The sequence below is a fragment of the Dromaius novaehollandiae genome, chromosome Z (assembly GCF_036370855.1).
Source record: "Dromaius novaehollandiae isolate bDroNov1 chromosome Z, bDroNov1.hap1, whole genome shotgun sequence".
NCBI lineage: Eukaryota > Metazoa > Chordata > Aves > Casuariiformes > Dromaiidae > Dromaius > Dromaius novaehollandiae.
In genome coordinates, this window is record NC_088132.1 from 43039816 (window position 1) to 43326036 (window position 286221).

Consider the following 286221-nt stretch of genomic DNA (forward strand, 5'->3'; position numbering starts at 1 on the left):
GTCTTTCCATCATTTTCAGTAGGCTTTTAATCACATGCTTAATCATCAAAATAGCAAACCTCCTGCGGTTCCTCTGTGGTACTCTGCACTTCTAAGTAGTTTTTACTTAGATTTGCATGAAATCATGTTTCCAGTTTAATTTTTGCCTTTCTTGACAGAAAAAACCTGAAATTACTGAAACTACAGCCAGGTCCACTAGCTCACTTTAGCCCAGGCAGCAGTGTAGCCCAAACAGCACAGACTTGCTGCATACCTGGGCAGGTTGCCAGGCCCAGCTACCTCAAGTGTGCCTGTGCTGGTGCAGCACACTAGGGTGTTCTGTGGTAATACCAAGACTGATATTTGCAACGAGTGAAATAAACATTTTAAAACATGAGCAGCTGAAGGCTGAAAACTCAAGCTGGAGAGTTGCTCAGGGCCACTGAAAGCTGAAGGGTCAGACTTTTAAGAATAATGAGCCACCTAATGATGCTGATAGGGACATAGTGGAGGGATTCAAAAGCTTACTGTCTACACTGCTGGGAAGCTGAATTCTCTTTAAAACCCTGTCTGGAGCATTTAAATGTTTGTATGCATCATTTGCTCAAGAGAAGGCTGTAATGATCTCTATGTTTTACCAGTGCTAATAGAGACAAGCTTAGCTGCATAGTAGGTTAGGGAAAATACCTTGGAGTCCTAATGTTTCAGGGGCATGTTGCATACATTCATTCCTAAGGGACAAGAGCAGGCTGTTTACTTCAGTTGTTTGTTCACGTGTCCAGAAAGCATAAGGAACTCTTTGGATCTTAGTGCTTCCAATATTTATTTGTGAATGCCAGCTTTCACAATCCAAGGACTGGTAGAAAACAGTCTGAAAAACACATTCAGATGAGATTATTTATTTTTGAAGTGTGACTTTGCCCTCTTCTTACTGTGCTTTCGGAGATCCTTGTATACTCCCTTCCCCTCCCCAATCCACCCAGCATTTTTGAGCAGACATTGATTAGGCAAGGTCAAATAAAGTTATTTCCCTGCAATATTGGCTCTTTGAACACTGGCCACAGTAGCTGAACTCTGAACAGTAGGGACTTTTCTGTCTCATTGGTTGAGCAGAGAGGTAGGGAGGGCAGGGGTAGGATATTATATATCAGTGAGAGCTTTCCCAGTTTGCTTCACCTACTAAAGCATTTAGTACTGCACTAGAGCATTTAGTTTAAGACACTTAAAGACAGTGGCATCAAACTCACTTCTGTGTCTTCCCAGGCAGAAAATGCTACCTCCCTGTCGGGTTTGCATATTCTGCAGTTGCTTTTAAATTCTGTGGTTACTCTCCCAGTTTTTCCTATTTTCCTCCCAATGTTGGGAATTCACAGGGTAATCTTTTACTACCATTTACACTGAGGAACGAACATCAGCAGACAGGCTTTTCCTGAATGCTAGGATCCACTCCTTTCTAGCAGTGAGAGGTGCTGGTACAGAGGCAAGTATGAAAGCCCTGGCAGTACTGCTCCATACGATGAGCACTGATGTGATTACAGAGGAAACTGTGTGAAGTGTACCCTATTGATTCCTCCCAATTATAGGAATAAAAGTATAGTGAATATGAATATTCATGGTTCCTTTTTTGTATATGTACATCTATATCACAACTCCTTCAATTAGTCAGCAGCTTTAAAAAGAGTTCTATTGCTCTATAAAGAGCACAGTTTAAATCTCACAGAGACATTTCAGTGCTAGACAAACAAGTCAAAAGAAGCACAAGACACTTTTATAGAAGGATGTTTGTACAGTAGTAGGCACTGCAGAAAAGTTTTAAGAAGTCTCTGTTCCAAATGGCCAACATAAGGGCCTGATCTAACTCCTCAAAGTATCTAGTCTTATTTGGTGTTCATAGAAATGGCAAAGGAGATAGGCTGATGAAGCACAGAGCAGCTAAGGAAAAATGTGTTTAAATGGAAGAAAATTTGTAGCATATTTTATGTGTGATGTTTACAAGCATTTCTCCATGCAAGTTTCCTTTTTAATCAACAGAATTGTTTTCAGTAACAGGCCTAGGGATGGAAAGATTTTGTGAATAAGGGCGAAGTTTCCAAAAGCAGAGTAGGCCTCCTATGTTGCAATGCAGTAATTTGTTCCTTAAACGCTGATTAAACTGGCTTTGTATGTTTTAAGACATACACTATTGCCTCTGCCAATGAGTCTGAGCATTCAAATGAACAACAGAGTGAAGACTACAGGAGGCAGAGAACAGAGGTCGTTTTTTTTTTTTTTTTTCTTTTCCTTTTTTTTTTTTTTTTGAATCTGAGAAGACATTTTGCAATTCTTCAGTTTTCAGGTTAGCAGAAATCAGAGAGAAGGTGCAAACAAGTTTTAGGGATTTATTTGGGGACATCTCACAGTTCTAAATATATTTCTAACTTATGAGTGTAATGACTACTGACAAAGTATGCTGATTATGCTGCTGAAGCAATGCATAGCTGGTACCCACACAGTTGTTATTCCATGCAGCTCAGCTAAAGAGTAATACAGAATTATAATGAACATGTCCAGTTTCATAGGATGTGTTAGAGTTGTTTGAAACTGAAACTTATTTTCCTTTTATATAACTAGGGATTGAGAGGACTGTTAGATCTCTGAATAGAGCTATTCCTTTCGTTCCAATTTCTGCCAAAACCTCTCTTGCTAACCAGAATACCCTGAGAGTCACGGAAGCCACAAAACCAAATGCTGATCCAACCAAGACCTCTTTCCCTGCCTGGCATCGTTTTCCTCCCGAGTTAGTGGTCAGTCTGGGAGTCGAAACAGCACAAACGGGAAGGGGGTTGAAGGGAGAAAGTGCAGGAGCTCTTGTTTTGCTTGTTAAGAGGTACTAGGGAACAAAGTAAATTCCTTAGCCTAGATTCCCATCATACTCACAGTACCAAATTTGCAAATTTGTGAGGTTTACCAGTGCTTCTCATTGTCAGGGTGAGGCACAAGCTGACTGCAATACTTGAGTTTAAGAGTGTTTCAGATAAACTAGAATATAGGACAGTGTCATCTGAAAGCAGCTTCTGAATGAGGAGACGCCAAACTTGGCACCCCCAAAATAGCAGAGACCAGTTTTTGCTAGAGAGTAGGCATGTATATAGACATATCAGAATTATTTTTATATGACCAATATTTAAAAAATTTATCTTTTATTGTAGTCTAATCTTTGGCACTTTAACTAGGTCCTCTTTGTACGTAGGAGGGGTGCCTAAAGATGAGACCATTTCCATGGTTGGCTTCTTTTTTTCCATCCAAAACCTCCAGCACAGAGTCTTGCCTGTAGTTGTGCTGCTTATTTTGTAAGCGCAGCAGCTAGAGGTTGGTGCAGTTGGGAGCAGTTCAACATACTCTACTACAGCCTGCTGGGAGGTAAAGCAGTGCTCTAGCTATATACTCTGGGAAGAGCACAAGCTTTGATTCAAAACTTGATAAATTTGTAATGCTTTTAACTGACAGAAATGTTAAGAAAGTGCATAATTCTTCCATTAAATCAGAGATAACCAAGAATGGAGATACTGAACCATTTTCAAGGTGTGAGCTACAATCTACAAGGTTCATTGCTGACCAAGTAGCCATAGTTCTACTGAAACCAGTCAAGTTGTGCCTATGTTTAAAAAGTCAATGTTAATCTATCTTAACAGTGGTTTTAGCTGATTGTGTTCAGTGCTGAAGAAAATTGTATTTATATTTTGAATGCGATTACAGAATAAATTAAAACATGAACTCCAGACTCATGACAGTATTTTCAGTGCTTGCACAGGCATATGCAGTGTTCAGTTACACAATCAGGCATAACTCCCTAAAATATAATTCATCTTCAGCTGCATGGTGATCTCTAATGCTGTAAATTAGTCTCCATATAATTAAAGGAAGAAAACATTTAGGATCTTGATTTAGGCCTAGGGAGATGCACAACTCAGATTTTTGCTAAATTAAAGTCTCTTGAAGAGTATGCAAATAGCGTTTTCCTCAAATCTTAAATTCCAAACATATTTTTTTATAACCACCCCATGATCACTGTGGAAGAACTATATTAGTTTTGTCTTATGACTTTATCTCCTGCCATGTTTAAGAAATGGTTTGTTAACCATTAACACTAAATTCAGCCTAAACACATGGACATGTAGAACTTTGCTAAAGGCATACTGATGTGCATTAGGGTTCTAAAGCATCCACAGCATCCATTCTGGCAATTTAATTAGAATCCACAAGGGAAGAAAGTGCTTTTCTTATGCGTGGATCCCTTCCTTGTTTCTGCAACTAAGCCAGCATAAAAGCAGAAGAGTTTTGTAGAGTTTGACTTCAGAACAAAAAGTTCCAGGCCTCTTCTGTTGCTGAGAAAAGCAACTGTGCCTTCCCAGTAACTGCACCTTTTCTTAGGCAACATGTCATGTCTCCCCCTGCAAAGTGGGGTAGGAAGAGGTACAGAGGTTGCGTCAGACCTTTGGAAAATGATTAAGGACATTAATTAGGGTTATTAAGAAAAATTACGGCATTTAATCCTAATTTAAACCTATTTCCTGATGACAGAGAAGATGAATGACTTCTTCCAAGAGAGGGCTGACTAGGCCAGAGATTAATAATAAAACCTATGCTAAATATGAAACATCCTGTAGGAAAAAATAAATTCTGAAGTCCTGGACAGTAAGTGAAGCTTTGTGATACATTCTGCCTTTTCCTGTCCTCTGTGAGCTGTGCTGGTAGTTCAGTTTAACAGTACAGGGAGGGATCGATATTGCAGACTGAACCTTCCTTGGGATTGTGCCACCAGCAGGCAGAAGACAGCCACAGCTGACAACAGCACATGACCCCAGGGGTCTCTGCATGTTTCACTGGTGACCCACACAGTAAGAGACATCACTTACCCTTGCTTGGCCATCTGGGTTAAGGTGCCCCAAATCGTAGTGTATTATCCAGAGCATCTCTTTTTCAAAGTTATTTTTTTCAAAATTTCCTCTTCTGGTGAGTCAAGCCAATATGACTGCATGATGAAACTTGAAAAGGCTTCTTTGACACCAGAAGCGTACACAGAACTATTAGCAGGTCGGTTACTGCCCAAAGCACATCCAGGAACTTAACATGCTCAGGCCCTCTGTGGCTGGCCAAGGACCGGTTTGGCTGTGCCCTCAGATGCCGTGGTAGCAAACATCTCCTGAGCCCTGTGCCTAAGCCTGCTCACCTGCCTTCCTGTACAGACATGGCTGCTAGGCAGATTACAACCCCGGAGTGCAAGACAAGAAGTTACTACCCTAAGCAAGGCTCCCTGCCTTGGCCAAGGTGGCAGAACTCAGACACTGCCTTTAATTCGGGTTCCAATCACACAACATTAAGGCTGGCATGTTGCTGTTACTAATTGAAGCTGTCAGGCTCATTGGGGATACAGGGCAGTGCTCAAGGGAGTGCATCCGAGCAGATGCAAGCATAGGCACTTTGCTGTTTGGATACAATCCTACCACCCGCTGTTACATGCTCCGTGGGATTTTGAGTTCCTCACAATTTGGAGAGAAAGAGAAAGAGAGAAGGAAAGAAATGAGAGCACGCCTGTCCACCCCAGCATGAAGAATCATGAGATATGTCCCTGCAAGCCAGCCTCTCTTACACACACAGGATTGTGCATGGGGCCTCCATGTGCAGGACCATCTGTATTTAATTTCATGATCTCCCTGTCTCAACTGATCAGGCTAATTTAAGAAACAATTAAAACACTAACACCTGTACAGGAACACAGCCCATACACTCGAAACACTGAAAGTTACCCAAGCCCAGCAGGCAAGATGAAGAATCAAGTTTTGTATATGCTCCACATGGGCAAAACACCTTTCTGGTCCGCCTCTGCGCCTACCAGCCCATATTGCAAAAACCGAACATTTGTGAAAAAGAAGTTGAGAAACTGTGGACGCTTCACTCCCACCATATGCTCTACCCACTTACATGCCTCCTACCTGGAGTTGTTAAGTGTGACAATGAGACAACTAATGAAGATGAGCAAAGAAGTTTTGTGCCTTTTTTTTAAATGTCAAATAAAAACAATCTTAAGTGTAGAGAATTCACAATGCAGGTAAAAGTATTGCATCTTTCACCAAGCTGTCTGCATCCTTGAACATTTTAGACAAAGTGGTATTTGCCTATGTGGAGCATATTGAAGGGAAAATGTATTTTAACTCCTCAGAGGACATGAGAATTATAGGAAACTTAGAATTTATAAAGGAGCAGACTGCACCTAGTATGAACAGAAGTGCACTCTTTTTTTTTTTTTTTTAAGTTGAGGCAGAATGGGTTTGTTCAGCCTCCCAGCTAGCCTGGCTTGTGAACAGTCCTTCTGGATAGGTCTCCAGGTTACAAACTTGCTGGTTTTATCTTATGTACTGCTTTCTTTGTCTCAAGTTCACTATAAAACCAGTGTAGCTTCACCCTATAACACAAGGTTCCACACTGTGCTTTGATGCACCATTTGCAACTACATGTTCAGTCCAAAGTATAGAAATCTTGAGCTACAGCTAGAATCCTTATTTCATAAGACCCAGCTCTTCTTCATAAATACTCTCTTCTTATGATTTTTACACATTTCACTGCTCTTTTTCACTTTGTTATGGGGATGGGAGGAAGAGGCTGTCATAAAACTTAGTAATAAGAACTGCCCCCTGCATCAGCTTGGAAAGCAGCTAAGCAGCATCCACAGAACTGCCAAATTAGACAGGCTTTCTGCAGCACTGCTACCATTCAGGAAGTCTTGCAGAGGGAAATATAGTAGTAGTTTCTAATCACTTTTCTTCCAGCACTCAGATGTTGAAAATCACCTCCTGCAGGGGGGATGGAAGGACTCTGCAGTCAAGCAGTTCACAAACCTAAGGAGCTGCAGGTGGGCAGAAGTAATGGATTGCACCAGTGCAAGGCAGTGGCCAAGCAGCCTGCCTGCAGAGAAGGAGCTGGCAGTTACAGCACACAGCTGAGCTGGAACAAACAGCACTGAAGGCACTAAACATCAGGCTAGGGCACAGGAACATTGCTAAGAGACAGAGCAAAATAATCCTTCCAGCAGCTCAGCCCTGCCAAGGCCTCCACTTGCGTACCACATGCAGCTTTGAGCTATATTGCTTGAGAAAAATGGTAGTCAATTAAAGAAAGAAAAATCCACAGGAGAGCAATGACCTAGGGCACATAACCTGTGGGGAAGGACCTGCCTTGTGCTGCTGAGAGAGGAGGATGCTGAAAGAAGGAGCATTTTAATAGCCCCTGCATTCATTAGAAGTGGTTGCAAAAAAGTAAACAGATCTCCATGAGAGATAAGTTGTGAACTACAGCAAAAACACTTAGAATATTATGAAATACTTTCCTGTTGTAAGAACAGCAAGATGTGGCAGTAGATTGCTGCTGGAGGTCTTTAAGACCAGATTAGACAAGCACCTGTCTCACATTACCATCCCCAGGGCACAGAGATGGGCTGGGCAACCTTACAAAGCTCTTTCCAGCCCCATGCCTCTATATTCTACCACCAATTTAGCTTGTTATCCAACTGCTAACTTTCTGAGGGAAGAGGAAAACTGAAAATGTTACATCACATTGAAATTCATTCAAGACTATGCTGGAAACAGATAGCAGTGCATCATGACACCTCCCTATAAGGCTGACTACCACCCTTTATTCTACACTGAGCACTAGCTGTCAGCAAATAATAGATATAAGCATTTCTAGATTAACTAGTTTATTTAGCATCAGATTGGTCATGCAATCCACTTTTTAAAAATAAACTTGCCACCATCAAAGCATGTCCTCATCATTTATCAGCATTTCCACAAAAGCAATTACATTGGCTCCAAATATAATACACTAAAACAACAAAACTGGCAATTCTTTCTCATTCCATTTTCTCTCTGGTTCACTTACACAGCATCAGAGAAGTTACTACACAAGCAGGCTTAGTCTTAAGTAAGTGTGTACATTTAAACAAGCAGTCCATAAACCTCAGTTTAGTCACCGACATCTTTGCTAGTACAAACAGTGCTGACAATACAGGATTTTTTGCACATTAAGTGGTAAAAGGAGTCAGATATACAGGACACAGCACTAATTTGAGAAAGCTTATTAGATACATGACATTCTTCCTTATTGTTATCAATAAGAGTCCAGTCCCCATTGCTCAGAGATCAACAAGCTTCTATAACAGGCTTATAAAATACTTTGTGTTACAAGTCAATAGCACCATTTGTCTGGAAGCATCACCACACACCCCAACAGTGCAGCATATACAGCTCTTGAATTAAAGGAAGTATAAAGCTTCCTACTTACAGTCTAGCCCTCGTCCAGCCTCAAAGCTAAAAGCCAGCAGGTATCTCCAAACCCAAGGCTGAGCCAGACACAAGCCCTTTAGAGGTCTCATTTCTTCAGGCTACAAGCAGTCAAAGCTGATGAATGATTTGCCTGCAAGCTCCTTAGCGCAGGTCTGGAGCAGGCAGGCTGACCCTGCTCAGTACCCCCAGGCTAGCTGGCACACAGCCAGCACAGCTCCCCCAGGGGAGACAGACTCACCAACCCACTCCCACCCTCACTACTCTCAAAGACCGTCGTATTTATCCTAATCTTAAGGACTAGGATTCACATCCCTCCCCATCCTTCCTTCTCCCTGAGCTCCTAATCACTCCAGAGTTAATTTTCTCACAAGCCACAGGCCTCCTAACACTGCTTCTCCTCCAAAAAACACTACGTAATGTCCCCTGTGGGACATTAAATGGAATTTTGGCTATTTAATCAGAAGTGTTAGCATGTCTTAGCATGAGCACGTGGTGCAAATAAGGAACTGGTTCCTGTGGAGCACAATAGCACCAAGCCGTGGCTGGGGTTTGGTCTTGGCAGCTAGTAGTTTAGCTGTACTTTATTAGTGTGTAATTACTGCTCTGTTGCAGCCAAGATGGTGAAGAGCTGAGTGGAGCAAATGAGGCATCCACCACTCCAGCAAGAGCAGGAGGTTGGTGCTGGCACCTCTCTGGGACTCTGTGCAGGGTCCTATTGGCCACTGTGGTTGCCTGGGCAGATACGTCCCGGGGAGGAGACCACTATGGCAGGATTTAGTTAATCCGCCAAAGAGAGTTTTTTTTTTTTGTTTATTTTACATCTGTATTGTCCTGTTTTGCTTGGTTTCGCTAACGTTTGCCAGCAAACTCCTCGGCACCATTAAGAGCGCTCCAAGCCTCCCGAGCAACGGGGCACTGCTGGAGAAGACCTGCTCCATAGCAAGCTAAGGATAAGACTGGGAGCCATATTAATAGTATAAACAAAGCACTTTGATTTCTTATAAGTGAAAAGTGGCTTTGGTGGCAAGTTTTTTCCATCTGGAGGAGGCTGGTGGTAGAGATACAGATTTTGTAAACATGCCTGATTGTGGGGACTGGCAAAAACCACAGAAATCAAGGACCCTGAGACCCCAGAGGAAGGCATACAGGGATATTTCCCCTTTCTCTTTGGACACAGCTAAGAGCGAGTGCTTTGGTGTGCTACCTAGCACAATCCTCCAGTGTTTTTGTTAAGGGATTTTTATTGTTCAGCAGGTACTTGGGGATTTGTGGTGGCTGTTGTGCTAGTTTATGTAAAGTTAGCATTTGTGAGCACCACAATTATGCCTTGGGGATTTTTTTTCTCTCTGGATACCCTGGTTCCTGCAGGTATGGGAGCTGTAGTGCCTCAGTGCAATGCAGCTATTTGGAGCTAACATTTGGAGAGCTTTGTGGTTAATTTCTGTAAACATGTATGCCGTGATCTGCAGAGCCATTCTTGCACAAGTGCCTTTATTGCTGTGACTAGGTCAATTGATTTAAATAGGCCTAGTCCTATTGGTTAACATGAAGCAGAAGCGTAAGGTGATGCCTCAGATATGTGACTCCTAAATAACCACGGATTTTTTGCACTTTGCTCTTCAGACACCCACTTGAGCTAGTTAAGTATGGCTTAAAATGGTAATTGAATCACCAGATATTTGCAAATCTGGAGCTCCTCTGGCTTGTCCAGGGAGGGAGACATGATTCCTTGGCATCACTAAAATAGCATTATCTCAGCACAGCTAATGAGGGTACCAACACTGCAGCTCTGAAAGGGGCTACAAGCGAGACTCTGCATGCCTCAGGGCTGCAATGTCACACAGACACAGATGAACAGCTGTTGACTTTGTGCACAATGAATTTAATTTTCCTGGATTAAAGAAGAAAGCTTTGCTTTGGAAGAAGTAGCTCTAAAGGACATGGCAGATGATCCTGAGGGCTGACATGACAAAGCCGATCCCTATGCACAGATCTGTGGGTGAATGAACATGACTCAGTGGCTACCAGAGCACATCATCTCTAGGCGAGACCGCAGGCCCTTCCCAGCTGTAAATCATACCAAAAGGCTTGCCTCTGCTTTTGAGGTACCAGAACACTGTCTAAAGTCTTTATGACATGATAATTTCATTTAGAAGAGCCCATCCAGAGCCACACAACATGGAGATAATGGTTACAGTCCTTTCTGTTCGATAGACTTTCCCCATGTAGCTGCAATGATTGATTCCAACTAGTTTTGCATTACAAGGCAGATCGTTATTTACAGTTTTGGACGCAGGGACCAAGTGCTGCAGACTGACTGTGCTGTTTCTTCTGCCAACGCTTTAAATGGCAATGCTGCACTAAAAATGGTATTAAGTAGATGAACTGGTATTAAGATACTAGGAAGATCACCGGTCATAGCAGGCATGATGTTTCTCAGAGTTCCTAGGCTTGATGCTCTTTTTAAGAATGACTAAAACCACATCTTCTCCATGAAAAGAAAAAGCTGTGATTGCCAAAGTAGCTTGCTGGCACTCAGGAGCAAAACTGGGCACGATGCTCCTTTGGAATCACTTTGGTCCATACCTCTTGCTCCCTGAGCATTACCAGTGAGCGGGGCTGAAGGATCTAAAGCAGCCCCACGGCCTTCATTTTCTGTTCAGAAACTAACTCAAAGTGCCAAATTTTTTGCTACTTCTGGCATTTGCTATACAGCACCTGGTTATTTCTGTCAATCAGGTACATGCTTCTGACAAAGGAAACAGAAGGAGCCAGAAACAGCATGAGTCTCGGAAACGGGGAAGGAAAGGAGAAACACCGCTCTGCGTACAACCTGGCAATGACAAATCTCACCAAGGGTGGCTTCTACAGCAGTGTATAACATAATTGACCAATAAAACCCAGAGTCTTTCTGGAGCACAAAGCAACTCCAAGAGCAGGAGTGAAACCATCTGACAGACCCAAGGGCAACAGCAGATTTGTCAGCACAGCGCAGCCAAAACCTGCCAAGCGTCAGATGGCTCTTCTCCCATTGACTGGCAGCTGACGGTACCCCCTCTGCGCCCGCAGGGTCTAGTGCCAGGAAAAAAGGTGAAGTGGAAAGGGGAAGGAAAACAAGCCATTTGACCCTGAAAGTATGTCAATCTTTGTTGGAACCAGAGTTTCAAATGGAAAAGCGTGTTTCTCTTAAGCTTTGCTATTTATGCTGTCAGCGTACAAGGCTCTGGAATTGTGAGCTACAATATTGCAGGCAGATAAAACAAAGTATCCAGTATTTTCCATTACAGCAGGATCTCTAAGCTATTTAGCAGGAACACATGCTGCTTAATACACCGCAGTCAATAAACACCTCGATATACCAGTAAGGGCTAGATTCTCGGTTCTGGTTACACATGCTGTGGATGGCGCATAGGTGGGCAGGGGCCTCGGGCACAGTTTAGGGCTCCTCGACACACCATGAAGTGCTGTGCTTTATCCGTGTCACCCCATGTTGGCCCATGCCCCGAGCATGCGAGCGGACGAGGCACTGAAGCTCTGTTTTCCTGGCCATGCCTTGGTACAAAGGGGCCAAAGCTGGGGAAAACTCTGATCAACTATATTTATTAATCTTACTTTGTACTTTCATAGCTTGCTATTCATTATGCTGAATTTCATCCAGAGATGAGCCATGTATGCAAGAACTTGAAACACTGTGATATCAGCTCCAGCTGAGTAATGCTGGCAGATGGCAGAAGATGGCTTAAAAAGTTACTGCAATTCTTAATGCAGACATGGCTCTGACAGACTAGTCTCTGCTACTCTTTCTCTTTTGATAAATTTACGTATTTGTGTGTGTATATATATTTTTTATATATATATCTATGAAGTTAATTTTATACATGTGTTCAGAATTGGGTTGCTTTGACTATTCTACTCCTCTGTGGTGTTTCTAGGTCCATGCTCACACTACCTGATTGCCTGCCAACAACGACCAAGTTCTGGCATGTGTTTTTGCTCTCTTCCACTCTGGAAGGGCAGAAGAACAAGCAGTGCACTTTTTTGCTGTATTTTTAATTACATGCACATATATATTATAATATACTCAGGCTCCAAGGAATGTATTCCATGTCCTCCTCACCCTCCACCAATCTTTGTTTAATCTTTGTTGAATCATCTGGCCAGAAGTTTTACTTCCCAGACATGAAGCAAAATTTTGCTTATGTGGAGAGTTTAGTCTTGTCAGTACAAGTTCATACATTTTCTGGAATTAACATCTTTAAATTCCAGATATAACTAGACTAAGTAATTGTTTTATTCCTATTTTTCTCCTTTTAGTTCCTTATCATTCTCTTGTCCTTGGTTTCCAATGCAGAAGGAGATTTTTGTTCAAGACTTCATCACATTGTACAGGGGCTTCTCAGAGAAACCAAATTGCTTTGTACAAAAGCAGAATTAACTTTCACCATCGTGGTTCTAACACCTGTTTTCTACTCAAAATGATTCTGAAAGGGAGAAAGGACATTTTTTGTGCGATCGTTGTTTTACATTGTAACTTTAAGAACAGTCTGAGCTGTCTCATCAGTTACCTTCGGTATGTTCAGGACCTGCTTGTTCACAGTGTCCCACCGTCATTGTGCTCCAGGTCCATCCGTGCATCCTGCTAGGACAGTCTTATTGCTGCTTTCCCCTTTACAAGAAGATATTTTTGTCACTTGAATGCAACACCTACACAAGCTGCGTACACTGGCAATCTCACTAGCAACAAGGCAGACGCAACTGCACAAAATCAAATTCTTCACCAAGAAAACATACAACCTGTGCACAAGCCACGAGTCAGGACACTGCATGAAGACTCAGGAGCGTCCATCTCTTTGGAAGCAGGTGCCTGCACAAGGATCTGCTGGGAATCCCCCACCCTTTACTTTCAGGGGCTTCTCTTAAAAAAGGGAGCGGCATTGCGTTAACTTGAGCTTGCATGCTGCTCTGCAGGACTCTGCCTAAGAGCATGCCCTCAGACACGTGCAGAAGCTGAGGGACAGCTTGCCACTCATTACTCGGAAAGGGGCGTTTATTCTTCAGAGTCCTCCTGTACTTGCTCCCTAGCACTGCTAAGTGTCCATCTACCAAGCTGGACACTGGTGATTCCTAGCACCTTCTTTCCTTTCCTTGCTGCTGTGCTGTAGAAAACATGGTTGTGTCCTCACTTTCCCCACGGCTGCCAGGTGGGTCTGTGCTTCACTTGCTGCAGAAGCGGTGGGACAGAGAGTGTTATTCAGGACCTGTTGAAGCCTGGCCTTCAATGAGCCGCAGCCTTCTCCAGTCTGGGACTCCCTGGTCCCTGCTGCTCTGAGTCCCCGCTCAAAACTCTGGTTGCCATCTGCATCCTGCTCTAGTACCACTGGCTTTTCACAGCACATTGCTCAATTCGCACAGGCAAGGGTCCTGGGAAGGTAGATGCTGGATGGGTTTTGTCAGTCATCTCCATGTGCCAGGCAGCCTGCTCACTCTCAGGGACTGAGCTGTTAATACCCTTCCTCTGAAGCACATTTTCTATCACAGCCTTTTGCTCTGATGGTCTTCTGCATTCACAGATACAATTATGGCCTCAGTGTGTCTGCATCCTCACAGGCACTCACACAAAGCAAAATACAAACTCCAGGTAACAAACTTGCACCAGGCTAGTCAGCGCATCCCTGACCTCGGGAGCAATCCACTGCGTCAACAGCAAAATCACAAGCAAAATCTTCTAATTGACAGGAAATCTGTTACTGGTTTGGAGTGACTCTTTCTTATCTCTCTCTCTCTCTCTTTTTTTTTAATTTAAAAAAGAGCTATCGTTGTGCAAAGGCAAGAAATCATTGGCCATTTGCTAGCCATGAGATCCTCAGTCTGACTCTCACACATTAGCCTTTAACTGACTAACACTGCGATCTGCCTCTAGAGGAAAAGTCTGACTATGTTCAAATACTTCAAAAAGATGGCAAGGTCCCCTCCCTTTTGTTCTTGAAGAACTTTGCTGATACGGTTAACATTTAAAAAATTTAAAGTTTAGGATTTCAACAGGAAAGAACATTGGTAATTTTCTAACTACTTTATAACTACCAAACTGGAACTGGCTTGCCTCCAACAGCTTTTGGAGGGCAGTACTGCATTGATATTTTTTAGCCACAAAAAGACACCAGGGCTGCACTCCCAAGTCTGAATTATGGCAGATGCCACTGGGATGTGATTTTTTCAGACAAAAAGAGTGCAGGTAACGTTCCTTTCTTCAGTAACATGCATCTTCCTAATGCTGCTGTTCCTTCTGTGTAATACTGCTGTGCATAAGCCAGGCACACTGTTTTGCCAAGTCACATATTGCTAATTCCTTCATCACAGCCATTCTGATTGTTTTATATTGAACACAAAAAAGAAAACTAAGCAAAGACATTTTAAGCCCCGGAGCCTTTATGCACACGACTGAGCTGCCTCCAAAATCATGCTGTCCCAGAGAGGTCTCTGGTTGCATGGCACCGGTTCATATTTATGATATGCTATGGTATAATCTAGCACAGAATAATTTTAAGAATCTGCTGGGAATATATTACTTTTGCACTTAAAAAAAAAGATACTTCAGATAAAGATATTTCTGCTCAAGGACTTGCAGATATGCAAGTGCATAGATTGTGCAGCCCAATCCACTTCTGCCGATGAGAAGCCAGTACCCTGAAATGAGGGAGGAAACATTACAGAAATCTGACCTCTCCCGTCAAACCTCCCCACTGACTGAACACCAACAGCTTCACCGCTCGAACCGAGGGAGGAGACCTGGGTGGATATACCTATCACCTTCTCCCTAGTGATTACTCCGATAGCATTTTTTTTCAAGGAAAAATCTGCAAAAGATTCTTATCAGCCTGTTCCCAGTCAGAACTGTAAAATCAGATAGAAATCTTGCTATTGTTGTAGCCATCATACAGCTGCCAGACATTTAGTTTATAGTCTTACTTTACCTGAAAGCGCATCACCTGGGAAAAGGATGGATACACATACTCTGAATTTCAGCTGCACCTAACCAGCAAATTTTTTTTACAAGTTCAAAGAGTTGTAAGAAATGGGTAAAACTATCAAGTACAATACATTCATAAGCATGCATTCTCACCTAGTGAAGACTGTATCTTAAATCTCCTTTTTTCCACTATTTAGCAAACCTGCCATATGAATACTATGCTATTACCTTTTACTTTAATTTCAACAGGAAGTATAGCTACTGAATGTTTTATTAATGACTGGCTTTTTTCAGTAGCTGATATATTTTGTCAAGGCAAGTTGTGCAAGGCCAAACAACTGCAAATGAAAACAATTAAAGCAAAAGAGGAATGTTGAGTGTATTACGGTTTTAGGTAACTATCAGTATTAAAAAGTTTAACAAACACAAATGACATTGTTGTACATCAGGTTCTTTCTTCATTTCTGTAACATACTAATACATTATGAAATTCACGTGCTATCAAAGTAATAACAAACAAATGTAAACGGTCATATATACTGATGCTGATCATTTTCCAATTCCTATCCATTATGTTCAACAAATAATCAAGATGGCTCAAGAGCCTGACCCTCGCTTGTAACTGAAGTCAGAGCAGCTCTAGGTGGATGCAGGATCTGTGCTGGTGGATCATTTTACAGGATGGGTTCTTTGTTACGAAAATCTGGACTAATTATGTTGACAAGTGGAAACTGGTTACTCATGAGGTTAAATTATCTGGGAAGCAATCAGATTATATTACTGGCTCCCAGACCTTGTGTAAGAATGTTTCCCCAGAGCAAAATCATTAAGCTGTGGAGTAGCTTCCTTCAAGCATTTAAAACTTGTGTAATTGCAGATTATTCCCATAGGACCCATAAAAACATGTTCTAGCTGCACAGTTTAGAAAGTCATGAATAAATACAATGGAATTTCAAAAATTTGCATCTACTCTAATCCTCTTCTACTCTGTAATTTTGAGTTGCTAACATTTTACTAGAGAATGAAATGGCAAAAATCTGAGTAATTTTGGTTGTCATTAAAATACTGTATATAAACTGGTAAAGTCAGAGTAAGGCATTCTCAACATAAGCTTGAGGAATGTACATTTTCATGCCCAGTGGAACTAACATTTCAATTTCTTTCCAGAAGTAGTGGAATGTTTTTTGCATATAAATCTCCAAACAGTTTTTAAATATTACAGATAAAAAGCATTATTTCATACATCAGTTTTAAAACCATTGGCTTGGTGTTTCCTTCCATTTCATCTACTGCAGGACTATGATTCTGGAAGGAAGCAGTTCAAAGAAATGTCATGACATACAGAAGACACCTACTTCTGTAAAACCAAATTAAACAGGATTTGTTTCAAATGCCATCTAGAAACACTGTATAGATGTATATGAAGTATATGCATTATGGTAGGTAGTTATTCATTCTCATGTTTTCACCTGTTGGTATTACTGCAAATAACACTGTTTCCATGACATGCCTTATGGAACAGTTTACTATTTTCATAAGCAGTCACATGCATTGAAGGTAGAGTCACCAGCCAGTGCATTTGGCACCCCAAAGCAAAACCAGAGAGGCCAAGCTTACGAATCTCTCTTGCTGAATGACAAATTAGCTGGTGTATGAAATGCTAGATCTCAGCTGAAACAAGGAAGCAAATGACCTAAGACATTTCTTCGGGAGCTGCTTCTGCTTCCTGAGTGGGTTTCTCTTCAGGCTGGCCGTCGTGGACGGGAGATGGGTTGCGGCTGGGCTTGTTGCTGTCATGAACACTGTGACCGCTTGCGCTGCCAAGGCGAGTGGAGGCCACCACGGCTTTTACTGCAGCCTGAGAAAGAGAGGATCAAACAGATGTTCCTTAAATGACACGGTCTGTCAGCATTACAGCCTTAGCATCAGGCAGCTCATGAACGCTACTCTGCATTTGGTCTTCGTGGTAATGTCACATCCAGACATTTGCATGGGCCCAGTCAGACTGAGAATGCCATTTGAAATACTATATGGAGATTTAAAAGTGCTGCTTTCTTAAGGTCTCAAACTTGGCCAACACGAACAGACTCTTTTCTCAGCTGCACATATGCCTGTTTTATTTTTAAAAACTACCATGGACCACCTCCATTTAAGTTAGATGGAAATGACAAAGTGCTCTTCCATCTCAATAATGTGATTATCACTGATGATTTCAGGGAAAATTAACAAAGGGAACCAATATTTAACAATACTGCATACATCAAGTACAGTGGCACAAAACATACTAGCAACTGCCTGGATACATATAGATGCTGGGGACTGCCTCTTGTATCATATAAACTGTCACAAAGTGAAGACACTCATTAAGAGAGTTAACTTAGCTCTTGCCTTGGAAAGTTTATTGTCTGAAAGAAAACATGGAGGTGGGGGGAAGAAACACTAATCTCTGTGTATGATGCAACCCTAGCTATTGTTGACTTGGCTAACTTTTTGCATAAGCATCACGGAAAAATCAGGTCTGCAGAAGGGATGAGAATGAATACAGCAAGTTTTGTGGATGGCTTGCAGAGGTAACCATGCAAAAAAAAGCGCTAAGATGCTAATGAAAAAGACGACTGTATAAAAGTTGGCGTTAAAGAAGAGTCAGCTAATGTGGAATGTGAAGTCAAAGTAAAAGGCATGAGTCAAAACCAGTGGCAATAATTTTGAAGGTGGGAGTCTTGGACCTGTCACATGCATGCACACCAATGATGAGATGATTTGGGAAAACAGATTGGAAATAGAATAGGCCATTCAGTTATATTGGAATGTATAAAGATATATGTAATGCCCTTTACTCTTGATAGCCATGTGGACATATATGAAACAACTTCAACACAGTATATGATAGACCAAATCATGACTAATTTGATGTTTTGAGCTTTAGAGTTATTCTATACAAATATGTCTTTAAACATAAAGGAAGAGTAGTATGCTAGTGTTGTATGCTGGGCAAGAGAGGGTATTATTCTAACAGAACAACAACTAAAGCATGGATTCACTAGTTGATTTTCTGTTCTTATTTTTATGGGGAGGAATTAATTACCTAAAAACTTGTATTTTTTTATTAACCATATATATGTCTGTGTGTATATAAATATATATGTATATGTAAGTACAAAACTATTAAATACATTTACAATAACTACTAACTCTAGTTAATTATTATTAACTAATAATTAGAGATTTGGTCACTTACTCTGACAGAAAAGCAGTAAAGAAATAAACATTAAAAAGCAACAGCATTTAAACTCAAAATTGTTTAACTATGTGGGTCTAAATAAACTGGTCTTAAAAAATTTAGTTGGCAATTCAAAGGTGTGAAAATAAAACAGAGAATTGAAATCAAAACATGCAAAAAGGGCACGCAGTCCTTTCTGACCTCCTGGGCCTATCTATCCACTCACTCAGAAATAATGAATTTTAGGACTCTGCTCATGCTCTGAAATCATTTTGATATAATGATGCTGCATGGCATCTTCAGTAAATACAGGGCAATCTTGCTCTAAGGCTACAGAAGTCTTTCTGAAGAGAACAATGTTAATACACACACTTTGCCAGTTCTGCATGGGCAAAGTGTCACTGTGAATTATATGTGCAGTGTCCAAGACTTTTGTAAATGACAAAACTGGGCTTTTTTGCCCTGTAGAGATTCTTTGTCACAGTTCCCTAACATTATTCAAAAAAATGAGCAAAAATGAACAGCTAAGGGTCATTTATTACTTGTGAATTTGGTTTTGCATTGGGTTGCACAGCTCTCAGACAGGATGTTTTTTTTCTTATTCTCTTGGGCTACAAAGCCAGCTTCAGTGCAGCTGTTGATAATAGGCTCTGTGCAGAAGTAACCCTGAAGTCTCTTCTAAGCAGACACAAATCTTGAACAACTGAAGAAGGGATTATGGGAGAAGGAAGTTTCCCTCTGTCATATCAGTTAGGAACCCAACTGCCTGTCATTCACACTTAAAATTTTTTTCCTGATACTTCCATGGCAGCTACCTAGTTTAGATGGTGAAGGAGCAAACCGGTGACTCAAAATCTAATTTAATTTTCATTGCAGGTCCCACCTGCACTCCTGCCATACAATGCTCAGTTTCCAGGTAAGGAAGGTAATTGCTCATTTGCTCTCAGAGGTACTTGGAAATGCATGTTTTGGAGCTGTTATTCTCAACTCATACATTTTATGAGTATCTGAAGTGCTGACTCTAGATGATACAGAAGAATGGCTTAAGTTCCTGCTTTGTATCAATACGTAAAGAAACTGTGGGTGGCTTACAGACCAAAATACGCAATGGTAGATTAGATATCTTCTCGACTTATGGACATATAACCTCATGAGGAAACTATTCAGAATTTTGTTGCTTCTGCTCTACACCCTAAGGATGCAGCAAGCAGTACTAAACAGGATAGATGGACAGACAGATGGAAGGAAGGAAAGGATTTGGGAAAGCTGTGTTCATTCTCTGCAGTTTTACTTGTGCAGTTTTCAACCAACCTCACGTGTTTATTTGTCTGTCTGCAGACAATGACAAAATCAGCTTCAACTTCTTCATCAGTCATCTTAAATAAAAAGGTTCTGTATTGTTATGGAACACTGTGCAAGGCTTCTGTAGGCTACTAATGTTGCTGCATTTTTTTGTAGCCAACACAGAGATTATGTCCAGAGACTTGCCTTAAGTTTACGCCGAGCATTGAATTCTTGAAGTTTCTTTTGTGCGTTGTCCATATGTGCAAAGTTTGCTGCCTTTCCTGTGACCCATGGATGCTGCAAAGCCTGCAGGGTGGTGAGGCGTTTCTTAGGGTCCAAAACAATCAACTTCTTAACCTGCATCACAAGAGAAGAAATACAGAAGACTGCTAAACTTTTTCTCCAGCAACATTTACTAAGTTTTGCATTTTGGTGTTTTGGTCTTGGTTTGCCTGAGTTCAGTGAAGGATATTCTGAGAAACCAGTAAGAATTTACATTCAGGTCTTTGTGTGTGTTTTGATTTTGGTATTTTTTGGTCCTCTGTAAATAACAAGTGAATAAAAAAGCCACTACTACGGGAGAGGGTAGAAAAACAATCAAACGGTTACCACTATTGGAAAGAATATTGACCAGTGCAGCTGGGCTATATCTATATAGACTATTGTATGTCTGAAGTATTACATAAACACTAATAAATTCTCAGTATATCCCTGGTCAGGCAGTTCTTCTGGCATCAATCTCACTTTTGGATTCAGACAAGGTTTAAACTGGATTAGAAAGCTTAAATTCTAGTCTATGCAATTGCTTTGTGGACTTGTACCATGCAATCACTGCTGGATAGAGAAAAAATCAGATGCTTCTTTCAGTCTCTGCATAACCTAGTATACATATGAACTATGAAGTACTGTACAAATATTCCTTTCTTAGATCACTCTGAAACTAGTGCCATCTGCGCCACTGCTTCTACCACCACGATGAGGGAGCTGCACCTCTCCAAGCACAACAGTAGGAAACTTTCAGAAATGTGGCACTACAGATGTATCTCCGAAGAGGAGCTGCAGCGGACCACCAGGTATGTAGGGGTGCCCAGCCAAGCTGCATTTCATGGGGGTTGCTGCACATGTGGACAAGTGATGTTTTAAAAAAAAGGGTGAGGATGGAGTGAAGCAGTACGAGGCTGGTACTGAGCAGAGCACGGTTTTGCTGCTCTCCTGACCACGCAGCCTCTGGGAGCCGGTTACAAGCGACAGCGCAGGGCTCCACCACTGCTCTACAGCCCAAGTGCGAGGGGAGGACATGCTTTAGGACTGTCTAAAATTTCCCCACAAAGAGTCCCTTCAACTACTAAAGAAAGACAGTGCCCTGAAGAGTGTGCACGAGAGCGGGTATTGCGACGCGCAGTCGCTCCGCTGCGAGTCCACCAAAGGGGTCTAAACAAATCACTGTAGCAAAACACCCCCATACTCCCCACAGCACGAGTTTTGTCTCCAGAGCCACAGGCTCCATCGTTATCTAGAACTTACTATCAAGTCTTCTGAGCTTTACTGTAGCGAAATGGTAGGGACCAGTCCGCATCAAAGCTCTCTGCACACAGGGAAAATGTAGCTTTGCTGCAGACTGCTGTTTATCTGACTTTTGGCGACACATAGCACTAAATGATATTTTCTTGAGCTTAGAAAAGCTTAAAATCTAATACAACAACAAAAAATACTTCAAACTTCTACAGTGCCTTTCATTTGAGGCATCCTGAAGTACTTTACAAACATTAATTAATGTAGTATTTTATGGGGCAGTTTGTATAAGCAATGTGGAACTGAGCAATTGTTTCTTCAATGTTAATGAAATAACTGAATTGCCCAAGTATTGTTGACAAAAATCAAACTCAAGCATATTTATCTCTGTGGATCAGTGTTTCCTGGATCCAATTTACTTCATCCAGTAATAAAAGAGTACAGTGCAGAGAGCATGCCAGCCCTTGCATTTTATTAATAGACCATACTTAATGGTAATGAGTCTTCCCTCATCTTTTGAGAAAGAACTTAAATGGACAGAAAAATGCAGTCAGCAAGAGGGGACTTCACTCTCTATTGTCTTTTTGTAGTCTTCCACTGCAGTTCAGATTTGAAAACTGCACAAAATGTAGGGCTTGTTTCTACATTTCCTTGAAGGTGGGTGCCCCACAAAAAGGAACGATGAAGCACCTCAGAGCTTGAAGGAAAGTGGGCAAACTTGAACACTGTGACAACTGCCAACAAGCTGTGGCTTAATTCGCAGGAGGACCTGAACATTCACAGTTTTGAGTGTTCAGTACCTTGCAAAATTACAGCACTGGATTCCCAGGGGATGTTTTACAGCCACATAACGTACCCAGGGACAAGAAGAAAAAAACAAAGAGTCATACGAACAACTAACTAACCAATTCCCCCCCAAGCAACACCCTCCCTGCCAAAATGCACTCTGTCTGTCAGTGAAAGAGATGCTAACATAATATATACCAGCAAAGATATTACGCTCTCATTTTTGTTGTACTTACTAAATCCTTGGCATTCAGAGACACATCATCCCACCAGGGGGAAACAAAGTCATATTCACAGTTCAGGATCCTCTTAAACATGTACTGATCTCCCCTTTCATCATAGAACGGTTCAAAGCCACAAAGTCTGCAAGGATAAAAAAGTGAGAGAGAAGTTTATTGAAGATTAATTGGTTTCAGGCTGCGAGAAACAGTTCCCAATAAGATCTTTCCTCACTTCACATCCTGTCCACCACTATAGGAAACCTGATTTGGATGCACACCTGAACTTCGCACTCAACTGCTAGCTCTACAACAGCAAACCAAAATGTTGGCTATAAGCATTCACAAGCACTGGGAAAGGCTGATCAAATTGTAAATTTTCTGTTGTCACATATCTCTAGTTAGAACTGTTTATAGAGGGACTTTACATAAGGATAGCCATACGAATTCAACCCCAAAGCTCCTTACGTTCTTCAGCATCGGACTAGCTAAAAGCAGATATTTGGGAAGAGTAGAGAAAGAGTGATCTGTGGCTCAGGGACTTCTTGAACTTCATGAAAAATTGCATGTTTATATTTAATAAACTTCCACAGACCTTTTTCTTCATGAAATTTTTCAGTCCCTTTTTGAGTGGATACAAACCTCTAGCACCCACACCAGCTTGTGGCATGGTGCTGCACAGCCCCACCGCGCACCGTGCAAGCAGCTCCCTCCAGGCTTTGCCTGGAACCTGCCATGCGGTAGTTTTGTTTGATGACCCCAGAGCTTCTTCTGGAGAAAACCAGCAAACAGTTGATCTCTGTTTACCTTCTACATGCCATGAAATATTTTTAGCTTATTTTTCATCTGCTGATCTCAGGCTTAGACTATTTAATCACTCCTCATTCTGAAGCCTGTGCTCATCCCTGCCCTCTTCTGTGAGGCTTTTCCAATTCTACATCTTTCTGAAGTGGGTGCAAACACTATTCGGTGTGGGTACACCATATTAGCATATTAGCATAATGATGTTTTCTATTTTAGTCTCCATTTCTTTGCTAATAACTCCTGTCACTGGATTTGTTTTTTTTAGATTGTTTCTGAGCAATGAGTTAAAATTTTCACAGAGTTATTATCAGAATCCCCAAAACTCATTCTCAAGGAGCAAGACCAACCATTCATACTTATGCTCTGTTTTCCACCTTTTATCTGGTACTAAGGCACTAGAGGACACAAAAAATAATGAGAGGTTACATGCCTTTGTTAGGAATTCAGTTATTTCACCCTTGAATTCATTTAGACTATGTGAGTTAATGGGTTAATACTATCTCGTTCTTTTGATCCATTATTCTCTTGTCCACAGATCTTCTGATGCCTTTAATATTGAACTGAATTTATGATGAATTTAATATTTCAGCTATGACTTTATCTTCTCTGAGTTCCATTTCACACCATGCTTGTCACTGGCTCTACAAACTCTACAGCCAGCTTCTTCCTTTTGAAGTCTCTCTAGACAGAGTGTAAGAGCATTTTGGGGGAAAAAACTGTATCAAATAACACCTTGCAAATTATCTGAATGAAGATTTAATTTACAGATTAGATATATTCCACAGAACTCTATGGGTAATGCAAATTCATAGAAATGATTTCCACTTATGTAATCTCTTTCCTGTCGCATCAATGCACTTTAATCATGCCTGCACATGTAATCAGATGTTTTAAAGTGATTTCCTATTTAACCAATAAATATTCTCCACTAAAAAAAAAAATCTATCTGCTGTCCTGTTTCAGGAAAATGCAATGGGCAACACAAGATGATGACAGGAAAACAACAGTGAACTATAAAGAAAAAGAAGAATACAATTCTGGCAAATGTAAGCTTACATTTTAATATGTTCTTATTTTTTTAAAGCCAATCATTGTGCTTACTGTCCTGAAAGGGGGACAGATGTTCAAGGAATGAATGCTTTTTTGCATTCGCGGAGTGTAGCCTGTGGGTGGAACGGCTGCACCACATTAAACTGCTACAGAGAAAACAGAAGTCCACTGTGAGCATATTCATTTCCAAGTCTGTCAGAAATGGGTTAAAATACAGGGATCCAATCTCCAAATACAGTGCCCAAATAGGTGGGAGATGGCCACGGTCACCCTGCTCTCTTCCCTTGCGTTTGTCTGCCTCTCTCTCCGTCTGTTCTGAGCTTGTTTCAATTAGGCTCCATTCCCCAAGGAATGCCTTTGCTGAGCAGGGCTGTCAGGCCACTAACCGCTTCAGCCAAAACTATCTTCTGGTTACTAGGTAACCGATCATATATAGTGAGCCCATGTTTAAGGCTCGCATTGACTGTGTTGGAAGCCTTCATTTTTGTAAGTGCTTTCAGCTGAGGTTTTTAGAGTAGCTCCTTTTCTACATGTTGCACTTGCTGGCTGTGCCTTTCCATAGGCTTAAAATTGCAGTGCTTTGTGGGTTATTTCAAAATCACTGCATGGGATATCTTGTCATGGTTCTGTTTCCTCTCGATCCTCCTGTTCTTTATCCTCTGCGCTAACACTTCTTGCACATCTGAAATTAGTACAGCACCTAAAGCCAATCCTGAGCGTTACCTGGAATTTGAAATCCAGTGGACCAAACATATGCAACTTACTTACTCTCAGCGCTGACAGTTCCCTCCTGCAAGGTGCAGAGCTATGTGGTAGTCAGGAAACTATGTGGCTTCCCCCTAGGGTCCTCTCTATCATCTCCCTTCTCACGTTAAAGCATTTGAAGACATGTTACAGACAATAATCCCAGACACAGAACACAAGCTTAGCACTAGAAACCTACCTGAGTTCAGGATCTTTCTCATCCTTGCACTGAATGCACGAGCAGTAAAATACAGGGTTTTCCTATTTGTCAGAGACCTGACAACTTGCTGCTTGTAACCACAAAGTGCTTAATTTGGGATGGAACCAAACATTAACTCTCAGCACTGTATTTGCACCTATGAGCTAGTTCCCTTAGCTACCATTTGAGCCAAATGATCCAAAATTCAGGATAGAGCGTGTCTTCCTGCATAGCAACTGAAATATTAAATGTAAACAGTAAGAAGAAATCCTGAAGTTCTCAGTGGACTGAAGAATTAATTTCGGGAAGATCAACCAAAGCTCTCATAACAATACAACATAATTAAAGAGGAAACATACTAATGGCATGCAGTTAAACAGGCAAAATAAGCTTTTTCCAAATCTATGTCCATTTTGAATTTAACTCCACCTAGGACTTTGCAGAATCTATGCATTAGGCACAGCAGTGTTCTGGTTGAATATCACTGCAGTGGTGGTTAGCTCTGCAATATGATAGTACCCAATCACTGTAGACATAGTGTGGAACAAATGCAATTAATTACACACAGACTACACTGCATGCAGCCTCATCCATTTGAAATCTCCTTGGCTTCTTGTTTATAAATGTTGAGGAAATCTCTATTTATTTCTATCATAACTCACTACTATAACCTATTGGAATATTATAAACAATTTCTATGGATATGCTTCTACCTAAAAAGTAAAATTTTCCTTTTCAACAGACAGATTTTTTGTCTATATGCAACCTTAGATCAAAAAGCTATAGGTGTGATTTTCAACTTAGGTAACTTAAACTAGGGTAAAACCCAGCATCTGCTCTTGATTTCTTTTAAATCAGATCTATGATGATTCATTTTAATTCAATTACATATTGAATAAAGAAAAATCAATGTAAACAGGTTTAAAATCCAATTAGAAGTGACCAGACAGTGTTTTGTAACCTTTTAATTAAGTTGGTAAAAAAACACCTTTAACTAAATCCATGCTATTTTGACCAGAGGCAAGGCCTCTAGATTTGTTGACTACTCTATGCATCCCAAACGTGCAATAGTATTTCTAACCTACAATACAAGAGGAATACAAGAGGACTGCTCCTCTCTGCTAGTACAACTGTAAATACTATTTTCCTGGAATTATGACAATTTACATCAGTATGTCTTTATATAATTTGCATCAAGAATAATAATTGTGCTATCAAAGTGTGTGTGAAAGTTCTTCTTAAATAATTGGGAAGTAAGCATTGTATTGGTGAGAAGATGCAGCTCTACACACACATACTCTGTAGCATGGTAGTTAACTCTTGCACCCACTCTATTTTTTGGGTTAAACAGCTACATATTTTGAGTCTACATATGTACATTCCCTCTACTAAAATATGAGGCTGGACAAGCAATACTGCCCTTAAGGCTGCAGGATTAATGAAGCAGTTACAGTTACAGTACAGATGCCTTTCTGATTTTAGCTTCTAATCCATCAGAAATGTTGACCTACAAAGCCTTACACTCAATGAAAGTGTTTTAAGTGTGCAGCATTATTAAAGCTGAATGGAAGAGATGGTTAAGTGGAATAGAGTAGGACCTTTTTTTGCCCGGCTTATCCCTGTAGATCAAAGGGATTTTGATGGGGGAGGAGGAGGAGAACAGGAGGAGGAAGACTAGGAGGAGCATCTGTTTCGGCACTGTGTCCCAGCCAGAACGTTAGCTTGCACGTTCGTATTTACACCAGTGTGGTAGGTGAACATGGCATGTTGGAAGGTTTGGAAAAGATGCAAATACTAGGAAAAGTTGCATAGAGCAAATACCACTCTGCATATTCAAATAGGAGCTTGCTGTATGTTCTCACTTGGAGCTTGCTTACAGTTGAAAGCAAGTTCAGATTAAAGGTGGCTGTGAACTCCAAGTACTAGCGCTATCCCTGAATCATTCAATTTCGAGGCCAGCCAACGGCTTGGTCTAGACATTTTTGTCAATGGACACCAAAAGGGACCCCTCCAATCTCACTGCCAGCCCTGCTGGCAAATTTGAAATCTCTCTGCCAGGCTTGGGCCACTAGAACTGTTCTAAGAAATGATCAGAAGTGAACTAACTTTGGAAAACAACGCATCCTCCTAGCCTTGGAAACAGCAGTGAAACAACTTTGGCCACTTGCTTGACACGGCCACCCTGTATCAGTGCAGGATGATAGCCAGGTCAGTGCCACAGGGTGCCTGTACAGCCCTGGAAAAGTCACTTGGATCCACTGATGAATAAACTCTAGAAACTGAAATAAAAACATAAATGGGATGACACTAAAGTTGGCACTATCAGAATACAGGGTGTAAGAGCAGGCAATATTTGAGATGTGATGATCCTCTACAGGCTCATGCTAGGCCTTGAAATGAGGATTCACATTTGAAAAGGTGAAGATAACAAAATGACAACAAAATGATGACAAAGATGTAAAGTGTGACCTCCAAAACTGATTGCTATTACATGCATGTGTTTTTTTGACATATTATATGGGAATACTGTAACCTATTATTTAAAGGGACGTGAAAGGAGAGCTATGATCTTATTGCAAGCTTATGTACAGAACAAAGGATGTTTTCTCATATTACCGATAAAATAGTTTGTTTGTCAGTGTATATATATATCCTTAGAAGTACTTTTAATAGAAATCCTAGAAAATATAATTGTTTCTTACAAAGATATAAGGAAAATAATTCTTTTATTACACACTGTACTTGTTGGACACATTTAGTGAGTACCAGAAGGGGAAAGAAGACTAAATACATGGTCTTCTGTATTTTTATGTATGTATGTAAAATCCTAATTTCTTCCACAAAAGGAATCCTGCAAGTACTGTATACAACTGCACAAGTCAGCTTCGCATCACTGTTGCCAAGGGAATAACTGAAATTATTTGTTCTCCCATAAAGAGAAGTGTCAACAGAACAGAAATAGAGTAATTTTCCCTTCTCAAAAATCTGCCTTTGACAGAGACCATTGATACAATAAGATAATTGCAGTCCTTATCAATCAAATTAGAACTAGCCATACTAAAGTCCAGACATAAGTGCCTACCTTTAGACATGACTGAACATTTTGGTCTACAATTGCAATTTCAACTGTGTAAAATATGTATGACCAGCATTGCTTACAGCCCTTTGTCAAACGTACATCTAGCTATTTTGTGAAACATGGAACGTTTCACCTTTAACATTAATCACTTAAGCCAGCAGACTGATTTATTTTGAAGGGTGAGTGTCCAGGGCTGTCCTTTGCCTCCTGGCTAGCATCAGGGCTGAATGTGAGCCAGCAGCAAGGATGTCTGAGCCACAGCTCTAGCTGCGTGTGTGACTGACAGAGGTGGGACAGCTGTGCTTGCTAATACGCAGAGGCCATCAGAATTACTGCATGCACTTTATTTCTTTTCGCCCCACCTGTAGTGAAGCTGCTGTCTGTATGCGTGCCTGGTCTGCAACAAAGCACAATTTTCTTCCACTTTCTTCTGCCACACTTCTGATTGTTTGCTATGTGAAGATGAGTGTGGTTACGTCTTCAGCACAGTTTATCAAGGGATTCCAAATTCTCAGTGTCAGGCCAGATCCCCCGCCGCTGTGCGGAGCTCTTCTTCTAGTGCTCTCGCTGAGACAGGCTGCTCCTGGGCTGCTGCACAGTTATGCGGGCAGCAAGGGCTCCGTAGGGCACCCTGGCGATAGCAGGGGCAGCTCCAGAAGGGGCATTCCTTTTCTGGTGTTACCGAGGAAGCTCATGGTGACTACACTGACCTCAAAATCTTAGAGTTACAGTGTATCTTACAGTTTGTGAATGAGGAAAAAAAAGTACGATGCTTTCTGATACTTGTACCCACTCTTCTTCTTTGAGCAGCTTCACTGTTGTTTGTGCTCATTAACAGCACGATTCTGCACAGACCTTGCTGCCATTGACTAATAAATGTTACATTTATCAAATATATAATCTGAATCTTTTCCCATGCTCCTCTAGCATTGGGCTTATTTAAAAAGCATTTGAAATACCACAATTCAAGTTCAAGATCTCTTTGTTTTCCAACAGCACAGCTCATAATGTCATAAAAACCCAAATGTGCTTACAAATGAAACGCCCGCACACCGCTCCGCAGCACCGCCTGCACTTACAGGATGTAGGTGATAATCCCCAACGACCACATGTCCACCTCGGGGCCGTAGGCACATCCTCGTAGGATTTCTGGTGCTGCAGGTGATGAAACCCTTGTTAGTAAGACAAAAGTTGAACGCAGAAATAACAGTCACAAAAGTCAAGAATTTCAAATCTGTATGACTCAAACTCAGTGCGCTTCTGTAACCATCTTTTAAAAACTGTTATGGCCTGCTCCTTTTAAGCCCTTAATTAGGCAAATAATTCCCACTCAGTGAATACAAAGCAACAGAAGCCAAGTCCAAGGATAGCCAGAAAAAAGTGTAAAGTGAAAGGCGAACTTTCAAAATCACTTTTTATGTTCAAATTTGTGAAAGGAAACACAGAGAGCTAGGCTAGCACTGGAGCTGCAGTCTGACAAAGGAGGTAGTTTTTTAGTTTGATATTTGCTGTTTTGGCATTTTACTTTTTTGGTTCCTTATTTGGTGCTTTTTGGTATTTTAATTACAGAAATATATTTAATTCTGATGTCAAAGTTAATTAAGGTTGTAAACATGTTTTATTCCTAAACCACTGTTTTGACCAGATCCAGATTTTCCTTTCTCTCTCCCCCTAGCCTACCCCTTTGTTCCCCAAATTTTTTACTATAATTTTTCTTAGCTTTAGTCCACACTGAGGAGATTTCAGTTTGGTTTGCCTACTCATATTACATGGAAACTGAATATTTGGGCTATGATGGACTACAAGACAGACTGCTTGAGAAATGAAGCTTTTCTTTAACTCCTGATAAAGGAGTTTGGCCCTGAGGAAAGACAAGACCATTTCACGCAATTGCTTCTGCCATAGCGGAGAACAGGTATAAAGGAAAGACAGTCTGGGGACTTTTTCCCCTGTAATGGTAAAGGAGTTCAGCTTCGCCCTAGCAGCTTGACAGACACACCTCAAGGGAAGCTGAGCAGACTGGTATATCCTTCAGGCAATATAGGTATTTGCTGATGCTGCGGCCACAGAAAAAAACATACAACTAATTTTGAAAAAATAATTAAAAAGACACCGCTGAGTCACACTTCCATGCACTAACACGGCCTTCTTAAAAAAACCACTGTATCAGTATTATCAAACCTACGGGATGGCATCACAGCTCCTGAACCCATCAGCTCCACCCTGCATGTGTGATGACTGTCATGTTTCTCTGGCACAGCAGACTTGCTGTGCCTACCTATATCAATGCTGCAGCACGTACGTGTCCTTCCCAGGACATCCCAAACCCACTGTGCCTGCCACCAGCAGCCCATGGGCTCCGATTTCCACCTGGGAGATAGGGACAGCAATATGCCATCCTTGCTGCCAGAACATATTATGGGTATATCTACACTTCAAGCTCTGCTCTGTGGAAACGTGTTCGTATCCACCAGTCTGCCCACATAGCCCCTCGGTCTGGCTGCATGGCCAAGCAAACCTGAACCATTTCTCTTTACTCTTCTGCTTCAGTTTCATAGCTGTGAATCACAGGGCCAAGAGGATAGGGGGCTTCCCTGAGCCGTACGCAACTTCACAGCTCCCTGCCCCACCTGAAGCTCTGGTTGCCCATGTGGACTGGTCCAGACTCCTGCCTCGCTCCTTCGCTGCCAGCCTGAGGGTGACCTCTCACGGTGCTGCTAACTGTCCCAAGGACTATGCTAGGATATTTTTGTGGAGCATGATTTTAATCAGGATATATACTACCTCCTAACTGCCTCCAAGCAGCTAGCTTAGACTAGACTTAGACTTCTTCCACTTACCGGAAGGATCTACCATGTCAGGAACCATACACCACGCATTTTTACAAAGCATTAATGTAAAAGGCAAAAGACACTAATCACTGAGCCCACTACATATCACTGCTGTATGTGGAAGCTTGCTAGCCTAAGCATAGACTCTCCCTGCTGTCTTATTCTTTTGTTGGATAAACTTGTGAACAGAGAGAGGATGTTTTGAGGAGGGATTCCAGATCCCAAATGAATTTAACTCAGATCAGCTTGTAGCTAACCAGGACAGCTTAGAGGCGAAATAGCCAACAGCCTTAGAGAAAGAGATGCAGAGGGGCCAGGAAAGGAGCTTTTGAGCTCTGCCTGCCATGTCTGTTAACACCATGTGGGGAGTTACAGAGTAGACAGGGAAATCTTCTGTTTTATGGCCGACACAATTCCTCTTCTAGAGGATGCAGTGTTTCTTGCTTTGGATAAGAGCAGAAGATACATACTCAACGCCTTTATTTCAGTTCTCTCCACCTTCTGCCTCAGTACTGTTCAATGGCCATTAAGCAGACCAAAAAATTTACATCCACAGCTCTGTAAATGAGCATAACACAGCAGCTACCTGCACTATCTGGACTGTGTTTACACAGTTAGATATCTAGCAGACACTTTTTTTTTTTATATCCAAGAGTTTTCTCTTGGTAAATGGATTGCACTAAAATATTGCTGCTAGTTGAGACATTGGCTGTAACAGAGCGATCATGAATCATAGTTCTGTATTGGCCTGTTTTTATGTGCTACTAGAAGCAATCACCTGTGCCCTCCTTAAGTTCATTCAAAGGAAGATGTTTCAGGCAAGTGAAATTCTTTGTGACCATCTTCTTGCTTTCAGTCCTCTGCATCCCTTTGCACGTCCCACAAACCGTAGATTGAAAAGGCCTTGATGCCAAAGTATCCAGACACCAGTGTATTTTCTCCTTGCTCTGTCCTTTAGGGAGAAGCTGTTGAAAGCTGGGTGGGCAGGATATTGGAGTTGGCAGCCTGTGTCTATCAATTATTCACAGCTTAATTTGGCATTTCAGCAGTGTTCCTCCTGTGTTTCCTCCACTTCTGGAAAGTAATGTTTGAATATTTTCCAAGCACCAGGAACGCTAGTTAGTCAATTAACTCAGTTGGTAAAGCAAGGATTGCAGGTCTGTGTTGGTAGGCACAAAACTCCTACTTTCTTTTCTTCTCTTCTCAGCACAGACATTCAACCTCAACCCTCCCAGCCAAATCAAGCTATTTTGAGAGCTCTACTATGGGACTAATCTTTAACCCACTTTTTACAGTATACAAACATAGGCATAAGAAGGGCTACATACTAACTACAATTTTATAGCATTTGTAGCATAACAACCCTGAAAGAAGGCTGCAAGGACTTGAGTATTTAATACTTCAAGTACAATTTTATGAAACTGAAAAGATTAGGACTAAGTTCTGTTCCAAGGCGTGTTTGACACCTGTGTATTCTTAGTAAACATGCCACACAAGCTAATGGCCATGTTGCCTGGTTCACATTATCAGCCGTGCTATGAGCTAAGAGAGCAATCTTACTGCTTTCACCAACATCATCTTCCCTTTGCTCCTACAGTAACAAAAGCAAGTGCAAAGTGTTGCATTGGGATAGACTAACCTCATGCAACAGGACAGGCTGTGGGCTGACCAGCTAGGGAGGTCTGGGGGAATGACAAGTTGAATGTGAGCCAGCAATGTGTCTTGCACCAAAGAAGGCCAACCACATTCAGGGCTGTATTAGCCAGAATGCAGCAAGCAGGTCCAGCACAGTGGTCTTTCCCTCTCTTCAGCACTTGTGAGACCACATCTAGAGTGCTGGGTCCACTTTGGGGCTCCCCAGCACAAGAAAGACACTGACATACTGGAGTGAGTCCAGTGGAGGGGCACCAAGCTGGCAAGGATGTATGAGGACAGGCTGAGGGGAAGGGGTTTGCTCAGCTTGGAGAAGTTGAACAGGAGGCCTAACTGCTGTTTACAGCTACCTGACGAGAAGGTACAGAGAAGAGAGCCAGACTCCTCTTGGAGGTGCACAGTGACAGGAGAAGGCACAACGGACACAAGTTGGAATAGGGGAAATTCTAATTAAATAAAAGGAAAACATTTTTCACCATGAGGGTAGTCAAATACTGGCACAGGGGCCCACAGATATAAGAATGCAACATTAAAAATAGCTGCTTCGAAGAATTGGGATATACATAGAAGTTTACAAGGCAAGTTCACTCCCTGCTTCTTTTCTTTGCAGGAGCAGAAGTCTCAGTTCAAAGAATCCATGCTATAGGCTAAACTACATATTACTTTTAGGAGGAACCCAGCCAGTACTGAACGTGACCCTTCCTGTGGGACTCCCCATACTGGCCTGGGAGAGAAAATGCTTTGTAAATCCAAAGTATCTCTACACTGCTGGCTTCTGGCCTGTTTGTTACCCAGCCCTCACCAGCCACTTTCAGAAGCCTATGTTTAAGCCTCTGCCATGCCTGAGCATGAGTAACAGTGACCTTTTGTCCTGTTTTAGGGTGAAACGCGTTTAACAGACTCACTCATGTACTTAATCCACTGCGCAAGCACAGGTATTCAGATAAATAATGCACAAGGCTCAGTATTTAATCTTTCATTTCTGTGTGATTGCCTTTAGCTTCTGCACAACTCAGTTCAGTTGTGTCCAAAACTACCCGAGGTAGTTACTGCCCAGCACGCTACCACATATGGAAGTATGCCTCAGCTCAAAATAGCCTCTCGTATGAGCCCATTCAGGAGCAGGATGTCAGCAAGAACAGCAGAAATAGGTTTCTGCATAAGATCACCTTGGCTGTGGGAGAGGAACATCCACCCCGGGAAGCACATCCACCCCAGCGGACTTGCCTTGCACTAATCCACATCACCAGCCTTCCCAGCCATTAGCTGGTTTGCTGACGTGAAAGTGCCTTGCCACAGCCATAGGGTAGCACGAGGCAAGCAGTTTGCCAAGGCAGTTGCAATCCTCTTTTGCCCAGGGGCCTCCTTCTTGCATGTGTTCTGGCACTGCAGGATCCACCTCTGATGCATTTTCTGGCCCCAGACGTCCAGGCAAGCTTCTCATGGCTGTGTCTGGGAGGTGGCCATCCCTCTGCTGATAGTGGAGCTGTGGTGTGGGCAGCCTGGGACGCTCATCTGCCTGCTCAGCTCCTCAGCCCTGCCCGGCTCCGCTGATGCCGAGGACAGCGCGAGCCACAGATGTCTCCTCAGATACCTACGCTGCTCCTCAGGCCGCCCACTCGCATGCACACGCAGCTCAGCCATAGTATTTGAGGCTTCTCCCTCGGGTGGATGGGCCGAGCTGAGGGATCGGCACAGTTCTGGTTTGCCTGGGAGAGCTGCGCTTAATGAAACCCAAAGCCACACAGGGCATCTTCAGCCAGGCAAGGGCCTCCCCGCAGCACGAACCACATCTGCGGTGGCTCCTGCGGAAGGTGTGCAGGCTGACAGGCCTTTTTCTCTCCAAAGCAGTGGAGAAAAAGACCACACTGCCAATTATTCATGCTGTTACTGGTGTTATGTTTTTTTTGACTTGCTTATCAAAACAACATACTCCCATATGACAGCGTGGGAATGTATTTTTGCCTAAATGTGATTCTCTGGAAATTTGCTTTGATTTCAAGTATCCATGGTATTTCTTTTGTATTAAAATTAGACGCCCTATATTATTAACAACCACAAGACTGAGATGTATGAATAAGCTGTGATTTCTTTTTCAAGGAAATTATGTGTACTTTAATATGAAGTTACACTAAAATCATTTCAGGTAGATAAAGAAACATAAAGCAGAGGTTGTGAGCAATAATAATATATATGCTTATCAGTTTAGCTTGTATTACTGTAATCTTCTGATGTTTAATAATTATGCTACAATAATTATAGTATAAATGTTCAGTCAGAATTATTAATTTACACCACCGAATCCAGAGGAATTTGTTGCTGATTTCAAGGGATGCAGGATTTAGCATTTCGGAAATTTCTAAACCTGTTTTCTCTAATAAAAATAGCACTAAGGTGGGCTTTACAGACTAAGGGAACAGCCTCCCCAAAGAGAGAGATATGATTGCAGCTATGCGTTCACATGCAAATCAAAGGTGGATAGACACATTTTCATCTACAGTACAAACTTTTGCATGTGCCACTTTGGAAAAAACACAAACATACAAGAGCAGGATAACCGAGACAAGTCACAATTTATAAACTGTGTGCACATTTCCTATGTAGAAATGAGGTAAAACTGTCCTTAAAGGCCATCAATTGAAAAACAGAAAACCAACATAAACAAATATTTAATAACCTAATTTCTAAATTAGTCAAGGAATTAAAATTACTGTCCTTAAGCATTACACCGTTTTGGCTAAGCGCAAGAGCCCTATGTTTCCTCTGAAGTTATCCATAAAATCATGTTTGTTCAGGTACTGTGAATGCACAGGCAAATTAGCCAATTTGGCAAAGAACAGTTCAGGCTGAATCTCACTATCATGGCAGAACTGAAGCCAAGCTATGATTTCATTCTAATTTTATTTAGGAGAAAAACAGATTTAATTAAAAGTTCCAGTGCCTCTTTACTGCAAAAAGAGACATACAGATCTACTCCAGCTGCACTAGTTGACAGGATCTGCCACGAAGTGCTCCTTGATATTATATTCATTATTCTCTATTATGCGGGTCCAACTCCAGCACTGAACAGAATGGCCTGTTTGAGTCAAGATTTAAATCTACATTTAAAAACATGCATTTACTGAAATGACTTTGTTTATGCGGCTGAAGTTATGATCCTACTCTACGGAATAATTCAGGTTCGTTTGTGTTAAAAAGTATCACTTTAAGATAAATTCACTGTAATTAATATTCAAATGTTCATATTGTGTACCACCTCTATAAATTTTAGTGTTTTCCATGAGGCCTTACATAACCCACATTTCTGCTGATGCCTCCCCAATACTATTTTAGTAATTTCATCATTTTTATGCTAGCTGGACTTACTTCCATGCAAATGATGAACTTGCACCATAACATATGTTTTGATTATTAAGCTTCAGCTCTTGAGAATATGAGTTTAGAAAAACTTTACCCAGTGCCAATTCTGAATTTTAGTTCTTTATTTCAGCTTTTCAAAGGCTTTCTGAATTTTGAACTTAGTAAGAAGCATTTCACCAAGGAAAGAAAAAATGTAACATCCATGTGTTAAGTTCAGCACACTGTAAATAATCAAGGAACATACCACAGTACCCCGGAGTTCCACAAACTGTCTTCATGGTCACCTGATCTTCCACAATCTTGGAAAGTCCAAAATCAGCTGTTAAGAGTTTTTAGAAATAAGTTTTTACTTTTTGTAAAAGCATTTTTCTTACATTGTATATGCAATTAAATGAACAGTTCTGCATCATATGAACAGTACTGTCATTTCCAGAGATGAAGATGAATTAAAAAAAATCCACCCATACTGTCATCCAGAAGCAAAATTTGTCCACACAAATGAGTATCGCTGGCTCTTAAATGACCAAAATATTTTTAAAATGCAATTTGTTTCCTATCCTGAAGAACACATACAGCCAATATTATGGGATGCCTAAACCCATTAGGTTATCTAAACAGAAATACACTTTACTTTTATAAACACTACCACTCATTGTACATCAGAACTCAATTCAAACAAGGCAATAACTTTAGCCAAAAGATACAGAAGCATAGCACTTAAGGAAAAAAACCCACATTGTCATTCTAACCCTCACTGCCTTAGGAGGTACAAGATGTACGGGACCTATATAACAATGAGCGCCCCTGGTACCGCTCTGTTTGTCACGTAGATTTGGAAATAATCCCTTCTTATTCCAAACTAGCCTACTTTCTATTTCTAAAAGCTTTGCTGCTTTTAAACTTCAGTGAGAGATAGACGGCTACATCTTCATGTTTCCCCTTGGGGAGCCTGCGCTTATGGAGACAAATATTTCAGGAGCCTTCATGCCACTCTGCTCGCCAAACCAAGGCCGCTGGATGGTGCATTAACCTACTACATGTTACCACTGTTAGAACCCTTCCAGGAAAGGTGAGCATGAGGATAAAATGCAAATTAAGATACTATCATCCCTAGATGCAAGACTTTCCTAGAAATTTATTTTAATATGAAATTGCTGATATCTAGTTCCTGGAAATCTGGTTCCTGAAACTCATGATAAACACAGGCCTGACAAACAGGGCAACGCTTTCACTCCTCACATACTTCCCAGTAAGGTGGTATTTCCAAATTGATTTCATCTCAGGTACCTTTGCACACCTGGAATATTATTTACTAGGAAACCCCATATGGAAGAGGTCTGTTTCTTTAAGAGGAAGAGAGCAGAAGGTTCAGGATGCTTTTGCCTTTAGTATGTACAAATCAACCCTTTTCCAGGTTAACACATCCAAAATGCCACAACCCACGCAGTGCGTCAGTTAGCGTGCCGCTGCTTTCCATTTCCTCGTGCTGCGGCTCCGCAACGCCGCGACCTAGCAGGTTACCTGCAACGGCTCCACTGCGGCTGGCTGCCATGGGGCGAGGGGCATTGCCCCCAGCGTTCGGTCCTCTGCAAGCCAAGGGATTCACAAAGCACCTATTTGCGCCAGCAAGAAGGGGAAGTACCCAGCATTTTTGGAGGTCAGGCCCTGGACAAGCGGCTGTCCTTCCTGACAGGACTGGCAGGACGTGTCCCAGGTCAGGACAGCCTGATGGCACCATGTCTCTCCTCACCTGTCCTTGAGTGCTGACTGTGCCTCAAGGATCTTCCCTACTCTCTTTCACGGGATACTCCTTCTTATCCTTCAAATCTCCCTTTGAAACCGAGGTCAGCCTTCCTTAGTTTGCTTTCTACTACTTATCTGCACATTGCACTTTCATGCCAATAAATCTCTCACTTTTAGTATGTTAGTTTTAACAAAAAAGGGACACAGAAGTGATGTGTGCAGCTATAAGTCAATCTCATGATACTCCTTGTTCCTCCTGGGTTGTTTATTCTTTGTCACATTCTGCATAATTTTGGCTGTAAATTCCTCAGGGCAGGAATTTAGTTTTGCGTTTGTCTTTAAAACACCATGCATAACTCTGCAGCTGAACAAGTAACATGCACGTTCATCTGAGTATCAGCGCTAGCATAGAATAAAACAATGGTGTGAAATACATGCTAGTGATATAAAAGAATATATTTAGCATATATTTAATGCTGCTCACCAATTTTTAACGGTGCGTCCGGTGCTGGTGTTGCATAGAGTAGATTCTCTGGCTTCAAGTCACGATGCACTATCCCATTTGCATGCAGGTACTAAAAGACAGAAAGTCAAAACAATTAATTGAGTATTAGGTATGTTATGGTCCAGCACGAGTTAATGTCTTCCTAATAATCTATAGCAGCAGTTTGCTGACTGCTACCTTTGTGACACAAAGTCACTCAACTAATTCTCTGTAGCTTTTTTCTGCAAACCTGCTCAGCATGAGATCCTTGGGTGTATATTGTGATCTGAATAGGAAACTGAAAATTGGGAAGGCAAAGAGAGCATCATGCCTATGTGAGAAGAAAAACATCTCAGAGAAGATCATTGATTCTTTTAATACAACAGTAGCTTCTGGGAAGCAATCTAAGAGATGCTGAGATGCCAAAGTCTGGCTCAGAGGAAGGCAGCTTTTGCACATTACAACTTTCTGAGGGGTAAGAAAATGGTTATACAAGTATTAAACTATTAAATAGACAGCCTTGATTAGAGGACAACTGCAACAGAGGATGTAGTGTGTGTCTTGGACTAACTGTATAATCTTCAGCAGTCTCCTCAAGGGTTGTAATATCACATAATCCTACAGTCTCAAAATTCCAACTGTCTTGCTGAAGCACACGCAGTACACGTGAATTTACTGAGCACTGAATTCCTTTAAAAATGCTGCTCCCGTCTTGCACAAATGGAAAACAGAATTTCTGGCATCTATAGTTGCTAGAGAAGGACAGAGAACAAAATATAATATACTGATTAACAAAAAGGAGAAGCTAGTGAAACAAATCCTGTATTTCTTGCTGATAAAATCTGCAGCAGAAATCTCTGAAGCCCTGGAAAAAAAACGCACAAGGGTAGCAGCAGAGTATCTTATTTGAATGTGTCTTGGTCTATATTTTAGTGGAATATCTCTCAGCCATGTTTTCACAATTAAAAAAACTGCATGAACTGCATTCAGCAAATAATACATTAGAGAATACCAGTCAGGAAAGCAAAGCTACAGTGTTCACTTGAGCTGGCATCTGAGACGAACTCTTGACTGTGCATCTTCCACTGGGATTTCAGTTTGTGTAAGTGGCTAGCCATTAAATAACATGCAATGAGAATATATTCCCTTTTCCTTAGGATGTTTTACTGACATCCAGTGCTCTTTTAAGTCTCTTACAGTGCAATAAATGTATTTTTTGGCTTTCTGTAAAATCCTAAAGTGACAGTATTTATCATGACACGGCTTGAGGAGATCAGTCAAAGATTCTCATCTATGTTACATCACAGTAAAATTTAAGAGCTTGTCCCAGCTGTGTATTCTATACTGAGATAGCTAATTAGTTATCCCATGTAAAAACAGACAACACTTTACGGAGAGGCTAACAAATTGCTCTCTCCTACATCATTTAATGTAGTCACATCTGTGTGTCTGCACTGAATGAGGCTGTGTCTACCTTGCATAAAAATACATCTTTATCTGTCAATGAAGACAAAACTGTAGCAAAGCTGCTCCCACAGCATAGCACTGATTTGTTTGACATGCAGAGGTAATAGCACACAGTGAGCGTGCCAAAAGCAATCAAGTTGGAGTGGACAGAAAGAGGTTTCTGAACTGATCCGTGTTCATGTGCTAAATATCAGTTTAGCTGCCTCTGTAGGAGTGAGAAGGAACAGATATTTCATGATCAGCCAGTGGAAAGCAGACGCTTTTGATTCACTCATATGAAATATCAAAGACCAAATTTATGCAGAGAAATGTTCCAGCTAAATTTGCAGGAAGTCTTTCAGCAGGCCCTTTTTTCCCACACACCCATATTCTTATAACATTTTACAGTGCGAGGCTGAAAACATCAAAACTTTCCTCTTTCCCCAGAAGTGTGTTTTTGTGGGAGGGAAATCTGGGAAAAACTGTTCAACTCCTTAAGCTGAGCAGCGAGCATGGTTCACAGGACTCCTTCTCACATATAAGCAAGAAGCATACCTGACGGTGCCTGGTAACCATGCTTGTGTCTCATGACTGACTGACTTCTTAACAACATTGTATTAAGCTTCCAGGATGACCTCTGTTTTATTATATACCAGAGTCCAGGTAGGAAAATCTCCCTCCTCCATCCAGCACACCATTTGCAGAAAATACGCACAACTCAGGTGCCCCATAAATGTAAGAGCCCACCAAAGACACAAAGTTTTCAGTGTTGCCTGAACTCTTCTCCCCCAGAACTCAATCCACATCTTTCAGAGCCTGCCACTGCATTATCTTCAGCTCATCGCATGTCCCCGCATCCCAGTACCCGCAGCCCCTCTCCTTCCTCTGCCGTACCCAGCCTCTCCGCATCCCCTGTCTCCCCACGGCCCAGCCCATCTCTCCTGCCCACCCACTGTGGATACCTCACCCCCTTTGACTTTTCCCTATGCCAAAACTAAAGCATATGTTTGGGGCTGGAAGCTGCCAAGTCATATTTTTAACAAGCCTGCTGTTGGCATTTTATATCTTTGAGACCTACCTTCTGTTGAATTTTGTCGAAGCTGGCCAACAGAGTCAATAATTATATTGGGGACTAACAGACATACAAAAGGACGGACAGCACGATCGTATGTATCTGGCTTGGTAAAAATAAAAAAAACCTATTATTTTCACTGACACAAAAATTCTGCTTTCCATCAATGCAAAAGTGCCAGCTAGCTTCCTGCATCCCCAGCCTTGCAAGAGGGAAGACCTATGACTTTACTTTTATAAAATGTGCTTGCTTCCCAACCGCCTTGTTACTGAAGATCTCCAGCATGTGCAGCTACTGCAGCTCCCTCCCCTCTCCTCCACAGTCAGAGCCATTTGCCATTCACACAGCACTTTTCCTGCTGCACAACCCACCACCAATGGGACCTTCCAAGATTATGTCCATTTTCAGCATTGCTCCCTTACTTGGTAAATACCCTGGGGCCTTATTGTCTGCTGGTTTTTACCAGTCCAAATAGGCCAAGTAGAAAGAGTCCAGCTTCCAGCTCTGTTCACCGTGTAACATAATGGCTCCTGGTATTGAAAATTACTTGATAATAACAATGTCTTGTATACATGTATACAATATTCTGAATTTTACTATCTTGATTTAGAAACAGATTTAGTTAAATTGTATAACCCTTATTTCAATTTATATATGCAGGATATATGTAGAATAACAGCACTTGGTCTGGGGCTTGATGAGATGTATACAGAAGAGAGGCCACTGTAAGTTTCACAGCAAGGCCCATGCAATAAGCCGCCGTAGAAAAAATGTCCTCCATGCATGGCAGTTTCATCAGACAAACTGGCCAATGGCATAGCAAAAATAAATTATACTTTCCCATGTATTTGTTCCTCTTTTTCTTTTTTAAACAGAATATCAAGGCAAGTGCTTTAAATAGGAACACTACTGATTTTCAGGAACATATGGCTATTCCACTCAGCAAAAGTGAAGAAGAACAAGGAAAAATAAAATGGAAACTAACTAGAAACATTCAGAGCCCCTGAGCAGTCTGTATTAGCTGAGTGAATCACAGTGCAAATGAAATAAAATAAATAGTGAAAAATTCTATTTGTCAAGCATAGGGTCTTGGATGTTCTCTGATCACACTTATTTTTCAATTGCTTTGCCCAATGACATACATGTAGGCCAGGCGGGTGAAATCAGCTATGCTTCAGGCACGCAGTAGGCTACTGCATTATTAGTGTATATCATCTCTCAGATAATCTGCCATGAATGTATTCTAGAAAAAATTCAGTGTGATAGTTTTATTACTATTTGATAAACTCTGAGGACAAGCTCAGCACAACACCAGATGGGAATAATACACAGGCCCTTTCTGAAACACTTACCATTTAAAATAAAGGCAGCCTTCACCTGGGCCTTTATTCCCATGGTAGACAACATCAACTCATGTTTGTACAACTGCTATGGCCCTTTAAGTGTGATTGCAGAAGAAGGACTTTTTTTGTCTTTCTCTTCCTTTTTACAGTTTCTTTCTAATGGCTGCATGAGAATTTTATTGGTTGTTTTATCCTTTAATAATTCAGGTTCTTATCTAACTCGAAAGATTTTATGACAAGAGGAGTAATGAGGACTGCTTAAAACTCCAATCTTTCTTCTTATTTATATTTACAGTAGCTATTACACAGAACTGTAGAAAAGCAGGGCTGAAATGAACCTGAATCACCTATGGCTCCCTATGCTCACGGGCAAGATCAGTTACATCTACAATGCCTGTTTGCCTAATTTATACCAAACAACTTCTGATACTAGATACTGTGATACTCTGCAGTCTCTCCAGGCAATTTATGACAGGGCTGTGCTATCTTGACAATTTGGAAATACTTCCCTATATCTCAGCTGGACCTTGACAGGGGCAGATGGAAGCCCATTACCTTGCTTCATACATACCTTAGATGAAGAAAGCAGATTACTCCCTTTTCTGCAACAGCCTTTTGTGTACTTGTTCCTATGCCCACCACCAGTCTTCTCACTTAAGACTAGAAGAGTTTAGTTCTCTCAGTCTTTTTTCACAGACTAAGTCTTCTAGACACATGGTCCTTCTTTGTTGCTCTTGTCCAGGCTGCATCAAATTGCATCAATGTGTTCAAAATGAAAAACGTATTCCAGCCAAGGCCTGACAAATCTCACAGGATGTATTTGGAAATATATCTGCCTATTTTGCAACCTATCACACTCCTGTTTGCCTTTGGATCCAGTGTAACCTTCACATCCTTCTGATTTGTTTCCCACTCCTGTGGGAAAGCCCACATACAATCTTGTTCTTGACACTGCTGAAAGGTCTTGAATTTTTACCAAGGTTATTTCATTTTTAACCCTGTTCTCCAACATACTTGCAGTTTTATGTTGTCCGAATTTTTTCATAAGAGTAATCTCTATTCCATCACGTGGCCCTGTTAACAAAAATACTGAAAGCATCAGATCCAAGATTTTTCTTGAACATCCTCCCTTGATACCTTTTGACACAGTGATAACCACTCTCTGGATACAGATAACCAAGCTGCACTGCACCCAGCTTAAAATCAAGTAATCGTGACATTTCCCTCATTTACTGTCAGACTGTCAGGCAAGGCAAGTATCAAAAGTTTTACACAAATCAAGTGTGTACGGTGCCTCCTGCTCCTCCCTTTTAACAGCGCCTCTTACCCTGCCAGAGGAAAAATTAGATTGACTTGCCATGACTTGATCTTAACAAAAACTTGCTTTCCTGGTGACCTCTCTGCTTTTTTATCTCCCAGGTCCCTAACATTATTTTGCTTCATTATTTACTACAGTTTTTTTCTGGGAAGTGAAATCAAGCCAACTGGTCTATAATTCCTCCTTTCCTTCTTCCTGAAGCAGAGTACTACACATATTTGGTATTCTGCCTAGCCTCTATCAGAAATGACTGTTGTTAGCAGCTAAATCTGTTTCAGACTTAAAAAGATTGCTCTTTAAAGATCATGCTGAGAAGGCTACTGGGTGCAGCCAATTAAAAAAGATCTAAACGACTGGAATACTCTTCTGCCCTATTCCTTTCTTTTCTCTAGACTTTTATCACTTTGCTAATTGTGCTAAGCATCTAGTGAAAACTAATGCAAAAAACCCACAAAAGTAGTGCAGTCTTCTCATATAGATCTTCCAGCAGACGTCCTTCACCTGTGTTTCTTCTTAAGGGAATGATTAATTTTGCTACCCCTTCTATCTCATGCATCTCATTTTGTGTCCTGGCCTTTCCGATTTTATCCTTCACACCCAACCCATCCTTATTACTCAAGCTTAAACAACCTGACTGATTTTCCACCTTCTGTATATTTCCTGCTTGTGCTTAACTCCAGGATTTAACTCAGTCCCCAGCTGAGCACAGACCGTCATTCGAGCGGACTGATGAGAAACCATCTACCCCGACCACCCCGCTACGCCCCCAGCGCCCTGCACACTCTGCTGCGCACCGGGCCACTGCTGGCAGCACCGCAGGCTCCCTCAGTCAGCAGTGTAACGCAGCGGCTAAGGGAGGGGACTGGCTCCAGCAAACCTCAGTAACATCTTGTCTACACCCACTAGCATGGTACTGGCCCCTACTTGGTCACCTCTGGGAAAAGTCCTAAAATACCTTTGTTTCTGCTTGTGACTGCGATTGCGAGCTTCGCAGCCGCCGGGGTGCCTGGCTGCTCCTCACTAACCAACAGAGTTTGATGTTCATTGACTGACAGATCAGAGTGTATATTCTTGATGGCAGTAGGTGGTTTTCAGGCAGAGGAAAAGCATGTCTCCAGCTTCCTCTCCAAAGAGCTGCCAGTTTCTCCCTGTTTCTGCCGTTTTGCATCCTTCTCCAGCTATTTCAGTATCTCGTCTCAGGAGGTCTCCACACTCATCCTGTTGTTGCTGCATATGATCACGGTGTGCTTCCTCCTACACCTCTTTTACTTACTTCCTCAGCGAGCCCACTGCTAGACACCATCTCCTTTCTGCCCTCAATGGCAGCCGAAAGCATGCCTCAGTCCCCTGAGATCCAAACAAAACACCGAGCTGGGGTCCCAGCTTTGGGCATGATTTTCAGTGTTGCAAAACGAGAAAGATATTAGAGCAGAGACGGCTCTGGCAGTAGTGTGTACCCTCACGCTGCTGCTCTGTGTGTGCCATAAGCCCTTGCGAAACCCCTCTGCTCCCTGCCCCCCTGCTCACTAGCTCCTGGCACTTTCTGGGTGTCTGGCTCACAGACCCCCGGCTGCGTACGAGCCCAGTTCCTGTGGACCCCTTGCTCACACCGGGCAGCTGGCACTGCGATTCACCAGGCAGCACAGCCTGTATTACACCCCGCGTTACCTGCCGCAGCCAAACAGTCTCTGCAGCACGCAGTCTCTGGGCATGCTTTGGTTACAGACTCAGCACTCCTTTTTCTCCTCAGTAAAGGTGACAGTTTTCAGTGTGTGTTGATGCAGTTACGGGGAGAAGCTTGCGGCCTTCCATGGCTGGTGTAGTAGTTTTATCATTATTATATTAACATTATACGATTACATTAAACATTAATATCTGTTAAGGTATGTGACAAAGCTGTTGAGTATGACCATAGTCATTTACTATATGACTGGCACTTCCATGAATACTAGATTCACTCGTGTTTTTAAAACGAGAATTTCTATCACTTTATTACTACAGGGTATTTTTAGGACTTCCCTGTTGAATCTATTACGAAATCAAGCCTGTAGGGTGCTGAAGGCAGAACCAAAGCCAGAGGTTCCGACTCAGTATTGGACATCTTCAGCTAAAAATGCAGACACTAAATCTTTAAAAAATTGAAAAGAACATGTTTTTTCTCCCTTTTCAAGAATGTCTAGATTTGTAATTAGGCTCTTCCTATAGCCCTAACAGAAGTGTGTCATTCTGTAATGAATGCTACTGTGTAGCAATTTAGTTTAATTACACCTATATAATGTTTGATAGGGATGTGGTTAATTGATAATGTTTCTGAAGCAGCTAAGTTTAAATAACTATTTAATAATCCAGCAGGACAAAGAGGGACTATTCATTAAGGAAAAAATACACATTCCTGTTTTTGCTTCCTTTCTTTGGGAAGAGGAAGGTGAATGAGCTATTCTCATCAGCTCTCTTGTAATCACTTCATATCTATAGAATGGCAAAACCAGTCTCCAGATAATTTGTGTCTAAAATAACCATTCAGCACAGATCTTAGTGTATACAGAGAGACAAATACGTACACTTCAGTCACACACTTCACATTGGTGTAGGCTTTGGAAAAGCAGACACATAGGGATTTGATAATTAAATTTTGGAGAATCAAGAGAAAGCTAAAATTTCATGGTTAGCAAGTGACTATATCCTGTAATAATATTCTGAGTGTGCTAACTGATTTATAATTCACATGTCCAATAACTGCACAAGAATTACAGATTGCTATGAGGACATACAGATTGATATGAGGACATGGTATATGACCTGGAGCTACTGTAATCTTTTATCCTAGAGCAAATGATTTATTTTCTTTACACCTTAGATTCTGCATCTTTAAAGCTGTTTGACACTTAGGTTGCATTTCAGATGTTTGACAAGTGTAAAAGGCAAGGGGGCTACATAATGATCTGTCATCAAAACTGTGCTGTCCCCGCTGAAGTCAATTTAAAACTCCACTGCTTTGATTGGTTCAGGCCCTATTTAAAAGCAAGGTAATATGGTGAATATGAATGGCCTGTTTTCTTTGCTTCAATTTCTCTCTCAGACCCCAGGTAATTTGGAACTGAAATTCAGTGATGCTTGGGCTTTGGGAGTTGGATAGTGTGATTTCCATTAATTGTGGAAAAGCGCATTTATTTTATTTGGTTGCTTACAGTATAAACGCTTACTTATTTAAGGCTGTAATTTTTTTAAATTTTGTTTCCAAAATAGAAAACAATAATGGAAATTCTTTTGGAAATGCAGGGATTGTTTTGAGAAGTGATACAGTATTTGAAAATTCTTGCTTAAAAAGTCTTTTAAAAAAGATATGTCAGTGATTTTAGATCATTGCTCTTGCCTATAAGGACAGACTCAGCTTTTGTTGTACATTACATAACCCAACTCCACAGGAGTCAACGAGGTTGCAGTAGTAAAAGTGAGAAATGGTAACACATCGAATTATATACACGCAGCATAATTTTCACTCCTCCACTATTCCCTTATTGCAGTCACATTGGCTTTGGGACCAAAGAGAAGACCATTTTATCACTGCAGAAAATAGCAATAGTGATTTCACTTCTGGGTATATTTCAGCAGGTTTTGGAATTCTGTATCTGGGTAACAATAAAATGGAGTCTTGGAAAGGCACCAAATAATGAAAGCTCCTCCAAACACAGCAGAAATCCTATTCTTTGCACATGTCTCACTTTTACTAGTTGCTCTGGGAATTTCTAGCACGGCTTTTAGTCTCTTACTTGATGTACTGACTTCCAAAAATTTTCATAAAACTTCAGTTAGTTTAAGCTAATTTAATAGAATATTATTTTCGCATAACAAAGCATATTTGCCTTTGTACTGTTATAAATATGTATTACACACAGCCAATTTGATTTATGAAAAAAGCAAATCTGAGTGTTATAAAAAAGCATGAGGAAATGTATCAGTATAGATGTATAAATCAAAATGTGTTTATTATCTTTGCTAGTCTACCATATTCAAAAGTATGAAATAACCTAGACGGGAAGTTCTAAATTAAGCAATTAGTTTATACAAAATTTTAACTGTAAGCTCCACAATTATTTTCTTTTACATCTGCAAACAGTTATATTTCTTAAATATTCCTGCTTTTTGAAGCGTGAAGCAGCCTTAAATACCACAATGCTATACCAGGTGCGATCACAGCAAATCATGTACAGTCATTTCTGTGCAGTCTAACATATGTAGGAGAGCATAATGCAGGCACCTTCCCACACAAATCCCAAACTACCGGGCTTTGTGCAGGGAGCTGTCTGCAGTGGCATGAAATTCTCCTCTTCAGCTGTAAGTAGGCCACGGCATTGCAGTAGGAAGAACGGCTTTGCTATAGTGGCTTCTTCTTAAACCCATCTAGAAGAGCCACCCACTTGCAGACTATGAGAATTAAGCAAAGAATTAACATAGCATGAAATGAAAAGTTCCTCCTACAGCCACTCTGCCTAAACTTTCTTTTTCTGCCTGTCTGGGGTGCAGGAGATGAAGATGATGTTTCTTCTTCTGCAATAGGGCACACCTGACACATGGGGCACAGCCCAGAGCTCTTGCCCAGAGGAACTCTCCCACTGAAGTCTCCGCACCTACCATACAGCCGCCCTGCACCCAAATACACACGCAAGAAACTAGCCGGCCTATTTCCAGTACCAACACCCATTTCCTCTGCAGCTCTGCACAACTCAGAACTTCTTTGCTCAACTGACTTCATTTACAGCAGCACACACCACCCTCCAAAGGTTGCTGAGGTTTAATTGTTTGCACAACGCTCTGAAGACAGCAAGTATTATACGCACTAAGCATTGCCATCATTTTTTCTACTCACTCTTTACTTTCAGCATTTTCTACTATACTTAACCACTGTCACATCATAAACAAGTAAAAACAACCATAATGAGCAACAGGTTTTAATTAACTTTGAAATATGAAAAATATTTAAAAAGACACAATTATTTTAAGAGCAAGCTAAGCATGACCTGTAAGAGAAAACTCAAAAACTTTGTAAATCCACTATGTGTGCCTTTGTAAATTAATGCAACTCTAGCACATCTAAAAGGAAGGGGAGAAGGAATTCTGCAAAATCAGGTGTGTTTATTTAAGCTAACGGCATAAATCTGCAGAAGGTATATATCAGTCTTTCATACAGATATACAATACAAACTTCAGCAACATTACTGCAATTCTAGCAAATCTAAAAAGAAGTATAGCTGAAACAACAGAGCTGTCTCAAAATTCTGCATTCAGAGCAGATTACCACAGAGCACCGAATGTTTTTGCAAGCCAGTAATGTCTTTGGTTTTGCCATTAGAAAATTAAAAGGATAACAATAACACCCCCCCCCCCCCCCCCGGTTAGAATAGGCCTAAAGATGCTATCAGTGATAGCTGGTGCCAGCTCAGGTCCCAGCAGCCTCCAGCATTAGGGAGCCACATAACTGAGAGAAAACCATCCTCGGCACTGACAGGTATACTAGCCACACGGATTTACTCACCACAGCTCTAATATCCCTGGAATGGGGACACAGCACAATGCCCTAACTACCAGTGGATGCAGATGTGTTCATTCGACACCAACACATTTTAGCTTTCTTGTGATAAAAATACCTTTTAATTTATTTTTCCTTAATCTCGCCAGAGCACTACATTTTATGGCTTTTTATTAATTTCTCTTACTTTTTAAGAGTTTTTTTCTGTTAAGAAATGTGACTTTTTATCACAGGTTCTGAGGTGGGACTATATTATCCTTAAATGAGTGGGTTAGCAGCTATACTACGTGTTTCAAAGAATAAGATGTCCTTGTTCTTCATGTACAGTACACCTGTTCTAGTAAATTAACCTATGCCAAGGAATGTTCCCGGGTGCCAAAACTTGATAGTCTATGCTATTAAATTTTTTGAACAATCCTGGATAAATCAGCACTGACAGACACAACTTCCAGACACAGTTAGTCAAGCCAAAGATTATTCCCAACTGGCAATTTGAATCTGGCCACCTTGTTTGAAGGCTAGCACAATTTAATAGTACAGATGTAGGCTGTTGCAAGCCAGTTGGTCTCAGTGACAGGGAATGACCCCAGCTAATTCACTAGCATCCACAGAGATCTCACAATTAAAAGACAAAAACAGTGAGGTGCTAGTAAGATCAGACTGCTGGAATTGTGCATCAAGGATGCACATGTCCACAGCAGTATAAAGAAAACAGCTCATATACACATTTTAGTGGGGTCAGATTTACATTTATTTTCACGGTGAAATTTTACAGGGTAGTAAACCTATGAAGGATGATTATATTTCTCTTGCCCATCTGTGAAACTCTCTTCCTGAACGATGCATATAAAAAGTCAATCATTTTAAGACGTCACTGTAGCTAATGAATATCTATATTTCAGTATTTGAACTTCTATTTATGCATGAACAACATGCAGATGTTGTTTTGTGTTAATTATACTGCTTGCCTTGCATTATGAAGTCTGGTCTACATATAATAGCATCACCTTCTAAGCCTAGTTTTGACAACGCACTTAAAAAAAGAATGCCGAGACCATATACCTTAAAAGCTGTTATAAAAAAATATAAGGAGGTCTTCTTTTACCTTTGTTAAAGACTTTTCACAAAGCATAGTTCTAAATGGTACAGCCCTCAAGGTCAACATGGACACGAGTGTTTCAAAGTGTCCTCTAGAGGTGAGGCCTTATCCTTTGCAACACAAATGGTCATTTCAGTCTTTTGGGTACCCTCACATCAGCCTGCAGATGTAGTGCAGTCCCCTCAGACGGATACCCTCCTCTCAACACAGTACTATAAACACACCTATATTCTGAAGGGAGGAAAGAAAACAAGATACTGTTCTGGCAGCTCCATCCTACCTCAGCAACTTCTTCACCAGAGGGGTATCCTTGGAGATCTGTAAACTATATGCTCCTTTCATTCTTTTGCAAAGCATAATTTAGGCTCAAAAATAGAAAAGAAGTCTACTATAGCTCCACCATGGTCACTCAGCACCCTCTTCATTTGAAATAAATACCTTCATGGGCAATTATTTAGGATCCACCCAAACAGCTAGAATTCTTATCTACTAGAAATCGGAAGAGGTCAGGCTGTGGATATCCCTATTATGTAGTTGACTGGCTCCTTTGGAAAGACATCTCAGATTGCATGTGAATATAATTATGTGGTTTTCTGAAAAGAATATTATGTAATTTGTGCAGGCTCCTGAATACAAGAGAACAATTCAGATTGTGTTGGAAAATATGACAGCCTTATTAACTTTTTTCCGCTGGATGCCTGATGCTGCACAACTTGAATTCTAAAAGGGTAAAAGATGAGATTGGAATATCAAGTACCACTTGGTGAAACACTCAGTTTTAAACCTGGATTTGCCATCAATTCATCTGTTTTCAGAAAGATCTACAATAGATTAACATAGGATGCTTAATTTTGGTTTAATGAAGAAATCTTCCTATGGGTTCCGTGCTCTAGTTCAGAAATCTAAACAAAACGACTGATTGTTAAAACTTCCCATCTAATGTATAGAACCAACCAACATCTAGTGTACAGAAGGCAAAAACATGTCTCTTTGGTGAGATCTCCCAATACTGGAAAACACTGTAATATAGATTTTATCTAGAACACTATTTTTTTTCAGTGAAAAATTTTCTGAGTCACCTTTCCACACTTTCCTGGTTTCTACAAGAATCTGTCTTCATTTAATTCCAAGTTCTGCTATAGTAACGGAGCTCTCCCAAAGAGCCTACAAAAGTTAAATTTCTGTTTCTTAGTTGCTGTGCCATACTCTTCTCAGGCCTCAGAAAAACCTTGTAAAAATATTTGAAGGGAACAAAAATATTGTGCTAGATATCATATTCTTCCAATATTTATAGCTGCAGAACTGAAAAGAAAACGTCGGTATTTTGACTTCACTTTGGGGACAGATGGTATTCCCAATGCAAGTAAGTCAACCTTTTCCAATCTGCAGCCCTCAGGACTATTTTGCATGAGTGCAACAATAATCTCGTCACAAACTCACACAATATGAGCATTTCTGCAGTAAGCAGTGATAAAACACAGCCACAGACCATACTGCCATCTTCGACCTCTTCCCAAGGCTCTAAAGTCAGAGAAGCTTCTCACGGCAGAGGACATTGAATTGCAAAATAAGCCTAAATGTATGTCTTCAGGGTCACTGGTAAATAATGATTTTCAATTAGAATGTACAGAAAAAAAAAAAAAAAAAAAAATCAGGTACACATGATATACAGCAATGAATCATATGAAATCCGTGGAAATGCTCCTGTTATCTTCAGTGAAAGCAATGTACACATGCTAGTTTTGGTCCTTTTATCACACTGCCATCGTAATTCAAATGTCCCAGCAGCCTTGAACAGCCTACAGTCAACACTAACTATCATAGAGAACTGAGAGCTTCCCTTTTAAAAATGTGGAATTAAGTGCAACGCCCATCAGTCAGTCGCATGCTATCACCGTGCTTTCAGAGATGAAAAAGAATTTAAGGTGGCCATATATTTTTTTTCTATTTTAATTTAGGATTGTGCTTTTTATAATAAGTACAAGAGGCTTAAAGATTATGGACAGGGTTAAATTTATTCCTACGCTAGAAAATTACCAGAGGATAAGTAGGAATACATAATCTGATCTTTGCTGATTAGTTTGACAATCACTATGAGAAATAAATGTATTTATTGTTACAGAGTAACTTCTGAATTGAGAGGATGATGGTATTAAAACCTTCCTTATAAAAAGTCTTTTACTCAAGATCTCAATAAATAAAATTAAAATGTGTAATGAGAGACAAGCATATCAACCAGGATGAAAAAAATTATTACTTCAAATCTCTGTATCTAAAATTAAATCAGTGTTAACAAAAACAAGGTATTTTGGCCTCCTTCAAGTCAATGGCTAAATTCTTATTGATCAGAGTGAGAAAAGGATTTCACTGAAGAACTACGGACAGTCTGATAGACAGTTGTTCTTCTCTTAACATCTCAACGCTCACCATCTTGCTCTTTATAATGCCATCATTTATGAGTGTTTCTAATCACAGAGACTTCTGACTTACTTGGACCTCAAGTAGGAATGTGAAATCCTGTGAAGAAACATGCACATGAAAGTTCAAAGCTCTTTCTCAGCCCATTTCACCCGTTGCAAGCTACGGTTAAACAGAATTGCTAGACTGAAAAGCGCTCACAGAAGATAAATCAATGTTGATTTATCATGTTTCTGAATGTTCCCACCCTGGATAAGCCTGTCATTGTCCTACCACAACTGCGCTGAGCATCACAGCTGATGCGAATGTGAATACTGATGCTGAAGGAGAAAACACTCTGCCTGTGGATCATTTACAGAACAAAGCAGTCATCGTCTTCAGAGGTTTTGATCACCTAAATTTCATGCAACAGCCATAGACTTGAATATGTGTGGATTCCAGTAAACTATGTGATATTACTTCAGAAAAATTACTGGTTTGGCTAATGGTTACTGAAGAAAGTGGAGATTAGTAGGAGAAATGTAAAGCAGAGAGGAAGGTGGCTCACTTAAAGATGATAGTGTTGAAAATGGAAATACAAAGCTGAAGATGACTGAAGGAACTATTCCTCTTTCGTATTACCATTTGTTGGGTATTTTTTTTAACTTTCACAGGAATTTAGAGCACCTTGGTAACACCAGAGAGGAGGGCATTTTCAGTACACTCAGGAAATATCGCTCAGGAAAAAAGAATATAAACAACCCTGAGATGTTGGAAAAGTCAGTATTAAGAAATGCAAGGTACAACGAGGTACAGTTATGAGATTTTCTGTCATTACCTGGGAGCTTCTTGGCTGGAACAAACAAGGAGTAAAACTCAGCTCCTCCACTTCCTCACAGGCTACATGCCATGAATAAGCTACAGCTGTGAAAAAGATGAATGCAATCAAAGGGCAAAGCAGGTGAAGAATCTCCAGGAGCAAGAGGGAAGTATTTAGGGAACTGTAACTGGGGAAACATCTAGAGAACCGCATGCTGCTCTTGACTCCCAGTTTCAGGAAAGCTCCCTGTCAAAGTGCTGAGAAGGACCACAGGGATCAACATGGGTATGGGAGGCTGCTGCCAGGGTGGGACTGCACCAACCTCGCCTTATTCAGAAACACAAAGCAAAGTTTTGAAAGAGGATTTGGCTGCTGTCTATGACGACATTATGGCAAACACCAGGGAAGTGGAAGGGGGTGATTTAAGTTAAAGGATTCTTGGCACACAAAACCAGCTAGAAACTAGCTACAAATATCTTTAGGCTAGAAATGAGATAAAGGCTCCTGACTGTGAAAGCAGTGAGTATTTAGGGCAACTTTCCAAAAAGTGTGGGGAGGTCAAAACCTGAACTGCTTTTAAGAAGATGCTCCGTACATTTATAAAGAAGGCTACACGGCATGGTTCCCATAAGGGCAGAGACTACAGCAGAGAGCTAAGGAGATTTGTGCTGTCTGGTGTTGTGCCCCTGCGGAAAGAAACTTATCTTCTTTGAGGAGAGTTTGTGTGAATTTGCCAACCACAGCTAGATCATCTCCCTTAAAGCAGGCGGTGGGGAAAATCAAGCGGTTTCCTATTCAATCTCCAGGGAATGGTCCTGGGTAGGGATCTCTGCTCCGATGCAGGGAGTGGCAGATTCCCTGGCCCTGTGCCCAGGCGGAGGCAGGAGGCAGTGATCTGCTTGAGCCCCGCTGCCCACGGTGAGGGCTCAGCCTACCTCCATCCTCATCCTCCCTGCAGTGCTTGTCCCAGCCCTGCTGCCTGCCCACCCCATACTGGCACCCAGGGCATCCCCTGGGCACCTGGCGATGGCTGCGAAGGGCCACCAAGGGGGAAGGAAGGAATGAGGACACATGGGAGTGGGAAAGGGGCTGTCAGGGCAGGAGGCCAAGTGTTTCATTTCGGGTGTGGAGACCTCATGCTGCAGTCCTGTAGTCTAGTACTGCTCCAAATTGACACACAACAGTAAGAGACTGTTACTACAGTGGTCCTGTAAAACAAAAAAAATTGCTGTTTATAGTACTTGAAATTTTCCTCTGTACTTACACAGTCTGACCTCTCATACTTAAGCACCTTTTTGATGGTTGGGAGAGAAAAAAAGAATTATATATATTTTCTAATAAAAATGCAATATAATTATTAACTATGACAAATTAACACTAACACCTCATGTTTTTATCTACAAAAGGAAATAATTTGTGTTTTAGCTAAAGGTTGTATTGCAGTAGTGTTTTTACAAATATAATCACTTTCCTCATTAAAGACCTATTTTACAGTGCGTTGGAAATTTTTCTTTCTCCCTCTTACAGCTTTTTGAATACTTTTTAGTTGCCACTTCCAGTTGCTTCTGTGGGTTATGCTACTTAGCAGACAATGTTGGGGAATCTCACACCACGCATCAAATCCTACTTCTCAAGTAAGAGCAGGCCTCAAGCACTTGCATGGTGGGATTAGAGCAGGACACTGAGATCAGAAGCAGGTAGGCCAGAAGAGAAGCAACGAGCTAGAAGGACTTTGGTCCATCAGTGAACCAGAAACGCCGACTGCATCCTTATTTCAGTATCAATCTCAATTTGATCTTTGCCAGGGTGAACGTCCTACCAAGGAACAGCCTCCGCTCAGCCACGGCAGCAGTATACAAGATGCTGTAAGCAAGTAAGGGGAAATGACTTTTCTGTCTATTCAGCGCTGCAATGGAAGAATTTCACATGAGGAATGCCTTTTGCCAGGCAAGAGCAGCTCAGGCTGCGAGGCTGTTAACAACGTGTCAAAGAGGAATGATTTAAGGGGTTGCTAGCGCCAGTTCAAGGTGGAAAGTGGAGCAGAGAGATCTCTGAGCTCTGAGGAGGTGATAAAAAGGGAAGTCACTGCTGAAAATTACTCCTTTGATTCTGGGAGGCTCAGAGAGAACTGGCAAGCACACATTTCTCTCAGACTTCCAGCAAACACCAAAGACAGCACTGCAGAATATGAAGCTGAGATTCTGCACGGTCTCACTTATTAAAAGGTCTCCACTTTATATAAGTTCTTTTGTTTATGTTTCTAAATTTGGCTAATTAATATTATTCTACTTAGCCCTCATAATTCTGCTAATAGATTGCCTATAATTCATCTTAGTTTCTATTGCTGCTATTTTTTTAACCAGTTTCCAGGTACATTTCTTTTCTTCTCATTCTTGCTCTTCATCTCAGAGGCGTAAATATTCAGGTCACTTGTATTTTCCTGGTCATCTGGGGGCCTGCACCCCTTCTCTGCTATCACACTGCCTCATTGTTCCACCTTGTCCATCTCTCTCTGTTCAGCTCTCTTGCACTGCTCCTATTACTCGGATACTGTCTCCAAAATCTATGTTAAGTATCAGGTCACATCCACCTCTGTGCACCCATCAGCAAGCTGACAGGGCATCCTGTAACACACACAGCTCTACCATTTTCCTTGCACAGCAAAGAGAAACTGTTTCACATGACTGCTAGTGATGAACACTGTTCAGCATTGGCAAGTCCAGTGAAATCTGTGAAACATCAACATCTCCCAAGGGTAGTAATCATTTCTCTTACTGGACATCTGCGTAAAGCTGTCAAGCACACAGATGGGGATTCACCTGCTGGAAATGCCAGAGCAGGAAAGAGACTTAGGTGTATTTGTATACCTCAAGGCAGTTAGGACAGTTAGTGTGATGCCATTTTTGCAAGAGACAAATGCAATCCTTGGAAGTAGCCAGGGAGGTACTCCTGAGCAGAGAGATGCTGCTGCACCAGGCTCCAGTTACACCAGACACCCAGAAGCCTGACTGCTATGTTACCATATGCTGTAACATAAAACCTATACGCTGAAACTTTTCTGGATTGAAGGGCAAGCAGGGATTTTAGGAGAACATGAAGATTCTCATTTAATCAAGGAAAAAAATTCATGTCTTAAATTAATAATGGGATGTGTGTAGAGAAAAGGGCTAGCAGAATGATGGGGAGCATTTTTTCCATTTTCAGTTATTTTTTCTTGAACATGGGTGCCTACAATGGCACCTGGTAATAGAGTCTCACAGAATGGCTGAAATCAGGTTCAGGCCTCCTGATAAGAAATCTATTAATGCTGAAGCCCTTGTGCTTACAAGACTAAACATAAGGGCTTATTCAACCTCACAGAGGCTCAGAAGGGAAATGACTGCCATTTCTCAAGACATTAGGTAAAGATCTGCAATGAAGAAGATGGAAGAAGAAATGAAAAATCCTAAATTGCTCCCTAATCACTGGAACAGCTTTCCAACAGAAATTCGGGAGCAAGAAGCTGACTAGTCTGACTGCTTTCATGGCTGAGGTCCATCACTGTGTGAGAAGCTATACCTGTGACAGCACTTGGGATAATGATCCCAGTGATTCAACCCTGCGTTTCTCACTACTAAAGGAAGCACAACACTGCAAAATAAAACTATCTAAACTAGAACCCCGGAGGTGGAAACAAAAGGCCGAATTTCAGATTCAAGTGTCCTCCCCAGGGCCCAAAAGGGAGCAGCCCTGCGAAGGCAGGACGCTCTTTTCCGAGGCGGTGAGCCGATGGGCCAGGTGGGCGACTGATGCCTTTGCTCCACTGACTGCGGCGTGGCATCGATGCCTCGCACGCACATAGGAGCCAGCCAGAGGAAAAGTCCTGCTTTTATGTAACCTGTACCTAGGTTTCAGTACAGGCTCAGTAAGGAAACAGAAAGGTCGAGGCTTCTACCGATGGCTAGGAGCAGTCAGTGTTCAGCTTCTGTGAGCTTGCAAGGATGAGAGTAAGTGTGTTGAAACAAATACGATTAAACAAGGACAGAACAGTTTCAGAAAAACCAATGCTGTTTCTAAACAAGGAAAGAGACACTATCAGGCATACTGTCAAAGCGATAGCTCAGAAATATAACATTGATGAAAATGCTGACTCTGTCACCATTAAAATGACATTTATTACACTTATTTCTTAGTGGGAGTTAGTTTAAGCTGTTTTATCCCAGATTTTGGAAGCATTTATCATGGAATTTTAACAAAATGCATAAAATTGTGGGCAAAAGCTGGTAATTTTCCATGCAAAAATATTACAGAGCCTACTAAGAGCAGTCAAGAATGTTAATTTACAGACTATCAAGTTATATGGATGACTGTGTGTATATAAACACATACTAGCACACAGCACACAAAGTTAAGACAGACACGTTTTTTAGTGGAAAGCACACACATTTAACCTGTTAAATGTTAGGGCAAAATTCAGAGCTGCATAGCACACCAACATCGCTTCCAGGTGAAGCTGTACATTTGTACCTGATGCTGCACATTACTCCCTACTACAGCTGAGAGACAACATTCTCTATAGCTATTTTAAGATCTCTGTTTGACAAGTTGTTAAAGTGATCATTATGGAGGGGGATGCTACCTTGCTGCTTATCATACGGCTGATCTATGCAGAGTTGTAAAAGCAAAAGAAAGCTCATGCAAAGGTGGCTCCTAAGGCCCCTAGGAAAGTATTACATGGTAGTTTTAGCTGCTCTTCACTGGCATTGACTGTATTTTTTAGAAAAATCTGAAAAGGGGATATTCAAGGATTTCAAATGAGGCTTTATTTTCATTCTCTGGCTGGTGAGCTGGCAAACAGGTTTGTTTTTCTATATACAAGCATAATTTCTTCCTTCCCTTTGCATAACTCTTCAGGAAATCAAGAGAGGGAGAGACTGTGGAGTTAGGATTACGTGCCATGAACTAAGCCAGGCACAATGAGTTAATAAAACCCCTAGGAAAATGCAGCTTTAGGAAAATACCCTTGCCAAAACCCAAAGTATTCTAAAAATCAGGTCAGTACCTGAAAACTGGTCTAAAGGGCTTCAGTCTTGGAGGCAGTTCTACTTGCCCCAGTTAGAGCCTATCAGTATACAACATTTGAGGCTGCACATAATACTTAAGATTAAAGACTAACTGTACTTCTCTGTGTACTGCACATTAGAATATATGAATCTGCAAAGCCTCAATCCTTTCCTCTAGACAAGCTGCTACTTTTCATGAGAAACGCCAAAAGCAAAACACTAAAAAATTCAAATACTAAAAAGAGCCTTTAATTTTAGTGTCCAGGAATGACTGTTTTTCGTAAATGGCCAAAAGCCATTTCCAGTCATATTTGAAGGCACCATTTTCTTTGGTTTAAAAACACTGTCTTTTCATGGCAAATGCTGTGTAAAAAAACTCCTGTCGTGATGGTGGTTGCAGGCAGAAATCCATAAGAAGAATAAAACATAATATTCATTCTGACTGTGCTGCTCTCTATCGCCTGGCCTTTTAAAGTGTTTTCTCCTCCGACCTTCACAACCTGGAGAGGGGGCAGAAGCTCAGGCAGCTTCTGATTGACAAATGCCTTTGATTTGACCAGTCAAGGCCGACACAAGAGTTATATCCACTAACAACACAGACAACGCTATCAGTCCTGCAGAGCTTTTCCCCATATTTTAAATTTCAAAAGTTTGAAGATTTGTGGGTTCTTTTTCCCTCCATCAACCAATGGGGCAAAACAGAGGCAGAGGCTTTCAGCCATGGCTCCGGGTGAGGCAGCAGGAGAGGCTGCTGCTTTTAATACTCTGCCCCGATTGCCTCTTTCTGCAGGGAGCGAAGGCACCCGCTGGGCCCTGGCAGCGGGCGCCAGCACCACGGTGCCCTGTGCCGCAGGGCAGACTGGCTGGGCACCACTGCCTCCCACCAAGGCCACATCCCACCAGGTGCCTGGCAGTGCCTTGCTTCTGCGACGAGGGCTGCCAGGCCCCGCACAAGGTTTCCCACCTTGGGAAGGGCTGCGGCAACCCCATGGGCGCTATCACACGGGAGGCGAGGGCTGGCCGGGGGAAAGGACTCGGCCAGCAGCGCCTTGGCCATTGCTTGGCTCCAGCCCCAGTGGGAGTGGAGAGCTGCAAGACCCTGCTGCTCACCACAGATAAAAGCCCTCTAAGCTCCCACTGCTTCCCAGCTTAGCAGAAATGAATTTTGCCTCTTCTAGATGCAGGGTTTTGCCTGCTGCCCGTCACTCCTGCCAAACTCTGCGAAAGCCTGGCTCCTGCGCTGCCAAGCTCCAGGACACAGCCTCAGCGTCTGTACCCCAGCTTTAGTCCAGTTTTCCCAGGTCACATCTCACAGATTTAATTTGAATATTGGATTTCAATAGGCTGTATTTATTTAAAACGCAGAATGCTTTGGCGTGAGCAGATGATTTATTTGAAATACAAAATGGAGCTATATTACTAAATCCTGTTAAAACAATTTTCTAAGTTAATCACAATGCAACTTCTGTATACTCAAAGTCACCGTTCATGCCTAAGGAGCAAGGCCAGTAGTGATTCCCAAGAGAAACCTGCATTTAAATTCATCTTTGTTTTAAGAGACTACTTATTAGAACGAACATTGGGCTATTGTTTGTTAGTAGCACTCCCCTGCTTAGAAAAAAGAAAATCCATACAAAATACTGGGGAAACACAGCAAAAGAAAATCTGTACTAGACCACGAAGAAGAGGAACCAAGCCAAGCTAAAAGTGCCCTTCCACACTCATTTACAAATAGACTCCATCAGTTGTCTCTAAATAGCATGACTACATCATCAATAATGAACCCTGCCCACAAAGTGACCATCAGAGCTGTCTACCTTGATGAAAGGACGTTACAGCAATCTTTGTCTTGTTCAGGCCATGACCCGCACAGGAGCGCAGCTGCACCAAGAAACTCCTTCCCACATGATGTTGTCAGTGCATCATACTCCCCATTTCCTTTAAAGATGCAGGGTCTGTAAAGTCTCTGTGACTTAAACCTGACACAGATGACCAGCTGTGGGAATGGGAAAACCAAAGCCTTTACTTGTGGCTAAGTAACACACCAAGGATAACGGGGAGCTACAACGCATGCAACATTTGACTTAGTGGTTCTTTCCTGTCTGTTGCAACCTGGATACCGGATCTTGAATCAACGCAAACGTCACTAGGGCTAGATGGCAACTAGCCATCTTGCAGGGCCAGAGCCCTGCTGACGTTGGACTAAAACCATGCAAATCCACAAAGAAAGCTGCAACATCTTCCAATTCGGGGGGGGGGGGGGGAAATCACCTTCCCCACAAGTTGCAAATGGTGTGAGGGGCATTTTCCAGGATATGAAGGAAAGCATAGGGGATTTCAGAGCTATCTCATCACACCTTACTTGCTGGACCCCGTGCATTAATAAATCATTATTTTGTTAAGTCACGCTATGAAAATCAGCCCGTTGTTCTAAATATAAGGTCCCATAAGTCTGTGTCATTTTAGAAACAAACATTAAGCACAACTGCCAGCACTGCCAGGCTACCAGCATCACAGAAAGAGCAGTAGCTCAACAGCCTACCAAGAGCACAACTTTTGCTTGAATATTTCACTCTCATGCACTTTTTGGTAATTTAAGATAACTTCAAAATATTTAAGTATAAAATTAAGAGGAAGATAGCAGTTGAAGAAAACTACAGTGTATGTGAGATGCTACAGCTTAGAGAAAGGAAAAGCTTGTATCCAGAGATGGGTCCAAACCTGGCTCTTTGATCTCCCAACATTTTACACACATCCTTATTGCGGTTCTCTGCTGGTGTGCTGGCCTGAGTGTGGGAGGGCCCACTTTCATTGGAACTGGAGAGCATTTATGGCCCACCATCCTGTGTTTGTTTGGATTCACTGATCAATCCCCTGCCCAAAAGCACAAATGCAGCTGTCTCCAGCTCAGGATCATAGGAGGAATCACAGAGAAGCTCCACATGGTATCTGATGCCCTGATACCCAGGTAAAGGATTATACTTCCCTATCCCTGGCAGATAACCTGCTTCCCACATGCATTTCAGGGCTCAGCATATTCATAGAAAACAAATTACTGTTTTCTAATCTGAAAGAACTTTGCAGTCCCCTCAAGTGCTGCAGTATTACCAGACCAGCATTAAGCTAAAACAGGAGAACAAGAAACTCAATCAAGAAGGCCAATGACTAACAAGGCTCCAGTCTCTATTGGCACACTTTTGTGTACACAGTACTTCTCACACCATTTTTCATGAGTAGGCTTTTGTGGGCACCCTGTGGTATTGGGGTCTCATGTATGAAAGGCTGCTAGGCTCTTTTGATCACCCCTGGCTTCAGAAGAGACTTTTGGGATGGGCTGTGTCAGGGATGATTTTAGTTGATCTTTGGGGAAGGGCTATGAAGAAGGCTTTTGTTCCTACGATCTTTGGTGGGGGGGCCAGCTGGGAAGCATGAAGAGCTACCTTATTTGGCCTGTGTAGTTTCTTTTCACATTTGCAAAGCTGCGTGGAAGGAATTTAGCCAAAGACTCTCGCCAAGTACGCAACATATTGGACAGAGCTCTGAAATAAACCCCAACTCTCCAAGGAGGATTGTTTGTGTTTGAAAATGACAGTCCAATGAATTATTTCTTTTCTTCTGCTCAGCTGTGCCCTGACACATTAAAAATTTGAATTTTCCCTGCCTAAATCAAACACATCAACCCTAAGATTGTAAAAATATTAATCAAACCAAAAACCTACAGATTGCTGTGAAGCAGCCTTTGTTTTTTCACTCTTTAGACATATTGGACTGTACTTCATTCTGAATAATTCTAGGAATCAATAAAAAGAAAAGGTCATGACAGAACCTCCCCTCCCCAAGAAAAACATTATGTAAAAAGTAACATTGTTAGAGATGAATAATCTACTTTTAAAAAGCTACGACGCCCATTTTGTGTAGCAGTTCGACTATCTCGTATCAAGTACATCAAACTTGAAGGGTTGTAGCGTTTCATAAATCTTTGCTTTCATAGATTAAAGGTTTTCCAGGGAAGACAGCATTAGCAGAGTTACAGAGGCTGCTTATCTAAATTGAGCTGGCTCTGGCATTTGCTTAGTGAGGAGGCTGGCAGCAAGCGGGAGCACAGGGAGCTGTGCAGCCCAGTAGGTACACCTCGCACATCTGCGCCCAGGGCCTGCGCCACAGCTGGGAACATCCGAAGTCAAACAGCTACGTTGCTGCTGTTATCCTGCAAAGTTTGATGCACGCCGTTAATCACAATGCACACTTGGCACACAGCACTCCTGAAAACAGTTCCAGCATCTGGTCATTAACTTACATTATTTGGTTACACTCAGCTGATTAAAGAAAGCCCAGAAAAGGGCCATGTTTTACTAGCTATTTCAGTAGCTATTTATCAACGAATGTTCTTGAATCCATGCTAGTCCAACTACATCATTCTTCTTTCTGCTTACTCTACCTGATAGTTTGGAAAAAAGCTTTACTATGTTATTTAAGTATTTCTTCATATTACTAAAATGCAGTTATAAATATCTCCTGTGCATTCCTAAACAGACATTGTAAGTCACAACAGAAAGAGGGATGTGCCCAGATATCTATCCTCTTCAGTCTGCCCTTTCCTCAAGAGCCTTAGCAGAGATGGAGAAAATGTAGCCTTGGCAGCAGCTGTGAAAAGTTAACAGGTCTGCATTCTGGCTGCACCAGGGCACCTGCACAGATCCCTACACTGACACTTGGCTAAAGGAAGAAGCAGCTTGAACTTCTCTGCTGATGCCATTTGTGACAACCCAGCACAGGACAGCAGCAATCTCACACGTAAAAAAGTTAAAAACACCTAGGGTTTGAAATGGTTGATATTCAAAAATGATATTCAAAAATTCAAAAATGTTCAAAAATTCAAAATATTCAAAAATTGGTATTCAAAAATGACATACTGGAGCTGACTCTTGCTGCAAGTTGCTGTGGCCACACAGGTACAGTATTTAAAGGGAGAATACATAATATTTTGTCTTTGAGTTGGCTTCTTTGTATGTCACGAGATGTTTGCTCATAGTATCTGATGAGATACTCATGCAGGGAGAGAGAATTCACAGCTTACTAGAGATTGGAGCTGCTAAGCATTTAATTTTATTTGAGACTGTATTAATTTCTTTTGACTGGTTTGTCCTTCTAGACAACCATGCATACAAAGTTATTATAGGGAGTCATGTTTGCACAGAAAAGCAGATAAATACTTCCAAACAGTCAGATCACCTCTTACTTGTTAGCATATTTTGTCTAAAACTATATTGTTCTTACAAGCAAAGTGGGGCTTATGTTTACCTTGTTGATTTATCAGCTGCTAAGTAACTGAACAGCAGACACCATGCTTCATGAAATAAATCCTGCCAAGAATTCCATTTCTGAATGGACACTGAGTAATTGCCCACCCTCCCATACATATTTCAGTCCATTTGGAGAAGATGAATGTCTCTTTTATATTTCTTCCTCATCAGTTTTGCCATTGAATCCATGCAGGGGACAAGTCATGGAAAACTGATCCTTTGCACCTGACGTGTCCCGTCCCAGATGAGCTACAAACAGTGTGACAAGTTACTTCATGTTTTTAATTAGACTTGGGGAGCTGGAGCCCTTTTTCTTTCCCTTATGTGAGTGCAACCACATGGCTTTACTCCATCTGAATGGCACACACATGCCATTCACCACACATGCTGAGAGCAACCTGCTGTGCTGCAACTCACCACATGTTTCACCCTGACAGGGATTATTTTACCTGGTGGGACATCAAACAACAGTTGTATCATCTACAGCAGCCTGTCTTGCCTCTCCCACCACTCTCCAAAAAACCCAAAGCTGGGGAGAATATGTGGTATCACTGTGCTGCACGGCTTGGGGAGCAGGATTTGGAGAAAAAACATTGCAATTGGAAGGCAATCATCTCTCCAGCAATCCTTACGGAGAAGGCAAAGATGCTGGTAGAGCCCAGCTATGCACATCTGCTGGCATCTGCCCTTGCAGGGAAAGGATAAGAACTTCTCTCAGCAGCTGGGCAGCTGCATGGAGACCACTGCAACCCCGAAGCAGCAGTGGCAAAACGGTGAGGACGCTGGGCTGCCCTGCAAACACCTCCTCTGAGGGGATCTCCAGGGCACTCGGCCAAGTCGCTGGCATCTAGTGTTGGCCAGGGAGGTGCCTGCAGCTGGGAATCAGCGTTAAGTCTGCTTGTTGATTCTCCCATGTTCCGACTTTCAATATGAAATGAAGTCACAGAGAGGACCTCAGAAACAAAAAGGATCAAGGTGAAGATAGTAGGGAAGGCAGACCTTAATTCCACAGATCTACTCTTCAGGACATTAACAGTGTAATATTTATCCTTTTTAGCCTTTGTTTCTCAAGGAAAGAGATGTAAGGAGTCTGTCTGCCCCCCTTCCACCAATAATTTTCAGCCTATTGAGTAATTTCAACTACCTTTTGCAGGAACACTGCGCACTCCCTCCCTCTCTCTAGACTGAGAAAAATAAGCAGCCAGGAAGAGAAAATAGATTTTTTTAGTGCTGTCACTAAGATAAAGACTACAACACAAGATGGGCCTTCAGGATACATTTGAATGTCCATGTGTTGCTCAAATTAAGGATACTTTGATGAAGCACACTTGCAGGAAGAGAGAATTCTTACTTATATGAGACAGGGAGCTGTTAAGTTCTAATTTGTGAGTTTGTTCAATTATTTGTCCTTCTAGACAGTCACAAGTACAAAGTTATTCCATGGAGTGTAGCTGCACAGAAAACCAGGTTGAATTTTTTGTTAGAAAAAATTAAAATCTTCCACAATATATCTTCTCACTTCATAATGAAATTTTAGATTAAATTTATTTTTAAAATGAAGGGCATAATTTTAAGGCTTTAAAATTGAGACAGTTTTTTATTGTATGCCTTTTAAGGTTTTTAGCAACTCAAAAACATGTATTGATGTGTCATACAGAAAGATACAAGAACTTCAGTAAAATAGACAGTTAGATGCAAGAAAAAGGACCTACCTGCAACCCTGATAGTTTATGATGTTTAGCTGTGCAGTAGCTGAAGCTTGCACACAAAAATAGCATCCAGAATACCATACTTTATAGGCAGGAAACCACAATGGAACAACAAAATAATAAAAAAAAAATCCAAGCAATAAAATACTCCCATGTTTACTTTGTAACTGACAACACACTGATTTTCTGCTATTAGTGCTTATCAGATGGACTCAGCTGAACAGAGTATTTGAAAAAGCACACACCAATAACAGATATTACCATTATACTGCTTGTTTACATTCCAGCCTCTGTCTATCGCTACTACCGCACAACAGCTTGTTTCAGAAAACCCACCCAAAACCCCACATCCAACCCTGTTCACTAAGCAGTCAAATGTGTCTGTGCCTGGAAGCCTAACTGCTGCTATCTGTTTACTGCGTTCAGGCACTACACAATAAACCTAGAAGATCAGTGCTCCTGAAAAAGCCCCCAGTCACCCACTATCTGAATCAAGGAGACACACTGTTTTTTATATACATATATATATATATAAAATATATGCTATATATATATTATCTATATATACATACACACACACACATATATATATACACATATGTAGGCATCTACTAACTGGTGTGGCAAGTGTGAAGTGACATTGACTCCTGACAACATATCCTCTTCATTATTCCCTGCTGCTAGAGTCTGGGTCTTCCTGACGCAGGAGTCTAGGACAAAGTCTAGACTGAAAAGAAAGGGTTTCTGTAATTTAAAGGCAAGACACTTCCTAGTTTTGCTGATAGCTATTGAGAAACATTAAAAATTGAGCTTCAAGAGTTGAGAAATCACTTGCATGTGCGAGCAAAGTTGTATGAGAATATCATTTCGAGCCAGTGGCACAGAGAAATAAAACGTATCAGGAAAGAGGCAATGAGGAAAGGGGAGAAAAAGTCAGTGCAAGTTCCTAAATGATCCACAGTTGTTCCCATTTGGGGAGATAAGTAAGGAATCCGGAAAGTGCTTGTTTCACTTCTGCTATTGGGGTCACAGAAATCGAGCCATTTGTCTGAAACAATGTCTGATAAATTAGAACAGAGTCTATTTAAAAGTGATCAGTAAGTCTTAACTTGTGCCATCCCCCCGGCACTTCAGAAACCACCCCTGAAGAGGACAGAAACTCTCATAGCATTTCTTCAAATCACAAGCACAATTGCTTGGGTAAGTTGCTATATTATCTAATGAAAAAGGGTAATTTTGTAAACGGCCATTTTGCTGTCAGCCTGCTATTTAGTCAGTTGAGCACTATGAATTTGGAGACTAAAAAGTGCACAGGACTACAGTAGTTCTGGCAAGCAATTTTTTGCAAATGCCTGTCATTCCACAGGTTACTTGCATTTTATTTCTGAATAATTAATGTATTTTTCTCCTTACCCTGACTACTGTGGCAGGAACAAAAAGATACAGAGACTGATCCATCCTCACATGCTTCTGCAGGTAGAGCAGGCCTGGGAGACAGAATGACAGCACAGCCCTGTGAATGGGGAGTTCTGAAAAAAGAGCCTCCTTATACCTCAGCAAACCTCTTTGGGGATTAAGCAGTGACTTCCACAAGGGTCCTGGTGTCTACGCAGAGGACAGGAGGGAGGTTCCTCAAGCACACATATATTCAGGCCCTTGGTGTTACAGAGTTCTGTAAAATTCATTAAACTTCTAGATGTTTTCTCAAATCTTAGAAAAGTTTTAGGGAATTCAATGTAACATTTAACTAGATATCTTTCTGCCCCTTAGAGAAATAAGTAATATCTGTCCACACAGCTATCACTTTATCAGGGTTGCACACAGTGTGTGAAGAGCAGTAATTACTCCTGACAATTTTGCAATGCCAGTTTGTGTCTTCTCTATATATTGTTGCATAGCTGGGTGGTTTTCTACTTCGTTATTTCCCATAGGGCAACTTCTGAGGCAAAACCTTAGTCTTCCACTGGGATCTGCCATGAATCATTCTCGCCACCTTCTGTAGCTTCAGATCTCTAGTGGTAGCGTTTATGACTCTCTCTGAGTAGTCTGGGAGGCTCTCCGTATGCTTTAGGGGTTTCTCCAGCTCTGAAGCCTTCAGAACCCTGCCAGGATCCTACCGTGGCATGTACCTTTTTTGGATACAGCTTGCATGCTATTTATGTGTCATACAGACAGATATTTGCACCCCACGCCCCTGCATGATGGTTTGCACAATACATGCAATATGAAAGAACAAAGGAGTGCTTCTTGGCAGGTAACATTGCCTGAGCTAAGGGCAAGCTGTCTCCTTTACTTGTGTTTTATTAGTAGCTGACACTGTGCTTGGTACTGTACAGAAAAGAGAGTGGCCCTCTGAAGCTGAGGCTCATACTGATGTTCAGCATCAGCTGAAACAGCTTATTTCCATCCCAAACACTTCCTCTTCTTGGAGCACCTGAATTCCAGGTGGGAATGCCCTAATGGGGACAGCCAGGTTATCCCCAAAGGATGCTCAAAGATGAGTTAATCAAGTAAATAGGCCTGGCCTTTGGACTGGATCAGCACCTTCCTCACATACACATTCAACAATCTGTGCGATAAAGGCACAGAGAATCACTCATTTTACCTGGGATGTGCAAGGAACAGGTCAAATCCTCAAGTCCTTAATCAGTTCTTAGACAATAATTATCGTGTAAAGGGCACTTTCTTTGAATAAGAATCAACTGCAGGCACTGGCTCAAGCACAGCAGCATTTGGCACTTTGCTTAAAGTGTGTTGTAAGTTAAAACAAGAGCTAATTAGTCATTTTCATTTCTATTTCCACATGTTTTTAAAAAATAATATTGCAGTTGCTTGTTTCCAAAGTGAGAGGACAGCTTTGTCAGATAAAAGCATAATTTTTAGATGCTAACAACCTAGCAAATATGACCTTGAATTTTTGCTGCACTGGATATTAACTGTAATACAGTAGATCTGCAGCATAATCATTAATGCTTGTTCCATTTCCTCTATTAGAGATAATAGCAAATACAATACCCTCATTTCCTTATTGCTGATGACAGCACTGCCAGATTCTTTCACTGTAAATCTTCCTTTCTCTGTGTGCTGCAAAGGGAGCTTTGCACAAAGCTCAAAACAGGTCCCTAAAATGCCTTTGACAAAATAATTCTGAATCCAGGTGCTGACATATCAAGCAGGTGTGATAACAAAACCCACTCTTCCAACCTATGATTATTTAGATACGTTATTAAAAAAAGAATTACTTTCAAATCTGTTTAAAACAAACGAGAAACAAATGAATGTAAACCAGCAAAATGAGGAAGCTACTCATTCAAAATGTCCTCACCCCCTAAATAGATTATCTTATTTATGAGACCATTTGTTATTTAACGCTGCCTCAGAAATAGCATATTTAGGACACAAAAGCATTCCTCTCCCAGGCAGTGGCAGCACTTCAATAGGTTTCTTACGTAATTTGACAGTTTACCTACTTGCTTATTTGTTCTTGACAGCAATGTGCTAGAAAGATCTCCCGGGAACGCTCGTGAAGCCCTTGTTAAAAAGTTGTCACCAAATGGAAGGAAAGGCCGAGACGATTTCCCTGCTTCTACGGAGTCATCTCTGCATGTGATGGGTTAAATCACCCCTCTCCGAGAGAATTCACCTTCAAGCCTCACAAACAAATTTTGAGGAAATAAACAGTTTGTGCCTGGAACACATACAATGGCAATTATTAAAAAAAAAAAAAAAATCCCTTAGGGTGGATACTGTTAGATCTCCACTACAAACAATTATGTTGTACGCCATATTGCTCAGTTCAGATTCAAAGGAACTATGTATACATTTCTCCTGAAAAATACAGCTTGATATAAATCCAATGTGGTCCTGGCTGCCTTCACTAACTGTGATTAAAAGAGGGTATATGCTAGCAAACAAAAAGATTCTCCCCTCCTTTCAGTCATCCTCTCTGTCTGATGGCAGTGGCCTTGAGACACAGGGTTTATTATGGACAAGAAGTGGAAGTCCTTTTTTAAAATACTATTAAAACCTCCTTATTTTGCAGTCTAATGCAATGATTATTAAAGAAGGTGTTTATGTCATTTCAAGAGGCTACGAACAAGATCACATCAGACATTCGATAATATGCGTCTCACAAATGACCAGACTACTCTCTGCACTTTTCTTGCGCTGTGATTTGAATACAATGTTATAAATAGTAAAATTATAAAGTTCCCTTCTCTTACTGTGCTTCAGGTGCACTGTAAAATCATTCACAGTAAGTATGATAAACTATCCTTTAACAGGATCCCGTCCAGTTATTGCCTTTTATCTTATTTCAGAACAAGACTTCACACAGAATTTAGAATTCCTGTCAGTTATCCAAACTTTGTTAAATCAGTGAGTACAGCCAGTAGATCTGCCTTGACATTTCCTCTGTTAATTTGCATAACAAAGGAATGATGTGTTGAAATTTTCTGAAAGTTGTATGACTTGTATACCCATCTTCAGGTCAGACATTTCTTTATAATTCGTAGCTTACAACTGCTGGATACACTGCTACTAATCAGTTTGACTACTGGCACTTTGAGCTTACATTTAAATACATATGATTTTGTCACATCCAAAAAATTAACTTAGACAAAACTGTCATTATGGAGGCTTACACATTAGAATATGTTCTTCAGGACATGTATTCAATCTACAGTCAATAACACATAAGCTAAAGGTGACTGGTGTGCTAAGTATACCTCTTTGAGGCCAAAAAAGATGCAACATGAAAGCAATTAAGTTTTTTTTTACTGAGAGAGATAGATGGAAACAAGAGCGGTCACTTGATAACGGATTGGTCTGTGCGGGTGCAGGGGACAGAGGACAGTGTGGCACATTGCACGCAAGACAGCAGCAGGCCAGCAGCCCATCACAGAAACCAGGACAGGGCACAGCCTTGACGGGCAGCAGGGACAGATGCCGGGATGCAAAGCTGGCTGGCAGCACGGATGTTGAACCTGCCTGCCCTCCTTCCATTTGCCTCGCACAATATTTAGAAATAATCAGGACTGCACAAAATAACATGCATGATTCCTATCTTCATTTTACCTAGTGAATATAATTAGGCAATTATGCAGTTACACCCCTGAATATGGGGTAACCACTTAGGGGAAATGGAGGTTACTACTGTTGCCCAGGCCAGCCAGATTTGCAAAGTTTTAAGCTCTATATTCATTTTAATATTCAGAAAACAAAATATCTTTCAGTTAGGCACAAAAAATCCCCACCATTCAAAGAATAGTAATAATTTCACTGCTTTAACAGATGACAGAACCTAATTTCTAATTAGAGGTTTAGAGACATTTTGGTAAATTTATTTGAATAAAAAGCAGATGTTCTCAGTATAATTTTCAAGTTGCTCTTAAATTTAAGTATTGTATGCTTGCATATCATGTACATATGCAAATCTGTTATCCACTTAGACATAACTCCAGTTAGGCATTTAACTGGCAATGTGTAAAAGCATAGATCTGATTTCTGCATGACTCTCTGAAAAGCTTCACGTGCGCAATTTGTGCAAGCCGTACTGCCACAAGCTACACAGATGTCCTTAACATGAAATTTTTGACATTAGCAATTTGTAAACAAAGCACAATATTTTACAAAAAAATCTGTTCTTTGAGTTTAAGGATGCTTATAGGAATGATCGTTACTGAAGATGTTTGTTACAGAAGTAATGAAATACAATGGATGAATGCACAAATATTGCTTCAATTACTGTTCAGGTGGTACTTCTTCAGAAAAGCACGATCATAATATTTGGCACCTAACCTAATCTCACAATTAAAAATTCAGTGCTTTCCTGCGTTTCTGTGCCAATGAATGAATACTAAGAAGGTATATTTTTTATGTCTGTAAACAAAACACAAAGTACAGGAAAAAACAACAAGAAAAGAAGGGGACTTGAAAAATGTCCAATGCCTCATTACTTCAGGCCAGATTTCTGAAATAAGCAGAATTCTTAACTGACACTAGACATCTTGCTCACTTTCTTTATAGGGGACATTTTGCAGTGACGGACCCACTATCCTCAAATGCTGGCCAGCTCAGTAGTGCGAGATTACTGCAAAATCTGTTTTAGTAATCCTTTGGGCAAGATCACTTTCACTAGTGAGTAAAATGAATTGCAAGTATTTAACACTAACATGCTTTGTACATGTCCAGCCATGCCAGTGTCTTATCATTCATTAACATTTTCTAAAAATGGAAAAGGATTCCTTAATATTAACCAAAAGTTAGCTTTTCCAAAATGCATATAAAAAGTTTTCAAGAAATACAGCAGAACTCAAATATACAGTAATTTGAATTTTCTGTTAGTTTGTTTCAAATAGATTTCATATAAACTCATTTGCCCTTAAAACCCCTGAAACAGAACTATTGTCCAAATACTCCCTGTGCCATAAGGGAACGTTTACATTTAGGTTTCTATTAAACCCAGTGAATCCAATGGAGGTCGCATCAGCCTGACAAGTCCACGAGAAGGACCAAACACTAATCCGAATATAACAAAAGTTACACAGAAAGCTCCTCCCATGTCTCCTCTGTGCAGATTCCCAAAACAAGACTCTAGTGGATCACTCCTCAGAAGACATTTCTAAATAAACGCAATGGGACTTATTACAGATTGCTGGACATATCTGCTCCTCTTTCTTCTCAAGTTGTATCTCCCCTAGAAAATGGAAAACACCTCAGGTCTGAATGCACACAGGTGTTCACACTACCACTCCTGAGTCCCCAACATTAAAAGCCACTATGTTCTGCACTGCATCACCATTCAACACTAAAGCAAGCAGAAGCCCTGACCTTTGAAGGCTATTTCAAAAAGTCTTCCCTCCTGAGGTTTATCTTGAACTCAAGGATGGGACAGGAGCCAACAGTGTGATGAAATTACAGCTGCTTCTTGGAAGAAGAGCTCTTAATTATAATTGACGGGTTTATCCTAGCCACTGTGCTGGCGGTGCAAACTGCAAGGCTGACACTACAACTACTGCCAGCCTGGCAAGCCAGCCTCAGTGGCGGTCACACAGAGGAATGTCATGTCTTCCTCTTTTGTCCTTCTCAACCTGCCAAGAGAAAATATCACCCAGTCACAAAGGGCAGAAAGGGTGTTTTGTTTTGCTTTTGTCTTATTCTTTAAATTGACAGGACCCCAAAGGAGGGGTGCTCCACTTGGAACAGGTTTCTCTCTATTGTATGAGGTCCAGGCAAAATTATTTTCCCCTCTCCAGAGAGGAAGTTCATTCAAAGAAGCTTTTTGTCTCCCAATCCTCCTCCCAAGAATAGGAAGGTATCTGGAATACTAGAAGCTAATGAAGAAGCCCAGAAACATGCACAATTTTGCACATACCTTCTTGCTATTTCTTCACAGGCCAGAGTTTTGGGAGACTAGAACAAGAGCTCAGGAACACGCTGAATAAGATTTGGTGGCAGAAGGATACTGAAGCGCAAGGCCTGCCCCTGCGGAAAGTTATGTTAGCAGTTTCCCAGTCATAGTTAGTTGCTGAATAAGAAGCAAAGTAGCAGCCAAAGACAGAGCTCACATTACAGAGAACTGGTCAGGAGACAAGGGTACATATTGTGGCCGCAGGAAGATCTCACCTGACAATAAGGAACCCATAATGCTACGTCTTGTGTATCCTCCATCTGCAGCACATTTGATGTGACAGAACCAAACAGGTTATAAGACAAAGATTAAAACAAACAAAAACCCAGCAAAGGATACATATGGAGAAATCTGGCAGGCAAAACATATTCACACAGTCAGCTCTCCAGGATATCACAGCTGGTATTCTTCTAAGAAGAGTGTATACTAAAGACTTCAGGTTTGTGTTTCACCTATAAAAAACAGCACCGAATATCCCAAGCTCTGCTTTGTTAAAAAACCAAAATGAAAACAATGCCTCTTGAATGCCCAGGGCCCCTGCCGTAGTTGCACAGCAACCACGCCCAGCTCATGGGCGCAGGTAGCGACATTTCACCTCGCGACAGGTTCAAAGTCAATCTCTGCGATCAGTCTTTACCTCCCAAGCAAGCTTAAGGTTAACAGTGCTCCAGGCTAGCTCAGTGATGTGGGACAGTTGAAGAATTAGGGCAAAGAAAGAAAACAGATTCGTTGTTCAAACTTTCTATTGCTCAAACTTTTCCAGCACAAATTAGGTAACACAGATTTTTTCCTACATGTTGATAACCTTTTTTCTAAAAAAGATGAATACAAGTGTGCTCAGCATTTTTTCCCCAAATTACTTCACAAACTGTGTTTTTAACTACAAATAGCTGGTGTACTGCTTCTGAACTCAATATTCATCTGCCCCTTTTTCCAAAATGTTGCCATATAAATTTGCCAAAATGAAGTGCTCAAATAGTACAGTGCTAGCGTTAAATCTGAAAACTAACCATCAGTGTGCTTTTCTTTCAGTTGGTGGGTTATAGAGAAAATGGCAAAAGCAGACCATGCTGAAAAAGAACATGATACAACCTCATATTCCTCAGCACAAAGTCACAGTCATGGTATCAAGAATTGTTCCTTACACTCACAGCTGCATACTCCCTCAAGGGCCCAAACTTGCCAAGTTACTAAAACATCACTTTTGAGCAAACACAAGGAAAATTTGACAGAAATTTCTCTCTCCCCTTGGGATGCGGCTAAACATGCTCTGTCCTTCCCCTGAAAAGTGCAGAGATGGCTGGTTTCCGATCAAATTAGATCAGACAATTGCTGCTTTCTAACTGTAACTTGAACGGCACTTATCTCAGGAAGAGACTCGGAAAACCACTCCCTAATACCACAGAGAGCACTCAGAATCCACCAGGGAAAGGTTTAAAAGTATAAATGTGTCTCCTGTTGAAGTGGAAACCTTTTGCAAAATCTTATAAACAGAGGAAGTAAAAATCCTTCAATATCTACAATTATGTACAAGATCTCTCTTCTCACATACAGTATTCCCAAATTTTATTACTGCTGTATACCAGTCTTTATCCTGTGATGTGATACATAGCTGTTCCTCCCACTAACTTTGTGGAATTTGCCTTGAGGAGACTTCATTTTATACAGAATTAAACCCCTGGTTTCTTTCTGGTTTGTTTCAATACACTTACCCCCCTTGAGAGCATGCCTGTTTAGGCCTGCAAAGTATATATTGATAATATAACACATTTACCATCTCCAAAACTCCCAAACTCTGTGACATTTTTACCTTGGCTAGATTTAACCTTGTGGTCAATGGCTAAAACTAAAATCCATCAATGACCTGCATCTACAACAAGCACTAACTCAATGATTGTATGGAAAAAACAAACCCTTTTTAAAATTTTTATCTACTGTTCTGTCTTTTCAGTGCTAAAACCCCCAAATATTTTAATCAATTCTCCTGGGTCTCAACTGATCTTTTAAAGTCTGATTATCTCATTTGGTTTAAGCTCTAATTCTTAGAGATACTAAGGCCTCAGGGTCTGTAAAATATACTTGCAAGCTGCATACCCATCGTTGGTTCTTACCTACTACCACGGACCTCCTTATAGGCCAGATCAAAGTTCATTGAAATGAACATAAACCTTTAATCTAGATTTTCCCTCTCAAACCTCCAAGTGGCTAAGTGCCCTCAGTCTTTGCCACGACAGTTGAGAATTCAGCATACTCCCTGTGAATTTAAGCTGACAAGGAACGGTATAAAAGTGTAGGCATACAATGGAGTTTGAAGTGGCAGAAAATTGAAATAAAAAAATATAAATGAAAATGGAGGGGGGCCTGCATATAGCTTCAGGAAAATGTTCCTATCTAGACAAGATAATAGCCAATCAGAAGAAAACAATCTTTTATAAATGTGATGGGAAATCAACTTAGAGACTGCTAGATGAGTTCAAAAGTAAATATAAAGGATATGCTATTAACTGCCCTAAATACAAAAGGTAAATTGTTAAAAATAATTTCAAATTTAAATAAAATGAAAAGAATAATTTAACCCTCAAGCAGAAAGTTCTCATTTTGACACTAGTGCAGACTAGGCCAAGAAGGACTGTGGTTTATTATTAGTGACAAATACAAGATTTTGAAAGTACACATTAAAAGAAATCAGTGTCATTTCTTAAGTTTAATCAACTAAAAAGTAGAATGTCCTTTACAGCCAAATGTTTCAGTGTCTTCTTTTGACTAACATTTCAGTAACGATTTGACTTCCCAAACATCAATAATTCTTTCTACAAGTCAGGCAGTGAAGATTGGGCTCCAGGATATATACATGGAGAAACTCACTTATGACACAAAACAGAAAAACTGCTTCCAGAATAAGCGAGTGAAAAACCCACACTGTATATATCTAATCCTCTGAGAAGGCAAGAAAGGACAATGCATGCTGAGAGAGACTGTCCTCAAATGCATCCTCTTTCAAGAATGAAATTTATTCTGTTCTGAGATCTAGGATGGGAACAAAACCTCCCTGCCTGAAACGCGCAACCAAAGAGCTAAAAAGATGAATGTTGGCTTGCCCTAGTTTTGTATGAAGCCTTTATCATATGAATGAAGCAGTCTCTTTGGCTAAAGAAAAAGGGAAGAATAAGAGAAAAGGTGAAGGTGTGGAAGAGAGAGGGAAAAAAAGGTAATTTCTTCTCAGTTAGAGCAAATATAGTCATGGATCTAGAACAACAGATAAGATGCAACCACCTGCAGAAAGAAAAATCATGGAAAAAGGCAAAATGGATTCTGTGGTCTTCAGGCAGCAGTGACAGTACAGTTTTTTTTGTTCCTCTGCTCTTGGGAGGGAACACTTCTGATAATTTGATGCTGTTCTATGACCTAGAAGACCAGGATTCTTTTTTTTTTTTTTTTTGTGCTGCTCTGCCTTCTGCCTAATCTCAGTAAGCCAGTTATAGCTAAGCTTTCAGGTATTCAGGTATTACAAGAAACAGATATACCTAGAAGCTTTATGGGATTTTTTAAAAAGAATATAACTCCATGCAGTTTAATAATTTCAAAGGGAATTAAACAGTGCTTAAGTATTTTTGAAAACTGCACTATGCTTTTGATTATATCCTTTTAAGTCTCTCTGAAAATGTAGCCCTTTGTTAAATGAAGGCATAATACCTCCCCACGTCAACGCTATATTGTGAGGACAGATCCTTTACTACAAAATTATAACAGCCCTTAATGAGGGCTTTATAAAACAAGTAGATAGATTAGCTCAAGAGTTTAACAAAATTAAGGCTGAATGCTTCTCTTGCTAAGAGCAATAGCTGAATGACTGCAAAGATCAGGAATCTCTACCTGGTGTCAGTAGGGTATTAGCTGCCATGGTCTGCTGAGTGAGTTGTACAATTATTTAAGAATGATCTACGGATATATTTTCTTTCATTCTGGAAAGACTGTTCTTCTGCAGCAATATTTCCAGACAGTTTCTAGTGGTAACTCCAGTGCTGCCCTCAAATCACATTCTGCCATGGTATTTTTGTTGGAATTGAAATCCTCACACAACTGCCAAGATCCCAATTTGGGAACTGCCATTTCCACAGTTTTCACAACCTTGGCATGGAAGTTCAGTGTCAGCCATAAGAACACAAGTCAATAGAATCTTTTCTAGCTAGGGATCTAGTACTGGGATCTATAAAAGTCCAAACTTAAACCATTGCATGCTCAAACAAAAGTCAGCTTTTCATCTTTTGTTCACCTCTGTTCCCTTGATTTCAACCAAGCTACTGAAACTCTTACAAGCTGAAGATCTTATCTGGTTCCTGGCTTTAGAAATAAAGAGCTGAAACATTTTTCAGCAAAAAATAATTTTTGCAAAAGAATGATAAATAATGTAGAAACATCTTAATTGGTGCACTCCTATTGGAAGAACAATTTGGCCATAAAATAATAATCTGATCTAAATTTAAGAAGCTTATACGAATGCATTATGCTGTGCACTAAATTTAAATATATAATTTAGATTACTTTGGATGAGAGTGACTCAGTATGCAGTCAGAATAATTCAGATAGCAGCATGAAGTGAACATGATGGTCTTGCAGTGTGTCATGTTACTGCAGTAAAGACCTGTTCTTGTTTCTTAATTACTGTGAACAGGCTTACAAACAATACCAAAGGTGATTTACAGGGAGTTTTTCCACAATGAGATAGTTCATTACCATCCCAGGTAAAAACGCTGGAGTCGGTCTCTTCTTTCTGAATAATCACATTTTCACTCTAACCATATTCACTTTTCCTCACCTTTGGGCACCTCTGTTGGAGGTCAATCATCACCACCAATCCTATCCTGAAGAGAGTTCTTTTCACATTCTGCATTTCCCTAGGCAATCTCTACAGATCCTGCTTTGGCCACCACTATACTGTGGAAAAGCCCTCCAGACTGACCTCTCTTTTGCATGAGATTGACAGCTGGAGCTTGTTTGAAGAGTCTGGCACTTTTGGAATACACCCAAAGTCACTCAGCTTCCCACCTGCACTATTTGCACTCCCATGAGTACTTGTACCTTGCTCCAAGGTCTTCACAATCTTTCTCCTACCTCACCACTTCACTCCAAACATCTGCTGCAGACAATCACACAGTGCCACTGGATAAAACCAAAATATATTCACTGACTCTGAAGTTAGACTACCAGGCATTGCAAAAGGCAAAATCTTTAGAGTGCATCTCTCCTCAGACTTAGTTAACATCATATGTTCACAAAGTAAAACCACCTTTGCATTACTATTAATCTTAAGGCCTCTGAGTGTCCCAGCTGGCCTGTTTTTCCTTGTCCAATACGTCCCCTCTCTTCTGCACTGGAAGCGATCAATGCTAGTGTGTGGACTGTACACTTGACTAATTAATTGCTTTTGTACTTTCCTAGCACCTGACTGCTGGCCTAGTGAACTCTGGTGTGAAATCAGATGGAAGAGCTACAACTAACTAAGAAATATTGATAATGTACAGCAATACTAAATAGCTATTAGGAGACTTCCTCTTGTCTCCAAGACATTTATACCTTCCTCTAAGCTATGCTGAGCCATGGAAGGCTTGTTTCTCTCTTTTTTGAATGTGAAACAATTGTACAAAACCTGAAATTTTTAAAGGAGGAAGAACCTATATTAGGCACTGCACAACCTACTGGCCCCAAACTTCGTTCTGATCTCTCTCAGTATTACTGTCATTCTGAGTATGTGTAATTTGAAGAGCGCTGAAAATTAATTTTTGATTAGATACATTGTAACCTATACTATCCACATTCCCAGGAGTCCATACTTTCTTGCTATGTGTCCTTGAACATTGTTTCTCTGAATGCTTCTGCATAGCATCAAAAAGTGTGAAGGTTCACTTTCAGGCAACAACTGCAAATGAAGCATAACTATTTTCATGGCAATATTCTGCAGGAATCTTTAACTTGAATTCTTGTAACCCTCTGCACCATCTAACATGTTCAGTCAATCTATTTTCTTTTTAAGGTGTGAGGAAGAGTAATGCACTCTCTTTTGTTTAAGAATCCAAATAAATTACTGCTACGTATTCTGCAGAAAATGAATGGGAGATTGCATATGTGCCAGTGATTTCAAATTACTTTTAGAGCTAAAATATCAGTGTTGAACTCCACAGGTTTTTGACACTGGATAGAGGCAAAGACATTCACTCAACTCTAACAGATGAGCACTAAATGTATTGCTAATGGCCATCCAAAGTCACTTCTTCTCCTTCAAAGTGTCACTACCTTAACAAAAAAAATCAATATAAAAATAATTATTGAAGGGAACTTGTGTTGACTATTCTCCGGTAAACTTCTCTGCTTCTTTCACACCTAAGTATTTATTGAGCCATTATAGGTGAAAGATTAGGTGCTGAGTATATGATGCTAGATAATACTCACAGCAACCGCCTCCAGGATTTGTTTAACAGCATCAGCAGCATCTCGTTCACTGTAATAACCCTTTTCCACAATCCTACAGAAAAAGCAACATGAGAAATTGCATTAAGGATTAAGGTAAATACACTGTGTAAGTAAAAGCTTATTTTGAAAAGTGAACTAGAAAATAATCAAATTTAAGTACACCTGGGAGTCTGCAATGCTCCCTAAAGAATAAAAAACAGCCCATTTGTAATCCAGGTTATCTGTGATTCCCAGTTAAATGAGAAGCTGGAGTTAACATATCAATTCAGTAAGGAATTCATAACATATACACTTTCAGTTGAAGCATTTTGGAATTCTATAAGATCTTAAACTTCAGGGAATCTGGATCACCCTCAGACAAACCAGGTATCCTTTAGGAGCTACTTTTTCACATTTATAGTTAACTTAAGCTGTTTTCAAGCCCTCCTTTATTCCCCCCCAACTGAATTGTTCAAAGTGGGACTCAAGAAAAAGGGCTGATATCAAAACTTCCTAGCTGCAAATTGTCCTTTGAGTATAATAAGCTGAACAATTGCCTTTAGTTTTGCAGGGGGGCTCTGTAGTCAACAGAAACACTCATGGTGTAATTAAAACAATTTTTTTTTCTTCTTAATGTAAATTTCCAGTATACTCTGTTTATTTTGGATAGATGACACTTAGTACCTTGATTTTCTAAATGTGTTGACCATGTGCAGTTTCTGGTGAGTTCAGCAATATTTATCAGTGCCAAAAATCTCTGATAACCTGCTTTTTCCTTTTCTTTCACATCAGTTCAATTATGTAAAAACAAAAAAACCCCAACTTCCTTCTTTAATAATGTTATTTCCTTGGAACCTTATAATGATAAAGCATTAACCCAGAAAACATTTTTCCTTGTTAAGGTAATGTTCTGAAATGTTGTATTTCAGAAATATCCATAAGGGGCAGCAAAGGTGAATGCAGTTTTCCTCCCAAAGCCCAGGCATACTACTAGAACTCCTTCAGAAGAACTCCGGCAGTGACACAGATTTTAGGGGCCGATTCAGGATTTGCATCACATCTTCTTCCAAAATATAAACTGCCATTACAGAATGAACCCAAATATAAATGCACAGTTCAATTAAACAAGGTCAACAGAACATACTGATTTGCACAGTGACATATAAAAAGTTAGTAAATAAAGGTTCTATCATTAAAACTTAGTAATGCTCCAGTTTAGAAACCCAACACTATTTTTACCAGTACATCTAACTATACGCAGTAATTGTGAACCACAGTAATTCTCCCTCAGAAAGTTACATCAAAGGTACCTTTGACCTGAAGTTTTGATTTTATACCATATTGATTTTTCAAAGTTCAAGAAAACACATACATATGTTATCCTAGAAGCAGTATTTCTGGTGCCTAGTTATACATTTTATAAAGTGATCTACTGCAAGCACACTAGCTAATTTTACAAAACAATGCAGGAAGAGCCCCATGAATCAGGAAAAGAACAGGCCTGTAATGCTTGAAGTCAACAGTCTTCAATGCCACTAGAAACCTTCTGTCCCAGTGTCCAGCAGAGGATTTGGCCTGTGGCAGCAAGTTATCCTCCTTTGTTCCCACTCCACTTTTGCAGTATTTTTTCACCACTTCTCTTCTGCCAATTACTAGACTCATACTGAACTACCTCTGAAGCAATTCCCTACAGTTTCACTATGATGACAAGAAAGGTTTTGACTAATATGCATATGAAGAGCATTACTATTTACTCTCTAGGACCTTCCGTGCAATACGAATCAATGCAAAAATTATAATCCATCAGAGATGTATCTAGCAAACATGGTACTGTGGACAATAGGAGTATCCTAAGCAACTACAATTACTTAACTTAAAACTCACTGTGTTCACAGATAACTTTTTTTTTTTTTTTTTTTTTTAAAGTCTACCTATCTGGTATCAGGTAACAGCAAGCAAACCTTCTCAAATAGGACTTATTCGATTTTTCCATGATTTCTTGGCTGTGTAATTTTGCGGGGCTTACTGCTAACAATGTTTTTCCTGGTAGCCTTTCAGCTACCATCCCATCTGCACTGCTTCACCCTGAACGGATTTGTATCTCTAATTTTGCATATTTTTACCTCCAGCCCTTCCATGACTTTAGTCTGTTTAAATCATCTTGGAAAGATTACTTGGACTTGTTCCCACAACGGTGAAATGAAGTTTACTGAGCTCGTGGGTTCCTGTCTTCAGCACTCAAAAGCATTTCTGAGAATATTGACTTCCTCCTGGTGCCACCTTTCCTGCTGGTATTCTGCTGCTAAGTAGCTCCTCCCTCCATGGCACAGCAAGCACATGAAACCTTGTTTTACAGGGTTTTACGCATTAAAAACATTCACAGTCTACTAATTCTGTTAAGCTTAAAACCTTTATTAAGCTACGGGAAACATTAATGACAGAAATTTCAAACTTGGTAAAAAGGTACTAAAACTGAAAAGTCTCTGCTGCTCCCGCTGACAACTCTGGGATCTCGTGTGACACACACACAATGTTGTTCTCGCTAATGACTTCTGTGATCAGGAGGCTCTGCAGTGGGACCACCAACCTGCCTTCCTGCACTCAACAATGCCACCGGTAGGTCCTTTCCCCTAAAAGAGGGGAGCTGTGTTAGTTTGACCCTCTGCTTCCACATTATTTTATTTTTTAGAATATATTCCACAATGCACTGCAGGGAAAAAAACCCACAAAGCACAGGGCAGCATGTGGGACTACTGCATGAACGCCGACCTGCTAAGAGCACCCTGGGTTGAGAGCGCTCGGGGTTTAATTTGAACATCCCACAGCTCAGCAGCATCACAAGCAAGGAGAGCCCCTGACCCGCGGGTGCGGGAAACAGGCTGTCTCTCTGGACCTTGAGCAACCTCACCAGAACAGCGGCAACATCACGCTGCGCATGTGGCCTCAAAAACATGCTGGGCACAAGGGTGGGTTTCTTTTAAGCAGCAGCATTTGAATTTCTCTGTTTTTCCCATGTACATGACTAAAATCAGAGAAAAATATGGTAATGCAGTAATGATTCAATTTACATTTCTCTCTGGAGCTGATGAATTTCTAATTTTACCTTACAGTCTAAAAGCCAACATCCATTCTATTCTCTCTTTTCCAAGGAGATACAACTTCAAAAGAAAAAAATGACATCCCTTAACTGCAGCCTCCTTTTCTGTATTCTCCGCCACTCACCAAAATCAAAGAAAAGAAGTTCCTAGCTTCCTGCCAATGCCATGTCAGTGCCGGAAGGGGAACTACCAATTGCCTGACTCCTTGAAACAAGAGAGAGCAAGGAGATGCTCAAAACTGGCATCCTGCCCAAAGTATTTAGAACATCAGACCACCCTGACTCAGACAACTGTATGTCAGTATTGATAAGACACTGCCCTTTAAATGCACAACAGAAGGAGTACATAGACATTAAAGATGAAGCCCTTGTGAATTTACACTTTACATTAAATAAACACAATGTAATGACGTGTGCGGTTGTGCTTCAGGAGAGCATTAAAAAAACTACTGTAGAAAATAGTGTTTTGCACACAACTCATCACATTACATTACACATGAACAATACATGGACAGCTTAAGTCACATGCAGTTACCTTGTAGTTGTTCAGAAGTCTAGGAACCAGACTTACTGAGAATACAAATCTATTCTTAATTAATATTATTCTAGCAAATAGAAAGCCTAATCTTTTGTAACAGCAATAAAGTGAGATAAGACATACTACTTGCTGAAGACGCAAACTTATTTTTAAGGGCACTCTGCTGTAAAACTCAAAACTGGCTCTATGCAAGGCAACAAGAAAGGGAACTGAAAGAACATTCCCCTGCAGTTTAGGTCCAGTAATGATCCTGGGAGATCATTTGCATAGTATTTTTGCATCTTCCACGTGACACTTTACAGGAGGCAAATGCTAGGTGTGCCAATTTGCTTATTATAACAGCACTCCTACCTGAGACAAACAAAACTTCTCCTTCACAAGAATTTTTCAGTTTCAGCCTGCCCTTTTTCCATAAGGGGAGGGAAAACCTACAGGCATATCTTATTTTGTCATTATGAAAAAGAAACATAATTATACCTTGCTTACAGAATGATACTTAAGAAAAGTATGGATGAAGAAAGACTAAATCTTCATTGAGAGTTCAGAAGAAAGAAACAATGACAATAAGGAGCTAATTAAATACTGTCTTTGAAACCTAAATGAAAGAGCCAGATAGGCCAAAAGGCCAAATTAGGGATCACAATCAACAAAGGCAAGATAGAGATTCAAATTGAAGATGACACGCTGGAGCAAGCAAGCATATGACATTGGTGAAATACACTATTCACATTCTAATCACATTTGTGTAGAATCATATTTTTATAGCTGCATATACGCATTTATTGAAATATGCTGATTCAGTAGTTTACATTGTACACAAACACCTAACAAAATACATACTGATGAAAGTGTTAATACTTCAGGTATTTAAATGTATGAAGTTAGGCTTGCATGACTGCAGATGCCCTTCATTTTTTGCAGAACTTTTGCTTTTCACTTTTAGTTATAATGGATTATATTTTAAATTTCATTTTTGAAATGATATTGCATCAGAAATTTTTAGTTATTTAGCTTTTCAATACAAAAATCCAAAGACGACACCATATAACATTTCCAGAGTGATCTTTCTGTCAGTTGGGTACACTCAAGTCTCTCTTCAGCACATTTTATGAGCATGTAAATATGTTGTTTACTTGCAGATAAAGAGAATATTGTTTTAGACACATATTAGAAAGTAAGAGATATTGTGGCAGCTAGCACATGGTGCATTCTTTGGGGCCATGACATCAAGCAGCAGGTCTCTTAAAATGCCGCCTGATTTAATCGTACCTTTCCAAGCATGCATGAACATACTTGAGATGTATCTGTCTCTTCACAGAAAGAAAAAAAAGTATTTTCTAAGTGCCACTTGTCATTTTTCCTTTTTACTACTGCTGGAGAAAGAAGCATTCTCTATGAGCAGCCCAGGACAACGGCAGAAGCGGACCCCCAGCTCGGGCTGCCATGCTGAGACAAGGTGGCTGCTAAGGTGAGCCCGTCGCAGGCCAGCTGCTCCCAAAGCCTAGAGACAGAAAAGTCTCATGCTGTCAGGAAATGAGTCTAGAAGACTTGTAGTACTAAGCAAAACAACTCATAACATCACAACACCAAATAAAAGGAAAGTTAGTCTGTGGAGCTGGTATAACACATTTCCTGTAATCAGTGCTCTCATGGATAGTGGGTAGTTGAAACTAGCAGCTTCCACGTGATCTTCAAGCATATCCATGTATAATAATTTGCAGTAATGCTTGCCAGCACCCATCCAGTCTTTCTACCATTTTTCTTCCCTCTGAGTACTGGAAGGTTTCCAGGGGGGTTTCACTGTAGCCACTGGTCATCTGTAATGCTGCTCTACTACAAAAGTGTGACGCTTCCTCTGTTGCTCGTAATGTTTTCATTATGCATGACTTTTTCAGGCTCTACATCAATAGTAACATAAATTCTTACAAACTTTTACTCTATTTCTGCAACCTGCAATGTAATTGGGAAAGCACATGCACTGAATTTTACTCCTGGGACATCCTTCTTAGAACTTGGTACTACGCTTTAACTTCTCCAACTCCCAGGCTTACTGGCTGGTGAACAAATCTTGAAGCAATACTAGTCTTCAAAGTTTCTGAAGGCGTGGGTTTAGGGTAACACTTAATCTACCCCTTAAATACAAATGCAAACAGATCTCAGCTACCTGGGGAGGGCAATGTGTCCTAACCGCAAGAATGACTGATGCTAGAGGCTCACCTTGCCCTGGTAGGAGATATGTTTAAGTTGGTGTGTGGCAGAAACACTTTTTTCTGGCTCAATAGCTGTTCTGAGAAGGGTGGCAGGCATGCCAGTGAACAAACTGATCTTTTATACATCCCAAATAGCCATCAGAGAAGAGGCTGGTCTCCACTTTGGGCAGTGAAAACTTCAAGTGAATACTGCTGCAAATATTCTCAGATGATCAAGACTGAAAATACTTTAAATTCTCATTCATAATTTGCCATTATCCCTTAAAAAGTTTAATCTCTCAGCTAAGAAAAAAGAAAGGTGGTATCTCCTTTCTGGTGCAGCACAGTCCACAGTCAACTGCAAGTCTTGAATAGTAATGACTGAGGAAACTTGGTTGAGAGTGCCAGGAGGCGGAAGAGCTAATCCAGAACAGGAACCAAAATGTGCAAGAAATGGGCACTTCTCCAGGTCCTTCACCCCAGAACTGAAGTCTCTTTCTCTTTTGTTTGTCTTGGGTATGGGGATCCAGTGCAATAAATATTCGTGCAATTTTAAATGCAAGCTACTCTTGTGACTCCTGGTGACCAAAGAAATTTGAGATCTTACCCACTTTAACAAATTGACTTTTTCTCTCCCTCCCTCTCAATTCACTACTTCTCCTATTCTTAGCTTTACTGCTTCCTTCCTACACAGGCCACTCAACTCATCCTCCGACCTAGTCTGAAATCTGAGAGTAGAAAGTCTGTTTCTTCCTTCCTTCCTCTCAGACTGATAAGTGCAGTTGGTTTTTGTGCTAATCAATTTAAGTAGTTATTCTAAAAGTTGTAATTTTTAGTAATTATTTAATATTACTACTATAAATACTATTTCTCCGCACTGTGGAGTTGGCTGCATTTCAACATTGGGTGAATCCAAAGCCATATAATCTAGTTTGCAAAAGGCCTGCTTAATATATTTAGCTTTCAAAAACGGTAAAATTTTATTCTTACTTTCTATTACTTTATCAATACCCTACTTTCTTTCTCTTTCTTTCTCTATGCCCTTTCTATATTTTATTTTTAGATCATTCTTTATAAATTTCACAATATCAGAAAAAGACTAGACTCTTTTTAGGGTCATTTTCATTCTACTGCTAGCAGGCTTTTATCCAAAACTTTTGTACCATGTGTTACCTGTGGGCTGCATCCTGTTATATCATGTACAGCCTCAGTGATACATTGGCCTATATAAAGGCTACAAAATCTGTTCCAGTGTCAGTATGAGGTTACCATTTTTTAAAATCTCTGATTGCATATAATAAGTGTTCATTTATCTAAAATTCTTTGGTTGGCATGGACATTTTTCCTGCACCTATTCACTTAAGTAATTCTTACACAAATGTCATCTTAAAATGGAATTATAACATTTCTGCAAGATAAGACTGGAAAATAATCAGAAACTGGTTAAAGGAAATGACATTACTCTGTTCAAAAGGTTTCCACAAGGAACACTTTCTCAATGAGTAGATAAATTGGCTCATACCTGTACTGAGGTAGATTTCAATCCCTTGTTCTTTTGATGCATTTGTTCAGTTAAAAAGCAATGCTTCTCTGTAAATATGTATTTTCCATATTACAGCACTGAAGAGTAACAAATATAAACATCATAGATCTGATTCAGTTTGCTGATTCTCCCCTATTTTAAGACCATTTTTACAATTCATTGGAGAGTAGCAGTTACTGCCACTAATGACTCTGACTGTCCACCCATGATCTGAAGAAGGAAAACAGGAAATACAGAATTGGGCTTGAATCTGAATCTAAGTCAAGTAGTTTTTACTTAATACCCGCTTTAGAAATGAAATGCGGCATTGTAATCATTCAGGAAAGCTGTTTTCCTTCCATCATTACAAAGTGAGAGAGAACTTCTGATAACCAGGGCATACAGGAGAACTTAGAGGAAGATTTCAGATTTCTTACATCTGATATGAAGGGCTTCTCTCCCCTTCTACTTTCCTTGTACTTCCTACTCAGTGTTTCTATACCACCCACAGAACAGGAAAAAACTTGTAGCTAAATAAGGAATTATACATTAAAAGGCAGATAAAACGAAATAAATAGCTACATCTCCAAAAGTACCGATCACCCAGCTGTCTGCACTGATGCCTGTAAGAACGGTTCAGTGCTCATCATTTTCAAAAAGCCAGGCTCATCTTTCAGGTGCTTAATTTCAGGAGACATTTTTAAAAATGATAGTCTTTGTTTCCAGAGGTCATGCATAAATTGGCAGTTCAAATTAATCTCTCAAACAAATGTTTTTGTGTTCTTTTTTTATACCAACAAATATGTAAGGCAACATTAGCACAAACTAAACTATTTCCGCTTTTCATGGCTCCTGTCTAGTGGGGGAGGCGACAAAGCAGAGAATCGCCGAGCGCCTACAGAGGATGTGGTGGCTGGGGAAAGGGGGGGAAGAGCAGCAGTGGAGGAATTGATGAAGCCACCCAACTAAGTCCCGGTGAGGCTTCAGCTGGATCCCTCTGTCCAGCTTTGGGCAGCACACTTAAGAAAGATTTGGAAATGTGGAGGAATTTCAAAGCAGAGTAACAAAGCGTGACATAGAAAACATGACCAAGGGTGAAAGGTTGAAGGAATTGAGAATGTTACCCTAGAATATGGAAGAGCAAGAGGATAAGGGTCTTCCAGGTGTCAAAGTTTGTTATAAAAAAGGAATCGGCTTTTGGCCAAAGTTGCTAAAAGAAAGTTTTTCCTAATATCGAAGCTAAATCTGACTCCCTGGCTGGTGAGGGAAGATGTTTGAGGATGGTGCCTGAGCACAGGTGAATAACCTGCCCATTCCAGTCCTGCCTGCCAAAATAGTACAGTTTTAGCTGTCACGACATTTTAAAAACATTGCCCCAGAGCTCATTCTCGGACATCATTTACTTCCCAAAAAGGGTGAAATGTAGACAAACGGCCAACAAGTTCTGAAACAGGACATTGCTTGGATAATGAATAAAAACATATATGGTGCTTATACCCCTCTATGTCTCAATGCCAAAATCTATTCACGTTAGCCAATTCAGGATAATTTTATATTAACCAGTACCAGTCCTTCTACAGTGGCTCTGTCGCCTCTTACAGTGTATGGATGGGTAACATATTCCTTGCTCCAGCTGTTAGGTATCTCTAAGGTCAATGATGAACCGAGAAGTACATTATCTGAAAAGGATTTGTTTTTCAGATCTTTGTTATAATATGAACTTATTTGCCATTTAGGACAAACATTTTGGTGCTCTGAATATTTTGATAACTATATTGCTTCCTAAAACGTTTTGGTTTCCTTTTATGCCCCTGACATGAGGAAAACAGAAAAAAAAACCCAAATAGACACACAAAACCTATGAAACATTCATATCTTACCTGGTTTTACAATTATAGTAAAGGCACTGAATCACAACATAGGAGACAAATAGTTAGCTCTTGGCTCAGGTAGAGACTTCCCGAATGGCTGTAGGTATATACCTCAACTTGTCACCTGCACAAAACTGTCAACAGCTCTTTGCATTCCAAAAAAAATTTAAGTTTAATTTATTAACAATTGTGAAAATCACAGCTAAAGTTTGGTCCAGTTCCTATTTACATTAACAGATGCATCTATCTTCTAGTTTCTCTGGCACATGGGCCACGTCCGTACTGCAACGATGAGGCCTTGGCAGAAAAAAAAGAGAACGTGTTTCTCAGTGATGCTGAAATCACAAGGAGTCTTAGTACTAACACCACTAACCAAAGTCAAGAGTTTCACAGGCGCCGATTTGGCCTACCTTTGAAATGCTTGCCCACTTCCCAGAGTGGGTTAGTGACATACAGCTTGGTCCTAGCTAGGACATACCCATGCTAACAATTCCTGCAACATCATCTGGAGCAATAACAACATAAGGCAAAAGTACATTTTAAAAGAAAATGTTTTAAATGAGAAGTTTTCTGTGGTGGAGTTAAGAACCAGCAAGCTTTAGTATTACATCGATTCGCATTTAGAAAGCAGCAGGCAGCCAGCAAAACACTCAGAGGAGACTATTCTCTCACTAGAAGGCATAGGTATAGACGCTTTCAAGTCAAGCAGTATTATAATTGCACCATCGTCACTGCTTGAGTTGTTTCTTCATTTATAAAGCCGTAAGTGTGTGCGCCCTGGTGCTTCATCTAACTCGTAGTGTATGCATTGGTCGTACTCCAAACACTGTATTATATATAAACACTTACAAAAAATTATTTAAATTTGACTATTTCTCATCTTGAAAGAACATTGCAGTCAAGTAGATATTTGCTTAGAGTAATTCTGTCCAGTGTCAGATAATAAGATGACGACCATAAACATGCGTAAAGACATTATTACCATTCTGTACAGGAAGGAAATACCAAAAAACACTAAAAAGACTACAAATAAACAATAACACACATTTCTTTATTCTGTAAATTACTGTTTTTAGCATTACTGCAGATAAAATTGAAAGACACTGAATGAGTTACTAAGACATCAAGGGGAGCTTTTATCAAAGACAATTTCTGTGTTAAGTTTGCCTTCATTCAGAGAATGGAGCATCAAGTCAGAGCTCTTTTTTCCCAGTCCCAAGTTAGGGACTATGTCTTGTTCATGTGAAAAAGAGTCCAAAGGACTCTTCCAACTCATGCTCAAGAGAGAAGCTGCCACCACAGATGAGACAAGCACTCGAAATGAAGGAGATGACACTGTTTGCTGCCAATTTACTGAAAGGCGCACACTTTAGTGACTGTTGAATTCCTTTACTACTTTTGATGTCCCTCAGTAATTCTAACTTCCATAAGCAGAAACAAGAAGGTGTGTCTGGAGGCTTCAGGAAATTTTTGAAAAGTAGTATCAGCTAAAACTTATGTCTCAGAAGAAATGATATGAAGTTTGAAATGGAAGTGAGCCAAGAGCATGCCAACCGTATTTTTAGATGATGTTCAGTACGCTTAATCAACAGGCAAAGGAAGAAACAAAAGTGTCTGTGGTCAAGGTGCCAAAGTTCAGATGAGGAGAGCATACAGACTGCCATAATAGTTTTGAAATGAAAAAAGAACAAGGCTAAGGAAAACTCTTCTTATTAATCTTCAGATATTCTGAGTAAAAAGAAGTTAAAGCAGCGTTGACAGTATTTTTGCTGAAATCAGCATTTCAAAAAGAGATATATCAGATTCAATCAAAAAGCAATAAATATCAATAAAATCTGAACAAAAAAGATCAGTTTCAAAAACAAGATAGCTCATAAATGACAGAAATCAGACTTCATTGTCCTGCAAGACCTGTTGCTGCCTGTCACAATACATAGGTTAGTTGGTAGGAGCAAAGCCAGATCAACAAAGTGATCAAAAATCTCATGAAATACGCCACATGATGGAAAAGAAAGGCAAAGTTAACAATATCAAGAAATTATACTTCAGTAAAGAATGGTGAAGGCAAAGAAGGGCAAAACGAACAGAAAAGAGAAAAATATAACTGAAATAAACCTAAGAGGAATCACTATTATCCTAAAAGAGAAGAACTACAGAGAAAAATGAAGACATAACAATAATAAAAGGGGTTAACACAATAAAATGAGAAGAGGCTACTGGGTACTTATCTAATGAAACCTTTGAACAGTCTAAGATTTACTGGTTATCAATAAAAATGCTTAAAAAAAGCAATTACTTTGACAGACCATTTACCTATACAAATGAGATGCAACCTCATGGTCTATCTTTCCCCAGAAATTTTTGTGCTGTAGATTCATTCTGCATTCCCTTAAAGTCATTAAATTTAACCTTTTTTCCACGGTGATTTTTGATTCAGATTAAAATGTCTGATCCCATTTATTTGAGCTCAAATTCAGATAATTCAGTGCCATCTATCTGAGAGCACTTACTGAGTTAATGCAGACAGCTCTGCCTTTAGCTTTTTCCTGTTACATGGAGAAGAGGTGAAATGTTACAGCTTTCTGATTATAAGTCTGCCTTTTAAAAGTACTCACATAATGTTTATTACTTTATTGTTTCAATTCATATTGCATAATATGAAGTCATCCAAAAACCTTGTTTCTTTCCACCACTCAAAATTCTCATATAAAAAATGTGCCTATGTCCCGAACTATGGCTCCGGAACGTGCTTCGTTAAGAAGACGAGGTGAGAAGGAAGATAAGAGAGAAGGGTGAAAATTGGCCTTTGGCTGTCACTTTCCTCCGATCCTGCAATCTCCTCTCCACAAGGATACTTCAAACAAACTTCAGTACAGACTGGAGCAACTTTAGCTTTCCTTTCATTTAAACTGCTTCTAAAGGTCCTCAAAAGACTATGCTGGCAGACAGAGAAAGCAGGGGTAAACGTTACTGTGATCATTCTGCCATGCATTTGAACAGCTATGCTATTTTTGTTTTGTTTTGGCCTTTTTAGTAAGAACCTGCCCCAGCAAGGACCTGTGTGACAGCAGCCTGCCCTCAGCATTTTGGCAGCGTGTGAAACACTGCCATATGCTGCTTGACACACTGCAGCTGGGGCACTCAGCACCATACAGGAGAGTTGTCCTTCAGGACCCTGTCAAAACACTGCTGTTTTAAATGCACTTAAAGCATGCAAGGCTGTTTTAAACATGCAGGACTGAAACAGGAGGGCCAAACAAATGCCAAATTCATACATGCCAGAACTGGGCTGGAGAGAGGGTATTAGGAAATAGCTGAAGTATCAGTTCATTTAGACCTATTGTACCTTTCTCTAAGTTTTGGTCATTTTGTATACAGATTTGTCCTCAAAAGCCCTTTGTTATTGCTCACTTACTGGGATGACAAAAATCATCATGCAAACATTCTATTTTATAAAACCTTTCAAATTGGGTGTAGAGTTAAATTTGTTATGTTTGGGGCGGTGGAACACTACATGCTAGCTTATGACCTAGAAGGTGATTTATAAAGTCTGCAGAACAGATTTCCTTTAGAAAAACAACCTTTAGAAAACCAGCCTCATACCATCTATGTTAACTGAGCTGTATAACAGAGACTTTTGTTTGAATTTATCTCCTTTTGGATAACACAATTGAAAAACTGTCATAATGAAAACTCATTTTAGCCACAACATGGGTGATTTCATGGAAATATTAAATATGGTGAAGGAAGTGAATGATTTTACTACCCAGAACTTTTATGTTAGAGGGGCATGAAACTAGCAGTGCATAAATAATGCTAATATGATTCCAGAAAACTAATCAGATCTTGGGTATTTATAAAGTCATCTTCACAATAAGGGGAAAGCATATGTGAAACAAGTTGCTCATCTGCAAATCAAATATCATGCAAAAGATGAATGGAAATCTGGGGTGGCAGAAAGAGTAGTAAAATAGTTCAGATAAAAAGTAGCTGCGTACTATTAAGATTAGTAGTAATGGTAACAGCAAAGAATACAGACAGATGTTTAGAGTAAGGAGACCAGATGCATTTGTGCAACAGTTCTCGTGTTGTCATCTACTGACAGCTAATTTGGAAGAGGCACAAGAGTAACTCCTTCAACGTACAGAAGATATGTCGCCGTCTGCATAAAACCCTTGGGGTGGTCCCTGCCATAGGACAGTCCGGCCTGTCCGCTGGCTGTCCAGTCTTGTCCTGAGGATGGCCACAGGGAGCTCTCCTGATGTGGTGGTAGCTCCCAGTCTGCACCCCATGCGCCCTTGCTGTCAAATGGGAGATTTCCCAGTGTTTTTCGGCTTCCTCCTGGGATTGGAGTTGCACAAACACAGAGGAGAGAACATGCAAGGCCTCTTGGTAAATCAGAACATTTCCCTCAGGCATGAGATAGAGATGTATGAAATAAAAAGACTAAATGTGAGAAAGGAAGTTTGCTCTACAGAAGAAAGCTGAATATTCCCTCACTAAAACTCAGAGGGCAGTCACTGTACAGCACAGTGAGAGTGTTAATCCTCCAGCCTGGCTGAAAGAAAGGGACGTTTAATTCATGTTTTTAGTGCAAAACATCTTGGCTGCATATTTCTACTAAATTACTTTCAGACTAAAGTTGAAGAGCAAAATCATTTTCCTACTGCTAGCTTTAACAGCTGAAAATAACTTGTTACTCCCCCCCCCCCCAAATCACAGATCAGATAAGAATGTATTGCCCAAATTTTCAGTTCTATTGTATATGGAGAAAAGGAGGATGCTTAATTCAGAAGAGCACCATGATATTACTTCTCATTCCTAGCATCACAAGGGGGCACCGCGATTCTAAGAAGTGACTAAATGGTTTTGCTTCTGTTCTAGGCATGGCCAGACAGCTTGTAACAGCTGAACTCATGGATTAAGTCCACAATTTTGGGGAAAGATCAATCCAGAGGACTCAAATCCTATAATCACAGCCCAAGTAGAAGATTACAGAATGTTGAAAATGTCATAACATTAAATCCAAGTTCCATAAAATAATGCAATCCTCCATCCTGGATCACGTGCAATGTTCCATCTTCAGCTCTTCTACCAAACATATGGCCCCTGCTCATAAACCAATCATCTCACTGGCATATTTTTATTTCCCCCTGGCAAACACTTCCCAGCAGGCACTCCTGTACAGTACCCAACTTTCCAGAAAAAACACCCTATCTGAAACCATGTGCACATACAAAGGGCTATGTGAAAGGTAAGATACCTTGCAAGGGGTCCTTTCTAGCTGAGGACTGGGCACTGGCTGCTTTGCTTGCAGCACATCTCTCCTGATTGTTCACAATGCATATTGAGTTACCAGGCACCTTTCTTCTGTTTGAATTAAAGATGTTACAGGAGGAGTTGCTTCTGTTGCTATGTTTCAGAAACAGCTCATCTCAAGGTTGTAGCTATGAGCATGCTACAAAGAAAGGTATGTTTTTGCTTTCTGAAGTCAAAGAGCCTTTCAGACCAAGTTTTCAATGTGTGTTTATATAACAATGCACTGCAATACTAAAAATTTAATTATAGAAGAAGGAAGCTAAAATAACCTGTCCCTGTATGATTTGGAAAGCACTGTACCTTCCTTAGATTACTTCAGTGAATTGACTGACTTACCCAAGCCAGTATTAAATGCTTTTATATATAAATATAAATTTCTATATTTTCTCTTGTTCTAAAAGAACGAATGCCTAACAGTAAAATATTGCCCCCAACAATATTACAGGCTTTTTTCATTTTATACCTATGCATCTATACTGCAAGAATGTGCAGCACTATGAGTAAATTACCTTCAGAACTTAATAGCTATTTTGCAGAATGTTTTTACAAAAGCTGAAGTCTTATAAATACAAACAATGCCAAATAGTCTTTCTTTTTTGTCACTCTGCTTACCATCTTTTTTATCTGATGTAATGCTGCTCTCCTGGCTGGCTTATTGCCACCTCCCACATTTTATGCGGACTTGTTAGCGTGATTTTGCCAGTGTTTCCTGACTTTTGTCTGGTCCAGCACACCCTGACACTATGCACCTGCTGAACACCTTCCTTCAACAGTATGTGCTCTTTAGAATTTACCAACAGTTTCCTCCACTTTCAACTCATTTTGCCTTTCAAAAGGATCTCCTGGTAATAACATTTCCAAATGTGTATTTGAAGCCAACTCCTGCAGCTATGTACACATGTGAATAAACCGTATGTTGATGAAATAACTCCAGTAATTACTAACACAGGGATTATATGCAGAGGAGAAGCCTTGTGCAATGTGCAGAATGAGGTGCATATAGACCACTTACCTGTCAAACAGCTCTCCACCTGTGACCAATTCCAGAACAAGACTGATTTCTGTAGGCGTCTCAAATATCTCCTTCAGTTTTATCTGGTAAAAGATAACAAAAATGATTCCTTTTCGCATTTGCTGAGTGTAGATATCACAGGGCCAATTGCAGGAAATGGACTACAGCAAGTAAAACAAAAGATGGGACCAACTGAAATTGGTGTGTCATTTACTTTCGGTTGAGCAATTAATTGTAAAAATTCCTTTTTTTTTTTTTTTTTGCTCATTTTGTCTATTCTGCATTCTTTTTTTGTTGTTTTCATACTCCTCATACCTCAGCAACCTCTCTGTAACACATGAGTTTTAGAAACTGCTTTCTTTGGTGCCTGTCAACACCTGTCTGACAATCTTTCAGAGTAAACTGAATGTAGAACCTTCCCCACCCTCCACGGACTGACAACACCATATCCCCTTCCATTTATAGAATTTTTTTTCGCAGTTTTTCACTAAACTCTGTCAGAACATCAACAGTTTATCTTAAAGCATAAGTATGATTTTACAGTCTTGCATAACAAGCTGCTAAAAGACATTGACTCAAGGCCCTCACAAGTCTGTATATGTGAACTACAACAGTCATTACAGAGCTTTCAGGAACAGAAAGAATTTTTAAAAAGGACATGGAGTGGAACATGGTTAAACTTACAATGTTTGGATGTGAAAGGCGAAGTAGAACTCCTATTTCTGTGCGGACAATTTTCTTGTCTACCTGGTTAAAAGCGGGGGGAAAAAAGGTGAAAAATTGATTTCTCTGTTCATCATAGAAACTTCTAACTGCACCACAGGAATATATTTATGAACAGCAGTTTTAGATCTCTTGAGGGAAAAAGTCAATGTAAAATACACAACCCAAATACAGTGTAAGGAGTAATTTTCCTTTATTGCAAGACAGTTACTAGAATGGGAAAACATCTGCTTCTAGCAAAACATTCACAAATGTATACGTAAGTCATGCAAGAAGCAAAATACAGGAAAGACATTTGAAAAGACACCAGATATCCTATTCTTTATTTAAATTTTGCCGCTGTACATCTCTATTTCAGTTGGTACAATTTACACCAGGCTAGAATATTTTCAGCACACACTGATCAACAGCTCTACTAGACAGTCCAAGAGACAAGGCTTTCCAAACACTCCATGTAGGATACATCTAAGTAGTGTAACATCCTGAGAAGAAAAAAAGCGATGCAAACATCAAACATCCCTCAGGCTCAGACAGGGTATACAGTTTTAATTTTAACTTGTCTCAGAAAAATTTAAGAAACAGATCTATTTTTGCAAAAGACTGTCCCTTTGGTTAAAGCTCTGTGAGGACTAGCCCTTCCCTTTCATTCCCTGCTCAAACTGCCCAGTCTTTCAAGATTCAGGCAAAACCTCTTGTGCCCTTGGGGGAATTCGGTCACTTCTCACAACAGACTCAGACCTGAGGAGCATTTCATTCAGCAGAGAACTGCATTTCCCCCTGAACTTGAGTGCTTAAGCATAAAAGAATCATTATGCATTCAATACATTTATGAAGAAACGCTCTTGATGACAAAGATTTGCACAAATCCAAGAGAAATCCTGATGATAATTATTAACATATTTCTTCCACAGCACTCTTCATTTCAGGTGTTACTAACTGAAGGGGAATCAGCAAATTCAATCACTAACTTTTTCCAAATTGCTGACACAGATGAAGTTAAACTGAACGTTTTTGTTTGTTTCCTTGTTTTTCTAATTAAGGTTTTCCAATAAACACAATTTTCATTTTTTTAGAGCATGTATGCAATTAACTGTTATACTATATAAAACTTTAAAAGGGACATAAAAATACATTCAAATTATTAAAGAGGAAGACCTATGCTTAAAAAAATCCTTGTTTTTTAATCATCTGAAAGTAGAAAAGTACATTTCAGTATTTTGGTTTCCAGAGATAATAAAATTCAAGTATCAGTCACATTCAGAATTACAGGATTACAGACAGAATTACAGGAAAAAATTTGATTCACCCCTTGTGTACACATGCATAAAACAGGAACAGTTCCAAGCTAGTAGTGCTACAACAGTGCTCTGAAAGTGGTGTAAACGAGTAATTGGACCCTTAGGGCTTTCTTGAAACTCAATGACATTTATCTGTTTTGAGTGACTTTGGCAGGAAGCAAAAAGAAAGAAAAACCAACTTTGAACAGATCTGATGAATCAGAGAAGTAGTAGAAGGCAAAAATTAAAGGGGACTGAAATAGCCCATTATCTGAGTATCTTACTGGAGGTAAAGACCATGGTCAATAACTAAATGTCCCTCAGCACTTCCAAAGCACGCTGTACAGGAAAAAGCCCAAATGGCATGTCTGAAGTATTGTTTCCCACACAGTTTTCTTAAAATGCTGTAAACACCAGCCTCCCACTTCTACTCATGTGAAGAGGTCTCACTCGGGTTCAAAACCCCCCTTGACATCAGTGTGGCTATTCACGTCTGGGCTACTTTCATGAGTGAAGATGCACAGCCAGGGGCTCTAAAAGCTCACCCCAGTTCCTTCAGAATCGCAAGGTTCAGAGGACTGAAAGAATAATAAAACTCTAGATTAATATGCTTTGTACAGGGTTTGCCTATCTCACACAGGATCAGAAAAATTAATGTATAGTACTGCATGGACAGTTATTCCCCCATGAAAACTGCTTAGGTTTGAGCAATTTACTTCCTCCAAAAGGACTAGTACAAACTGAACAACCTACAGTTTGTTTTCTCTCCTTTTGAAAATGTTTGTGCATCAAGAATATCTGGCAACGAGCATGTAATAGGCTGTCCAAATTCTAAAGATGTTTCCTTTTGGCTCTAAGGAGGTATTACTGAGAAATGATAAAGGCCTCCTCTTCCCTAGCTGGTGGCAACAAATTAAGTGAAAAAGAGTGATCTGAGACTCAGTTTCAATTCCTTGCTTTCCTACAGATTTACTCTGTGACCGCAGGCAAGTCCCTCTGTGTTTGAGTTCCTGACCTGACGAACAAAGAATACTTTCATAATACTTCCTCGGGGTGGTATGAGGAAATCATATCTAAAAATTTGGGATGCTAAGATGTGATGGCAAACTGGCCATATATAAATACTTAGGAATAATAAATATTTATAAACATCCTGGAAAATAGCTATTGGGATAGCTCTTACAACAGAAGCATTTATGTGCAAGTGATCTGAATCATTTTATAGTAAAAGCAGTACCACATCTAGTCATGCTATTTCATTATAGAGAACTTGTTTTACCACTCACTTTTATGCTCTTACCTTCTCTTACACAAAGCATAGAGCTATATCAATACTTTCCTTGTTTCAGCTCCTTCCAACAAAACATACCTACTTATAACAGGTCCAAACTTGCCCTATTTGTTTACTTTGGGCATGAGTATCAACAATTCACTACTAATAGTCCTGAGAGAAATCATTTGCTAAGATGACAATCATGCATTTCACTCTACCACATATGATACTGCAGTAATATATTTTAAAATCTGTGCAATTTTCCAAAATACCCTGTTACCACAAATCTTTGGGAAAATCAAGTATGCTTGTATAGATCAAATACAGTGGTTTGATTTGTGCGGATTTAATATCTGACCTGCAAACTATTTTTCTCTCTCTGTTTGGATTTAAACATGCAGCACGATACGTAACAATCTGTCTGAGCTTTCCTTAAATGAACATTACTTACAGGACTGTCAGTGAAATCATTTGTGAGTATATTGCAATCAAGAATATAAAGGCAGCAGAGTTGGTCTGTTTGTAAAGTGAAAAACATCAAATGTTAACTTTCAGACATGCCCTGGTTCTACCAGTTTAGCTATTATTCTTCTACAAGCTTTCTTTGTTCTTTGTTTTTAGTCTACGCTAAATGGACCAGCGTATGCTACTGGTCAGATGTTTCATTAGTATCATTTGATGCTGACTTACAAGATTATTTTTCTCTGTGTGAAAAACTTGTATTAGTTCTGTACCATGTTGTGTGAATGCCACATTTGGGTGATTTTAACACCGGTGAGATTTGACTGAACTGTATTTTCCATTTGCAAGCTTTATATTGCAAGCAATCAAAAGGCATTTGTTATGACAGAACCTAAGAAACAGCAATCTGCCTTTCTGCTGTGGTATGTCCACCTCAATTTTAGAAGTGCTTTTTCAGGTCACCTTGACACAGTTATTTATCTCTTCTTCACCACTGACCTTAGTTAGGCATGAAGTTCTCACTGCCCATAGATAAAAATCCACAAGAAACTTCTGGTTGGTCTGTGATTATTAGAACTTACATTTACATGCTGCTATGGCTTATCTGTGTAGCCATCTGCACGAAGTGCTAAAACACAATAAATTAGCAAGAATGGTTTTGAGGAGTGATATACTACTGCCTTATTCTGCTGCTTGTAGTGCCCCCCCAAATGCTTTTGTCAATAAGTAAATCGGGAGCTGTGACTGCAGCACAGGTAGGCACCTGAATGCTGCCTTTAACCTAATCAGCTAAAGTAGCTATAGCAGCGAAGATCCGGCAGCCTGAATTTGCAACCAAGCGGCAGCCCAAGAACCCAGAGTACTTAACTGAAACGGCTGTCTGTACTGCAGCCTAGACCCCGGCCTCGCTGTTACCTGAGCTCACTAGACAGATGGTGGCACGATACGCACACTCAAAACAGCAATCATATGTCCTGTTTCCAGACTGACAGAAATGGGATTAGCAGCTTTAATAGGGTACTTCATGCATAATGAAACCAAGGCCCAGAAAGTTAGGGCAACATTTGCAAGTGCGGGTGAATGAAACTATCCAATCCCTTAATTTACATTAAAACATCTACATAGAAATGGCATTATTTCTGGATGTGCTAGCACTTTTCCCTGCAATTATTTCACTTCTCTGGAATTAGGCATTTACGTATTTTACAGATACATGTTTAAAAACACTGGATCTTCGAAACTTGATGCTGGTCCGTCAGTGAAGCAGCACCAGATCTATAGTCAACCATAAATGTTGCACTACATTAGCAAAGGAAAGGGCTGGAAAAATCTGTAATGAGAGCTGAGATTCTTCAGTGTTTCCATGCCCCGAGATGAAGTGGAGCGATGCTACAAACATGAAATGAGCAAGCGTTGCTCTTACCTGAATTAAATCAAACCTGAAATAAAATGAACTATCGTTGTAAACAAATTAATCTAGTTTCTTCCTCACAGTACGGTGTGCTATCCTGAGAAGGTAGGTGGCCGGCACACATCCAGGCCCCTCAAAACGGTAGCAAGCAAGGCGTAGAGCGCATTTGGGACCCTGCGAGCCTGCTCTCCGCCCCGTCCTCCCGCAGGGCCCTGCAGCCGCGGACGGGCACGCCTGGTCACACGTGCCCACACTGCAGGGCAGCCACAACCGGGGGCCCGGGCTGTTCACCGCTGCTCCTTATTTCATACCCTGCTCATTGACTCACAGGAATACCTCTAATTTAAGCAAATGAATGTTTTATCGAACCCACGATTCAGGCTCTGAGCGTGTATTTCGCTATGGTTGCAGGGAGCACACTGAAAATGGTTATTGGCTTGCCGCTACACTATATTAAAACTGTTCCTAAGAAATAACTTTTATTTTTTTCTGAGCTAAACTAACTACGCTATAGCCTAACCCTATTCCATATTTCATGGTATCAATTGCTAATTACTCTTTTTACTTTGTCATCATTTTTTCTTCTTACAGTTAAACTGAAATATTAAAGACTACACACACAGACTACCCAGAAGCAGAGCTGCCTATTCTCTGGTGGTCTAAGAGGTCTGTTCCCAGGTTCTCATACCTATGCAATGGGCCAGGGGGTTTCCCAGCTTCTCCTGAAATGTCAGGAAAGGAGAAATTAAGTTGTCAAGTTTGAATTTAAATAAAACTTAGAATTCCTTCACAAGACAAAGACTCAAAATAGACGTTTTCTGCTCAGTTTTACCTTTTGTTTTGTATTTTCAACATGTCCTGGGTAACAAGAAATTCCAGCTTAATGCCAGCTCCATCAGCACTCATACACAGAATATCTTCCTGGAAAGCTTTTCAGACTTCAGGACTTAAAACACTCTAAAGAGGACTTCTGAATGTATGTGCTATTGCCTCCAGGAAGGCACAGTGTGGGGTTTTTTAATCTGTACAAAACTGCATAGTACCATTGAAATACATGTTTCTGAGCTGGTTTACGTATCAATGGAAGATCTGGATGTCAGCTTTCACCATAAATAATAAAGAATATTGGGGGGGATACAAAAAGCAGTATAGCAGGAAAAAAAATACAGCACAAATGAAAATAGATGCTTTATATGTAATCCAGTCTATCTTTCTGACCTATTCTGGTGTAATTTAGTAACCAGTGGACCAGCGTAGCAGCAGACAGAGGATAAAATCAGCATTAAAAAAGCTGACCCTTCTGAAATAAAGGATTACTACTTTGTTCTAAATGAGGCATTTATTTAACATCAACTTCAGGTGATTTGCTTCTTTGGGTGAGTTTTTATTGGACAAAAATGAGTCTCTGGAAAACAGACTCCCCCTATGTTTTAGGGGCCCTTCTTGCTTGACCTCCTCAGCAAGGTCAGCAGCTCTCTCTTTGTAAGACAGCAACCTCTGTACTCATAGTGGACTAACATTTTCGTTAAAAAAAAAAAAAGTTTCAAAATCTCTCTCTCTCTCTCTCTCTCTTTTTTTTTTTTTTTTTTTTTTTGGTCTTTTAAGCTTGGCAGACTATTCTGGCTCTATCTCTATTCAAGCTGAACATGAGGTCCCTGAAGAAAAAATCAAACAATACAACAAAGCACAGTGGTAATTGCACAGTCCTGCAGTATCTTCTATAAACTCAGCAGGGAGTTTTCACTCTGTATGTTCCTGACAATTTTTACAGAGACTTTGTAAGTCAACTTGTATTATTAATTCAAAAAACATAGACTATTTATTAGAGCAAATAATATTTTCTGTCTTTAGGCACATGTCCACACTTCTAATTTATAGCCACAGTCTTTCAGTTGATGCACATGCTTCAGATTGTACACCTTTTTTTATGGAACTACTGCAAGTCACATTAACATGCCTGCATTTATCAGGACAAATTTAGGTGCTTAAATGTCTGCCTGTACCTGCAAACCTGCTGGTTGCAAACACATATTAACTGGACTTGTACAGGCATATGCTTTAAAAAAGAGGAGAAATGTAATATCCACATATGATAGCATGTTAGCACTGTCAAATGTCAGTTTATCAATGGAAGGGCAACATTTCTCTATTTGTCAAAATGCAGTTGTACAGCGAGGTCAGAGTCACATTGGCAGGCATGCCATCAGATGGATAGAGATGATCTGCAAGATTGAAGGATAGACTTCAACGTAGTAAATTGTATGCTGATCTATCCAATTAACAGGCCCTGCACTTTGTAACACAAGATTTTAACGGTAAAGCTGGCCAGATTCACATAATATTCTCCAAAGGCACATGAACCTTTGTGGATGGATTCTACTGCTCACCCAAATTAACTTAGTGGTATCACAGAGGGGTGAAGGTAGATCCTGTGGCATTTATAGCTGGGACAAGGCTGGTGATTTGCAGCAATACATTTCACAACTGAGTTCAAAACAAGTTACATGTTCAATGAGCAGACCTTATTATACGTTGTGGTCTAACTATTTGACTAATTTGGTTGTTATTTCTGGTCCTGACTCATTTATATACAGATTTCTGCAAATACATTTGATAAATGTTGAGCAGTTTATGCAAGCAAATTTCAGGCTATTAGGTATTCATGCACTGCTCATTTCAGCTATTCACTATTTATAGTGTGACACTGCTATTGTTGCTGTTCCCGGAGCTGGGTGGGGGTGGAGATTTTTCAAACAGAAGAATAATGTGTAGATCAAAAGGTAAGTACAATTTCCCATTCTCAAATACCCTTGTTTACAGGATTATTTAGAAAAATGTCCATGCCATTTTCTTGCCCATCCTTGCCTTTCATTTATATACCTACAAATTTAAAACTTAACTCACCTCCGAGTTAAAATTTATTAATCCAGCTTTTAATTTAACTGATGTAACCAGTTTTAGCCATCCGACATTCTGTGTAAAGGCTTCATCCCTCCCTCTCCCCGAACAAGTAAATCATATTGCCACTTCTCCTGAGTGTCTGGCTTAATAGCAGTCTCTCTAGAAACCAAGAACTGTTAGGTGATAGGACATTTCCTATCATCTGGTACAATATTTTATCTTAAAGCTACTCTAATGTGTTTGGACTCCTCAACTCCATCATAAAGATCTGGAATACAGTACGTTTACTAACATTATTAGCCAAGTGTAATGCTCGCTGCAATTTAAGAAACTGCACAGAAATGCTAAGCTAATGTACACATCCTTATCTGTATTAACTCACATTATAGATTCACGTGAACCTTCAGTGTTACCCAATGAAAGTCTGATATGCCAGTGCCATCATTAGTATTGTAAATTCCATCCTCAGTACCAAATTATTCCATGTGGCCACATACACGCCACTCCATTTTGTAAGTAATAACATAGATAATGATTGTGGAACACCTGGCTGCAAGTTTGTTGATCAACTGAGATCGATTTGTTCAAAATATGTCAGGCAGGATGAAATCCTGACAATTTCAGGTGTGGATTAAATTGCAACCTCCTGGTCCTAGGCCCCTTAGGCTAGTCTTCTGATACGTCTGATACATCAGCCCCAACTCCTGGCAATGAAGTGTCCCCAAAGTCGCTTTAGTGTTGTTTGATAGCATATAGCACCTGTAACTCTACACCTACGGTAAGCGAATAAATGAGCTCTTATCCCCAAAACTGCCTAAAACATACAAGTTATGTACTTCATAACTTGAATAACACAGAAAACTAGTAGATCTTCAAATGAAAGCAGGGAAAGAATCCCTTGCTAGAAGCTTTTCAGAGACTGACAATGAAAAATGACTGATATAGTTGGAAGAGGGCAGAGTGAGGTGATGAAGAGAAGTAGACAGATACGTGAAAGAAAGGCTTTATAGCTGATTTACAGAGCTTGTTTCACAGATCAGAAACTGAGCTGAGTTTCTTGTTAGTGCTATGCATCAATAAATAATGCCAGAATTTATGGGACTATTTTTGTCCCTGTATCTCTCCACTCCCTGTGGAGAATGTCTCAACTACATCCATGATACCACATTAACTTCCCTCCTCTGCAGGATCTATGATCCACGCTGGAAAAGGGGACAGAGACTGAGTAGGCTGAGAGCAGCAGGAACACGCAGTGACTTCTCTCTCCAACAGATCAGGCAGAAGAACATGGTGCAGCCTGGACTAAAATCCAACCTGCGAATTCTGCGTGCACGTGCCACAGGGCGTCTTCCATATTTAATGCTATGTTCCCTGATGCTTTGTACAGTTTTGTAGTAGCTGGAGAAGACTGAGTTGAAAGAAGGCAATCGTAAGCTATGTGAACTGAACCAGAACAGAGGAATATTTGAATTGCAGGAGACCCAACTACCTCTCCCTTTACTGCCACCAAATTCACGTGTAGATTTGGCAACTCGCATACAGCCAGAGCTAAAATACACCTCTGTCACATGAAGTGTGATTTGGGATGGAATTTTGGTACCAAAACCAAAGAACGCAAACCCTGAAGATTCCTTAGGTTCTTATGTTGCTGTGGCTAATTTAGCTTTTTGAGAGATCCAGCTAGTCAGCGTTGAGAACTAGTTGAGACCTTCAGACTAAGTTTCCTGAGGTCGCCATTACAAATGACTACTCTGAACGTGCTCCCATAAACTTTGTGACTAACAAACTCTGCACAAAGCTCAATGCTAGTAAAGCTGTCCCTCTTTGGACACGTTTCACATATCCACGACATGGGAGGGAGAAGACCTGGCTTATAAACACACAGTTTATATGTTAGACACGATGTCCACCAACACTACGCCCCTTTCTCCATTGGTTACATAACATCAACAAACAAAATGAAGAATTGGAAAGAAGGAAGAACTATCAACCACATACGAAGTCATGCCCTCTTTTGTGCCCTTTCCTCAGAGCCAGTGAATCTTGAATGCTGTTTCTGCCTGAGAGAAAGTGGTTGGAAGAGTTTATAGCTGATAATGGCATTCTTCTGGTATGGCAGACCCTCTGGTATGGTTTAGACCTCTCATGAAGTGGAGGACACTAAACACAATCTCCTATTCCTGTATCAGTGTTTTATCACAGAGCTACCATACAGAAGAGCACTGGAATTACCATAATCTTCATCCTTGCCCACCTTCGAAAGGACTGACTTAGAGATCTAAAAAGATCTGAACTATGAACTCCCATCTCTGCTGAGTGCTTCTTGCACCAGTGTTTGATATCTGTCTCTCTGAGAAAAGCTGAGATGCAACACACACCACTTCCTGCTCAGCCCTCTGTGCTGGTCCTGTTCCTTCTGCTGGCTACTGTAAGGCAACCAAAATGGGAGGCAGCCTTCCCCAAAGCCTTGCCCATGCCTGACTTATCTATATGCATTTTCTCCGTAAAGACAAGTATGCACAAGAATGCACAAAATAGCAATAACTAATTGCCTGAATACAAATCCCTTACAGATCTAGCCGCTTGCCTTAGCACCTCATGTTTTCCCCATCCACAAAACACAGAAATGTTGCTGTGTTCTCTCACCGTGGTGTTGCATCTCTAACATAGTAATAGTCCAAAAAGAATAACGGAAATGAGTCCTAATAGTAATATGAATTATTTTCCTAGAGTGTTGATAAACAGATTTTTGGCTTCTCCCTCATCTTGACCTGCAGGAATTAGGATTTTTCCCACAAATTCTTGAAAGCCACACCACAGAGTTCTTCTGACTTTGTATGCTCTCATGTTTTTACATTTAAGTCATATACTTAGTACATGTGCTACTCAGTTTAAAACCCTACAACTACTTCTCATGATATTTCTTCTTGTAGCACTATTATTTTATTGGGGAGTAAATGGCTAAAAAGAGTATCAGTGTTATATATCTTGCAGATAAAAATTAAAATTTCTGTAGGTTGATATTCCTGAGAGTACTGCTTAGAGGTCCTGAGATGTTAGCATATCATATAATCTTTGCAATTCTAAAGTAACTTCAAATCAGAATTCTCTCAAAATACGATAGCACTGAAATACAAACAAAGCATGTTATTTCAGCTATTTCTTATTATTTATGGAAAGGCTTCCAGCTGCTTTCAACTGTATTCACATTAGTGCACTCTGGTTCTCGAAAAAAAGCCCCGTTGAAGTTTCAAACATCTGTTCATGCAATATATGCAAAGTATAATGGAATAGCTTTCTGGAAACAAACAGTAGTATTAGGAGGCTGCTTAAAAAGAAGGGGAAGGAATAACAGATATATATATTTTTACATTTATGGGAAAACATATTATTAGGGTTTTTTTATTTATTCAGTTTTTATTTTTTCGTAGGGAAGCACTTCTTAATTCAAATGGAGAGCTAGTTCTGTTTGGCAAAAAGTTTGGATGATCCTCCCCCATATACTCTAGCCCTGCAGCCATCACCATTGCAACGTTCAGCTTGTACTGAACTTTTGTTCTGATCTTAAGAGCTGCTTTGACCAGATCACACACCCCACAGAGATCAGACAGTGAAGCTAGCTTCAGGATTTTTTGAAGGCTCTTTTGTAACCTGTACCCGGTCTTGCTGCCCATACAACTGTTGTTTTAACTTCTGCCTCCACTTTTCTATTCCTGCCTGTGTTCTTTCTTTTACAGGACACAAGATAAAAGGAGTCCAGCTCGGCCAAAGAGGATATATTTTATCTTGAAATACACTAGTGTGTGTAACCAGTTTGCCAAATGAGTACATGCTGATTATGGAGCTCTTAGTAAAATAAATACCCTCTCTTACAAAACTGAATTGGATTTGCCCCTCTGAGGGGCTAGGGAAGAACTTGACTGCAGGCCAGAGGAATGAATCCAGGATGCTAAGTTATAAGTTATATGCTGTCCTTGTTTTATTCCAGCAACTGAACTGCCAGCAGCAGAGAAAATGCTGTCGTTTCTCATCTTCTACTCTTTTCTCTTCATTTTTGTGCATGTACCCAGTTTTCCTTTAATTTTTTGTTTGACAGTGTAGAACAAGGAAACTCAATCTCCCTCCCCTAAAATGAATTACTGTTGCAACGGTGACAACAGGATCACAGCACAGGCTTCTAAAAACAGTGACATCCTAAAACACAAAAGGAGGAGATATTCTAAGATCCCCAGTGCAAGCCTCATGGACAGGCTGCCTAGGCAGAAGCCCTGTCTTCCCTGCAGGACAGCTCCACCCAAGGCATGTTACTAGACTACCTTTAACAGGCTGTAAATAGTGAAGGGTTTCTAAAGAGAAGGACTGTAATCTCAGGATAGACTAATATTTACCTGTGCTTCGGATAGACTAATATTTACCTCTGCACTTCTGCATGGCTGAAGCTTTGCTTTTGGTGTTAAATATATCATCACGGAGTAACACATTTCATGCCTATTCCCAGTCTTGCTTCTCTACAGTTACATCCAAACCAGACATCCACAGCTCCTCTAGATGTGCTTAAAGCCATGGAGAAGAAATCACTGCAAGCAAGAGCAAAACATCCATGGACAGGTTGGTGAGGGAAGAAATGCAGCTCAGATTGTTTCATGAAAGTTCCTCTTAAGTTATTCAAACCTAAAGGTGTGTGTGTGGATCAATTGTTTCTTTTTTACCGGATTAATAATCTAAAGGATACTATTTAGTTTCTCAGTACTCGCTCAACAATGCAAAGCATGCAGTAGGCCGAGCTTCCTTGAAACTGCACAAGGAGTTGAGCTTTATATTTTCCTCTTTTTAGTAATCTGTCTTTATACTTCTGAAAAATAAGCTGCGAACACCAGAAATGAATGTTAGCTAATTACCTGTAAATTAAATGCAGTGGGGGGGAAGGAGGGGGGGAAAGAGACAGAATACATACTCTCTTGTCTTGACTTAATATCTTAACCCAAGGGACGACTTACTCATGAAGAACACAGCAATTCAATCTAAATGGTGACAGGTAAAAAATATTGTTCTACATTAAGTGATTTTTACACATCATCTGCATTACAATGCAATATAATACAATATATTGTAATGCAGATTATATGCTAAATACCTTTATGTATAGAGAACACTTTTTTCAGATGCAGAGTGAGTTTTTTTCTTTTTCTGAAGGATGTCCTGGCAATACAGACAAAAACTGCTTTTTCTTTCCAAGGACTACAATAACATATTACAAAGCTTTTTTTTCATTAAAACTTTCACTTTCACTAAATAGTGTCCAATTTCACAGCTTATAAAACAAAAACCCATTGGTATCTTACTGTAGAACAAATATGCTTTTAGTTGGCTATTCTTTTGCTGTGTATTTATGAAAAATGAACTTTTCTGTGCTTCTTTACAAACTATGCATCTGATGGACTTTATTTAGAAGCAGTTTTCTTTAGGAAGGTAAAGAGTCAGACCATGAAAGCCAGATTCCCCTTACATATAAGGGAAAACTGGATATAACCAGTGGAAAGTCAAAGCCTTGGTGCCTTATTTCTTATTATTTCTTATTTCTTCACTGACAATAATTTTTACTGAAATCTTTTATTCATCTTTCAGAAGAAACATAACAGTATGAACTACACATGAATAACAGCCAATGACACTGATGACTAAAAATGAGCATACCAGGAAAACTAAAGTAATCTAAATACGTAATAGCTCGTACTATCGGTTGAGTGGTAGTTAAGAAACAGCCTATAGGTATGACCAAGTCCCTGCTCTCACTGAAATTAATGGCAAAACTCACTGCAGTCATTTCCTACACTCAACATGGATGGGGGGTGTGTGTCTGTGAATAACACAAGAATGTATGCCCTGATCGACAAAAATAAACCTTTTTAATGGTGAACACTGATATACAGTTGTTTTCATGTGCAGTTACAAATGATACTATTCTTTTTTCTTTTCGAAAAAATTAGAACATTATAGATTAATGAAATGTTTAAAAAAACCTACTGAAACTGCAAATAAAAGAACTGAGGAAAAATAGCCATGAAAAATATGGCTGCTTACTCAAATGTAACTTTGCTACACTGCATTCACGCATTACAGTTAAGAACTGATAATTTTTTTTAATCGAGAACTGAATTTTGTGTTAAGTGACTTTTTAAATGAAGAATACCAGCTTTGTGAGGAAAAAATTTGACTTTAAATATACATATACACATATATATATACAGAGAGATATTCCAAACATTAGAAATCTGGGGAAAAAAAGAATTACTGCCATAGTACTTCAGGCAAATGAGAGCATTTGTCTCGGTCTTTCATCTTCTTCTCTGGACCAGATTTCTCAGCTAAACTTCCTCTCTCTCATATGGCAGTTCAGCAAGAGTACTGAAAATTACAGTATCACAGGGTATATATAGTCTAGTTATGGAGCCTATAGAGATACTGAGCTTAGAGGAATATAGAGGCAGGAGGTATTCAAACTGTAGCTCCCATAAGGCCAGATGGCAGAAGATGGAAATTTTCATTTTATAGCCACAAATATACAGCTTTTTCTCAAAAAGTCAACAAAAGTCCTGTTTTATTAATTCTAATAACGATCATCTCCAAGTGCCATACACAGTCCCTGGACCCCTTTTCAGCGTAAGCATCTGTAACACTTGCTTTCTCAGTCAATTGGCAAGGTTCAGCCAAGAGCGGCACTCCTCCAAGAACATCGATTAATGGCTGAATGAGCCTCTTGACTACCACTTAGTACTACAATTCACTGCAATACAAAATGAGGAGCCCAGACAACTCTATAGCCCATTTGTCATATACTACCCACTGATGAAAATAATAAAAAAATGACTATCTACATTAGAAGATAATCATGCCTTGAAAAAAAATCCTCCCAAGCGCCAGTGTCTGGGCTTCGAAGACCTTCTCATCCTCATCACCAGTAAGAAACTTCCCACGGACCAACAAACAGCAGATGGATGGGACCTTGCCAGGGCAACAGAGTTAAACAGTTGCCTCCCTCATTTCTCAAACAGCCACAGCCAATGTCCCTCACAACAAAAATCATCAGTCGCCTTAGATCTTCCCACACCCATTGCATTGCACACCTCCCATTTCTGGTAATAATTAGAAAGTCACTTTTATTTTTCTGATGAATACTGAAAAGCATGAACTCAACTGAGACTTTTTATATATGATCTCATAACCTGCTATAATTTCCTTCAGACCCTAACTCTAGATATCATCCGCAGCTCCAGGAGGGAGGGCCAGAAGTCCATTACCATTCCCTTCACTCATACTCCTCTGCTGCACAGGTGTGCACTATTTTATGTTCGCAAATTGTCCAACTGATTAGCATAATTAGATTAACCCCAGAACAACTATTTTCAACATATGCATAACCTGAAAACCGTTGTTCTGTTTCTGATCTGAGAAAAAGTTTATGTGGCTGAATGCTTGTCTGATTTTGAACTACATCAACCGGTCTTCAAGAAGCATGCTTCTTCATAAAAATTGTAAAGTGCCTCACCGATATTAGTTAAGCATCACAAACCCTGTGAGGGAGGATGCTCACATATGAAAAAAACTGAAGTCAAAATGAGAATTCTCCAAAATAATCTCTGTATTTGGATGCCTCATTGACTGATACACAGTGATATTTCATAATATTTAATAATTCTTATGGGACAGTATATATTAATTAAAACCTAGGAATATTAAGCAGACTATCCTTCAAAGCGCTGCTGTGAAGCAAAATGAATAAATACTCTCTCAATTTTATGGGTGAAAAAGTTGAAACAAAAAGAGTCAATAACTTGGCCAATGGCACAATGAATTGAGAATACAGTAGGACGCAAATCCAGACCATCTGACTCACAACCTCGTGCTCCTTCCTTCAAAGCATGTTGCTTTATTGCAACGACAGCTCCCAAATTCCTTCAGATACAGTTGTTAGCACTTGGTAGATCTAAGATGTAGGCCCTCGGTATCTCAACTGCAAAACCACAGAACAGGCACCATCTCTTCTGTTTAACAGTGACACTAATATTGTTTTAAGCAACTTGTCCAGACTTGTGCAGGATATTTGAGACAGAGGTGGATCTAATGCCTTTAACAGAAGGCATTTACCTGCCCAGACTACAAGACAATCTCCAGACTAGCCTTGGTGCCTGTTATCTAGCCTTCTTGTCGTATGGCCAAAGGAGGCAAAGAGCTGTAGATCTGAGGCTTCATTCCATAAATAACATGGTTTGCTCCATTCGAGAATCCTGTGCTCTTCTCATAGGATCAATGTGCTATATGTTGTTTGCAACAACAACTTTTCTAGAATGACTGATTATAAATTTCACATAATTATTAAGTCCCTGCTTAGGGTAGCAGTAATCATTCTGTAAAGTGTATCCTAAAGATACTTCATTCTTTTTAAATACTGAGTCATCATGAAGAAGTAAATTCCGCAGTGAAAAGCTAAGTAACCTCATATTTGCAACTGCGAAGGTATAACAAGCAGTTAACAGTTCCTTATTGTATCTAGTTTATTTGAGGAATTTTCCTGAAGTGCCAAATGGAACTGCCTGCTTCTGCTTCTTTTTTGCTTAATGAAATGGATCTCCCCCCATAAGGACATTACCTGATTCAATCCCTTAAATGTATTATCTGTGCAGAACTTAAGAGATGTAATAAACACAGTAAAGATCAAATAACGAATATATAATACACAACCCTATGTTTTGATCTATGCTCAGGAGACTGAGCAGAATGGTTGGATAAGGTATACGAGCAAATCAAAGACAAATGACTTAGCATGTTCAGCTACCTGTCCCATAGGTGTAGTTTTATAAACATATTTCTTTCTGTATCTATTAACAACAATTCCAAATCTAATTTCTTATACATTATCTCAGATTTTTTTTTCCACTACTAGGTGTATCAACTTTTCTTTTGGCCTCTTTAGCCCTTCTAACAGGACAATGCCTTCTTGTCCTCTTTCAGCTGCTTTGGAAATTATGGTCCTAATTTGCCTGACAGTTTCCTGACTTTGACGGTCAGAAATCTCAGGGGTAAGAACCGTATATGTTTCTTGAACTACATTTTATTCACTGGAAGTGCAACTTAAAGGATCCAAAACTACACACAAATTGGGCTGAATTTAGCAAAAACAAAACAGAAGCATTCTATTTCAGCTGTTTCGAACCAACAAAAAAGGTTGGGGGAGTTTTCTCCTTTGGGAACAATATAAAATTTTAATTAATGGTTAAGAACGATTAAACCTCTAACATGAAATAAAATATTCCCAAATTATTTCTTCATTTCATTGACAAAAATAAATTTTGTATAAACATTTTCCCCCAATTTCTCTTTGTTGGCTTAATTAGCAATTGGAAAAAACAAGCAGAACTGTACAAATGATCTAAGAATACTATTTTTTTTAACCTAGATACTAGAGAGATATTACAGCAACTTCTAGGAACTCAGATCTCTCAGCAAGTGTATGTTCTCAGAAATGGCTAACATGTCTTGCTCAAAATTTTATTTCCTCTTAAATGACAATGCGTTAGTCAGCCAAAATGAAAAATTAGTCTTATTATCTAAATAAAAAGAATACTGATAGGCATTTTATGTTCTTCGCAGTCTGTTCCTAGTATACTACTTAGTTCAATTCACAAAGAATCATTTGTTCCTTAGCTAAGCTGTTCCCAGAGGACAAAAATAATGATTCCTGAGGCTTTTCTTTAAACTATAGCACCACAGCGATCAGCATGCACAGATCTGAAGCTGTCAGTCAGCTACCAGACTGCTCCTCACAAATGACTTGTTACCTCCTCCAGAACAAGCTGGACCGCTCTGTCCCTGACCCTCATCTGTTTTTGTTTTTTTTTTTTTTAATGGACATTCCTCCTTTCCCAGGTAGTCCTGTCTTAAGCAGCATGAAAAGTTAGTTTGAATGGAAAATCAGAGGAATTTGCTCTTTCACCATCTTCCTTAGTTTTCTCTTTCTAATTTCTCTGTGCTCTCCAGAGCTCCCGCATGTGCATTTGGAAACAGGAATTGTAGAAGTGGGACTGTGTGCATCAAAAGTAAACAGTCAACAGGTTCCTCCTCTTTTTACCCATCACTTTTCTTCCACTATTGAACTGCCATCCTGTTCTTTGTAATTTTTGTTTAAAAAACCCAACAAGAAGCTTAAGCTAATCAAAATGTTAGTACATGATTAGGACCACACTTGGTTATTTTTATACTGGGTTACTGTGCAAAGATCAGGCCACCTGCTATGAGAGCACTGTTTAACACACAGTTAACGCTGTCACTGGTGATAATAATTGTGTGTCCAAACTGAACTGGCGCTACTGTAATTCATGGCACACACATACAGTGGCACAGCATTACAATATGGCCTCTTTATGTGCTCAATTGTACAAATAAACTCAGTAATGTAATAGTATCCCGTTTCTCATAATGCAACAAAACATCCCAAAATGTATCTATCAGCTACACTGGAAACACCCTGTTACATGAACTACACTCACTGCTAACCACACTGCTAATATAATCAAGGCTCAACTGAGTTTAGCTGTTGTTGCTGTGCAAACAACTTCCCTAACCACATCCTTATGTTCTTGTTCATCATTTGCCCTACACTTTTATCATTAAAAAAAATAACTCGCATGCTCCAAAAGGATGCTAAAAGTCTGAACTGAACAGTTCCGAGACACAAAGAGTTGGATCTAGTACTAATAACGTCCATGATGAGCATGAATTAATCTCTACAAAGGCCAAAAAAGGCAACAAAATATTTTTAAATACTGTAATTTTTCTGAGTGTGTTTCAGAGTGACAATCATGAGAGTATATTCCTATATGTATTATATATCCGCTGGCATAGGGAATGGATAAAAACTTGAAACTGAAGTCCTCTGCATTTCCATAGGGAAAACAGTATGTAAGCAGAAGCAATGCAAACTCTTCACATATGCTCTGCTTCCTCCGATGCACCAGATGCAAATTCAAAAGCAGTGCACAGAACTAAATTTCTATGCCAGTTTAAACTTTGGCTTATTTTCAAAGATGACAAATTAATGCCAGCATTTTACCCATGGGGAACCCGCTCATTACATCTTGCACAGAGACCATTCAACGTTTAGACGTGTTTACGCCTACCCACCAATCATTATGTTGCTACATGTGAACACTGCTGAACTTTATGGGGTAACAGATGATTTACCAGTAGAACAAACTGAATCAAAACGACTCATGAATAAAAATCATGTCCATGCTTCACAACTTGCCAGCTTCCTCTCAAATTTCTCTTTCCCTCTATGTAGAAACAGGAACTGCTCTTCCCCATCTCCCACTTTCTCCTGCTGCTTGAGGTCTCTCAGTCCATTACTAGCCTTTCCTCTTGAGGCTCTCCTCATGCTTTCCACTACCCATTTTGTAGCGCACACAGAAATAACTGTGGTAGAAGTGTGATATATATGGAGCTACAAAAATAACTGACAACTCAACTGGTTCTCTTGGAGTTTTGTAAGGGGGGAAAAAACCCTCTAAAAATATTTAAATCTACTGGAGTCTAAGAAAAGATTTTTTGGCAGAACTGAAACAAATGTCCAAATGAATTTACTTTTTGAATTGGTGCTTTAAACAGTTCCTGAAAAAGCTAAATCATGTAATGATATTTTTTGAGCAAAACAATGTACTAAAGCAATATGAATTTACAGAATGGTTAAATGAATCGGAATCTGCATCTTTTCTTTGGCAAAAGTAGAAGAAATTTTTGCCTAAAAGAAAGTTTTGCCCAGATCTATGTCTATACAGAGGATGCCAGATGAAGGTACAAGCAAGATTCATGGGGATAAGGCATTTTCAATAGAGTACTGCTACCTCTAAAAGCTGTTTCAGCCATGAGGAACAGAAGAAGCTCAGCTACAGAAAATACAAATCTCAGTGGGGTCCTCAGTCTAACCTGCTCCACCCACACAAAAGAAACCACAGCCAAAGAAAGAGACCCCCTCCAAACAACATTCCGAAACAAAAAACAGAACAACTTACTGTCTTCTTCAACATTTTGACGGCGTAAGGTTTCTGGGTCCCTTTCTGCCTGCATCTGTAGACAACGGATGTAGCCCCACTAAATTAAAAAAAAAAAAAAAAAAAAAAAAAAGGAAGAATAGTTGTACATACACCTCTTTGAACACATCAATAAACAGAGCTGCCTAACTCATTTCATTGTTGGTCACAGCTGAAACTACATTTTCTACTTCTCCCTGTTTGGAAGCAAAGACACCTCAATTTTTCCCCAAAGGTGCAAGCAAAAACAGTGTAAAAACTGCTCTCTATTAGACCAGTGAACTTCAGTGGTTATTCAGTCAACAGAAACTGCAAGAGCTCAAGATACTTTTCTGGTCGTATCTTTTTCGGCTCCTGAATCATTCTGGCAGTCTCTTTAAGACAGTGAGGAAAGTAATCTGGCCCAAATCTGTACCAACCAACATTGTCTCTGCTAAGGCAATCTATTTGCAACAATTAGCTGAGTTTTTTTTAAACAATGTTGGTGGCAGTAATGGGGAGGAGTACAGAGTACAGTTGCCCAACTAGGCAAATTTAGGACCAGTCTGAGCAGGCAGAACTCCTCCTTAATTCGGTGGGAACTGATGGTGCTCGTTCATAGCTTGTTCACTGGACTGGGCTCACATTTCCCAGCTGCCTTCAAGGTGCACTTGTTTGAATGCGCCAGGGTTGAGCATTCATAACATAAAATTACAGAACTGCTGGTTGGAAGACACTTCTCCAAGTGGGAGGTTGGACTAAATGACCTTCAGATGCCCAGATCAGGTCAGTTACTGCTGCTTGGGTTACTTGCTGTGCTCTGTTTGGTACTTGCAAGGAAGGGACCTGTACTATAGGAATTGCCCAAATGGATGAAAAAAACTGTGGCAAAACTGTAAAGGTTGCAAATAATTCAGGTAACTTTATCTTCCAGCACATTTACTGTTAGATGTCTTTGAGCATCCTAGCCCCAGCCACCATAAAACAGATGCACTAGAATGCTGCAGGTGAGCACAGGGTTTCAGACACTTCTGAACTGACCGACAGCAGTAAGCATGCAGAATAGAGCAAGCAAATCTGTCCTCACGAGATTTCCATTACTCACTTTAGGACCCGATAGTTCTGAGTAGCTGCAGATCTTTTCACTACAAGGGACTGCCGTTATCACATACAACTTTGTGAATAACAGAGATGGTAGCGCTGCAGTGAAAGAATGCCATATGCACCACACAGTTGAATGCACTGCAGACACCTCTGAACCAGAAGAAACCCAAGTCGCTATAAGAGACACTCACAGGCTATGGCACGACACGCACGTTCTTCGTTTTTAAACAAAGAAATGATTTAGCCGTGTTTGCCTATATACATTAAACCATGCCACAAGGCTTATTATGTGGGGTGCAGTGCTGCATAAAACTGGCTCACACGCTGCCTGCATGCACGTTCTGCACTTGCCTCTCCTCAGCACAGGCAGACCCGGTGCAGGTGCCTGATGGTGCTTGACGTACATACACCCTTACTCTTCTGAGCACCTGGGTGAGCACAGGAACTGGTACTTGACTGAGAATGTGCCTTACAGAAAGACCTCTTCATCAGGAAAGGTCACCTACAGCAAGGTTTACACGGCTCAGTCACCTGAGGGCTTGTGTGCATCAAATGCACATACAGTACTCTTCAGCTCAAATGCTAAAATGATTTGTCTCTTAGAATAGTGTATTGATAAGTGTGTGGGAGTACCGCAAGCCTCAATGACTCCCAGAATCATTACATGAATTTAATTAGATTTCTCCTCCTTGGCCAACTCTCACATGGTTCAGTTTAGCAAGAAAAGAAAAACATACCACATGAAAAAACCCTCAACATCTTTTAAGTACAACTGAAAATGTTAAAAGAAAAGGACCTGCTGTGATAAGGCTTACACCTCCAATATTTCACTACAGCACTGCAACAGGGAAGTCCCTGTATAAACTACAAATCATTTCTCTATCCTGCTTCACATATTCAGAGTGTAATATAAACAATTAAACTAATTAATCTACATATGCTCTTGTTAAGTAGGCAGCAAACTTTCTAGAAATGATTATGTAAACAGTATTTTACAGCTTTATTTGATTGAGGGCACAATCAGATGCGCTACAGTTGATGGAGGGCTATCACTGTCTCTCAGTAATTCTATTTTCAGTGTTTGCTTAACTAGTTTGAAACTTGGCTCTGAAAAGTTTTCCACATGAACAGAAACCCAATCACTACAACATTTTCGATGATTTCACAGAACTGGCTTAATGATGAGATGAACAGCTCATCAAGCAGGGCTGGCTAGCATGGCACCAGCTTTACCAGTTAATTTGGCTGCACCCAAAGCTGGAAAAGTGGTGGCATAGTCCTAGAAAGAGGCATATGACAGCACCAAGAGAAAGGAATTTAAGAAGGAATGTCCTGACAAATCTGTTCCTGTCAGCAAGGAAAGAGATCACCAAGCTAACAGCCAGCATGACCTTTTCTTCCTCTTCCACATTAGAAAACAGGACCAGAAGTCAGAAACAGGGTGGCAACTGCTTGCACCAGTGCTGGTGCAAAGCTCAGCAGACAACTCTTGCAAGTGCAGACCTGACTCCTTTGCTCTTTGGTGATAAGGGGTATCTCTCTCTCTCTCTCTTTTTTTTTTCAAGCAGCCTTTGGGGATCCCTTCCTTTTGATATGTCTATGCAAACAGAGCTGCCTTGTGCACAGAAGTTCATTTTGCTTTGCTTATCTTGGGGCTGTCTGCAGGAGCTTGGCGAGCCTTCTGCTGAACCAGCACATACAGCTTTCCCGGGTCTGTATGACTTGGAGGGTCACCAGTATAATCTGAGTGATTAAAGCCTCAGTCAACAAAAAGCAGTGGAAAGCTTTGGGGGCAAGAAGCGTGTGTAACTGGAAAGCTCAGAGAACTGCTAGTTGATATAACCTCTGCCCTCATCTTGAGTTTTTCAGCATCAAACCTTGACTGTAAACAATGGGACTCTCAGAAGCTGGTTTGGGATCTGTATCAGCTAAACATTTCCTTGACTCTTTTGGTCAGACAACGGAACTACGTAGAAATCAAAAATTCCTGTGGCAACACACATGCCACTTGCAGCAAGCCTGGAATTTCCAGGCAGGCCGAGACTGGGAGCCTCCCGGGGTCTCATGCTCTGCAGCTGGTGCTCCACCTCGCGTGAATAATATTAATGGTGTTACACAAAGAAATCACCTACACTCAACAGTTAAGGCACTTAGCTTAATAATCACGAGATACCAACACCAGGCAATATTTATTCCTACAATGTGGAACAATTTCAACAGAAGAAACTGAGAGCACTCCGAGCCCGAGCAGCTAATAATCACTTGCAGAAGTAGCCTGCAGTGTGTGACTGACAACCAAACCCATTCCCCATTCAGACTAGGAAGCAGAAATGAAGTCTCCCATGCTCCAGATGAGTTTACCAACCACAGGACTATCCACTGGATAGCACTGATGTGTTTCAGATTACTCCTGCCAGCTCTTACCTCTTTGTAGCTGGTGGAAAATAAATAAATAAAATATTGTATTGCATTATTTATGTCTGTGTCTATGTGTCTATGTATTTATATTTATTTACTTACACAGGTTTAAAAGAGAAGCCACTTTTATTCTGTGCTTGCAAATCTCTTTCTTCTGCATAAAACAGACAGCCTGAATTCAAAGCATAAATTATTTAAAGTTGGCTGGAACAATATAAAAAAAGGCATGTTGTTGGAAATGAAGATAGTTCAGTAACTAAGAGAACAGTAAAAATTAGAATTTCTGCTTTGCTGAAAACATCATCATTCCCTTTTACTGACATATGTATCTCTGTCTGGAAAACAGCTTAATGATTCTGTTAAGATTTATTTTTAAAAGCCCGCATGTAACTGTGAATATGTTAAAAAATAACAACAATAAAGTCAAACAATGCTTTACTATATGCTTTACTACATCATGGGTTTCTGCCCATTTTTGAATTTACAAAAAAGTTTAAGATGCTGTATACATCTTAACTGATGCTACTTGGTCATAATGGACAATAAAATACTTGCTTCCATATGGTGGGCTGATGGCACTAAGAGCAGTAACAACTCATGAAAAGCCTCATGATGTCCTATATATGAAATATATCACCGCTGCTACACACACTGTTTAGTGCTACCGCAGCGCTACAATTTTACTGCAGTAGAAAACTTCACTGACATGATAAACTTGCTCAGCTATTAGTCCAAAGATTGTGTGAACAATTTAAAGTATTAAAGTATTTAAAGTATTAAAACTGCTTAATACATTAAATCAGACTAAAATCCAATCACTGATCTTTGCACATGTTGCTTTCCATGTAAATTTGAAAGACTTTGAAACATTAAAAATGTACGTGTAAAACTTTTTGCCCTTTAATATACACTTCACTGAGTATTTTGAATGATTTTTCTGCTTACAATGCTTGGTATTACTGAATTCTCAATTATTTTATGGCACTAATTTAGAAATTGAAGTATTTTAAATATTTAAAACAAGCTGAACAGCAAAAGTGGTTACTTGTACACTATACTTGATATAAACATATCAAATAACAAGCAGATTACAGATAATATTTTAATTAATGCTCACAAAGGACCTGAACTAAAGTAAAAGAACTAAACAGACATCTGCACTGACACCAAGGACTGAACCAGGGATCTCCGAAACAAGGAACGTGTGGTAAGCCGAAGAGACTGCCTCCGTGGCTGTGAGCTATGAAAGATTCGTAGCTTCTATAGATGAAGCACAGAGAAAGACAAGGGTAAAAAGCAGTGGAAAAAGTGTATACATATTGTTAAAAATAAAGAGAATAATGTAAATGGATCCTAAAATTAACAAGGAATCAGAAAAAAATGGCATTTAAAGAGAATGACACTTGCATTTTAAAGTCCTTAGATATTGCAGTTGATCAGTGCAGAAAAGACGCATTACCCGAGTATCTGAGTTTAGTAAAGCAGGACTGACTAGGTCAGGCAGACCTGTGAGACCAACAGGTGATGGAGCTGAATTTCCCCGCACAGAGGAAGAAAATGTGGTAGGTTCTGCTTGTGCTAAGGAGTCAAGACAGCAAAGGCGAGAGAAAAGGGAGGCTCACATTTCAAGTACACAAAGTCAAAAATAAGGGTGTCAGCACAGATGGAATGAAGGCAGAGACGTCCATGAGGGATGTTAAGGAGGTGGAAGTGATATTGTGAATTTGCAAATAAAGGCAATAAAGGATAAAATGGAATCTGTGGAATCAGGCAGGGAGCCACTGTGGAGATGGACAGAGAGAGAAGAGCCAAGGCAAGAAAGGACACAATTTGAGCTGGGTTGGAAAAAGCATCTTCTCCCTCACCCCCATGAGAAGCTGCCTCAACAACAAGGGGAACAAAAATGAAACACAGTCACACATCTGTTTGGTCACAGGTAGGCAAGTAAAGTGAATTCTTGGAGCTGCAGTTTCTGTAATAAAATATTTGAAACAGTTACTGACAGCATTTTCACTAAAAGTAGAAAAACTTGTCCTTTCACAAAGTAGGTCAGCATCTCCATACTCACTCATTCCGCTCGCTCATCCCAGGCTTTATAATGCATTTCAAATCAACTCAGTACAAATACACTCCTCCATGTAATCTCATCCAAATTTCATTTGGATTAAATTGCTTAAGTTCTGAATTGATTTTTTTTAAATAGTTTGTGCTTCATGTAGTCACAGAATTATTACACAATCTAGTTTGTCCAATCAAATTAGGTGAAAAAATGAACGGTCCCAAGAAAACTGTGCATAGCACAGAGCCACAGAAATCTCTGCTGTCAGAGGTACAATAACAGATCAAGTCCAATATTGGTTTCCATAAAGAATACTGAGTGTTTCTACAGTTTATAGAAGTACCATAATAAAATACATTACTTCACTCTCTTATGTTCACACCAGGAGGTCAAAATTGATTTAAAGCAATGAAATTACTGTTCTTAGACTTCAAAATTAAATGCCCCATTTGAAGACAGTTAAAAGCTTCGGGCAGAACAAGAAAAGTCACTGACAAAACTACTGGCATCCACACAAGTGAAAATTACATTAAAAAGAAATTACACATTCCATGGTATTATTATTCTTTCATTTAAAAAAGCACATACGTGTAAATTCAGAAATTCTCACAACTTTCACATGAGAACACAGAGAGCATATCAGAACAAAGTTTCTTTTCTACAGTGAACTCGTAAGCAATTTTTAGAGTATTATTCAAATCTGCTTTCTGAAATACAAGCACGAAGAGGGTTCTAAAGTATGTACAGACTACGTAGATGTATGTTATTCCTCCTCCTCTTATGATTTAATGTTGATTCTTTACAAAAGCTTTCAAAAACTCTGAAAGCTTCTTCTAAACATCTCTCTCCATGTATATGACTTGCATGCAATTCTGTGCAACTGCAGCCCTCTCTTCCCCCTCATTATATCGCAAGTAATAAATAAAATAGAAAATTTTGCAAAACAAACAAGGAAAAAACAGCCTGAAATCCTATATGAAATTATTAGTAAAAAATTATTATTTGAAGAAGGCAAGGTTGATGAAAAAACATACATAGTTCATGAAAAGAAAGGTGATTCCATTGCATTTCAGAATTTTATCAGGTTTGATTTTGACAAGAAAGAAAATCAATACCCTTTCAGAATTTCATTCTATGATTTCTACTATCTGCGTTGATTTTCTAGCATCTGATGTGACAGGACATTTTAGCAATCTACTCCTATTTAGCCTGGCCTGCAAAGGCAATGCAATAGATCAATAAGGTATTTTAGATATTCAGACTTTTCACTGCATTATATGGACAAAAGTAAAGGACCCTTACAAAAGCACCTGGATAAAAAGGAAGTCAAAGAAGCTTCTTAAAAGAAACATATCATTTTTCTTACATTTTAAGAAGTTGCATCTTCCTAACATTCCCTGTAAAAGGCCTATGCTGCTTTTAAATGCCTCGTAATCAAACTAGCATTTGCCAATATTCTTAAACCTATATCTTCTACAGATAACAATTTATGGAACTGTAATGCCTTAGATGTGGGTTAGGTCGGCTGGGGAAACGCTAACCAAAATGCAGCAGCCCAAGCCACCATTAACGGACCTGAGTGGCTGCTACTCCACAGCTGCAGGGCAGGGGAAGCAGGGGGGCGGCCCGCAGCCCTGGCCTTGGGGCAACTTGCTGGGGCTGTGGTGGCTTATTTCTCCGTAGCCTCCAGTGGGACTCCTCCTTTAGGTTAAGTGGTGCAGGAAATTTAAAGAAACAAAGACCTGTATCGCATGAGGATCCTAAATGCTTTGCCAAATCTGGGGTTACTGCCTTTAAAAATGGTGGACTTTTAGCTAGGGGTTAAGCTACCCATGTTCGGTAACATCCATGTTAACACTACACTATTTCCCCCCCCTCAGATACTACTTCTAAAGTCTCTGTTTTCGCAGTGGGTAAATGTTCAGGACTGAAAACAGATCAAGAGAACTACATATCTTAAAGAGTTTTGACTAATCTGGCTTCCCTGCCTTTAAGTCTGTTATGTCAAAATGCACAACTTCAGCATCAGGAAGTTTAACATATTAGAGAATGGAAGAATATAACCTGACCCAGACTAATTAGAAGTGTCATTATCATTATCTCATACCTTCATTTGAAAGCATGGAAACAAAATTTGAACTGCAGTGAATATCAGAGGTTACCACTTCTTTATGGGTTACACTGCTCTCCTCGGTGTAACTCACTTTTACAAGGGTGCTTCCTGAGCAGTGCTTTTAGTAAGACTGCTGAAATGCAGATGAGAGGTGAAGATTAGTGCACTTAAACAATACGGCACTGAAGAAGAAAAACATATAGAAAATACTAAAGGGGTTCATTCTTTCTCCTTTTTCTTTTGGCCCCTTTCAAATATTTGGGTTAGACTTCACATGAGAACAGCTATACTTCTAGAACAGCAGGGAAGCTTCACAATACCAAAACCAATTTCTTTCTATCAAGTCCGAAAAAAATTTACAACTGAAAGTTGCCTGGAAAAAAAAAAAAAAGGTGCCTGAAAACCAACTTGCAACAGTGTCAAATTTATTTTTCCACATGAAGCTCTTGCAGTTCAATAGACCTAGGAATTGATTTTGAATATTTTATTTAGAACAGAGTTTTCCCTTGAGACTGTTCTTCCCTTTTCAGGGACAGACTTATCTACTCATGTTTAAGCAGTTCAATGAAAAAGGCAGAACCAGAAAAAGGAGGTAAAAGCCGACCCACTGAACTCCCACTGCTTCCGACAGAACGCAGGTTTCATCCTGCGTATTGAACTTTGAAAACATCAGAGCAAATTTTTGAAACCAGATGCTTAAACTATGTGTGTGAGATGCACCAAATCCTTGGATAAACAGTCATATGCATATTCTCACGGCTACCGATTCTCTGCAGGTACTTGCTACCTGTGTGACACACCGTGCAGCTACCACCCCTCTCTAAGCAGCGCACAAAGCCTGATCACTTGGAACATTTCAGTGAGCACAGCTCCTACGGAATCACACATGCCTTGTTTTAAGCACTCTTCAATCCATTATCTCAGGAGCAGCCCTTTCCTTCATTTTTTCCCTCCTCTTAAGAGGTATTAATGAAGAATAAACATTCCATTCTCATCATTTACTTAATCTTCATGAAGTAGCGTGTGCAAGAAGAAATAGCACTACGCAGTAAAAACTTTTAAAAAGCTTCCGAAATGCTTTGCAAGACCTTTCTTCCTGGACCATTTTAGACTAGCCTGCCTGTTTTTCTCCCTTGAAGACACTCTTTATTAGTCTGGACACCGCTCCAGGAAGCGTTTTAAACAGTGTGCATTTTGAATGGGTGTCAACCTCATTGACTCATGATACTCTCCAGGTGCAGAATACAGACCAATATCTGCACTAAATGACAACAAAATGACAGTATAAACAGCTTCATACAACCCAATAGCTCTTGAAGGCTAGCAAATTTTCCTGGAGTAGCGAAGGGAACCAGAAGAGTTGTTACAGAAATTTGATTATTAGCAGCTTGCTCTGTGTAGAAAAAACTACGCTTTTAAAACCAGACGGGAAATTGCTAGTCATCTCTGCACATCTAAACCAAGCTTTGAACAAAGTTCTTTACCAGCTAATTTAGGCTAAATCATTTCTGGGATACTGCAAGCTCTTGTGCCCATGCTTATCCTGAAGAGCACAAGCAGCCCTCATTTTGTGAAGTTACGCCACTTTCTGTAGCTTGTGCTGTATCAACAATTTGCATGCTACAGCTGCTCTGAAAGAAGTAATTTTTCCAAAAAGTTTATGTATGGTGCCAACCCATGATTCTCTTACGACAAGACAGACAAAGTTTTAAGGTATGACAGATTTTAAATTTCTTTGGGTCTTCTCAGTATATTTTCTTCATTGAATCAGGTGGGACAGCCCTTTTTAAACTAAGGGATAAGAGTGAGAACTGGGTAATGTGAAAGAATTAGGAGCAAAATATTACATTTTGCTAATACTATTTTCTTCTTTAGAGATACCATATTCTTGAAGTAAAATGATAAACTGAAATCACTGATTTCCCATAATAGAATCACTTCTAATCAGTCATTTCTAATATTTCTGTAACAGTCAAAAAAACAACTTAAACCATAATCACAGTGATAACCTGCAGACTACACTTGAACGTAGTTTTGTTGCAGTAATACAATCACTAGAAAAATAGCATTGAGCAGCACTGAACATACTGATACTGTGTAGATGAAACAAAAAAGCAGCTTTTCTAGAAAGCTGAAGGTTTCATTAAGACACTACACTCCACGGCAACTTGTGCCAGCGGGGGCCTCATTTCAATCACAGCGATAAGGTTTGCAGTTATGGTTAGCTTGACGAGCGAATGCCAGCTTCTGCAGGCATGCGGCAGGTGCCAGGCCAGGTCTGCCGTTAATGCCCAACCTCGTCAGCTGGGCAGACGTTGCACCCAGGGGCTGGGGAAGGCCACGTTGCTGAGTAGATCTAGTGCTTCCCTACATACTGGATTTCCTCTGTGCATGCGCAGGAATAGTCCTGTGCGCTCCTGAGCTGCCCCTGCCAGTGGGGTGATTCATGCCGCCAACCCTGTCGCCACCTTCCACCCTCCCAGGGGGTAAAGCCGGCAACAGGCCAGAGGCACCACTGTGTGGTTGCAGCTTCTGCTCGGCTTCACCCTTTCCTCTCAACCGTAATTACAAGATTGTCACACACGATGGGCAGAAATCTTATCGGAAGTCAAGACACACTATTCACTGCTTCCATGTTACCCCTTAGGCCGCTGACCCTCTGCAAACCTAAACAAGCCAAAAGCACTGATTTAATCACAAAAAAGACTCAAGTCATATCAATATTGTCTGCTTCTCCTTTACTGCTCTCTAAGGTCTTATAAACTGATCATTTAATAATTTGTTTTAATACTTTTCTAGGTATAGATGTTAGCCTTACTGGATTACAGTCCATGGATTCATTGGTCGTCAACTCCATCCTTTTTTCATTCCCATGTATTTGCTTTTCTACTAGTCTTTTGGGAGCTCTCCTGCCTGTTGTCTGTTCTCAGAGATACCAGCTAAGGAGTCAGATACTGCTCCGGAAAGTGTCTTCAGCATTCGGGGTGAACATCACCAACTTCTCACCAACGTGAGCACCTCTGAGTAACCTAAATATTCTTAAATCTGCTCTATTTGTGCCTTGTTAAAATTGTGTTAACTACTTGGCTACTATTAACTTTTCATGAAGGCCTCAGCTTTCTCTGCCTAATGTTTTATTTGCTTGCCTTCCCTATTACGTAAAGGACTTAACTTTCTTTTTTTCCTCTTCCTCCTAATGTATTTTGCAAATCTATTCCATAGTAAACATTATCAATTTTGCACCTTCAGCTTTTCTTATTCCCAGAGCTAGTGCTCTGTCCTCTGTTCTGTGTTGTTTTTTTCCTGCTTTTTGTGAAATTTCCTTTTTTAAATCTTCATATTGTTTAATAGCTCCCAATGCAGACACATACACTTATAGGAACTTCAAAAGCATGTTCAGAACATTACAGAATCCATCCTTAGTGATCGTGATTACAGACAATCCTGGGAACTGATGATGTATACGCAAGCAAGTGCACGTACAACAAATTACAATTTCAAGAATGTATCATTGCTACTCAATGCTTAAGATGAGGGAGCTTTCTGTAAGTACAAGAATAAAATTACTGTTTTCTAGGGGAAGATTCCAGATCTTCCCCATGAACAGTCCAGTCCATGAACATCTTTATGTAGTCTTTTCTTTAAGTTCCCTAAACCAGCCACTGTGATCAAGCCATTGTTTAATAGGCTGTGTTAGGGAGAGACTGTAGTTTCCAATGATTGCAATATCCATTTTTAAAGGTTTGGGGGCTTTTAGAGCTGTCAGAGTTGTGCTGTAATCCAGGATAACTAATTTAATATAGGCAGGTCTCTACTGCTATATAGAAAGAACTCACCACAGTGGTGCATTACAGATTTAAAACTAAAGGAATTCTTCCATATTCTCCCCAAAGTGCTGAAACTTCAAGTACAGCATACTCTAATGTTTAGTAACTCTAAATTAGAGCAACTCTAATGTTACTTTAACATTTGAAGACGGGCATTTTCAGTCTTTATTAAAATGTAAAATAAAATCACATTTAAGCAGTGTTTGCAACATACCCTGTATAGAATTTACAGATACAATTTTTTTCCCCTAATGTTTAAGAAAAGTTTGCATGATATTTTCAGAGGGAGACTTGGAATGAAAAAGCATAGCCAGTTATGCCCACATACTGGTTCATACACTTCCAGGCCACGACCGTACCATTAGCTCTTGGTGCATCTCAACAGCTGGTGCCAGCACTGCCTGGAAAGTGCGCTCTGAGGCCTGGGCTTCGGCATGCCCATCTGCCACGGCTTGATGCCCCGTTGCTATGAGACCTCTGAAGAGGGCCGTGATGCACAATGATGCACATGATGACGGAGGAAGTCTTTGCCAGAGACCTCTACATCCTTCATAAGGTTGTTGCCAGATAAGCAGGTATTTCGACAGGGCTGTTCAGCAATGTTGCACACTTTGTATCTCAGAGAAGATCAAGCACGTCTTTCTTATATAGAGCATTTTCCTCACTTTGTCCAGACACGTGATATTATTTGAGCATCTTACAATAATAGGAAGAAATAAATGTTCTACTACTGTATCCTCAAAGCAGAATTATTGTTCAATTTTGGAACTCATGGTAAGGCCTGTTAAAACAACAAAAAGCATACATGCCCTGTCAGGGAGTAAATTTGTGTTTCTGTAATTTTATGGTATTGCATCTCTAAGAAATTAGCATCTCTCTGTGCACAAGAAGCAAGCAAGACCAAGGAGAAGGAACATGTTACAATAAACAGGCCCAGTTAATTCCAACCCTGCTTCCAGGCTTCATGGGGGCACTTGTACACCTGAATGTGGACAGAAAACGTGTGCAAAGGCTAATCGTACCTCCACATCTCAAGGAAGTCTTTCAACACACAGAGCAACCGTCGACAAAAGCACTGCTCTATCAATGGTATACAACACTGGCCTCTTATCACACACTATTCTTTATAGCAAACAAATCTTGCTGGTTAGGCATGTCAGGCAAAAGAAACCAAAGAGGAGGGAAAGATTTTTAATCATCTTACACTACAGAAGGAAATACTATAATCTTGGAGATGGGCTCAGGAATGAGAACCAGCCTATGAAAAGGAATCACATACTACTGCCACTGCCTCCTACAATCAATTTTCTTGATGCCTGAAAAGCAAATACCCTTAGTGAGCTCTAAGATTTCAGTGTTGCCAGCTACTGAAGTCCTCTACTCAGCAAACTCAGTGTAGTTCACAAGTGTCTAACTGCTGCTTCTAGGCTGAGATTTTGTGAGCCTGATTCACTAAGACTGGACCAAAACTGAATAGCAATTCCTTTTCGAAGATTTAAGAAAGTATGCTTAGTTTTTATTGTGATCAACAGGTCACCCATCCAGATTGCTTCCTTATGTATTTATAGTATTTTCATATGCATAATTTTTCATAAGTATCTAGTTAACAATGCTTTTATCTTGCAAAAAATCGTTAAGTTTTAGCATATGTCAGTTACCTAAAGACCTTCAGTAAGTTCAAACCTTCTAAGCTTTGGCTTCAAAAGGAGGACATAGTATAGTATAAGTTTAAATGATTTTTTACATCTTCAAGAAAAATAAAGCTTAATTTTTTGAGGTTCACTATTAATGCTGACAGAGAAGTTTATCTGGTTTTTCATTCACAGATTTTTTTTCCTTCTTTCCTCAATTTCCTCTAGAATAAATCTGTTGGAAATGGCAAATTTGGGAATTCAGTCAGGAAACTAGTGTTTTTAATGAAGCAACACTAATGCTTTTTAAACACTGAATATGCAGACAAACTTGAAAAACTGTTGCAAGCACACAGGTTACAGAATTTTGTGGAGGAATGTGTCTTGTCTTGATAATAAAGGGAAGTGGTTATGGCTGACAAAATATTAATGATCAGGGCTAAACACAGCCTTGCCCTTTGGTATGAGTAATTTATATTACATTTTCAAGGATCCACAAAGTGTTGTACACAACGCATAATACATTCTCAAGGATATTCAAGGCTCTACTCTGCTCTTTGTCCCTGTCTCCCTGCAGTCCCTTGCTTTTTCCATTTTCCTGCTAGAGCTTTGCACATCAGCAATTCTATATCTTACTACTCACGGTTTATATTTTTCTCCCCTACAGACCTCCATATTTTGGGAATGATTGTGCATCATTTAATCTCAGCTACTACTCTACTCCTGTTTAGGGTCAATTAAAAAATTAGGTAGAAAAAACTTAAACAATAAATGCCTCGTGGAAAAAATGTTACTGCCTTAGGTTACACCTAAAAAAATGTCTACTCTTTCCCCAGTCAGAGACGTGGTTTCCCTGTATCAAAGATGCAGTTCAGGTTGATGGAAGCTGGGATGTATCTACAAACTAATTCCCATAGTAGAAGATGTTTAACCCTTGCAAGAGGAAGCAATGGACATACCCACAATACGACTTGAAGGACGCAGCAGGACTACGTAGCCATGTGGCCATGACTGTATCACAAGATACTGGAACACACAGAACATATAAGCTGGCACTAACGAGCCTTTAAATCCACTTTAGCCAACTTCATTCCCCTGGTAAATCCATAGTAGAAGAAGGGCTGATTCAGAGCTAGACTGAGTAACACTATACCACACTGAAGCCAGTAACACCAACAATAACCCCAGATTTTTCTGTTTTCCTAGGGAAAAAAATACCATGCAAACAAAAGCAACAGAGAACCATCAGAAGGACATTGCAAAGATGCTTCTCTAATAGTTTCAAGAAAACAGAAGTTTGAATATGAGCAGCTCTCACACACCATTTTTCCAGTAAAAAAAAGTTTAAGTACTCAGAGTTGACAGACAACATTAAATATATTCTACTGCTGCTCTAAAAGGTTAGAAAGACTGTATATCTCTATTCAAAGACAGGAGAAAGTTGGGAAAGGATATAAAAACTGAAAAGCAGCTGAGCTATACAACAGCCTTTCAACAACGAACATCTGATGTAGGTCTGAAATATAGTTTAGGTCAAAAGTGGGACATGGTGATGTCATGCAGTTACACATGCAGACGACAACTGCACAATCTGGAAGAATATGTCAGTTAGTTAAAGGACAAAACTCAGTCAAATAGCCTCATGTTAAAGAGCCAGAACTGATACACCAGAGCGTAGAAAAGCTATGCAACACCTAGCTGTGTTTATTAATCTTTCATATTTATAAGCAATAAATTCACCCCCAAACAAATGTTATCAAAAAACACTGCTGGCCGTTATACATTTTTGTTCTTGCCTAAAGGGAGTAACATGCTACCACAAGCCCCTTAGGAGCTTCAGATCATGTATTTCAAATTAATTACTTCATTTCTGTATATTTTTATTTCTGGATAGGATCCTTCAAACCCATTGTGTCCATTCCTTTAGGAAAAAAGCCTGGTACCCAAACAACATATTGCTACCCTACATTTACTCCAGTATCTCTGTATTTTACCCTATTGCTGCATTTAGCCAATTAAAGCACTTTCTGAAATCCCATATCCTTGAGAAGCCTTTCTGGAGCAGCATAAATGCACAATTTGCCTACAGGGCAAATTTGCCATCAACAACAATCAGAGTAGGATTAAGACCTTACTGTGCATTGTTGTAGTGTAAAATCTGTGGAGATGGCTAATTACAGTATTAAATTTGCTCCTTCATTTCTCCAAAAGTAAAAGCCAAAAGCAAAAACCAAAAGCTGTCTTTCTTTAACAGCATCATTCTCCTAACATGGAACTCTTGATGCATTAAAAAAAAAAAAAAGAAAGAAAGAAAGAAAAGGGAGGGAGAAATGGAAAAGAAATCAGTCATATAGTTCAAATACCTCTTAGCTTTTTTCAAAGGGCAAAAAACTCCTCATCATAGACCTCACAAATAGCCCCAGTAAGGCCTGAGCCTACTGTGCAGATTGTTTTGCAGTGCTGAGATATAATAATAGAACACAAGTTATCAGAATTAAGTAAATTAGCTGAAGAATTGCCCAAAGGCAAAAACTCTCCTTCTTGTTAAAATACAAATTTTTGTGCCAGTAACAGCTAGTCTCTGTCAGAGACATGATTATCTGAGAGACTGACCTGCAAGTGCCATGTTATTCTTTCATTTGTATCCTTAGGGGAAGTACAGTTACACCAACTTTTTAAGAAATGGCATACCTGCCTTTCTGACAGGTAAAACCAAGATATTTAAATATCACTAAAAATATATGCATTGCATCGCCAGGGAAAATCACTAGCTTTTGACACAGCCCATCTGCTAATCTTTCAGCAGGGTGGCCCTGGTTATAGGCAGAGAAATCAAATGTTGCTGCAGAAATACTCAGATAGCCTGGCCATATGGTGAAACTCTATGGAGAGAAGGAGGGAAAGAAATTCTGAAAAGGTCACCCTGACTCAGAAGACCCACATTTCTCTGCCTGATCAATTTGGGTCATGAAACAGCTCTTAGTTTTGGTCACTGGATTGCTCTCAAGGGGTAAGTGTGCAGGGCAAGTATCACAAAGTTGCACTCAGCAACACTTCAGCTTGTAGCAATTCCAAACAACATTCTTGTTACTTATTACAAATTCTTCTCCTTTTCTCAAAAGGAAGAAAGAAAATGGGCAGATGGAATTAGGATACTCTTAGTGCATTTATTAGCACATAAGTTATCAGCAGGAAAACTGAAGTATGTTTTCAAATATCTCTTCTGTCAGCCACATGAGAGAAGGGTGAACAGTATTCTTTCTATCAAGTCAGAGATTATTCCTTCCTTAAACTGGTCCCAGACCATATTTCCTCCGCTTGGAAATCTATTATTAATTCACTGAGTTTCATGAGGTTCCACCATGTTGTTCACTGCTCATGAGTTCAAATGAATCCTTTCACTTCACTGACGTATAGTCAAGAGCAGAAAACACAAGGGCTAATTCCAAACCCGCAATGAACCAAATTCTTTCTTCACTGTAGGGTGGAAGTTAAAACACCTCACCAACACAGAAGGATTAGAAGCAGCACTTTAAAATCTAGGTGTCAGAGAGTGTCTTATCCTGCATTTGGCAGAAAGCAAATGAATGTTACATTGCACCATCAACTACAACTTGGAACAAAAATGCTAGTGTGGACCACAAGAGGGAAAGAAAACAGGTCAGTACTTTTTATGGAAATATAAAAATGTGCAACTTACCCAAAGTGCATATTTTGTACATACTTCATTTATGCTTTCAAATACTGACTTGCTCTAGATTATTTTTTTTTGGGGGGGGGGGGAGGGTAAGTTTTCTATTATTCTGTTTAGTGATAGGGTAGTATCTTCCAATTGCTCCCAATTTCTAAGAATTGACTTGGTTTTCTGGAGACTGGCAATCACCACAGCCTACTGTCTCCTAGTGAACAGACTTGAATTTATGATTAAAAATGTCCCTTCTTACATCTGATAACAGCTTGTGGATAATTCCTCAACTTCTGGTAATTTCCTTAGTCTACAGTATCAAAGGTTTGTAAAAGAATAAGTATTCTGCATACAAGAGCTTGCTTTGAATGCAGTTTATAATCAACTGAATGATTTCTATTGCAGGTCAAACATAACTATCAGTCACGTACTATCATCTTCTCTCACTTGGCTTTTTGCCAGCGTAGGAAATGGAAAAAGGAGAAATCTACTGTCAAACCCAGGCTGCCCTCAAGACTAGACAGCAAGCCTGCAACTGCAGGGCAGGGCAGAGCCACGCCAGTGCTGCCCCCCGACGAGCACGGGCTCTCTGAGGGCACACCACCCCAGCTGCGCTTGGCCAGGGCGTCTGTCTGGGGGCAAAGCACACCATGCACACAGCGGCTCCCAAGATTATTTATTAAGAGTTGGCTAGATCTAGCCAATGCATTTTCAACCAGAAGACATCTTTTAAGAAAACCCATTAGGCATTCAGGTAATATTTATTATTAAGCTACCACAGGTTTTAATAAACAATGGATGGCAAGAAGAAAAGAGATGTATTTGCTCTTGTTCAAAGACAGCATCATGAAAATAAATGAACAGAGTAATTGACATTTGAAAATACTGTTAATACTATTCAGCATCTTAATAAGCTCTGAGCTTGTACTTTAGAGTATGATTTCACCACACACACGGCACGTTTTATACAGACTCACTCGTAACAATAGCTACAGAAATTATCCTAAATTAGTAATGGTATGGCTTAATATATCTACTACTTGAATGTACACATTCACTGCAGTAACATACACAGCAAAAATTATTCCCAGTTATATGCAACTTCTGGACTCACTTGTTTGTTGAGAAATGGCATCGTTTCTATGAGAATGACTTTGTCATTCCTTTTTTTTTTTTCTTTTTTTTTTTTTTTTAAGTAAATTGTGTTTGGAAAGAAAGATGTTAACAGCCTCTGATTCTCTAATTTCCAATAATGTCTCAGTAACTGTGTTTAGCTGCCTGCTGAAGCTAACAAGCTCCTGCCAACCTTCTACGCAACATAACTTTTTTTTGGATAAGTAATTAAAAAAAAAAAATCAAACCAAACTTCCCATTTTGCAATTCCACCCATATGCCCCTTCTCCCATGAAAAGCCCCTGCAACTTTGTAAGGACATCACATTTTGTTCCTAAAGGAGTAAATCAGCCTTCGGCACATTTTCTAAGGTTATCAGAAAGGTCCAATGACAGTCTCATTAACCAGATCAACAGCTAACCTCTGTTTTCTGCAAGTTTGCTCCACTACTCTCCTTGACTGGAGCTTTAAGCTCTGAAATTTTTCCCTTAAGTTTCAATTCTACTCCTATCAACTGTAATGGTGGAAAGTCAGGGTTTTGTAGCTTGTCCATCAGAGTGAATTTAATTTGCAAAGAGTGAACAGTAATTATGCATAAACAAAGATTACTGGCTGCTTGGTTCATAACAGTGCAGTTTGTCCAATAATGAAAAACACTGCCTGTGATAAATGAAAGCCCCTTGTCTGTACTAAAGTAAAAGAAAGAAGGAGGTTACTAATAAGAGGCATCTGGTTTTGTAATTTCATTACTCCATGATCAGAAAGACCCACCCATCAGTCTGAGACACGAGCACTGCCTAGCAGATCACATCTGAAAAGGAGGGCAAGCTCATCTGACAGGCAAACTTCATCAGTTCCTAGTGTAGAGAAGAGGAGAATGAAAGGATCGTGTGGTATAACAGTTATAAACCCTAGGGAGCTGAAAAGCACAGGAGTGTGACAGATAACCTTATGTTTATGCAATGCTTGGACCTCAAGGACTTCATTTCTTTATGAGAAGGGCTGTAGTTGCCATGAGTGATGACAAGTGGTAGCTTTTTACTCCTGTAACTACATCCAGACACACAGGAATGATTAGTACTAGAAATGTGTCTCATCTAATTCCGATGGGTGAACAGGGATAGGAAAACCTGCAATATATGACACACCTTAAAGATGTACAGTGCCTTGAATAAGGGACCTTTTTAAAAGGTTGAAAATATGAAAACACAAAAAATAGCAATAAAATAAAAAAATGAAGCCTTATATTAATAATCCCCCAAAGATAACTTCTTGGTATTACTGAATGTTTACTGTTACAGTGATCTTTCTGTCAGCGCAATCACTTCAGTTACAGAAATCATAGTAAATATAAATGTTTACAATACAATTATTCATAATAGGCTTTCAGGCTTTTAGTTTTAGTCATTCTTTTTTCATTTCAGCATTTGTAAGGTTTTGCTTTTGGTTTGGTTTGGGTTTTTTTTTGTAATTTATCTCACTTCATTTCCTAAGGACTATTAGGAATGAACACACAAAGTTATTTGCATACTCCACAGTACTAGAAATGAACAATACAATGCAGTAATTTGAAATCATTTCCATTTACTCAAATAATACTGCAGTGCTAAAGAGCACAATAATCCAAATTGCTGTTCTGGTTCCATTTCAAAAGTTTATACACAGGAGTTAAAAAGAAAAAAAAAAAAATCGCTGCATAGCTCTTTCAAGTAATGTTCATACAATAAAGTGAATATGTCATACCCCTTATAGTGACCGTAAGAGCAATAATGTTATTGTAGCCATGAGAGTCTAAGAATATAAGGCAAGCTTTGCAGGAAGAGCTACTAGCTTATTAGGTGTACTGATATTTTGGAAAAACTGGACAAGCTTTTTGTTCTTTCTTCATATTAATAAAACATGGTCTGAGCATATGATGGAAATGCCTGTGGTTTCCTAGTAAAGACTGATAAACTGTTTTGCTGAGTACCGGAAAAAATTCAGCACACAGCAATGTTTTTGAATTGGCTGTTCTACTGATTTTTAAAGCCTTTACTTTTCTAGCCTATTTTAGTCATGGAATGAACCAACTTTTAACCTTCTCATGGAGTTAAAGGGATTGAAGACATTATACAATAGGAAAGAATATGGCCCAAAGCATGTAAGATGACAGCTATCAGCACAATATATTCTGACAGATCAGTTAAAACCTTCATGAGCATCAATGGAATTTCCCCAAAGTTAGCTGGGCTCTTTTGAGGTAAATTTTCTCCCCGACCTAATCTACAGGAAGTTGCACCAAGGGAATGAGATCTCTTCAAAGAGGAAGCGAAGAGTGGAAAGTGAACAACGTCAGTTCAAGGGAATTTACACTGGGCAGAAAAATAAACACACAGCTAGAAGGGGAGCAAAACTCCAAAGTGGAACTTGAAGAGGTGAAAGGATATTTTAAGAAGTGCATGAATACAGAGTTGAGGGTCAAGGTGGTCATGACAAAGTGTAAACCCCATCCTGCAATCTAATGATCCTCTTAATCACTTACTATATCTACCAGATGTTGTAGAAGTAAAAAGCTAGCATAAAAAACAAAACAAAACAAAACCCGTACAGTCATTTTAAAGCCAAAGACTTCTAAAACTGTGAGTTAACATGGTTCCCTTTCTGTATTCACCCAGCTAAGGTAGTCAGAAAGATGTGCTATTGAAGAGTAAGACTGTGAGCCAAGACATGAAGTATTAAAACTCTTCTAGCTGTTCTTCCCCCACATTATTTACATTACCTGTTGTTAAAACACAGAACTTTGTGTGATTCGTCCTTATCAGTGGACTCATCAGATATCTTGTTAGCACAAACAGCTGTGCTCTACCTTGGCTTTAGCGTCACAAACTGTTCAACAAATGGGGAGATAACACAAGTGCTGAAAACCTTTCCTCAACCATCAAACTACTTGTCTGCTTCAAGATACAATTCTCTTCTTTCTGTCGGAGTCTGTACAAAAACAGTGAGTGAAACTCTTTTGATCAAATGCTGGCGTTTACTTCTGAGATAATCTTCTAAATTCCCTTTGTAGATAACAGAGAGAAACAGGCAATTCTAGAGCATGATTCACCCCATTCTAAAAACATTTGACAGGTGTCAGGTGAAACACGCTCTGAAAGTACTTTATTTCTCCTCTGACCACCAAGGAAGCTTTATACAGGCAGCTATAATAGTAACTGTCTGTGGTTAGGAGAAATTACTCCCATGCTGTCTAAGTAGCAGCCCATATAGCAGTGTCTTGGTGAAAGCAGATCACAACAGTCTCTTCTAGAGACTCTCAGTAGCAGCAGAAACTTCACCATGATTCCCCTCCTCTTCGTCAGAGAACAGTATTTGGTACTCTCCTGAAATAGCTAGCACCAACAACCTCCTGCGTTTCTCCATCCCCTGCCTCCCCCGAATCCCATCCTGACCAGTGCAGACCAATGTGAGCCACAAAACCAGACTAAGAAAGCAGCTACCTTGTGCAGCAGGATGTGCGGCAGGGAATCGCCTCATAGCAAAACGGCGTTCGAAGTAGAACAGCACTTTGAAGGAAAAAGAGAAGCCATCCTGGATGGGGAAACAGAGAGGTATATGTATCTGGAGATGAGACAGACAAAGAGTGTGAGACCCTGCGGAAAGCACGCAGCAGTGAAAAGACAGGAGAATAGGGATACAGTGGTGAGAGGAGCAGGTGATGGGGGCAAACAGAAAAGATGTAGATAGACTTGTGGTTTCAGAGGATGAGGAAACAGAACATGTGATGGCCAAGTATGGAGGAGAACAAGAGAGGGAAAGAAAATTGCAAAGTATGATAGAAACAACTGCACTGGTTTTCAAGTTCAGAAGAAGAGTAAAGGAAAGAACAAAATGAAGTGAAGAATGGGTAATAGCTTAAGCCAAAAAGGGAAGGAAGGGAGAAAGAAAGAAACAATTTTCTGTTTTGCTTCCTTGCTTTTTTCCAATTTAACTCAGTCATTAATATCCTAAAGATGCAAAACTGGCACTGCACAATCTATTGTTATGCCAATTTTTAAAAGCTCTCTGCAGCAGCAAAAATTGTGTTAAAACAGTGCTACAGACTTGTTACATTGTAATGCCCTTTCAACCTTTCCACATACAGCAATTGGAAAACAAATTTCCATACGAACTGTTCCCTGTGTCACCTGCATCAAGTTCAACTATCATACCCCAGGCCCAGCTGTGAGCATAACTCATGGCATCTTGACCAAAACATGGTCTAAACAGGATTGCGTCAATTGTACAAACCATTTCTATGCCTCTGTTGCGCAGCCCACCAGTCTGAGGTCTGGCAGATGCTACTGTGGCTAATTCAAAGCAGACAAGTTTCTTTAAACCAGATATGCCTGAACAAGACTGAAAATCATTCTTAAAAAAGGCTGCCTGCTCTTGACATAAAGGTAAACACATCCTGTAAGCTGTAAAACTCAACGGCTACAGAGAAGTGTAAGAAGTAGCATTATCAATCCATCTTTCACAGATTGCCTCTGCTCTTCCCCCTCAAACCCATCTTCTCTTGCACAAGTACAGGAATTCTCTTGTGCTCTCAAATACAAATGTAGAAAGAAATGATTTTAATTTGATCTTCTACTACTAACAATAGACTTTGTAAGCAAACTTTGTCCTCCTGCATTGTCTTTACCCACCTATTGGCATTTTGTAAATGTCAGCTTTTTATGTCAACTTCAGTATTTAGTTTCAAGGGCACTTATAGCATATCACTTCACATTCAAATAGAAAGGTAACTGCTTTTACAAGTGCTATAGCTATTCTTGCTCAACTACAGCTTTCCTGCCACAGTAATGAAAGAATAAATTTTACACTACCAGTCCTTCATTCCCAACATGACTGGAAGTCTAGAGAATCAAGTGATTCTGGATAAATCTTGGTTGCACAAGACAGCGAGAATCTAGAGGCAGAGACTGGAATAAAACTGTGTACTATTCAAATCTTGTAACTTAAAAAAAGTTCATTTTTATAGTAGAAGACTAAGTATAAAGTGTCATGAATTTTGAAAAATTACACTGAAATTACACAACAACTGGATAAACTAAGACAGCTCTCAGTTTTTACAGAGTAAACATACAAAGAACAGGGTGGTTTTACCCTAATTAAATTCCACTGGTTTATTAAAAAGATGTCCATTCATTACTGAGCCACCAAATAAGGTAGGTACTTTGGAATTACTTTCACTGAACCTTAATAATTAGTAAGCCTGGTATGGATTCTGCCCTTTGCAACAGTAAAATGTACATTGCACATACAAAGTTCATCGAACCCTGCTAAAGAACGACTTATCCAGAACTCAGTGACAAGTAAAGGACACGACTATTTCTACCACCGGATTTGAAAAGAGATGTCTGAATCAGCTTGTTCCCTTCTCACAGTCTGTGGGATATAAACATTTGTAACATTCTAATAAATGGGCACAATTATTTAAAGGCTGGAGAAGCTCATTACACAAGGAAATAGTGGCTACAGAGTATCATAGCTGAGTTCTAACGGGCTAATATCTGTGCTGAACAGTCAGAGTGACCTAACAGTAAAGTGAAATCAATTTTTAAAAAGAAAAGAAAGAAAAAAGAATGGGAAAGAAATTACAGAAAAGAGAAGCGACAAATACTTCCCCCAGAAAAGGGAGAGAAGTGATTTTGAAATCACTAGATCTGAAAAAACTTTCAGTCGGACACTCCTGGGCCACCGCTACCTGAATACACAACTGCAAAGCAACAGAACACCAACAGTTTTTCTTTCTAGTTGTTTTACCAATGCAGCATGATGACAGATACCATGTTTAAAGCAAGATTATCTCCGTTTGTATTGTTTTACCCTGCCTTGTGTTTCCAGAAATAAAGATAAAGTAACCTTACCCAAAAGCACTACACACCTATTATCTTCTAGTTGCTTCATTAATGGATGACCTCAGGGGAATATGCTGAGTACGCAGCACTCATACTTTAAAAAAAGACAGATTGTTTATCACAGATGGGTAAATGTGGATTTAGCTTTAAGCACACAATTATAAAAACATACCTTAGTCCTCCATATTTGTTTGCAGCAACTGGTTACTGGCAGTATATCTTTTAAGCTATCTGTGATTACAGCTAATTGGGAACACTCTAATTGCACTCTTGGATACCTGAAATATTCTGGACAAATCAAGCCTTATCAGCAAGCCATTTGAATAGATTCCTGATGTTGTTTGTTCGCTGTGAGTTAACCCAACATACTAATAGGCTGATAGAAAGTACAAATAACTAATCTGGAAAGCAGGATGGAAAATTGTTGCTTGTTAAACACCATGCAATAGATCTAAATAAGCATAATATTGGTTGTTAGAAGAGCAAATATCCACGTATAAAATTACAGGCTGCCAAGATACTAACAGAGATTGCAACCTATTGCATAGAAACCTTCAAAATTGCTCCACCTCTTCCTCAACCGCACATTACAATTCACAATATATTGAAAAAAGGAATTTTAAAAGATTATAATGTAATTCATGATGTATTTTCTTGTTACACATTAATTCCAACTACTTCCTGGGAAAAGAGGAGAACCTGATTTTTTCTGACAAACCATCTACTCTTCTTTCTCAACTCTAGCTATTGTAGTAAGTGCTAGAAGATGAGAATTGCTACTTGAGCAAGGAACCATTTCCCCCAACCTAGGTAAGGAGAAAAAAAAAATCAGAATTCTCTAAATTTTTTTCAATGCATATATCATTCCATCAGGCAAGTAACTGAATCAGCTAGTAAATACTTTACTACCACTATTATATGCTTTCTATACTTTGCTACCAGTTAAGTCTTTGCTTACTAAATAAACACAGGATTATTTTGCCTGTGCCTGTGCCTTTACTTTTCTTCTATCACTGAATTAACAAACTTGAGTCAACTCAGTCTTCTCCACTTCAATGGGGAAAGCACTGTATTTCCACTGACCTCCTCTTTTCCAGATCATTTTCTTTTAGGACAGAAGCTTCTTTTAACAACTCTTCATTATTAAACTGAAGTGTGGAAAAGGCTATAGAAAAAATTTGGTGGAATACACATTTTTGCTTCTCATTTAATTCCTCATGGCAAGCATAAAAGATAAAAAGTAAGAGTATGACAAGGCTTCAACCTCTTAAGTAATTATTGGTCTACGAAAATTTTTTATATGCAGACCTACATTTGCTTTCCAGGTAGGAAAGGAGCCTTGATGTTTATCTTTCCTACATCTGTAATAGGTATCCTCTCAAAACATTTCCCATCTTTTCAAATTTGACACCTAGCCATTTAAATGTACATTTCTGTCCTCAGTAAATCATCAGGATTCAAGAGGTTAGCTGTCAGATTGTGCTGCCTGTCATTTCCGGATGCATTTTAAAAAGAAAATAGTATTCTACATAGCAATCAATTGTATCCATTTGTCTTATTTGTGTTTTTCTCATTACAAAACAACTCAAACAAACTGAAAAAAATATTTAACTTGAGTAACAGTAGTCACAGTTTCTGAGGGTTTCTTTTATAACCATTCTCTGATGTTTGAGAGCAGAAGTGAACCAGATCATCAGAACATATTTTTTAAATGAATGCTGTTCATTGCTAATTAGATGACTGATGAGATTCTGCAACCTTCTATCCACTGGCTTTTAAATTCTATGCATGTCTCAGGCAGACAGACGGAGTTTTTAGGGGAAAATTCCAGCAGGGACACAGACTTAGGCAGGTTGACAGAACACCATGAACATGTTGCAAGACGGAGTCCCCAATCCCAAACCGAGTCTCTTCGTGTCAGACAGGGAGTTGCAGAACAACTGCAAAAGTGCTCTGAAATGGTGGCCAATAAATTCACAAATTTAGGAGCTCTGGCATACATTTTCCATTTTTCTCTGCACTGTGGAGACTGAAAGAGGAGAAAACTGAGAATTTAGACTTGGATCTGTATTTCTAAATTAAATCCAAGTATGCATTTCTGTTCCTTCTTCAGTCACAAGGATCCTGAGACTCCAAAAGAAATATTTTGATTTTAATCTTCCTAAGGGGGTTGCAAAAATGACCAACCTTCTTATACATTATTTAGAGTCTAGTATTAAACAATTTTTCTTCAAAATCTATTTGAGGTTCTCTCATATTTCACTGAACTTTATTTAACTTATTATTAAAATTTCTTGTTGATGCCATCAGGCATCCGAGAAATAAATGGAGAGTTCATCTTTGAATCCAATGACTTATATTAATCATAACTCTGTTTTAGATATAATAAATTAAAAAATAATATGGTGATTCCTTATTTAGATTCCTTGCATTTCTTATGAATGACACGAGATTCTAACTGTGCAACAACTCCTGAGATGAGACTAGAGTTTTGCCGGGTTTTCAGGCAAAGGTCAAATGTTTCTCTTGTTTCTATATACTCTGCAGTACTGGAAGCTTTGTGTATCTCAACAGTGAAGAAAAAGAAATTTCTTGGCATTGGTAAAAAGTAGTCATTTATTTTCAGAATCTTTTCCTGCTCCTTTAACTAGCACTACGTAAAACAGAAAAAATAGACCTATATTGTTTCCTAAGGTCCATGCTTTGCAGTAACTGTCATTCACTGAAAATAGTAGCAATTATATTAGGCTCAGTTATTTCAATAACAGGTTTTTTGCATTACTTTTTGTAGCAGAAATCTAAATCTTAGAATCTCAGAATCTAAAAGATTGATTCAAAATATTTAGGTACAAATACCACGTTAACTGCAGGTATGCTATCAAAAGGAATTTATCATCCATCTTCTTTTAAATAATGTTTCAGTGTACTTTATTCATTAGATAAATGCATCTTAGCCTGTGTATGTTTGAAGTTCTAAGCATTTCTGCACGCACCTTCTGTTTTTCCAACAACCAAGCAGGAGTGGCTGAGATAGGTCATTTCTAGGCAAGTTTGTTTGGTTGGCTTTTTTTTGTTGTGTTGTTAAAGGCATGTTTTAGAAACTTTATCTTATAAGGAACTCTTGCCAGCAACTATTCTGAGCAGCTATGTCCGTTTTTTCCAAGATAGGAGAACTCAAATTTTGCATATTGCTGAATGCAATCTGGAAATATAATGGATTCTTATCTCAACCTGTTCCATACAAAAATCACAGGACACAAACAGCTCTACGTAAATCTGTACATGTACTTTGGGGAGATCCCCCCAAAGGGCTTTATATCATAGCAGCAGAAGTTGAAATGTTCAGACTAATTTGAATCCAATGAAAAAGAATTATTTGGTATATTACTTGTCTCTTCATCATATGGAAGGACAGAAAAACAAAGACTATTATTTTATCAATTCTCAGGATGCAAAAAACTCTATTATATAATACTAGAAATAGCAATCAGTTAAAATATCAGTCTTATTCAAAAACAGAGTTAAAAGTAAAGATGGAAATATAGTTCTGCCCATCAATGATGCAGTAAACCATGAAGAAATAAGAAAGGACAGCATGCATAAAATGGGGTTATATCAGCTTGAGGGAGAGCGATGATAAAGATTTTGCTGCAGCAGATCCAGACCACAAAGCATGAAATTTGAGCTGTTAGGTACTGCATCATTATAAAGACGCTAACCAATTTAACAGAACTAAAGCAAACAAATGCTACTTGCAGACAGGCCAAGATATTATTGTACATGAATTAACAAGACACTTCAGATCTGGTTTTGTTAAACCATACGGATTGTACAGAAGAGCTAGTCAGAAGATACAAGCTTTAATGGGTGGTCACATAGATGGAAAACAGCAGTAGGAGAAAAGTGCTGTACAAACCCACCAGTACATAAGGCTTTAGCTTAAATTCTGCAGTATTCTGAAGAAAAGAATAATTAAAGACAGTGCTAAGTGGAGCATGCAATAAAATGCAATTTAAATTTAGTAAGGGCTAATGCTTTTCTATTTTGAGATGCACAATTTTCCAGAGGTAAGAAATACAGCAGATCTAATCTCTGTGGACTTCAATGGAGCGTTAGAATTTATGGGAAATTATTAGTTAAGTGCAAGGGGATAAGGATTAGTAGAGGAATTACAAGGTTGGTATTACCAGCCAAACAGGATCCAGAAATAGAGAACACTGAAAAGAGGAGCAGCAAGCTAGTGGGAAGTCATGGGGTACAATTTTTCAAAGACTAGTTTTCAGTTTCTTCACCATGGATGAGAAAGAACCACCTGAGATAAATCACAGGACTGGTTCCAAATCCAAGGGGTATAAACTGACTGTGACCACACTTAGGTCAAAAATTAGGCAGATTAACCACCAGAGGAAAAAGGTTTTGATCAAGCTTCTAATAGGAACAAATGGCATAAACAGCTGAACCCATTTTTAGATGGAAAATGATGGACATACGAGAAGGGTTATAAAATGTGACTGCAAAAAATGGTAGAGCATTGGATGGAGACCCAGGAAGTCTTTTCCAGAACAAATGTTTTAGCACATCGTTTAAGAAATTGTTTATTGCTTCAGATGACAACTGCTCTACAAAAGATATGAAGCAAATGCAAATTAGACCAAGTCTGAAGTTTGGAACTTGGTCTTGTGCTTGACATGAGAAAGCAACAGCAGTTTCATATTCAGCTCTGGAAGTCAAAAATTTCTATCTCGAGGTTACAAGAAGGTCTGGAGAAGATGAGACAATTCTAAATCTCCAATTACACATGCTTTCCAGGAGGGAATGTGCATAAGCAAGCCAAAATTGCTAACTCTAGGCATGGAGTTATTAATCTTATTAGCTCTAAGAACAGACTCCCTGGTACCATTTACTGTTTTGAAGATGGAACATATGAATGGCTTGCAAGCGACTTACATTTAACTTGGAACAGAAGCTGCTCAACAACATGTTAGAGGTCACTCATAACAGAAATGACTGAAGAATATAAATGTACAGCTTCTGTTTCTAATACATTGCACTGCCTTATGATCTTAAAATTAATGCTTATACAGTGATTTTAAAAGAAACTTTCAAAAATATGCTGCATTGATGGCAATACAATTGTACTTGGTGAAGCATCCAGAAATTCAAGAGATATCATCTAAAGCTAGGAAATTAACTGTAGATAGGATCTGGAGAAATTTGGAGCCATTCTGTACAAAAGACAGCAAACACATGTAATAAACTGCTGGGAGCCATGACCAGAAAAAAAACCCAAGTGAGTCCAAGGTACCCTAAAGTTTATTTCCACAGAATACGACTGTAAGAACAAAACTGAAGTTAAGAACAGCGCAAGTAGGACAGTCATGCTGGGCTATACTCTTTCCACAATCCTAATACTCACCAAGACAGGTATCCTGACAGCTCCACTCTGGCAGCTACAAAGCTGACATACATGTTTCCCCTTGTTGGTAAGGGAAGCCTTAAATTTAAGTGGTTCTACAGCACATCTTCACGGTAGGTGATGCACTTTTGAGGCAATCATAGACTTCCAGTAACACCCACCTTGCTGTAATAAGGTTTGACTAACCTAATTTACCATATGTCATTGGCCAAATGAGTCCCCATACCAAACGGGGACAAAAGCGACTTGGAACCTGCTGCCTTTGCTTCCCCCTTCTCCATCTTCTCTCGCTGCAGTCCTAAGGCCAGAGCAGCTCAGGGAAGTCAAAAGCTCACCATACAATATTTCAACCGAGGGAAAACAAAACTCAAAGTGAAAACTGAGCATATTCAACAGCTTTATGCTAAAATTCCTCTTTATAGTACGCTTCCTGTTCTTTCTTCCTTCAAATATTTATTTGCTCACAAAATACTCCTACTGCCTTAGTACATTGGGCCTTTACCCTGCATGTGGCCTTCCATCTCACAGGAGCAACACACATTATTTCCAAATTCTCTGGTCTGTGCTGATCAAGTTATAAAATCCCAAAACCAAAAAACCAGCAACACAGCAGAGAGATGTATGAGCATGATTCTCGCTGACCAACAGAAACTCAGAACTTCTGACAATGGCTAGGCAAGTAACAAGTGGTTTTTTTTTTTTCCTCCTGAAATGAATTTGGGAGATCCCAGCTGCCTGATTTTATTCAGAGCATGCAGACCCAGAGCACCCCACTCTGCTTGCTTGATGTATGCGCCTGTGTGCACTGCCTTTCCAGCAGCCAGGGAGGCTCCCTGGGGCAGAGCCCATCTTCTTTCTCACACTGCTTTGTACGTGCTTCATAACAGCAGACACGTTCTTCCTATTGTGCTATACATAACAGTATGAAGTAAAATCCATGAAAATATTTACACCCTTGGAGGACACAGTAAGAAATTCCCATCCAAGTGTGAAGCTAATTTGCTTAAAAAGCCTATATTGACACCAGATTTTTAAATCCAGTTCAGAGAAACAGGCTTTGGAATACTTTAATTCTAGGTTCTCTCTTTCCTTCATTTCATTGCATTTTCCTCTGAAAGTATTTAAACTCCACCTTTCTAGGAGATATTCTGTAGTTCCATCACATGTTATTGAACTAAACAAAGGAAAGCCTTGGTGAAATCCATGACCTATCCAATGCAGGCAGTCAGATTCAAAGAGTATGCTGATCCTTTCTGACTTTAAAAGCACAATGAATCTCTCTCATCACTAGAAAGAATTGTAGCATGTATTTCTGTAGGTACCTGTGCTCTATACAATCACCTTGGATGCTAAAAGAGCTTGCAAACAAAATATAATAAACAGGCTTGCTCAGATATAAATTCTTATTTCATGTTTATGTAAGATACAAATCTGCTCAGAAATATCGAGTCCCACAGGAACATATCATCATTTAAACTCTCTGGCTACATTTCATAGGCAAACCAACAATTGCAAGCCGTCAACAACCCTGCAGAAGTCTGTTCAGCTCCTCCAGACTTACATTAGTGTTACTGAGAAAAACCTCACATGGACCAAGAACAGCATTAAATTTACTGTTAAACTGTATTATGAAATGGCAATTGCACATCATGTCCCTTTCTCAACCTTGTTAAATTACACCTAAAGTGAGACAACATTCATGACTGGATTAAATGACACTTAGGAAGCACAAAGAAATGACACTTAGGAAGCAACGCTCCTGTGTTCCTGTTGATAACATCAAGGACTAAATGACAAGACCAAGTTTAATACCTATTTATTAATGTTTTTCTATTTGCTAGGGTAGTTTCTCCCTTCCTCCATGTGTTCACTCAGTGTAATTTCAATAATCCATATCATTCCTAATTAATTTCAGAATAGTCCTTCAGTTTGCAACACATCATGTGCACTTACATCACTAAGAAAAAGCTGCAGCTATGCTAGACAACTTCTGTTCAGGCAAAATGCCTTCTGGAATTTGCAGATATTTTATGTAGCACAACCAGCTGAAACAAACAATAACAATCACATATACTTGCCATAAGGCATCCCTCAGAAGACTTATGACTTATTCTCTACATCAGTAATGGCCAACAAGTCTCTCTGACCTCATTCTTCTGCAACAGAGATACGGACTGTTTTAATTTGCTGCTTCAATGTTTTTATCCTTTCCTCAACTTTTAAGCTAAACTTGCAACATCTTAAAGTTCTCATAAGGAATATATTTTTACAAGCCTGAATTGCTCAAATTTGACAATTTACCATCCACAGACCATACATCTTGCTCAAGAAAGCCGCAAACTATAACACCTAGTAGGTAAAGTAGGCGTTACCTAGTAGGTTAAAGTAGGTAAAGAATTTTGATGCAGTCTCTTCCTCCTTAATATTTTCACATCACTTTCTAGCTTACAGACCTGCTCAGAAAGACTCTTTATTGGTAAGTTACTTTTAAAAAGAAAGTCCTTAGATAGCTTCTGGAAACCATCATCATGTGAAATGGCATTACAGCTCCTGATTTGCATAAAGTAGCTTTTATGAGGCTCCTTTTTGACTGCAGGAGCCTGTTTTTAAACAGATCTTCTTTCATATTCATAGTCTCTCCCCTATTTACTCTTTGTTTCTAGTAAAGTCAAGCCTAGCTCACTGCTCAATCATTATCAGAAATCATCAGTTTCAATCAGGCTTCTGAACAAAATGATCCAACACACTTAACAAGGAGCACATTAAGTAGCATCTGAGACTGAGACAGGATGCATCTTTCCTAAAATTTAGGGGTTTTAGCAATAAATGACACTTTGTTAAATTTTTGGTTTACAAGCCTGGACAAATGAAAAAAAGAATGGTTAGACTGTATAAGCCTTTGATCTTCATTTTTAAACAGAGTTTGTTTTTAGTACAGATCCAAAAATGAGAATATGAAGCCAAAGGCTCGGCTATCACTCCATTAAAGTCCATGAAGTTAAGTAACTTTACCTAAGCTGGAGCTTTGATTCATCAAACCTCATTTTTAATATATTTAATGTTTTCCATGTAAGTTTAGCTCTCATGGAGGTCAACAGACTGAAACAGCAGAAGAATAGGCAACCAAAAATACCAGATGATTAGCACTTTCAAACACTCCCAGAACTCAGCAGGATTTAATTAAGAAGTTACAGGTAACAGGACTGATATCACATTGTCAGTTCTCCGAGCCAGCTAATTTCCCAGCTGTCTTGTAAAGCTTTAAAGCCCTTTTAAATGTGTTCTACAGAGAAGATAGACAGTATATGATTGTAAATCTGTCAGTGATTAATGATAATATAAAGACATTAGATTAATACCTGTTGTTTTTTCCAAGATGTTGAATGTTTTCTTTCTTTTTTTGCACACCGTTCTTCCACAAGTTCACCTCACCAATGAGCTTTTACAGATTCAAAATGTCTTTTTTTTTTCCAAAAAAATCTGTGCATACTTTTTAATCATAAGTAGATCTGACAATACAACATTTTCCTGATGCCATCTTCCGACACGACGACATGAAACAAATGTATAGCATAAAGTTAATATATATTTTGGCAATCTGGCAGATTCTGCTTAACAATCACTTATGCCATAGAAAACACAGTCCTGGTCAGAATCAAGATCAAATGATCTAGTTGCACATCTAACTCTACCAATGACCTAGTTGCACATCTAAGTTTACCAAGTCACCTACACTGCATTCAGATTACGCAACCTCAACACAGTAGTGACTAAAAAAACCAAAAAAATAAATAAGGAGAGAGGAGTCTGTAAGAAAAGGTGGTTGTTTTATGCAGCAGAAATCCAGAGAATACAGGCAGCCATAGGGCTGTTATGTAGCTATACGGGATCCTGTTCTGTAGTTACAAAAGCTATGGACAGTGATTGTTTACTGCAGGTACTTTGTAAGGATCCAAACTGCCATGGCAGCCCTGCGTGGAGCTAAAAAAAAAAAAAAAAAAGCCAACAGTATGCAAAATCCTCCAAAGAAAAAACAACCTCAAAAATCAACCCAATTTTCCAAAAAATGCAACTTTTATGAAAACAATGTCAGCAGCTAGTCACAAAAATAAGAACAGCAGGGTATGGTACTTGACACCAACAGGATGTGGTTTAACTTAACTTTCCCTCAAGGCTATTTTTATCCAGTGAGGCGGTTTGAGAACGGAGATAGATGACATTTTATTGTATTTCTGATTCATCTATTATAGATGTGCACGCGCGCACACACATACACACATAGAGTAATAAATAGAGACAAGTAAAAACACCAGAGAAATAAATAAATAAATTGGATATACTTTGGATGATAACGCAAAACAGTAACATTCCTTAGATTTTCTTTCAGTTATGCAAATACAAATGAGTTCACATCAGAAATGGTTGTCAACCTAGCAGCTGATAAGTCTCAGAAAAGAGATTAGAAGAAACAATATATCCTAAAATGAAAAGGTTGAAAATTCACTGAATACATAGGTAGGTATTAATAACCAAGAGTAGAGCACCTGACACACCAGATTGTTAGTGTACAAGAATAAAATAAGCATTCAGGAGTGAAGCGAATACAAGACCTTGCAGGTGCAAAATATACTTGAAAAAGAACAGAACTCTCCTAAATTGAGAGTCTCAAATTCAAATAAAGTCCTAATGAGGCATGGATATATTTTCCCCCTTGTGTCAATGAAGTAAATCCAAATTACAATGGTAAATACCAAATCTGCTTCCCCTCTTGACAAATGCCCTAGCTTGCCAAGAGAAGTCTGTGTTCAGATCCCAACACACAGACATTCAGATCGCAAAGATTCTACCATGTAAGTGCTGTAAACAACTGTTTTGAGAAAGACAAACAACTTGGAAAATTAAATTACTCTGTCAACACTGAGTTTTCCTCTCTGCCTCATCTGTATAGGCATCTGCATATGTAAAAGCAAGAAGGATTCAGTGTTTATTCTATGGTATTTGAAAGATTTCACACCTTTAAGGTTATTTTCCCATTTTTACTGCTGGGCAAAGGCAAGAAGGGAAAAGGCTTAGACTGATGTGTAAAAATGTATTTCTGAACATAAGATGCTTTTAATCTTGCAGTGCCCAGTATATTGGATCTGGAAACATAATTGACTTTGCTGCTGCCAGATGAAACTGAACGTTTGGACATTAGCAGTGTTTGCAATCAGATAAGCATTAGAGAAAGAAAGCAGGCTTTATTCCAGTAAGTGCTCTGAACATGTTCTGAGTGAAAATGGAGAGAGGCAAGCAACTCCAGAGGAGAGAGAAGAGTTCCAAAGCAATCTTACATTGCTTCCGTTTGTGTAAGAAAACCTTGCTACCTTTCGTTTGTTGATGCAGAACAACACGTGAAAAATTTGTCTCTAACCTCATGCCCACTCAAGCCAACCTCAGATTTCAGATGCAAGATGGTGTGTGAAGCTAGAAGGAAGAACTGCACAGCTGAGAAACCAATTTGGAAGGCTCCTTCTCAGCTGGCATCCCCTCTTTCAGATTCCTTTCCCACACGTCCTGAAAGTTGTAATTTCACAACGTATTTCAGGGAGGCTTAATTTTGTCCTCCCTTTACCATCACTTACTGTCCTGAGGTCTTCTCAAAGACTGTGAGCTTTGTTTTCATATATTCTAACTGTAAAAGGGACAATAGTCTTGTTATTCGTATTACTATACAGCACCTTAACTAGCTATGGTTCAAAAACTTTTGAAAGCACGCTGCATATATACAGAAGGACAGTCCCTGTCTCATAGCTGAATTCACCTTCCAGCCATGAAATGAAAGAAAGTGAATAAAACCAGACAGCAGTGAGGAATTCATGAACAAGAATGAGAAAATGACTGGAGGCCAGTCTCAGAGCAATAGCAATTCGGCCACACAAGAAAGGAATTGAGAAAGATGTTTGGAAAAAAATTTATATCATTTCATTTTACACATAATTTTAGGGAAGCATAAGAAAAGCCACCAAGGTAACTGATTACATGTCAGACAAGCAGGCAAAGGAGACTAACATTACAAGGCAAACAGAAGCCTGAGCTGACATCCTGCTAGCCATGATCAAGATTGGCAACAAAGGCCCTTAAAAGTAAAAACAAGTCAGCAAAAAGAGACTAAAAGAGGGGTAACATAATCATCATCTTGGTCTGTCACTTTAAACCATTGCAAAACTATTCTGTGCAGAAATGAGAAAGGCAAGACTGCATTATCAATGTGAAAAAAAAAAAGAAAAAGAAAATAACAGAGTCACAAGTGATAGCTGTATGGCTGGATAGAAAATATTGCATTCTAAAGGTGTAATGAAGATAATCTCTCACTCTCACTCCTTTTCTCCTTGTTTCTCTCTCTCTCTCTTTTTTCTCTCCCAGTCTGTTTCTTTCTCCCAGTCTCAGTTTCTCTGAGAGAAGTTATTTAGTTATCAAAAAAATTATGCAGAACATAGGCTTGAGTGATGGGGAGGATGTGATGTGATCAGGAAAGGATTAATGCATAAAAACTGGAAAACAGACCAACAACTTCAATGTCCTGCCATCAGAAGGAAATGTCTGATATAGAGGTAGGAGGAGATACCTGGAGTAAAGAGCTAGATCTATGATTTGTCAACAATGAAGCGATGACTGACCTTGTTTGTAGATGAGGTTATTCAAAACTAAGGTTTAAAGAAAGGTGAAAGACAGTTCTTGTGGAACCTCTGTAGAAAAATGGAGAGTGGAGCAGGAGGATCCTATGGTGGACAGAGTGATTAGAGAGGTATTACCTAGTCTATTCCTTTTCATAAAACAATGGATTTCATTCATCATCTCTGGTTGCACTTTCTCGGTGAAATTTAATCCCAGCTAAATTAATGGAGGAATATATCACCAATAGACTAGGACGCATCTGTTTTTTCACAAAGTAGCAATGTTAACTATTTTGCCTTTCGCTCCAAGACAGCATCTAACAAAACACTATCTCTAAATGAAAACTAAAAGTTATATATGACAATTATTCACAGCTAAGATTACTGTTTGGCTTTCCTGCTAATAAAACATCTGTTAGATCCAAAGAAAAGAGGGGTCTAGAGCTCCAGATGTCAGCTTTTGTCAACTTCCTCAAAAACCTCAAAACATCCACCTACCAAAACAGTGGGATCTAATGATGCTCATCAGTTCTGTTCTTCTGCAATATATATCAGTGTAACAGAATATATTACTATAGATCAAGCTATTAAATAAATTAATTACTAGGATGCATCTTTTCTCAATATTCTTTTGTATTCATACTCTCTAAAAATCTTGTTTCCAAGAGTCCCTTAAAATAGCATTTTCCTGTCTGCTTTTCCAAATGTTTCTTCCTTCTCAGGTTCTGACTCTTTATCTTTCCACCCTTATGAGAACAGCCCTGCAGTTCCTGGAACTCAGAGCTGTTTCCCAGCTAGATTTTCTCTCTCCAGCTTCAGTGCAACTCTATGCTACAGGCAGAGAAACAAAACACCACAGAAATTTTTCTCTCTGCCTTCCTTGGCCATTCTGTGACTTTTTCAGATAGGCAAAAAGCAAGTAAATGATTTCTTGCTCACCAATCTCCTCCTCAGCTGTTCCTCAAAAGGAGGCTCACAGCTTCACAAGCACTGCTTCTTCCCTGAAAGTTCATTCAGATTTCCCTGGTTCACCAGAACGAAACAAAGCTCCAACCTCCAAGATTTGAGTCTGTCTTTTGTTTTCTCAAATGCAGAGCCAAACTTTAGATTAAATGATATTTTGGAATTTGGAGTTTTATGTCAAGTTATCAAAGCCAGAGGAGATCATGTGGCCACTTTTCTATATCCTATCTGTGAATGATTTAAATTCTCTGTTATAGTCCATTGGCTTCCTATATACAAAACTAATCCTTCCACCTCCAAGCTGATCATCCCAGATACTCTATGTGCACATTTATATATTTGTGTGCTCAAGATAAAAAACAAAACAAACAAACAATCCCAGTAAATACTGGCCTACCTTTCTTTTTTAATACAAGGACTGTTCCACTTGTGATTCATATACAAACCAGCAGTTACATTTTTGCATCTACACAAGAAACACTGGAAGATTTGGCATGGATTATATTATGAGCATCTTTTTCAGCTACTTACAAACTGTTAAATATTTGCACGAAAAGGAAAACTAGTCAATTTGTACATCTGCATGTTCTATGGCAAGTAAAAATATGAAACTATTTTTCTAAGAGAGACAGGAGATTTTGAAAATCTTTTCCACTGAACATTACAGAGTTTTCAAAAAAAAATGGTTTGAAATAGTAAGCATGTACCTAAAAGAGTAATGCACTTTTAAATTAAACAATACTTACTGTTCTCAATTTGTGCTACTTTGCTCATGTTCAGCAGTACCTTGCTCTGCATGTATTTCATCTCAGCAAGGAACTCAGCAACATTGCTTCCTGAAAGCAAGGATGACAGAATCTGACACTAGCTGTGATTCCTACATTTGAAATGAAGTTAGCATGTATTTTCAACTTCCTAGGTATTGCGAGTCCATTTAAAGGCACATAGATAACTCCACTGACAAAAATAAGGTCTTTTTTCAATATAGGACTCAGTAACTCCTTGACGTTTAACAGAAGGGAGGTCAGATTAGATGATCTAATGATAGCTTGTGGCCTTAGACTATATTAAATCTATCAATAATACAATCAAAGCTAAGCAGTGCAGAAGGGTTAACAAAACAACTTTCTGCAATTGATTTTGCATTTGACAGCATGATGGAAATTGTTCTGCTTCTCAAAAACTTAACTAAAGAAAATGAGTAATTCATTGTGGCTTATCCAAATCAATTGTTTTCTAATTTCACAAAGAAGAGATTTGTTAACAGCTACAACACACAGAAAATAAACCCGCAGTAAAACAAAACGAGCGAAATGCCTTGATCATCCAGATCTTCTAATATAAACAGAAAAGCAACTTGCATCAGCTTCGAAGGAGGAGTATTTCTACCACAGATGGCTGGCTGCAGAGATAGATATCAAAAAATAATGTTGACTACTAATTCACTCATGCGGGAGAAATTAAGCACAGGCTTGGCAAGTGCAGACATGTTGCTAGGGGAAGTTCTTCCAAAATGTGGGAACCTGTCTGTTCCATCTCGCATGTTCAGATGCAATGAAATGGGACTTCTCCAAATGCTGCATAGCAAATAAAAACTTAACTTTAAAAATTGGTCTTCTCAGGCTAGAAGGGGGAAAAACACTGAGAAAAATGTTTTTGGTGCTGTTGAAGGGAAAACAGAATCCCTTATCACTAACAAATTTGCTGATCATCAACGCTTCACAGTGATAAAGAAAATCACCTGCAATTTACAAACGAAACACATGAGCACAGAGGACCATTTAAATGTTTCTAGGATGGCAGGAAAAAAAGTGTTAATGGGTGCCATTTTGCTATTTAACTTGAACACACCACAGTAAAATTGTTCTCCAACCTACAAGGAAATACAAGACTGGACATGTTTCAAGAAGCTCAGCGCTTCATCTTGACTAACTAGCTGAAGTTCCTTGATCCTCTCTTTCTCCCAGCTTCCACTGATTCATTCTGCCGTAAGTAACCATAGAGCTCACGGCTGAAATTTATTATACTAATAATTCTGGAGCAAGTCTGACCGAAAGAGAGTATAAATTCAAATGAAGTTCTTTGCCCACAGAGCTTAACAAAACCTTTCCAGTTTTCCGACTCTGAATTCTTCTGCATAGCACTTCTATCTTTACTTACACTACGAAGGAAAAGAAAATAAAGTGATCCTGCGACATCTGTTTTTTCTCAGTTTCTTCATTAGAGTCACCTGCCCCCTTTCCTGGTTTTCACATAGCAACAACTGCGATTTTCCCTCTGCTCCGGGGAAGGGGCCCCGCGCCGCCTCAGGCACTCCGCGGCCGCGGCGCCACCCAGGGCTCCCGGCGGGCCCGGCCCCGCCGCTCAGCACCCTGGACAGCGCCCGCCGCGCCCCGGCCCCGGCCCCGGCCCCGCGGGAACTCCTTAAATCGCGAACACATGAACTAGGAAGAGGCCCGGCCGCTGTTTCGTTTTCGGCTAAGAAAGAGCTCTTGCACTGAATACTTCCCCCATAGGCCCCGAAGCAGGACTCGCGTTGCCCTTCTCCTCTCTAACAGCATTACATCAGCATCGCCCGGTCAGCAGATACTTTATGGATGGAGGGATGAGGTCTACCCTAATGAAACGGTGCTATCAAAAGGAAATCATTTGTCTTTGCCTTCCCGTTTCTCTGCTGGTAGAGCAAACACTTGTCAGTAATAAGATACTGGTGCCGTGATGCTGTGTTGCTTCAAAGCAGCTGCTGTTGCTACTGAATGACACTGCGGTACATGGTAAGAAAAAAACTTCCAGGGGAAATGTTGTTTTTATAAGCAGGAACTGCTCTATAAAATGATGCTGCAGACAAGCAACTACTGACCTGGGTTTTGCGTAGCTGTAATTATTTACAATCTCTGTTTTTCTAAGATATATTCAAATTTCATTACGCTCTGAAAACAATACCCCTGGGAAAGGCATCTGGAGAGCCTAGAACACATCTGTTCCAGATCTGCTACATAAATGTATAAATTCTTACATAAATGCATAGTGCTGTAGAAATAACTAACAGTCATATCACTCTTTAGTTCAAATATGATTTGCTGACATTGCCTTTTATGGAGGAGAGCCTTACTTCTAACACTGCCAAAACTGATTTTGCAGAACTTCAATTAATAACACTGGAAAGAAAGCCACTCGAGCATTCAATAGTCAGGAAAGACTTGTATTAATACATCTTACTCCCTCTTGTTTTATTAAAAGAAAAACGTAGGCAACCTCAACAGTTAGCTTTGGTCATGCACTCAAATTTAGTAAGGTTATATGGTTTCTGAATGACAGGTAGATAAATGCTGCTGTGTTTCAGATCACACATTTTCTGGACCTCTGTTGCTACTCAGCCTCCAGCCCTCCTCCATGCAGCTTTCTAAAATAACTGCTGTTCTGTCAGCAAGACGCATCTGCAGTTACTGTGGCTTTTTAATTTTCTTGCCTATTTAAAGATCTTGGATTCGAGTTCATAAATTAGTGAAATTATCTTTCTTCTTAGGGAAAAAATATAATGCATAGAAGTAAATAGTTAAATTTCCAGTCAGCAAAATCACAAGTTATGGTGAAAAGCTCCAGCTGACATGTATTTAGATTTCCATTTAAAGCTGTTCAGAAATTAAAAATAACTCACTTCTAAAATAAAGTATGCTTTTGGTTATATGAATATACCTTTTCACACAGCAGACGCCTCAAATCTTCTAACTTCACTGTCTGATCAGATGAGTATATTTGCAACTGCTTGAGTGGCACCTTATTCTGTATGAGCTGTACGTGAATCATGTGAGCTGCATCTACCCATCGTTAAAATCAAGTACCTATGCAGTATTACGCTGTGCTTAAAACCAGGCTTACTTCACTACATTTTACTAATCATTACAGCATCACGGGCTTAAATGAAACACAAAACAGATACCTGTGGCCACCCTTCTTGCACAGAATTATTCTACTTGACACACAGAGGTGCTGAGACTGGAGATTGTGCTTGCTTTACTGGATTCGAGGAAAGCTCGTACATTTTTACATGGTGGCTTTGCAGTGCAAGACAGAACAGAAGGGAGAGCAAGCTCCTACTTCTCCATCTGAACATCAGCAGCAGAACTGGGATATGGTGCCCTGACCTAGTAAAGCTTTTAAATCTAGGCTTAATTTTAAACATAGGAGCAATACCACAGGCTTCAATTTTCAAGTGCCTTCACAAGTTGAGGTTTCAGTTCAGGCTGAAAAAATTTCATTATTGGTCAAGCATTATCAGGAGGAGTTAGGAAAAATCTCTTTTATAAAATGAGGAGATCTAAGCTGTGCCTCTACAAATTACAAAAAGAATTTTTCTCTTTCTGTATATAAACTCTGCAATGCTATTCACAGTATTGCTTTTCAGAGCAGAACCACATCTTTTTGTTCTCTCTCTTTTCTTGCAGGTTTCTATTTTTATACTATCCTCCTATCTGCAAAGCCTTTCACTCTTAAAAAGAAGCTTATTTTGTCATTTAAATCCCCCAAATCTCCATAATTTCCTCAACTAAATAGTATTGGTTCACAGCAAACCGTTAATTTTCACAACTATGATCAATCTGAAACCTTTTTCCCTTTGTTGCAAATTTAGAGCAGATAAGAACACTTACATAAACTTCTAATAAATGAAATAGGAGTTAAAGGAAAGGGGAAAAGGACCCATTCTGAAGAAAAATATTTCCAAGTCTGTTTCAAAGCTTATTTTAAGAAAAGTTCCCCACTCGCCATACAACTAGTCAGTAAGAGAGAGAAGCATTTTCTATGATCTTTTCTAGGCAACACTGGAACATTCAGAGTCTGAAAAACTCCTGTATCTTTCCTACAATCCATCTCTTCTCAGGTTAAGTTCAAAACCTTTTTGAAAGTAAATCTGGATAACTTGGATGGTGTGAACATGAACTGGCTTAGACTTTAAGTATACTCTTACTTAATCCTTTGCCATCTGGGGGTTACTCTGCTCCAAGCATTTTCAGGTCATTAAAAGGAAAGTACAAACTGAGGACACTGATGATCTTACTAAAGCCATATTCAGTAGCATAGTCCAAAGAAAGAAATATATTTTGAGAGTGGATGTCTCACATTTACTAACTCATTTACCTATTTGCTGGCTGTACTTTCTGCATGTTCTGTAGTGCTCCCTTTCTACGCTTAAATATTAGATGGTTATATATCTCCTTTTCACAGTTAAGATCATATTCTCATTAAGCGGACAACTGTAATCCTGGAGTATTTCGTATTTTTTGCTTTAACAGATTTATTTCAAAAAACTACTCAATAAAAATTCAGAATTTTTTTAGAGCTTTTTGTTGTTTAAAGAAAAAATGTGCTCCTGACACCCTTTTAAAAGGTAGTTTTGATTGTGTAACCGGCTGCTCTTTGTATCAACAAAACTGAACAGTCACCAGTGATTACTCTCAAGTTTCATTTATAATTTGAATGAATGAGCTTTTTTATTTCATCATCTATTATATTGAAATGTTTAAAGTGCGTATCTCGTCTCTGTGGTGCTACACATTTCATAAAAGCATAAGAAAAAACTACATCTTACAATATCACCATCCAAATTTCTAAACACATTTATTGCATACCACACTCTTCATCTCAGGTGATTTGGCTATTGGATAAACAGCATCTACTTTGTATATAGGCCATCAGTAGACTCTAACAGATGCTGGCTTTACATTTAGTTTATTCCAGGCATGCTTGATAGCCGCATCATAGCAACTGCCACTGACTGACTACAGATCAGGGAACGGGGAAGGGGACAAAACAACTTTACAGCTTAAAGCTGCTATTATTTATTTACTTGCATCCTTAATGAGACTAAAGAAATTAATTTCCTGAGTAAAAGGCTGGATTTGTAAATGCATGTAGGTTGGCTGAAGTTACTCTGGGGTGCACCACACTAGTTTATTAATTTATAACTGAATCTCACCAGTAAGGTTACTCTATGTGAGAAAAAGCAAAACAAAGCAGAAAGTCACTGCCTGGAAGCAGATTTAGACAGTCACTCAGGTCTCAGCAATTTAACTAAAAATGAACTCTACTATTATAAACCACTAAGGATTTATTGCTGCATCACACACAACCAGATACTACTGAAGTTTAAAGTTGATACAATTAAAGCTTCTGCGGTGCTTTGCAGAAGGAAACGTTAGTTTTGAGTAATAAAAGTTCTATGGATATTGCAGTCGCATGCCATTATCCACAGGCCAGAAAGTCAGCTCTTAAAAGTAAGTATAAGCAGAAGCTACTTCACTATGTTGGATTCATTCTTGGTGGAATCGGAAGCCCTGAAGCATGCCAAGCAATACATTTATATTCAACTAGTCAATGTGTTCTATAGACTTCCTTTGCATAGTGTTTTCTGTGGAAACACTATTGCAAAGCAGCAATATAAACTGTAAAAACCGACCAACAAATGAGGCCTTTAAGGTTAAGATGCTAATGACAATGGTATTTTCATTTTAGCAACCACTGCAACCAGTTTCAGTATGTGTTTGTGAACTTCACAGATATCATTGCACTTCCACTGCTCTGGCATTAGGATCACCTGTTTACATATTTCCTAATGTGCTTCCACATGTGTCTTCTCCTTTAAAAACTGAAGGTAACCCAGCTCTCCTTTTTTACTTCTTTGTTAAGAATTTTTTCATTTAGATTTTCTATAGAAATACTACTGAATAATAACAAGGATTTTCTTCCTTCCTAACATTTAGAGCAGGAAAAACTCAAGAAAGGCTAGTTTACTCTGAATTACAAACGGTAAGGTTTGTTTCTATATCCAGGGGAGTGAATTGACTCAGGAAAAATTGTATTAAAAGTTCAAGAAACTGAAATCTTAAATTTACAGTGTAGGGCAGAAACACCACCTTAAATCAAAGTAAAAACTTCTAACATGACCATCTTAAAAGGATTAAATCATATTTTGCAGAATATAATTTTTAGGAGAGCAATCATTTTCAATATTGAGGATTTTTCCCACCTCTAGAAATGCAAACAAGACAATTAATTATTGCCAAGCAGAGTAGTGTTTTTTTATCTACTTCTAAATTTTTTTAAATCTTTTTATTGTTTCCCTCCCCCAATCTCTAGAAAAAAGTTAGCAATTCATACGCAAGTTTTATTCAAAGTTGCAAAAGAATATTCTGAAAGACATGGTAAATTTGCACGTGAACTCCTAAGAACAGATACCACTATGAAATGACAAATGGATAGTTTGTGTCTCATTTAAGAAGTGTTTATCTTCAGAGGGCCATCTTGGCATTTATAACACATCATCTCCTGAAGAGTTGGGATAGAGTGCCTACTTAAAAAAAAGACTCCTAAAGCCTTGAAATGGACAGATCTTGAGGTAGCTAAATGAACAGAAATTATGTCGTTTTTAGAAAGATCAAAAGTACACACACAGGTACTGTCAGTTGTACAGGCATCAAAAAATCTAGTATTCAGAAGCAACAGATGGACTGAAAAATTTTAGGTTACTAATTCTATGTCTACTCTGAGAGCTTTAAAGTTTCTGTCTGTTCCCCACTCCCCCCAAAAAATTGGTATGAAATGTAGATACTATCACCATTATCTTCCTGTGTTTCATCCTGCCACAGAAGAAACAGCAAACACAAATAATTACGTGACTGATTAAGAGTTTGTGACATCTCACAGGCCCTGGAAATCCTCCCAGCGAAATGACAATCTTTTTCACATATTGACTCTCCACAATGTCTGACCTGCAGCACGGCTCATTAAATCCTGGATAAGCAATATTGTCTGCACTGCACATGGAAAACATACTGCATAGCATCTAATAAAATGCTTTAAAAATCAGCTATGAACTTGGATATATGACACAATGATATCGTACCACTAGGCTAAATCTACTTCACAACATGATAGTCAAGATGGAAAAAGGTAAGAGACTGCAAGACGAAAATGCTACCTACGAGTTGGCATGTTTACTTTGAGTAAATGTGACTCAGTGTATCATAGTTTTGGCTTTTAAGTAGCACAAAGCTGGACATCTTTATTGTGTCGAGTTGAAAACAGCGGTTTGTGATTAAACTAAACACTGGTCTTTATAAGCATGCCTTAAGGAGGCTCTGAATGAACTACACAACGAAACACAGTTATAGCTGGTGAGGCCTAGATGAACCCAGTTTCATGTTAGGCCTTGACTCAGATTTTTCCTCTTTCCCCAAGACATTTTGAGCTAGTGGAAGGATCCGCTGCTATTCTAAACACTACTGGGTAACATTGCTTGCCTACTCCTAGAAAAAAACCCAAAACCAAAACCCCACCCCCACCCCCCATACGGCCTAAGGAATTATTTTTTTTAACAGGTCTTTCCATTTGGGCAAGGAATATATTTTCACCCGATATCTTGTGGAAAAGAAACATAAGGCTGTTAAGTCTCAACAAAACTAACAGCACATTGAAAAGACACAGCACATGGAAAAGATACTCTCAATGTGTTTTCTGCAATAGCTATATAATCCAGCTTTCTTTTTATGGAAGCCAGTTACCTGAATCCATCTACAAAATCTCACTTGAATGAGTGTAGACAAACGTGATTAGCATAATTACTAACAGACTGCTCAGGAATGGAGATGAATCTCTGCAGTTGTCAGAGGTGCATTCTGCCATTTGTGAACAAAAAATCCTCACAAACTCTCCATTTGCTCAGTCCTGAGAAACATTTGTAAAAAGGCTTCACTAGTGTCCATCCAGACATTACAATCAAAAGCTGTTCCCACTGACTAAATTAATCCAATTAGCTAATATTTACTCTATTTGCAATTTATAGTTGTACCATATGAAGCACCATATTTATAAAGTAATCAGTGTCCTTCCTGCTTCAGAGGGAAGGTATGGAATGTACATGACTAAGTAAAAGCCTTTTCAACATTACACTTCCATCCATAATCATAGATTTGCAACATAGCTCACTTGTACAATTTTCGAGGATACTCTGCGACCCTTTGCTTTATCAGTAAACTAAAATGAATAATAAAAATGGCATTTTAACAAAAGCAGTCAAAACCCCATAGCCTAACTTTGTGAGTTTGAATGGTTCCAAGTATATAGAGGTGGTGTAGTAGGAGCAGATCAGCAATGAACAACTGAGACAGAAGTCAGGAAACCCAAGGGCTGCTCATGTCTCTACCACTCACCTTCCCCATGACATGATAAAGATTTTACTTCTGTTCCTCACTGTCCCTTGCTGAAAAATAGGAATTGTATCTCATACTTTTCATGATAAAAACCTTTGAGAGCTATGAAATACACATGCTGCATAACTTAGTTACTACAGTATCCAATATTTCTGACATGAACACTACATGAAAAAGTAAGTAAATTCAAGAGAGAGGATTGCAGAAGAAAAATGAATAGTAGAGCAGTTTGTCTGCAACCCATGTTTGCTCATTGCTGAATATTATGTGCTTTTGGAAAAAAATCACAAAAAACAGATTAAAAATATAATCTTATGGGACAGGTTATAATAGATCACAAGCTGAATATTGGATATGCTGTTTTGAAGTCAAACCCAGAACTGGTAAGTTAAACCTAAGGCAGGCAAATCTAAAGCAGAAGAGCATTTAGGTGAGTTGACAGAAAACACAGCTATGGACAGCAGAACAAACTACTGCAATGCAAAACAGGAATGGGAAGTGTAACAACAGATGAAATTGGCTAAATCAGACACTCTTTACTGACCACAATGAGGGAAAAAATAGAACTGAAAAATATCAAAACAAGAACAACCAACACCACTCTTCCTCCCCCCCCAGTAAAATAGGTCATATTACTAAAGATGAGTGTAAAAGAAAAGCAAGTGCTTAAACGGACAACTTCAGAAAAGCCAAGGCAACTAGTGAGAGTCCTATCAAAGGCAAGAGGTAGCTAGAAGGCAGACCAAGTGCTGCTCTGCTCAGTACAGAGGGAAAGGAACCATCATAAAATCCTTACAGGGCATCAGTTTAATGCCTTGTTTCTACTAAAAGATCAGGTGTGAACAGGTAAACAGAAGAATCGCTATTTGTCACAGATTAAGATCTTACCTAAGACTGGGGACACAATATATCAAAAAGTACCTACCTAAATTATGTGTTTTCAAATTAACTGCCCATCATGAATTTTATCTTAGACTATCAAAAGAATGATCTGAAGCAATTTCAAAGCCATAACTGTAATATTTGTGAACCCAGCGGAAGTAAGTAAGGCAGTAGAAAACTAGAAGAATCTGTTACTCTCTTTTAAAGAGGAAAAAAATACAAGAGGAAAACGGAGTCCAGACAGCTTCACAGCCTGGAAAAATACCAGAACAAAAAGATCAGTCAAACTCTTTGTAAGCACTAGAGAACGAGGAGGAGATGACTGGCGGCCAGCTTGAATTTGTCAAGAACAAACTGTGTCAAACCAAAAACTTTCTTCTGCACTGTAAGAGGCCTCATTATTGGGCAAAAGCAGCAGATTTCACACACTTTCACTTCGGTGAAGCTTATGACATGGTCTCAAATGACATTCTCAGAAATAATGTAGGGAAACAATCTAGGAGAAAGTGTGTAACCACTGGAGTCACAGCACAGAAGAATTTGGCCCACTAGAGTCAACTGGCCAGCAAAAAACACAGTCCTCAAATGATGTACTGTACCTCTGCTGCAGTCAATCATGTTTTCCATTTGATGAAATCCAAATGCTTTTTCTTCTGTAAACACCTCGTCTTCAAAACAGACCTGTATGCATGTTTGATGATATATTTGATCTCTTTGGCTTTTGTTCATAAGTGTAACTATATACATATATATAATATTTTATATATGCTATAACTATATACATATATATAACTATAAACAGATGTTAATAACCAATAGAAAATTACTGCTCAAGACCTAAGAGACAAAGAGTTGACAATCTGTGTACGTGTAAACACTACCTTACAAACAACTACCACACAAAGCAGTACAATACTGACACATCTAGATCTCCCAACAGTGCAGCAGAAATGCTAGGAGGAGACCCAGATAACAGCATATAAAATAATAAATAGAAATAGATGATGCATTTAAGAAGTAAATACAAACATCTTCCAGGTTTCTGTACAAGCCTTGCATGAACATTGTCTCAAATATCATAGTGCAAGCTACTCCAGGAAAGAAGAATCTTATGTCTCTGAAGTACTCTGGGGAGAACCACCACACCTAAACACACCATGAATAACTATTTTCAACCACCGGAAGACAATAGCAGGGAGTATATCCCGGATGGTTCAGACTTTCAATATTTCATGAGAGACCATGCCCGTATGCTGCAGTTTCAGTCAAAAAGAATGATTCAAGCTAATTGATAATTATCACAAACAGAAATCGAGGACTTATTCCAGTCTTTTTTTTTAGCAAATGAGTTACAATTGTAGTCTACCAGATGAAGGGATAAGTCTTAATCAATAGCTAAAGGAAATAAATTTCTTCCACTCAGACTGTTTATTTTAAACAGACACAGGTCACGTAACTACACAGGGACAGATGATCTCATGAAAATCTTTGGTAACTGGACTTCAAGAAGCAAGTAGGAAACAGGCTGGAAACTTGCTGGGTTGACATAATGAAACATATAAATAATTTGCATTTGATACAGAAGTGTTAATTGGATGGGAAACAATAGAGCCTTGTGAAATGTTAATTCCGGGGGCTGGAACGTGTTTAGAGGGTCATGAAGATGTTTCAGTGTTGGATGGCAAGAATGTTCTCGTAATGCCTTGCTTTAGTAGAAAAAAGGGCTTTTGCTGGTAGAGTTCATACTAGCTTTCTAGGGAAAGCTCCTCTTCCATCAAAAATGCTATTGCAGGGACCTTTCAGAGAATGTATTTAACTTTCATTAAAAACTTACAGCTGCTCTCTTTCTAAAAAGGTAGATAAAACTTATACGTGCTCTTAAGCAAACTAGAAAAGGTTAGGTTCAAAACTTAAATAAATAAAATCCAAGTAAACAGGTTCTACACCTAAGGTTTTCATCAGATCACCTTCCAAGGCCCAGCTTTAGCGGACGAGATTTAGCCCCCGTGATCCTATCCCAAGCTTTTTTTTTTTAATTTTTGTTAGTATGAAAATGACTAAACTAGAACTTTCACCGGCTTTATTTTTTTTACACACACCCCTTTATTTTTTTTTTAACCAGGGCATTGAAAAAGGCCTAGCTTTGGCTGGTCAGTGTTGTTATTTGTTGTCAAAATTATAAGTTATATACACAAAAGGTTGATAGGTGTACCTTAAAGCATGAGCATACAAGGGGCATTCAAATGCCTGCTGCTGATGGAGAAGCAAAATGCTGCTGAGAGAGGCAACAGAATCCCTCTTTGCCAACCTATGCAAAACATCACTAAACCACAGAAGCTCTCCACTGACTACCTGATTAAAAGCCGTTTTGTGAAGCTTGTTAAGCAGAGCAGAGGATCCTTTCGTCCTCAATATCACTTAAATTGTAGTTATGCAAAATAGAATGCAAGAGGCTTATCCATGCACCTGGGCAGCTACTGTAACCTCTCTGAAATCTAACAGCATTGAAAATCGCAAGTGCTTTCCATAATAAAAAAAAAAAATCCCTGAATTTACAATGATATAGATAGAAAATGAACTGTTTCTAAGACCTGCATACAACAGCCTGATAAATTAAACTGTAGGCAGAAAATCAGAAAGGCCCTTACGGAACTCCAGTTGCTTAAATTGTAGTAAGGTTCGCAATAGTTTGAGAGAGTAAGGATCTGACACAAATTGCTTATAGGAGTGTACCTATTTAAAAGTTTTAAATTAAAAATTGCACTTTAAGTTCTTTAGAGCTTTTCTTCATGATTAAGGTAGGCCTCAAAAAAATATAGCCAAACTCCAGAAGAAAAGGGTTACTGCAATTTTCTTCTTTGCAAAAATACTGACATATTTGTATAATTTTAATTAGTAGTAGAGAGAGTGGAGATGATATTTCTTACTACCTTGAAAATATTTTTGTTTTACAGATGACCAAAGCCTGTCTTAATTTTGAATTTTCTATAAACTGATGATAGTGTCTTTCAAGATGTTTGGTCTAGATAAGATCATATTTATTTGAACTTTTTTATATTTGTAAGAGGTCATACAGAGTAATCTCCACAACCTCAAGAGCACACTTTTTTTTTTTTTTTTTTTTAAACAAGTTTTGGTTTAAACAGGGCTTTTCCAATTCAGTGTTAACTGGGAGTTAAGTCATCTGATCTCAACTTCGGAAAAGACAGATAGCATCATATCCACCAAGTCCAACCATTCCCAAGAGGCGAGGCACACCACCACCGTGGAAGAGGCTCAGAGCAGAAACGAACCCGGCAGCTCTCTCTGGGTTATGCACCTGGGCTCCGCGCCAGGGCCAGCACTGCTGCGGGGGCACAGGAAGAAGCTGGAGAGGGACAGAGGCGCCTGGGGTCTCCTTCCTTCTGCTCAGGCCTCTGCTTCTTCAATGCCCCCAGGGCTCCTATGCCTCTCGCTGACAGGAAGAGAAAGAGGAGAGGAGCAATAACGGCACCCTCCTAAGTGACAGAAGTGGAGGATGAGGGGGGAGGAATCCAAGGGCTGGGGAATGCTGCAAGGGGACAAAGGCTGAGGGATGTGGGGGCAGCGAAGAGGAAGAGGAGGAGATGATAAGCAGTCAAGAGGCCTAATAGATCATCCCAGCAGAGATGCATGACTGGCATCCCTGGACCTCTTCATGAAATCTATCCTGTTAGAAATGCTTTCCTAATAGCTCATCTGAATCACCTTTACTGTGAGTTAAGCAGTTAAATTACTTGTCCTGCCTCTTGCAATCAGCTTTTGTGTACTATCACATATTTAACCATCGCACAGGGAAATTATAAGGAGTCATCTCCACAAGGATCTGGATGTATGGCAACAAAATAACCAGCAGGATCTACCTGATCATGCCTTAAATGAGTAAGTTTTGACAAAGGTGTTAAAAATATTTTCTATGACAAGTCTCTGAAAATTCACTCATCTTTCTGAAAATTAACAGAAAAATGGCAGAACAAAGTGTGCAGTGTATGTGCATTCCATATGTAACCATATTTCTGATCGTCTGCTATATTTTGAAAATTGCTTCCCCAAGTCATTTCAAATGATGGAATGAAACTGCTGCTGGTGGTATGTGCAAAAATACTTTCAAGGAAATATATTTTTGTCTGTAGAAACATGCATGAAGTTGAGAAGCTATCTGATCCCTTATCAAATCAAACTATTTGGAAAAGAATAAAAGCTGTCACTTATTCCACATGCATTCTTAAATTCAAGTCTGTAGGAAAAAAAAGGCACTTTGCTGGAGCTAGACAAATTTCCACATTTCAATGGCATTTCTGGCTGATGCTTTGATGTAGATATATTTAACTGTAGAACTGCTGTAAGGAAAATAGTGCCTACAAGGTCTCTATTGTTACATTAATCTACCCAATGCATCCATAATTGTGTATTTCCTAATTTGGGTTTCAGAAGCTGTTCCTAAGAAACTTTGTCAGAAGTGTAATCACCCGGATTACTCAGATGCTCAGCTTCAATCCCACACTTAAGTGCTTTATTAAAGCTTTCCCGCTTCTTTCATTACTGCTGACAATTTTTTGATATAGTTAAAAACAAAAAATGTATTTAATTAAAAATAATTAAGAAACAAAAAAGCTCATTAAAAATAGCTCCACTAAGAGACTTCTCTGGTCAGATTTAAAAGATACAATACCATTCTCTAAACAGAACTCACTCTGTTTGGTGGCAAGATGGTCCACACAATCTACATCCAGAACATTATGTATGCTCTGTTATTCAATAATTTGATGCTAATGCTTCATTTTCAACTCTAATAGCTTATTTAGGTCTTTTATCCTATTAAGCATAATCTATGATATTATTCAAGCTGAAACAATAGCCCAGGTGAGTTAGCCTGATTTGTTTTTATTGATATTTGTGGAAACAGATACATAAACCTGCATTCATACATCTGCTCTAGCCGAGCAAACTGAACTCACCCGACAAGAGACAGTTTCCAGCCTAGCTCTCGGAAAGGTGCTGCACAGTTTCTTTAGACATTTTATGATCTAATTCATACTCATTTAACTTAAGCTGTAAAAAAGTTTTTTGTTTAATCGTGCTGTCAAAGCACCCTCTACAGTTAATGGAGGCGCTTTCAGAAGGTGATCCGTTTATTTGTACAACTCATGTCTAATACCGGTAGTATGAATTACCATTTGCCTCTGCTGACCAGGGCAGGGATCTAACAGCTAGTTACGTAAACACCTTCCAAAGGCACTAGATAATTAGGCTACTAAAGTTGGGATCTCCCATCTTTAATCTCACTCTTGCACCTTAAAGCCAGAATGGTGCTTTTTTTTTTTTTTTAATTGGTACATTCTTTTAGGCTCTTCACTAACCATTTTTTCTTACTTGCTTTACACCAAAGACTTAATTTACATCCAAGAGCTTCAAGAAATAGTCAATACTAAAGATAGGTTGAAGGTCTGACTTCAATCAGTTCCATACGAATGACATTACATATTTGTTCACTTCAAAACCACCACTGTTGACACAAACAAAACCAACAGACATGCAAACCATATTTCTATACTGCAAACAGAGGTCTAGTGTGGCCTCCTACATGCGTCTTCAGATCTCTAAGGTGTCAGTAAGGTATGCATGGGCACACTAATGACAGCTTTAACCTAGCTTAAGGTGGTAGCTACTGCACTGGTAATATAACAGGATTGACTTCAGTGAAGGTAACTATCCACGTAGATGTTCAGGGGCTCCAGGAAGACCGTAGCTCTGTGCTTTCCCTTTGCCAATCACAAAACAATGGGAGCTTCACAGCTGTTTTTACTAATTTTGTCTTCCCTAGAATTATCACTGATATCCTTATTGCATTATACTCATATTTGCACTTGTACTGTAGACTACCTTGGTACTTCTGGAAGTCACAGGGTACAAAAGCTTCCAAATTCTGTGTTCAGGCTTCCCAAATAATTTACACAGCATTGTGTAGCAGAAATAACCATCGTTTCTGCGAGAAAATTTGCTGAGGAGGAGGAAAAGAATGATAGAATCAATGCCCAGAAAGAATCTTCATAGTTTTAACATGCAGACCCTGGAATAAAATCCTTATTTGCTGAAGTGGTGAGCAATGAACTTACTGTAGAATAACAGGGAGATGAGAAAGAAAAGTCTATTTTTTAAGTACTATAATTCCAGTTAAGTATCTGCTTCTAACTAAAATCGCTGTGCCTATCCAGGAAATCATTTGAATGAACTCAAGAAAGCTTTCAAACTAACATTTTATCTCACTCACTGATGGTGAGGGAGGGAAAGGACAGGCTGAAGCCAGTTTTCAAAGAAGCTGAACTAATCACATTTAGCAAAGTTTATGTTACATGATGATGAATGTTATGCTACATTATGTTAATTTTGCTATGGCCCAAACTTTGCTCATGCCATTGTAGGCAAAATTTCTTGAACAGAAGCAAAGAAGGTGTTTTATTACAGAAGGGAACCTTTTGTAATTTTAAAATAAATCAGTTTTTATGTTAAATGAATTTAAAATTTAAAATAAATTTGCTTTCCTCCCTGATGATTATGACAGTCTGGTATGAAAAGCTCTCTCTCTGGGGATGAAAGTACTTTGCTATCCATACCTTTTCAGACTTAAATTTCAGAAAATAATAATGGTTCTAGTGGTAGATCAGCTCATAATACTTGGAGTAGGGGAGATCAGTGAAGAGCAATCATATTGGTCATCCTAATCTTGCCCAAGTTCAGTCCTATGAAACCCAGATGCAAAAGTCTGCATGGCCGATTAGTATTTTTCATCTTTCACTTTAGGCTTCAAGTTTATTTTAAGCAGCTTTGGTAGAGAGTCTGACACATGAGAGTCATATGAAAGAAAGGTACATTATCAGAATTCATTCTGCACTGGAGTTTGAATTCAAACCATTGCCAGGATGCCATACCACTATCTCATTCTAATTATATTGCAGGGCAAGTCCTGACACGAGTGCCAATTCAAGATAGAGTCCTCTAGGAAGTCTGACACTACACAATAGACGAACACTTTCTGAATTAGGTGACGCTTGTTTTGTTTTCTAGTCTCCTCTTCAAATTTTTGAGGTCAATTCATTTTACATGAATAACTCTTCTTTTGGAGTGAATAAAAGTGTTCATTTCTGAATGACTGAGGGATCACATTAAAATGCATTGTTTCTCAGCAACAGAAAATTCTAACAAAATTCAAGGTTGCAGAAAAGGCAAAATCAGGCATAGTGGACTTCTGCAATTTTTTTAAACAACTGAAAGTGAGGAAGCAGTAATATTCCTGCAGTGGCCTTCCTCTGCACTGTCCAGCTCTACAGAACTGCAACATTGCAGCTGGGGTGCAAGCAACATTGCAGTAAAATTATTTATACGTAACAGCTCTACAGGGTGGGGGGGAATATGCTGTAAATAGTGTGCATATACGTGTATATAATGAGCATTTTCTGTATACATATGCTCAAGCACTGAAGGCCAGAGGATGTTTTGACTGTCTGTCAGATACGCCCACATTTTTAAGGTCAATACAGTTCATTTACATGAATAAATCTTCTTTCGGGTTATCCATTTACATTGCATGCATGCTGCTGTATGAGAGGCAATGAACTTTTTGTGACTCTTTTTCCTCAGTCTCAGTATCCCTAGAAATAATTTGTGGACACTAAGAAAGGAGGATTTTTCTTCTAGAGCACATTATTAAAAGGGGGGCCCTAAGAGGAAACACAAAAGCAGAGTTTGGCTGGAGAAAGATAAGAAATGGTCAAATAACCTCTGGCTACTACTAGACATTTACTAGCAATTATGTGCTACTGCACTGGACAGAAATTTAACATCTGTGAACAGAAGAGATGTGGAGTCAGCAAAATGCAAACATAAAAGGAGTTAATTAAACCCTCTTAAACATCTCTTCAGAACACCTCCATATCAGGTAAGAAAGGAATTACAGAGGGAAGCAGATGACAGTGCTGCAGGAATTTCTGAAATATCTCAGGTGTGGGAGAAAGCGCAGAAGATAGTCCAAGAGGCTGACGTGCGTGCTCCTTGGAGCTCAATGTACCTCCAGAGTCCTTCATCTGATCAGGCCCGGAGAAAGCCCTTTGAAGGAAAGGCAGGCATCTCCCAAAGGCTAGGACCAAGAGGGCTTGCACCAGACCAGTCCTCTAGGCAAATACTAAAACACTCCATCTACCAGCCCTAAGGGGACTCAGAGCTGTTACGACCTACAGCTTCAGGTACTTTTTGAAGACTTTAAAAAAAAAAAAATCAGAATGCTTCATTGTCCCTTGCCAGTATAAGCTGGGACCAACATTTCCAAAGGAAGAGAAGTCTTATATTAGGCTTCTAGATACATGTCATTCATTTCATTTCCAACAGTGCAAAGCCTCTGGTGGTTCCCACTGATGTGACATGGGAACCATGAAAGTCATTACACTTGAAAAACTGGCAAGTTACCTTCTCATCCCTGTAAGGAGTGTGGTATTTGCATGAATTGTAGTGAGTTTACAACTGCAATTCTTCAGTTATTAGGGACAATGCTAAGGAGTCTCGCACCATTAGTTTCAGTCAACACTTTCGGGTTCTGTTTTATTTTCAAGTAGTTAAACAACATTGAGGTTTTTTTCTACAACAAAAGTGATACTGTAATGCAAGGTCATAAATGACTACTGACAGAATGAAAGCTGACAGAAGGGACTAACATGCCAAACAGCTAGCAATCACAAACTATTGATTAGTAAACACTGAAACTCCCCTTCCACAGCTTAGCCAGGCTAAATGGTGGTAATTTAAGCATGAATTTTATTCTTCAGTAATGACAATATTTTCTTCCAGCCATTCAGGCGCACACACTTCTTTTATAAACTATACAAACAAATCGTTACCTGAATCATTTCCAGTACTACTGAAAAATAGATTTTATTCAAGACTTCTAATTCTTCTTCACCATTTTCTGTATCAAAAAATGTGCATTAACAGCAAATGCATTTTCTCACTCTATTAACTAAGAATTCAACTTCTATTCTTCAGCTTCCCAATCTGTTCTGTCCCTTGAGCAGTTCATCAAAAAGACAAATGAACTGATTAGCCACAGCATGGGGATGTAGAATAATTTCATGGAATCTCTGCATATCTTTAGTCATATTGATTTCTGCTTGGCTGAACTCGTAGGAACTAATGCCATATGAACAGACCTAAGAAGCAAAACCATTAACAACACGTAAAGACCCTCACCCTGCCCAAGCTGTGCTGAAGTGCACTGAAAGGAAGGGAAGATGAACAGGGTGGAATTGCACAAAGATGAACAGCTGTCATCTGTTTCTGCTACACTCTTCCCTCAAACCTGATACATACAGCCATTTGCCGCAAGTGGCAAGAGAGCCACCTTTTTTCTGTTTTCCACTGAGCAAAGATTTTCTGCTCTGGAGAAAATCTCTACAGCAATCTGCAGCACAGAACAGTCATAATACAGTGAAGAGCTGCTGCACCATAATTTTAAGATTTCCAAAAGTTATTTGACAAAGTCTCTCAGCACAGGCACTTAAGGAAGCCATAGAAAGAGGAAATGGATTAAGAGTTGGTTAAAAGATAGAAAACAGGGAAGGAATAAGTGTTCAGTCTTCTCAGCACACTGAGGTCATCAGTGAAGTTTGACACGGACCAGAGCTGGGCATGTCTGCTGCTCAACATATCTGTAAACAAGCTGTTACAGGAGCTGAGCAGAGAAACAAGGTGACAAAGCTTTTTGATCATCAAATTTATTCAGGATAGTAAGGTCCTGCCCAACTGAATACCTGCAGAAGGACTCTCTGAGAAGTGGTATTAAATGGCAGACAAAATTCAGTGTAAAAAATATAAAATGATGCATATGGGAAAGCACAATACTAATTTCACACACAAAAAAGACCAAGTTGCCTATTATCACAAGCTAAAAAATCTTGAAATCTAAGCAATAGTTCCATGAAACATCAGCTCGGTGCCCAATTGTAGTCAAAAGCAAAACAACTGCTACGAATTATTAAGCATTATATCCCTGTATAAATTTACTGTGTTACACCTTGAGTACTGCATGAAAATCTACATTACTATTCTGATGGAAGAAACAGAGCTGAAGTTTCAAATTTCTGAAGGCTGAGGGACTGCTCAGGGCAAGTATCTGTACACACTTGTCCTGTTCGTCTACTCCCTTCCTGGTATTTGCTTCTCGCTACAGCCGGAGACAGAGTATTAGCCTAAATGGACCTTTGATCTGACCCAGTGCAGTCATTCTTACATTATAAAGACTGAAATAGTTTAGCATTGCCAATTCAATTTAAACTTACACAGCAAACATGTATGCATGCATTACTCAATATATAGAAAAAGTGATTTTTACGTATTATTTTTTGAGATTTTGAAAGGCCAAAAGCTCTGAAAACATGCTTGGTGTGAATATTCACCAACTCTGTGAATATTCACCACCAAGGAGAGTACAAAATTTATCCATTCTGTTATTACAGAGTTGCTTCTTACTGAAAGGCAAATTTAAGTTTCCTTTAAACACCATTAAACATATATATATAGCGCACTACATACTCACTACTGATGAGCACAGCCTCCGTTTAGATATATTTTCTGCTACTCGAGACCATAACAGTGTAAAAGGGCACAACAACATGGGCCTCCAATGAGCTTTTGATTTCAATTCAAGGTAAGAATGTGACTAGAAGTCAGGTGATCCTTTACAGAAATCAACAAATCAATATTGAACCTGCTGATACCAACAAGCAGACCCTGAAAATCAATGCAGTTGTTCTGAATATAAGTTGGAAGAGCTCTCCTGAGTCATCAAAACAGTCTCCTGGTATCATGGGCAACCACGTCATACAGTCTCTTTCACAAAATGATCACATACCAATTTTAGCCCTTTTCTTGTCTCTGCTGCTCCTATTGAAAATGCTGTTACAGAACTGCAGACAGTTAGACATTTTCTTTTAAAATTACATTCTTACTGTAAGCATGACCAAGTAACCCCCACTGCTTCTTTGCATGGAGTAGTCCTTAAATTTAAGCAAATTATTCTACCTCACATGTTCTTATCCCTTTGATACACTGCTGGAGAACTATCACCTCCGCTCCCCAGCATCGCTTTGTTGAAGTAAAGAAACCCAGATCCTACACAGTAAGTCTGCACAAGTGTGACTTTGCTCTGCCCACACTGAGGTAGCTGTCATGAGCCAACTTCTACCCAGGAGCCACACCGCGGAGTTAACTTGGTGGTACGTCTAAGCCAGTGAACTCTAAGGAGAATCAGAGCAAAATGCTTCTGAACCAGAGCTAGCTCACACTCAGTCTGACTGAAGTATGGACAGACAAGCTGATATCTTTATAAACATATCCGTAGCATATGCCAGGAAGATAGGATTGACCATCTACTGCCCACTCTCTGGCAGTAAGAGTTCCCACCACGAGCTCGTCTTTCTCAGACACAGGTTTTAGAACCAAACACGGTATTCCAGAGAAACTTTGTAATTCAAAGCCTTGTACAGTGGCATTAATACTTCTTTACATACATTGTAAATACAATATTCCAGTTAATGTATTTATTCAGTTTTCAAATTGGTCACCTGAAGTATTGAGCTATTGTTATCTAAAATTTATTGTACTTCCATTGCCTCCCTACATAAGTCACTGAATTAAAATTCAGTAGGGCTCTAGCTGAACAAAAACTGCTTTGGGTGTCTTTCACACAATTTTTCAAATATCCACAAAACTACTTACGTTTGTCATCTCCATTAGAAACTAGGAGAGTTATCACAAATTTCTTAATATTCCCCATCTAATCAGCTTTAAAACAGTCACTAGTCCTTTAATTACTGGGATTATATTTTCAGATGATCAAATTTACAAATCAATTTAAATGGATTTTTTGTAACCCATAGATATATGAAGGGTGGCATTTTATTCCACAATTGCAGTCATTTTTCACAGCTGCAATTATTATTCTGGATAAAAGGTGATGACAAATCAGGATCTATATTTCATAGACCCATATAATTTTCAAGTGTGATTTAAAAACTTACTATTTTTCATTTTTGTTTCAGAGCATTGCTGGGGCTGAGTCTTTCTACATTCAAGAATCATTAAATTTATCATTTAGTCCACATTCCAAAAATGGGAGGAGGAAGATGGGATGCTGGTAGACATCTATCTGCATAATGAAATCTAATCCCTCACTTCCCCTGAAACATCAAAATTTCTGTCAGCTTTCTGACTAGCATAGCAATTATATTCTGTTTGGTACTCATCACAAAGAGAAAGGTGTAGAATACCCAATTGTCTCAGCCTGTGAAACTGCATCAATTAAATACAGTGAAGAATTCAGTATTTCTCCTCTTTGCATAATAGCCATTGAGACTGTTTTCTAAAGGAAGTACTAGGTGTGTGGGAGAGAGAGGTGGGAATAGCCCCAGACTTAGCCTTTAGAGCAAGGAGCCCCCAGAGAGGAGAAAAAAGCATGGATTTAATATATGGGCAATATTATAAGAACTCTGATTTTCACACAGTTTAAATTTAAGTGAGATAGCAGTATAGAGGGGAACAGTTTTGTAAAATGTTTGCTTTTAGCAGGGTACTCTTCCTCTCAGGGTATTTTGCCTGTGTAGCCTAACCTTCAAAACCTTGCCAGAAACATACTGCTCTTCTCTACTTCAGTGAATCTAGTTTGTTCTGACATATATGTTTGAACAGTGTCTCTTTCGTTTGTTAGACATCCTATTTAATGTTTGCATTAATGGCTTCAGCACAAACTTAAGACTGTGTTAATTAAATTTGCTGATGACAAAGGTGGGAGGCACTGGCGACACAGGAGAGGGCTGTAATATCAGAAAGGAAGAACTGTATTAGTCAAGGAACTGGAATAACACAAAAATAGGATAAAATTTAGCTGTATTAAATGCAAGGTCATGTATTACAGAGAAATAGGAACACTGCTATAAATTAGAAGTCTCATCAATCACAAACAGGGAAGAAAAATGAAAAACATGCAGTTTAGGCAACAAACAAATAGACGGGTATAAGCTACTGAGGTAACAGCTGTGAGAAAGGCAAATTTGATCCTATCCCATTCAATAATGTTTATTTTCCTTATTAGGAAAGGCTGAGAATTTTATAACTGGAGCCATTTTTCAGTGGATAAATGCAGCTTCTGCAGCCTCGCTCTGTTCCAGTAGGAGAATATATCGTATGCAAGCTGCACCACTTTTGGTGCAGCATGTAAAATACAGTCCAAGTAGGGACCACAGACAGAAGGGGAAAACAGGAGAAGGAGGCAGCTGCATCAAAATTCTCATGAGACACCACGGCACAAGAAAGAAGCACGGTTTGTTCTTGAAAGTTGGTTGTTTTGATTCAAGAATGTCTTCAATCAACACTAAATTTAAAGTATCAAAGAGTTTGTAAATTTTAAGTCAAAATTGTTGAAAAATTCCATGCTGTAAAACTGTCCACTGTCCATATCATGTTGATACTTCAACTACTTATCCTAATTCAAAACAAAAACAAATGCTGAAACATTGAAATCTACCATGGAATGGAAATTCTGGAGATTCTCAGGTCTACCAATTCACTATTGTAGGGATGTGAATGTTTGCATAAAACAAACTTCAATATACATGACTCTTCAAGGTGAAATACGTTCTTTTGATGGCCACATGCCTTTGGGCATGAATAACAACTCTCGCTATCTGTTATCATGCTGTTTCATAAGTTCATGACAGCTGCGACTAGGGAGAAGAAAAACAATAAAATGGTCTTTTTAGATACTCAGAACAGTTAAAGTACATGGTTCATAAGAAAGCACCATGGAAAACTATTTAAACAGACTGTTTGGTAAATAGCAAATACAGCTGCTTTACAAAACATGGACTGACAGGAGAAAGACGCAAAGATCTGTTGGGCAATTTATTTACAAAATAAATTTCACTAGCTCCAATTTAGACTGTCATCTGCAAAAAAAAAGTATCTGGTATGATTATTTCCACCACAAAAGGTATTTAGTCTCATGTAAAGTCATGTAGAAAAAGAAGGTGAAGAGGTTAAAAAAAATGTTTAAATATATAAATTTTGCTAGAACAATAGAAATAGACTAATATAGCTCAAATCAACTGAAATTACTTTACAGAAATGTAAGCTATTGTCTTTCCACTAGCCAAGCTGAAGATTCAAAATGGTCAAAAAGATATTTTTCTGCTGAAGAGGAGGAGGAGGCGGCAGAGGAGGAGATGACCAAGGTTGTTGTGTCATTTGAAATAAATGATTCTCTGGAAATAGAAGCATATTCTCTTTATACCACTGCCAATCAAAGCAATTCTATGAGCAAGTTTTTATAGTAATGAATAAAATGCCTTTTTCACTCAGTTTTACTCCTGTTCCACCTACTTTTGAACACTTATGATATGAATTATGCATGGAGAGGAGGATTTGAATTTAAATACAAGAAATAATTTATCTCCATCTTTATTATGCTAGAGAAGGGTTTTGTCACTATGAGAGTCAGAGCAGAAAACATGCCAGTGAATTTTATGGTATCTTTTCACTGCAGATTTTCCAATTCACGTGGACCCTATCTGACAATGGATTACCGATTTTACTTAGCAGTCACAAATTATTAATTTCAACTACCAATCCAAATCTATTCTTGTTTGCAGTTGAGATATTCTTGAAGCAAGTTGCTGTGAAGGGAGAATCAGACCCAATAAATTTACTTGCCTTCTGCACCAAACAAAATGAATATTACTTTTATAGTGTCAAGTTTTATAGTGTCAAGGCACTGCACTAATATTACTGGTTCTGACAATATTTTGTCAAGACTACAGTAGAGTTCCTCTTTCAATTCAAATCAATTCTCTGCCAATTAGCTAACAGACCTGCAAATGGTGAATGACACACTCCATAAGCATTTGCAGTTTACACCATGCTGCAAAGAACTCCAAAAAAACAAGTTACCACGTTTGTTGATCTGAACACTGAAAACCTAAAGTCACTGAAAAAATTTAGCATTTTCTAACCAATCACCCATATCTACACCACGAAACTTCTGCTTCCCATTACAAAATCAACTTTGCAGCTTTTCTCTTTTTAATTTTAATAATCAGCCAGAAAAGCATGAAGGTCTGAAGGGAGTACAGAGGGATGGATCGTTCACTTCCCTTACAGCCCAAAAAGCAGGTGGCATCAAATGAAGCTAGCAGGTAAAACTTTCATGCACCTGTATCTTGCAGGTCTCCCTAAGCTCAGTTTATGATAATGACATTAAGAGTCCTCAATATCTTTTGTGTTCTAGTTTAGCTAATCATTATGGCACAATATGGAAAGCTGGCAAGCAAACGTTCACCACCAGGAAAACATGCAACTGCAGGGTATTGTATTGGTATAACAGAGCAGAACTGTGGTTTATTAACCTAGAAAATGTGCCAACAGGTATAAAAAAAATTCAGTACTAATCCATTACAAATTTATCTTGAGGCATCATAAGCCTCACTCTTATAAGGCACCCATTTTCTCTGCTAAAGTGTAAAGTTATTTAGTACCACTATGTAAAAAACAAACAAACAAACAAACAAACATCATTTGCCGTAAGAATTGGAATCATTTCTGGCCCTACTCTCACCAGGTCACAATGTTATACAGGTGCAGAACACCTAACAAATCAGAAACAGCAAAGAGCATCTTGTATATTTAGATAATTTGAAAAGAACACTTGCTGAAGTTTGAATAAAATTCAAACAATCTTCCAAAAAGTATAAACACCTATGATGCTTCAATACCATGCTGATGTTGTATAAGTGATATCCAGCTTTCCACAGAAGAGGCCTGAAGGTGCATTCTTTCAACAGGGCAAGACTTTTTTTTTCCAGCTAAACACAAAATAGAACAATAGCACAATATTCCTTGGTACTGGCAGTGTGCTTCTGTTAACTAGGATTATTTTAAGAGAAATCAATAAGAATACTATTTTGAAAGTATTTTAAGATAATATAAGACTTCTTATCCCATGGATATTCATTAACATTTTGCATGCCTTTTTTTTCCTAATTTTCATTCATTTGTGAGAGCAAAATTGTTCACTTAAAGTAATTTATTTAGATTAAATTGGAATCCCTGAATTTCATTTCTGAACCAATCCCAACTTCTTCACATGATTTGTTATCTACTAACGTCAGCAGTAATTCTTTTTTTTTTTAATATGAACAAAGGTCAATAAGCAATTCATAATTTGTTGTGGCAGATCTGACTGACTGATCCCCTCAGTCACATCATGATGCTTTGCTACCTCATTAGAAAACATAAAATTTTTAAATCAAGATATTTGTAGAACATTTTGTTTATGCAGTAATCAGTCCTGCTAAAGTTCATAGAACAATCAGGATCATCTTCATGAATAAAAACACTGTCAACTGAGTATTTTAAGATGTAATATGATGGCAATGAACCTAGTAGATAGGACTATATGTTAAAGACAAAAAAACAAATAACAATACTGATAGATGTATGCTAACCAATATGTTGTCTGAATTCAGAAGAAACTGTATGAATACTTGCAAAAAGGAAGAATTATTGAGATTGGGGAGGAAAACCTCCGGTTTTGAATGCTGCCTCTTCCTTAAACCTGAGCAGCTGCTTTTTTTCCACAAAGCCTGGAGAGGGGCCACAGGAGAGATGCCTCACATTTCTAGTGGCGAGAGTTTGGGGGAAAGGAGTATGGAGATGACGCCAGTTCTGAGGTAAAATTGTAATTCTGGCATCTCATCTGTGGCATACAGATGCTCACAGTGAGGTATGCGTCTGAGTGGAGAACAGACATTTGTTCTAGGATTTAAATTTTGATGTTGTTACTTTTGAGGCTGTGCATCATGAATCTTGGGCTTGTTTCACTACTGTTTTATCCCAAAAAGGCAATGATAAGTAGATAGTAAACTGTCGAAGGACAACATGTTTTATAAACTTTTTTCCTCAAATGGGCTCACATTTTACTTATCTCTTAATTGAAGTTTTGTGGATCTTGAATTCCAGCAGGGATAGTTACACATGTGAAAAGCAGACAACATACGAGCTACAGTATCAAGTTGTACAGACAAATATTTTACTTGTGTTTCGAAATTAACATACAATTCTGACCATATAATTTGGTGGTTCATGCCAAATAATTTCTTTCCTATTATCCCCTGGCAGAGGAAGCTCAAGGAGAACATATAATCTGCTTGCTATGAACTGAATGGTCCCTTCCAAGGTCGCATCGTTTTACTGTCTCCTAGCTTGAGAATTACTTTACAAGGAAAGCAACACTACCTCACAAATCTATTCTCAGAGCAACAGATATAATATTGAGGGTCCTTCCCTCAACAGTTATTGAGTTTTAAGTGATAGCCACCAGTGACAGTAACTACCGTTTTTGCTTTCATTCTATCACAAAAATGTACATTTGCAATATGTTTTGGTATAGTATATCATCATGACTCCATCTTTCCATTTTAAAAATTATATAGCCTAAGAAATCGAGGCTATATAACGCAATGTGTTTATCAAACATCCTGCACTTGAAATTGGTCTCAGATTTCTCATTCTCAATGAACTTTCCTATTGCATCATGCTAACAAATCTTAAAAACCACGACCACCCACAAAATGAAAAGGAGACACAACCACCACTTTCCTACATTGCCCAGTAAACCTTAGGGGAAATGGTATTCTGCCCGGAAGATGTATAGCCTTCAGTACTGCTCCAAAGTGTTCTTCTGGGCGAGACACCATTCTGGACAGAACCTTCCCTACTAAGCCATGTTAAAATTAAATATGAATTTGGCTTCGAAAGCAGATCTTATTCCCTAGGTATCAAAGAGCTGGGCAAGTTTCACAAGCAACGATTTAGAGTCTTGGAATGGAGAAAAGGAGAAGTATCCTTTTCTTGCCTTGTTCAAATAAGTTTCTAAAGGCTTAAGTAGTAACATGGAGAGACTCATGGAAAACACATCCTTTGCACTTTTGCCAAAAGAAAGGTCACTCTGAAAAGACCTTTCGTAATGCTGAGGTAGAAGAGTAAGGTGAAGGTGACAACATAAAGACCACATGCTTCCACTGCACAAAAATACCTAAATTCAATTATTAATAAATAATCTCTGTCTTAGATTTCACAGAGCTACTAGCTCAGAGTCCAAAGAACAAGGAAGCAAAGTTATTTATGAAGAGTTCAGTTCTTAAAGCAGCAACCAGTAAGTTAAAATGTATTTTCTGGTGATTACTGACTGGCTGAAGATGCTGACAATGCAAGGCCGTATAAAGGATCATTAACAACAAATGGAAGAGTATTTTCAGGGTATCAACAGCTATTTGCAAAAGCTGTCATTCTTATTTATTTTTTAAAATGGGGTAGAAAGGGAAAATATATATATCACATTAGACAAAGCAAAACCCAAAAGCAGCACCACCTTTTGGAAATAAATTGCACACTTGACTACCCTTACTCAAAATGAGCATCCCTGTACTACAAAAAAAAATATATTCCTTGTGAAATTAATGGCTATTCAGATAGAGGTCTGCTTATTATGAAGAAAAGAAGCAGAACTGATAAGAATTCCTAAATTAAGAAGTCAATAGCAAATATGCAAATTTATATGTTTAAATTCTGCCTCATTGTGCAGGCACAATGGAATATACATTAGTTCTTCCATGCATTCTTAACTCCTACTTATGGTTCATAAGTATTGTATATACATAGATGAAAATAACATTCAAGTCTTTGCACTTTTTTCCACAGAACATTTAGTGTCTGCAATTTGCTTTTTAAAAGCCAGACCAACCTTCTAGCTAACAGAATACCACAGAAAAATATCATTTGGGTTTGCTGTGGTAAAGCCAGTTCAATTCATTGGACTATACACAAAGCTAGAGCTGAGGATGCCTAGTTTTTATTTCCTGAATGACCTTTTCAGATAACATTCAGGCAGATAAAATTTCCCTGATTGTCCTTCAATCACTGGAGAGGATAATTAGGCTCCCCTAGCAAGCACTTAAATTTCCACAGATGGGGAGTGTGTCACAGCAAATAGTGAATATTCTTTCACTGACCACCAGTCATAATTTGTGGTGTTATCAAATATGAGCATTTTCTGTGTAAGCAACCATTTAAACATCTGCTACTGGTAGAATTCTGCCTATTTTTTCATGCAATTGTGTTCATTACAATCCCTTACACAATACCATGCATACTTGCACACACGCACACCCCTACAGAGAGGCAGTGGAATGAACATATATTTACTTCTCATACCACGAGGCTTCAGTAAATTTACCCGCCCTCCATATACAATCACAGAAGCTTATTACACAGTTGCACTTACGGAAATGCTTTCAACCGAGCTTGAAAATACTTACTCGGTTTCATATGTACTCTTCCTGTATCAAGCTAAAAGGAACAATTTCGTCACATTCAACTCCTTGCAGACTACTGCAATGTTATTCAAATAAGAGATTTCTTGTGTTAATGCAACTGATATCACAGGTTTCAACTCCTAAAAGCTCAAACTTTTTCAGTATTTATCTCAAGAGCTATTCTTTTGCTCCATGCAAATTTGCTCCAAGAAATGCAGTTTTTCAAATTAAAAAAAGTTAACCAAAACCAACTGCAAAATGCATAATGGTTGACAGAAGTAATACCTTTAGAATAAAGAAATAACCATTCTCTAATGTCACATTTTTCATTATTAATAGCTCCTCTTTAAATGCTTGCAAGCTGTGAAAATTATACAAAATGATCACCTTTTCATTCCAGCTATTCAAAGCTACCCCAGCACTCATTTAATAGGGGAAAAAAAAAAGGTAAAGGTTCAATTTATTGACAGAACAATACATTCAGTACACAGACTAATAAGGATACAGAGATAACACGATACTCTGCAAGCATTACTCCTTCACTGCCTATTCTTACTCCTAAATTTTCATTTGTATAATATATATTTACTGTAGCTTACAAGTTAATTAAAACTTGAGCAGACAGACATTGACCTGAGCATTAGGTTGAATGTGTGACATTGTAAGCATCCTATTATCATCTTGCAGATTAACTACAGCTAGATTCAAATATAAGATCACTAGGATATACAGGCTCAGTACGCATAAGCAAATACTGCAGTGCAATAGGAACGCACCCGCAGAACAGATGGTGTCAGTGAGCCAGTATCAACATATAAGGTTTTTGCAAGTTTTATTTCAGATTAGCTCTAATCTGGTCCTGTGAAGTGAATGTTCACAAGATGTTAGAGTGGATCAGGTGTGCACCTGAACTGCATCTTCCGACTGAGTTTCATTTAGCCTGCTCTGTGCACTCGAAGATTGCTCCCTGATGCAAAGCAAAGCACAGTAAGAAGGTATTCACATTTAAAAAACTCTCACTCCTGATCCGAATTAAAACTTCAGTGTAGATGCACCCATAAATTACCTTTTAAAAATAGATACGGTGTAATACAATGTTACAAATAAAATCACAATGCTTCTGTAATTGAAAACATGTAAATGCATGCCCTTACCAGTAATCTATTTTGGTTCCTATGTAGAAGAAAAAACACTTGATTCAAGTAAACCATTTCTGATCTAATACAGCTAAGACTTAGATAAGGTATTACCGACAGTACTAAAAAAAAAAAAAAAAAAAAATTATCTGTTTATTTACAGAGGTAGCTGGACAGTTTCTTCCATAAAAAGAACCATTAGCACATATCTGAAAGGAAATGACTACTGTGGCGTTAGATTCTGTTGTGACTGTCCGCAACGGTTGATATCTAAACTCCTTTGTCCACAGAAGACCGAATCAACAAACCTCTTTTCTACCAGTTATATAATGGCCATGAAGCAATGCCTCAATCTCAGTATTAACATGAATCAGATAAACATAAGCCATTGTGAAAAATGCATATTCTGGCATGTGTTTTTTGAGCCGCAGGGATGCAGGTGTCGAGTTTGCAGTTCAATGCAAAACTCCTGGCTGCAATGGAACAAGCGTTTTGCCACAAACCCCAACTGTAAAGGAATTTAAACAACTATCTGAAAAATCTTAAATACCTTCTATGATGAAAATAAGAATGAAACAACAAATATGCTAACAAATGCTCCAAAAAAGCCTCCTTCTTTCTTAATTAAGAAAATGCACATGCAGAGTTAATTTCTAGGCAACTAAGTGTTCAGCATAGGTGTCTGGAAGATATACTCAATAACACAATCCTCCATGGCAAGATTCAGAGTACCTACCTTAAAAGCCCATCTCTCTCCACAATTAGAGAGCCTCAAGTGAAATAGTATGTCTACTCTCATTTCCTATTTACAGAATGGTAGAGGAAAATATCTTCACTTGCCTTTTCCAACACCTAGTTTTTCAGCTCTGAATAAACCAGTTGTTGAACTGAACCAAATGGAAATGAAGAAAATACTCTCCCTGCACTGAGTAAAGAAGCTTTAGTTGTCAAAAGCTGGGTTATTACATTGACAAGTTCTGGTTCCTAGTATCCAAGCCAGGAATTTGATCCAGAACAGTGGGCTGAGAAGCTATAGAGTTTGCACAGAAAACATTCACTGCTTAGTATTAATTTTTATTTATGACTCTCTGTAGAAGGACATGCATTTGAATGAGGAGTGACATGGAGATCCCCTCATAGGTGGGTGCCCTACTTACCAAACTCTCTCTCTGATGTCCTCTTTCTGACTAAATGAACATTGAATTGCCTTCTCATAACAGCACAGATTCAACAGAAGGAGCAAAGAACATGCTTACCATAGAGGAGCCTGTGGCCAAATATTTAGGACATTTTTTCCAGGCGAAAGATGAGATGAACAACACTCCTTCCAGCAGAAAAGGGAACTGAAAATCTTCACCTAGACCTATGCCAGGCAGTGCAATAAAGGAAGGAGACAGGTGGACTATGTCCACCTACCACCATATGCTTTGGCCAACCCCCACAAGGGCACCATGCCCCCTATGACTCCCATCTTCCTACTTCAAGCAAAGATCCAACGTACCAAAAACAGTCCCAAATGAGGCCTCAGATCCATCCCTTCATCCACCTTCCTGCTGATCAGCTGATGGGGAACTGTCCGCACAAAAACATTTACTGCCTCTCTACAGGAGTGAGCTGACAAGGTAAGGAGCAAGTAGCAGTTGGTGACACTACACAACCTGGAGGATAGACAAACCTACACAGGCAGTTACTGTTCAAAGATAATTCTGCATGTGGAATCACTTGCCTCAGTTCAGCTAAGCACCCCACACTCACATTTAGACATCTAACACACTATGTACTGTCAGCAGCACGTATGTAGCTGCTTGGGAAATCCTGAGGCCCAGCATTAAAAATCACAAACATACAAGTAAATGCTGTGTTGAAGAAGGGAGTGACCTACTTTAAATGCACCACAGAGCAAAATGAACAAGTGATTTTCAAAGTAAACATGGCAAACAGTCTGTATAACAAATGATTCTTTAGATATACAGTTAAGAAAAAAAGGCCCTTAATTTTCTTTTAAATATGGAGGAATGGAAGGAAATCTGACATACTTGCAAAGTAAAAAGTTTGAACTTTAAAGCCTAACATGCAAAACCAATCCATTTCTATAAGACGACATTTATAAGAAACAGTTACCTGATTTCATCTACTGTTACCATTAAGAAGTAAATGCTACTATGACAGCACTTGTAAATAGGATTGGCAGGGTAAGAAATGTTAGGCTGCATACCAAGACTGCAAGTTCAAACCACACTTCAGATTCAAACTCTCTGCATTAAGAACTCCTCAAGGAGAGGAACCACCTATGATTCAGCTCACACTGTCCATTCAAGGTAAGTCCCAAGCATCTTTCAGTTTCAGGTCCTCAACAAGGACTGCACAGTTGAAAGATTGGTCCAGGAAGGAAAAAGTAACCCTTTAAGATCCTGCTGATCATCCTCATACAAAGAAAAATGCCTGTAGCCTTTCCTGTTTTTTTATTTTATTTTTGGAATGGAAAGAAAACTCTAAGGATTTGGTAGGAAATATCTCCAGTTGCTCTTTAACATTTAATAGATCCGCAATATGCCTACAATAATTACTTTAGAGAGTTTCAACTCAAATCATTCCATCTTTTGGCAGAGTTAGGCATGAAATACTGCATGCTAAGTAAAGCATTAATTAAAATTCCAGCAAAGAGAAAGTTCTTTTTTGTGATGTTGCCAAGCATCAAAAAAATTATTACTGAATTTCCTCCCCACCTCAAAATGTCACTATACTAATCTTTACTTTAGAAACTCCGTACCAAATGATATAGAGTAAGTTATATAAGGATAACAAAAGGTCTTAAGCTTTACGGAATATTTAAGTTTAGTACCTAATATTATTTAAATCCTTTCTCGAGACAGTGTGAAAAATAAGCTTTTAGTTGAAATTCACTCAGAAAAAGATTCAAAAATTCACAACTCGCCAATGCTGCCACCTTCAGAGAAATAGCAAATACAGTTAGTAAAACAAAGATGACCAAAATTTCACCTTCACAGCATTCTGAACTCCTGTTATATGGCACACACAAAACCCATCCAGTCAGAAATGGACTCAAAGGAAGGTGAGTTAGCCAAGCGTTCAGTAAAGCATAAAAACAGCTGCACTAGGTCAGATTAGAAGTCTGTCTAGCCCAGAATACTGTCTCTAACAGTGGCCAAACCCAGATGTCTCAATACAAGAACAGAGCAAACCTACAGCAATACTGTCAAAGGATATTCTCATAACATTCAACAATTTCTAGTTCAAGAATTAGTATCTTTGTATTTTATCAGTCTTGATGGATTTCCTCAACGTGAACTTGCCCAGTTGCCCCTTGAACCCACGTAAGCTTCTGGCATCCCTAATATACAGTAGCCAGCAGTTCCACCACTTTGTACAGTTCCACACAGTACAAAAAAAATACAAAGTCTTATCTCCTGTTGCTCATTTTTGAACTTGCTAGCTTCACTTGATGCCCTGTAGATCACACATCAAAAAAGACAAAGCAGACAGACACTCCTAACCAGGTGTCCTGTGCCTCGCATGACTTCACAGATCTCTGTCTCAATCCCCCTATAGGATTCACCAGGAAAGGAAAACTAACCAGACTAACATTTTATTTGGGGGATTTTTGAGCACTAGTGTGCAGTGAGTTGATGTTTTCATAGACCTGCAAATTATAACTGTAAAGATTCAAACAGATTTCACTCTTTTATGTGAAACATAGGGCTTCTCCCCCACCCCTATGTGCATTTATTCACCTAAACTGAATTTCACCTGCTGTTTAAATGCCCATTCAGTGTAACAAGGCAATTCTTCATGGGCAACATTGTCTTTAAAACCCTCAGCAATTTAGTAAGATCAGCAAATTTCACTGTTCAACAATTCTACTTTCGAGAACGTTGAGTAGCATGGACCCCTGTACCGATCCCTGTGAAACTCCACTGTTGAAAACTGTTTACTGCTAGCCAAGCTTTTAGACATTTCATTTTGCTAGAAGACCTTTCCTCTCTTCCTGGCACCTCAGCTGGTCATACAAACAAGAATTACTGGCTATAATGGTTCAGGGATCTGGCAGACATGCTTTGCAGAAAGGGCACTCCTTCCAACAGGAACTCCCATACAACAGCTGTCCATATACAGGTCTTTGCAGCCTTACAAAAGACATCTTCCAATCCCTGTACTTGTTAAATATATTTTAGGATAATGCTTCCTGTTGTTTCCTTTAGCGTTATTTAGACTTCTTGCATCTTTTCAGCCTCATTCATAGATTTTCACCACCAACTTAGGCAAGGAGTATTTATTACAGAGGTACTCATAGTCATCTCCAAAATTAAAAGGTTAGAGCCAAGGTTACCAAGAGAAAAAAAAACACAGAATGCAGTTTCATATGATACTTATTAACTAAAAATGATTGTTGGATCTTTCTGTTAGATATGCTAAGACATATCAGAGCTATGAGAGGGAACCTGAAATACGCAGCAGCACCCTGAATGCTGGCTCAGAAGGGATCTCAAAGTGTGAGCCTTGGGAGCTGAGGACCAAGATCTCACTGCCATTCCCTTTAGTGCAATCTCCCCTCTGAGGTCTCCTCTCCCCCCTCCCTACCCCAGGGTCTTTGTTCAAGATGGTTCTTATTTCCTATCTTCTTTCTGCTTTTGTTTTTAATCTGATTTCCTAGTTCTACCCAATAGCAGCACAGACTCAGTGACTAGCATCTCTACACTAGCTGGGTGTGGTTCTCTCTCAAACTCAAAGCTTTTGTCAGGGTTTCAGCATCTTCTACTGTCTCATCTTGCAAGGTGGAATATCCCACTATACTCCAGCTTTCATTAACTTTTCCTACCCCATGCAGGGGAGTATACATTTTAAAGCCCTTTCCCAGGCTATGCAATAAATACATCATGTATCATCAACACAGACTGTAAATTCAACCTACAGTCACTAGCATAAATGCTGAACAGGATTATAGAGAGACCACACATAACACAGCATTAACACAGGTGACAGAGTTGATATCAACTGTTTTTGTTCAGCAGTACACACTTTTGTGCCAATTTTGGACATTATACTGACCAGACAGTATTTCCTGCATTACACTGTTTGTATGTCTTTGTAGGTGTACACTGAAGTAAAGCATCAATGTAGTAAGGGTACATAAATCTATGCTTATTTAAATCTGACTAACACAAGTGGCAATAGCAGCAAAGGGACAGTAACAGCTGCTTGAGACCTAGCCAGCAAACCAAGATTGATCCTACTGTATTTCTACAGCCTTTCCTGCCCCTACAGTACGGCAAGCACAGGTATGCTTTGTAGCAACATCTTTCACTGCACATGTCCTTTCTGCAAAAATACTGTACCAAGGCAACCATGTTATTACCTGCAAATTTCTCACTATCATCTAGGATTCTGACAATCTATTGTTGTTAAAATTAACAACTGCTATTATTAACTTTGCTATCTGTAGAGTCATCTATCGCAAGACCCTTGATAAAGCTTTACTTACCTACTTTTTCTTTTTATGTGCTATTTTCTACCCACAAATTCAATATGAACCAACCATTATATTTAGAGAGCAAAAACTACATGTTAGATATAGGTAAAGGCATTTTATACTGGGTTTCAGTTTGAAAATAAAAAAAAAACAAACCAAAAACACTTGGGACCTTTAAGCTACCAGGCAGAAGCATCAGTGCAAAATTCATGAATGAAGCTGTGCCAATTCACTCGTTTACACTGCACTCCAGCGAAAAGACACTGTTTGGAGAGGCCTGTCCATGCAATGGTATCTTCAGCAGGGGTTTTGTCAGTGCAGGGTCTAAAGGTGCTGATACCGAGAGAGCGATAAAAGGTCTTATATAGAGTAAAGCTGTGAATTAGCAACATTTTAGTGCTATCAAAGAATGCTTAACATTCAGCTGATACAGTACGCGGTCTAGAGCCTGCAGATATACGGGCAGCCCGACTACAGTAAGGCTGCTCACGCGGACAGGCATTTACCCAGACGGGCTGATACCTTCTCTTAGAAAAATCGCTATTTCTTTGGGGGACTGGCAAAGCTTGCGCCCTACGAGGAATTACTTCCCATGGAAATCTGGAAGACACGCACGCCGTAAAAGCGGCACGCTGGTCCGGTGCCGCTCGCACGAACCAAAGTTTTGTCGCTCCCGACATCGGGATGCGGCCGCAACGGGGCAGCGACCGCGACCCCGGCCCCGCACGGCCCCGGCGGGTCGTCCCCCCCCTACCCCCCCGGCATCCCCGGCGCGGCCGCTCACCGTCCCAGCTCGGACTCCAGCTCGAAGTAGTGGGCCAGCGTGTCCTTGTTGGAGCCGTCGATCCAGTAGTCGGGCGCGGCGGCGGCGGCGCGGCCGGCGGCCGAGGAGCCGGAGGACGAGGCGGAGGAGGAGGAGGAGGAGGAGGAGGAGGAGGAGGAGGAAGGCATGGTGACTTTCAGCATCTCGGGACGCCTGCCGGGGGCTGCCCCCTCCTCCGCACCGGCTGCGGGAAGCAGAGCGACAAGGCGGCTGGCGGCGGCGGCACCTCACCTCCCTCCCCTCCTCTTCCTCCTCCCCCCGCCGCGCCGGAGCAGCGGCGGCTCCCCCAGCCCGGAGCGGCGGCGGCGGCGTCTGACGGGGCGGCCACGCAGCTGCCGGCGGGGGGCGGCGGCCCTGCGGCGCCCGGGGCCGCTCTGAGGGGGCCGCTCCGCCGCGCCGAGACCGGGGGCCGCCGCCGCCATGGCAGCGCTGCCCCGGCCCACCGGCCGCCTCCGCGCCCCGCGCCGCCGCCGCCGCCTCCCCCGGGCCCTAGCGCGCGGCCCTGCCCGTCCCGCCGCCCCGCGCCGCTACCCACCTCGGCAGGCGGCTCCTCCGCCGAGGCCCGCCGGGAGCGGCGGCGCGGGGGCGGCCGGCGCTGCGCCCCCGCCGCCAGCCCGCGGCCCCGGGGGGGGCGGAGCGGGGCGGGGCGCGGCGGGGAGGGGAAGGGAGGGGCGGGGCGGCGCGAGCCCCGCGGCGGGCGCCCCGCACGTGCGCCCGGCCCCGCCCCGCCCCGGGCCGCCGCCCCCTCACGCGGCCCCGGGGGGCTCCTCGCTATGACGTCACAAGGCAGCGAGCTGCTGCTGCGCCCCGACGGCGACGCCCGCCGCGCGCCCCGGGCAGGGCGGGGCGGGGCTCAGGGGCAGCTCTGCGGCGCGGTGCCCCAGCGGGGCGCCTGGCCCCCCCTCCCCCACAGGCGGGCGCGGCCTCCGCGGCTCCCCGCGGCGCCTGTTCCGGGGTGGGGCCGGGACTCCGGGTGCGGCGCGGGGGAAGAGACTGACAAGGCTCAGGTGCACTGACCAACCCAGGGAACGCCCCAAAAAATAGCTCCGCTGCCCCCCACAGCACTAAAAGCAGCTATAAATAAATAAAACTGCCATACTGCAATGGCACTCTTGGCAGGTTCGGAAGTCTGCAGGTATAACATGCATGCAAGCATCATAAAGTATATTGTATCCCTGACTGTAAAACTCTCAGCCAGAGGTGTCTACTAAGGGCAGTTATTGCTGGTGTAGCGCTGAAATAAAACAGCAGCAGCTGTGTGTGCCTCGCACGCACAGTAGTACGCCAGATCAGGCCTACTCACAGCCTCCCCGTGCTATTACACCTGCTCTCCCTGCCACGCGAGCACAGGCAGGAGGTAAAATGCACCACGTACAAGTCGGCAGCACAAGCGACAGACCTCTTGCCCTCTAATTTTCAACCACGACCCACTAGCCTGTTTTTGAATACTGTATGCCTTGTTCACATCAAGCACACAATCCCGTTCAGCGTTTTGTCAGTTCAGGTGTATCAACGTTTCCCAAGCTGTTTTGTATTCCCCCACAAACCAGTCCGCCTCTTCTTGCTGTCCAGCTTCCTTACGGTACCCAGGGGCAGGTGTCTCGACTCTGAATCTCTAATGCCTCAAAGACATAAAAAAAAAAGCCCCTCTCTGCTCAACCAGATGATAGAAGGAAGATCTACTAATTTAGTCTTTGCTAATGGTAGCGAAGGATAAAAGAGATAAATGAGATAGATAAAAGAGGAATAATGCTTTTTCCTCAAGTTTACTTTTTTGCTGTTTTTAAATTAAAATGTAGATTCCCATCATGATTTAAGATTTTATCATTTTCAAATTCAAATTAGAGAGTCACAGAAAAAGTAACCCAAAGTCCCATTATGCAAACCAAGTTCTATGCAAACCACTGGCAGAGATGCTAACTTCCCTTTACACAGCGTTTGCGCCCAGAGCACCTACCACTACAGCGTTAAGCTCAGCCCCAGAGCAGCAGACAAGCAGCCTTTTCAGCTCTTGTCCGTGCCTCCTCTCAACGCTCCAGCTCGCTCTGCCTCTTCTGGTGAGTGTGGAAGTTTTCTTCTCAGGGCTTCTGTTGCTAGGTGACATTTTCCCTCCTTCCTTATGGCACCTTCTGACAGCATCTCCTGGGAGAAGAAATGGCCACCAATCATTAAAAACACAAACGCACGCACAATGGCCAACCAGCACATTTAGAAGACAGTGGTATTTCACATCTTATTTTTGTTTAGTCAGATATCCAACATATTCTGTAACCCAAAAAGTACATATATTCCCACTCTTTCACAGTTGTTTTGGTAAGATCATGTTTATCCAGATACCTATAATCAGATTCTAATCTCAAATGTTTTAGACAGACTTATTACAGGCTTTTATCTGCTCCTCGCTATGTGACATAGCGCCAGCAGATTTTTTTGTACTGGGCCACTGATATGTGTTTGACTGTCCCTTAAAACCCTGCCTCAAAGTGGGCTGGATCACACCGTGCTGACAACCTAGTTCTTTAAGACTGACTGGCACCTCATTCTCCAGAAGCTCCACTTGCCTGAAAAATTAAAACAACAATAGCCACGCATGTCCATGTGAAATCAAAGAAAATCTTCCAGTTGCACATTGCACATAATCAGCACGTGAATGCCTCTCTGACTCTCCAGAGAGCCAAAGGCAGTACTGGAAATGGGCGCTGCTCCGCTCGTATCTGATCTATGTTAACAATGTATTCGCACTGTCATTGTTGGACACGAGACTGAGCTACTGATAAAACTTCATCTGAAAACAGAAAGGTTCATAGTAGAAATGCATTTGTGACATACTGTGAGTGAAATTTTATCTTGGAGCCACATTTTATCTTGGAGCCACATACCATAATTTTCTTGCTATCAAACCCAGGTTACAAACTCAGAGGCAAAAGGTAGGTTCAAGGAGGCATCCAACTCTTGCAAATGAAGCAATTTTTATGAACACAAAAACACATGCAAGAGATGTCCAACCTCCAGCCCCTCTCCTGCCACCCATAAATTTAAACCCAGAGCAGGGAGTTCATCTGCTGTGTTGGTGGAGATGGGATCAGTAATCTTTCCGCCCTAGCGGCTGCAGTTCCATTTCATGAATGCTCTTTTCCTTTTATACCATCATCACCTCATCAGGTATATACAGTCCACACTTTCTAGGATTTCTGTCAAAAACAAATCCAGGATGAGAACCTTGTAAGCTTAGCTTCTGACCTTTCCATACAATTCTAGCAGTCAGGACCTTGGGTACAAACTTCAGAATAAGCAAATTCTGTCCAGAATTTTGAATAGGTATTTCATAATTCAAGGGCATCGTATGAAAGAATAGTGTGATAATCCCTTGCCAGCTCAGGCTGATATTTCTTCCTGGATACACTGCCTTAGATGAGCATGCCTCTTCAAGATACTTAAACAAAAATCATCTCCATTTGTCCCATTGCTGTCTTTTCTAAATATTTTACTGCAGTTGCTTATTGAAGGTACAAGATGTCCACAGCTGTAGTAGAAAAGATAACATCATATATAAGAAGCACACAGTCAGAGATGGTCCTCATTAAGGGTCCTCTCTCTCACAACAGCCTGCAGATACTAGAGCTTCCCACTTTGCATATATGATATGGCATGGATTCCACATTTGCACACACCCTAGATCTGAGGCTTATCTATTATATGTGCAATGTAAATTAGGTCTTTTGAGACAGAAGTTATTCAAACCATGTCATATACAAGTCAAGAAAATTCAGATCAGGGCAAATCCCAGAAGCTTTTGCTTCCTTTCCCTGTCACTGATTTTCCCAACTGAATGCCAACCTTTGCTTTACATTTTATTTTCTGCAGCATCTTCCACCTTGCATTCAACTTCCAGTACCTCCAGATGACCATGCAAGCCTCCACTGAATGCCCATCCATTAAGAATGCCAAAACCTCTCCTAATTTCTCTATTTTTATTTATGTAGAGAAAGTTTTATGACTTCTATCAAACAAGTTCATCACAGTCTCCTAACTTATCATCTTTCATGCTGTTTTAAATGTAAATCTGAGCCTGCTCAATGATTTATAGAGCTGCTGGATAAAGATGGACTCTTTCATCAGCTGCATCTGTGAAAAGATTAAATTGGAAAGGAATGAGCACAGCGTGCAGGGAGAGGGCAGCAGAAGAGTAGTGGCAGCGAGAGGACATGTATTTATGCAAGAGAACAGAGAAGGGGAAAAGAGTCTCGTGAGATCCTTTTAGAGTGGCAACAGGGGAGAAAAGAGACACAGTAGCAACAAGCCCTTTGCCTGGGCCTGTACTCACACATTTTAAAGTCAAGACCATTTTTATTGATGTCTGGAAAAAGCAAATGCATAAATGGGGATAAAAAAGTAATTGCCTGAGGAAGGGCTATTAGAAAACAATGTGATTCAGCCATCCCTGAACCACACTATGTGGGGCCCCAGGTATCAACAGGATCATTTCATAGTCACTGTAGGAGAATACACAGAAAAACATCTTTGCAGCTTAGTCATGGCACACATCTTTCCTTTCTCCCTTTAAGTGATTCAATCAATCCTTTGATTTCTAGAATGGAGATGGATTCTTGAAGTGGTCCCTTTCACTTTCAGGATCAAAGAGCATCCCTCTGGTTTACTAAAGAAAATAAAGCTGATCCACAAGCCTTCGTGAGTCATTAAATACAAATAAACCAACTCCTTGCTGGCAGGCTTCACAGACCAAAAGCCACCTGGTAGGACCCACAGAAATTCCACATTGCCTTTCCTGAATGAAACCCAGTTAGCTGCTTCTGCCTTTCTAACCCCAGCTCAAATGAGCTGGAGGGCCCCTGACATCATTAGCAGTTCAAGAAATTTGTCTAGGATAAAAGGGATGCTATCACTTGTGTCTTAAAATAGAAGGGTTTTTTTTTCTTTTCTTGTCTTTTCCTCTTCTTTTTCAGAGTGCAGGTTAAACATGCTCCATCACTGAATGGTTAAAAAAAAGTAGCAAACGCTAAAATCTCTGTATAAGAACACAAACTTTCTGCCAGGGCTCAAGATGATGCCTGGCAATACAGAAAGCTGAGAGGACTGAAAGTGTTATTAAAACAGATGCAGAGAGTCCTAGTCACAGCCAAGCACTATTAAAACTTTAAAAAAAGCTAAAAGTATTTAACATTGTTTCTTCCCCTTTCAAGAAGGAAGAGCCAACTTTGTTATTTTGATACTTGAGAAAAGACATCCAGATACAGGAAACTGTATGAAAAACTAAGAGGAAGGCAAAGTTAGCAGTTTCTGAGAAACAGCCGTTTGTACTAGGCAAACTCACTTTCATAGGGTAGGCTGAAGTCTAACTCAACGCAGCACTAAAGCAGTCGTTTTGGAGGAAGGTTAGGAGGAGGTCAGTCCATGGGAGCATTATTAGCTTAGGTGGACATGGAAAGAATGAAGAACCGGGAAACCATACTTGAAAAAACTTTTTCTAATTGCTCCAATTTTTATTCTGGTCAACTTCAAAGCAAATACGAGGGTTCACAAAGGGAATCAGCTGCCACTCACCTCATTTTAAAAGTTACTCAGTGGTTGTGCACCTTCTTTTGCTGAGTAGGGAACAAGAGTCAGCTAAAAATTCAGCAGAGCCCTCTCTGTTACATTGCTGAGCAGAGAGAAGCAGTCTAAGCTATTTGCTTGATGCTCCTGTTTAACTCTTTCTAGATTCGGTAGTGCCAGGTTCCTTACTAGGGGTGGAAAGGGAACCCAGGGCTCTGCGTTCCCAGCACCTCAGCATCTAATGCACCAATAAAGTGAGTTCCATAGCTGGTTCGTTAACGGAGAAGTTAATAACCATGGCTACAATTACAGGGCTAGAATTCCTCATATTTGGGTAGCTAAAAGTTGACAGGGCTACCATTGCAGGGTAGCTATGATGAGGTCTCTTGTGGCATCAGTGCCAATGCGTGGAAAACAGGAACCACTTTTACCCAGGATGTGGTACCTAATAGAAAACACGGCCATCTTCATTTACTTCAGTGATTTTTGATTGGATAGTTGCCAATTCTGTAAATTCTGGAAAATTGCAGCTTTTATGAGTAAGGAAATGGCTGTGGTTTGTTGTTGTTGTTGTTTCGTACATCTTTCCGATTAAACATCCAGTTATGGCCTTGCTTAATTGCAATCTAATTTCTTTGAGTGCCCTGCCAGATACTGATGATAACAGACTTGTTATTTGTTAGCAAAAATGTTTCTAGAAAAGATTGAACTCTGGGGAAAAAAAGCAAACATTACAACATCATCCCATTTAAAAGTGAAGGTTAACTAATTAGCTATGTATTACGGTCCGGCACCAGACTGTATCTTTGATCTTCACAGGACGATCTCAAGTGGCAGACCCGTTGCTTGTATTCAGGGCTCTAACAAGGAGGAATGAGATGGTAGTGGTGGAAAAAAGCTAATGCAGGGAATCCAACAGGAGCCAAAACGTCTTGTTATACTTCTGCCTGCACTCCTCAGAGAAGAATTCCCCCATTTACTCCCCTTTAGACTATCATCTATGTTTATGTCCTCTTTTTCTTTACAAGTCCCTTGACTCTCTGGATCCATCTGGCCCTAGTCACTGCTACTGGTTTCTCTCTGACACAGTTTGACCACAGATACACAGTAGAAGATCATCTTAGTCCCACAGAGTACTGCTTCTAAGTTACCTGTGGAAAAGTGCAGAGGAAAGGTTTAGGAGAACACGGTCGTAAACTCATAGTGTCCCACCTAGACATGGTGCTGGTTTCAGGTCAGTAGAGAGGCCTACCTCAGGTTGCCTCTACTTTGTTTCCTCAGAGGCTTAGCTACTCCTCGGCTCTTTAACAGTTCCCATGTAGAAGTTCCGGGGCTTCAGGACGAAGCTTTCCTCGCTATCATCACCTTCACTATCTGCTTCACCCCTGGATTTGTCCACAACCATTCATTTTTGATTCCTGAAAGTTTACTGTGACTAATTTAATTCTTAGGAACAAGAATAGGTCACCCTTAGATGAAAGGAGAAGTTACAGCACCTCATCTGCTCTCTGCTAAGCACTCACGTGAGGGCTTTTACCCTGTAATAAATACAGGGTAACTTTCCCTGTAATTCAAGCGTGTACATAGGGATAGCTTGCACAAAACTGCTGATGAACTGCAAAATCTTACCTTTATTAATCAATTAATTATCATAAAACCCACTGATACTGATGTGCAGCTATATACATACAGCATAGATAACTTCTGGAGTCTTCATAAAAGCAATAGACTTTATAAGAACTATTGAGCAAATGACTCAAGGCCATATGAGACTACTTTTGTAGAAAATACACTACATCTTGTTTAAAAAAATCTGAATCCTTCTGAGAGAAAACAGAATTTAATATTTGCAAGGCACAATACTGTATTTCCTTCTCTAAAAAACATATATATGTATACATAAATATGCATACACGTCATATGTGAATATATGTCATATATATGCCATATGTGTGTACATATATATGCACACAAACACATTACACCAATACAACTGTGCATTTCCAAGCACAAGTGATGAGCCGTATTTGCCCATTAGTTTTCAAAATCACCTACAGTTGATTTCACATTCTTGTATAAATGAATTTTTTAAAATCTGCCCTTCTCATTTAATTACGGTAGTGGGAATTAACAATGATAATCACATCTGCAGACTGAGGGAATGTATTATTCTATTATTATACTTGTTTCTTAAACTACTGTTTTTCCAGTAAAATTGAATAGGGATTAAATTAAGGATTATAAAGCAATCTGGTAGAATTTCCACTAGAGCTAAGTGGTTATCCTGTATAAAGACCTTATTTCAGTATCTCCACCTTCATGTCCCAATATGACCTCTGTATGTCAAAAGCAAAGCAAAAAGCAGAACAGTTTCATTGCTTATGTAAACAGTTTTCCTTGTTTATTTCTTACTTATTATACTATATATATATCCTTAACATTGTTTAGGCCTTTGATTTATGCAATGTTATCTAAAACCTTTGGTAACATCCGACCTGTTAAAAATCACTTCTAAAGACTCATAAATTCTTTTTGTTGCCATTATAAAACTTTACAGACATAATGAGGGGCGTTCTGTTTTCCTCAAAGTTTTCTCTCATTTCTTTTCCATTTTTCTCTCATTTCTTTTCCATTTAAACTCAAATGCAGCCGCAAAACATTGAACACTGAAGAATTCAGTGAAGAACTATGCACTAAATCAAAATGCTATGATTATAAATCAGTACATTGTTCAAACGAATCTATTTTTTGCTGAAATATTCCTTGATGTTCAAAATGAAAAAAAAAAAATGCATTGTGCTAGGTCTTGATGGTAAAGCTGAGTACACCGAGAGAATAAAAGTGATCCTTCACTATTTGTAAGATTAAATGACGAGATTTGTGTATGTAAAAATTAATGCATAATTTGAATTCTGATCTGCACACAATTACTGTAGCCGTACACAAAGCTTATGTACCTACAAAACAGTCCTTTTGCTTCCATAGATCTCCTATGCAGGAAGGCAATGTTAAAATCACTAACCAGTATACTGAAACAAACCAAAAAAATCAAGCACTCTCCAGGCTATTCTTTCTGCATGTTTCTCAATGCTTCTTGCCTTCTGTCTCTTAGATTAAGGCTTCTGATACTAGATTGTCTTGCTAAGGGTTAAACAATGCATTGTATGATTTAATTACAGATCAGAAACTACTGTTCTGGTCTACTGTTCCACCTGTGCAATGCCAATGAACTGTGTGTGCTTGTGCGTATGTAAATGAAATAAATATTTGGAAAGCCACCTTGCAGGAAGTTTAAGATTGTCGTCAGCTCCCTTCCTGTGTCGGGAGTTATAAAACTGATTTGGAAAACTAAGCTTTTTCAAATATCAGTTGAAAAGTGTACTTATAATTTTATACATTTCTGCTAACCAGCTAATCTTGCCTTTTTTCTACTCAAAGTTTCCAGAAAATGAGCCCTCTGGCAGCATAAGACTGCTTACATTTTCCTTGCCACGTTCACATTTTTCTGGGACTTTTAGAAGATGCTGTTATGAAATGCCTGCAGTTATGTAGATAAGCATCTTCACTCATACAGTGAAGGAAACGTGTTATTTAAAGTAAGCCAAAGAATAGCAGAGCTCATTATATTTTGCTGACTGTATTTGGAAAGATGTGCTCTCATTTTGAAATGAGAGAAAACAAGAAGTAACAAAAAGAGTCTCCAGGAAAGAGCAAAGACAGTGAGTGAGTTTGCTCTTTGTCTAAAAGACTAGCTGTGCAAGATACTTTGTAGCTGTTTGGCTGAACCTCACACAAACATGTTCAAAGCAACTTTAAATTAGTATTTTGGGATTTTGCAGTGAAATACAAATGACATTTCAAGTCAGCAAAATGCCCTGCTTCACTTAGCCCTGGTATATATTTCAATGGATTTTTTTTGTAACAAAAGTTAATTTTGAAGCAAAATGTTTAACCGTAGAAGTACTTATACAAAACATTTGATTCTTTCCAGTATTTTTTTTCAGACAAAATTATTTGCTGAGTTTGGCTCAGAGAGCACATCGGGTTCCTACCAAAACTGCCTTTTTCTGCGAAGAAGTTGTCGGTTAAAAAAGTCCCCAGCTCTACGACAGACAAACAGTAGTACAGACAACAAAAAAGCATCCTTGTTCTCAGCAATGTAGAGCTTAAAAGACAGGAAAGTGAAGAACCATCTGTTCAGTACATCTATCTTGGCTACAGGTTTTTTTTACATCTATCAAAGTAATGCAGCCTACCATGGTAAAACACAACATGCTTTTGGTTAGCACTCGCAGCCATCTTCTTGGGTTCTTCTCTCTTCCTTGTGAGAACGTCAGCAGGAAACCTGTTTAGCAGGTAATGAGAAGAGAGACCAAGAAAGCCACCATCAGTAATGGGGACATTCAAACGAATGGAAACAATAAAAAGAGACACAAATGTAAGCACTGCCGTGTGAATACTTTCCAGGAGTGATGCCCTTCAGAGTTTAAGGACAACACAGCTAGGTTAGCACCGTGTGTTGAGAGAGACTCAGTTAAGTGAATGGTAGAGTGTCATCATAAATGCCACTTCATCAAATATTATTTTTCTCAATAGACCTGCAGTTATTAAGTAGGAGACTGATTTCATATATTGGAAACTGTACAGGTCATCTATATCCTAGCCTGTTGTTTACCCCTTCAAGTCTGCCTCTGCCTCTAAAAGGAGAAATAATATACAAATTTCTGAGCCAAATCTTGAAGTCCTTACAGGCACATCTGGAACCCATTGATGTCAGTGAGAGTCCTCACTCTCAGAAGTCAGCATTTAAATTGTATATTTCTCCTTATACGAATCTTCAATAGCCTCTCTTGGGATCTGATGCTCCATGGGAGGAAAAACAGTTTTCTGCAGGAAAAACAGCATGAGAGGAACACTGTGGGGCAAGTATTCCTGACACAGCTAATGGATCTGCATAGAAAATGAGTCTCTCAGAGCACTCTGTTATCCACCTCCTTCCATCTCCTTTTACCAGTATACAAAGGCACCTTTTACCACTATACAAAGGCACTTGACTATTTATTGTACCACACTTCTTATTCTTGCAGTTACAGAAAAGACGAAGGTATTAACGGTAATTAAGACGAGTCAGAAGTGCAAGATTTGGCCAAGTCATGATTACTATGCGCAGGCACAGCAATGAACAGAGTATAATTGTCAGTGTAATCATCCATTATATTTTCTGCCTGTAACCTTTATGTAAAATGAAATCTCCATTGCTCTTTTAAAACTGCCCACTGCTTGAATTATTTCTGCATGTAATGTAAATGCTATCTCATTTTGTTAATGTTGTTATCATGGGTTTACAGAACACACAGACTCTTCTTTAAGTCTAATAACAAGTAATGTAAGAGACGAGATTTCTAATCTGTGATTTTACACTGGTTCCTAATGACATTATAAATTATTCCAGCTTTATCTATACTGTTGATGGCACTGCTATCATTCCTAGCTAAAATTACAGTATTTCCAGGAGATTTCATCCTCAGTGATTCTGTGTGCAGCTTTTTCATCGAAAATGATTTCTACAATGTCTGGCCTGCATTTTCACTAGCTATATGTAAATCATGGGAACAGGAAATCCAGAAAATTAAAACTGAGTAACTTGGAGGCCACATCAGCCACCTCGTTGTTAGAGGAGAAAGGGCTAGGCAAATAAAGCCTTCAAAATTAGGGTATCCTTGGCTTTAGAGCAACTCCCTCAGTCCCCAAACTGGATGCTTTTCTCAAGCCTCCAAACTAAAGTCTGAGCTTCTTGTTTCTAATGTACCACAACAGAAGTTTCTTTTGAAAGTCACTGCCATTTGTATAATGGTTTAAACTAAGCAAAAAGCCAGGTCTGAAGACTAAGATTGTCTTTATTCAAAATATAACTGGACCATGCCGGTAAGCAACTTTAAGATATAGTTTTAAAAGCACATATTTTGTTTTTGATTGGCTTCTCTTAAAGCATCTAATCATTCTGTGGTACTACTGTCAGATGGGTAAAACCCTAACAATTTGGTCAAGAAACGTAGTATTTTTATAGAGCAACTTGCCTGTTTTTATACCTGTAGTGATACACTTTTGCAGAACTCTAAGTGTTTTTAGGTCTTGGCAAAACCCAACAATTTGAACTCAAACTCTCCTTGTCCATAAAAGGAAAAAAAAAAAAAAAAAACCCTGAGATCAGCTCTTAAGCCTTTTTTCTTCTAGAATTCTAGTCAGCATGATATATGTATTTTTAAAGATATTTATGACCACCGACATTAGGCTAGTAATAGATATTCAGAGTAGCAACCTTTTTTTCCTTTGAATCCAAGAATGACCCCCTCAGTGCAAAATACATTTTCTACTGCTTGGATGTATCTAGAAAAAAACATTGACAATGGCTGAAAACAAAGAGGGAGAAGCAGAATCAAGTTGTGATAGTGAGACTGGAAATACAGACAGAACAAAGACAAAAGAGAGCTTCTCAAACACCCCATTCAACGCACGCCTGTGACACATCACAGAGACAAACAGACAAATGTGAGGCTGAATGCCTGGTCCCACCCACATCAGTGGAATTTGTTGCCACAGACTAACACCCAAATGGCATGCGTAGATGGTATCCACACAAACGAGGCACGCTTTCATAAATACAGGTGCACATGCCTAGCTCTTGTGAACAAGCCTATCTGCTTTCAGTTTTATCAGGGCAGTACAAGTGACTGTACTAATTTACTGAACACACATTAGGTCACTTCAGTTGAATTTGGATCACAACCCAATATACGGGACTAGAAGAGTGCACCTGCACTATCAAATTCCTTCCCTTGTAATTGCAGGTAATTGTGTCATGACCCAACCTTCCCAGAAACGCTTCTTCATGAAGTAACAGCAAATCAGGGTTTTCAATTGCTTCTGATTGATTATAGGTGTATAATTAGCATGTATCACAGCAAGAATAGTGCAGTTCCCTCCTTTTTGGTTCCAGTTCACATCCATTGCTTACTCGTCTTGGAAAACTGACTCTGATTCTAAGATCTAATATCTTCATTTAGCAAGTCATAAAAAACAGGCTTCAATTCATGCGCTGATTTTAGTGGAACTTAAGCACGTGTGTACATCTTGCTGAACAAAGATCAAGTGGATTAGTGAATACAAATTTAAGTCTTGAGCCTCAGGGAAGTTAGTAACAAAATTTCCAGATTTTAATAAATGAGATTTGGTTCCATGCCACTGGATCATCTAGCCTCCCTCACTAACTTCCTAAAAAAATGCAGGTTGTTTAAAACAGAAGCTATGCAAACTGCAAACTTTTTTTGCTAGACTATAGAAAGCATCACCCACAACCAGCAATCTCTACTGTGCTTCCTTAATCTAAAACAAAAAGGGGGAAAGGATCAGATATGCATATTTTTTTGAAACCCAGAAGCCAAGAAAAGCCCAGGTCATTTGTATATGACCCATTTTTTTAGCCCCAATCATACATATATACTGAATTCTTAAATGACTGATTTTAAAATGACGGCACAGTCAGCCCCTAAACAGGACAGCAGCAGCAGGAGACACTGTAAACTGTACTAGAAGAAATGCTCCAGGGATTGGCTCCACAACTTATTAGACATTTGCTAGACAGATGTTCTCCATGACAAGATTTAATTACTTCAGAGTAGACTCATAAATTAAGATACATTTATGAACAATCAGCTGTAGTTCACATGCTTGAAATACAGGCAGGTTTGATTTTTCCATCAAAAAAATAACCCATTGGCAAATAGAAAGCTGCTTCTGGAGCTGAGTCATTTATATTTATTATTGAAAACAGGAGTCCTGTGGGATGGTGCCGAATTTAGTGTGGTGTATTCAGCACATCAATACAAAACATTTCTTTTTCTTTGCAGTCAGACACAGTGGTGATGTGATATATTGTGTGGGCCACGTAGGCTACATTTTAATTTAGAAGGCTACTGTTCTGCAGACTAAATGGATACAAATTGAAAATCAGGTAAAGAGGCAGGAGGAACAGATCATCGCAAGTAATGGAAAGCCACATCCAGGCGCTGTCTTTGCAGCCGAGCTGCTGGACCTTCCCCGGCTCCTGCGTCGTAACGGGCACAGGCAACGCAGAAAGGCAAGCACAGCACCGCCAGCGCCGGGGCCAGGGACACCCTCGCTGGGGCACGGCTCACAGCTGTCTCTGCCCCGGGCACAGACAGCACAGATGCTCCTGCCTCTCCGAAAGGAAAAGGGGAAAGAAGCCACCTTGAAGGGGAGTTAAGCCAGGCCGTAGGAAACTCAGACAGACGACTGGAGGGAATGCGTCTTCCTTGGGGAACAAAGAGGTCGGGCACAGGCCTTAAGACTGCTGCTGAGAGCAGCTCTTTTCACCAGCTCCACAGGGCAGGGGTAAGGGGAAAGGAGAGTTGTTCACCAGGGAGCTGACCTGGGAGGCAGAACTGTTACTACATTGATTCACTGACTTTAGGCAGAGGCTGAGAGTATGCTCCCTGTGTCCCTCTCCCCCAGTTTTTCTTAAACTGCTGATAATACATCCAAGAATTATATAACCAGAATGCAGACTAGCAGATGAAAGCAGAAAGATACTAATGCATATGTGCAAGTTACTAAATTATCTTTAAGTAACATCTAATTTTCTCATTAAATGGTAGGTCAAAAATATCTGCTGCCTCCTGGCAAGGAGGGTACCACTAGTTAGATGCTATCAATGTGGTTTTTTTTCTCTCCCCTTTTTGGAGCTTTCTGATGAATTTATCACACATGTTTTATCATTAAAATCTGGTAATCTTCAGTGAATTTACATTTTTGCACCTCAAGCCTGCTTAACCCTTGAGAAACTGTAATGTGCATTTACCGCTCACATCATTGCTACCATAGACAGCACACCTGCCTTTTGTAGGTGTTAGCCAGCAAGGAGCTCTCTTCCCAACATGGGGTCAAATAATTGACCTTGGGAAATTAGCAAAAAATATTTAAGTAGCAAAGTTGCTGGAAATATTTTCTGTTTTAAAAAAAGAAAAAGGCAGAAAACAGTATAAGGTAACATGGCTGCAATCCTTGCTGCCTTGCAAGTGCTGAGGTTCCATTGGTTTGAAAAGATTTTAAAAGATTTTAAAAGGGTGCTGCTCTCCTTCAGTTTAAAAACAAGTGCCGGATAGATTTTAATCTGCCAAACATGTAACAAGAATCAGCTAACACACTGCAGACAGCATACAGAACACTATTCTGTACATTCTGTCACTGAGTATGTACACAAACATGTCACTACCAGTGCTGCTGGCTCTTGTGGTATTTGATCTTTCCCCTACGGCCCTAGAAGCTGTCATAGGACTTTATGAGAATTCAACTTTCAGGTCTAAAAAGAAAAAAACCCTGTAAAATCATTATGGTTGTAGACAACATTTGGGGGAGAAAAAGTAGAAAAGTTAGCAACTCCAAAGCAACAACAACAAAAAAAAGACATTCACCTCTTTTAAAAATCTGAAGTTTTTTGGAACCTTCCTTGTCACTCCTCCCTCTGTCAGCCCGTACTGAAATGAAGGGCAGTCACTCTACCAACTTCTCTGGGTTTTGGGTGAGGTATTCCAACAGGAAGTGGACTGCTAAGGACAGCATATTCTCGTGCTGAAGCGAGACAGACTTCCTTCTGCTACTGTTATTGATAGTCACATTCTACCACCAGCTTCACAAGCAATTGTTTTTTTGGGTTCAGTATCACAAACGATGCCTGACCTCCAGCCTCCACTATATTCTACATCAGACTTCCCTCTTCTTACACAGACAGTAGCTCAGCAATAGTGAAGTCATTAACTTTTGCAAGGTAATCCAACTCCTTTGCATAGCCATCAAGTGCCATAGAAGTATCACTCTTAAAACATGACGATGCTTATGATAGTGAAAGAATGTCTGGACTATTTTTAGACTAAGAAGTTGGTCCTGAACAGATTGGCTGCATCTCCCCTAGCTGCATAACTTTGGCAGTTATGAGCCAAAGCCGGAAGAGCCGAGCCTCTTCCTGGACTGGACTTAATGGTAGAGAAGCTGCCCAGTGGTCCAGTGCTTCGGGTAAATGTTCAACAAGAACCTGTCTTTAACCATTGCAAGTTCCACGTGTAAAGAGGAAACAGGTAGGATGACAACAAACTCCTTCTGTGAGGCCTAGGAGCTTCTGAGCAGCTGGGGAAGCTGGAGAGCTACCCACCAACTTGTGTATCAAGAGGAAGCAGGGGAGCTTACAGAAAGTCATTTTTAACAGTTGGCTTAGGAACCGGCCCTGACTTTTTATCATCTGATTTCTACTGATCAAAGCACTTTAAGCCCAGTCCTACTCTTAAACACCTTCTTTCAACATCCCTGCCACATCTGCCTGCCGTCTGGGTCTCATTTATGACTGTGATCTCCCTGGCCACAAACCAGGCTGTGTCAAGTCTTGCAGATTCTTCCCAGATAGGAGAAACTATATTCAAAAATGTACTATCTATCCATGTAACCAAAACTCCAAGTATTTTTCCTGGGCTTAAACAAAGGCAATTTAGTCCTACTCAAAATAGTACTGATAAAATTGTTTTTCCCCAGACTGTTGCTTTGTTTATATATCTTCTCCAGGTGAAGCATCTATTACACCAAACAAAAATTACTTGTCTCTACTGCCGAGACCCCTCATGGCTTATGACCACACCTCTCACTCGCCATTAGGCTGGCAGCTCCCACAGTGACTACACATGGCCAGGACCATCACTCCCTTTCTACATTTGCATAGAATTTCAATTTTCTTTCACATTCTGCCCACATGCATGGGATGGCAGTCCCACAACCATTTGTTTTGGGTTAGAAACCATATGTTTTCAGTTTTACTTTACAAAGACATTATTTCACTGCCCATAGTGCAAAAGGCCAAATAACAAAATTGTTCAGGAATCTTAATAGAGCTAAATTTGACGCGTGATCAAGAGCTACCAAGACAAATTTATAGCAAACCATATGGTTGCCTGGTTTCAGTCAGCTCCAGTGATGTTTCCACCAGTTCCTGCAAGAGAAATTCCTGGCAAATGTTTGTCTCCACAACACACTCAATCTGAAACAATCTAGGTTATTGGGAAAGGATGCAGCTTGGAAGACATCTGAATTACTCAATCATTCTGACGGTTATGGGAGGCCAACTGCTGGAAAGATTTTGTGAAAGCTAAATGCAACTGTTCTAACAAGACATGTATAAGCACAATATGATATTCTGGCACAGAGCAGGCCACAGCCTCTAGGTGCCAAAGTATTACTTGCGTGTTGAGCAGGATGTTCCCTTCTAGTCTGTCACTTTGTTTTGCTCACTTTTTGAAAATTCCCTTGAATTCCTGATAACAGTAACACACTGAGCATTGCTTCACTGCTGAAGGAACTAAGGCATACTCATTTATTTATAGTCAATGAGCGGTAGTGACCTGTTCTAGTTCTGCACGCAACACAAGGAAATGCTGGTTCTCCACAATCCCAGTTAGTATTTAGTCTTAACTTAGTTTTTATTCTGAACTTAGTTTTACCTTTTGACTTTCAACTTTGCTTCTTCCAGTGATCCCTGCCTAGTGTATTTGTCCTTGCAGGACTGGGACTGATCATGGGAATTAGAAAAGCTTTAGACAGCTCAAACCCCTAAACAAGCTAAAAAACTCAGATAAGAACAGGCTGAAGCGCTGCTGTGAACAAGTACCTTTAATAGGAACAAATAAAGGCCATATTCTGCATTCTAAAACAAAACAGATGCGTTTTCCAGCAGTTCTTGGTTGGCATAGAATCCAGCATAGTAGATGTCATATGTAATTTATCAACAGCCAGTATTCACTCTATCTGAGCATTACCATTTAACGTGCTTTTTGTAATTTCTCTAGAGCAGCAGAGAAGTTACTGGATTCTCAAATGCTCTAAATGATGCCATTAAGATAACGAAGCATTTAAACTTGTATGTAAAAGACAGAACACAATAAAATACTTATTTTCTCAGTGATTTTTCTATCTGTCCAAGTGTTAAGCATCATGTTACATTCTGCAGGACTGGTACTTCAAGATAATAGTACATGGCCAAACACATTTCAGGAGAGCTGACTCCTCTGCAGTGAAGAAAAGCCAGAGCAAAGAGTGCTTTGATCACCATATCCCAAATGGGGCTATCCACCATTACTGATAATGGCTCCATACGCTGCAAAGTGCCTGCAAAAAGACACAGTCTTCATCTTTTAGAGGGCCTGTGTAACATGAAGGCATGCCCCCTTGGGCCGGAATCTCATCCAAAGCACTGTTTACTATAAAACATTCAAGGAATGCCAATGTTATTGTGAAATGCTCTTTCCCGCAAATGAAATGTAATAGACATTTTAGAGATTGACAAGCTAGGGCATATTACTGACAAGCTGTTGATTGATTCTGAATATGTTTTTTATTGAGGAAGTAGAACTTTTTTCATTTGTTAAGTATCTGAAAACAACAACTTAATTCTGTTGCCCAGGTGCTTTGTCTCCCATTCGCTGTTTCATTAATGATCTTTGGAGATACATTTAAAAGCAAGCATAGGACTTCCTTTTAGTTTACCTAGACCCTCGCTGAATTTTCTTTCCACTCAGATTAATATAGTGCCAGTTAGCTAACAGGGTGGCACAGCCAGTGAGGTACTCTGTGATGCTTGCAGTTGTCCCAGGCTGCCTACAACTCAAAAAATTGAATCACAGTTCTCATGGTTGTTTGAGAACTCAAAACACGAAGTCACATAAAAATTATTTTTCATTTTCTAAATAAGAACGTCTACACTGCTCTCAGCATTTATATATACCTGTATCTACATCTACAAGCTTTTGTTTTCTGTTACAAGGTCACCTTTGCAGCTCGCTCCTTTTTAATTTCACGCAAACTAAACAGCTAGAAAATCATGAGGGAAATAAAAAGGATGGAAAGAATCAATTGTTCACTGCTTTTTCCAACAGAAGAGCTACGGGCCTTGAGATAGAGTTACGAGGCAGCCAGCTTCAGAGCAAACAAAAGGAGGTGACCATGAGCAGTTAAGCTGTCGAACTCCTTGCCATGGAATACTGCGGATGCTGAAAACACATGGACTGAAAGGAGACCAGGCAGACCCACGAAAGACAAACCCACTGCTCAAAACTCCAAAACACTTAGAAGCCACCTTTGCCTCGGACAGTGCATTAATTTCAAATTGGGAAAGGTTGAAAAAGTATTTTAGAGGATGTAACCTATATGCTTGCCGCATTCTTTCACTTTTCCTTGTCTTGGCTTTTGGCCACTTTGGTCTGATCTAACACAAGCACTCTTACTGATATGTAGAAGTTTCACAGGTGCTCACTTAGATTAAAATGTATATAGCAAGTCTGGAGAAAAATATGATCTTATTGAAGTGATTTTTCTATCATTTTCCTAAATAACTTTTCCAGCTCATCATAACACAGAAACATCTGGGCCAAGAAAATCTTCTGCTGATATGTGTGGACACTTCTGAAGACTGTTGTTTTTGACTCGCAGTAAGGCATCTGCACAGCTAATTAGGAAGTTGTTTGTGTACATACCCTGAAGCCCACCAAATTTGGAACTCCCTATGGTGCCTTATTATGGCCTATGAGTCGCAAAAAAATCTGATGTGGGTTTCTGATGCCATGGTTAAAGTTAGGTATGGTTAAAGTTACATGCAAGTAAAACCAGAAACTTAGGGAAAACGCTTGGCCACTTCAGTAATACATCACACTGAGTTCCACAGATAATGAATATCCTGAAAAAACATGCATACTAACAAGTCAGATATGACAAAAGCATACCTTCTGGCCAGATATCTGACTTGGGTGCTCTGATGCAAACAGGGCAATTTAAGTTATTACCCTACAGTTGTCATTCCTGCCCAACAGCACAATCAGTAAAGTAAATGCATGCCTACACTTCAGCTTCAGTTTTGTCCCTAGCGTTTAAATGCTAACTTCCTTTGTCATATAAAAAAGCCAGACCCAAATGGCTGACAGATAGAAACACATTCCTTCTACCACCTTGGCTATACAGATAGCAACAGATATAACAGCTATACAGATATCAACCTTGATAGCAGAAAAAGGAGGAAGAGAGAGGGACAGCTTTTAGAAGCATTACAGCTAGATTTGTCAGAACTCTCATTACAACACAATGACTCACACATTTGAAGCGATCTGAAGTCACAGATCAACTTGTCATTAATTTCATTTGTGGGCAGAACCAAATGCAGAAGTTATTATCTGCCCATCTACCAATATGGACTCTATTATATGAACTTGCCTTACTAGGAGCCAGACTTAACCATTTTGTTTCTGGCAAGACTAAAAGAATACTAACTGGCTTGAGTTGAAGTACAATAAGGCAACATTTGACTGGTCAGATAATTTATTTTGCCTAATGCTGTTATAGTAATCTCTGTATTTTCCCTATAAACACAGAATGCTGCTTGGAGTTAACACAGGTGAGCACTAAAGGTTTTTGCCAGAGATGGAGAAGACAGATGGGATTACTGGGAACTATAAATGCCTGAGCAGCAATCTTCACAAAAATATGACTGTTCATATCTCAGAACCATGGATTGCAACATGGAAACTAAAAGATGGGGTGTTTTAGTGTCAAGCTTACCATGAGTACAGAAAGCCTGATCTTCACTCCCCCTCCTTACCTCCCCAAATAGGAGTAATACTGAGCGGTAGGACAAGGAGCCAAGAGCTGGAATTCTTCTGTACTATTTCCAGTTTTCTGCTGACTTATAACAGGACTTTCACCAAGGAACAAAGGATATAACATAGCATGATGAAAAAAGCAAAGATCAGCAAGCTGGCACCAAACAAGCTAGTTCGGACTGGAAGCCACAAGTAGAAACCTAATGCAACTGTACAACTCCGTAATCTCTAGCTAACACTGCTGCACGACACCATACAGACATTTCTACATGGTACTGTGTTATACTGTCCATTTCCCTACATAAGCACAGTTCTGATAACACTTACCTACATCATGGGTTGCTGTCAAGCTACATATATTCAAGTCAAGCACTTCGAAGTCTTTGGATGAAAGAACCTCCCATTCAGCAAGTAGAAATTACCACCAACATTATGAAATGAGTGGGTGCTGCTTAGATTGAGAATTAGCTCTTCACAACATGGTTGCTAAACAAATAACAATGGGAAAATAAGCATTTGCCTTTCAATTTAGTCTCTAACAGGAATAGAGGCAGACTACAACAAAGGATAATTGTTACAGTTTGAATCCTAGAGTGGAAATTAAAGAGCTTAATGGAACAAGTATGATTTTTCCTGTATCTTAGTACAATCTGAAGAATAATCCTCATTTTAGTAAGACACTCTCCCTTTTAATTAAAGGAGAAAAGCCTAACTGAGCAACGTAGAAAGAGAATCTTGCTTAGAAACATGGAACATAGATTAGAAAATGCTGAGCTGACCAGATGTTCCCACAATATTTTACTCAACTCTTACAATTTCTGTACACGATACATGGAAACAGTGAGGTGAATGCTGCATGAACAACTTCACAGAAATTGAGGGGGGACTGGAAGAAATAAGTGGAAAGCTCATCAATTAATGCTAATAAAATTTTGCTTTATTGGTTTTGGGAAGGTCATAATTATAACTATGAGGAAAATCTTGAGAGAGCATCTTTTTGGAAAAAAGAGAAAATTTTAAAAGCCAGTGAGAAAATGAAAAAAATAAATAATTCTTTAAAATAAACATTTTACATTTCACTGTATTTAAAAACCTGTTTTCATTTATCTGTTACCACCTATACTTATTTCTGATACCTAGTTAGGTTAAGATTTATGAAAGACGACAGTTACTTCTTTGCGAGTCCTGTTTTTATTCTGAGCTGTGCAAAACCCACAGCCAGATAGTCTCATTCCAGTAGAACAACAGAGACAGGAACATTACTCAAAATTCTGTCAGTCTCCCTTTCTATTTAAAGGCAATTGGTTATTTCTTTTAATGTTCTCCAGTGCACATAAAATGGTTACTTCACTTTTCTGAATGTTTTTCTCAATCATGATTAAAATTCAAGGGCTTTATTTAGCAATCCTCATTAAGTTACCAAAAGTCTCATTTAAAGCTTTTCCCCAAAACTGTTTTCAAAATAACACAGTATTTATTACAAAAACAAGACTTCTTTCTTGTTATTTCAGCAGACTGTCTTGTAGCACAGAAACTTTTTTCTCCTCATGGTTAAAGATTCACTGTAGATATCTCCAGTCAATGGGAATCTGTCATTTTAATTGACAGTTCACTTAGGGCTGTCAGTTATTAAAACCACAGAGCTAACACAGCTTAATAGTTACCTAGACCACTGCATCTCTTTTAGGACTGGAATGAGTATGTAAAACTGTAGTTAAATCAGAAGAACAACAAACCTGGAGTAGCACTGAGGCTGTATTCTAAAGGGTCTGTGTTACCACTTTCTTGCTGATTGAACACACTTGAAATGAGCAGAATATTCTACCAAAACTCCTTTTGCCCACCACAGTTTGGGCTTGCTTCCTTCTCTACCATCACCTTTCAGCTTAAAATCGACATTCCATCCCAAGCAGCAGACCATGACTGTTGCTTGATTAATTCAAATGAACTTATATTCAGCCTACATTATCATTTGATGCCACGGTCACTGCATTAAGTGAAGACAGAAAACTTTCCAAAGCAGATGTTTTAAATTATGCTTACCAGGCATATCAAAGAGCTCATGCTCCATGTTGTAAGCCGCATATCAACCTATAAGGACAAATTCTGCTAACCTTAGCACTCTATCAACGTGTCTCTTAGTCTGGAAACATAAGTGGAGTTCAGGTGACAAAGACATATCACTTCATGACTGTTGGTAATATCTGTTATGATCTGGGGCTCCAGGAGTTCCTCCTTCAACACATGAAGATGATAACTAAGAGGTGAGAACGCGTATCTGAGCTGTGCTGTGATTCTACTTGAAAAACTTTACACGACTTTTCAGAGCCTTTCATTTCAACATGAAAGGAAATGGCACATTCCAAAAGAACAGGACCCCCTCAGTCACACTGAAACTGTCTCTCATATATGCATTGTACCACCAAGATTTATTTATTTATTTATTTAAACTATCAGGCACTGGGATCAATCAAGAAATATGCTTATACAAATGGAACAGAGAATCTAACATGACCAAACTTTCATTAGGACATACTGGTTTCAGTATCCTTATCCCTTAGGGTCGAAGTTTCACTTTATATTCTACCTCTAATTTAACTGATTTTTCCCTTTCATATTGACAACTTTAATATTTTCTTTCTTTAGTTTGACGATTTATGCAATCAAGTATTTATAAGATTGCTTAACGATTTTTCCAGGCTCATAGAAACTGATACTTTAATGAAAAAATAAAACCAACATCTTACCTTAACCTTCTATTTTGTAGAGAAACCTTCTATTTTGTAGAGAAACCTTCTATTTTGTAGGGACAATGTGTTCAGGTCTTGACAACCCTTGGAAACATGCAGTATACTCCACCAATAGGTTTCTGTTAGGAAAAATCAGTACATTTGGAAGGTTTCCACAGAATTTGGTCAAGTAAATGCTCTGAAAATATCTTCACAGTTGCCTGCTACATCATCATCATTTCTTTCTGTCACCCCTTAAGATCTTGGCGTTAGCAATCACGATACGTGGTCTCATCGCCCAACTTACGTAAAAACAGCTACAGCTCTCTGAGAGATAGAATACCAGCTTTGACTCCCCTGTTCACCAAGAAGTCAATCCCCTCTGGTGCCCTAAAGAAGCCCAAGAGACATCTTGCAACTTGCATGTAACATTAAAAAAACAAAAAAACAAAAAAACCCCCAAAACATGCAGGTGGTATCCTTGATATTTAATGTCAGCCAGTTGTGGCCACTTTTGAACTCTGGGAGCCTGTCTAAGCAGACTTGTCAATAAGATCCACGTAAGGACTAAAGACAGAACCTTACAAACACCTTGCAGTAAGGAAAGGAGGGCTTCTACAGCTCTCACTGCTGGGGGGAGGGAGGAAGGAAGACCAGGAGGAAAACGTGGACACCTGCCTCTTCCCAGAATGGGCTTTCAGCAAACAGATCCTTGCTTCCCTATAGGATCACTGCTATTTACTTCATTGTCTCCTATTCCCCCTCCCATGTAGAAAGAGCAGAGGCTCTGTGTTGCTCTCTCCCCAAACTATTTTTGGCTGGAACGCTTTCTGCTCTGGTATTTTCATTAGAGTGGGAGATGCTGCAAAGAGGACAGCATCGTGAGAGAACACATCCTGTCCTGGGCCAGGTACCACTGCACTGGAAGTCTATCTTCATCCCAAGGACTTTCTCACTTCTGGCTGCACAGACCCCTTTATAACACCCCAGGCTTTTCCTTACTAAGAGGTGAGATTTAATTGCAGTACATCTCTACCTCCTGAAAAGATCCATCCCAGTCTGTAACAATGCATTGGACACTATTAGAACTTGACTACATTTTGGTAATGCCAGTTACACTGAGTTATTGCAAAAATAATTCACACCTCTAGGCTGTAGACCATATGCCACCCATAAGCCAACTGACAGTATATAGGTTACATGGCACAACAGACAAGCACTGATTTTTGCAAAGTCTTAACTGACGGCATGCATGTGACTAATCCTAGTAACCGCAATACTTAATAAAAGACTATTAAGTAAATACTGCTATATTTGCACTGAATTGTATTACTACATTTACTGTTCTTCCTTCATCCACATGACCAGCCATTTCATCCTAGAAGGCAATGCAATTGGTCAAGCATGTTTTGCCCTCATGAATCTCTGCTGGTAGTTCTGAATCACCTTCCTGTCCTTTGCATGTCTGGAGATGGATTCCAAGAGCACATGCTCCACAATTGTTTTGAAGATGGAGGTAGGGCCAAGTTCTCTGCATCCTCCTCTTCCTCTTTCTTAAAAACAGGCATACCATCCTTCTTCCAGTCACATGGGCAGATGTGTTGAACTCCCCATTCAACATGATTTTTCATAGCCAACAAGCAGTGCTACCACATTGGCCAGCTCTTCCAACATGGTTAAGTGAATCCTATGCAGTCTCATGGATCTGAATACACCTAGTTCTCTAAAGTCTCTCTAACTCATTGCTCCCTCATTGGTGGCTGCTACTATCTTTCCTAAAGGATGCTGGTACATACAGGAGAACAGAAGCAGGCTTTGCCTGTGAAGACTGAAGACAAAAAAAAGGCATCAGGTATTTCAGCCTTCTCTGTATTTTCCACTAGACTTCTCTTCCTCAACCATCAACACACCTATGTTTTAGCTGAACTTCCTTTTTGCAACCAGCATAGCTGTAAAATACCTTCATGTTGTTGTTCATGCTCCTTGCCAGTCTTAGCTCTAATGGGGTTTTGGTCTTTCTGATTTTGTCCCTAAATACTTGAGCAATGCTTTCATAATTCTCCATTGCTGTCTGTCCTCGTTTCTGCCTCCTGCATGTGCTCTTTTTTCATCTTAGTTCGAGAAGCTTCTTTCGTAGTCAAGTGGTCCTTCTGCCAAGAATCATCCATCTTCTTGCAATAGGATTGTGCATTCCTGAGCTCTCAGCAAGTTTTAAAAAACAGACAGGAATCCTAGGCATCTTTTCCCTTCATGGCTGCTTCACAGGCACTTCTGCTTCCCAGCAATTACTTGAATTACTGATCCTCAATAAGGGTCAGAGAGGGTCAAAACGAGCCCCTCTGTCCTTTAAAGGGAGCTGAAGATTTCTGGACATATTACCTTGAATAAAGTATCTGGATAAGACACTCATGTAAACACTGCTAGAATAGCCTACGTTTATTTTGATCCTATTGGAATAGTATCCTTCAAATAGAATTGGGCAGTTGTCCCTCATCCTTTCATCAACCCAAAGCTATCAGCCAATGTAAAGGTTAATCTCAAATGTAAATGAGAACCAGCTGCATAACCCTATTTGTGTAATCAAACCTAAATGGCATAAAATGTAACCTGACACTGAGAAAACATTTACCTAGGCTTTAAAAATTGCTCTACATGACAGGAAGGGATATGCTGCTTTACAACAAGGCTGATGACTTTTTAGATCCATTCACACTGAAGGGATGCTAACATCTCCAAAGCAGGAGGGGACATCAGTGATTGGGAGAGATTTTTTTATTGAGCTCTGTTTACAAAATCCTTCTGAGACACATGAATCTGAAAAACCCTCAAGGAGAGTTTGGAGCACCAAAGGAAGGGATAGGTCCTTAAATTCAGACCCTCTTCTAAGACACTGGGCCACTCAAGAGACACTAAGAGCTAGATCATCAGCTATGTGGCTGTAAAGCAGCTAACAGCCTGGCTACTGGGTAACATGAGATGAAAGCTACCTTTCTTTCTATTTCCATTCACATTTTATAGCCTTTACAAATGTTGCAACTGAGTTGGAATTCTACAAATACATTATTTTATTCAACCTTATTCTGGTTTATTCTTTGGTTGGTTTCTGGTAATTGCCAATCTCTAAAGTATATTGTTCCTTCAGAGGGATGATCCTTACTATTGGTATACTAGAACACTTGCAGAGCCAGCACAACAGTGCTCTGACCCACTGGATAGGAAGGGCACACATGTGTTCCTCTACTGACCCTCATGGACTGTTTTGCAAACTAGCGGCATACGCCTCAGTGGGAAAGAGGAATCTTCCAGAGGCAGGCACTGGCCAGGAAAGCTCCATGACATGCAGCAGAGCATCAGGGAGCTCACTCAATCCTCCTAGGGAGGTTGCAATAGGCATGTTAGAAGGATGTTTCTATTAGATCCGTCACTTCTCTTTCCTTAATATATCACTGCTTCACAAAGAGAAAAGCACAGGTGCTAAAGATATTTAGACGGCATTTTATTTTCCTCTAACACTTACTGCAAACCCCTCCAAAATCAAGCAGACTCTTTGCACTGACATCCATAAGACACTGATTGGATTCCTAATCTCTAAATATGTAAGTTGTTTTTAAAGACCAATCACATTTCACCAAAAAAGTAATTCTCAAGCAGCACAAGCTTTGGATCATGTGATGTGCTGAGGAAAGAGCTGATACCAACACTCCATGTTCAGAAAACATCTGCTGATGTCAACAGCCAAAAGGAGAAACTATTATACCTTGGTGATCTATAAACAATTCTAAACTCCTTCAGCAACAGAGCTCAAATGCCAACAAATGTTTCAGCTTTTCTACTTCACAGAAGAGAGAAAAAAGCAAACAAGTATCTTCCAGCTTCCTTACTCTGGGACAATGTTACAGTAATTTGCACAGACCTGTGACCTTTCTTAACATTTCTTTTCAAGAAGCTACAGTTAACAACCTTGAGATGTACAAAGTGGTTCATGGTACTCCACACATGGTACATCCATCTACGCTGGATGCAGGAGAATGCATAAACATTTGCGTCAATTTATTCTCACTTTGCATTTGCAAGTTTTTCCTCATAACAACTCTATTTTTACTTGAAAGAAAAAGAAAAGTGAGGATTCCAGTGAAGGCTTATTAGGGCTCAGAGCAGAGCAACCTTCACTGTTAGACTTAGAATCCAGCATCAAATTCAGGGACAAAGTCCAACTATCTGGCTTACTGTCAAGACAACCATGAGTACCAACTCAATTCAGAAAGCACAACACAGAGTCAAAAGAAAGTAGAGTAAGAACTGAGATGTAACTTGACAAGACCGCTGCACACAGGAATTGCTAAATGGGATAGCCATGCTCAAAAGCCAAAGGGGCAGAAAAAATTCTGGTAGAAACGGAGTGTAGGAACAGAGGCAAGCACAGCCAAATAACAGAAAAAGCTGGAGGGAGTGCTGTGGCACAAAGCAGAAATGAGAATCTTACTAGCAAGTTGTTTGGCAGAGCTAGCCTAGAACACACTAGGCATTGTCTAATAAAGTCAAAGCCAGCAGTAGCTGTCCTGCTTGGAAGAAAACCTAGGCTTAACACCAACTACCACCAACTACATCCTTTGACCCACCTAATCTTTCTTCTCAAACCAGAAAGCATATACCATTACAATGCTGATAGCCTAAAATGGGATCTAATGGGAAATGCAAAGTCTATTTTAACAATTCAGTTGCATGGTGTTTTACCACCCATAATCAATAACTTCCACATCCAAGAAGCTATGTTTGGGCCCAAATGTTTAGAACTGTATGTACAAGGCAATATATTGTTCTGGTATTAGTCAATGAAAAAGAAATTACACGTGCACACTCAATAGAATCAAGTATCTTCTTCACCAGTAGAAAAACATTTCACAATTGCTTTGTCACAGAGAGGCAGGGAAGCATGAAGAGGTTGGAGAACAAATGTTTCTCACATTCAAAAAGTAGGAGGGGCATAAAACATTAGTAGGTAGCAGGTCTGGTATATATGAAGAGAAATACATTTTCTCTGTTAGCATCTAATTAAACTGTAGGATCCATTATTGCAGGATGCTGTAGAGTATAAATGGTTACTAAAAAGAGATTAGATGAATGCAGAGAACAGGTCTGTCACAGATCATTAAACACAATTGTTAGAATACAGCTGGGTCAGAAAGCATCTAAACAGCTGGCTGCTGAAAGCAGGTGTGATGTGTGTGGGAAAGTATCACTCCATACGTAACCTGATTGCTGGATCCTTTGCATCCATTCCTTGCTCCAACAGGAGTCAGGACAACAGGCTAGACAGATCTTTCTTCTGACTCAGGAGGAAAGTTCTTTTTCTGTAGAATTTGCAACTGCCCCTTCTGTCACTGAGGCAAATCTGTGACTACTGTAGTACTCTGACTTACATACCCATATGTATTTTGATGTGTTGATTCATATAAGTAACTTCCAAAAATGATTCTTTAATGTTTGCTAAATTTGATTGTTACAGGACCACCTATTAGCTCACAGGCTTATCATACATTTACTTCATTCAATCTTGAGAGATTTGGGACTGGTTCAGATCAATTCAAGAAGTTTGGATTAATGATTCCTGAGAACCATATCACCAGAAGCTAGTAATTCTATGGTAAAAAGGATTTTCTTAAGGCTTAGTAGATTTCATAAAAAAATCTCAGGTACATTATTCCCACCAACTCAGTATTCTCAATCCTTATTGGCTAGAATGATGCAGTGTGTAAACTGTAGCATTCTCCTTTCTCTTCAATATTTAACAGGATTCAAAGTTATGGATAAAGAACAGCCACAAAAACACAGAGAAGCTATAAAAGCTGATTTCCCATTACCTCTGCACTCCTTTGATATCCCTGACAACCTTTCTTGCAAATCTGAGCAACTCAAATGATGGTGATCTAATGCCACATGTGGAAGCCTGAAATGCAGCTTGTTTCAGACAGTATTGAACACTCTACATTTACATGTAGGCAGATCATTTCTCCCAGGATACACCATTCACTAAAAAGAGTTCCGGGATGCAACTGCATTAAAAGAATTACATAGAGAGAGTAACAAAACCAACACATTATTGCTTCAGTCTTTCATGAAATGCAAACCCATCTTTCAAGTATTCTATTCAAAATTACATACACTTGTATCAGTTACTCAGTCAGTGTCTTTAGCTGCAGCATGTGAAATATAGTAAGCATCTCTTTCAACAGATTTTTCTGCTGTAAGGCAGTATTCTCAACCAACAAAATTGAAATTTTAAGATAATTCCTTTCATGAGTTCCCAACCTCTCCCCAAGCCCTATTATTTCAAATACCAATTCATAAAAATAACATTCGATTCAAATAAAAAAATTCTCAACAACTCAAAACTTTTATTCCTACAATTTTTATCTCCTTAGGAAAACAACCTTAATTTTCCTCAGAAACGAAGTCTCCAAAATTAAAGTAAGAAAACTTGGTTGTAAAAAAAATTTTACTTCCATGATTTGTAGCGCAGCTAGAAATCCTTGCTTTTAGAAGTAAGGGTCTGAGGCAAAACAGTGAACACAGTCTGCCAGCAAGAGAAGAAAACTAACTTTTATAAACAGTTTATATGAAAGGCCCTCTGATGTCAGAGGAATGCAATTTTTATATTCCTTGCTTTAAACCAATATTAATAATTTGTTAATAATTCATTTGCTTCTTGTGTTTTATTTTTAAATCAACAACACTGATTTATTAAGCACAATATAGGTTTCTGTCTCCTCACGGAAAACACATTCCTACTTTTCTTTTGCAAGTCATTTCTTTGTTCTGATTTACATTTTTGGTCCTGAAAGCATAAGATAGCTAGCTGCATTATCTACGGTCTTTTAACTGTTTGCTCACTAATAACAAACTATTTTAAATACAACATGCACATTTAATTTGCACATACTAGCTTTCACTCAGACCAAAATGAATTAAAATATTCAGTTATGCACCATATAAAATACTTTGCTGTATACTATAAAATACAGCATCAGAACTCCAAGTATAATTCTTGGAATCCACTGTTTTTGGCAATAACTTGTACTACTAATCCAAGAGGATTTTTATGCAGACAAAATCCTTAAAAAATGTATTTTACAGCAATGCACTTTTCGTATATTTTAAGACACACAGACTCTGATTGAAGAGAGTCCGTAAATGAATCCAAGTTTCCTCGAGCTGTGTTGACAATCTGGATATTTCTTCTAGTAGCACTGGCTCTGATGAGAGGATCTTAAGATGCAACTGAAAATAAAAAGGAGGAGTCAGTGAAATAAATTCAGATGATCAAAACAGAGTATCACCTTCCTCATTGATTTCTACAGCTTTGCTTTCAGTAATGTCCCCAGTGAAGGAAAGATTATTTTCTTGCAAGTGATTCCCTCCATTTAATGCTGCCTTCATTTTGCCAGAAGTCTTTTTTAACCATTTTACTCTCACATATATATTACATAGGATACAGCAGCAAATTGTCTTTAATACACTACTGCTTTACTAGTTGTACCTCTGCTGCTGAACCTATCTTAAATCACACACTTTTCTAGGGAGCAACTTTCCTCTCTTTCTAACCAACATCATGAATTCCTCTTCAGACTAGGAAGGCTAAAAGCTTGCCCTGAGGTCAATGAAGTTCATTATTTAAATAACTAGTGTTGCATAATGCAAGAAGAATGTCGTCAGCACACTCTACACTGATACAGGGAGAGGATGCCTCTATAGAATAAATTGCAATCCTGGAACAAAGCATAATGAAAAGAAACTTCTCAATTTTGTATAGAAGCAATACATTTTAACTGCTTAATGGATGAACTAGTTACTTCCTTTGCTGCAACTTAAATCTAGGAGTTTTGCTACAACAAAAGATATCTGCGCTCAGGTATCACAGGTCAGTTTATATTAGCACTTTAGTTCAGAGCAAGAGTGTATTTTTGTGTATGAAACTAAATCTGAAGATGAACATTAGCACCTAAGGTTTCGGCTACTAATGGGCTACTAATGAACTAGAGCTAGTCCATAATAAAAAAAAATCACTATAGGTATCAGGACCTCACAGTCCTAACTGTTTCACTTTACAAATCTACTCCTATTGGTCTGCACTACTTGCTATGTGGATGCAGCCCAAGAGATTCTGCCTAACCCCAAGAGAGGAAAAAGGACAAGTATACACTCATATTTGTCTGGCATTTTACTCCCTCTGTTTTTAAAACCAATTCCTGCAGTAGCACTATTAAGAAATTTACATTAAGCAGGCATTACCAAATGTGTCCAAATGTTTATCACCACTTTTCCTACTAAGCTGTAATTATTTTTTTCCTACAGTTTCATACAGTAGAGCCTATCTTCACCAGGTAAACATTTTCATACCAGAAAGGTTGCACTCTTCTACTGAACTACTTTCTAAGAGTAACAGCTATTGCACATCACCATGGTAACTTCCTAACTTCCACACACTTAACAGATAACAAACAAAATCAGCCCACTGACATGCAAAGTAAAAGTCAGGCTTCCAGTGTGTCCAACAAAATGGCTCTTTTACTTTCCCAAACACCATGCATTAAACATTTTCTTGCTTAAAATGAAGCAAATTACATCTTATCAATTAACAATCATTCAGAATGTTAGGTATGTTACAAAAAATTATAACAATCATAAGTAATGAATACTAGAATAAAACCTGTCTGGTATTGTCCTTTTCACCACATTATTTTTTAGAAGTCTTTTTTTTTTTCTATCTTTTTCTTTTCTTCACTGTGACCAGCTGAGTTCCCAAATTAGCCAATGCATCGAATAAATAGTTTTAAAACCATCTCCAGTAAAAAACATTTAAGATAACTCTTCAAAGCAGACAATTTGCACAGGCAATTTACATCCTGTTACTGGACAAAGATCATTTTAAGACTGACACCAAGTTCTAATAGAAAACCATTACCTTTAAAAACAGTGCAAGGTACGCTTGAGCAAGTTCAAAGTTGTACTTCTTGTTCAGCATCATCCCAATCATTCTCAAAAAGCTTAGCATCACCTCCACAGAGCCGCCACCTTCAGGGGCCAAACCCCTTAGTTCTACCTCAATATTGGATGGTCCCATGTCTTTCAGTAAATTAAGTGGAGCTGTATCTATGTGAAAGTATTGAGGGATAAATTATCAGTAATGTTTGCAGAAAAGCACTTTAGAAATCCTTCATACAGACAGAAGTATTCAAAATTCTTGAGCAACTATTTGGTAACAATATGTCTCAAGTCTATATGGTTTCCCTATTTTTTTATTTTTACCCAGAATGCCATCCTGCCTCCTGCCTTTACTTCACTTTCTCATCACAGGCTACGGAGAAGTGTATCTCTAAAAAGACAGCTCTACTCTGTTGATAAGTTTGCTCCAAAAAATACAAGCAACATCTTCATATATGTATCGCTTTCATTTTTTATTTCTGTGTTTTAAGATGTACAAAATTTCTAACCATATAATACTGTTGTTTTGCATTGCTCCTTAGCAAAAAAAAAAAAAAAAAAAAAAAAAAAAAAAAAAAGCTATTCACTTGGACTTCAAGCTTTTATTGCAAATATAGCAAATATATAGCAAATATTGCAAATATGTTGAGTAAGCTATTCATCTCAAAACACTTTAACAAGGCATAGAAGAACTTGCAACAGAACTGCCTGTACACAAGCTTCCAGTGACTGCCCATTTACATTTCCAGGACAGCAATATTAGCAATCTTTTCCAAAAATCCCAGTTTCATTGATTCTGTAGAAGTGCAATTTAAACAAAGATAAATAGCAGGTACATTCATCTCCACAGGCACCTTAAGAGACTGAATTTCAAAACAAAACGAATGTCAAAAAATCCAGTAGATTATAATTATAATCAATTATTTCTTCCTAAGCTTTAAATTATAAAGCAATTACAATTAAAGCTCTAAGTTTTCCTGAAATTTTATTGCAATAGCCTTTGAAACAGAACTTTCTAGGAAAATTACCTTTTTCATGTTTCAGTAGACCACCAGTTTATGCCTTATCAGATGTTTCCCTTCCTTTCTGACCCTACAAATAATGCACAGCACCTTTTCTGGGCAAGATCATCACAATCTCCAAGAATGTCTAACAATCTCAGGAACGTTATCCGTTTTCCCCATATGGTTTTTAGCCTGAGCTGGGCTTCACACTGCTGGCAAGCTGGGCAGCAATGGATCTTTGCTCTAGTTTGGCTATCTATACATTATTCAGTTCCACACATAACAAGCCATTCTTTTTGCCTCTGCTACTGTACTATGCAGATCTTTCCCTCACATTCCTTATCAATTCTGCCTTTAAAAAACAAACATTTGTCAAAATATTAGTAGCTTGTACATTTTCAGTGAAATATCTTGTTAACTTACATTCATTAGTGCTCAGGGCTTCTTCAAGATGAATGTAGAAATCAGATTTCTGTGCCAGTACTCCAAGGTTTACTACCTTTGACTAGACCGTGAAATTATAAGAGAGTGTACATGAATATGCAAACATATTTTTACATATCAATTAGATTATTTTCCTACTGATAGGAAAAGAGATTTGAAGAAAGAAAGCATTAAAATTGGCATTGTCTCAGAAGACTAAAAAGCATATTTAAGATTTGCTTGGAAGAAGACACAAAGTATGCAGTATTATATTCGGTCATGTTTTTACCTGTGTATCATTTTCTTGCTCTGGAGCAGCGTATCGTGGTACAAGACCAGGAACTGTTGGAATGAAGAAAGGGGCTGACTTGGAAACTTTTGGTGGCTCTCTTGGTTTATTCTTCTTCTGTTAATTAGATATTTGAATTAAAGTCATTATCATAGTAAGAACAATTGGGAGGTTTTTTTGTTAGAAGAATTATTTTTAAAATCCTTATTGCGAAAATTATAAGGTCTGACTGAAAAGTAAAGAGATAGGAAAAACATTTTACCACTTAATATGAAGACATTTAATTGAACAACTCCCCACCCCAATCCCAGAAATTGTGAAAAGCAACAGTCTTCTACTGCAAAATCTTAAACAACACAAGAAAGGTGGGATCAAGCCTTGAACAAATAAATGCAGCTTATAGGCAAGAGCAAATATATCTGGCTGCATGCGATCATTTTTTTTCCACCCTCTTCCCTTAGTTATGGGAATGCTTGACAGTGGTTTGGAAGCATAACCTAGAACAGCTTCACAGACACTTATTAAGCTATGTTGACATGAAAATGCCTTCCTTCAGATAGCTATTTTAAGCCTTGCAGAAATAATAATGCAAAAGTTACTAAACAGTCCTTCCTTCTCAAGGATTTCTTGAGCACCACAGAAACATTTAAGACAACCGTCTGTTTTACATTACAGGAGAAATAACGTTTATTTAACCTACTTTGAAACCCAAATACTACCCTAGGTAAGTGACAGTGTGCCTATATTATTACCTTGATGATATCAAGATTGAGGAGACTCTTCCACCTTGACTCAGGTAATAAGGATAGGGTTACCAGCTGCTCCCCCAATTGCTCAGGTGAATCATATTCTATCATTTCACCACACGTTTCTTCAGCTCCTGCTGCATCCACATCTTTCAAGAACAGGTATCTTTTGTTAATATAGGCACTTCACGTTCTTTTCTTTTTAATTAAAACATGAATATTTCTTTTGCAATTTTTGAAAAATCTGTATATACAACATCCATACAAATTGGTGCTACCACAACATATAGCTGACAAGCTACAGAAACAGTCTTTATTAACTTGATGAAGTAATTTATTTAAGTTGAACAGGAAGAATAATAGAATACTTTTAAAATTTTTTTGTTAACTAATTATTTTAAAATATGCATACAGTGATCTCAGTTCTGAGTAACAAATTTGGAGAATCTTTGCATTTAAATGTGCACAATATTCATAACCTGTTCACAGGTATGACTGAAGCTGCACATAAAAATGGAGAAAGTCTTAATTGTAAAGCAGAACATCACACAGTAAAAATCTGGGTTCCGTCCTTAGGTCTGCTCTAGACTTCTATGTGGTCTTGACTACTTTCACTTTCCCCTTCCTATTTTCAAAATTCATTAGTATTAACCATGGCTGAAACTATGAATGTCATAGAAAAGCCTAAAGCCAAAGAAACTTGAAACATTAAAAGCTTAGCGCAGCCAAACAGAAGCCCGACATTTGCTGAAGACAGGAAGTGAATTCACATGTTCAGCCAGAACCAGACACCGCTTACAGGATTAGAACATTCAAAGTTTTGGGATGAAATCCTGTCTCCTTAATTTAAGGACCTGAATTAAGTATATGCTTAACAAAGCAGTCATGGCTGAGTAACTTCCTCACGGCCAACACAGGGAGCTGGTGGTGTCTCTCCTTCTCCAGAGAGATCTAAACATAGGCACTTGCCTTAAGAGAGCTGCTAGACTTGAGCAGACAAGATCTCCCTCTAGAGGCTTTCAGAAGCGCAACTATTTCTCTCTATTAACTGTATTAGAAATGCAATTTAGGCCTTTTTCCCACTAGGAATCCAACAAGGATACATGCTAGACAGGCTGAACCCAGTTCTCTTGCCACCATGACAGTACCCAGCACTAAAACTCCTATGGAATATATGCAGGCAAAAAAGCTGGGGGAAAGGAGAACAAACAACAATCCCTGCCGCTGAGTTTTCACTGAGGAAGCTACAGTGTCTTTGATTAGAAATCCAATACCAAATTGAAAACGCTCTTTTCATCTGAAGATTACCTTGCACAGGGCAAGTTCCAGGAAGCATTACCATAGAAGGTTCGTAATCTGCTGGAAGGGGCCGTAAAGAGACGAGTGAATACAGAGAACGGTTTGACCTGAAAAATAAGACAGATGTTTTAAAACTAATTTTTAGGTGAACAGGAGAAAATATTTTTGACAGGATTTTACTGCAATCTGTTACTACCACACTATGACAAATCACCAGGTTCTATTCAAAATTAGGTTTCCTCATCTACAAGGTAAACAAGAAATGAAATGTGATAATATAAGTTTTCTAAAAATCTGAAACGTGGAAGTTATGCTTAAGTATTACTGTCAAAAGCCTTTAATACTTAAGTCACTATGAAGCAAGATTACTTCAACTAGTTTACGTATTTGAAATCACAAAATTATCTACCAAAAAAGTTTGCTGTATACTCAATATAAACAACGCATTATGCAAATAAAAATGATTTATTCTTCTTTCACAGAATTTCAGAGAGGTACTCTTGGAAAACTTTCTTGCAGTTTGGAACCACAAAGAAGTTATCTGTAAAGAGGATGCACACAAATCCTGTCGCCAGATGACTTTTTGTCAATATTAACCAGGGCTAGCTAAAACCATTTGTCTTATGGACAAGGAAGCACATTTTACTTAAGCATAGAAAAGTCTAACAACTGAACACTCCGAAAGTTAAACCACTGCCAACAACTGTAAACTGAAAAAAATCTACCTACTACAAGGAACAAGATCAGACCAATTAAATCATGTGCATTACTTCAGTCCTAGACCTAACCAGTCATTTGCCTCAAAGCCATATCAGTAGATTGAATTAAAATGCATTTTGTTTACACCTATGTTGATCATTAAACAGAAATAATCACAATTTCCAAATTGTACTCAGAAGTCTCACACAACGTTGTATAGCAGGACAAAAAGAGGAGTCTTCAGAAGGTGACACTATATGACTGACAAACATTTTGAAGGGCAAAAATTATTAATAGAGTGGAACAAAAAAAAATTAGTAGTGATATAATAGGAATTCTTTAGAGTAAGAGAGAAGCATTTAGAAAAAAGGGTTCAGTTATTATGAGAAAAAGTCCTAATCATAAGAGATTTCAAGGTTTACAGATCAGAACAGCAGACAGTATCTCAGTCATATAGAAACAGAGAAGACAAAACTCTAGAGGGTAATACTTTACAGAACGGATTCTGTATTTGCCATTGAGTTGATTATAAGAATTATTCTCCATCTCATAAATTCTGTATAGAAATAGATGTATTACATACTCACCACAAATAAATCCCAAGCTCATCCACATGTGATGAAGCTAAAAAATCTCCTGTAGGAGACATGGTAATGCTCACAGCTGCAGAGTCTAGCAAAAAACAATCTATGAGGCTAAGGAGAGAAAATACAACACAGAAATTACATCATAACCACCACTGAATGCAAGCAAAACACTGGAAGCATATAAGCAAACTAGACTATTAAAAGTGTTCAAATACTACATATATGAACTTAATGAACGAATGACACTGGCCAACCAACCACTCACTAACTTCTCTAGAACGCTCTAAAATCAGCTAGAGCTGGTACATTCATGCTACCTCCTTAGACAGGGATGTTTTGTGGAAAATATGATGAGCCATCTGTCCACTTTCAGCTCCTCAGGCCTAACACTAACCTTTTTAGTGGCAATAGATTTTACACTTCCAATCAGCCGCAGGCTGTTCTGACCTCATCTTTTAATTCTCTATCATTAGTTGTCAGCTTCCTCAAGATACTTCATACACACTTGGTTAAGAGTGTTCCTAAAGTGCAGAATGAACTGTACCCTGCAAAATCTGATTATCTGCAACAGTTTGTCTTGGCGTACATCAAGCTGGCATCTCCAGCATGATATACCATTCCCTGATCACTCCTTTTACTACTTCAAAAAAAGAGAAAATATCACATAAAAAGAAATGTAAAATATATTGAAGTCTGTGGCTATTGTGTAATAATGGGTCACTTTTGAGTTCTAGCCCTTGTCAGAAGTCCTGGGTGATGCAAACTGCAGGAGACCTCCATCCAAGTCCTGGCTCTTAGCACTGCTTGTCACTTGCTGACACATACATTTCAGTTACTTCAAATCTTAAAAGTAGTTGAGTTAGATGACCAGTTCATTGACAGAAACAGGAAAAACTTAATGGAGAGTATGAATGCTTTGTTCTTATTTACAGACTGAAATCAAAAGTAAAGTGAGAAGGGCTCACTGCAGTTAATGCAACAATTATGGAGGACACAGCAATAACGACTTATTCTGTTCACAAACTACAGGAAAATGTTAATTTCATAAAGCCGTTTAAAATGTAAATCTTGTGAGCATATATTTTTAAGGCATTCAGTAATTTTATGAAGATTTGACAAATGAAGTTAAAAATTCCATTTTTGTGCACTGAATGGATTTTTTTTTTTTTAATTCCTTTTGAATGCTGTTAGACACAAATTACAAGTTAAGAGTCAATCAGGTAAGTGAGAACCACATAATTCACCACTTCCAACATAAATAAAAGAACACTAAACCCATAAATGCCTGAACATGCATTAATATAGTGCATTCTGACTAAAAAATTTACCATAAGGACTGTTTGTGTTGCAAATCCATCTTTTTAACTTATTATCAGTAATTGAGAATTATCGTTCAATAAAGTAACCATGAAGAACAAATGCAACACAAAATTAAAAGTTGAATTACATCAACTTTTCCTACTTACTGATTTTAGATTATGATCAGAATTATAGACTTAAAAAAAATCATGGAAGGACAATGATACACACGCCTGTGATTCTCACACAAAACGAACAGTAATTGCTAAATGAATCCTGCCTGGACTGAAGACATTCATCTTTACACTTCCTGCCTTACTGCATAAATAGGACCACGGAAAGTATAAAATATGAAACTCCCGGAAGTCTGATCTCACTACAAGGGCATCTGAACGGCAACAGGTTTCTTTCTTAACTCTGTCTCAAGATTTCCATCCAACGCACGAACCAAAAGGTTTTATAAAGACAGATACCACAGCATTCTCTGTTAATATTCAGCTTCACAATCCTTGGATTCATTTTTTGTAATAACTGATCATTCAAAATTGCAAAAGACAGCAGTTGTCACTATAGATGAAAGAGACTTCAAAAAACCCTACTTCTGTTTTTCAACTAACTGATAACTCACAGTCAGCATCAGAGGAAATTTCGAATATTTGAACTACTCTGCATCAGTTATTAGTCCGTGAATTGGCAGTACTCCATTTCTGCACATTCCAGTGCTATTGTCACTGTTTGTTAGTGAATTTAATGTTACCATTCAGGTAGTAATGAAAAAGAGAAAAATGTTATAATTGGAAAGTCAGAGGGAAAAGGGTCAAAGAGATAAACTGATATACTGAACCAACTACTTTTTTCTCCCCTTAGTACTGTTCATCTCATACACAGAACGAGGTGTACTGCTGGAAGGAAAACGTATGTCATCATGTAACTGAAGACTGCATTATAATATGCACAAATAAAGCAGGAAAGAGAATATGTTGCCCAGCAACTTTAATTGCATCTTCACCTATTTTTGGGTGCTAAATGAACAACTTTCATAATCTAGTTTTAAGAGTGTTTATGTAACACCCCCTTAAAGAACAAGAATTCAAGTTTTCTCCTGCTGCAAACATACTGACATGCATTTTTAAGAAAACAGAAGACATTCTTTTCAGGAAGACATTTTTAACATTTAGGAGACAAATACTTAAGCAAATGTGGAAAGGAAACTCAGAAGCAAATCATCTACGCAAATATCATAACGTTTGTGCCAATTTTCTCTTCAACTGTGTGTTTTGTACCATGCACACTGGTAGGAATGCCCTGTCAAAAACTTAAATATAACATAGATGAACAGTAACGCTACATCCAATACTCAGTTTCTTTTCTTACTCGACCAACACGAAAACTCAAGTCAAAATATGAATGAAAAAAGACAAGGAATTTTAACTTTATTTTAGAGCTAACTTCCTAGAGCTGTAGTCCTAGCTTCCTTAGAAAATGAACATAAGCATTTGTTGGACTAATTTAGTTTCTACTTAGCTTCTTTAAATAACCTTAATATAAACCTTACTTCTCGTAACAGGTTTACACTATTTATTTTGACCTGATCTTGGTATTTGAACCTCAAAAAATGCTTTCGATTTGTTTTAAAAAGTGATTTATGAGATCATTGCTCATAAGAGTTTGATAATACTATTGGATACACGTTACAGGAATTGCTCTGACATAAGGATAACGCTCAAACAACAAAATAACAAAGACAAACCAAGCCTCCACAAAAAGAAAATTCAAGAGTGAAACAAAGGAAAATGAAAAATGTGTTAACAAATACACAGAAGCCCTAATGGAGTGTTAATTCTGCCCCCATTCATACTGGCCAGATGACAGTCTCCTTCCAACCTGTCCCATTTCAGACTAGTGTCATGCATCATGTAAAAATAGGTCAATTGCTAGTTGAGATACAACACACATTTTGTAGTAAAATGAAAGCTGTCATAGTATGCAAAATTACTTGCCAAACCACATCAACAAAATTAATCAATTCAAATGAAACCACGCAGTCCCAGATATCACTAGAGCTGCGCTCTGAATGCCACTACTTTAAATTATAAAGAATCAATCTGATGTGCTGCTAAAAGAATGCATGCAGCAAATGTGAAGTTACTTTTTTGCCTATTTTTTCTGGGCTCCTGAACAACGTTGTGCACTTGGCCAACTTTTCATTCTGAGAGAAGACTCCTCAGAGTTGATCAAACAGCATCATTTTTTGGCAGTTACAAGCAAGCACAAATTAAAAATATAACTGAACTAAAACCTTGTTGTGTGGCTAATATGAATGGAATTGGGAAGAGGATTTGTATTTTTCTGTTTACAAAACAACTGGATTAACACTTCAGCATATCACAAAGCATTCATTTTAAGTTACCTCTTGCCATTTCTATTACAGTGCTGCTTCTCACTTAAGAATGAATCCACACTTTCACTCCATATTTTATCATCAGATCTTCAGGACACCGCTTCTCTAAGATTTTCTGTTCTCAGTGAAAAGCTCATATTGCTAGCATCACACAACACTGGGCACATGCAACTTCAAATTTCGTATAGTACAGGTTCACGACAGATAATAAAGCCAGGGGGCTTTTCACCACTTAAGCAGAATGGGAATTCACATAACTGTCTGCTATAGCTTTTTAAACTGACTCACCATCCAGAAGGAAGGTCCCAAGTCTTAATGGTACAGTCCATTGATGAAGTTATTAGCCAACGACCATCAGGACTGAAAGTCTATAAAAAAATACTCAATTTAAAGGCAAAACTGACAAGTCGGTCTATACAATAGGTCTTGTTTTACACCGTTCAAGATTAGATTGCTCTCTAAGATCAGGATGAAATGAATGGTCATAAAAAGAAATCTGACAAATTCTTACAAAGAGAGATAAAAAGGTCAAAAATATAAGCTATTCCAGAATAAGTCTGCATATACTGACAAGAGTTGCATACGGCTCTAGGGAACTCATTTTGGGCCTCGCGTATACACTTATGATTAAAGCCACAGAGCATAAAACTGAAAACAAACATACAAACAAAAAAACCCCCAAATAAATACTCATTTCCTAGTACTGAGAATTAAGCTAGAAGCTATAAATCAGAGTATTAAGTAAATACACAGTATTTCAATGACCACTGCAAAGTGCTATTTCACAAGATGTAAAGTAAGGAACACAAGTGTGTTACATAACTTCAGACCTGTTTATATCTTGTATTTAATGGACATGTTTTGTCCACATAAAGAGTTTAAGACTCTTGCACAGCTTTACACCTGACTTTTGGTGACTGAAAGTCACTTTTGTGACTTTTGGTGACTGAAAGTCATCTTTTACAATGTGACTTTCAGTGTTCCTAATACTTATGTTTTTCTGTTAAACCCAAAATTATAGCTTGTCACAAAACTATAATAAAATCCCAAAGCATGCTAAAAATATATGATCTTTTGAACACTGTATGTTTTAAGTTGCAAACTAACATGACCGCAGCTCCTATAGAGTTGACATATACTTTTACTGTTCGTAGCTGAACATAACACTCAATGAATTAATATATGCAAATTTATCATCTTTAAAAATAATTAAGTATTTGTATATGTCACCTTCTGTTGTGGAAAATAAGTTAACAATTACCATGTCATTAATTCGTCCATGGTGTCCTGAGAATCTCCTGACAATCTTCCTGGTTTCTATATCCAAAATACTAATACTGAAGTCATCAAAGGCAATTCCCAGAATACCGCTGCCAAAAACCAATAGCACAATTGACAATGAACACTCAAAGACAAATGAAAACGACATCCTAACCTTGCTCAAAAAAAAAAAAATTAGCCTGAGATAATCTCAGAGAAACAGGATTGTATTTCTTCAGCCTAATAAAATTTCTTGTGCAAGTAGAAGACAGTTGTACTTCAAAGGATCAGAAATTTAGGCTCTGTTAGTATCTTTGGTTGTCATCCTAGGCTTAAACACTTACAGCCAAAAAATTTGCATATGAAATAGCTTTTGTTTCTTACCTATCTCTGTGAAGCAGAATTCCACTTGGAGAAGAAGAGAGATCAGTAGAGTGAACTAGGTCTTTAGTTTTGAATTTCCAAAATTTAATTAATCCTTCTCTTCCAGCCGTGATTGTCAGCTGGTTTAATCCATCCACTGCTACCCCTCTAATGGCCCCTTCATGTGCTACAGATCAAGGTAAAAGAAGTTGTATTTCAATCACACTATTCTGTATGTATACTACATATACTAAATGAGCAGTAAGCATGTGACAAAAAATTCCAAAGCCACCTGATAACTCTGCTTCAATATTATAAGTTTATTTCATTAGCAGAGAAACCAAATCCACAAAATAAGTTGCTTGCAAGTAAGCACTGTACAAGACTTACAAAGCAGCAGCAAATATACCACACAAGGATACATAACATGAAATACATATACGCACAATTGTTCAAAGGAAAAGCTTGAACACCATCACTCATTTTGAACTCCTGCATTTGCATATACTATTATTTAATTACCCAGCTGCAAAGAACTCAACTTGCTTATGATGCATGAAAGCATTCCCATACATGAAAGTATTCCTTAATTTTCAAGCAGGGAGCACAAAACAGATGGAAAAATTTATCTCAGAGAGAGAACACTATAAGAAGCCACCAAGTACTGGAGATGTGATGGTCTCGAGAATAGCTGAGGCCAGAGAATCTCGTTTTCGTGCTAACCATGTTGGTAACTGACAAATTTGTGTTGATTAAAACTAAATAGATGTCAACATCAGAACTATCAAACCTAGCACAGATCCTTCCCTTCAGAGTAGGTTTCACATTAGTTCTGATGACAGCATAGGAAAGGACAGTGTAGGGCAATACAGAAACTGAAAAGTAAGATTCCTGAATTCAGCTCAAACTGTTAAATCTCTAAGATGACAGAATACTAATTTGTTGCTGTTCTGCTAAAAGGTGATATTTTTAAAAGTGTAGCAATTCTTACCTCTTTCTTTGCCATAACTCCCTCTGTGAATGCCAGACTGCATGTTATACATATCTACCTGCCCTGTTGACATCCCAATTACAGCAAAGTTTCCACATGTGGTAATATCAACTGCCTTTCAAGGGGAAAAAGACAAGCAAACATGAAAAAAAATTTGCAAAGCACATACCTCACTAGTTAAGTTGTTAGAAGATACATAGTTTATCCTAGGAATGCAAGTTTTTAAAACATTTTCATTAAAATTCTCAAAGCAAAGCTGCACAGAATAAACAACAGCTTACCATCTCAAAAAAGCAGAGAAAGGAGATCTCAAAATAAGCAAACTGGCAACAAATAATAAATGAGACAGCACATGCTTACAAGGATAAATAATGAAATTCTGACTTAGTGACATCCATTTCCTGTCATAAGTCATACCAAACAGCACAAACACTAACTTAAATAAGTAACCTATATTATTAAAACATCTGTGAATTCAATCTCTAGGATGAAAGCCAAACATGCCTGCTACCACTCCCCTTAAATGCCAGTATTGCCAACGGCACTAAAACAGTGCAAGTTCACACAGAGCTTAAGTTCTAAGAAACAGAGAAATAATGGTCTAAATGTCTTTGAAAAGGTAAAGTCCAAAGGATCTGTTAAGAGAAACCACATATTTGCAACAGAACTCATGCATCTACCACAAACTGCTAAGTGTAAGATAAGATAAAAAAGTTATCACAAGATGAAGTACTATTATGAACTCATAGCACAACAGCTATGCCACAGTAACTACTCGTGCTGCAAGCTCTTAAGCCACAGTAAACATTTATAGCTCTGTCACAGAGTGCTTGACTTTCACTCTGTGCAGCTTAAGTTGCAAGACATTTTAAAGGGAACTTCCTGCCTGCAATTTGAAAATACACTTTTTCTATTTAAAAAGAAAGTATCTTCAACAATTTGCTTTCACAGAGCAAGTATGAGAGTTTACCATCAGAAGCATATAATCAACTCAACACCATTAAAAGAAATTAAAGTAACTGAATCAGAAAACAGAACCTGTAGTTCACCTGAATGTTTAAGGAAAAACGCACATTTGGCATTTTTCTTAAAACCATTTGCATTACAAAAAAGTAAGTAGGACACACAGAGCTCACAAAAAAGAATTTTGCAAAGCAACTAAATTAAACACCTCTAGCTAGTACTTTCTCAATCTAAATACTGCTTCTGTACAAACAACCAAAAGGGCATACACTATAATACTGAAGAAACATTGGCATGAATAAATTACCGTTGCATATATATCAAGAGGTTTGTTTTTGCTAAATGCTTCCGGCCTCAGTTTATGGGTTCCCATAGAAGTCTTCTGATAGTTCCATGTTGTGCAGGTTATATATCCTTGATGGCAGGCAACAATACCATCCCAGTCATTCTGACGAGCTACTTCTGCAGTGCAACATGCATTCGTTTTAGAAACAGTAATTTTGAAGTCAAATAAACTTCTCTTACATCACAGGTAACAGCATTTTTAAATATCTTCAGCCAAAACAATTTACATCAATGATTCATGCTGGACAGAGTCAAAGAGCTATAGTTAAAAAAAATTACCTGGTAAACACTACTGCTTATGCTGTTGTAACTGCAATTTTACCAAAACAATACTTTTTTGGTATGTTACATTTGATATCTTTGTACACTTGAGTCAATGTGGTTTGAAAAGCATATTTAAACTTAAATGGTTTAATTTAACAGTTCAAGCAGCATACACTTGCAGCTGAAGCTGTAAACATTTTCTTAAGCTGCTGAACCAGCAAAAGGCACTAATTTAACATTCAAAGCAGGGTTTAAGAGCTAAGTCTGCTTCACACAGCAAAGGCCTTTTCTGCATTTGCAGGAAATGTTTCCTCAAAAGTTCAGTACAACAATTTTGTTGTCAGAATCACATAGGAATCTAAGCGATGAGCAAGTTTGCATTTTTTCTGGATTTTATTCCTTAAAAATTAGCAATGGGGGTTGAAATTGTGCATTTCTAGACCTTTAAAGAATAAAACAACAAGATACAAAACCATTCACCTCACGAACCAAAGATAATATAGTAACAAAAACGCAAATCAAATTAAAACGAACTTAAACATTTTCTTAGGCCTCCAAACATTTAAATCATTAAGGCAGAAGGTGTGGCATTCATTAAAAAAAGAAAAAAGCATACACATTTGCAACAAATATGTACAGATACGCTGTATAACTTCAAATGAATACATTTTGATAAAACAAAGATAGGAAAAAAGAAAATTTAAAAGATTACTGCTAAGTTTGCTTGACAAAAACAGCAGTAAGTGCAGTGTTGATTTATTTCTGAATATGCCCCTGGCTTATTCAAAATAATAGTCAGTTTATATAAAAATCTGGAGCCTTAAAAATAGGAGAGTGAAGACAATATTATTCAGAACTTCTGGGAAAGAAATAAGTGCACACATTAAAGAAAACAAAATCACTGCTGTTCTGTTCACATATCTCAACCCCGACTTGGAACAATCACTCCTAATAGCAGCAAGTAAGCAAAGATACACGCACACAAAAATAATTGACATCACCAATGAGGTTGCTAACATTAATGCAAACTTCTGTGCTCACTTCTGTGTGCCTAAGACAAGTATCTTTTAGCCAGTTCTCGAAAGTAACTGAACAGTAACTTTCTCTCCCATAAAACTACTTTAATTATCAATGAGAAAACAGAATGTGAGCATTAACATCATTTACTTCCTAAAGCACTGAACATAATGATTTTCATTTTCTAAATTGAAGTTAATCTTCTAAAAACTTGTAGTAGTTCATACATTCGTAATACTTTCTTTCCTTCTCCACCAATACAAGTGTAACTCACATCCACACTCTTCATACAAACAAACTTTATTCCAGAAAATGAATTTAAGTTAAACGTAATAGACACAAGCCTTTGCTTTGATTGGATTCAGAGTGTCCGTATAACATCTAGCAAAAATAAGTAATGCCCTCATTGATACATTTATGTTTTAAGCTGTATAAATGAGGAAAAGTCCAAAAAAGGAAACAGGAACAAGTAAGTAGTAATTTGCTTCTGTTTACACAGATCAGTCACTAAGTTGAGAATCTTGAATCTCTGAATTCCCAGTATCCTAAATTCTGTCTCAGTTAAATATTTAACTCTCTTAAAAGACCTAATTTAGTAAAAAATTAGTTAACCCAATGACAGTGCTACTTGTATTGACAAAAGTTAAAGAAACAGTAGGTAACAGCTGAAAGAAATTAGTTCACAAATAATGAAGCTAAGAGTATTTAAGAATTTTGAAAATCCAAGTATGTAAGTCATTTCCATTTGATGTTATAAATCAAATCAAAAGTGCATCACACTGCATCTCATTCATCAGCTGAGGAGATCAGCTTCTGGTCCTTTACAAAGTTAAACTTCAGCTGATGAACAGAGGTGAAAAAAATTGTCTCAAATGTTACACATCATGTTTTAGGCACTATCAAAAAATATTAATACACTTCTCTGCATACTGTGCAGTACATATGAATTTATATATTAACATATCTTGAACTCAAGAACTGTTTTCATGCTGGTAAACAATCAAAAATTACAGTACTTTCTCTGCACTAGTCATTTAGTATTTCTTTCCACACTCCTACCACAACTCAAAACCAAGCCCTGAATGCCTAAATATGAAAGATAGTTTATAATAGCCATTCTCTTTCAAAAAGTCAGGTCCAGTATTTGCAAACTGAACCACAAATGTACAGAGTAATTGAAATATGACTTTGAAAAGTGACTCAAAGGAAAGAATTTGGGGATCAAAGTCAACTTCTATAACTAAGCTTTCCTTAGCTGACTCAGATATCCATCCCCTAATTGCTGGTCCTCCAGCCTGGAACAGTAAGTATGCTAGAAGATCTTCACTCCCATACCGGAGTTTCTCCAGCCAAAAGCTGGTTAAGCTCAAATGTGTTTGAAATAAAATGTTCTTACTGGAAATGGAAAAAAAAAGAAAAAAGAATTTATTTTGTAATCTCTTTGTAAGAGAAGAGTTTACCATATAAAATGCCATTTTAAACTGGCATTCTGTAGCTCACGAAGGGCCACAGAATCCCAATAATCTCATCAGTATAGTAAGGACTTTCAATCCATTCGTTTTTTGAGGGTTAAGAGATAACAATGAACACATGATGAGCTCTGTCATATATTTCAAAGATTACTTACCTGAAGCAAAGGCTGTAATAGGTGGAAGTGCCATTGTATCATGCTGAAGACCTTTCCTTTTCGATTTCTTTTTGTTAATTGAACCTAAGAAAAAAGAAAAAAAAAAAGGCAAATAAGTATCTCAGGGCTAAATCTGAGAATATTGGTTTAAAATGGGCAATTCACTAAACAAAGTTCCTATTAAACTTAAAGAGTAAGCCAAAATCTTTTTTTTTTTTTTTTTGAAACTGACATATATTTTCAAACTAGTATTACATTTAACAGACACAGAATTACCTATAATTAAAACTAAGCTTGTCACCACTCAATCCTCATTCCCTCTTTACAGGTGCTTTTAACTCAAGCTTCAGGTTATAATTTGCATTTTCAAAGAAACTTAGGGAAATTTCCAAATAATAAATTCTAGCTTCTCCATGATGTGAGGTAGGTTTTTGAAACTTATCAGTAATATAAGGAGCAAGTGGATTGTTTTGGTGTCATGGATTTGCCTTTTTTTTTTTTTTTTTAAACCAAAAAACCTGAGAATACTGATGTGTCATACAAAGGTATACAATCAATAGCTAATATAGAGTGCACATTCTTCCCTGAAACGGAATCCATGATCTTCACTATCTAAACATTCCTTTGTTTGATGGGAACTATCCAAAAACCTCTCTGGTGAAATGTGCGCCAAGTCCATGAATAGGAAAGAAAAGGATACTAATTACTATTTTAGTTTAATAGACAAATGCTTATGTAAAAGCTCTGAAGTCCGATGATCCATCCATGGAAACCATTAATCTCTACCTTGACATAGCATTGTTATTTCCAAGGGTTTGAAGAGCTAAGAACATAGAGTTCCTGTCACACAATTCATGTGATGCTGAGCAGATCACTAGACTGATATATTCACAGACATACTACACAACTCCCTTCCTTCCGGGATCTGGTGCTGACATCCCGAGGCAGAGATGCCACCATCACAACTAAAGAGATGGTTATACAGGCATGACTACATAAAGCAATATATTAACACCCACCTCTGATCACCAAAGACTCAGGAATCTGAAATTCAATGCCCAAAGTATATAAATGATCAATTAATCTACACCTGTCTATTTGAATGAATTGAAATACCTGGATATCCACATATATAGATATCTAAATCCAAAAGTTATCTTGGTCTTTCTGAACTGTATAAGAAAATGCCCCATAACCATGGCAGTGCTTGGAATATGTGTGTGGGGGTTTAACTAAGCTTTATGATTAAATCCAAGGAACTGAAGTCAAGAAATCTGAATTACTTGTGTTAATTTAGCCAATTCAACAGAAGGGGAATGGGGGAAAAGAGTTAAAGTTAAGCATGTAAGATGAACTAAAATGTCACCTACTGTTTTACACATTCTTAATCCAAAAATCGCATCCAACTTCTCCCACAGTAAAGTAATATATACTGTCAGGCTAGAGAAATTACTTTGCTTAAGTATTTTAATCAGGCAAACATATCCAAGAGTGTACTTTATACACATCAGGAATGATTAACATTTCTTGAGCACTGAGGTGCATGGCTTTCATACAACAGTTAAAGTGAAAATAAGGCCTAATATTTTAGCACCTTTCTACATAAATACTTCTGCATTTTCTGTCACCGCTATTTGTACTTTCACTGAAATACTTACCACGTCCTAAACTTTTATTGAATCTTTCATGCACTGTTGAAAACGACTGCAATGTTCCATCTTGACCTGATGAAATATTAGAGAAGGGAAGGGCAAAAATCAACTTTTATATTATGCATAATCTATTCAAACAAGAAAAGCAGAAGATAAGTACTCAGAAACCACAAAAACGATAGTAAAGTATAAAAATATATATACTTTAATAAAAATTCTGATCCGAGGAGAAATGCAAATTCACTAGCTAGTGAAGCCTAGATCTCAATGGCCTATATCCCATTCCCATTATTTAGCCCCACACAGATGAAAATGACATCTCTCTCTGTTATTCATCTTCTATAAAATACTTCAATTTCTCTATCGCCCTCTTTCTTCATTACAATATCCAGCCATTCACAGCCTTCCGTCACCTTAAAGATACTGTTACGTCCTTCAAATCCCTCCATAGTATCTCTAAAGCTTTCCCATGACTCCATGACTTCCTCCTTACCAACTACAATACTTTCTTCACCCCCAATCTACACATGCTGTGGCTGGTTAAGAGACACACCTAGGCTAGCCAGTAAGTTAACCCAAACAGAAAAGGTGAAAGCCGAGTTCTCTATCTTTCCTGTAAACCAGGACACTAATGGGACTTCCATCCTCTACCCAACCACCAATGTTCACAGAACCTTAAAAGAATTTCATTTACCAGAGGGACACATGGCTCAAATTTGAAACTGGCAAAAAAGTCTAAAGGTTTTGTGGGGGAGGTGCAGGCAAAGTAGAATCAGAAACTAGCAGACAATGTAATTCTGTAAACCTCATTCTCCCAGGGAAGTCAAGCTAGGGAAAAAAACCTGTACCAAAACACAGGTAAAACTAAAGGCACTGAGACAACTTTAAAAGGTCAGAAGAATCACAAAAGGTTATTTTTAGACCAAAGAAATAAGGAAAGAGAAAACAAGTCAAAGTGAACTTAAAGAATCTGAAAAACAACAGAGCAATTACAGTATTCAAGCAATCTTTAACTCTGTATCATGGCAGGAGTAATGAAAAACCTGTGTAAGGATGAAGAGATATATTCAGAAACAGGACACTGCAAGGAAAAAGATTCGTTTGCATGCAACCAGGATGAGTATGTTGGGGACTGGAAGCAGTGTTAAGCAGGATGAAACCAGGGACCTTGGTGAGATTTTTAAGTTTATTTGTCAGAAAGCCTGTTTTAAGGAGATCGGTAGTAGCACTTGAAAGGCACCTCACAGCAATGCTACTCCAGTTCTGCTGCACAGTTTTACCACCGGTTCAGAAAGGAACGTAGAGCCCCCTTACACTGCAGATACATCCAATCTCAAAGCCTGAGACTCCTTTCACTTTAGAGCTTGCCTCTGTGCCCTCTCCTTTTTCTCAAGCACAATGAACAAAACAGGAAACCGCAACAAACAAGTGTGATGATTTATTAAGTAATTTTGATTGTCACCGTGGTTCATCTGGACTGAGCTAAGCTACTGACTTGGCCCTGACCAACAAGATATTTTACTATGGATAGTGCTAGCATCGCTGAGCCGTACTAGGTGCAACATTCATTAAAAACGTGGCATGTTTTCAAACGTTGCCCATGCAAATAATTTCTTTCTGTCAGAGTAACTAAACTGAAGAGTCTCTTACTCCATTTCTGAAGTGTCTTGGGCCACAAAAAAGTCTGAATGGGCACCTCATTTCCTAAAAGATTGTAGGTTTTAAAATACGTTAGTTTCTAAGGAAGTTTAGTCACTTCTACAATTTTTACACTTTTAGAGTAATGTCTTGCTAACAAGTGATCGTGGCAAGACACATTCCAGCTACAACTGAGCTGTAACAAATTACAAAGCATCTGTAACCCACAAAGCATGACCAAAATGGCAGGAAAAATGGAGCAGCTCCTGCAAGATACCAAATGCATTAGGCTCCCTCTTTTCCTCCCCTCCATAAACAGAATTTCACTAATTGTTGAGGGTTTTCATTTGACCAGCTAATAGCTCCTTAGAAGATGATGAAGCAATTTTTATTTGTCAAACATGAGCATGGGCAGCAAAGGCAGCTCCTATGCTTGTCCATTTACCTACGTGCTGTTACGCATTCCCTTAGGGTAACCTAGGGCAACTGTGAAACAGTTTGATAGAACAATAAATGACACTATCTATACTAATTACTTGCTATGTTTCATAAATACATGTAATCCATAATACATGAAGTATAAATTATTACATGAGCAAAACAAAAATACTGAGCTCTGCATGTTTTCATCATCCCAGTAGGAAATCGGACTGAAGAACATGAATGAGAATTCATACCTGCACTAAGAATTTGCTCTCCATTTTGCCCATGGTATCTGATTTTTGTTGGAGGTGCACTATGTCCCATTCGGCTCCTCAATATACGACCAGTACCACCAGGTCCATCAAAAATCCACACCTGCCCCCAGAGAATGAAAAAAAATAAAGCTCATAAACACTTCAGTGCCAATAATTACACCTCTTGGCAGTAGGGTAAGCTGGGAGCCGGCACAGCGAAGTCCACAGATGGGCTGTTACTCTTGGCCCTAAAACTTTGGAGGTGCCAGAACACCTGATGTTTCCCAGCTGTTCGTTCTGCTTCTCTACCTGAGGTTACTGGCATCAGAGAACATACAACACAATGGGCATTTCTCAGAATCAACAGTTAACAGCCCAGAACACTAATGAAAACTGAAATAGATGGAGATTTGAGTTAGAGCACCAGGCTATAAATTGTTGTTCTGGAAGAGTGGATCCAGAATTTAGTTCTTCAAAGCTACCATGTTCTCATCATGGCAGTGGACCCTTAAATTGCCTCACTATGCATCAACAGAGACTGAGAGGCAGCAACTTCAGTAATCTGAGTTTTATTTGTTTCATTTGAAAAATCACTGCTTCAATCTAGACTAAATATTTACACTTTGGAGGACCACAGGAGAAAAAATAAATAAATAAAAATAGCAGTTAGCAGCAACTTACCCGTATAGCATTATCAGCACCGTTAGTAATAAGAAGTGGCTCTCCAGGGACAAACGACATACCAGCTATTGCTGTGGAATGGGCATTTCGCATTTGACTGATTAGTTTCTTCTCTTCTAGATCCCACAGTGCAATGTGCCCAACGGGGCTACCAGCTGCCATAACTTGGTGTCCATCTACTCACAAACCAAAAATAAAAAAGTTTGTTTCTTGACATTCAGTAAAACCTTATTGACTTCTCACATCTTAAAACTGATGCAAGAAAATGATATATGTCACAATTCTGAAGAAAAAATTCATTCTCAAGCTAAGTCTAAAGATATGCTTTTATCGAAATAGTCTAGTGTTTCAAACAGAAAAGAAACAAAGGTCATTGATAATAAGAACAGGAATTGTTCATATCAGATAACACCAGATATGCATAAGTGCAGCATTCTGATACAACAGCCAAGGCTGGGAGTTTTGCTTGAAAGCACACGAAATCTTGACCTATACCATTTTAAAAATGTTATTCCATATCCTGTGTTTTTCCCCAAACTTATTAGTCTTCAGGCTTCAGAATACAGGAGCAACTGTAACGCCACACTAGAAGCTAACACTCTTGTTTTTAATCCTGTTAATTGCATGGCTCAACGGCTTGCAAAAATATTCCACAAGTTGATTACATGTTTATTGAATTGTTTTAAGTAATAATTAAAATTTACACTTCACAGGATTTCTAATTTCTGTTCTCCTTGTTCTATTTTGTCTAATATTAAGGAGATTAACAGGTCATACTAGCTTCCAGAAACATACTACACACATTCAGGCAAGTTAGACATCATGTCAAGGTTAAAGAGTCATCTACTTCCCACATAATTGGTAACTAACCTTTTAGATCTAAGAAAAGAAAAGGTCAGCTTCCAATTTACAATTACACACATAATGGACAGCTATAATAGACGGGCTCAGGGCTTTCCTCTTCTGTAGTGCTTCACCAATATGGAAATTTGTCAGTAGCTCATTTTAATTTTAATAAAGAGCACTTTACTCAAAGCCTGAAATGAGTACATGAATTCAAAAGAACTAAAATGATTCTTTTGAACCAAGAATTTTTACGTATTTCCCAACTGTAAAGATAGAGAGAGAGAGAGAGAGAGAGACTGGAGGGAGTGTGACACTAATAAAAGATCTGCGTGTTCAAGCAGACATAAGCAGTTATTTAACTTTTTTGACATTTTAAGTTAAATGGTTGACACAAAAAGGCACTGTTGCTGCTTTTCACAAGTCTTCCCAGTTGCATCCCTTCCCAATACATCCTGCATCAATCTATATTCTGTTAAGATTTTAAAGTTAGTCTAGTTAAATGAGAGATGAGATTCAGGATCACAATGCTGCAGGCAGGATCAATGTTAAAGTAACAGCTGAGTAAGTAGTACTTGCCTATCACACAAAAAAGTTGTTATATATTCAGTGATCCCCAGTAACATCCATTCAGGAATAATCCCAGCTATATAAGAGAAACCTGTATCTATTAACATTCTGACTTGTTTTCACTGGGAAGACTACTGAGAAGTAAGCCTGGGTGCTAACTTACAGCGTACTGATTACTCTGCGCTAACTCCCGTGGCAATAGCTCTCAGCACACTATAAATACAAACTGGCTCACTTCACTTTGAAGAAGGAGTACTGTATTTCATGCTTTCTGTGCACTGTGAGTGTGTACACAAGAAAACACTACAAAACAACAAGCATGATGAAGATACACAAACTCTCTTACTTTTTGGTAACTTCTCTAGATTATCTATAGCCTTTGAAAACTAAAACTCATAACACTTACCCCAGACTTTGGTTCTGAAATGCTTTTACCACAGCATTACCTTCTATTAATTTTATAAGCATTTTCGCCGAAAGTGCTAAGATTTACCTGTCCGAAACGATATTGCTGTGATGGGACCCCAATCTTGTTGAAATTTCATCAGAGTTTCATCAAACTTAATATTATGTACAATGATGTGACCAGATACAAGACCTACTGCAACAACGTCTAGTGCTGGGGCCTGCAAGAAACATTGAATGGCAACTGAAATGAGAAACAAAAGGCTTATGGCTACACTAGCAATACGAGTAGGTATAAGACAATGCATCTTAGTCTGGGACAAGTAGTACAGAACTTGTTCAGAATAAACAAATAAGGCATCTTGCAAGACATTATCTATCTATATCACCTGACTGACCATTTAATAAGTCTAAACAAAAAATAGAGAGATGTAAGATTTTGCACTTAATTGGATAAAACCATTCTGTTTTCAGAAGCTTGAAATTCTTGGAAAAACAGCTCACTAAGTTTTCAGTATTTCTGGTGGACCATTATACACCCCTGCCTCACACATTCACATTTACAGGTTTTATCCAGGACAACTGCAGACCACTTTGAGCTGTCACCAATGTTTTAAATGCTACCAGTTAGTTTTAATATAGTAAATACAATTATAAAATCTCTTCTTGAATCAGCAAACCTACATTTTCTAACCTCCAAGGCAAAATAATTTAAACAGTAAGAAACTAGCAGTGTAACGAACATCACACAGCATACACCCGCATCTTGTAAACAGATCATTTCTGAAAGTTCATTACGTCATTCGGTGAATAAAGATTACAGAAGTAATGAATACCACATGGCTAAGATGCTAAATATGACAGAACTGCTAGGACTAGAGGAAGGACATATAATAAGCCTTCAAGTCTACTTCTTTTCAATGTCTAAAAAGCTAGAGAGGGTTATTAACATGACTTGAAAGAACATAAGTAAACTTTACGGCTATAATATTAAAGAACAATATTTTGCCTGCTATTCTCAACCAGTTACATAAGACAGCAAGATACCAAAAATACTAACTTGTTGAAGAGTTGTGACCCCTAAGCCCCATCCTGCAAATGAGTATAGGAGTTTACTGCAAAAACAAGACAAAAATATCAGTTTACATTTAGGAATTTTCCACATTAAATGCACACCTTACACACATTTGCACAGGAAAGTAAGACAGATTTTGGTCCCCATATACCGGTTAAATGCAAAAAAAAAAAATAACACTACTAAGTATGGTCAAGAATAAAATGTATGGGTAAGAATATTTATATGAAAAAGTTAGTGCCACGCATTAATACTTTAAAGTTGACATAGTTGCATAACATAAAGAGGGAGAAAACTCATTCCAAGCCAGTTGCTCGCTATGCATTTCTCCTCTAAGCAGACCTCTTCAGAACATTCACCATCCACACAACGAGCTGGTCTCAGTCCAACTTCTAAAAACACAAACTCCTCATTTGCAGAGTAACTTCACCACACAAAGACACTAATTTGTCTTTCAAGTATACTCTTCCTTCTTTCTTTCAAAAACATAAGTGTTAACAGCCAAAACGTGATGCAAGAATGTTCACAAACCAAGCAGTCACATAACATTTTAGATGCTTACTAACAGTGTAAACATGAAAATGAGATTTAAGAATAGATGTGATTAAAAAACTATTCCATCAGCCACAGCTATAGGTTGCTATTCTTACAAGACTGACAATAACAATCTGCTCCCACCTCTCACTTTCTTTTCTTGCCACAGATTATCAACCCTTTCCTCCAATTCTGCCAGTTTGTTTTCACTAATTGTGCCCATACCTATCTGTGAAACTATATAGAGAAAAAACAGTGGAGAACTGAAATTACTTAACCCAGCTGCGCTGACAAAAGAGCAGTAACAGTATCCTAAGTTCTTATATAGTTAAGGGAGACTCTAAGTCACCTAAAGAAGATTTTTTAATGTCTTAGATGTATTGCATCTCAGGCATTGCTTTACTGGGGCATGCTCAGAGGCAACCACATGTCTACACATCTCTTACTGAAGTCTAAGTATCAGATGCTAACTGCCTCCATGTTACCTGCCACCACTTCCTTGGACCAGCACCAGCTATAAAATCAAGCATAGAAAAGAGAGGCAGAAGGCCTGAACATGCATTTAGTAACCATTTTAATTGTGTTCATGGGAAAGCTATGTGATTCCAAGAAATAAAAGAAAGGTAATGTAATAAAAGAATTCCTGCACGATCCCTGACATTTTGCAAGGAGAGAAAAAACAACACACGACTTGAGACATCAGCGTTAAGGGTGCAGCAGCATTCTTGCGTCCCTGGAGACAGACCAACTGAAAACTTCTGCCAAAGAACTCAGTAAAAGATTCCACATTCAAAAGTTACCATACTTTAAAATATCAGCTGTTGCATATGAAACTACTTGGAGCATGAAGTATATCTGAGCCATTAAGAATCTTACTTGGATCTTATATTCCACAGCTGCAAGCTCCCTTGTTCACTACCAAGGAGAATTTTATTCAAATAGGTGCTTGGATGCAGAATTGCAGAAACTGCAAAAATGGCCTTATCAAAATCCATTTGAAGATATTCCTCTGCAAAAAAGTAAGAAACAACGTTAGTACGGCTACCTCTACAAATCTGCAGGCTTTTCATTCCTTGCTGGATGGCAGAACTGATGCTTACTCTGTATGAAACCCGTAACTAGGGTTTCTTACATGAAAGGATTAGCTAACACATAACAGGACAGGCTAAACTTGTTTACATCATAACATCTGTTGGCCTGAAGGTATATTTTTTTTCCCTATAAACCTACCGAGTACAACAATGCTGGCAAAACTGTAGTGATTTATATCTTTCTGAAGGATTCCTGTTCCTGCCTGAGCAAAACACCTCATCTGATCAGCATACCTTTTGCCTGTAATAACAGCTTCAAATCACTAAAGCCAGTTTGCAGACACTTAAAGAGCTAGTACACAGGGAACGACATGGGCCAATACGACAGTCTGAGAATGCTTTCTAAAGAAAAGTCAGGCCATTCCATAAGGCACTTTTCAATGGCACGAGAAGGTGGTGACACAACTAAAAGATTATTCATAGGAATTTAATCGTACCCAGACTGATAACAATCAAATAATTATAGGATTTTAGAGGTGATGCCAAACCTGCTATAACACACTGTTTACCAGAAAATGGAGCATTAATATGTAATTTCTGTAGGAGGAGACTTCTATATGCCTATCTGGATCTTTATTGTGTCTCCACATGTGGTGCAGGAGCCATGCATGAAAAATTACTGCAGCATTAGAAATTCAAATTACTGTTTAAGTAACATTATTGTTTAAGGCTTTTCAAGAATAAACTAATTCCTAACACGCACATTAAAGAACCTTTCTTAAATTACTGAATGTTTAACAATGTTATGTTATAGAGACATTAGACTTGTAACAATAATAAAGTCTCACCTTCTGACTGTATATCCCAAACAATAAGAACATTAGCAGTATCCACAGAGATGACATGATCACCAAAAGGCAGCAGAAGCTGTATTTTGGCCTTGTGACCTTCATAGGTATGAACTACCTAGAATTTCAAATAGACATTTTTTCAATATAATTTGTTCAGGTAGCATACCAGGTTAGCCTACTGCTTGAGGACTGCCAATACACACTTTAAAAATAAGTTTAAATAAAATGCAGAGAAAGATGACACATCTTAAAGAAAAAGACATGCTATTTTCTTTGTTATTAAAAAGCGTTGGCAAGTTACTTTAATACTTAAAGCACAGGTCAGCCATTACAGAATTTGTTCTTATGTTTTGCTATTGTAAGCTTTTATTGCTCCTTCTGCTGAACAGAGCTTTGTCTTCCTAAAATTGAAGGCATAAAACATCCATGGAAATGTAAGCGTGTAGAAAATGAATTAGGTGTCTAGAAAACAAACACTACCCAACTGTTTCATACTATCAAGCAACAAGTTAAAAAGATAAAAACCTCTTTGTTCCTGGCAAAAGCATGGAGAACATTGTCATATGAAGCAAATACCAACATCCGGTCTGCTGCCAAACAAGTAATATCTTGTAACAAAGCATTACCTGTTAACGAAAAGACAGGAAAGTTTAACAAGTTTCATGTTCGTAGCAAAAGAGAAAGTCCATCAATGTATTTCTTTAGCACAATAACCTACCAAAAAAGCTGTTCTGTTGAATATGTTCTTAAAGAAATGTGTACATTTTAGAAGAACACAAGCAACAACACATTGATAAATCACAACATGGTTCTTCTTTTGAAAAACACTTAATAATAAAATAATTAACACTGTAAGTAAAGGCAAATATTAATTTTCTGAAAGTTTAGAAGTGTTATTTTGGGTTAAGTTCTTTATAAGGACTGTCGCAGCCCTGCAGCCCACTGGATTGGAAACACAGATGATAAACACAGAATTAGCAACGCCTATTAGGTTATACCATTCTACAAACCTGGAAGCTACAGCTACACTCCTACATCTGTTTCTTTCTGAGGACAGCAAGTGTGATAGGAAACTTACTGCTCTAAGAATAAATATCATTTCCCACCCAGTAACTGGTTCAGGAAGTAAATCTATTACTGCTATCAGCTACTGAACTAGCTCAAGTGGTAAAAGTATGTTACACATCCAAGCTCCAAACCACACTGACAAGAAGTTGATACAGTTGATACAGATGTGATAGAAACCTAGAAGAATACTCCCACATCTAGTTAAGTATAAGAATAAAAAGCACAGCATTTAAAGATTGTCTGAAAAATACCAGACCAAGAATCATCTCTGCAACCTTAAGTAAGTCACCATGGCAGTACAGCAAACTTACACAATCACACAGTATGCCCCTCAATATTGCTTTATACTATGAATTATCTGACGCAAAGAATCCTATACTCCTTGCTGTACCGCAGCACAACTTCAAGGGGAAGAACTAAACAAAATAAGAAAAGCTGCACTCTATGAGAGGTTTCATTTGTTTATACATGTTAGATATCTTCCGATAATACCTCTAAAGGGACTGATGCCTAAAATCAGAGTAGAAAAGTCTGGTACTCCACGTAAGTGCTATGCAAGTCTGCTTAGGCCAAGATAGTTATAGATAAGCCCAGATTAAAAAATTCAGAGCACCAATCACGTAACGTCATTAAACCAATGACATCACATACAGAAGGACATAATTTCAATCATGATTTTGTATTTAAATGTCTCGATTCTCCGAAAGGCTTAAGACTTTACAGAATATGCAACATTTTTATGACTTTGTATGTTCAAAACAGAACTTCATTAATTTGTTTACTGCAGAAAGTATTCACTACTGGACTTCTAAATCCAGTTTCAGTTGTGTAACAGTGATTATTCGTGTTTCTGTGTGCTCAGTTACCAAAAATATATCTTTTAAAAGATCTGTGTAAGCACTTTGTGGTATGCAGAAGTAAAATCCTGCTTTTCAAGGCAGCATTCATCTCACAGAATCATATGAATGTTGGCTGGAAGGGACCTTTGGAAGTCATCTAGGTCAGCATTCCACCCAGCCCTTCCCAAAAAGCAGGATCACCCCCAATACCAAATGAGGCTAGCTGCAGTTGCATTCAGGTGAGGGCTGAAAACCTCTGACAACGGAGATCTCACAATTGCTATATTGTGCTGCAATTCCCTCTTCCGCCATCCTTGTAAATGCCCTTCAAGTAGTTGTTGGCTGCTTCTAGGTCAACCCTTAGTTTTCTCTTCACAAGACTAAACAAATCAAGTTATTTCAATCTCTCCTCTTCGGCCATGTGCTGTAGGGCCCCGATCCTCTCCACAGTTTCTGAACATCCTTCCTGAATGGGGAGGGAGGCACAAACTGGATACAGCAGTCCAGGTGCAGCCTCGCTAGTGCTAAATAAAGGGAAGTAACAGCTTTCCCTGCTCTGCTGGCCATGTTCCTCCTAACATAGCTCGGTACACGGCTTGCCTTATTCACGACGACTGCACTGCTGGCTCGCGTTCAGTCTGGCACTGCCATAACCCCAGCTTCTTTTCGGGAGGGCTGCAGCTCAGTTCCCAGCTTGCTGTTCTGTCCCAGGTGCAGAATTCTGTGCCTGCCCTTGCTGAACTTCATGATGTTTCTGTTGGCCCAGTCATAAAGTTTTGCAACATCTCCTTGGATTGAAGCTCTGCCATTCTGCATGTCAGCTACTCCTCTTAACATATTATCATCTGCAAATTTTTGATAAGAGTACATTCTGTCTCATGATCTAGGTTGTTGATGAAGGCACTGAACAATATGGGCTCTACTATTGACATGTAGGGCGCTACGCTTGCTGCCAACTGGATGCCAAGCCACTGATTCCTACGCTTTGTACCCAGCAGTCCAGCCAATTTTAACCCTCCTCAAAGTCTCTTGAGACTTTCACTTTCCTCTTATTACACAGACTTCCAGTAAATGTAGTAACAAAAAGGGGATGTGGAAATAACAGCTTTATTCACTGCCCATTCCTTAAAACCCAGGGGCTTTTTTTCCAAAGAACAGGATGGAAAAAAAAAAAAAAAGAGAGAGGTTCACAAGGTATATATCTAAGAGAACTAAGTTACGGTTGTAAAGGCAATCTTATTTCCAAACTGAGTGCCTGGTATTTCATTCTACGTCTCCTTTTAACATACTTCACTGTAAATATTTATACATACGATTCATTTTCCATTTTTAAATTCAGAACTAGCCACAGATATTAGATTTGTTAAAAAAAAAGAGGGTGAACAATCTGCAATACTTACTGACAGCAACAATACCAAGTTTCTTTACCTGCAACAAAAAATTCAAAAGGCATTTTTAGTTGCTTGTTGCACTGAATTTGCTATAAATAATAATTCAAGTTCTAGGAACCGGCCGAGATGACATAAGGAACTTGCATCCCTCACCAGGAACAACAAATATTTATCTTAGTTTGCAACGGTATCTACAAGAGAACCCATGGACAGCAGGTCAAAAGGAAAAGGACATGATATTTGCAGAAAGACAGGTGTTCAGCACCAGTGAGCTGTGCTTCTCAATAAACTTTACACGATGCGCGTGATGCTAAGCACGCATTTATAGACGTTTTGCAGAGCTTGGGCAAATTTATTTTCACATAATCTCTGTTCCTATGCTACTCCCACTACCACCACATTACATTATTATTTTCAATGAGCTCACAAGTAATTTGGTGAAGTGCCATTGAAGCAAATTATATGTCATCCTTGCCCAGAGACGATCATTACTAAATTAGTTCGAGAGTGGGACTTAACCCTGAAAAACCACCAAGATATACAAGGATGTGTGTTGCCTCCCCTCTGCTGTACAACATAATCACTTGATTCAGCGCTATTTTATTATTTTGTTTCTATAGATTGAAGACTCTTTTAGCACATAGAAAAAGAGCGAGTCAATACCACAGGTCCTCATCTTGTAAAACTGACTCGTGCCCACGTGCTTTTTACACGAAGAGCTCTCGCACGGCCTAAGGGATAAACCAGCCACAGCGGAGCGCGCTTCTGCGCCGCTCGCACTCCGAGCCGCCGCCGTGCGCGAAGCGGCGGTTTGTTCGGCAACGCAGCAGAAACCCCAGCGCGTCGCGGCGCCGCCGCTCAGCGGGGGGGGGCGCGCAGCAACCCGCGGGGCCTCCCCGCGCGGCTCCCCCGCCGTCCCCCGCTGCTCCGCGGCCCCTCACGAGTTCTCCCGTCCCTCACGTTGCCGTGCTGGGGGGGGGGGGGGGGGGCCGGCGGGGGAGGCCGGACGGCCCGAGTGCCCCCCCCGGGCCGGGAGGGGGGTGGCGGTGAGGAAGGGCCCCGGGGGGAGGGGGGGCATGGCACGCGGCCGGGCCGCCCCCGGCGACTCACGTTGTAGGTGTGGACGCTGCGGCCGGCCGCCGTGGCCACGTAGAACTGGCGGTGGCGGCCGTGGTAGCGCAGCACGTGCGGGACGCCGCCCGAGTAACGGCCGAGCGCGCGGAAGCCCACGAACAGCCCGCCGCCCTCGCCCGCCATCCTCCCCGCACGCGCCCGCCCGGCTAAGCGGCCCCGGCCACTTCCGGCGCCGCGGCGGAAGGCGCCGTGCGCCGGCGAAAGCGCTCCCCCCGGCCCGCGCGGACACGCGCCCGGGGTTCCGCCGCGGCGGGACGGGACGGGGCGGCCCCGACGGCGGCAGCGAAGCGGTCAGCGGCCCGGCCGCGGCTCCGCCGCCCTCCGCGTGCCGCGTTCTCGCTGCGGGGAAGTCGCTGCCGAACATTTCAAGCCCCCCTCTCCCCACCCCGCGCCGCCGGGGCGTGCACAAAGCGCACTCCACGGCCGAGGGAATAAGTCTGCAAACACCTCCAAAGCCGCAAAAATGCGTGCAAAGCACCGCCCCTGCCCCGGGACTTGCAGCTCCCGACGCTCGCCCGAGCCGCGCGGCGACGGGCCAGGGCCCGAAATCCCCGGTACTGCCGCCTTTCGTGGTGCCTTTCTCGCCCCCGGCGTGTTTTCCCGCAGGTGACCTCGCTGCCGCCGCCGGGCCGCTTCCCGCCCGCGCCTGCTCTCCACCTCCCACACACACAGGCAACGCCGCACGCTGGTTCGGGAAACGGCTTTTAATTGATACATCTGTACATCGTGGCTTGAGGGCATTTTAAGCACTTGTGCAAACAGTGTGTACGCGGGCAGCTTCTCCTTAATAAATTAAGAACACAACACACAGGCGTGCAAGATGAGCCGCTACCACGGCTGCACGGTGGGCAATAAATATCCCGCACAGTCCGGCGGGGAACGCCCGCGCTCCCTCTACCCTAGGTTCATGTAGCTCCTCCACACGGCCATGAGCTCCTGCACCTTGCTCTCGTCGCACAGCCCCGCGCCGCCGCCGCCGCCGCCGCCGTCCAGCCACTCCTGGGGGCGCACAGCACTGAGCGCCCGCGCGGCCCCGCGCAGCCCCGCGCGGCCCCGCGCGGCCCCGCGCACCTACCTGTGGCGGGCGGTAGCCGCGGCAGTGGCGCCGCACGACGCGCAGGGTGCCGCGCCAGAGCGGGGCCGCGCCGCCGCAGCGCCGCGTGCCGTCCAGGACGCACTCCAGCAGCCGCGCCGCCCGCTGCGCCCGCCGCCAGCCCTGCCGGGAGCGCCGCTCAGCGCGGGGGGGCCGCCCCCGCCCCGCCCCGCCCCGCCCCGCCCCGCCCCGCCCGGCCCCGCCCGGCCCCGCCCGCCGCTCCGCAAAAAAGTTGCCTGCTTCCCCCGGTGCCCCTCTTTATTTCCCCATTTCCCTCCTTTTCCCACTCCCCCCGCCGTTCCCCCTTCCTCCCTTTCCCCGCGCCCCCCTTCTCCCCGTCTCCCGCCGCCCTCCCCATCCCCCGTCCCTCCTTTCTGCACTCCGCCCCCCGCCCCGTCTGCCCCGCTCCCCCCGCGGCGGGCTGCCCCCCGGCCAACCTCGGAGCGCTGCGGCCCCGCCGCCGCCGCCGCCGCCTCGTCGCACGCGTGGAAGTCGAGCAGCAGCTCCTGCGGGGACACAACGGGAGCGGCCGCGCGTCAGCCGGCGCCCCGACGGGGCGGCCCCCCGCGCCGGGTGCGCGGCCGCGGGGCCGCGCCGACGGGGGGGCTTCCGCGCGCGGCGCTTGCGCGGGGCTTGCGCGGCCGCGGGGTGCGCGCCGCCGAGAGCTGCAGCCGGCCCTGGGCGCGGGGCGTGCGTCCGCGCCGCCGCTCATCACCTTTGCAGCCGTCCTCGGCGGCGGCGACTCCCGGTGCTGCCGGTTTGCGGGGCAGCGAAGGCAGCAGCGCTCGGACGGGAGCCTCCGCCGGCCCCTGCGCTCCGTCCCGGCAGCTCGCGGCTCCAGCTCACATTTTAGGAAGGTCGCCCGAGGACAGTCGGAGATAATTTCCCCGTCCCGTTCACACGCACCAGTTTACTACACTATCCAGCTCCCGGCTTGCTAATCGGGATTTTGAGAAAGCGGCGGCCGGCGGTCAAGGATAAAATCGTGGAGGCAGTGCTGTCCCGACAGATTGCCGCTGATGCCGCCAGAGAAACCACCAACCTCGTTTAAGGTCATGTGTGAATCCAAAACGTTTAGGAGATCCTCTCGTATCTCGTCGTGGTTACAGAGGCTGAAATCGTAGGTGGACTCCCGCGAAAAGTCGGCGATCTGAAGAAAGACGATGAAGCCACAGAAGACTGCGTGAGAAAAAGCCAGAGGTTAATTCTCCTGCACCGCTACGTGACCCGACAAGGCGCGGAGGACAGATGTGGAGAGAGGGATGCTGGTGCTGCGGGAGCACTAGAAAAACTGGTTACCCTTGTGATTATCCATGGTGTCCTTACACGTCGTTTTCCCCTGCTCGGCTTCAGATCGTTGCTGGCTTCATATATGTACCTGTACGCCTACGGAAATGGTGGTTTCCAATTCCATAACCGGGGCTCGTTTGGACGGCTCATGCACCTCTTTTCCAGAACTGTAAACAGTAATTATTCAGATTTGCACTTGTGTCAGCAGTGATTCAAAAAGAAACCCGGGATAATAAATAATAATCGACCGCAGCATCCAAAAAAACCCCACAAACAACCAACCAAACAAACCAAAGAAGCCCCGCAACCCACAAATCTTGCAGGAAACAGGCGGGAACAGCCCTCCCAACAGCGCGCGGTGTTCACTTTCAGAGCAGCTTGTTGGAGCCGCATGCGATTTTCGCGCCGAGGCGAGACACGAAACGCTGCTGGGCACCTGCAGACGGGGCGGGCGCACACGCCCTCCGCGCTGGGGTCGCAGGGGCGGTTTTAGTGCATCACTTTTAACAGGGGAACAGGGTGGAGGGTGGAGAGCGGTCATTTCCCTGCGTTGCCTACAGCTTTCTTTTTTTTCCCCCTCGAAGGTGAGCGCTCTCCTTCCCCAACCACCTTCCCCGGGGGCCGCCGCGTGTGTTCGCGCAGCGCAGCCGAGGGGCACCGCCGAGCAGGGGCGGGGGGAGCCGAGCAAGCAGAGGGGCCCCGCTGCCGGGGGCTGCCCCGGGTGCGAGGGAGCTGCCCCGGGTGCGAGGGAGCTGCCCCGGCTGCCGGCGGAGGCCCCGACGGGGCGGGCAGCCGGGCACCGCCGCGCCGCGGCAGCGCCCCGCCGCCCCCCTCGCCCGGGCCGGCCCTCGGGAGCCCCCGACGGCCCCGCCCCGGCCCCGCGTCAGGCCCTGCGGAGCGCAGCGGGGGCCCGTCGCCCTCGGCGGTGTTTCGCCGAAGCGCCGCGGGAGCCGCGCCGGGAGCGCCGGGGCCGAGGGGGCCCGCGGGGCCGAGCCCAGCTCCGCCGAGGGCATCGCCGCGGAGGGTTTAGTCGCGGCCTTGACTCGGTTTCAGAGAAAGTTCCTGCACGTTTTCGGGGAACGATTCTCGCGCGTGAGTCATGAGGGAAACCCAGGGGGACGGCCGCCTCCGCGGTGGCTTTTCTCTTTGTTTTGTGGTTGTTTTTCTTGGCCAGCTGAGCTGGGAACGGGCCACGACGGGTTGGCCAACGCTGCGTGCGTGCCGGGGCTTTCTGCCCCCCTCCCCGCTCTCTCCGTCCCCCTCTCCCGCCGCCGCCCCCGCCCCGGCGCAGCCAACCGGCCCCTTTTCCGCCGTCGGGGGCTCAAAACCGCCGGTTTACAGCCCGGCGTCAGCGGCGGGTCTTTAAAGTGCAGCCCCAAGCCGCTGCTTTAAAACTCCTGCTATAAAACCCGTCGCACTGCTTGGCAGCGAGCGGCAGAGCAGGTGCCTGGAGGTTTCGGCCGTGCCCGGCTCGCCCGCAGCCCTTGCGCGGCCTATGCAGACGCCGCTGGGACTTTCCTATACGAGGCAAACTCATGTGCCGCCTTTCTCTAGGGCCTTCTGTCTGGAAACCCTGACAGGCTTCATAAAACTTAGTAAAATTATGCGTAATGCGAGAACTATTGGGCTAAAATTCTCTTCCATCACTGTCAACATGCACTCTTTTTTTCTTATGTATGTTAGCTGTAGAATAAAGTTGCAGCAAACACCGGCAACTTAATCAGATCAGTAAATGAAAAGTAAGTATTTAGAAGGAACCAAAAATTTATATAGTTATAAATGACAATTTGCCGTTCAAAAAATGTTTCTAAGTAAATTCGGATGAAAGACTGTTAAGAAGAAAGAAATCTACTTACCTTCTTTTTAACTGCTTTTTCGTATGTGAAAAATCCTGTGAATAAATAGTATCTGTCAACAACTTTGTTCTCCTCTGTCTTAATTTCCACCAACGATAACCTCAGGAATGACAAATTATGACAAATACTATTTGAATAGCATATGTACCAGAGAGACAGAAAGAAAAGGAAAAGGGAGAGTAATTTGGAACCATCTGTCCATTTTTATACTTCTTGCAATCCAAAACCTTTTTGCTTTTACTTGCTACAGCCAGAATAGTGCGGAGGCCTGTCTTCTCACAGCAGCTTTTGATGTGAGCAGTTGGCCAAATCTGAGAGATTTGCATGTGATTTCCATTAAGAGAAGTAACTTGGGACAAGAGGCTGGCTTTTTTTTTTTTTTTTTTTTTTTTGGACGGACCTACAGCAAATCTGTGTCCTTCGCCAGCACCTGCAGCCTGGCAGTCCTCCCCTTTCTCGAAGACTGACCTGCCACTGGTGGCCGTGCCGGAGTAGAGGCAACATGCGATTGAGAAACAGCTGCTGCGATTTCCCCGGGGGCTGAGATGGTATCTGTGTGGAGGGAGCGCTGCCAGCCCTCACCGGGAGAAAAAGAGTCGAAAGCCGACATGAAGTCACTAACTTTAGCAGACCTTTTTGATCACTGTCACTATGTTACTGGCATATAATATACTTGTATTCACTGAGCCAATATTTTACTGTTATGTTTTGATACCCGTGGCTGGAAGGCAAACTTTACACTTTTTGGGTACCTCTGAGCAATATTTTCCTGGGTAAAATCTATACGACTGCTACAGAAATGCCAGGGGTATCCAGGACATTTAACAGAACTATCCTTTGGGGATATAGGCTATGCCAGTTTTTAAAATTATGGAATAGGGTACATGGAAAGGAGAGGCAGAGGGAAAGGGCAACTACTTGAGGGAAGTCTGGGAAGCAGGAAGGAGCTGAGTCAGTGCTTGGCAAATGCTGCCAGGCAAACTGCTCCGCTGCATCCGGCTGGGCAAACACCACTTTTCCCGGGTCCGACCGGCCGAGGCGTTCCCTGCGGAGGATGCGGCGCACTGCTGCCGTGCACAGCACCAGCTCACAGGGGCCTCCCAGGGCCAGCGAAAACGTCCCTGCAGGTACAGCACCCACCTCCGTGGAGCCAGGGGACTCGCGGACGCAGGCGGTACGCCGCCTCACCACCGTGCCGAGAGGGATGCGCGTAGCCTGTCTGCAACTCATCCTGCGACGGAGTCAAAGCGGCCGCGAGTGTTGTGCACACCCAGGGATTGCTCTCGAAGCAACCTCAGTGGTTGCCTAAATGGTGTCTCTTTCTGTTAACGCCACTGTATGCCCTACCTGTAGCAGTATGGGTATGTAATGTCGTGGTTAAGGGTCCTGTAGTAGCAAAGCTGAACGTGAGGTTACAGATACCCTTCAGGCATGCAGAATAGGGATACAAGCTCAACGGCCTCACATTTTTTTTTATTTTTATTTTTTTTTGCTACAACAGTTTTATTTCAGAATTACTCTTCCAAGGAAATGAAAATAGAAACTGTTTGAAATATCAGCCTCTCCAATAGAAAGGAAACTCAAAGTTTTGACCACACTTTTTTTACCACATTCCCACCTGACACCTGGACCCTGGTCTTCGTGGTCCTAGACACACGAACCTGGCTGGAGGTCCCTGGCTGTGTTCAGGAGCTTACTTTCTGGCTTTGGCCAGTACCCGACCACAGGCAGCGGCTGAATGCCGGTAACGGCCTCTGCAGGCCGGTGTTGGCAGTGGTTTGCGTAGCCCCGTCCGGAGCACCAGAGGTTGCCTTGGGGCGAGCTACGAAGCGAACAGCTTGGAGAGGACGTCGCAGCAGTTGCCGTCGGTGCGCCTCAGGCTCCTCAGAGATCAAAGGACATGTCAGCAAAACGCAGGAGCACATCTGCATTATTGGAAAACATCGAACCCCTTTGATATAACAGACTGTGATGATGACAGCTATTTGGGTAGCTGTTGATTAGACCATGCATGTTAGGCCCATCAGTGGGACTTAGACACTTGGGTCCTGAAATGAGTACGGGACTCCTCTTTCCCAAGCCCCCAGTGCTGGGGGGCTTCTACGTGGCTCCTACACTTGAGGGTGGCTGAAAAGGTGTCTCAGCATAAGCAGAAGGGCCCAGGTTTGAGCAGCTAGGTGTCTAAGTACCACAACATCCAAACTAGCATATCCTAGCTTTTAAGAACTTCATAGAGTGACCTTAACATTTTCCTAAGGACTTCTTGTTTTTAAAATTATCTTCTTAGCTTTTTAGGAAAGCAAACACACTGCAGTAACAAGTTTCCAGGCGAGGAACCAGACTGACGGGCACCTTGCTTCAGCATGATCCAGACTTCCCGCCTGAGCTGACCAGTCCCAGCGGTAGGGGCCTATTTGCCCTCTGTGCGCATCAGGTGCTAGAAGGAAGAAAACAAACAATCCCCAGAGGGGTCCCAGTGATTCACTGCCAGAAGAGGACTGCAAAGACTCAGGACTCTAGTGATTAGTACTGGGTCCTTTAAGGGACTGTGTGAGCTATTGATTAGACACATTTTCCTCTACTACCCTGCCCACTGCCACTGCCTACTCTGGTGCCATCTCCACTTCATCTGTCCAAGCGTCACCTTCCTCCATGTTCCCAGTGTCAGCCTCCGAGCCTTGTGCCCTTTGAGTCCTAGCCAGTCCCCACCGTTTTCTGAGTCCACCCTCAAATGCTTATTTTTCAGCTTTCCCCTTTTCTCCTTCTCTATCCGCTGTCAAACTCCTCTTCTGCTTTCTCCTATCCCTCACTTCTGATGTCTCTTGAGAAGTTATAAACAAATGTGTTAACAGGTCAGTTGCATGCAGTCTGATTCACAAACACTGAAATACCAGAATCCTAGCCACGTGCTTTCTGGGAGTCCCAGCTCCCCAGAGTTGAGACAGTTCAGGTACATGAGTCTTGCATGACTGTACCTTACTAACACATTTAGCTTTCTCTGAAGTGTAGGTTGCATTTCCTGAGTTAATAGCTGGTCATCACGAGAGTGCTGCAATCTTTTTTTTACTCCTTTCTTCCAGTTGTACTCCAGTTTAACTCAGCTATTTTTCCCTCTTGAATTTAACATATTCATGATGTCCCTACACTTTAAAATGTAGTGTTTAAGGAGAAATAGAGTGGTGAATAGAAGTGCTTTGATCAAGTCCAGTGAGCAAATGGAAGACATCACTTCAAATTGGTAATAAAATAACTTTCATCCTGCTGCTGGAGTGTTATGGACATACCTTGCATTCGAACAGGCTACTGACTGGATATGCCTGACCATGCGAGAAGTTACGAAAGTCAGCAGAACTTTTACTGCTGAATCATTTTAGCTTCAACCTCCAGCTTCAAAGCCATGTTTGGCTTGGGTTAATCAGAAAATTTCCAGCTAGCAAAGATTATTCAGAAAACATCAGTTCCCAGAGTTTGAAATATTTCATACTGAATATCTCACTGAAGAATTATTTTAATAGAAACCTACCTTGATTCTTGATGGATTTATCAAGGAACAAACCACAAGGCCCGTGTTCAGGAAAGTGAATTAATAGTGGTGAGTTCCTAAGAAAGGCAGTCTCACTGCTGTTGACAAGAGTAAAACTGAAAGGTCCACCCTTTCGCTGAGCAGTCACAGGATCCACAACTTCTGGAGAAGCTGAAAAACCACATCTGCCAGACTGGAAACAGTGATTTCTAAACAACATTTTATTTTCCACCACAACCGATAATCTTAAAAAAAGTCAGTAGCATTTTCCTTTTCCTCTCTTTGCTCTTTCATGTTCTCTGTTGCTTACTTAATGTAATGACCATTTCATCAAACATTTCTAAACGTTTCACTTTCATGCTCTCTAACAGCTGTATAATCAGATGAATCTGTGGAATTAAAAAACACTTTAAAGGAAGGGGTGAACTCATAAAGCGATGTTTTTTTTCCTCTCTCTCATTGAACTTGGTAAACTAAGTAGCTGATTTAAATCAGAAATGATTGAATGGAAGATACGCTTAAAGCAAGAATACTACTGAGCTACAGCATTCACTACAGGGAGCAGAATAACTTTAACGTCACAAACAGATTGCTACAAACCCCTCTCTCATCTTGCCGGTCCTGACGGAAGCACAGTGCTGAGCGGCTTGTACCTTTGTGCTGGTCTTGCAAAGATTTGGGGCAGGTCTAGCCAACGTTAGAACGTCCAGATCAAAATGGGATCAAGCTATATTTCTAGAGCTGCAGGAGCCATCAGAAATAATCTCCATAATTGCCTGATCAGTTTTGTACTCAGCTACAATATGCTTTACGTTTTGTTACAGGAATGAGGGACTTGGCTGAATTCCCTTCTCTCCAAAAAGAACAACGTACCAGAAATCTGCTCTGTGTAAATAGCATTGAATTATGTTTTGCCAAGAGAGATTGCCAAGTAGAGTAATGGATAAATGTAGTACAGCCACGGGGAAATAAAATGGAAATTCCTGCTTACTAGTGCCACAGGGATGTCTAAGTCTCACTTCACTGCCAGGTTCAGTACTAGTGCCACAGGGATGTCTAAGTCTCACTTCACTCCCAGGTTCAGTCCTGTCGCCCAGAACTGCAGTCCTCAGTGCTGGCGCGTTACCCAGGGACACTCACACCCCAGAGAAAACCCTCTACCCCAAAATACTCCAGAGTAACATCCCAGATGACATCCAGGATGCCTTCCATCTCACAGCCTTTGAGGGCAAACTTGGATGGGCGTCTGGCCCTGTGGACGTGACTCTCGGTCTCCAGACAACCCAATAAGCTACAGCAAGCGGTGGCACCTTATGGGAGCCGTACCTTGGTGCGCGCTCTTGTCCCCGTGACCTGGGGGAGCAACCGGCCTTTCCCGCCCAGCCCTTGGAGGGAAGGGCAGCCGTCCAGGGGGCGAGGGGTGCTCGCCATGGCCTCCGGAGGTGGCCACTTCTCCGGCTTTGCTACTGGGAGGACCGAAACGGGAGTTTTCGCCTCCCGCCAGGAAGCCCTTCCTCCTGAAGCGTGCCTGGTAGCACGTGCCACGGTGCACTTGTCCCAGAAGCCACCAACGCGCTGCATGGGACGAGGTACTGCTTTGCTTGTGTGAGGCTAGCAAGGCTGGAGCCCAGACAAAACGTGTGCAAGGCCTACCCATTTCACCATATACACTTGTCTCACGCCCAAGGTTTCACCTCCCTGCTCGTCCCAGGCCACACACCGACTCTTCCCACAGTCCCTGACTGCCCGACTGCCCGAGTCGGTGCCCCGAGCCCCATCCCAGGCGCAGGTGGCCGTGTGCTCTTGCAGCCCTGTTTCCCTTCCCTGCTTACTCTCTCCAGAAAAATCTGCTTTCAAATAACCCAAATATCTTCCAGCAAATTAATCTCCTTATATGTTTCTGCTTAATCTTTCTGCTCATGTCATCTGGTAACACAAAACAGATTGAGCAAAGGGTAGAGGGTAAAGGAAGCTGTGGCTTTTACACCTACAGGAGAGCCCAGTGCCCGAGCGGGGAGTATCAGTTCAGACCTGCTGGCGGTGTGGGTTAGTCGCAGTCTTGGCTTGGCCAGCAAGAAATGTTTTCCAGGTGAGTTTTGTGTGATGTAGAAACATAGTGTGGGGTAGAGACATCAAAACGGGGTTCGAGCCAGAGGCAGACGTTCAATTGGTCGGGGGTGAATCTGGCGCCCAGGCAGAGGAGCGCTGAGCTGGCGGCAGGTCTGCGTTCAGCCCTGAGCGCAAGCGGCGCAAACAGGGAAACAAAACTTCTTCCCCGTGAATTGAGATGTGTGCTCAAGCAGCGCCAGGGAGATGGTCCTTCTCTGCAGAGCACCGGGAACCTCCGCCTCCGCGTGCCGCGGGGGCACGACCAGCCCCGTGGGGCGGCACGGTGACGGCCGCCTGCACGACCGGCGAGCGGCCAGGGAACAAGCCAACCTGCGCCAGCCTCCGTGTCGCCACGCGACTCCTGAGCAGAGCTCAGACCAAAGCTGCGAGAGGGGACGGGCACGGGAAGGGGAGAGGGAGCTCACGGGGGTTTCAGGGCTCCACGCAGGGAGGCAGCAGGAGCGTCCTGCCGCCCTGCCTTTGCCCGCGCGCCTGGAGCGCCGTCCCGCTCGCTGCTGGGCTCCCGGTGCCGGCGGCCCCGCCGCGGGAAGCAGGGCTCCACCGGCGGGGAGGTGAAAGCCGAATGCTTGCTCTGTGCCGCTTTAGAGGCAGTGGTGACGAAGGAGAAACGGAGAAGGAGGCCCTTCGGCGCATGACGGCAAGCTCTGGAAGACTAACCTGAGCTGCGGAAGGTCAGTCCTAGGGGCTGGACGAGCGCGTTCAGCAAGGCTGCTGCCGTGAAATGCCTGCTTCCTCAGGCCAGCATATCCCTGTTCATGCCTCTCGATGAAAACTACTAGCAATGAGGAACAACTGCAGCCAACTCGTTTTGATGCTTGGAAGTTATAACTGTTTGTAAGTTGGCAACCAGCACCTCAGACACACTTCGAAGGGTTGCTAAGAAAAGGGTGCAAAGACCCATGACGTCTCTGTGAGAGCGGCTATTTCAGTCGCTCGTGACCTTGAAGTTATTGAGCCTGTCCTTTCTCCCGGTCTTGTGAATCTCGAGTCACTGTGTGTTATACAGTACAAAATAAACCGAGGCTGATGTTTTCAACTCCACTTCTTCTTTTCTTTTTTTTTTTTTGGGGGGGGGGGGCGGCGGCACTCTGATTCTCTAATTGAGGAGGGAGATGGAAAAGCAGCAAAATCACGGTTTACAGGATTGGAAGGGAACCTGCTGCCTTAGGCATGGCATCAGGCAGTTGCTTGCACTGACTGTATCCAGCCTTCGGTATGTACCAGCACTCACATAAGAGTAGCTCAGGCAGAGACCCATTGGCAACACACCTGACAGATACTAAAGCACTAAACAAGAGGTAAAATATTTTAAAGGGAAAGATAAACTGAAGAGAGTAGAAATTTAGGTACATTGCTTCCAGTAAAATATGCTGATATTTATAATATCAAGACTAAATAACTAGGAGACAGTAAGAATTTAGATGTGACATTTTCAAAATACATTTTTCTAGGACTCTGTCTGAAGTATATAGGATAGACAGATTTTTAAAAGAAGTTTGTGAGTTTCTGGAAGAAAGAACCATCATTAGCTATGAGTATTTTTTAATTCCTTAGATTACAAATTATTTTGTGCTGGAGCTGAACAATATATAATTTCTATTGATACAAAAACATTTAGATCTTAATCAGCAAGAAAAAGGTTAAAATAGAGGCAGGTTCTTTGTACCAAGAACTTGCTCTGTAGCAGAAATAACCGTATTTCTATTGTAATATTATACCTTATTCCTACTCTCTCCAGCTTTTTCTATTGAACTATGAAGCTGACTTTCCTAACGGCTTGCAGATTGGAAATTATTTAGAAACACAGCAGTCCACAGATTCAGATTTCCTGTCCTCTTAGGCTCTTTCTGCCAAGTTGAAACTTTGAGAACCTCCTCACCCTGTTTTGTTTTTGTTGTAGCAGAAACGGCTGCTACAACCAGATCCCTATAAAACTCCGTGTCAAGAAAGCCAGGAAGGCTGGCCAGCCGCGCACGGCTTCGAGTTTGCTTTCCTCCACAGACATTCTCTCCTCTTCGCTTGTGTGCCAGATTTTATTTGAGAAGCCTTCCAGTAGAAACTGCGATGGTCTTCTTTAGCGCTTCTCTCCCTTACAACTTTCCTTTCTAGAACATTTTAGACTCTTCCTTTTTCTCCTCAATATTTTCTGGCTGTCAGAAACACTTAGGAAATGAATGACAGCCTGGTTCAGATGCACAAAATGTCGATAGCGACAATCTCCCCAAACTGGACATCTCTCCCTGCTGAGAGCTGATGATGATGACATATTTTGTCTTCAGCATTAGAACAACTTTCTCACTGTGAATCAGTTGCTTATAAATTATTTCATTCACTTAAGTCATGGTTGCAAAGAAAATACTTATAAATTTCATATGCAAAACAACTTTCCTGGTATTTAATATGTATCTTTTAACTGTGCTTGAATCAAGAGAGGTTGCTAGCTCAATTAGTGTAAACTCTGGCATTCTGAACTACAATGCCAGGGGGCCAGGCTTTACACATGGCTTTCTTATTATTAACAGGTACTCATTCCCCTGTCACAATCTCTGCATGAGAGCCATTGGGAGTCCAGTTTCAGAAGCCTCATTCTCAAACCATTTTGTCATATCTGACTTAATGGTGCATACCTGAGTAGCATTTTTCATATCTGTGAATTTTACAAATCTCACTACTCATTCAGTAATCAGCATCCGTACTCTTTAACCAGTAAAGTCTAAAGAAAATCAATAGAACCAGTCACTTTACTCCCAAACTTTGACCATATGGTTTGGTGTCGCTGTTTGTGAATACTCCGTCCTGGCTTCTCCTCAATTTCGTTGATCCTTTCTTGTGGCCTCTTCCCTCCAGCACTGCATTTACCTAAACCACACTTCCTATGTCAGCATGAGTCTCAGGCTCCTTAGCTCACAAAACACATGTAATATGTTCCTAAAACTGCAGTGAGGCCATGGGCAAGAGCAAAATCCCCCTTCAAGCCCATGTTTTGGTCTGGATTATCAGGGTTCAGAGCAATCATCTTCCATCTCATGCATCAGAAAGTGCTTCCTTCTCCTCCTGGCTGACATGAAGAAAAGAAAGATTAATGTCCCATGGCAAATCGCACAGCCTTGTGAAAGCATCTTGGCATTGATCTTTATCAACATCCCAGCATCAATACTTTGTTTCCCAGTTATGATTTTCTTGGAAATCTTTGCTGAAATCTGGAAAAGCCAGAAACACAAGTTTCCTCATACCCTCAGCTATGATACATAGTTTTAGCTTCTTTCTCCAATTAGCGCTTGGGGAACTCACATGGCTGATGGATTCCAAGCCATTTCTCATGTTCTTAGCACAAATGTCAGGAAATCAGGCCCTAAAGTTCTGTAAGATCACCAGAACTGGACCACATAGGGTCATGGTCTGGGAGTCCCCAGAGCTTTCATATCCTGTCACGGGATATTTCCTGAAGGTCTTGAGGAAGTATGAGATAGCTCCCTGACCTGTTTCTAGGAAACAAACTGGATAAAAACATCAGCATGTTGGAAAGGCATGTTGGACACGCTCTGCTGCAAACTCTACGGACCCTGAAAAGACCAAAGCATCCATCCTCTTTCAGGCTAAAAGGAGGAACCATATGGGTGCCCCCACCAGAACAGTGTGTTCAGCACCGTTTGCTGCTTCTCCCTGCTCCCTGGAGCTGGGTTGCTCCAGGCTGAATGTTGTCATGATTAATAAGTTTTGTGCACCTGCCTTTTGAGTATGCATAATAAATCAGGCCACCCCTAGAAGGTGCCAACACCCCTTTTCCCATTTTGGGCTGGTCACTGGCTCTATCCCCCACCTTCCCAGTGCAGTGCTTCTGAGCACGTCTGCAAGTGGGTGTTAAACCTCCAAGGAAATCTGAGCTTGACAGTGGGGAACCTGATTTCACGGGCTGTCTTTAGGTAGTGCTGAAGACTAGGCAATCTGCATTGCTCTCCGAGAGGCAGGTGTTTAACGGTGCTGCCCGAGTTGACAGTCTGCTCAAACTAAACTGAACTTTCTAAGCTTGGCTTCTAGAGCCCCCCCCCCCCCCAAGTTATACAGATTATATAAATATTTTAAAACAAATTGAGTAAAGGTTTGGCATGCAAAGCAGGAGATTAGAGAGTAATATTAATCCCTAATGACAGGGATTGCCACCCGTTTCCAGTGGTTAAAACCCTCTGTTGATCTAAAGAAAGTACTCTACTTTTGCTGATACCTTTCCGACAAAAAGAGTATTTGCTATGCTTTTGGTGAAATGCCTTGTTAAGTTTAATAAAAGGTGGCAAAATACTTAAAGTGTATGCAGATTATGTTTATGCAGTGAAACACTGATTATCATAGCAAATTAAAAAGTAAGCACACGCTTTGTGTTTTGATGTGTAACAGACCACAGAAATGGTTCAGATAAACTGAACAGGATGAAGAAAATTATTTTCCAGGATTATTTTCCTTGCTTAGATTTTAGAAGTAAACCCAGTTAATGAAACATATCATTTCCCAATCTCCCTTTAGCTTTTAATTTTGAAGAAAAAAGTGCGTGCCTGAGCAATCACTGGCCTGAATGCAGTCGTAAGGGAGGCAAAGTGCCTCTCTTAGACATCCAAACACTCGCCCGTTCCCGAGTCAGGACAGCCAGCCAGATAGATCATTCCAAACACTGGAAATATGAGAATTAAAAAGCAAACAACCTAGATACTGCCTTCAGTGAGTATCCAGACTTGGCTGCTTTTATCAGAAATGAGGTCATGAATATAACAACTCTTGGATCTAGGAAAGACGGCAGGTCTGTGGGGTTGTGAAGTCAATGAGAAAATGTTGCTCCACAGAGTTTTTCAAAGAAATCGGGATGAGAGGTTTGAATTTTCTTATGTCTAAAGATTAAATTCTCTACCCTATGTGTTGGGTTAGCAATTTTTGACTGACACATATTTTTCTACTTGCAAGAGATAAATCTAGTGGTGAATTAGTCTATCTCTGTGAAGAGGACTTGATAATGTTTTCACAAATAGCTCTGGATAAAGTGCTTCTGACATTTTTCTTCTGTAGCTGTACGAAAAGGGAAAGAAACTTTTGGTGATGCTATTTCTATACAAACCACAAGGTATCTTACATTCCAGGCCATGAAACCACTCAAAGCACATGTTTAACCCCACTAGCTGGCACCGCTCAGGACCACCACAAATAAATTAGCTAATTGGAGGGACAGTTAGATGTTGAAAAGCTTGCTGTGCAGACATTACAGAAGAAAGCATATCATTCTCAAGCTATCATTTGTTAGGAACAGGAGCAAAATGAGCCCTTAAATAACTCAGACTATGAAATGAATCTGATTACAGATCTTCCAAAGCGTGTTGCACAGGCACTGCAAAAGAAGCGTGCCATTTTAACTCTAGGGTTTGTTAGCAATGGAAATGAAATGGGTTCTAAAGTAAATCAGATTATACAATAGCTCAGGTTACCTATACTAAACAGGAATTTGGAAGTTATCCCATTATTTTCTACAACAAGTTGTTTTCAGCATAAAAGAAACGTATGATTAATTGAAAAGGGACCTTCATTATATTAATCTAATAAACTAATTCTGTGTGAATTTACAATGTAATCCATTTTCAATTTAGGAAAAATTATGTTGCATATCTGGGCTAGAGCTGCATGATTCACATCATACCCTCTCTCCTTGATGCCAGAAAGAATGAAACCAGTGGCAGATCCCAGTCCTAATCATAGGGACCTAGGTTTCTATCTTACTAATAGCTATTGCATTTCAGGAAGCATCAGAGTAAGGCTAACAACTTCTTATCTAATGGAAATCAACAGAAGCAGTAGTACAAGAATATAAATACAAGCCATTCCCAGTTCCTCATGCCTTATTTGTTGTTTTCTGTAGTTAATACCTTAATTCTTTGTTGTGTTTGACTAACCTGTTGAGTATTATATTATTATACTTAGCGTAAGTGGTGGATAGCTACACTCTGTACAAAGGAAAGGGTGATGGGCCGATCAAGAGCTTACAGGTCACAACCAAGGCTTGAAGAGCTTGCATATGCTGTGTGCAGCACATACATATATAACGCACAAGCACTGTTCCTGTGGGCTGCAAAATGACTGTATTCAGCGCTCCTTGCACTACTACTCTGTAAGTAGTATCTTATCCATTAGCTTAAAGCTGACTTGGGTACATCCACCCAATCCAAGGCGACCTCAGTGCAGCCACAGCCTATGAACCCATGCGCTGTTGTGCTTTTTGCCATAGTCCCTGTTTGTTCTGTTTTATTTTGTTGGTTGCCACTGAGGATGAGAGGCCAAGCCCCTCAACGTTTTGTTTTTGTTTTTTTTTTTTTTTGAAGTTGTCTGTATCCCTAAGATACAGCAAAGGATACAGCTATGGCACTGGTTTAAAAGGTAATCATACTGCAGCTCCTGGAGTGACTGTAAAAGGTGGAGAGACTTCTGAGCTAGCTTTAACCTAACCCACTCGGCTACTTACAATAGCATCATCACAGGACACAGAGCTTCAGCACAGACTGCTAGTTTATTTAAGCACCCACTCTGACGTAAAAGTTAGCGAGGCTACATAGTCTCAGGATATAGATGAGAGAGGTCAGGCTTATTGTTATTTCATTCAGTGAAACACTTCTGATGACCCTTATTTGATCACAATACCAAAATGAAACTTCAAAGACCTGTTCTTTGACAGAAACACCGATTTGCAGCCCCCTAATAAAGCACAAGACAAAATTAATCTGAATAATATGATGAAACAATTAGAATTCAAAGATGGGGGAAAATATCAATTCTCCTTTCTCTAACCACAGATAAACCTCTGTATAACCCTTTCAGTCTGTAGACAGACACGTCATAGAGTTTCCAGGTGCACACTCCCAGATTTCTTTATTGCACCCTAACCTTCTGTTTTTGAGGCTGCAGTGGTGGATGAGTACCTAGAGGAGAGAAGACAGCCTAGTCCACATAGTCTCTGAGGTCATTATCTGCTACACATGCTAAGAAAATACAGTCAACAAAGAGGAAACCACAGACCAAAATCCACAAGTCTTCCAATAATCACTAGCTCATGCATCTCCCCAAGGTACCAACTCCCTGCCTGTGGGGAACCTCTCAAAGGGGCTGAGCAAATATCTGGGGAGAAGAAGAGCTGACACCATATTTAACAGAGCATTTACACAAACTTCCTGCGAGTCCCTGATTAAACCAACACGATCTTCATCATCTGAAAAATAATCTTCAAACACAGAAGGATATTGTGTAATGGATTATGATATTCTACCTCTGTAAATATTTGTCCTAATAGGAAAGTGATTTTCTGGGAAAACCCTTGAGATTACTGTCCCCTTCTGAGAAAGCCTTTTTCCCTGTTGCTGAATTTCAGCAGAGAATAAAATATTTACCCTGAGAAAAGACAATTAACTTTTATCAAAGAGATGTGAAGCAAAAGGAGCTGGGATAGAAGCTGTTCGGAAAGTGAAAGACAGTGGCGAGCAAGGCCAATAGTTCTGGCAAACTCTCCTACTTCGATGCTGCTAGTTACAGCAAGATCTCTGCTTTAGTCCCTCTGGAGCTGATGCTCTGCATAACCAATGGTAAGCATAAAGGAATAGAAATTTTTGTGAATAAAATCTTAATGACTGAGAAACCAAATGAATGACAACTGGCAAGGATTATAACAGGCAACGGAAGCAGTTTTACCAATCCGTTAGAAGTTAGTGAAAGACAAAAGACAGCACAGACCTAGTACTTAAAAGAGGGGGTGTAAATAAGGGGTGAGACTTTATTATTCATAAAAAGTACATAGAGCCAGAGAGGCTTTCAAGAGATGATCTTTCAAACCCTTTCCCAAGGCAAGATCAACTATATCTACATCATTTTGGACAGAGGGCTTGTCAGCATGCCCTTGAGCACCTCTAGCTATGAAGATGACACAACTGTTCAAGGCAGCTTACACCAGTGCTTCTGCATCCTTACAGCTCAAACATTTTTTCTAACATTTAGTCTAAATTCCCCATAACGTAATTTTAGGCCATTACTCCTTATCTTCTCTACCATGAAAGAAGAGAACGCATTACTCTTGTCCTCTCTGCAGATGTTTTTTATATTCTCGAGGGATGTTATTTCCCCTCAGACTTCTTTTGTTTGGACTAAACAAACAAAATTTGTTCAACCTATTTTCAAAGGTCATGTTTTTTTCTAAACTTCTGATCATTCTTTGTCAACATTTTTCTTTAAGAGTAACTAGACTCAACACTGCATTGGAGGGATTCTCAGTTTCCCTTGCTGTTGTAGATGACATTTGAGTTTAAGCATCACAGTATGTGGTCTGTTATTTTTTTTCCTGCAGTCTCACATTGGTGAATCATGCTCAGTTTTTATAGCATTTTTGCTTCACTCTTAAAAAGAAAAAGTTAAAATGTGGGTAGATATTAATGCTAAATCAATTGAAGATAGCTCCAGAGGCCAAAGGAAGGAAGGTAATTTCCAGGGTCTTGGAGAGCCTCCTTTAAAAATGAGCGGCATGTTTATCACTTTCCTCTAGTGCCAAGGGTGTTAGAAAAGAGCTGTTTTAATTCTTTAGAAAAAGGAAAGAAATCTTGGGGATTTCACAAATTTCAAAAACATTCCCATTGTTGCTTTAGAAATGATCCACTTTTTCCTCTTCTGAGTCTTGCACTTTTCTCTTATTTTCTTATTCTCAGAATGCATGTTTTTAAATTGAAATTTTCATCTTCAAATCAAAATAATTTCATTATTAAAATAGAAGTATAAGAGGCTTTGATATTGGGGGAAAATGCCTTCATAAGTGGGAAGTACAAAAAAGACTTATAGGTAGGAAAAGTCCTTGAAATAACCTGAGTAGAAGAATAATATTTAGTATAATAAGACCTAAACAGTAAGTCATATGAGAAACAGAGGGGGTCAGGAGAATCTGTGTGTTAAGATAATGTTATATAACGCTGGTACTCCTGTTGTGGGCTATGATTACACACTTTGAAATCCTGGCATATAATTTGCTTAGAAAACAGACCAAATGCATAAGGCCAAATCTGAATGTTGAGCTTACTCCCATGGCACTGAAAGTCCAGTTGCATCAAAGGCTGCTTTATTTCTTACCTGGACCAACCTTGTTGTGGGCCTGTGTGCCTGTCGCTGCTCTGAGGGCACGTTTTGCGCAGCAAGGGGAGCCCCAGGTTCAGCAATGCCCTCCTGGGCTGCACACCCTTCTTTGCGCAGTCAGCCATGCTTTGTGCTTCCCAGTGGAAAAATCCTGGAATTCCTCAACATGCGGAGAGCGTGCATGGTCTGGTCCTACCTCAATAGGGCCCTCAAAATGCCAAGCTGGGGAAGCTGGGCAGGGCAAATTCCTGTGTTGGGAAGAGCTCTGGTAGAGTCGTGGAGATGTAAGGACAGCACTGAGACCCCCCGCAAATGTCCTCTACTCCAAGCTAAACAACATTCTTGTCAGGGGACTTACTACTGACCTCCAACATTTGGTGGACAGCAGCAAGGGGACCCGAGACCAACCCAGAGCTCCAAGGAGCGCTTTTCCCAGCAACAGCCTGAAACAGACCCAAGAGAAAAAAAAAGAAAGTCAGAATCGAGGCCGATCAGGGTACATCTATCCCAGTAGCCTATCTCAAGTAACAATCACTTCGGGAAGGAGTATGAGAAGTCGGACATGCGGAAATGAATGCTGCCTAGGCTTACTAACCCAGCCTTTGACAATCAGTGGTTCAACGACCTTGTCAGCTAGAGGCTTCATTCAGGCTATGATGTTTAATAGCTATCAGCAGATCTACCCGGCATTTCCATATTCTAAGCCCCTTTTGAATTCATTCATACTTTTGGTTTCTGTGGTTTACAATGCAATTTGTGCCACAGCTTAATTAGGCGTTTTGGGGAAAAAAAAGGAAAAAGAAGAAAATGAAAATGAATGGGAAAAAAAAAGGAAAAAGAAGAAAATGAAAATGAAAATACTTCCTTTGTCTGTTTTAAATCTGATGCTTGCGAATTTCACGCCCATTTTATTGTAAGAAATATTTTATGTTCATTCCCTAGTCACCTTTTAAATGTCACTCATGCTTTTATGAGTCACCCAATGCAGCCCTCTGCAGTTGGCTCTTAGAAGCAGCAGAGCTTCACCTATTAATCTGCTCTTACAGCGAACCCATTCTCTACTTTTTTCCCCATTCTTTTGGGGGGAATGCTAGAAATCACGTTTCTGTAAGCGTAGGTAGAGTAGTTTCATTTATCAACACCGAATAATTTAATCTGCCGTTTTAGCACTCCGTCGCTCAGTACTAAGAAAATTTCAGTCAAACATAAAACTAATTGCCAGGGGTTGACTGTTCTGGATAATATCAATTATTATTACACCATCTGCAAAAGTTACCTCTCACTATCCACTTATTTCTTCTAGAACATGTACAACAGCATTGACGTGAATTCCTCAGTGATCTCACCAAAAATGTCCTTTCTTTGGGAAACATGACACTTTGTTCCCGGCTTTGATTTCTCAGCTGTTAACTGGCCCTTAATCGACTCTAGGCTCCTATGACACCTCAGCTTCTTTAAGAGGATTTAGTGGGAGACCTGGACAACAGCTTTTTTTAAGTGGAGTTGGGAGGAGGCTAGCACACTTGTCAGGCACAGCTCCTCCTCACAAAGGCCGGGCGGTACTTCTCTACCATGGATTTCTTTTCCTTGACTGTTTCTTTGCATCTGGCTTATCTGTTGTCTTCACTGACTCTCTGGCACACTTTCAGCTTCTGAAATAAATGAAAATGTGTTTATTCTGTTATTTTTGTATTTTCAGCTAGTTGTTCCTGTCCTTTGTCTGCCTAGCCACATTTTCGTGGCTAAACTCTCAGAGTTCATGTTTGACTCTGCCCCTCATTTGGACTTGACTTCTACTTTTAAAAGTTCCTTGCCCTATCACTAATAATCTTCATCATACTGCTGTTGAACACAGTTGCTTTTGTGTGGGCAAGCAGCATCTTTACTGTCTTCCTCGATCTGCCACAGGCATTTACTTTGTTTAGCAAATAACATATATCCCTGAAACCTGCAAGCATTTTCTCTTTTGACCTGTTACGTCCTATTTCCCTTTAATGTGCTTCCTTATTTTTATATTGGTCAATGTACCCACCCCCATCCTATTTAAATAAAAGGTCCGTTCAGCAGATTTTTCCCCTCCTGCAAGAATACAGCACTTGAGCATCTTGTGACAAGCCTTACAGAGTGGCTACTCCATAACTGTGTCTTGAACCAAGCCTTTTGCATTATTTACAGCTAAATAGACTTTGCTTCTCTTCTTGTGAATTCTCCAATGAGCTGCTCCAAGAGGTAATAACTGATGGTGTCTAAAATTTTAGCCCCCACATCCTAATCCAATGTGGCATTTGCATTGCTCATCCAGTGGTACAGGCGCAGCTGAGGTATCCCATTGCTAGAGTGTTTTTACAATAATACAGCACATCCTAAGTATTAAATTATTCCATATATAGTCTATTATTATCTACCACCTAATCCGCTGGTTCTCATTTTATACTTATGCATGTAATATCTTCCTCAAAAGCACCATACTTTGCACTTCCTATTGCTGATGCAGCTTATCACAGTGGTTTTAAATCCTACTTGTCAATGTGCTTGCCTCCCACTCTTCATGTAATGTGCAAGTTTCCTAGGCGCACTCTAATCCAGAGGGGACAAACCTAGCACCCTGTAAACCAGCAAGGCAAAGGTGAGATTAACTGAGCAGAGGGACAAATGAAAGGATTGTTCTTATCATATGCTTATTTTACTTCACTTATTTAATTCTGTTACTAAGATGCAAAGAATAACTTCATCTAATACATCTTGCAGCACTGCAGGCAAAACTGCAAGTAAGTTAATTATAGATGCTAGGCTTAGAAGACAAAATCTTAGGCTGAAAGGAAAATCCTAGGGCACATAAGCCTTGCATGTTGCTGCAGAAACCTGCTTGGACTGAACTAGAGTGAGAGTTTAATTCATTCTGAATGTTGCACAAACATGTTCAAGCACCTGTGCTCAGCTACAGCTATGGATGCTTGATTTGAGGAAGAGCTCTCAGAGTTTAGTTAAACCCAAAGTAAGATTTCTTTTTATAAGCACTAAGTAAATCAGTCAAACTGATTTAAAAGTAATTCCTTTCAGATAGAAACATATAGGTCCCACCTAGCTTTCATATAGTGCCTATTTTAACCTACAGTTTAGCATGCTTTAGGGCCTAGCAATCTAGATTCGGTGTTTGCAGGGAACTCACGCTCCTAAACTCCACTAGCTGCCAACCTGAAACAGAAGGTGGGAGCAGGGAAGCGGCCCCTGCTCACTCCCTCTCCACCACTCCGCTGGGTGCTGCAGCAGCCAGCAAAGACCACAGCCAAAATAAAACTGTGCTTCTCTACAAGTGCCGGCAGTCCAAAAGCGACTGGGTGAATCCCAGTGTGTAGTTTTCGAAGAGGTGACCGACAAAATAGGCATCTGGCAAGAAGAGCGCAGAGAATCTCAGCCACATGAACCAGCAGGGGCAGAGGCCATACGAGAGGAGAAGCAGCTTTTGATCCAGTCCTGGAGGGAGCACAGGCTTCGCTGCTGTTCTGGGAGTCACTGCAGAATACACAACGTTAAAGAGCCTAGCAGCTGACTGAGGCAGCTGTCGCACGTCGCAGTCGGGAGTTAAGCAGTTTCACGTGCCAGCTCCCTCAGCCCCTGTGTGAATCCCGTCCCGCACTAGGGACTGGTTACTGCTCACCCGTGAGCTTGGCCTGAGGCATCAAACACTGACCCAGCTCTTCTGGCTCGCCTTAAAGAAAGCTCATTTTGGTCCCGTCTTCCTCAACTCCTTCCGCCTTGACTTCTTCAGCTTAAAGAACTGCACACAAAACTCAGCGACTGTGTTAAATGCCTAACGCGGGCCGGCCTTACCTAGTGAGACGCTGGGGCTGACCTTGTCAGAAACGGCAAACACACCCTCTACACGACCTGATAGAAAGCTTGGAGAGGCGTAAAGTATTTCGGCATAAAGAAACAGCTCCTACTCGAGCTTTATAGATCTTGATGACTGAAGCAAAGCATCGGGAGTTTTGATTCTCCTGTTTTGGAGTTTTTTTCTTCTGAACATCCTACCTGAAAATGGATACTTCTGATCATTTGCTAATAATTACTAGACAGTTGCTTTTAAAGCTGGCTTGATTAGGAGATCATAACCAATGTAGCTACTTGAGAAGCAGTCAAACAAGGATCCAGATTTCTAGAAAGGGGAAAATGACACACCCCAGTTTCTAAGTCAGCCATCAACACTATGGTTATACAGTGTATGGTTTCTGTGGAAATCCAAGTATGAAATTATACAAAACACTCAAATAAAGCAAGTGCCATCACTGAAAGTGCCTTTGCAAAAGTTGTTGTAAGGCAAGCCATGCAGTCTGCAAAAGGGAAAGTTAGACAGAGTTTCTCTCTGCAAAATTCTCTGCGCAAGTCCGAACAATATTTCTTTCACATTACATCAAAAGAGCTAGTCAGACCTACCAAAAAAAAAAAAAAAAAAAAAATCGTTTCATATTAGTAATTATGGGGTTTGGAACACTGTCCGAAAGTGGTTACCTAATCAAATATACAGGCTGGCATAGGTACCAGGGCTTTACCCTTTACTTAGGAAGGTAGGTCTGCTTGATAAATATTGTAAGAGAGGGCCCATATCATGAAACTTCTACTGAAAAACTGCAGAAATATGTGGGAAGAAGAATTGGGAAATTGCTTCTCATCAGGCAGAAACAAGCAGATTATTTGAATGATTCAATTTCCATTGCCTTAAAGCTACATTGCAAATAAATGCATCTAAAGATATTGTTTCCAGAGCATTTATGGTGAAGTGAGGAATCAATCTGGATTAAGAATAACTCTGTGAAAAATCACATTTTGAGCTGGGATCAGTTCTGTGATCTGTCTCACCATGCTGTTGCGCAGCTGGGATGGTGACAAGGAAATGCAAGTAAGTGTCTTCGGGATAGCTGAAGAAATGCTTGTGAAGCTTAAAGCACTGGAAACTGGGACACAGTGTCATCATAACAAATTAGGGAAATGAAATGGTAAGAGTAGAAACAAATAAGCAGGAAGGGTATGAGACAGCTGTGCTAAAAGTAATTAAAATGCGATGACCAGTTACATAGTATGTATGCGAAAGACTGTAATTCTTTGGATCATGTTTAGGATTTCTCCCATGACTAAAAAAATAACTGACCACAATTCAACATTTCCTCTGATGAAGAAAAAGTAAGGTTAAGGGAAGCATCAACCAGCACTGAGGTGTGTCACAGTACCCTTTATGGTGCCAGCATCATATTTCAGGAATGGCCATTTGGGAACCTAACGAGAATGAATCATTTCTCCCCTCAGTAAGTCACTTCCCAGAACAATTTTAAAATGTATATTTAATTTAATTTGAACTCAATTCCTGTTATACTAAATGTCACGATCCAATACTGTAGCATGATGAGGTTTGAAATACATAAAAATTAAGAGGCAAAGATCCTGATGCTTCAGGGTCAGGAAGGAATTGAACTATTCAGCAAGGAGCTGAATAATGCATCGTAATGGCACAGCACCTTCCATCCAAGGATTTCAGGCTTCTATATTCAGGAAAACTACAGCACATGTTAATGCTGTGAAGAGGGTAAATATAATTGCTATGAAGCTTTTAGAGCAGAGAAAACTGACAACTGCAATGATGCCTACGCAGGGCTACCAGATACCTGGGTGGTCTCCAGTACATCCTCTCCACTGCTCTGGTCTGTGGATCAGCTCTGACAGTGTGCTAGAGCCAGATCTCCAAAGAGATCAAAGGGATCTGCTGCTTCTCTCATCGCAATGAGAAAGGAGCACATTGCAAGAAGCAAGAGAGCTCAGCTCTTGGGCTCTGATACTTGCTCTTTGCAGCTGTCCAAATTTTGCTCTTGGTACAAACTTCCATTATTTTATAGGCTCAGGCACTTTTCTGCATGTTCCACTGTACAAATAATTCAATATACCCTTCTATGACTAAATCCAAAGGAAATGCGATATAGCAGGAAATTATCTCCAAAGCTTCTAAGGAAGAAAATAATAAATATATTAATAGTATTTGGCAGAAGCACAGAGCCTCCTCAACTTTCCCCTTAGATCCAGAGAACAGGATAACAGCATAATTGTCCCTGAAAGTCGTCTGTCCCTGGGTATGATATCTTCTTTTTAAAATGCAGAGACTATTCAACATGCATCTTCCCCAGAAAAGAACAACTAGCCTTTCCTCAATTCTGGATCCCATAAGAAATGTCTTGGTGGCAGGCATCTATGGCATCCCTTGCTGACAAAATGACGCTTCACGCTGTCAATCACTCAAATAGAAAAGACAGTCTGCTGCTACGTCACAGCCTGGTCTGATAAGAAAAACTAGGGAGGGGATTACAAACTTCTCAACATTACTTTGAGCCCCTCATAGCACAAGAAATTTAGATTTCTCCAGCCCTCAGGCTTGAATGAAATACATGATGTAAAATTGTCTATCTTCAATCAGTTAGTCATACATGAAAACTGCCAATTGCAAAATCCATGTTTTTTTTCCCCCCCCGACTTTTCTTTTCATGATGAAAGATGTTGTACTCAGCAAGTTCTTAGTTCAAAAATTATAGGTTTTGTTGAGTCATTTTTCACAGTTTATCAAAGCAAATTCATCATTAGAACTTTTCAATGTTCTGTGCCAAAAGGCTAAAGAATATCTCCCCGTGGGCTTCATCAGTCCATTGCAGTGGTTAGTTCCTTGCAAAAATTAGTATATACCGTTCAGGCTGGTGGTCAGAAGCCATGTGGTTTTGGTGACATGAGCCCTTGTGCTGCTTTCTCTGAATCACATCCAGAGGTCACCTTCTATATACGTGTGTACATATATATATATATATATATGTATATATATATATATACACACACACACACATACAAACACACGTGCGCACACTTACACCACATACACACAGAGATCTCTTGAGGCATTTCAAGGTTTTTACCTTAATAATTACCATTATAATTGGCTATACTTGGGAGATTTTATGTATCTACCCAAGGAGAAGTAACTCTGTGAGAAAGGGAGTTTTTAAAAACAGTAGGAGCATCTAATAAAGCTTTTTTCACAACATAAAGATGGCAGGAATTCATGTTCAAGGCCTATAATCTAAGGAGCCGACGAAGAGGAAAAACAAATTAGCTGATTACAAGCCAAGGACTCCAAGGTAGAGGGGAGGCTGATGTGCGAGACCTGCATGCTTCTTTGCATGGCCTGAGATTCCCCGACAGCGCAGGACCTCCCTTTCCATGCAAAAGGGAATTCTCGCCGGCCGACTGCGCTTCTACTTCTCTGCCTGTTGGTGTAAAAGAGCAGACGGTCAAGACGGCTGCAGGAAAGAGTGCTTTCCCACTGTCTCGGAGCCTCTGAAAAAAGTTGGGCTGAGTCATGAAGAGGTTGGGAGGGGAGGTGGGAGAGAAGCAGCCCTGGGGCAGTCACGGGAAAAGAAACGGGTCTGAGAAGGAAGCGAGAAACGTGGGGGCTGCGTGGGGAGAAGTCACACACGGCTGCAAGGCGGCCACGGCAACACCATATTGCATCATTGCTAGACATTAGGGAGTTGGCAGCTGGGGGCCTGGAGGGCAAACAATCACCTTTGAATTTCAGCTTTGGGAAAAAGCTGGAAGTTCAACAGCAGGCAACCTGCAATTCTGTGCAAATTTGTTCCAAGTTGCACTTCCCTGCAGGAGCTCCTGATTGAAGGCTGTTATCTTGGTTTGGCAATTTAGGAGAGCTGCTGAACATCCAGTTGTCACAAGCGATGCCCAAGTTTTGAGCGCGTAGGATGCATTCAGGCATCAAGAAGGATTCAGTCTTTCTTTTAGGTCTCACAGTTTTGGGGAGCTGGCTCTCAGGTTTTGAATATTTGGGATCAGTAAAACATGATACAACTCAGGAAATATACGTATTTGCCTTGAACCAAAGAGCAAGACTACAACCCAGGCAACATTCCAACACAAAGAAACGTAACAGGAGCACCAGCACATTCTGAATTAGACTTCGAAGAACCCACGGACACATATTTCACTCAAATTCTATCTGAATATAAGAAAATGTTTTTAATATATTGGGAAAACTTATGCCATCTGTGCGGTTTGTCCCTCTGAAGAATGAGTCAGTCTTTCCCTGTAAAGCCAAATTGTGAAAACATAGCTGGGTGATACATCTTCCTTTCTCCTAGGTCATGAGTCAGTCAGAGAGAGAGGCAGACCACACAGTCACATCCATGGAGAAAAATGCAACAAACAAGTTAACGAACACATCTGTGCCTCTCTGAAATGAAAATGCCAGCAAATGTCATAATGATGCATCAAACTCCAAACAGGAAATCTCTGGTTGAGGAGGGCCACAGGCTGCGGCCGACTGTAGGTCACGGAGGACGGCTGCGCTCCGCCGCAGGTTCACCGCGGTCAAAGGCCAGGGTTGGAGCTGTTGCCACGGTGCGGGGCTTCAGCTGAGGTGCTCTGACACCAGCCCCGCTGATGAGGCTCCAGACTAGAGCCCCAAATCTTGTGATAGGGAGGACTTCGATTTCGTGTTTCACCTTTCCTTAGGAGTTCCTGGGGGTGCTTTTTAAATGCTGGTCTTGCCATTTTCTGTACCCTAGTTTTAAAGTGTCAATTTTTTTTAGTTGGATATGTAAACTACAAATTGTTGGTCAAGGCCTATAGCTGTTGAATATTTCATAGCACATTGAATTATTTTGACAACACAACCCACTGTGAGATCCTTTTGATGTTTTAGAACAAGAAGAAACATGTTTACGGATTTCCTTTTGGAAGGCAGTAAAGGCAACCTGTCTACTATTTCATGTGAAAATACAATCATGCAACATAACCATTGCATCTACAGTGACATTTTTTGGCTTTTACATAAGCAAAAATTTATTTGATTTGTGACTTCTGGCCCCAGAAAGCTTATACTTTCTTTGTCACATGGCAAAGTAAAGCTGTTTTTCCCAACAAAACAGGCCCTCTCTTTTCTCAGTTGTGTTGGCTTAGAATATCAATATGCAAAGATGATTTAATGCTCTTTTCCTCTCTTGAATGAGCTGCTATAATAAATTCTAACATCACACTGCAATTCTCTCTGAGAAGCCCTATGATAACACTAAAAAAAAAAAATATATACATGTTGCATAAGACAAGAAGCTTAGAAGACCAAGGGAGTGAACTTGTCTGCTAATAGGTAGCTATAATAGTCTGGGATAGATGAAGAAAACTTTAACTAAATTTGTCTAAAAGAAAAGACAGCATAAGCATGCTGACATTTTGCTAAACAGTCCTGCAATGGAAAATAACTTGATGTCAAGCTGATAGACATCAGGCAAATGCTAAGGCTTTAAGGCATTATTCATCTGAGAACAGCTCCATTAAAAAGTTCTAATTACCACTAGGGAAAATAACACCTATCTAAAAACATGTGATGACAAGCAATGAAATACAACATTTTACAGGCTTTTCTAGAATGTTTTGACCACCAGATTTACTCATAATTTCTCTGCAGGTTACAGGGTTCAAGGGGAGAAGATGAGAGAACCTCAGAAAAATCTCTGCAGAGAGGAAAGACGGCATCTTCCGAAGGCCAGTCGTACAATGTAACTGTAGGCGAGCTAGTATCCTTCATTGCATAGTATGCGGTCTTAAGTGCGATATCTTTGCATCACTGCTCTGTCTATGCAGAAACTACCTAGAAATGTGAATAAGAGTCAAAATAATGGTGTATTTGTGTGGTTTGTAAGGAAAAGGTTCTTGCAATTTCCTACATGTGTCATATCCATGCGTGAAGTTTTTGATGCCCTGACTCATATTTGGCTGGTACATACAATCTTTAGCTTTCAGGAAACTTTTCCGTAATAGTGAGGATATATTCTTCAGGGAATATTTTTCTCAATAATCTAATTAACTCAGTATGATGAGACTATCTTGTATGCTAAGTATTTTGGATGCTGTTCTCACTGGCATCCTATCCTGTCAGAATGATGACTATTGAGATACAGTAGTTTTTTCTTGGATTGCTTGCTCTAGAATTCTCCTCAGCTCAATTATTGCTGATACTTTCTAGACATCTTCAGCATTTCTCAAAGTCTGAAAAATCACGTATTTTTGTTGAGTTGCTGTTTTTGCTATGAGGCTGCTCTAGCTAAGATGTCAGGTTTGTATTTCTCAGTTCCATCCTTGTTGTCAAAAAAATTATGGCCCTGCAGCAGTGTGGCCTAGCAACATGCTTGTGTTGTTAGCAAATACTTTTTCAAAGATCTCTTGTATGATTCATAAGTAAATTCTCCTCAAACATCAACTAGTATGTTCCTAAGTAGAACTTTGCATGTACCAATACCATTGCAAGACATTCCAGTCAGCTGGCATCTCTGTCCCACCAATGACAATGGCCTTTTGCTAAAACACACCACACACACCTACCTGCCTCTTCCATAACAGAAATCCCTTCTGACACCTTGCTACCATATCATAGCATGAACAACTTTCACATTAGCCTCCATGTGCTTAGTATTTCAGGAAGAGTGAGCAGCTTCTGGAGGTACATGCTGCTATCATATTGGGAAAACCATGTCTGTATGGCTTCTTTTCGGAGTAATTCCCTTTGAGTTGTTTTCCTCCACATGCAGAGTGCTTGGAAAAGATATTGTCAGATTGTTCTAGTCCCAGTGGTAACTAAACCTTTATGGGCTAGTTCTTTTGTGACATTAGTAAGTGGCCAGACATCGTACTGACATCAGTTGTCTGTATATTTTAGTGTGTGCGTGCTATAAGAAAGGCTCTGGTTATGATCCATCAGTGATTTTGTATCTGGAGCAACTCAAGTATCAATTTCACTTGGGTGTTTGCCTCTTTGGAAGAGGAGTCAACCTTTCTCTACTACTTCTAGTTAGTGTGTCTTGAGCTTTTTTCTGTTTTTTATCATGTCCCCATGCTTTTACTTATATATTTGCTCTTTTCTAAGCAAAGCACATCCTGTTGCTGCCTAAGAATGTGAAAACAGATATGCTTTCTCCCTTCTGTTCTTACTTTCTTGTTTAAAATTCTTGGTTTCTGCTTTCGCCACCCTGCAGAAGCTGACTCATTGCTGGACATCTTCTGACACATCAGAGTTCACAGAGCATGCATCTTCCAGGCTTTATTCCATCCCTCAAATTTCCCATCCCTGAAGCATTTCCTGAATGTCAGGTTCTTGCCATTCCTCTGTGTTACACTAAATATAACCTACATCCCCTGCTTGGAAGTCATGTGTTTGTTAGGTAGCCCTGGCTGAAGGACCATGCCCACTTGAAAATTTAGAGCAGAGAAAACACTGGGAACAACAGCGGCACACATAAAGCACTAAAGTGCACAACCGAGTCTGACCAGCAGTCACAAATACAAGGCTTAGGCTGCTGCTTTGCACACTGTGCATTTGGAGATAAAGACAACAAGGTGAACGTAGGCAGAGCTTCTCGGACGGAGAACGTGCTGCAGGAGCAGACGGCGAATGGCTGAGTAGGCAAAATGCTTGCTCTGCCTTCCTACCTCCTTCTGGGAAAGGTGGGTTTGTGCGTGTTTTCTGTAAAACACAACCGACCCTGGCTCTCATCACCAGGTTTTCCTTCTAACGGGAATAACCCTGCAAGGCCCCTGGTACTAGGCTAACCATTACAGGGTTAGATATTGGCTCTGCAGGAATTTGTAACACCAGTGGGTTTTCATTATTTTTTTTTTTTTAAACCCTGCTGCCACACCAGCCATTCTAAGTACGGTCTCAGATTTCTTTTAAATAACTCTCCAGACAGATAGCGTGAGAGATACGGTATCATGTTATAGCCATGCAGACCTCACTTTAAAGCTGCGAAGGCCAGAATCAGCCCCCTCGGCACTTGCTGAGGTGCCCAAGTTCAACGTCCCACCCCACCCCTTCCTCTGTATAACAGGGAGAAATATTCCCAGAGACAACAGGGATCTCATGTGACCCTGCACCATAGTAAACTCTAGATGTTCTTATACTTATTTTATGCGCTGCTTTTTTTTTTTTTTTTTAAAAAACCCTTTTTTTAAAGAGAGACATTCAGTGAAACTTCAATGGGAATTTTCCTCTGATTTAACTTGGACTTTTTTGCCCCTCGAAAATCCATGCATTCTGACCCAAACACTGCTGGGCACCTGGGAAGTCCTGCATGCAAGGCAGCAACTAGGACGACAGCAGGCAGGAGCACATCAGCTCTAGGGAGGACAGCAGGAGCCATTCACATGCCCGAGAGCCCTTGACTCCACCGTGACTCTCTTCAGGGGCTTGAGGGACAAGCCTGGGACGCAGGCAGGGGCCGTGCAGGTCGGACAGAGGGGAGCTGCCACCAGGCAGCACCAGAGCCCTGGACATGCGGGTGAGCAGGCAGGACTCGCAGAGGCTGCCGTCACAGACACTGCTGTGCAGGGGCACAGGCAGGATTTACCACACCAGCCGTGCTGGCCACACAGACTAAGTCAGCCTAGAGGAACTTGGACTATATAGATGGTGGCAATGTTTAAATACTGCCAACATTAGTCATTCAACCCTGAAATCACAGTTCTGGCCTAAATAAAATATATTGAAATGCTTCTATAAATGTCATGACAATGACAATACGACAAAGCACCTGTGAGAGTTGGGGACTGGCTCCTGGTGATCCACGTTTTCTAATTACTTATTTAAAAAAAAATAATAATGACAAATGGATAGTATCTTTTGGATTCATTTCCTTTACCATTCAGTATACAAACGGTAAGAGACATTATTTTTGGCTATACCCAGCAAGTATAATGCGAGTTTTTCAGTGTGAGGCTGGCTGAGAGCTGAAGCAAGTGGCTGAGACACCACAAACCTTGCACGAGAATTTTCCTTGGGAAATTCCCTGGGAATTTTCAAGATTCCCCTAGAGCAGATTGCTCAACTTGCAAGCAAGCTGGACTACACAGCCTCCACAGGTCTTTGCCAGCTTAAGCTTTCCATGAGCCTGTGCTACCAAGCTGTTCTCTGTAGCCACGAGCACTGCTTCAACACTGGAAGCCAAGTCTTACAGCTCCAGGATTTGGTTCTTTAATTATATATATAAAAACAGAAATGCAGCAAATATAATGAGAATTAAAAAAAATACTCCACACAAAAACAAGTTTGTTAAATAAAGTTTGTTCCTTGTGAATATTAACTACAAACCTGTATGTAAGCTTGTTTTATCAGATAATACCACAACAAGAAACTCTATCCTTAAGTAAATCTGCCTATATGCCTGTATTTTCCTGTGCTTAATTTATTAAATATTCTAGTATTTGCTGGGCAAAACTATTATCAGTTTTTGCTCACTATTGCATTCCAGTAAAAGAGTAACCCTAGTATACAAAGTAGCACATCAGTCATTCTTTGCTTAGATCCAGATTTTCTCTGATCTTCTTTGTATGGTCTGGGGAAGTTTCCCCTGAGGCTATCCTTGGCTCAGTTTTCAGGTTTCAGGCTCCTTAAGTGAGGATTAACAGTTATAAAAACAAAGCCCGTAATTAGTCTTGCAGTAAGTCACAAATATAAACTGTGTATGATAACAACACTTAACTTAGGAGGTTTCCAAACTTGAAGTAGTATTTAAGAGCCGCCAATCCTGGCATGAAGGTTTTTACCACAGCTTTGTGCAAAGGTCGTTCTGGAAGTTTGGACTGCTTAAAGGCAGAGCTAAAAATAGCCAGACTTTGATTTCTGTTTATTGCAAGATAGGACCAGACTGACACTGAAACATAAGCTGAGACCCAGCACAGCCCAAGATAAAGAACGGGATGCGGGGAGAATTTAAATGCCTAAACATGGTGAAACCAAGAACACCTGCCCTTGCCCGGGCGGTATTTCAGCCCGGTGAGCCCCTCGCTTACTCGCGGCTCCTGGCAGCGCCCGGAGCAGGGCCCCGCGCAGCCTCCAGCCTCGCCGGGGCTCTGCTGCCGGTGGTGGCTCCGGGCCGAACTTGCGCCCAAACCTCCCCGCAAGCCAGAGACAAGATGTTCTTGCTGCTGAATCCCCCCCGAGAGGTTCAGGCCAATTAGCACAGCCACTTGCAGCATGTTTCACACGTACCGAGCACTGCAGCTCCTCAGAGATGCAGGTGGGATGGGCAGAAGAATGACTGGGGAAAACTGTCTTTTGCCTGCTTCTATGCAAAATCTCTACTGTTTTAACATAAACCAGGTCTGAGTACACACCAAGTATGCACAGCTTCTTTGTGGTCTTTTGCTGACATTATGCAGCCCCTTTTTCTGCTGGCGGCCCGCATCAGGTGTCCCCTCCCAAATGCACCGGCACCCCAGGGGAGTCCGGCCATGCTCCTGGATGCCATTTCCGTGGCACACAGAGCATGACAGCAGAGTCATGACCATGTCTCCTGCCCTTCCCATTTAATTTTATTTCAGCATAAGAAAATAAAACACAGGGCAATAATGGCTATGGACACTGCTTTCCTTTCTGGCACTTAACAGAAGGACACTTTACTGCAATCCAGGGAAGGGCACAAGTTCTCCAAGTGATACACTCGTACTGTAACTCAACAATGATGTTAACACGCACCCAAAGCGCTTGCCCACCTCCCACTTTAAGAATCTCTCTTCTTCTTAAAGACATATGCAAGATTCATGCACAAATAACAAAATACTTTAAAAACTGCACTTAGAAAGAGCAGCCCTTGTACCTCAACCTATCCCAAGCAGCAACACCTGCAAGAGCTAAAGTTGGCAAACAACGCTTGCAGTACTTCAAGAATTCCTTAAAGAAGGAATAAAGAGACTATACACATGCACCCTGCTCAATGTACACCTGCAAGAGATATGCTCCCATATGACATTCGGCTAAAGTAGCACTGGTATGGCAGTTCCCTATTTTCCATGGCCAGATTTGGCCACAGAGCTGCTCAGAAGCTTGGGCGTCTTCTTTGTTTGGTATCTAGGCACCAAGTCTAACCTACACTTAGACTTAATAGGCAGCATCCTCAGGAATCTTAGATCTATAGCTGTCTCAGTATGTATTCAGTTGCTTAATTTTAAGTTTTCAAAATTAGATGAACACATCTACCCAACTGAGCCTGGGTGAACAGCCTTTGCCTCAACATAACTTGTAGCAGCCCTCACTTCTCTTTCTCTCTCTCCTTCCTTCAAAGTAAGGGGCTGGGGTGGAAAGCACAGTGTTTCATCTGTGAAAGGCATCTGTTATTACCACTGTATTTGAGAGACAAGGATGTAACGGATGCAGACTAAGGAAGCAGCCCACGTTAGACTGTAGCTAAAGTCCTGTCTTAATCTTCTGTCTGACCCATGAAACAAATAAGCATATAACAGTGACACATTTGGAGTGAAGAAGGGAAAAAAGAGTAAGGAAAAGTTATCTGTAGGAAAATATGCCATTCATCCTGCATATGTTAGCTCTTCATGGTGCTGTTTTAAAAGAGGAAACACTAGTTATCCCATCCAAGTTTACGAGCAGAGTTTAGACAGGAAGCATACAACTACTTTCTGGGGAATTTGCCAGGATCTAATCTTTTGTCAGTGAAAAGCTCCAAGGAATTGACAACAGCAGTAAATAATAGATAGTAATAAATAATTACTTCTTAGCTGTAAAAAGGTTCTTAATATTCCTAACAGTCTTCCGAGCTGTACGCAATTCAAAGGTATAATCCAAGCATAGGGGGGGCGAGAATCAAGCTACCTTCACACAAGATTAACAGTTGTCAAGAGAATATCTTACTAATGAAGATAATAAAAGGTTTTCAGAGTAAATGATCCCTGGCATCAAGGAACAGCAAAATCTGCAAGTCACACTCTTAAGACAAGCATAATTCCGAATGAATTTTAACTCAGGTGGCCACACCAAGCAATGCCAGCGTACGAACAAAAATAAGTTGGAGAGAGGAATATCACTAATCTTGCAGCTGATGAGATAAGACTTATTTATGCTATTAGTATGCAAACATGATACAGATCTAGGAAAAACAAGCACATTGGGTATAGAGAAATTCAGACAATTACAGTTAGGATAAAATAATCTTACCAGGTAAACTGATGTGTGCCTGCGACCGTCCAGTTATTCACACCAAAAGTGATCAAGTTAACGTCTACAGACGCCAGGGGTTTCGTTCAGCATGAAAAGAGCACAGACAATTCATTTGGGTTCGGAGGCTGATGCCTGGCTTTGCACTACCCTGCCTGTCCCGAGTTCACCATCAAACTCTCCCCCGTCTGATGCCTTTTCAGCAGTTCGGCATCCGCAATAGTGCGGCTACTGGCTGTGCGGCAGACCTACATGGGCTTACTGTTTGTCTTCTCCAACTAATTTCTCAATTTTTCTCTGTTGCCTTGCCCCCCTCCCCCCCACCTTTTGCTACAGCTGTAAACTCTTGTGGAAGACAAACATTTTACTCTGTGTTTGTAGAGCAGCCAGCGCAGAAGAGTCCTGTGTTTGGCTGGAGTTGCAGGGTACTCCCATAAAACAACTTAACAGTAACAATAACAGCAAAGTTGACTGACCCGAAGCAGCCACTACCTAACAATGTCATTTGGAAAACACAACTATTTTGAATTTGTCAAAAATCAGTTACGACTCCTTCTTGCTTTCACTAGCTTCTT

General features: G+C 40.1%; 2 protein-coding genes and 1 long non-coding RNA gene across 5 annotated transcripts; all 3 read right to left on the reverse strand.

The window, feature by feature from the left end:
* Nucleotides 1-15618: 15618 nt before the first annotated feature.
* On the reverse strand, nt 15619-189278 carry LOC135324820 (calcium/calmodulin-dependent protein kinase type IV-like). 3 transcript variants are annotated; one of them, XM_064501784.1, is made up of 12 exons: nt 189187-189278; nt 188613-188835; nt 114826-114904; nt 95398-95460; nt 94714-94796; nt 79166-79238; nt 38232-38322; nt 36249-36323; nt 29240-29315; nt 22303-22429; nt 19973-20125; nt 15619-17122 (listed from the first exon to the last, which is right to left on the reverse strand). In XM_064501784.1, the coding sequence occupies exons 2-12, from the start codon at nt 188792-188794 to the stop codon at nt 16958-16960; spliced, it is 1167 nt and encodes a 388-aa protein (XP_064357854.1). In that variant the 5' UTR covers nt 188795-188835; nt 189187-189278; the 3' UTR covers nt 15619-16957. The 3 variants fall into 3 exon arrangements, with proteins under 3 accessions (XP_064357854.1, XP_064357856.1, XP_064357855.1); XM_064501786.1 differs by lacking the exons at nt 188613-188835; nt 189187-189278 and adding an exon at nt 152436-152455; XM_064501785.1 differs by lacking the exons at nt 114826-114904; nt 188613-188835; nt 189187-189278 and adding an exon at nt 107176-107241.
* On the reverse strand, nt 66727-73229 carry LOC135324822 (uncharacterized). The gene is made up of 3 exons (XR_010386077.1): nt 72683-73229; nt 68778-68995; nt 66727-66794 (listed from the first exon to the last, which is right to left on the reverse strand). It is a non-coding gene; the product is annotated as an uncharacterized LOC135324822 (long non-coding RNA).
* Nucleotides 189279-218010: 28732 nt separating the features above from the next.
* On the reverse strand, nt 218011-250770 carry LOC135325094 (WD repeat-containing protein 36-like). Its single transcript, XM_064502581.1, has 23 exons — nt 250560-250770; nt 249459-249486; nt 246677-246777; nt 246149-246266; nt 245146-245278; nt 243721-243775; nt 242749-242881; nt 240843-241018; nt 240162-240282; nt 237853-237918; nt 236195-236278; nt 233249-233403; nt 231979-232093; nt 231009-231174; nt 230626-230734; nt 229653-229732; nt 225665-225772; nt 224388-224485; nt 223086-223228; nt 222334-222450; nt 222045-222126; nt 220598-220785; nt 218011-218913 (listed from the first exon to the last, which is right to left on the reverse strand). Exons 1-23 carry the CDS (start codon nt 250704-250706, stop codon nt 218764-218766), a joined length of 2673 nt encoding a protein of 890 aa, XP_064358651.1. The 5' UTR covers nt 250707-250770; the 3' UTR covers nt 218011-218763.
* Nucleotides 250771-286221: the final 35451 nt, after the last annotated feature.

Bases quoted from the DNA above. Each gene is read 5' to 3' on its own strand.
- LOC135325094 (XM_064502581.1), bottom strand. From the start codon at position 250,706: ATGGCGGGCGAGGGCGGCGGGCTGTTCGTGGGCTTCCGCGCGCTCGGC. The intron at 232,094-233,248 runs GTAATTTATTCA...TCCCCTTGAAAG, and splicing joins CTCTTGATATATATGCAACG to GCAGTTGATATTACCACATG. The intron at 225,773-229,652 runs GTGAGTCAGTTT...TTCTCTCCTTAG, and splicing joins TGGGACCTTCCTTCTGGATG to CCTCATAGATTGTTTTTTGC.
- LOC135324820 (XM_064501784.1), bottom strand. From the start codon at position 188,794: ATGCTGAAAGTCACCATGCCTTCCTCCTCCTCCTCCTCCTCCTCCTCC. The intron at 38,323-79,165 runs GTGAGTATTATC...TCTGTCTTTTAG, and splicing joins AAATCCTGGAGGCGGTTGCT to TACCTGCATGCAAATGGGAT. The intron at 17,123-19,972 runs GCAAGTCTCTGG...TCTCTTTCTCAG, and splicing joins ATGCTCGGCGTAAACTTAAG to GCTGCAGTAAAAGCCGTGGT.